The sequence below is a fragment of the Oncorhynchus kisutch genome, linkage group LG5 (genome assembly GCF_002021735.2).
Source record: "Oncorhynchus kisutch isolate 150728-3 linkage group LG5, Okis_V2, whole genome shotgun sequence".
NCBI classification, from domain to species: domain Eukaryota; kingdom Metazoa; phylum Chordata; class Actinopteri; order Salmoniformes; family Salmonidae; genus Oncorhynchus; species Oncorhynchus kisutch.
In genome coordinates this window covers 25,807,319-26,095,676 of record NC_034178.2, presented here as the reverse complement: position 1 = coordinate 26,095,676, position 288,358 = coordinate 25,807,319, and the positions used below count along the sequence as shown (strand labels likewise).

At 42.8% G+C, this 288,358-nt stretch overlaps 2 protein-coding genes across 9 annotated transcripts in view; both read left to right on the top strand.

Moving 5' to 3' along the window:
• LOC109890808 (kinesin-like protein KIF21B) overlaps window positions 1–32,014 on the top strand; it is a 113,628-nt gene extending 81,614 nt beyond the window's left edge. The window contains exons 18-35 of one of the 7 annotated variants that reach the window (XM_031824732.1): window positions 406–571; window positions 750–953; window positions 1,047–1,148; window positions 1,832–1,997; window positions 2,108–2,168; window positions 6,817–6,871; window positions 7,412–7,623; window positions 7,871–7,945; window positions 8,224–8,334; window positions 12,434–12,472; window positions 18,059–18,195; window positions 18,400–18,580; window positions 18,941–19,105; window positions 19,331–19,448; window positions 19,728–19,898; window positions 21,044–21,243; window positions 22,088–22,228; window positions 27,380–27,484. In XM_031824732.1, coding sequence (XP_031680592.1) covers window positions 406–571; window positions 750–953; window positions 1,047–1,148; window positions 1,832–1,997; window positions 2,108–2,168; window positions 6,817–6,871; window positions 7,412–7,623; window positions 7,871–7,945; window positions 8,224–8,334; window positions 12,434–12,472; window positions 18,059–18,195; window positions 18,400–18,580; window positions 18,941–19,105; window positions 19,331–19,448; window positions 19,728–19,898; window positions 21,044–21,243; window positions 22,088–22,187 — 2,263 coding nt within the window. In that variant the 3' untranslated portion in view covers window positions 22,188–22,228; window positions 27,380–27,484. Of the gene's footprint in view, window positions 1–405; window positions 572–749; window positions 954–1,046; window positions 1,149–1,831; window positions 1,998–2,107; window positions 2,169–6,816; window positions 6,872–7,411; window positions 7,624–7,870; window positions 7,946–8,223; window positions 8,335–8,475; window positions 9,753–12,433; window positions 12,473–18,058; window positions 18,196–18,399; window positions 18,581–18,940; window positions 19,106–19,330; window positions 19,449–19,727; window positions 19,899–21,043; window positions 21,244–22,087; window positions 22,229–27,379 lie in introns of those variants that run through there. The other 6 variants (XM_031824734.1, XM_031824733.1, XM_031824735.1 and 3 more) reach the window with 6 other exon arrangements.
• Window positions 32,015–59,102: 27,088 nt separating this feature from the next.
• LOC109891498 (copine-5) lies at window positions 59,103–262,229 on the top strand. 2 transcript variants are annotated; one of them, XM_031824729.1, is made up of 21 exons: window positions 59,122–59,760; window positions 105,941–105,981; window positions 106,445–106,491; window positions 115,034–115,137; window positions 118,656–118,695; window positions 120,152–120,166; window positions 120,451–120,527; window positions 187,827–187,890; window positions 200,121–200,224; window positions 202,231–202,335; window positions 213,807–213,848; window positions 215,260–215,335; window positions 220,406–220,459; window positions 221,706–221,767; window positions 230,163–230,209; window positions 236,428–236,609; window positions 236,879–237,006; window positions 239,413–239,515; window positions 256,367–256,424; window positions 258,289–258,362; window positions 259,013–262,229. In XM_031824729.1, the coding sequence occupies exons 1-21, from the start codon at window positions 59,651–59,653 to the stop codon at window positions 259,199–259,201; spliced, it is 1,722 nt and encodes a 573-aa protein (XP_031680589.1). In that variant the 5' UTR covers window positions 59,122–59,650; the 3' UTR covers window positions 259,202–262,229. The 2 variants fall into 2 exon arrangements, with proteins under 2 accessions (XP_031680590.1, XP_031680589.1); XM_031824730.1 differs by lacking the exon at window positions 120,152–120,166 and having other exon boundaries at window positions 59,103–59,760.
• Window positions 262,230–288,358: the final 26,129 nt, after the last annotated feature.

Here is a 288,358-nt window from a genome sequence, read left to right as displayed (position 1 = left end):
ATTAGGTATGACTCTGTTGACATTTACTTAGCCAAGGCTTTCATCAGCTTCAATAAAGTTTTATTCAATTTTACAAAGCCATTTATCGAATTCCCTTCAAAATGAATTGACAGGAGTGACTTACTTAGTCTGATCACCTCTCTCCTTCCTCCTCTTCCTCCCTCTCCTTCCCTCCTACTCTCTCCTTTCTTCCCCCACCTCTACCTATCCCCCTCTTTCCCTCGCTCCTCTACCTTCTCCCTCTCTTTCGCCCCCCCTCTCCTCCTTCCTTCCTCACTCCCTGCTCCCTTCCTCTCTCTCTTCCCCTACTCCAGCAGCAGCACTAAGGATTGATATAGCTGTGAAATGATTGACAGTTGACCTGTATTGTAACGTCCCGAACTGTATCTTTCTCTGTCTGTGCAGCAGTAGGACGCGTGTCCAGCAGCGCAAGGGTGTTCTCGTGGGCAGCAGTAGTTTCTCCAAGGCGGCCCGTCAGAAGTGGCAGACTCTAGAGAGGAGGATCCTGGACATCGTCATGCAGAGGATGACCATCACCAACGTCGAGGCCGACATGGACCGACTCATCAAGGTACTGTGATGTCACTTCCTTTGCACTCTAGGGAGACTCCCTCTTAACTTTTAGTGCATTGCGATGCACTTGCGAACTCATTATTGCTGACTTCCTTCACAACATGCGTCATTCCTCTCCGTCTGTTAATGATCTGGCTAACATGTTTTTTTCTTTCTCTCTCTTGTGTGTGAGACAGAAACGAGAGGAGCTGTCTGTGCAGCAGGAGGCACTCTTGCGTAAAAGGCAGGTGCTTATGGCTGAGGGGGAGGGGCCTGACGGGGAGGACCGCCTAGTCCAGGAAATGAACGAGGACATTGAGGTTCTGAATGCAAACATCGACTACATCAACGACAGCCTATCAGACTGCCAGGCAACCATCGTTCAGATAGAGGAGACCAAGGTGAGAACACATGCACACACATTAGTGTAAAATGTCCTAGTTCTGGTGTACGGAGCTCTGTGTGGCCTACTGAAGCCTGGGTGTTTCCTACAGGATGAGCTGGACTCGGTGGACACCTCAGTGGTCATCAGCTCCTGCTCTCTGGCTGAGGCTCGACACCTCCTGGACCACTTCCTCAAGGCCTCCATTGACAAGGTAACTAACATGGGCCACGACCCAGGACCATCTGGTGGCTACAGTAGTTCATAGTTTATAGTCCAGATATACCATAACACACACACTCCAAACTAATGTCTACTGAACATTCTCAACTTGGAAATAGTCCCTATCAGCTCCTCATCAGTTTACAATTATTTTGGCAAATGTTGTGCAAGTGGACACCCGTTTCAGGGAGGGTTGGCCAGTAGTTTATCTCTCGTGGAAATATTCTGCGTGTAAGCTGAGAGAATCAGTCGGGACTGAATGGGATGTGTAGTATAACGAGCAGCATTAGTTCCGGTGTTTGGTTTTTCAGTCACTGGTTATATGGACAAATCGCTATTTCGCAGGTGTTAGCATCTTTTGATTTTGAAGGGGAGGGGACATTCTTGCAAAACTTAACTTGCAAAAGAGAGATGGGTGGAGCTCCTCATTCTGGTTCCGCTCCTCTTTCTAGTATTTCCTGATTTCTTCTCTTAACATGTATGGACCCAGAATTAAAGTCTCACGTGATTGGTCAGCTGCTCGATTAAGTTCTGGGTTAAACAAGGTTAGCCAGAAGTAGTTAATAGCTGTATAGTTGATATATGCCCCCCTCTGCTGGTCTTTCCAGGGACTGCAGGAAGCTCAGATCACTTGTAGTAATGGTGTTAGTAACTATTGTGTGTGTGTGTGTGTAGGGTTTACAGGTGGCTCAAAAGGAGTCTCAGATCCGTCTGTTGGAGGGCCAGCTGAGACAGACAGATATGATTGGCTCTGCCCATAACCACATCATCCTGGACGCGCTGAGAGAAAAGGCTGAGTGTATCCCCGAGCTGCAGGCACTCATACACAACGTACAGCAGGGTGAGGACACGCACCTAGCATGCACACTCACTCACTCACTCACTCACTCACTCACTCACTCACTCACTCACTCACCTACTGTTTCTTCATGTTTCTATCTGTGTTCACAGAGAATGGTTATGTTAGCACCGACGAGGAGCCTTTAGAGTTTAGCCAGGCCTCTGACGGCAGGTAAGACTATGCGATCCGCTTCTGGGGCCTCATTTATAACAGTTGCGTAAATGTAACACTAAATGTCTACGTGCGCCATTTCTGAAAAGACTGTGCACGCACAAAAATCTGGAGATTTATTCACTTGGCGCACACCATACATATGCATATTTCCCGTTCTAAATCAGACCTGACGTTAGTGCGCGTGTGAACAAGCATCATAACTCCGCCTGAGTTAAAACACCCATAATTCACCTTTTTATGGTGACAATAACACCCTTATTTGCTCTACACTTTGGAAGTATTGGAATTAGGCCGAGACAGTATCTAAAGCAAATGGCAACGGTGAACTTGATCAAATGTCTTCTCTTGCAGTTACATTTGCTTCATCTGACCCTTTCAAATTGTTGGTGACCTGTAAACCGGTCGTTTGAATGCAGTAATGTTTGCATTCACTTTGGTTGAGGTGGTCCTGATCTCTTGGCTACATAGCTGATGCACGCTGGACTGTCCATTAATCACGGTACTCCATTCTGCTTGTTTGTTTTATCTGTTGGCCCCGTTGCCTAGTCTACGCCATTTTACCTGCTGTTGTTGTGCTAGCTGATTAGCTGTTGTCTCACCTACTGTTTTAGCTAGCTTTCCCAATTCAACACCTGTGATTACTGTATGCCTTGCTGTATGTCTCTCTCAAATGTCAATATGCCTTGTATACTGTTGTTCAGGTTAGTTATCATTGTTTTAGTTCACAATGGAGCCCCTAGTTCCACTCTTCATGCCCCTGATAACTCCTTTGTCCCACCTCCCACACATGCGGTGACCTCACCCATTACTACCAGCATGTCCAGAGATACAACCTCTCTCATCATCACCCAGTGCCTGGGCTTACCTCCGCTGTACCCGCACCCCACCATACCCCTGTCTGCGCATTATGCCCTGAATATATTCTACCATGCCCAGAAACCTGCTCCTCTTATTCTCTGTCCCCAACGCTCTAGGCGACCAGTTTTGATAGCCTTTAGCCGCACCCTCATACTACTCCTTCTCTGTTCCGCGGGTGATGTGGAGGTAAACCCAGGCCCTGCATGTCCCCAGGCACCCTCATTTGTTGACTTCTGTGATCGAAAAAGCCTTGGTTTCATGCATGTCAACATCAGAAGCCTCCTCCCTAAGTTTGTTTTACTCACTGCTTTAGCACACTCTGCTAACCCTGATGTCCTTGCTGTGTCTGAATCCTGGCTCAGGAAGGCCACCAAAAATTCAGAGATTTCCATACCCAACTATAACATCTTCCGTCAAGATAGAACTGCCAAAGGGGGAGGAGTTGCAGTTTACTGCAGAGATAGCCTGCAAAGTAATGTCATACTTTCCAGGTCCATACCCAAACAGTTCGAACTACTAATTTTGAAAATTACTCTCTCCAGAAATAAGTCTCTCACGGTTGCCGCCTGCTACCGACCCCCCTCAGCTCCCAGCTGTGCCCTGGACACCATTTGTGAATTGATCGCCCCCCATCTAGCTTCAGAGTTTGTTCTGTTAGGTGACCTAAACTGGGATATGCTTAACACCCCGCCAGTCCTACAATCTAAGCTAGATGCCCTCAATCTCACACGAATCATCAAGGAACCCACCAGGTACAACCCTAACTCTGTAAACAAGGGCACCCTCATAGACGTCATCCTGACCAACTGGCCCTCCAAATACACCTCCGCTGTCTTCAACCAGGATCTCAGCGATCACTGCCTCATTGCCTGTATCCGCTACGGAGCCGCAGTCAAACGACCACCCCTCATCACTGTCAAACGCTCCCTAAAACACTTCTGTGAGCAGGCCTTTCTAATCGACCTGGCCCGGGTATCCTGGAAGGACATTGACCTCATCCCGTCAGTTGAGGATGCCTGGTCATTCTTTAAAAGTAACTTCCTCACCATTTTAGATAAGCATGCTCCGTTCAAAAAATGCAGAACTAAGAACAGATACAGCCCTTGGTTCACCCCAGACCTGACTGCCCTCGACCAGCACAAAAACATCCTGTGGCGGACTGCAATAGCATCGAATAGTCCCCGTGATATGCAACTGTTCAGGGAAGTCCGGAACCAATACACGCAGTCAGTCAGGAAAGCTAAGGCCAGCTTCTTCAGGCAGTAGTTTGCATCCTGTAGCTCCAACTCCAAAAAGTTCTGGGACACCGTGAAGTCCATGGAGAACAAGAGCACCTCCTCCCAGCTGCCCACTGCACTGAGGCTAGGTAACACGGTCACCACTGATAAATCCATGATTATCGAAAACTTCAATAAGCATTTCTCAACGGCTGGCCATGCCTTCCGCCTGACTACTTCAACCTCGGCCAACAGCTTCGCCCCCCCCCCCCCGCAGCTCCTCGCCCAAGCCTCTCCAGGTTCTCCTTTAACCAAATCCAGATAGCAGATGTTCTGAAAGAGCTGCAAAACCTGGACCCGTACAAATCAGCTGGGCTTGACAATCTGGACCCTCTATTTCTGAAACTATCTGCCACCATTGTCGCAACCCCTATTACCAGCCTGTTCAACCTCTCTTTCATATCGTCTGAGATCCCCAAGGATTGGAAAGCTGCCGCAGTCATCCCCCTCTTCAAAGGGGGAGACACCCTGGACCCAAACTGTTACAGACCTATATCCATCCTGCCCTGCCTATCTAAGGTCTTCGAAAGCCAAGTCAACAAACAGGTCACTGACCATCTCGAATCCCACCGCACCTTCTCCGCTGTGCAATCTGGTTTCCGAGCTGGTCATGGGTGCACCTCAGCCACACTCAAGGTACTCAACGATATCATAACCGCCATCGATAAAAGACAGTACTGTGCAGCCGTCTTCATCGACCTTGCCAAGGCTTTCGACTCTGTCAATCACCATATTCTTATCGGCAGACTCAGGAGCCTCGGTTTTTCGGATGACTGCCTTGCCTGGTTCACCAATTACTTTGCAGACAGAGTTCAGTGCGTCAAATCGGAGGGCATGCTGTCTGGTCCTCTGGCAGTCTCTATGGGGGTGCCACAGGGTTCAATTCTCGGGCCGACTCTTTTCTCTGTGTATATCAATGATGTTGCTCTTGCTGCGGGCGAATCCCTGATCCACCTCTACGCAGACGACACCATTCTATATACTTTCGGCCCGTCTTTGGACACTGTGCTATCTAACCTCCAAACAAGCTTCAATGCCATACAACACTCCTTCCGTGGCCTCCAACTGCTCTTAAACGCTAGTAAAACCAAATGCATGCTTTTCAACCGGTCACTGCCTGCACCCGCATGCCCGACTAGCATCACCACCCTGGATGGTTCCGACCTAGAATATGTGGACGTCTATAAGTACCTAGGTGTCTGGCTAGACTGCAAACTCTCCTTCCAGACTCATATCAAACATCTCCAATCGAAAATCAAATCAAGAGTCGGCTTTCTATTCCGCAACAAAGCCTCCTTCACTCACGCCACCAAGCTTACCCTAGTAAAACTGACTATCCTACCGATCCTCGACTTCGGCGATGTCATCTACAAAATGGCTTCCAACACTCTACTCAGCAAACTGGATGCAGTCTATCACAGTGCCATCCGTTTTGTCACTAAAGCACCTTATACCACCCACCACTGCGACTTGTATGCTCTAGTCGGCTGGCCCTCGCTACATATTCGTCGCCAGACCCACTGTAATTATTTGCCTACCTCCTCATGCCTTTTGCACACATTGTATATAGACTCCCCCTTTGGTTTCTACTGTGTTATTGACTTGTTAATTGTTTACTCCATGTGTAACTCTTTGTTGTCTGCTCACACTGCTATGCTTTATCTTGGCCAGGTCGCAGTTGCAAATGAGAACTTGTTCTCAACTAGCCTACCTGGTTAAATAAAGGTGAAATAAAAAAATAAAAAATAAAAAAGAGAGAGAGAGAGAGTCAGAGAAAGATATTTTTTTTTACCTTTCTTTTCTTCAACAAGTAATTGTACATTATAAAACCAGGTTATAATTCAACTGAAACACAATATAAAACAACCAACACAAAACTATGAAACGGAAGAAAGTTTTTAAAAAGTTGTGTTTATATCAACTGCTTAACAAACACACACTGGAACCTATTTCCTACACTGTTAAAAACAATCTTGTAATTGTCATAGTAAATTGTTGTATAATCAACAGACTTCATTCATACTGTATGAACTGAATACAGTAGATTACCGTAAATTACATTGTGGGAAGAAATTCAATGGACGGGAAAATGTTGATGTATTTTGGACATTACCGTAAAAAAAATGCTTCATATGCGACGCAGTCCTTCCAACGACTAGAAACCGGGCGTACGCGCAGTCTACAGTTTGTGGGAGGATAAGCACGTTCTCAAGTCAAGTTCAGTTCTTTAGAAATGGCCAACTTTTGCGTGACAACTGCCGCACATGCATGTTCTGGAGCATATGTGGTTCATTCGCAACGTTTTATAAAGGAGGCCCCCTTGAACCCCCACACCACATACTCATCGTCACTCATTTTCCGTGTGCGGATACATTTCTTGTTTTCTCTCTCTCTCTCTCTCTCTCTCTTTCTCTCTCTCTCTCTCTCTCTCTCTCTCTCTCTCTCTCTCTCTCTCTCTCTCTCTCTCTCTCTCTCTCTCTCTCTCTCTCTCTCTCTCTCTCTCTCTTCAGTGTGTCTCGGATGAAGTCCTCAGCTAGTCAGGATGACTGCAAGCTGAAGGTTCAGGTAGGTGAACGTGTGTTTCAGGTGTAGGCTGCATGGCGTCTGTCTCCTCTGGTCAGCGGTTATTTGTTGTTGTTGTTTATTTCACGCCGACTCGTATGACATGTTTGTGGATACAGCTACAGCACTGGAGGAGATTCCGTCGACTGAACAAAGTCGAGGTTGTTGTCAGTGAAATCATATCTGTAGTTGTACTCAGCTGCCAGGAGATGGCAGCCTCTGCACCTGAGTCATTATGGCTATGATAGTTGCCTTCACAGAACCCCAAGATAACTAAACCCCTCTATCCCAAGTAGTGGAGGCTGCAGAGGGGAGGATGGCTCATAATAATGGCTGGAATGGAGCAAATGGAATGGTATCAAACAATGGAAACAGTGTGATTGATGTGTTTGATACCGTTCCACTTATTCCACTCCAGCCATTACCACCAGCCCGTCCTCCCGAATGAAGGTTCCACCAACCACTTGTGATCCCAAGGTATAGTTTGTTCTATTGAATGCGTAATTGGACATTTTTCTTCCTACTCTTTCCGCCTCTCCCCAGACTGAGCCCCGTCTGTCAGCCCAGATGAAAGCGGTATCGGCAGAGTACCTGGGTCCCGTGTTAGACCCGTCCACTAAGAACATCACCAAGTCCCTGGCCTCCCTAACAGACATCCAGGAGAACGGCGGCTCAGGTGGCCTGAGCCTCACTCTCCCCATCTTTAGAGACAGGGTGTCCAGGACCATCAGCCTGCCTGTCCGGGGACACACCTTGTGAGTCTTAGGCTATGGTGCACTGTTCCTTATGAGGAGTTCCAATATGGCAGATGGTGGCTTCAGAACAGCGCCACTTGTCAACCATCTAGGGAATCTGTTTCTATGGTCGCAATACTTGCCAATGCTAGCTTGCTATGGCTATACATGGCAGTGTCACATGCTAATTCTAACAATCTGCTACTGTATGCTAATGCTTATTTTCGCTCTATCTCGTGCTCTCTCTCGCTCTGTGTGTGTTTATCAGTCCTCGGCAGTCTCGGGGGGGTGACACCTCCCCTCTAACAAGGAGGAAGTCTTATGACCGAGGCCAGTCTTACAGGTAGCTAACTCTCCCCCTCAACTAATCAGTAACCAATACATTGTTTAGTTGAATCTCTTTCCACAGATCCTTTTACCAGTGTTCCTGCATTATTGTATTCCTTTTTAATTATGTGACGTGTGTTGTGACCCATGTGAAATGCACATTAAATAAATCTGACTTGATCAATCAATCAATCTGTTGAATATGAGACTGAAACCAAAAACTGGAAAACATGCTGTTCTCATCATCTCCCGCATCTCTCCCCCGCACCCTTCCCACCTATCGCTCTCTCGCAGAAATGCTGATGGGCATACTCCCCCATCCTCCCCCCCTCTCAGAACCAGAAACGACCGCAATGTCTTTTCAAGGCTCACCAGCAACCAGAGCCAAGGCTCCGCACTGGACAAGTAAGTACACACACACACACACACAAACACAAACACACACAAACACGCACACGCACATGCACACTGTCAGTTCGAGACGCCTCAACATAGGGAATAGGGTGCCATTTGGAACCCACCCTATGTCTTTTGATTTCATAACAGTCTTCAGGCAGTCTCGAGTCAGCTGTGGAAGTCGACTTACATCCTTGAATGCATTGACTGTAAGTTGTTTTGTATACACTGAGTGTCTGCTACATGACTAAAATATATGATGTTGAGAGTGCTGTTCTGAAAATAATTCAAATATATACTCTAAGTGTTAGACTTTTTCCTCCTTAGATCAAAATAAGACTCGAGCAAATTCCCTTTTCCTCTACACTGTAACAGAAAACTAAATTACACTGTAATTTGGGATATTATTATTATTAAGAGTAAAATACAGGGGACAGATTGAAGTGGCAGCAAGTCTTAAATGGTTGAGCATTTCACCATGTCCATGAAGGTCTGGAGTCACTGTCAGTTTGGAAGGCGTTGCCTAGAAGTGCAAGTGATTATAAAATACAGCATTTGAATGAACATTTGGTGATGTGTAAACACATAACCTAGCAGCTAACTGGCTTGCACCAGTCCCTTGTAATTACAGTAAAATATTGTGAATTCCAAAACCCCTCCCCTTAATAAATGTCATTCATCCATTCATTTATTAATTCATTCTGATTATGGTAGCATTTGCTTTTACTGTATAATACGTGAAATGTTATGGGTATTGTACACCGTACTTGCTTTGATACCATATTTACATTATAGTACAGGTGCTGTAATATGAAATGGAAAATGTTCACTTGCCACTGAGCTGCCTGTAAATTACTGTCAAATTCCCGGCAACCCCTTTACAGTGTAGTGTTCCGTTCTTTTCCCAATCAATTCTAATTCTCAGCCCTGGAAATGGCATCCGTTAATTCTCAGCCTCTGAATTGTTTGTGTAATTTCACATCTTTATTAATCCTGCTATAGGTTGTTGAGTTTATTGATCCGGTGTAGTAAGTGGTGGGTAGCAAGAGTGCGTGCACATTTGTGCGTGTGTGTGTACTAGGGAGGTTGGTCTATGGCTGGCTGATAACGCTTGTGGATTCTCTCGATCTTCACCCAGGAGTAGTTCATTGAGCGCAGAGGAACTTGTTTAGATTCCTCTCTGGGATGTTGTCAGCAGGCAGCCATTTTGTTCTGATTTGAGTTGAGTGCTGGTGGATAGGATACAGTTTTAGGCGTGTAGCTGCACCATCAGGGCCATGTTTCACAAATGTGTTACCTTACATGGTTTATTGTTGGTTTGATGTTTGCCGAAACTGGGAGGTTGATCTAATTTTGGCCCATAGTGTTTGACAGTAGAGGATGAGGTGTGCGCTGGAAAGTTGGGTTTATTATGAGTTTTAGTTACAGGGCATCCATCTGGTATGTTTTGACAAGAATCGATTCAATTTATTACGTTTCTTTTCACACTGAGTGGGTTCACTTTGCTTTGGGTTTTCTTATGTTTATTCATTTATCCAAGTCTTCCTCTTCACATAAGGTTGAAGTCGGGAAGTTTACATACACCTTAGCCAAATACATTTCAACTCAGTTTTTCACAATACCTGACATTTAATCCAAGTAAATATTGTCTGTCTTAGGTCAGTTAGGATCACCACTTTATTTTAAGAATGTGAAATGTCAGAATAATTGTAGAAATAATTATTTATTTAAGCTTTTATTTCTTTCATCACATTCCCAGTGGGTCAGAAGTTTACATACACTCAATGAGTATTTGGTAGCATTGCCTTTAAATAGTTTAACTTGGGTCAAACGTTTTGGGTAGCCTTCCACAAGATTCCCACAATAAGTTGGGTGAATTTTGGCCCATTCTTCCTGACAGAGCTGGTGTAACTGAGTCCGGTTTGTAGGCACACGCTTTTTCAGTTCTGCCCACAAATGCTCTATAGGATTGAGGTCAGGGCTTTGTGATGGCCACTCCAATACCTTGACTTTGTTGTCCTTAAGCCATTTTGCCACAACTTTGGAAGTATGCTTGGGGTCGTTGTCCATTTGGAAGACCCATTTGCTGTTGTTCTGGGATTGATTTGCACTTTTCGCACCAAAGTACGTTCATCTCTAGGAGACAGAACGCGTCTCCTTCCTGAGCGGTATGATGGCTGCGTGGTCCCATGGTGTTTATACTTGCATGCTATTGTTTGTACAGATGAACGTGGTACCTTCAGGCGTTTGGAAATTGCTCCCAAGGATGAGCCAGACTTGTGGAGGTCTACAATTTTTTTTCTGAGGTCTTGGCTGATTTCTTTTGATTTTCCCATGATGTCAAGCAACGAGGCACTAAGTTTGAAGGTAGGCCGTGAAATACATCCACAGGTACACCTCCAATTTACTCAAATGATGTCAATTATCCTATCAGAAGCTTCTAAAGCCATGACATCATTTAAAGGCACAGTCAACTTAGTGTGTGTAAACTTCTGACCCACTGGAATTGTGATATAGTGAATAAGTGAAATAATCTCTGTAAACAATTGTTGGAAAAATGACTTGTGTCATGCACAAAGTAGATGTCCTAACTGACTTGCCAAAACTATAGTTTGTTAAGAAGAAATTTGTGGAGTGGTTGAAAATCGAGTTTTAATGACTACAGCCTAAGTGAATGTAAACTTCCCGACTTCAATTGTATCTTATTGCACTACTGACATCTTCCTCATTAGGAATATTCTTCAATATTCCTGATCTGCTCCTGTCCTCACAAAACAATGACATCTGTATGATAACAGGTTCTGAATCTGAATCTGAATATAGGTGTAGTGTGATTTCAAACCCATGACACACAAACCTTCTTAAAATCGTTTCTCAGAGATGGAAGGATGCCCGACGTTGCTGACAGACGGATTTTCATATGGAGTACAGTTGCACATTTGCACTTACAAAAGCCATGCATTAATATGCTGGCCACTAATAACCACCTTTTACAGCATTACAAATCAAATACTATGGCTGAATTTATGAAGGTTTTGTTATGTTGCCTTCCAACAGCTTTGCTCCCTACAGACATTCTTTAATGCCCAACTGGCATTACAAAGCCTGCTCTCTCATAGTAACAATCCTGCGAAATGAGCAGTAAAATATTTTTAATGTGCGTCCAAATGGCACCCTATTCCCTTTATAGTGCACTACTTTTGACCAGGGCCCTTTTTAAATGTTTTATTTAACCTTTATTTAACTAGGCAAGTCAGTTAAGAACAAATTCTTGTTTACAATGACGGCCTACAAATGGAATAGGGTGCCATTTGGGACAGGATGATAGTGTAAAACTGCCTTTTATTGCAGCGCTTGCAGTGTTTTCCCTAGTTTACAACTCCGGGAATAGGCGGTACGCCAGAGCAGATCTTGCCCACAGAGACAGCCAAGAGTGGTGGGTTCTCCTGTGACGTCCAGTCTGAATGACAACCCTGTCCTCCAATCAACTGCCTTCTCCCTGCTGTTAACGCAATCCCCTCTCTCTGGCCTGCCCCTTCCTCCTCCTTTACTTCCTGGTTATCCCAGTAACCCCTCCCTCCCTTATTGCACTTCTGTTTTATCCCTTCCTTCTTTAATCCAGACCCAAACTGCTAAACCCTCCTATTGTAGCAACTTTTTTTATCTCCTCTACCCTAATCCTAACCCCGCCGTGGGCTAGTGTGAGTGCCATGCCATCTCTACTACTTTGTCTTGTCACATTCTAAAACAGGCTGTCACTCAGGCTAGCCATAGTCTAGGTGGCAAATCGCTGTATACCCTTACCCACCCCTATCCCCAAGCCTAACCCTAACCCGCATCTTAACCTTACCTGTATAACCCTTCCTCCTCTAGCCATAGAGCTAAACTCCTCTCCTCTCCTCTCCTCTCCTCTCCTCTCCTCTCCTCTCCTCTCCTCTCCTCTCCTCTCCTCTCCTCTCCTCTCCTCTCCTCTCCTCTCCTCTCCTCTCCTCTCCTCTCCTCTCCTCTCCTCTCCTCTCCTCTCCCTGCTCCTAACTCTGTTGACGTTGCTCCTAACCTCCTTTCATTTCCTGTCCTGCTCCTAACCGTGCTCCTGTTCTGTCTTCAGGTCGGATGACAGCGACTCCTCTCTCTCGGAGGTGCTCAGGTAGAGATATCTGTCTGTCTCTGTCATTCTGTCTCTTCTCTTGCCTGTTTGGCCAGTCACTCAGCTGGCCACTCCTCCTTTTCTGGGGTGGGCAGAGTCGATGTGGAGCATGCTTTAACCTCATCGGTCCCCTCTCACCTTCCTCCAATCCCCTTCCACGTGTGTGGTGTTCTATTCCTGTGGTGCCCCTCCCCACTACTCATGGGATCTGAATGAACCTTTTTCGTCTGGAGAGCTTGGGTTAAATAATAACCCTTTTGGGTGAGGGCAGTTACATTCATTCAAGCTACACAGGATAATGATTCTGAGAGGATAGCATCTATCAGCATCTAACAGCACATAAATAGACCTTGTTAACATCTCAAAAAATGATGTGTTAAAAACATCCCAATTTGTTTGTTTTTTGGTAACCCAGGGCTGAGTAAAAATTGGATAGCACACATACTGGGTTATTTTGACCCAGACAGTTGGGTTCTGTGAATAACCCAACATGTTGGGTTGTTAGGATTACCCATACATGGGTTAATTTTACCATCATTTTTTTTTTTTATCTTCCTGCTGGGTTGACCTAGCAGTTGGGTCTTTTTGAAGTAGGTTAGCGTTTTTTTGTCATTAATCTTGTTCTGGAGGCAGCTCTGCAGAGTGGTCACTAGCTGGCGCAATCACAAAGTCAATGAAATCAGATTTTAAGCCTTGTAACGGTCTGAGTGTAGTGGGTGAGGAGTCAGGCGCAGGAAGCAGAGAGTTCAGGGGAGTGCTATTTTAATGCACTGAGAAAACGCTGAACATAAGCCAACCCTCACAAACACACAGGGCGTACTGAACAAACAAATGCCCCAAACAGGGGGACTTAAACTGTCCAGGGAAAAACCACAAAATGGGAAAACACAAAACCCATAGACGTGCACATAAGTACACCAAACAGACGATCACAATAATTAATCCCGCACAAGGAACCCTGCGGGCCGGCTGACTAATAAAGCCTACTACCTAACACAAAACAGGTGCACACAATCAACACATAAGGAGGGGGAGGAAATAATCAGTAGCAGCTAGTAGGCCGGTGACGACGACCGCCGAGCGCCACCCGAACGGGAAGGGGAGTGTCCTTCGGTCGGAGTCGTGACAAGCCTAAACCTTAACCTTAACCACATTGTTAACCCTAATGCCTGAAAGCTTCCACATGCTTTGGTTAGGCTGGCGCTGACACCTAGCCGAATTGGAACAAGTGTGCTCACATACACCCTAACAATAGTACTATTTGTCCATATTGAGACGACATTGCCAGTATATACACTTCCTCAGAATAGTCTGAATTTGTACGTTTTTGACAAGGAGATCTTAGCCGCACAATTTACGTGTTTGGTGCGGTATTTCTCAAGTGAAGAATGTGCATTGAAATAAGTTGTCTATATTTGAATGACGACAAACACTTCATTGAAGAATCTCAGAGAGTCCACACAACTATCTAACCAGTGAACATCACCGACGAAGTGGCGTAGACTTTGGATTCCGAACTTCGGCATGCCCCCGAAAAATGTTTTGTTGCAGAAAACAGCTGAAAATAACCTTACGAAGGACAAATCGAACAAAATGTCACAAAATAACGTTGTAATATACGTACGAACTGTTTTGGATGGGAAGCATGCGGATGCCTTAAACCTAATCTTAAATCATAACCAATGTTAACTTTGCAGCTGGCCCATCTAGCGGATATCGCTCAGTTCTGCCTCCAGGGCAAGATTCATGAGAATAAAGGTTCACCTTTGCAACGGTTATCCTTAGGTTATTTTCCGGAGCCATGGCTTTTTAGGGGTGTGGCTTTCAGAGATCTTATTGTCCACCCGTGAGAGTAAATGCCATTCCTGTTCATTATGTTACATTCACATACTGTAAATAATTTTTTTTTTGTTGTTGTTCCATTTTACACCTTCTTGTAGAATCTTAACATTATTTATTACATATTATAATAAGGTGGTATCTATCCCAAAATATGTTTGTGTGTTTTATGGAACTCATACTTCTGTGGGCCTCATTGAAGCTACGTAAATGTCAATGTTCAACCTAAAAATGTGATAACTATACAACAGAACAGATAAACAGGAAGGACATTTACTCTCATGGATGGCTAAAAACAACGATCTGCTCTGACTGCTGTGTAGGTGCCACTGTTTAAACTCTCTTTCCCCAGACTGTAAAATCGGAATTGCATTTCCGCGCCGACATAATCAATCACTGTTTTTAATAACCCTTTCAGAAAGTTCAGAATGACATACGGACACTTGGAATTGCCCTAAAACCGTGGGCTGCGCCAACAATGAATAATTTAACCCTTGTGGGGGTGCTCTAGTTGATATGTTCAGTGGTTATTGCAGTGCCCTTGATTTGTTATGGGACCACACAACTTGCCCTGAGCCTCACAGCTATTTCAACCTGTAATAACCTGCCTATTGCAAACCAGGATGAAAATCCGGCAACTTTAGAATGACGACGATTTTTTGCCGGCTTTTCTATTGCCGGCAACAAAGCCTGTACTTTTAATCATAATAACGGGAATGTGTTTTAAAAGTCCCGCCAATCCCCTCAGTAATAAAGTTCATCTTTCGTTCCGAGCTTTGGCACGCATTAAATCATACACATTGTACACGTTACATTACACACAAAAACGACGTCAGCAGCCTGGAGTTTGACTGTAGCCAACGTCTTATTCGTCATTAACAAGGTCATTGTTTACAAGGAATGGCGAGCTAAAAAAATAGCTTATGGTTGTGAATGTGAGGGGGAAAAAACAAGACAGTCCATTCTGTCCACCTTTTTGACGCATAAAGATCCTATTCAATTACAAGAGGGGCCATCTCCTAAACGTTCAACGTTCCAGAATGGGGTGAAAGTGGCAGGCGTAATTGGTCTGGGAGAAATCCGAACCAGTCTAATTGGAATGAAAGTCAGTAGAGGCATAATCCTGATTTTAATTATGCAAGGAAATAAAAGTAATGCATGTGATGTATCAGAAATTGTGTAATAGAATTATTGTCAACCTAAAATATTGTCATATAATTATTATACAGTTTTATACACATGTTCTGTGTAAATAGTATCTTTAAATATATGTGAACAGAACACAACAACAGGATCAAAATTGCCGGCTGCGCACAACATGTGTATAATACCCTTTACAGACAGACTACGGTATATGCTGCCTATAACAAAAACATATGTGGTAAAGAAGAATGTGGTAAAGATGGGACTGTTTGAATTGGGTTCTTATACACATTGCCCAATTGTTTTTTATAATTTTTTATTTTAAAGGCGACAATTCGTAAAGTCTGTCTGTAAAGGGTGAAAGTCTCCAATAATACAAGTAGGTGACGGGAGAGAGGAAAGAAGGAAAAGAGGTATGTGGATATTTCGAGCCTGAAAACCCTCTAGGCTATTCTTAGCCGGTTGTCGCCGTCAACTCTCTCGGTGTCTCTCTCTTTCTCTCTCTCTCTCTCTCTGATAATCTAACATACGTAGAGATTGTAGAGATAAAGAAATAGACTTTATAGATCAATCTCACTTATCACCGCTCTAATCATCGTACTGACAGTTTTATTACACCTCTCTGGTTTTCTTCACATTTATACATAGATAATGGCATTATCATAGACGGATCTCCATCTTATCTCATTATATGGGAAGCCAGGTTTGGAACGTTCAGAACCACACAACACACAGGCAATACCTTCCATTACATTCTATTATTTCAGGATAGCAGAAATGGAATAACTAATGTAAGGACCCTGTTTTGAAAGGCTTTTGAGGCTTTTGAGGTCAGGTCCTCTGTTCTCTCCTTGGAATGAGCGATCAGAAAAAGACACTGGTTGATTGAGTGTCCACACAACTATCTAACCAATGGGAATAGTGAATAGAAGCACTCTTTCAGAGCCTATTGGCTCACTTGTGAAAGTTCCCCTGCTCTCCCTGGACATAAGGTTCATTCAGAAGACAGCCCTCTTATCCATAAACCCAGTATCCAGTTCCAAACCAACAGATTTTGATTTGGAATTGGGTCGATATATACTAGCCCTGTCACACCTAACCTCCATCCTACCTTTACCCCCTCCCTCCTCTGTGACAAGACAAAGGCCTGGTTCCAATCAACCACTCACAGTCCATTTGGAATGGATCTAGGCCACAGACAGAGAAGGAGAGGGGGTCTGATGTGACAGCCCCCCCCCCCCTCCCCCATTCTCTCACTCACCTGTCCCAGAAGCCTCTGCCTCTGCCTTCGCCTGAACACGGAACTGGGATTGGCTCAAAAGGGGCAAGGGCAAGAACCCCGAGCTAGCTCACTCTTGATTGGTGGAGATGCTGCATGTACTGTAGATGCCACAAGTTGATGTTGTTGTTTTTTGAGTTGGCTGTTGCCGGGCTGTCGTTGAGTTCTGCTTCTTCTTTGGCGCCGCGAACCGCCGCCATTCTCTATCATCATTTGAATGAGCTGCACTGTGTTTCTGTAGAATTTGTCATTTTTGGGGGTTGTTTTGTGTTTCAATACATTTGCGTTTTCGAGACTATAGCTGACATGCATGCAGCTTCTCTTTCTCGCATCACTGTGATTGGCCTAGGCTGGTCTAGCAGCCGTGACATGCTGTTCACCTGCTTTACCCGCACAAATCACGCCACTACTATACATAGGGTGAGAGGGGAAATATATCCCTATGGGACAAAGGGAAGTGTGTTTGTGTGTGTGTGTGTGTGTGTGTGTGTGTGTTTGAGGGGTCCAGGGAGACAGATCTGTCCCAGTTTTGCCTTTAATCACTGGTCCCTTTATCCCCACTCACTCCTGTCGCTCTCTCTCTCTAGTCCCCCCCCCCTCTCTCTTTCCATCCATCCCTGTGTCTCACTTGGCCGGCTCCCCCCGAGTGCTCTGGCAGTGAGAAATTAGAGGGAGAGAAAGGAATAAAGGAGAGAGAGAGAGGGAGAGGTGGAGGGATAGAGAGAAAGGGGGAGAGAGAGACAGAGGTAGAGAGAGGGATGATGAAGGAAAGAAAAAGAGGGATGGGGTAGAGGGAGAGAGGGAAGGATGGCAAGAAAGAGCCAGGCTAAAGAGAGAGGGAGAGAGAGAGAGGGAAGGATGGCAAGAAAGAGCCAGGCTAAAGAGAGAGGGAGAGAGAGAGGGGGATGGAGAGACAAAGGGAAACGGGAGGAAGAGGCTCCTTATCTCTGAGAGTTTTTTTTTCCTTCACTGCCAGCCAGGAGATGGATGGTTTTAGACCAGGCTCTCTAATTGAGCTTCCACAAAAGAGAGGGATAGAGAGGAACGGGTGGGTACAGAGAGGGAGGGAATGGGAGGGAGTGGTTATACCTGTTTATCTCCAGCAGGGGGCATGATAGAGCTGTGCTCCTTTTGACCTGGCTGGAGTTTCTATGTGTGTTGCACATTTGTGTGGGTTCTGTGTGTTCATTCATTGAGGTGTGGAGCCGATCTTTTCATATTTGATGAAGTGTGTATGAGCTGTTTTGTATCTGTGCGGGGTTAGTGGTCTGTGTGTTAGTGTTTGTGTGTGTGTGTGTGACGGTGTGTGTGTGCGTCTCCCTCAGGGGTGTGATCACTCCCACGGGGGGAGTGAAGGGGGGACGGACGGCGCCCCTCCAGTGTTCAGCCATAGCAGAGGGACACTCTAAACCTGTCCTCTGTGTGGACGCTACAGATGAACTGCTCTTCACTGGATCCAAAGGTACAACAACAATGTCCTAACTCGGACCATGGGATGCCTTTTGTCTTTGGAAACAAACATAAATTGGTGAAAGTGATCATGTTTAACCTTATGGACTATCAGTCCTTGCATCCATAGCTCCAGTCCCATAGAAAAACCAAGTGGCGGTGCTGCCAGTGTTTAGATGTTTTTGACCCGTCTCTTCTCTCTCTCGTTTCTCGTCAGACCGGACGTGTAAGATGTGGAACCTGGTGACGGGACAGGAAATCGTCACGCTGAAAGGGCACCCCAATAACGTGGTCTCAGTCAAATACTGTTCCTCCTCCTGCCTCGTCTTCTCTGTCTCCACCTCCTACATCAAGGTCTGGGACATACGAGACTCTGCCAAGTGTGTCCGCACCCTCACGTGAGTGGCTCGCTGTGTGTCTTTCCACCAATCACAGCTCACCTTAACCACCCTCACTGATCAGTCAGTGCTACTCTGTAACAGTCCAGACATGTTTATGGCCAAGCTGAACGAACCAATGTTTACCAAAGATCAAGATCTCTCTCTCTTTCTCTCCCGCTATCCCTCTCTCTCTTTCTCTCACTCTCTACCCCCCAACCCCCACATTGCTCTCTCTCTCTCTCTCTCTCTCTCTCTCTCTCTCTCTCTCTCTCTCTCGCGCTCTCTTTCTCTCTCTCTCTCTCTCTCTCTCTCTCTCTCTCTCTCTCTCTCTCTCTCTCTCTCTCTGTCTCTGTCTCTCTGTGTGTGTCCCCTCTCCAGGTCTTCAGGCCAGGTGGTATCAGGGGATGCGTGTGTGGGAACCACCACCCGTACCATCACGGTGGCACAGGGTGAATACCAGATCAACCAGATAGCTCTCAACCCCTCTGGCTCTGTTCTCTATGCTGCTGCTGGTAACACCGTACGCACCTGGGACCTCAACAGGTAACAGAAGGACACTGGTTTTTAGCATTGTAACCACTGCTATGCAGCAATATATTTTTACTTTTGGCGTTGATTTAGCTTTGTTTGTACGTACATTAGCTGTGCCTATAAAAGTTTTCTAGCAATACAAAAACTCTCTCTCTCTCTCTCGCTGTCTTTTTCTCTCTCTCCCTCCCCTCTTTCTCTCCCTCTCTGCCTCTCTCCCTCTGCCCTTCCTTTCTCTAGGATGATGGCATTAGGGAAGCTGACAGGTCATATAGGCTCAGTGATGTGTCTCACTGTAGGTCAGTCTCTACTGGGCAAAGACCAGGTTATCACTGGCTCCAAGGACCACTATGTCAAGGTACTGGACACACTGCTATGCGCAGTGGCACACACAGACACACACACACACACACACACACACACACACACACACACACACACACACACACACACACACACACACACACAAGCATTTCCATTGTACCCCGTTACACAGGCTATATCCTGATTATCTACCCTTCTCCTGAGGTGTGAACTGGCATACTTCCTGTTGTGGATTCCTGTTGGAGTGTGCAACCATGTTTGCCTGCTGTTTGGTCATGTTTTCTGACTACTGTCCTGTTTTTTTATGTGCCAGGTGTTTGACGTGGCAGAGGGCATGCTGGGTAATTTAGGCCCCGCCCACAACTTTGAGCCTCCGCACTATGACGGCATCGAGTGTCTGGCCATCCAGGGAGACGTTCTGTTCAGCGCATCACGAGACAACGGCATCAAGAAGTGGGACCTGGAGAACCAAGAACTCACCCAGGTACGCTCTTAGGGGGGGAAAAAAGGGTCCTCCCGCCGTCACCATAGGAGAACCATTTGAAGGAACCTTTTTGGTTCCATGTAGAACCCTTTCCACAGAATAGCCCTTTTTCTATGAGTGTAGAGGGAGGGAGGGAGGGAGGGGGACTGTGCGTGTGTCACGGCACCGTGTGGCAGCGGTAATTGAATGTCATTGATAGCAATACTGACGGTATTGGGGGAAAAGGAACGTACTGCTACAGTGCATGCGTGTTGATGAGTGCTTATCTGTCTACAATGTGGTCAGCCTATAGCGGCAGGAGTGAATCCTGTGAGGTAAAAAGCTGCCTTTTTAAAAATATAGGCCTTGTCTTTACCGGCTCAGCTCAAAGGTCTACAACCCAATCAATATCCTACTAGGGGCCAGGGGCCATAGTAGTGCACTATATAAGGATTATGAGGCAGCCAAAGTGTTAGCTCTGAGGGACAAGTTAGTACTGTGTCATCCCAATTTTTTTTTATTTGCCATAAGAGAATAGTCAACATTGTAGAGCAGGGTGGACAAGTATATCGAAAGCTACTGAGTAGGGCTAGGGGATACTTACTTTGATCATTTGTTTATTGAAATAACTTCAGTGTATTTCAGTATTTTCAAATCCTGTTTCCCGAATCAACTACTTCTATTGGAAAAACATTATTTCAATGACCCAACAGACCTGGGTTCAAATGCATTGGATTATTTAAATATTTGTATTGGAATATACACCTGCCTGTGTATTTGAGTATTTTTAAATACATGGCAATACTTTCTGAGTGTATTTTCAAATGTATTCCCATATTCAACTACTTGTGGTAATCAAAATACTTACTTCCAACATTGTCTTTGAAAGTAATTGAAGTACCCTAAATAGTATTTAAACCCAGGTCTGGTGTGTGCCCGTGTGGGCGTGCGTGCATTCATGTAAGTATCCGGTAATACTTTTTAAATCCTCTTGAATGGTGGGTAATCTTAATCAAACACCCACAGTAAGCCTCCGTGGAAAGGATATCTGTGCCTAGTTTAGCCATAGAGGATCATGTGCACTGAAGACACTACTTCTGTGACTGTGTGCAGGTGAAATTGTATATTTAAACTAAACTGAACCTTCCTCTTCCCCCCCTCCACAGCAAATCCCCAACGCCCATAAGGACTGGGTGTGTGCGCTGGCATACGTTCCAGGGCGACCCATGTTGCTGAGTGCCTGTCGGGGAGGCATGCTGAAGGTGTGGAACGTTGATAACTTCACCCCCATAGGAGAGGTCAAGGGTCATGAGAGCCCCATCAATGCCATCTGCACCAACTCACGGCACATCTTCACCGCTTCCAGGTAAAACAAGAGATGTATTTTTCACTTCAAATCCAGGTATGACGTTGCGCCACTGGAAGGGTAAAGTAAACATGGGGGGTTTTCAGTGGATGTAACTGCACTATCAGGGGCATATTTCACAAATATATTTCATTACATGGGTTATTGTTAGATGACTGTTAATATACTTGTTGTTTGGCATCACTCTGCTAGAGAGTTTGTCACATTAATGGTAGACCTTATTGCAGCAAATCTATTAGAAAAAGTTACACTGGAACAGTACATTCTTTCTGAGAAGATGCTATGACTAACAAGAAAATGTTGTGGACTGCAACACAGAACATTGACTGGTGTGCATGAGGCATTCATTTTCCTTGTCAAGGATAAATATTTCGGATATCACTCAGCCGTACACAACTAGTCACTTGCTTGGTAGAGCTCAGCTTGATGCACGCGGCCAGGCGTATCATTGGCATGTGCAGTATGTCTTTCTTCTTCCCGGCATGGCATGGAAAACTTTAGCAGACTGACAGGACCATATGGTACGGCGGTGAAGTGCACGTACTACATCACTAGGATTGTAGATTGAGAGGGGTTGGCATGGATCTGCTTCGCACGGCCAATATTCTCTGTCCTCCTTATACCTACCTCTTTTCACCAACTCCTTTCACTTTTCATGCTTAATGCACTTCCTGATCCATCTGAATACACCTTCACTAAACTAGTACCTTGTCTTCACCTTGTACTTAACCCACTTTAACCTCTCCTTTTCCCCTCTCTTCCTTCTCCTACCTCTCTCTCTCTTTCACCTTCTGTACAATGTCCGCTTCTCCTCCCCTCTCCTCCTCATCCTGCCCTGCCACAGTGACTGCAGGGTGAAGTTATGGAGTTATGTCCCAGGTCTGACCCCCTGTCTACCTCGACGGGTTCTGGCTATCAAGGGTCGTGCCACAAGCCTCCCATGAGCCTTCACTCCGACTCACAACCCCGCTTCCACTCTCCTCTGGTACTTTCACTCATTCGCGTTGCTTTCTCTTTTTGATTCTCTTCATCTCTACGTCCCCTCTCTTCTTCTCTCCGTCCCCTGTCTTCATCTCTCTAGAGCCCTCTTTCTCGTGCTCTTTTTAAAAATGTTCTCCCTCTCTCTTCCTCTCCCTCTCTTTATCTCGCTAATGCCCTTGCCCCATTGGCAGTCGGTGCCATGTGAGATGAAGGAGGATTTCTTTTTTTCATGAGCATGGCCTTATTTCTATTACAGGATATTGGATGACTATCATTTATATTCCATTCACCCAGTTCAATTTAACAGCAATAGATTTAGGCTACTACATGATACTTGTATTTTCCCTGTATCCATCATGAGGTTGCTACAACCGAGCCTATGAATGAAAGTTTACAACGTAGAGAATTTTGAGTAATCAAGGTGACAGACAGTGACACATTCAATACCGCCTGGCACACTCTTGCCTGCATCTAGCTGATCTAGGGAGTAATCATTAGTCCAACAGTTGCAAATGTGAATTTCTGTTGGTCATATTTAGGTGTTTTTTATCCCCGTTTCAATCTGGTTGCAGCGTGATCACTTTGCTCATTGTATATATAATTCCTTCTCGCATCTATCTACACGCTCTCCTCCTCTCACCTATTTCCTTCACTTGTGGACTTCAGTGCACAACAAATCAGCTGTCTCTGACCAGGCGAAAAAAGCTCTCCAAGCCAAACCTTCATATCATGACCGCTAACCACTACACACAGTCTACATCGTTGTCACGTCATAGTCAACATAGCTACTAGAACTAACATGTTAGTAAATCCGCTATCTACAATCATGCAGTACAGTGTACAGTCAGAAAGCAGTTTAGCAGTTACACAATAAGAATAATTAACACAATACCATACGTAGTTCATAAGGGCTTATTTTGTGGTTTTACCCTATTACAGCAGCCTGAGACTCATATACGTCACATTGAACCAAAACCACACCCATCATTATCATATTTACCAGCATGCTCTATTGCAGGTACATTTTTAAAAATGTATGTGTATACAATATACAATATACAATATTAAATATACAATATTTATGTGTATATGTAGAGTGCATTCGGAAAGGATTCAGACCCCTTGACTTTTTCCACATTTTGTTATGTTACAGCCTTATTCTAAAATTGATTAAATAGCTTTTTTCCCTCATCAATCTACTCACAATACCCCAGAAACACAAAGCAAACACCGATGTATTAAAAATGTAAAAACAGAAATACCTTATTTTCACAAGTATTCAGACCCTTTGCTATACGACTGGAAATTGACCTCCGATGCATCTTGTTTCCATTGATCATCCTTGAGATGTATCTACAACTTGATTGGAGTCCACCGGTGGTAAATTCAATTGATTGGATATGATAACGTCCCCCAGTTGACAGTGCATGTCAGAACAAAAACCAAGCCATGAGGTAGAAGGAATTGTCCATAGAGCTCCGAAACAGCATTGTGTCGAGGCACAGATCTGGGGAAGGGTACCAAAACGTTTCTGCAGCATTGAAGGTTCCCAAGAACACAGTGGCCTCCATCAATCTTAAATGGAAGATTGGAACCACTAATACTCCCCCTAGAGCTGGCCGCCTGGCCAAACTGAGCAATCAGGGGAGAAGGGCTATGGTCAGGGATGTGACCAAGAACCCGATGGTCACTCTGACAGAGCTCTAGAGTTCTTCTGTGGAGATGGGAGAACCTTCCAGAAGGACAACTATTTCTGCAGCACTCCACCAATCAGGCATTTATGGTAGAGTGGCCAGACCGAAGCCACTCCTCAGTAAAAGGCACATGACAGCCTGCTTGGAGTTGTCCAAAAGGTACCTAAAGGACTCTGACTATGAGAAACAAGATTCTCTGGTCTGATAAAACCATTATTGAACTCTTTGGCCTGAATGCCAAGCGTCACGTCTGGAGGAAACCTGCCACCATCCCTATGGTGGATCATGGTGGTGGCAGCATCATGCTGTGGGGATATTTTTCAGCGGCAGGGACTGGGAGACTAGCCAGGATTGAGGGAAATATGAACGGAGCAAAGTACAGAGAGATCTTTGATGAAAACCTGCTCCACAGCGCTCAGCACCTCATACTAGGGCGAAGGTTCACCTTCCAACAGGACAACGACCCTAAGCACACAGCCAAGAAAACAGAGTGGCGGCTTTGGGACAACTCTCTGAATGTCCTTGAACATCTCTGGTGAGACCTGAAAATAGCTGTGCAGCGACGCTCCCCATTCAACCTGACAGGATATGAGAGGTTATGCAGAGAAGAATGGGAGAAACTCCCCAAATACAGGTGTGCATTGTTAGCATCATACCGAAGAAGACTCAAGGATGTAATCGCTGCCAAAGGTGCTTCAACAAACTTCTGCATAAAGGGTCTGAAGACTTATGTATATGTGATATTTCAGTTTTTATATAAAAAACTGTTTTTGCTTGGCATTATGGGGTATTGTGTGTAGATTGACGAGAAAATACAATTGTATCCAATTGCACCCATTACTGAAATGTTTGTTCCAGTTGAAATGCCTTAGGTAGTCTCTTTACAATGTTCCTAACCCAGACACCGGGTTAGTGCCTGGGTTAGGAATGCAGGTAGCAGCTTGCATGTGAATAAATATCCTAACTGTTGTATATCCTAACTCTGGCTGACTTCCAATAGGAATTACACATCACTTTGCAAGCCAGTATAATGTGACTTGCACACCTGATGTGGCCTGTAAACCATGAGTTTCAGGCCATTATATTGCACTTTCAGAAAAATAGGTTTTGATTTGTCCTAAAGGGGTACAAACACTTGTCACTATAATGGTCCCTTGTAAGGTCATCCTTTGTAACTTTTTATTTCTAAGTGCATAATTGTAGCCCAGTTCATACCTCAGGCCATGTCAGGCCTGCTAGTAGGGTTGCAAAATGTTGGTGACTTTACCAAAATTCACAGATTTTCCAAAAATCCTGGTTCCGTTTCTAGGAAACTTTCAACCAGGATTTCTGGAGAACCTGGGAATTTTTAGGAAAGTTACCAACATTTTGCAATCTTACCTGCAAGTCACATTATGACTTGAACTGCCTAAGGCAGGGGTCAGCAACAACATTATGTGATCGCGTCTCAATGTAATCAAGGTATGAACTTATTATTATTTTCAAATATCCAACAGTTGGTCCTCTGTAGCTCAGTTGGTAGTGGATGGTCCTGATAGTGGGATAGATTCTCAGGACCATCCAATTCGTAAAATGTATGCATGCACAACTAAATGAAAGCATATGCTATATGGCATATTTTAAATTTAATCTCTTTTTGGGCTTAGTTGTGGTCATTTTTCTGTGTTAATAATGTGTTAATAATTACTCAAATGAATTTCCGGCCCCTAGACCATCCACAAATCGTCCCACGGCCGAATCTAGTTCCTTACTGGAACAAACAAAAAATCTAACCAACTGATTTGAATTAATTTTGAAAATTGTATGTTATTTATCTTTGTGTAGCAGTAGAGTAATCGCTCAATGTACATGGACAAACATAGATATTGAAACAAACAATTCAAAAAATCTGCCTGCAGTAGAGCATGCTGGGAAATTTGATAATGATGGGTGTGGTTTTGGGTCAAAGTGATGTATATGAGTTTCAGGCCCCTGTATTGGGGTAAAACTAGGCCCTCAAAATAAGGCCTTATGAACTACATATGGTATTGTGTTAAATATATATATATTTTATGATCACATATCTGCTTAGGATCTCACTTGGTGCAGTCCATTGGGCTGAAAATTAACAAATGCAACAACCATGTCTCTGTCAATAGCAAACACAGTCATGTGTGGTACTGGTAAATACTCGAAAGGTGCCCTGGGAAAAGGCTTATAGCCCTACACCAGGACTTAACAATTCCTGGCCTGGAAGGACGAAACATTCTGGTTTTGGATTTTTATATGGTTCTTCAAAGAACCATCCCAATTTATGGTTCTTCATAGACCCTAAAATGGTTCCCCTATGGCATCGCTCTCAAGAATCTTATTTGGTTCCAACTTGCACCTTTATTTGTAAGAGTGCACGTAACACTAACAATAATTATTATTTTAATTGGGTCCTACCTACAGTACACACACATACATGTGCACACACACACACACACACACACACACACACCCTTCCTCGCCAACATCATCCATGTCAATCATCCTACTATTTTCCACTAATGCTACAGTAACACGGTGCCTCTGCAACACACTTCAGTGAGCCCAGCTAGTAGCCTGATGTTAGGAGGGATTGAGGAGGGAGAGGGAGTGTTATCCTGGGTATTAAGACCGCAGTTAGCTCGGCAGACACACGCTTATGTGGCAGCAGTTAGGAGGTAGTGCTCGGCAGGTCATTAATGAAGAGGAGATTAAGAGTAAATTGTCAACTGAGCTGGGAGTTTCTTAACAGGGAAAAGAGAACAGAACAGCAGAGAAGATACGTTGATTCTCTTCTTAACTTCCTAATGCAATTATAGTATTTTACAAACTTCAATTGGAGCTCTGTTGGGTATAACAGGGGACATGTGGTGTTTGATAGAGGGGAGAGAAAAACAGAGAATTATAGAGCAAGACATAAAGAGGGACAGAGGGATGAGGGTTGTGGTGTTTGCTCTATCTTGAGGGGAGGTTGTGTGTCACAGAGGAGGACGATGTTTGATGTCTATTTTGGAGCTGATTCCTTTGTGCTCCGTAATTGGTGAAGGAGTAGGGGGTAGCATTTGTGTGTGTGTGTGTGTGTGTGTCATCTTTCTGTGAACTGTAGGTTTTGATGTCTTGTCTCTCTGGTGCTGTGTGGGAGTCACAATGGAACTGTTTGAAGATGCTGGCAATTGAGTCACTCTTTTCTTCTCCCTCTCTCCTCTCTCTCCGCCTCTTGCTCTTGTTCTTTTCCTCCCCCCTTGTATTCCTCGGTCTCTCCCTATCTCTCTTGGTCTTCTCCTTCTGCTCTCCTCCTCCTGTTTCTCTCGCTCTCATTCTCTGTGTCCCCCTGGTCCTCTCGCTCTCTTTCTCCCCCTTCATCTCCCCACCCCCACTCTATTTCTCTCTGTCTCTCTCCATCTCTCTACCCTGCCATCCCTCTGTCTCTCTCTCCCTCCCTCTCTTTCTAGTGATATGACAGTGAAGATCTGGTCAGCAAAGGTGGGGAAGAAGAGGTGACGTTCGGTCGGAGCGTTATTGTGACATCATTATCTGCGGCCATCTTTACTGAGGGCCTTGACCTCTGACCCTCTCACCTCAACCACCTCAACCAATCAGGTGTGACGCGGCAGGTCTTCACGGTTACCAACCATGACCGGGACGACCGGTGTGGATGACGCGTCATCGCAAAGTTCAGTCTCCTCCGGAAAGATCCTGATGAGGAGTGTGTCTTCAACTGAAAGGCAAAACGGGAAGCTTGAGAGTTTTTGCCTTTTCTTGTTTCTACTGCCAATCCAACTGGAAGTGCAATTGAGGTGTGATGGGATTTGGACAAGACAAAACCTTTATTGTGCCAGATAATGGCTGTGTGAGGACAAAAATCAGAATGCCCATGGGACGTTCATAGACACAGCTACTGACTGATTCATCTACTCTCCTATTTATTAGTCATTCAATGAAAACAAGGTCTCCCAGAGGTGAACTGACCCTTTGAGAACACCATTTCTGAGCCAACTAAAGACTATGTTTCTATCTTCAGGGCTGTCTGTGTTTGATTGTCTACTGGCTGAGATGAACCAACTGAAATTCATGTATAGCAAAGGGGGCTGAGAGAGCGAGTTGTTCAGTATACATGCAGTATGTATGTTGAAACCACTCGACAGTTTGTTGAGAGTTCACTTCAGCCCTTTGTGATTCCCTGTCTCTTCATCTCCATGGATGGGTTTTCTGTGGCCTCTACCTTGGCTGCAGGCTGCTGTGCCTGCACTGAGAGAGCCTAGCAATAATAACATCACTACTAACACCAGTCCTGGAGGAACACACATACACACGCACACACACACTGCTGTCTTATCAGGGTGGGAGTGCAGGAATAATAGTATTATTCACACTCGCACAGACACACCAACCTCACCGGACAGCGGTATCTCCACAGGTGCCAAAGTTCAAGATCGTTATCTCTCCTGTCTCTATGCGGCCGGAGACTGGCCCGAGTCCCACATGGCACCCTACTTCCTATGAAGTGCACTACTTTTGACCAGGGATTAGGGTGCCAGTTGGGACTCTCTCTCTCTCTCTCTCTCTCTCTCTCTCACTGAGGCTCTCAAGTGCTTCAATAAGCGCCCCCCTGGAGGCCACCATCTCAACCGCTCCTCTCCTCTCACCCTGTGCGTCTGGTATGCTGTGCGACTCCATTCGGAGCTTATTAGCTGTTGTAACTTCTGCAAAACTGGGTTTGAATCACAGGAGGTTGGTGGCACTGTGGGGGACGGGCTTGTGGTAATGGCTGGAGCGGAATAAGTGGAATTGGTATCAAGCACATGGTTTGTTTGATGCCATTCCATTCGTACCGATCCAGCCGTCATGAGCCGTTCTCCCCTCAGCAGCCTCCACTGGTTTGAGTACTATTTGAAATCTTTCAAATATTTGTCAGCATTTCTTCTAGCCTGCCTGGATTTACCAGACGTGGCCCATGATGCCAGGCAAGCTCAATCAAGCACAGATAAAGTATTTGGAATTTCAAATAGTATTTGAGCCCAGGTCTGAACTGATGATAACTGTAACTGCAGACACCGATATAGCTCTAGTTCTGCGCCACAGAGACAGTGGTGGGAGGGATGGTGATGCTAGCCAGGCTAATTGGCTGCTGTGTTAGCAGGTGGTGATGAGTTATGCTGCATGATGGGCAAAAGTCTGATTAAGTAGGTCAGGACAGGGGAAGAGCGCTTGCGTCCCTATTGGCACCCTATTCCCTGCATAGTGCACTACATTTGACCAGAGTCCTATGGGCCCTCGTCAAAAGTAGTGCACTATATAAGGAATGGGGTGCCATTTGGGACGCACACTTTACCAGATCTTTATTTATTCCGTTCAGTAGTTTTAAAGAAGGAACCCTTCCCTGCTGTGTGTGTGCCTTTGGGGTATTGTGGGGGCGACGCCTGGCTTCACACACACACACACACACACACACACACACACACACACACACACACACACACATGCTTTTAGGTTATCCATCTTGCCTGGCAGGGCTTGGCTTCCTTCAACTCTGAGATTTACTGTCTGCTAAGTTAAACATATTTGTCTTCTAGCCCTCCCGCGCACACACACGCACACACACACTCATGTGGCTAACCACTATCTCCAGGCACCGTTGATCAGAGAATCTTCCCTCCTAACCCTTTTAGAAGGGGACATTCTAATCAATTCCCACTGACAATGTCACAACGTAGAACATTCCGAAGAAATTGTGAAATTCTCACACTCCTCCCTGAGGATCGGAAATATCTTCAGATGCCTAGTGAGCGACTGAGCCACGTGTAACTCACAGCATTTCTTCTCCTGTGAATATATCTAGTTGTTATTGAGTGCACTTTATCTGGTAAAGACTTAGAAACGTGTGTACTGCACTGTGATCAAATGGATGACGTTAGAGGAAGGGATTGGTGGTCCAATAGAGCAAAAGAAAAGTATCCCAAATGAAATCTACTGCAATGAGAATCTCAAATCATGTCTTTTGTAGTGCTGTCTTTGAAGACTGAATCAATGGTGTCTCTCTTACGAGACATGTGGATGCTGCTAACATGATGTAAATAGTTTGATAAATAGAAACATAAGACATAAGATGACACAATCACGTTATTCTGAGCCTAGGTTTTAGGTCTGAGTTGAAGGTAGAGGGAGTTTATACTATACACAGATCCAGTTTTATAGTCTCTGTATGTAGCCCATAACGCCTTGTTTTTAAAGCCATTTGAATGTGTTTAAGGTACAATTGATGTTCCTTTGTCATAGAGGAATATCTATGGAATATCTATGGAATCTCCATCGACTTTAAGGACTTCTTTAATAACGTCAAACTATCATGCATTTTTTGTTGTTGTTGTCGACTCCCTTTTTAATATTGTATTTTCCAAATCCTCTATCATGTCCCTTGGAGGACCTTGGGCTTAACATGAAGGATGTTGAACACCCACAGCTGTGCCAATCACCTATAGCTAGCTAACTATGTGGTGCTCTACTCTGTTCACTGTTCCAGGATCAGCCTTTCTACTCCTTCGCTCAGTGTGTTTCGCAGTAGCTGTTCGAGGAAGCTCTGTGGTACCTTAAAAGTGCTTTAAAGGTGCCCCTGCTTGTACATTTGCTGTAGAACAGAGCTGCGTGAACATAGCGGTTGTGATGGTAGGAGAGGAGGAAGCCTCAGAACCATGAGCAGAATTAATATTCCAATGTTCAGTCACACTTTATTTGGATAGTGCGGCTAGTCCGTCTGTGGTCATACCATCAACAAATAATCTGTTGACCGGCAACTGCTTGCTAAGGTTAGGTTTAGAATAAGGGTAAGGGTTCGTTTTTGGGTTAGGTTAAGGGTTAGGGCTACTAGATAGTTACTGATCATCTACAGATGGCCTATCCGAAATAAAGTATTACCGAATGTTCTAATTGATGACGTCACACAGGTGCTGTTTTAATTCCGGAACAGGACGCCGATGAGAAGAATCAAAATGCTCACCTCGTAGTCTCAACGGGTTAACCACACAGCCAAATTAGAACCCCTCTCCTCTCCAGTTGGAAGAGCTGCTACTGACCGAGCATGTCTGACAGCCATGTCCACTCGCTATAGATTCCTAGGCTTCTTCTCTCGTCTCCATCGGTACCACTCTTGTTGGCTGGATCACCTGTATACAGGTGTATTATGCTGTCTATCGGAGGGGAGATTTGGGCACAGTTATTGACTTCCTGGTTATCCGGCAAAAAGTTGACTGACTTTCCTACCCCGTGTGCAGATATGACCGTCTGTATATCTACCCGAGCTTAAACGTTCACCTAATTAGAAAATGAACCACTCAGCCTATCAGCTCCACGTCTCTGCCGCTTGCCTCTGCTTTGGCTCTAAACACCAGTGATTCAATTTTTTTTTTAGCAGAAATGGTCTGTGAATAAAGTGACCTGACGCGGAATGGCAACAAACAACAAAAGCGTCTAACGGTGCACTTTGGCTTCTCTACTAGTGGTCTGGATCACTCGTACTGTAGATGTGCTAAGAGCCACGTTGCTCACGAAGGCTCTGGGAAACACCTTGTCTTCTAAAGATACATTGTAAGAAATGTATCTAATATGTTCTGATATCTAGGCCTAATTCAAACACTGACCAGAGCTGGTATTTTGATTTGCTGCTCAGAAGTGCACACAATTAGAGGTCACACGGAGGGATGGCGTCTCGTTGTCGGCTCTGTTACTCTCTATTTCTGTTTCACAGGCAAAGTGGACAGTAACGTGTATCTGGTGGTATTTGTGAACCAGGGTCAAATGTCATACCAGGTGCCTTTTTTTTTCTTCACAGGCTCCTCCCCCTACGGACTACTGTAAGTGTTTGTACAGATAACATTGTGTTTCTTTTTCTTACAATGTGCATGTGACCAAATACCATGTAAAATACCTTGACATTTAAAAACTGTAAGTAGATGTATTATTTAATGATGGATCAATAAAACGTTCCTTCAATTAAATAAAAATCCTCAAAGAATAAAATCGGTGGTCTCAAAAGTACTCAAATCGTCAGTCTTGAAAGTTGTCTTTTTGCATTAAACTTCAATTGGACTTCAGTTGAATGACTAATTGTTTTTTCATGCAGTCAGCTGTCAGTTTGTGGAAACATATATATATATATATATACACACAGTAATAGTGCTCTCATCCACCCACATCTGTTGTATTTCACCACAGAGCTGCTTTGTATATATATGAGAGAGAGACTCCTCTCCGATCCTTCCGCAGTCGCATCTTGGAGGCGGCGGCAGCAGCTTCATTTCCTGTGCAGATTGTGACCGTTAACTGGTTTGGGTAGAGCTTGTCGAGGGTGCTCCACTGGAGGGTCTGTCGCAGTGATGTACGGCAGCCATTACAGCTGGAGTAGGAGGAAACCACTTTATACTGTTTCAGATGCCCCCACAAACAGACACACGCGTGCTCGTAAATAGACGCGCCACACACACTCCCTCTTTGTCTCTCTTCCCTTCCATCAATAATACATTCGAAAGGTGAACCAATGTTCATTGGCGACATATGCAGAGCTTCCCATGAATGCGGTCTCCGCTAACGCGGAAACTTTTCCTTTACATTTCAATCACCCTGTAACGGTGAACGTCGGATTGAATGGAGCCCCAGGTCTATTGTTTGCACTCGCACGTTTCTCCTGTTAACCTCTTACGAAGCCAGGCATAGAAATAGAATGCATAGAGGAGATGAATTACAGATCAGCTACCTTGAACATCGCATTGGTCGTTGACTAGTAGGCTATACATCCCAATTCTCCCTGGAAGTGTTGCCCTTTTTGAGCAGGTAACAGCAGGAGATAGCTTGTTGGAGTAGTCAGAAAGCTCTGAGTGCCTTTCTCTCTCAGCTGACTTCCTGTCCTGTCCTCCTCCCCTGGGTCTGAGGGGTTTGGAGATGGATGATAAAGACTGATAGTTTTATGATGCAGAAAGGGGGATGGAAAAGGGATAATGGGATGGAATACGGAATACAAAAAAGGGGGATAAAGAGATACAAGGGTGGTATAACTAAATGATGAGTTGAAAGGGGGTAGAGGAGGATAGAGAGGGTTACGGGGAGAGTAATAGAACAGGGGGGTGGTGGGGAAGGGTTGATGGAATGGAAGATGGAGAGGAAGAGGAGAACTGAGAGTACTGGAGACACCTTAGCCTTGAGAGGAGGCAGGCGGTGCTCTGTGGTGGAGTGGAGGGAGTTAATTTGAAAACAGAAGGAAACTATAAAGCGAGAGAGAAGTAGAAATAAAGAGAGAACCACGGGAACTCTCTGTACAACCACCACTGCCACCACTGTACTGATTAGTCCTGTAAGCCACATGGACAACCACAGAGATGGAGGGCAGGGGTGGGAGAAAAACAGAATGACAGAGTGAAAGAGAGAGAGAGAGAGGGAGCGAAAGGCAGAAAGCGAGAAAGAGCGCGCGAGAGAGAGAGTCTAAAGAGACAGAGGGAGAGAAACCATGGCTGATAAAGATAGATTGAGAGCAGAAGGACAGTGAGAGTTCACAGAGGGACTTTAATACGTCATCAAACACAATCAGTCTTATAGGCACATACCGTACATCTGCATGGGTTTATGCAGGGAACAAAGGCCGAGCATATCCGCAGAATAACATGGGCGTGTCCTACAGTACTTCCACTCTTTGAATTTTAGCTTAACTACTCTGTATGCGTGTGGTTTACACATTGTGTGTTCACACAATGAGCCAAATAGAAGGATACCGGTGAATTAACTGTTGATCAGAAAAGGTCCAAAGTAAACTCTTTTACGGCACTGTGAAAACTTGATTTCATGTTTCAAGTACTGAGGATCAGACGTTATCTTCATGCAGTCATAATGATCAGACCTGGGTTCAAATACAAATACTTAAATAAGCATGTATTTAATATACTTTAGTATACTTCCAGTGCATTCGGAAAGTATTCAGACCCCTTTGACTTTTTCAACGTTTTGCTACGTTATGGCCTTGTTTTAAATGGATGAAATATTTTTGTTCACTCATCAAACTGCACACAATACCCCCTAATGACAAAGCGAAAACAGGTTTTTAGAAATACCTCACTATAAGTATTGAGACCGTTTGCTATGAGACTCTAAATTGAGACTCTAAATTGTGCATCCTGTTTCCATTGATCCTCCTTGAGATTGGAGTCCACCTGTGGTACATTCAATTGATTGGACATGATATGGAAAGGGGCCCACACCAAGTCATGAGGTCGAAATAATTGTCTATAGAGCTCCGAGACAGGATTGTGTCGAGGCACAGATCTAGTGAAGGGAACCACAAAATGTCTGCAGCATTGAAGGTCCCTAAGTACACAGTAAATGGAAAAAGTTTGGATCCACCAAGACTATTCCTAGAGCTGGCCGCTTGGGCCAAACTAAGCAATCGGGGAGAAGGGCCTTAGTCAGGGAGATGCAGCAGAGCCTGGAGCTGCTAGAGCAGTACTGCCAGACATGGGCCCTGGCAGTAAACCCCAAAAATACTAAAATAATGATTTTCCAGAGAAGATCCAGATCTCAGGGATTTTGAACAAAGTTCCCAATTGGTACAAAATATATAGAGTACTGCACACACTACAATTACTTAGGTTTAAAATAAGCTCAACTGGACACCTTAATGAGTCAGTGAATGAACTGAGAGAGAAAGCACGCAGGGCATTCTACGCCATTAAAAAGCTCATTCAAATTGAAATACCCATTAAAATTAGGCTAAAACTAATTGAAAATGTCATTGAACCAATTGCACTTTATGGCAGCGAGGTGTGGGGTGCTCTTACAAAACAAGATTTCATCAAATGGGACAAACACCCCATTGAAACTCTGCATGCAGAGTTCTGTAAGATTCTCCTACATGTCCAGAGGAAAACTACAAACAATGCATGCAGGGGAGAATTAGGCCAATATCCACGAATAATAAAAACTCAAAAAAGAGCAATTAAGTTTTGGAAACATCTAAAATACAGTGACCCCCTCTCATATCATTACCAAGCCCTGCAATGCCAAGAGCTGAGCAAAGAAAAGTCCCCTCATCCAGCTGGTCCTGGGGCTGAGTTCACAAACCTGTCAGAAACTTTCTGTCCAAAAATGATGCAGAAAAATGAATCCATGCTTTTGTCACTTCTAGGTTAGACTACTGCAATGCTCTATTTTCCGGCTACCCGGATAAAGCACTAAATAAACTTCAGTTAGTGCTAAATACGGCTGCTAGAATCCTGACTAGAACCAAAAAATGTGATCATATTACTCCAGTGCTAGCCTCTCTACACTGGCTTCCTGTCAAAGCAAGGGCTGATTTCAAGGTTTTACTGCTAACCTACAAAGCATTACATGGGCTTGCTCCTACCTATCTCTCTGATTTGGTCCTGCCGTACATACCTACACGTACGGTCACAAGACGCAGGCCTCCTAATTGTCCCTAGAATTTCTAAGCAAACAGCTGGAGGCAGGGCTTTCACCTATAGAGCTCCATTTTTATGGAACGGTCTGCCTACCCGGGTCAGAGACGCAAACTCGGTCTCAACCTTTAAGTCTTTACTGAAGACTCATCTCTTCAGTGGGTCATATGATTGAGTGTAGTCTGGCCCAGGAGTGGGAAGGTGAACGGAAAGGCTCTGGAGCAACGAACCGCCCTTGCTGTCTCTGCCTGGCCGGTTCCCCTCTTTCCACTGGGATTCTCTGCCTCTAACCCTATTACAGGGGCTGAGTCACTGGCTTGCTGGGGCTCTCTCATGCCGTCCCTGGAGGGGGTGCGTCACCTGAGTGGGTTGATTCACTGTTGTGGTCATCCTGTCTGGGTTGGCGCCCCCCCCTTGGGTTGTGCCGTGGCGGAGATCTTTGTGGGCTATACTCAGCCTTGTCTCAGGATGGTAAGTTGGTGGTTGAAGATATCCCTCTAGTTGTGTGGGGGCTGTGCTTTGGCAAAGTGGGTGGGGTTATATCCTTCCTGTTTGGCCCTGTCCGGGGGTGTCCTCGGATGGGGCCACAGTGTCTCCTGACCCCTCCTGTCTCAGCCTCCAGTATTTATGCTGCAGTAGTTTCTGTGTCGGGGGGCTGGGGTCAGTTTGTTATATCTGGAGTACTTCTCCTGTCCTATTCGGTGTCCTGTGTGAATCTAAGTGTGCGTTCTCTAATTCTCTCCTTCTCTCTTTCTTTCTCTCTCTCGGGAGGACCTGAGCCCTAGGACCATGCCCCAGGACTACCTGACATGATGACTCCTTGCTGTCCCCAGTCCACCTGGCCATGCTGCTGTTCCAGTTTCAACTGACCTGAGCCCTAGGACCATGCCCCAGGACTACCTGACATGATGACTCCTTGCTGTCCCCAGTCCACCTGGCCATGCTGCTGTTCCAGTTTCAACTTCCACCTGACTGTGCTGCTGCTCCAGTTTCAACTGTTCTGCCTTATTATTATTCTACCATGCTGGTCATTTATGAACATTTGAACATCTTGGCCATGTTCTGTTATAATCTCCACCCGGCACAGCCAGAAGAGGACTGGCCACCCCACATAGCCTGGTTCCTCTCTAGGTTTCTTCCTAGGTTTTGGCCTTTCTAGGGAGTTTTTCCTAGCCACCGTGCTTCTACACCTGCATTGCTTGCTGTTTGGGGTTTTAGGCTGGGTTTCTGTACAGCACTTTGAGATATCAGCTGATGTACGAAGGGCTATATAAATACATTTGATTTGATTTGATTTGATTCTACTGACACACTGAAGCCTCAACATCGAATCAATCAGAATAAACCAAATTACAACACAGTCAAAACAAAACTACATTGCTTATTGGGAAACACAAGCACAAACACAAAGCAAAATGCAGTGCTATCTGGCCCTAAATTGACAGTGGCAGGGACTGAGAGACTAGTCAGGATCGAGGGAAAGATGAAATGAGCAAAGTACAGAGATCCTTGATGAAAACCTGCTCCAGAGCGCTCAGGACCTCAGACTGGGGCGAAGGTTCACCTTCCAACAGGACAACAACCCTAAGCACACAACCAAGACAACACAGAAGTGGCTTCGGGACAAGTCTCTGATTGTCCTTGAGTGGTCCAGCCAGAGCCAGAGCCCGGACATGAACCCGATTGAACATCTCGTTGTGCAGCGACGCTCCCCATCCAACCTGACAGAGCTTGAGAGGATCTGCAGAGAAGAATGTGAGAAACTCCCCAAATACATGGGGGGCCAGGCTTGTAGCGTCATACCCAAGAAGACTCGAGACTATAATCGCTGCCAAAGGTGCTTCAACAAAGTACTGAGTAAAGGGTCAGAACACTTATGTAAATGTCATATTTCAATTTTTATTTATACATTTGCAAAGATTTTTTTTCAACTGTTTTTCCTTTGTCATTATGAGGTATTGTGTGTAGATTAATGAGGCAAACATTTTTTTAATACATTTTTTAAATAAGGCTGTAACGTAACAAAATGGGGGAAAATGAAAGGGGTCTGAATACTTTCCAAATGCACTGTATGTGTATTTTAGTTTTTTTAAATATATATATATATACAGTACCAGTGCACATTTTGGACACACCTACTCATTTAAGGGTTTTTCTTTATTTGGACTATTTTCTACATTGCAGAATATTTATTTATTTTATTTATTTTACCTTTATTTAACCAGGTAGGCAAGTTGAGAACAAGTTCTCATTTACAATTGCGACCTGGCCAAGATAAAGCAAAGCAGTTCGACAGATAAAACGACACAGAGTTACACATGGAGTAAAAACAAACATACAGTCAATAATGCAGTATAAACAAGTCTATATACAATGTGAGCAAATGAGGTGAGAAGGGAGGTAAAGGCAAAAAAAGGCCATGATGGCAAAGTAAATACAATATAGCAAGTAAAATACTGGAATAATAGTGAAGGCATCAATACTTTGAAATAACACATATGGAATCATATAGTAACCAAAAAAGTGTTAAACAAATCTAAATGTATTTTATATTTGAGATTCTTCCATGTAGCCACCCTTTGTCTTGATGACAGCTTTGCACACTCTTGGCATTCTCTCATCCAGCTTCACCTGGAATGCTTCTCCAACAGTCCTGAAGTAGTTCCCATGTATGCAGAGCACTTGTTGGCTGCTTTTCCTTCACTCTGCAGTCCAACTCATCCCAAACCATCTCAATTGGATTGAGGTCGGGTGATTGTGGAGGCCAGGTCATCTGATGCAGCACTCCATCACTCTCCTTCTTTGTCAGATAGCCCTTACACAACCTGAAGGTCATTGTCCTGTTGAAAAACTAATGATAAATCAAATCAAATGTATTTATACAGCCCTTCGTACATCAGCTGATATCTCAAAGTGCTGTAGAGAAACCCAGCCTAAAAACCCAAACAGCAAGCAATGCAGGTGTAGAAGCACGTTGGCTAGGAAAAACTCCCTAGAAAGGCCAAAACCTAGGAAGAAACCTAGAGAGGAACCAGGCTATGTGGGTTGACCAGTCCTCTTCTGGCTGTGCCGGGTGGAGATTATAACAGAACATGGCCAAGATGTTCAAATGTTCATAAATGACCAGCATGGTCAAATAATAATAATCACAGGCAGAACAGTTGAAACTGGAGCAGCAGCACGGCCAGGTGGACTGGGGACAGCAAGGAGTCATCATGCCCGGTAGTCCTGAGGCATGGTCCTAGGGCTCAGGTCCTCCGAGAGAGAGAAAGAAAGAGAGAATTAGAGAGAGCATACTTAAATTCACACAGGACACCGGATAGGACAGGAGAAGTACTCTAGATATAACAATCTGACCCTAGCCCCTCGACACATAAACTACTGCAGCATAAATACTGGAGGCTGAGACAGGAGGGGTCAGGAGAAACTGTGGCCCCATCCGATGACACCCCCGGACAGGGCCAAACAGGAAGGATATAACCCCACCCACTTTGCCAAAGCACAGCCCCCACACCACTAGAGGGATATCTTCAACCACCAACTTACCATCCTGAGACAAGGCCGAGTATAGCCCACAAAGATCTCCACCACGGCACAACCCAATGGGGACGCCAACCCAGACAGGAAGATCACATTAATGACTCAACCCACTCAAGTGACGCACACCTCCTATGAGGGTATGAAAGAGCCCTAGTAAGCCAGTGACTCAGCCCCTGTAATTGGGTTAGAGGCAGAGAATCCCAGTGGAAAGAGGGGAACCGGCCAGGCAGAGACCTCAAGGGCGGTTCGTTGCTCCAGAGCCATTCCGTTCACCTTCATACTCCAGGGCCAGACTACACTCAATCATATGACCCACTGAAGAGATGGGTGTTCTGTAAAGACTTAAAGGTTGAGACCGAGTTTGCGTCTCTCACATGGATAGGCAGACCATTCAGTAAAAATGGAGCTCTATAGGAGAAAGCCCTGCCTCCAGCTGTTTGCTTAGAAATTCTAGGGACAATTAGGAGACCTGCGTCTTGTGACTGTAGCGTACGTGTAGGTATGTACGGCAGGACCAAATCAGAGAGATAGGTAGGAGCAAGCCCATGTAATGCTTTGTAGGTTAGTAGTAAAACCTTGAAATCAGCCCTAGCCTTGACAGGAAGCCAGTGTAGGGAGGCTAGCACTGGAGTAATATGATCAAATTTTTGGGTTCTAGTCAGGATTCTAGCAGCCGTATTTAGCACTAACTGAAGTTTATTTAGTGCTTTATCCGGGTAGCCAGAAAGTAGAGCATTGCAGTAGTCTAACCTAGAAGTGACAAAAGCATGGATTAATTTTTCTGCATTTTTGGAGAAAAAGTTTCAGATTTTTGCAATGTTACGTAGATGGAAAAAAGCTGTCCTTGAAACAGTCTTGATATGTTCTTCAAAAGAGAGATCAGGGTCCAGAGTAATGCCGAGGTCCTTCACAGTTTTATTTGAGACGACTGTACAACCATTAAGATTAATTGTCAGATTCAATAGATCTCTTTGTTTCTTGGGACCTAGAACAAGCATCTCTGTTATGTCCGAGTTTAAAAGTAGAAAGTTTGCAGTTTGATAGTCCCACTAAGCGCAAACCAGATGGGATGGTGTATCGCTGCAGAATGCTGTGATAGCCATGCTGGTTAAGTATGTCTTGAATTCTAAATAAATTATTGTCACCAGCAAAGCACCATCACACCTCATCCTCCATGCTTCAAGGTGGGAACCACACATGCGGAGATCATCCGTTCACCTACTTTGCATCTCACAATGACACGCCGGTTGGAACCAAAAATCTCAAATTTGGACTCATCAGCCCAAAGGACAGATGATTTCCACCGGTCTAATGTCCATTGCTTGTGTTTCTTGGCCCAAGCAAGTCTCTTATTATTATTAGTCTCTTTTAGTAGTGTTTTTTTTGCAGCAATTAAACCATGAAGGCCTGATTCACGCAGTCTCCTCGGGAACAGCTGATGTTGAGATGTGTCTGTTACTTGAACTCTGTGAAGCATTTATTTGGGTTGCAATTTCTTGAGGCTGGTAACTCTAATGAACTTATCCTCTGCAGCAGAGGTAACTCTGGGTCTTCCTTTCCTTTGGCGGTCCTCATGTGAGCCAGTTTCATTACAGCGCTTGATGGTTTTTGCAACTGCACTTGAAGAAACTTTCAAAGTTCTTCTGTATACCACCCCTACTCTGTATACCACCCCTAGCATATACCACCCCTACCAAAGTTCTTGACATTTTCCGTGTTGACTGACCTTCATGTGTTAAAGTAATGATGGACTGCCGTTTCTCTTTGCTTATTTGAGCTGACTTGGTCTTTTACCAAATAGGGCTATCTTCTGTATACCACCCCTACCTTGTCACAACACAAGTGATTGGCTCCAACGTATTAAGAAGGAACAAAATTCCACAAATGAACTTTTTGCAAGGCACAACTGTTAATTGAAATGCATTCCAGGTGACTACCTCGTGAAGCTGGTTGAGAAAATGCCTAGAGTGTGCAAAGCTGTCATCAAGGCAAAGGGTGGCTACGAATATAAAATATCGAATGTATTTTGATTTGTTTAACACTTTTTTGGTTACTACATGATTCCATATTTGTTATTTCATAGTTTTGATGTCTTCACTATTATTCTACAATGTAGATTAATAGGAAAAATAAAGAAAAACCCTGACTGTATCAGTCAAATGTTTGGACACACCTACTCATTCAAGGGTTTTTAGTTCTTGTTCTATTTGATACAGTTGAGTCACTGACAGTATACTGAGCCAAAGCAAGTGATTGAAAATATACCACACTGAAAATCACTCTTTATCTCTCTCTCTATTTCTCACAGCCTCTGTTTGCCTGCCATCAAGGTCCCTTTGAGCCTCATCAAGGCTGTGGCAGCCAACCAATCATTGTACTGTGTGTGTGTGTGTGTGTGTGTGTGTGTGTGTGTGTGTGTGTGTGTGTACTGCTGAGGTACATTCCAATAAACCAACTCCTCCAAGGTTAGAAGAGTTCTAAATTTATGATTAGAAAACACAATATTGTCTCTGTCTTACAGCAGCCTTGCAATACTAGCTATAGTTTCTCTGTCTTAGCAGAATTGCAGCAATGTCCACTGCAATTACACTGAAGTTAAATGGCGCCGACAGAGTGGGTGCCTCGCTTCTAGTCCTTAGGAAACTTTGCAGTATTTAAAAAAATGTATTTCCTAATTTTAAAAAAAATCTTACGTTGTTAGCCCAGAAAATCTTAAGTGTTATTACATACAGCCGGGAAAAACTATTGGATATCAGAGCGACGTCAACTAGCACTACGACCAGGAATCCGACTTTCCCGAAGCAGGTCCTTTGTCCGCACCACCCAAGGGCATTTTAACTGATTTTACAGGCCGACCCAAAACAACGCTGCTGGAGAAAAGGGAGACGGAGCGGACTTTGGAGGAGCGCACATCACCCACCTCTTCAGAGTATATTACTTGCTAATGTCCAGTCCCTAGATTACAAAGGAAGACGAAATCAGGGCAATGGTTGCTTTCCAGAGAACCATCAGGGATTATAACATAATCTGTTTCACGGAAACATGGTTCTCTCGGGATATCCTGTCGGAGTCGGTACAGCCACCTGGATTCTCCGTGTATCGCGCCAACAAGAATAAACATCTCTCCGGGAAGAAGGGCGGGTGTGTATGTTTCATGATTATTGATGGTGTAATTGGTAACAACATACAGGAACTCAAATTATTTTGTTCACCTGAGCTAGAATTCCTCACAATCAAATGCTGACCGTATTATCTCTCAAGAGAATTCTCTTTGGTTATTGTCACTGCCGTGCATATCCCCCCTCAAGTCGATACCGGGATGGCCCTCAAGGAACTTCACTGCAAATTGGAAACCGTATATCCTGAGGCTGGATTTATTGTAGCTGTGGATTTTAACAAAGCAAATTTGAAAACAATACTACCTAAATTCTATCAGCATATCGACTGTAGCACTCACGTTGAAAAAACACTGGACCACTGTTACTCTAACTTCCGCGATACATACAAGGCCCCCCCCCCCCCCCCCGCCCTCATTTTGGCAAATCTGACTACGACTCCATTTTGCTCCTCCCTTCCTGTAGGCAGAAACTCAAACAGGAAATACCGAGCTAAGGTCTATTCAACACTGGTCTGACCAATCGTAAATCCACGTTTCAAGATTGTTTTGATCACATGGACTGATATGTTCCGGGTAGCCTCATCAAATGTCATCGACTTATACGCTGATTCGGTGAGTGAGTTCATAAGGAAGTGTATAGGAGATGTTGAACCCACTGTGACTATTAAAACCTACCCTAACCAGAAACCGTGGATAGATGGCGGCATTCACGCAAAACTGAAAGCGCAAACCACCGCATTTAACCATGGAAAGGTGACTGGGAATATGGCCTAATACAAACACTGTAGTTGTTCCCTCGGCGAGGCAATCAAACAAGCGAAATGTCCGTATAGAAACAAAGTGGAGTCGCAATTCATCAGCTCAGACACGAGACAGATGTGGCAGGGTCTACAGACAATCACGGACTACAAAAGGAAAACCAGCCTCGTCACGGACATCGACATCTTGCTTCCAGACAAACTAAACACTTTCTTTGCCCGATTTGAGGATAATACAGTGCCACCGACACGGCCCGCTAACAAGGACTGTGGGCTCTCCTTCTCCGTGACCGACGTGAGTAAGACATCTAAACGTGTTAACGCTCGCAAGGCTGCCGGCACAAACGGCATCCCTAGCCGCGTCCTCAGAGCATGCTCAGACCAACTGGCTGGTGTGTTTACATACATATTCAATCTCTCCCAATCCCAGTCTGCTGTCCCGCACATGCTTCAAGATGGCCACCATTGTTCCTGTACCCAAGAATGCAAAGGTAACTGAATTAAATTACTATCGCCCTGTAGAACTCACTTCTGTCATCATGAAGTGCTTTAAGAGACTAGTCAGGGATCATATCACCTCCACCTTACCTGTCACCCTAGACCCAATTCAATTTGATTACCGCCCCAATAGGTCCACAGACGATGCAATCGCCATCACACTGTACGCTGCCCTATCCCAGCTGGACAAGAGGAATACCTATGTAAGAATGCTATTCATTGACTATAGCTCAGCATTCAACACCATAGTACTGTACTCTCCAAGCTCATCATTAAGCTTGAGGCCCTGGGTCTCAACCTCGCCCTGTGCAACTGGGTCCTAGACTTCCTGATGGGCCGCCCCCACAGGTGGTGAAAGTAGGAAACAACATCTCCACTTCGCTGATCCTCAACACTGGAGCCCCACAAGGGTGCGTGCTCAGCACCCTCCTGTACTCCCTGTTCACCCATAACTGCGTGGCCATGCACGCCTCCAACTCAATCCTCAAGTTTGCAGATGGCACAACAGTAGTAGGCTTGATTACCAACAATGACGAGACAGCCTACAGGAAGGAGGTGAGGGCTCTCAGAGTGTGGTGTCAGGAAAATAACCTCTCACTTAACGTCAACAAAACAAAGGAGATGATCGTGGACCTCAGGAAACAGCAGAGGGAGCATCCCCTGTCCACATTGACGGGACAGCAGTGGAGAAGGTGGAAAGTTTTAAATTCCTCGGTGTGCAAATCTCTGACAAACTCAAATGGTCTACCCACACAGACACTGTGGTGAAGAAGGTGCAACAGCGCCTCTTCAACCTCAGGAGGCTGAAGAAATTTGGCTTGTCACCTTGTCACTTTTACAGATTTACAATTGAGAGCATCCTGTTGGGCTCTATCACCGCCTGGTACAACAACTGCACCGCCCACATCCGCAGGGCTCTCCAGAGGGTGGTGCGGTCTGCACAATGCATCATTGGTTGCAAACTACCTTCCCTCCAGGACACCTACAGCACCTGTTGTCACAGGAAGGCCAAAAAGATAATCAAGGACAACAACCACCCGAGCCACTGCCTGTTCACCCCGCTACCATCCAGAAGGTGAGGTCAGTACAGGTGCATCAAATCTGGGACCAAGAGACTGAAACACAGCTTCTATCTCAAGGCCATCAGACTGTTAAACAGCCATCACTAACGCAGAGAGGCTGCTGCCTACATACAGACTTGAAATCATTGGCCACTTTTTAATTTAACACTAGTCACTTTACTCCTCACTTTACTCTACTCTGACAACAAGTTTGTTTTCTCTACTGCTGCACACCTTCTCTTACCCAGTTTGACATTTTATTCTTCTTCTCCTTCTTTCCTTCCACCTTTCCTTCCATCTCTCCACTCCCCTCCTGGCCCGTGACCGCTGTATTTCCTGTTTCTTTCCATGGCAGGAAGCTGCAAGACACCAGGGCTGTGATGAGATATATGAGCATGCCGGTGTAGTGCCCCACGACCGGGCAGTACGGCTGAAACAGGACGATCAAAATGGCTCACTGGAACATACTCTTATTTCCAAAGGCAGGCATTAAGACGTTATCAATTTATGAAGGATTACAATGTTTATTTTGGTCAGAGTATACTTTACAGAAGACGTTTTTTCAACCTTCGCCCTGACATTGTTTTGCAGAGTAGGCTACATTGGGTTGTTGTACTGAGGTTCTCTTTCAGTCAACTCGGTTCAACATCTCACTATGGGACACAGTCTCGCGTGCATGTATTCGCTTAAGCCTTATTCAATCACTCCTAACAGGCCAATCAGAGCTTTGTGGGTGTGAGCACCGCTCAATGCTCTGGTTTCCTCATTTTACTCCTCTTCATGAGTCTATTTGCTTATGAACCCATTTAGCAGCTTTCTTCAGAAAACGTACCTCTCTACCCAACTGTTCCCTTCAGTGTGGGTTACCACTCCACAACAGGGCGTTGATTGGCTTCTTTTCTATTTTCAGGAATTCTGCTAACTTCAGCTTCTCTTTACAAAGTAAAGTTTGCGTGTTAGCAGCACTGTTTATTGTCAGCTTTTCTTTGATGTGTAAATTATCAGACTATTAATTTTACTTCTTGAAAACATTTAAATAAATGCAATTACCTTGTGGGCCTAATGTAGGCTATAGGCTATCTAAATACATTTGACAATTAATGATCCGATTGTGTAGCCTGCACGTACCCTATATAGGCTACTTGAACTGGTGTCCAGTGGACCTGCAGTCTAAGGTACAATGTACCTGCTCCCTGGCAGCGATTCTAAATATTTCTTCAGATATTAAAATCCTCCTGCTGCAGTCTTATTTTCCACCTGGGACAAAACGGGTCAAATTAAGATCTGACCTCTGTAGCTAGCTAGCTATCGTCACTCGGGTGGTGATAGCTACCGAATTAGCTAGCATCCCTTCTAGCGCTACTGTACTTCCACTACCCTGAATGTATAAAGACTGTCTTTATCTCCTACTCCCCTGGTAAATAAAGCATTCAGCCTAACCTGGCTTCCAGCTATTGTTACCCCGTGTCTCGCCAGGCTTCTCAATCTAGTTAGCAGCATGTGGAGTAGCTAGCTAACCTTCCCCTGGTAATTCCATCCATACCTTAGTCGAAATTATGTTGACTAAGGTACCAACCAGGGGGGGAGCAGCGCAAGCCTAGGCAGCTTGTCTTGGCAATTTCGGCCATTAACTTGTCACAGTCTGATTCCCATTAGTTCTGCGTTACCTGCCTCAGAGTGGACCACACTGGCTCTCGTTGACCCTGCTAGATGTGCGCATAGCGGCCGTGCATGACTGGATCTACCAATCAACAGCTCAGGTGGTGCGCTCCGGTAATGCAGCTGCCCTCTTTGTCTCCATGGCAATACAGGCCAAGGAGCTGTTCAAGCTCTCTGGCCGAAGGTGGTTGCACTGTTGACCAGGAGAAGTTATCAGAGTTAAGCCACCTTGCTGACCATTCCATCTGGACCCTCATGTGTACCGCTGAGGCTTCTGGGAGGGTCATGAAGTTTGAAAAGCCACCGTTCCCCACCACTGTTTGCCCAGTCCCTTCCACGGCTGCCTCAGGGCTCCCCGTTCCCTCAGGGAACAGGTGAGTTCCCTTGCTCCTCACAGGGAGAAGCGGCTCCCGTGTGCAGTCTCCCTTTGGGTCCTGTGCATCATAGGCCAGGGGTACAGACTACAATTCATGGGAGTACCCTACGTTTCATGGGAACAGTGCAGTCCATTTCTGAAGTGTACAGTGGGGGTCTGAAATGATTGACACTTATACATTAATGTGGATGCGACCATGATTACTGATAATCCCGAATGAATCGTGAATAATGATGAGTGAGAAAGTTACAGAGGGTCAAAGATCATACCCCCAAGACATGTTAACCTCTCACCTTTACCAATAACAGGGAAGGTTAGCATGACTTTGGGGGTATGATTAGGGCTGTGGGGGTCATTCAATTTTGTCAGCCGATGATTGTCAAGCAAATAACTGCCGGTCTCACGGTAATTGACAGTTAATTAGCATAAACACTTTTAGCATCTCCTGGCTTCCACACAGCCTACAAGCCACTGATGCAGACCTTTGGAACATCTATATTTGAAATAGTCTAATAAATCCATGTAATATAGCCTACAACATCACAATAAATCCATGTAATATAGCCTACAACATCACAATAAATCCATGTAATATCGCCTACACCTTCACAATAAATCCATGTAATATCGCCTACACCTTCACAATAAATCCATGTAATATCGCCTACACCTTCACAATAAATCCATGTAATATCGCCTACACCTTCACAATAAATCCATGTAATATAGCCTACAACATCACAATAAATCCATGTAATATCGCCTACAACATCACAATAAATCCATGTAATATAGCCTACAACATCACAATAAATCCATGTAATATAGCCTACAACATCACAATAAATCCATGTAATATAGCCTACAACATCACAATAAATCCATGTAATATCGCCTACAACATCACAATAAATCCATGTAATATAGCCTACAACATCACAATAAATCCATGTAATATCGCCTACACCTTCACAATAAATCCATGTAATATCGCCTACACCTTCACAATAAATCCATGTAATATCCCCTACACCTTCACAATAAATCCATGTAATATCCCCTACACCTTCACAATAAATCCATGTAATATCCCCTACACCTTCACAATAAATCCATGTAATATCCCCTACACCTTCACAATAAATCCATGTAATATCCCCTACACCTTCACAATAAATCCATGTAATATCCCCTACACCTTCACAATAAATCCATGTAATATCCCCTACACCTTCACAATAAATCCATTATTTATATTAGACAGGTCTAAAGAAATATGATATGAAGAAAATGTAGTCTATTTCAGAAGAACAGAATTGTATACTCTGAGTTGTCCTTATGCTCGGCCCTGATGTGACTATGGCTGTGGGTTACACTAGTTCATTTAGCAGACAAGATTTGCTTAGAATTTTGTGGCATTTAAACATATATATATTTTCAAGTATGAATAATACAATTGAACATAGCTTAATAAAATAGAAAGGATATTTTATCAAAATGATTTCAAAGGAAGTGTGGACATCCAGCTATTCTGTGTTGAGCGGTTAACAAAGAAACTAGTAATCCTATGTTTAATTTAGAATTATTTATACAACTTTAGTTGTGATACAAACGTTGGGCAATATGTTTTGATGTTTAATACATTCTAAGGCTGCATGATGGGACTCTAATGATGTTTTGAAAAAATGTGCAAGCTGCACACAACTTCATCACTCTCTCATTCACATTTTGACAAGCACTTGATAATATTCTCACTAGGCCTTGATATGCCCCCTAAAAAAATCCATGCCTTTTGCGGCCAAAGTCACCATTGTAACCTTGGGAGTTAATCATTATAATTCCCTTCTCCCTTCTCCCGGCTGCAGTGCTCCTCTCACTCACATGGCTCTCTCAGATGAAGCCAGTGCCCGTCACGTGATCGGGTCCTTCTGTGCGGAGTAGCACACTGCGTGTGTCCCTCTTGTCGAATTCTGAGGCTCATATGGATGATGTTAGATCTGTCCACATTTTGCCTACTTTTCACCAGTCAACAAGATGAGTAGGCCTAACAAACAGCAAAATCTATTTACTACCCCCCATAGTAAAAAAAAGTGTATCTATTTTATTGGTTAAAAGCAATGAGGCACTTTGTTTAGCTTATAATGTTGATAAACTATTAGGCCATTTTTTCACATTATAAGCTCAGCAATGTGCTCACGGCAGTAGGTTATAAGTGCAAATGGTCCAAAATGCAATCAATTAGCGGATAAACACTGTTCTCCAAAGTGACTGCAAATATGAATATGCGTGTAATGCTTTATTATAAAGGTGCATTTTTGTGGGTTAAATTATCTTCCCCAAACTTGAAACTCACACAAAGCCTATGTGTGCCAGTCAAGTTCTACACCGGTTATAGAGTGGATTAATGTGCTTAATTGTAAGAAGTTATTTGACCACTTTAGTTGTGATACAAAGCTTTGGCACATTGGCTAGGATACATGAGGTGTGAGGCTATGATTTTGAAAAAGTCGCAAAAGAAGGTATGTTTTGTTTCTTGCCTTGAGGCGCAAGCTGGGCATCATTCACAAGTGATAGGCTTATTTGTCACCCATCCGACTATTCTTAATTGAATGGTGCCTTTACATACAGTACCAGTCAAAAGTTTGGACACACCTACTCATTCAAGTTGTAATTTTTTAAATATTTTTTTTATTTATTTATTTATTTATTTACCTTTATTTAACCAGGTAGGCAAGTTGAGAACAAGTTCTCATTTACAATTGCGACCTGGCCAAGATAAAGCAAAGCAGTTCGACAGATAAAACGACACAGAGTTACACATGGAGTAAAAACAAACATACAGTCAATAATGCAGTATAAACAAGTCTATATACAATGTGAGGTGAGAAGGGAGGTAAAGGCAAAAAAGGCCATGATGGCAAAGTAAATACAATATAGCAAGTAAAATACTGGAATGGTAGTTTTGCAATGGAAGAATGTGCAAAGTAGAAATAAAAAATAATGGGGTGCAAAGGAGCAAAATAAATAAATTAATTAAAATTAAATACAGTTGGGAAAGAGGTAGTTGTTTGGGCTAAATTATAGGTGGGCTATGTACAGGTGCAGTAATCTGTGAGCTGCTCTGACAGTTGGTGCTTAAAGCTAGTGAGGGAGATAAGTGTTTCCAGTTTCAGAGATTTTTGTAGTTCGTTCCAGTCATTGGCAGCAGAGAACTGGAAGGAGAGGCGGCCAAAGAAAGAATTGGTTTTGGGGGTGACTAGAGAGATATACCTGCTGGAGCGTGTGCTACAGGTGGGAGATGCTATGGTGACCAGCGAGCTGAGATAAGGGGGGACTTTACCTAGCAGGGTCTTGTAGATGACATGGAGCCAGTGGGTTTGGCGACGAGTATGAAGCGAGGGCCAGCCAACGAGAGCGTACAGGTCGCAATGGTGGGTAGTATATGGGGCTTTGGTGATAAAACGGATTGCACTGTGATAGACTGCATCCAATTTGTTGAGTAGGGTATTGGAGGCTATTTTGTAAATGACATCGCCAAAGTCGAGGATTGGTAGGATGGTCAGTTTTACAAGGGTATGTTTGGCAGCATGAGTGAAGGATGCTTTGTTGCGAAATAGGAAGCCAATTCTAGATTTAACTTTGGATTGGAGATGTTTGATATGGGTCTGGAAGGAGAGTTTACAGTCTAACCAGACACCTAAGTATTTGTAGTTGTCCACGTATTCTAAGTCAGAGCCGTCCAGAGTAGTGATGTTGGACAGGCGGGTAGGTGCAGGTAGCGATCGGTTGAAGAGCATGCATTTAGTTTTACTTGTATTTAAGAGCAATTGGAGGCCACGGAAGGAGAGTTGTATGGCATTGAAGCTTGCCTGGAGGGTTGTTAACACAGTGTCCAAAGAAGGGCCGGAAGTATACAGAATGGTGTCGTCTGCGTAGAGGTGGATCAGGGACTCACCAGCAGCAAGAGCGACCTCATTGATGTATACAGAGAAGAGAGTCGGTCCAAGAATTGAACCCTGTGGCACCCCCATAGAGACTGCCAGAGGTCCGGACAGCAGACCCTCCGATTTGACACACTGAACTCTATCAGAGAAGTAGTTGGTGAACCAGGCGAGGCAATCATTTGAGAAACCAAGGCTGTCGAGTCTGCCGATGAGGATATGGTGATTGACAGAGTCGAAAGCCTTGGCCAGATCAATGAATACGGCTGCACAGTAATGTTTCTTATCGATGGCGGTTAAGATATCGTTTAGGACCTTGAGCGTGGCTGAGGTGCACCCATGACCAGCTCTGAAACCGGATTGCATAGCAGAGAAGGTATGGTGAGATTCGAAATGGTCGGTAATCTGTTTGTTGACTTGGCTTTCGAAGACCTTAGAAAGGCACGGTAGGATAGATATAGGTCTGTAGCAGTTTGGGTCAAGAGTGTCCCCCCCTTTGAAGAGGGGGATGACCGCAGCTGCTTTCCAATCTTTGGGAATCTCAGACGACACGAAAGAGAGGTTGAACAGGCTAGTAATAGGGGTGGCAACAATTTCGGCAGATAATTTTAGGAAGAAAGGGTCCAGATTGTCTAGCCCGGCTGATTTGTAGGGGTCCAGATTTTGCAGCTCTTTCAGAACATCAGCTGAATGGATTTGGGAGAAGGAGAAATGGGGAAGGCTTGGGCGAGTTGCTGTTGGGGGTGCAGTGCTGTTGTCCGGGGTAGGAGTAGCCAGGTGGAAAGCATGGCCAGCCGTAGAAAAATGCTTATTGAAATTCTCAATTATGGTGGATTTATCAGTGGTGACAGTGTTTCCTATCTTCAGTGCAGTGGGCAGCTGGGAGGAGGTGTTCTTATTCTCCATGGACTTTACAGTGTCCCAGAACTTTTTTGAGTTAGTGTTGCAGGAAGCAAATTTCTGCTTGAAAAAGCTAGCCTTGGCTTTTCTAACTGCCTGTGTATAATGATTTCTAGCTTCCCTGAACAGCTGCATATCACGGGGGCTGTTCGATGCTAATGCAGAACGCCATAGGATGTTTTTGTGTTGGTTAAGGGCAGTCAGGTCTGGGGAGAACCAAGGGCTATATCTGTTCCTGGTTCTAAATTTCTTAAATGGGGCATGTTTATTTAAGATGGTTAGGAAGGCATTTTTAAAAAATATCCAGGCATCCTCTACTGACGGGATGAGATCAATATCCTTCCAGGATACCCCGGCCAGGTCGATTAGAAAGGCCTGCTCGCAGAAGTGTTTCAGGGAGCGTTTTACAGTGATGAGTGGAGGTCGTTTGACCGCTGACCCATTACGGATGCAGGCAATGAGGCAGTGATCGCTGAGATCTTGGTTGAAGACGGCAGAGGTGTATTTAGAGGGGAAGTTGGTTAGGATGATATCTATGAGGGTGCCCGTGTTTAAGGTTTTGGGGAGGTACCTGGTAGGTTCATTGATTATTTGTGTGAGATTGAGGGCATCAAGTTTAGATTGTAGGATGGCTGGGGTGTTAAGCATGTTCCAGTTTAGGTCGCCTAGCAGCACGAACTCTGAAGATAGATGGGGGGCAATCAGTTCACATATGGTGTCCAGAGCACAGCTGGGGGCAGAGGGTGGTCTATAGCAGGCGGCAACGGTGAGAGACTTGTTTTTAGAGAGGTGGATTTTTAAAAGTAGAAGTTCGAATTGTTTGGGTACAGACCTGGATAGTAGGACAGAACTCTGCAGGCTATCTTTGCAGTAGATTGCAACACCGCCCCCTTTGGCAGTTCTATCTTGTCTGAAAATGTTGTAGTTTGGAATTAAAATGTCTGAGTTTTTGGTGGTCTTCCTAAGCCAGGATTCAGACACAGCTAGAACATCCGGGTTGGCAGAGTGTGCTAAAGCAGTGAATAGAACAAACTTAGGGAGGAGGCTTCTAATGTTAACATGCATGAAACCAAGGCTATTACGGTTACAGAAGTCGTCAAAAGAGAGCGCCTGGGGAATAGGAGTGGAGCTAGGCACTGCAGGGCCTGGATTCACCTCTACATCGCCAGAGGAACATAGGAGGAGTAGAATAAGGGTACGGCTAAAAGCTATGAGAATTGGTCGTCTAGAACGTCTGGAACATAGAGTAAAAGGAGGTTTCTGGGGGCGATAAAATAGCATCAAGGTATAATGTACAGACAAATGTATGGTAGGATGTGAATACAGTGGAGGTAAACCTAGGTATTGAGTGATGAAGAGAGAGATATTGTCTCTAGAAACATCGTTGAAACCAGGAGATGTCATTGCATGTGTGGGTGGTGGAACTAATAGGTTGGATAAGGTATAGTGAGCAGGACTAGAGGCTCTACAGTGAAATAAGCCAATAAACACTAACCAGAACAGAAATGGACAAGACATATTGACATTAAGGGGAGGCATGCTTAGTCGAGTGATCAAAAGGGTCCGGTGAGTGGAGAGGTTGGTTGGTGATTTAGACAGCTAGCCAGGGCATCGGTAGCAAGCTAGCATAGGATGGAGGTCTGTTGTTAGCCACCTCCTGCGCTCTGTCAGTAGATTAGTGGGGTTCCGTGTGGTAGAGGGGATCAATCCAAATCACACAACAACAACAAAAATAAAAACAATAGATATAGTTATAGAGGCCCAAGAAGAAAACATAATAATAATAATAAAAAATAAAAAAAAATAAAAAAAATTGTCCGATTGTCTATTCAGATAGCAGCCGTTTTAACAGTGAAGACATCAAAACTATGAAATAACACACATGGAATCATGTAGTAAACAAAAAAAGTGTTCAACAAATGTGTTAAAGTAGCCACCCTTTGCCTTGATGACAGCTTTGCACACTCTTGGCATTTTCTCAAATTTTGATTTGTTTGAAGAAAAAAATGTTGGTTACTACATGATTCCATGTGTCGTATTTGATAGTTTTTACGTCTTCACTGTTATTCTTTAATGTAGAACATATTCTAAATAAATAAAAACCCTTGAATGAGTAGGTGTGTCCAGACTTTTGACTGGTACTGTGTAATAAGTAATATATGCGTGATATTAGTTTTGATTTAGAATGGACCATTATCATGCACCTGTCTTGGAACAGGGGCATGGGAAACAATTATAATAAAATAATTGCGAATGGAGGATGCTTCCCATGGTTCATTTTCATGTTAGCCAGGTAGGCTATACTCCTGTCTTAAAGCGAAGCAATGTGCTTAATATTCGGAAAGGTGAGAAATAAATGTAGTAGGCCTTGTCTATAGAGGCTGGTGGGATCCTCCTGTTTTTAATAGAGGCCATCACTCTGTTTTCTCACGCAATTGAATAGCCTATAGAAATGTTGCACAACATTAGGTCATGGGCTCTCATGAAGTGTTTGATTATATTTTCGAAGACATTTGCATTGATGTCAGAGTGATTAGGGGGACAATAGAGTGCTGAGTACCAGTTAGCTAGTTTGTTAGGCTACTAATCACCATCAGCAGCATCAGAGCTTGGAGAAGCCTAATTACCGTGACTAAACGGTCACGTGGAATTTGACGGCCGTCATGACTCGTGACCGCCGGTGTGGCAGTATAGTCACCATAACAGCTCTAGGTGTGATATTTGACCATCTAACTTTCTCCCTCATCATTATTCACAATTCATTCTGATTTATCTGTAATCATGGTAGCATCCACATGAATGTAGAAGTTTTTAGGAACATAATCTAAACATATACAATTCCTGGATGTGCAAGATCCAAAATGATTGATTTACCCCTCTTACATGTGTGGTCTTTGTAAATGTCTGGGAGAGCCTTTTGCTTTCTCTCTACAATCTTACCACTGATTTGCACAACTCTCTAGGGTAATCTGACTTGTCCATGGGATGGAGCCAAAAAAGGCAACTACACTAAATGTTAAGACAGGCTTCATAAAATATCTGTACAAGGAATATAAAACAGATTGATCGACAATCAGCCTTCTATGTTTAGCAGGGAAAACAGTCTGGGTTGACATTTAGATAATAACACTCGCCCACTGTTGGCTCTAAAAGTTCAGCTTATTATCAACTCTTGTACCGAAGTACTTATACTTCTCCCCCTGTTTTATGCTCTGGTCGCCGATGGGGATTGCCTTTGGAGCTGATGGTTGCTTCCTAAAATCTATGATTAGGCTTTTGGTCTTGGTGACATTCAGATCCAATAAAAAGAAAGAAAGAAAAATAAATAAATAAATGCTTGCCCGGGCTATGTCTCAATCCACTGCATCCGCCTGTTGGCTTTCTGCATCAGCGGTGGAAGGTGACCGAGCTACAGCTGTGTTTGTCAGACCATGAGACATCCCAAAAATGGGTCTTCTAACAAAAACGTATGTAGCGTCCGAACGGTATGGTCTATAAATATACCACTCTATGGAAAGGGGAGACTCTCACGGACATGATGGTGTTCTCCATTTTGAGCTAGGATCCCCACAAGTGTTACAGGACTTGTCTGAAGTCTGTAACGCTGATGTGCCAACTTCAGTCTGTAGCATCCGAACCGTTTGAGCTACAAACTAATATGACTCCCACTATGGAAAAGGGAGACTCTCACAAACACGATGGTGTTCTCTGTATTGCTCTACGACAAGTGTCACAGGACTCATCTGAAGGTAACCTATACAAACAAATGGAAGTGTAGAGGTAGTTTTGTGCAAACAAACAAATATTTCCTGAGCCGCCTTGTATCTCCTAGATATACAGTGCCTTGCGAAAGTATTCGGCCCCCTTGAACTTTGCGACCTTTTGCCACATTTCAGGCTTCAAACATAAAGATATAAAACTGTATTTTTTTGTGAAGAATCAACAACAAGTGGGACACAATCATGAAGTGGAACGACATTTATTGGATATTTCAAACTTTTTTAACAAATCAAAAACGGAAAAATTGGGCGAGATGTAGTTGAGGTTTAGGCTTCAGTGAATGATTTGTCCCAAATACAACTTTTAGTTTTGGAAATATTTAGGACTAACTTATTCCTTGCTACCCATTCTGAAACTAACTGCAGCTCTTTGTTAAGTGTTGCAGTCATTTCAGTCGTTGTAGTAGCTGACATGTATAGTGTTGAGTCATCCGCATACATAGACACACTGGCCTTACTCAAAGCCAGTGGCATGTCGCTAGTAAAGATTGAAAAAAGCAAGGGGACTAAACGGCTACCCTGGGGAATTCCTGCTTCTACCTGGATTATGCATGAGAGGCTTCCATTAAAGAACACCCTCTGTGTTCTGTTAGACAAGTAATAGCTCTTTATCCACATTATAGCAGTGGGTGTAAAGCCATAACACATCAGTTTTTCCAGCTGCAGAATATGATCGATAATATCAAAAGCTGCACTGCAGTCTAACAAGACAGCCCCCACAATATTTCTCTCAGCCAATCATAAGTCATTTGTGTAAGTGCTGTGCTTGTTAAGTGTCGTTCTCTATATGCGTGCTGAAATTCTGTTGTCAATTTGTTTACTGTGAAATTGCATTGTATCTGGTCAAACACCATTTTTACCAGGAGTTTACTAAGGGTTGGTAACAGGCTGATTGGTCGGCTATTTGAGCCTGTAAAGGGGGCTTTACTATTCTCGGGTAGCGGAATAACTTTATAGCTTCCCTCCAGGCCCGAAGGCTCATACTTTCTAGTAGGCTTAGATTGAAAATGAGACAAATAGGAGTGTCAACATCGTCTGCTATTATCCTCGGTAATTTTCCATCCAGATTGTTAGACCCCGGTGGCATGTCATTGTTGATCGACAACAATACTTTTTTCACCTCTTCCACACTGACTTTACGGAATTCAAAAGTACAATTCTTGTCTTTCATAATTTGGTCAGATATACTTGTATGTGTAGTGTCAGCGTTTGTTGCTGGCATGTCATCTCTAAGTTTGTTTATCTTGCCAATGAAAAAGTCATTAATGTAGTTGGCAATATCAGTGGGTTTTGTGATAAATGAGCCATCTGATTCAATGAATGATGGAGCCGAGTTGGCATTTTTCCCCAAAATGTCATTGAAGGTGCCCCAAAGCTTTTTACTATCATTCTTTATATAATTTATCTTTGTTTCATAGTATAGTTTATTTTTATTTTTTATTTAGCGTAGTCACATAATTTCTTAATATCACATATATTATCAAGCATTTCACACGTTATCCAGATACTGACTGTTAACACGTGGTGGTCTATAGCAGCTTCCCACAAGAATGGGCTTTAGGTGAGGCAGGTGAACCTGTAGCCATATTACTTCAACAGTATTTAACATTAGATCATCTCTAAGCTTTACAGGAATGTGACTCTTTATATAGACCACAACACTGCCCCTGTTGGCATTTATGTATTTTCAGTAGATGTCATAACCATGTATTGCTACCACTGTATCATCAAAGGTATGATCTAAGTGAGTTTCAGAGTCAGAATATGAATGTCTGTTACAAGCAAGTTATTGACTTCATGAACCTTGTTTCTCAGGCTGCATGTGTTCATATGGGCTATTTTTAGCACTTTTCTGGGTTGCTTGATTGTTTTTAATGCTTTACTGGGAAGCTTATCAGAAGTAGACTTGATAGTGCAGGGTGAGTGGTCTTCCTATTAGGGCACACCGCCTCAGTGCTAACAGTATAACTCTGGTTCATAGGCTCATGATTACTGCATCCAATAGCTGTTGGATTAACAAAAGTATTCAGGGCAATTAGAGGGACATAAATGAAGTCACTTACATTGTGTCTGCCAACGCCCCTAGGATAATGTGCATTTGATGCAGCATTATGATGACTCATTGTCCCAATGGTAGGGATTAACTGAGCTGGTCTTAGGTTATTGATAAATCATTGTTTCAACGCATCCTTGAAATGCGTGGACAGAGTTCCAGGAGCCAAGATGATTTGGATGGACACCGCCACTCCTGTAGAGTATCTTCTGTTTCCAGAAGGTGTCAAAGTTATCTATAAAAGTGACTCCAGCAGAGCTACAGTAATCGTTTAGCCAGATGTGCAATGCCAGTAGCCTGCTGAATCTTTCACACCCACTGACCAATGATGGTGCTGGACCTGGAATGATTGGCCGTTTTTTGGAGTCTTTTAAGGCTAAAATCAGTTCTTTAAAATCCATTTACAGATGTTCCGAGCTAGCCTTCCTGATGTCATTTGACCCCACATGAATTACGACAGTGACAGCTCCCAGCATCTGTTGTAGAACAGTCGGAAGCAGCCTTGTGATGTCCTGTACTCGAACTCCTGGGTAGCACCGGGTTTTTGCCTTGGGAACCGAGATGTTTCTCACCATAGAGCTGCCTATGATGACAGCTGGCGATGTTAAGTGGGCCGGTCTCTCAGGACAGACACTTCAAAACCTTATTCCTTATGATTTATTTATTTTTACTCTTTTTTGCTATTTATGAATGAGTTATTCAATGCCTTTCTATGGGTTATAGTAGTAAAGACTAAATTCAATCATTGATCAAGTAAAACTAATTATTATGAAATGGAGACCTAAAGGGGTCCTAAAATTCTAAATCAAATAGCTAAATGATCCATGGTATGACTACCTTAAAACAATTCCATATGTTAGCTTAGTCTTATTTATTATTATTAAAGAAGGTTGGCTAGAGGATGGCACAGTGGGAGCTGGCCATTTTACTGTGTGCCATTGTTATCACAGGGCCAGTGACAATTGTGACTAAGGCTGTCACAATTACAAATGGCAAGGCCTCACTCCTCCTCCTCTTTCTCTATCTTTGCCAGGCCATGCCAACCCCCTTATTGGATACATCTGCACTAACACCACCCACCCACCCACCCTTAGCCTGCACCCACCAACCCCAGCCACTATAACTACCATTCCTTTACAGGCAGGACTCTTCTACCAGGGTGTGAGGGGTTAAGTGACGTTATCTTTGTGTTTGTGTGAGAAGGAGCAGGGTTGTGTGTGCATCTGAAAGAGAGGTTGGGTTGTCACTGTCAGCCTAGTTCCTGTTGCAGAGAGAGACAAGCGTGAGCCCATGTTGGGGTGTAAATTGATTTCTGGGAGCCAGACCCTTAGTAAGAACTGGGAGCATTGAGGTGGAGGGCAACTTTTACAGATGAAAAATCATCACTTTCCTGTGTGGCTTCTAGTCTCGAGGTTCACTGTCTTTCACAGAAAAATTGTGGGGAAAAAAATGGATCGCTCTATAAAAGCGGATCGCTCGATAAAAGCAGATCGCTCTATGAAAGCAGCACAAGCTGCGCCGACGACTTGGGAGCTGTCCACCAATGTGGTGCTGAAACGAGACACACTTTCAATGTAGCTCTATACATTCTCTCTCTCTCGCTTTTTCTTTATTTTTCTTTCTCTCTCACACATATAGTTTGTAACAGCAACAACTGACTAAATGAATCAATGGATCGATATCTAAAAGAGCCGACGTGTCGATAACTGCATAGGCCTAATGCATCCATGTCGGATTCAGGTTTCCTGTAGAGTTGGAAATAATGGAATTCTAATTTTGGTAGCCTACATTTTTTTTTTAAATCGAGCAGCGCTGCAAAATTAATTTCTCACAGAAAATAACATATTTTGTTTCTTCTTGCTGAGAGAAGCAATATTATCCCACCCACACCCATGTGTCAAAACGGCTGTCCATCTCATTATTACACTTGGAACTGTGACAGCAGCAAACCCAGAGCTGGCCAGCTGTAGGCTACGCATCTGGCTAAGAGGCGGGCATGGGCTGGTCTGTGAACGCCCGCGTGGAATAACTTGTGTAGAGAAGGAAGGAGGGAGGTGGAGTACAGAGCAGTAGTGTAGTGTAGAAACCGCGTTCTCTGTCTTCAGTCTCTGGTCCGCGCAGTCTGAGCTCATCAGCCAGCGGTTGGAGTAGAGCTCTGCTTGACGCGCAAAGAGCAGGTCATCAGGCTACTCCCCTACAATGCGCTGCCTGTCAGCGGTGCAGCAACAGCTGTAGCTAACGCGGTAGAGCGGCACGTCACTTTCATGGTCTCTCCAGCCAAAACTGCACTATCTTTGGACAGTTTGCTAAGTGCGCTTCTTCAGAGAAAGGCTGTTGGTGTCCGGTTTCCCTGAATACCTCTCTCTCTCTCTCTCTCTCTCTCTCTCTCTCTCTCTCTCTCTCTCTCTCTCTCTCTCTCTCTCTCTCTCTCTCCCGGTCTCATCGCGGGGGGCTGGCGTGTGATCTGATCTCCGACCTGTCCTCGCGACTCACCGGGAGGGGGGACACGACACAATCACCACCCAACACGCGCTCGACTGGGGCCAGGCTGTGCGAGTCACGGATCGCTCCCGAGTCGCCCCGCGCGCTCGCCCTTGGGCTTGCGCCCATGGAGGGGGACGTCATGGACAAACTGGGGGACATGGCCTCGGTGTATGAGTTCGACCCGATCACCGGGAACATCCCCGCTACTAAAGTAGAGATCACCGTCTCATGCAGGTAAGATCTTAACCCCGAGTGGACCGGTAGTCTCTGATCTTCAGTTCTAAGTTCTTCCAAAATTGTTCCAAAGCTGTGCTATTCTTAATCAGTTTTGGACGTAAACGTGTAGGAATATCCCAAGGGTTTTCGTGTACGCTGTGATGTTTTTAAAAGAACATACCGTTAGTTTTACATTTGATAACACACCACTTAGCAAGTCGTCTTCAACTGCTGTTGAGTCCTGACGACTGGCCGCGCGTTATGGTGAGGACAGATAGCCTATGGATCGTAGATATACAATGAGTGTACAAAACATTAAGAACACCTGCTCTTCCCATGACTGGCCAGGTGAATCCAGGTGAAAGATAAGATCCCTTATTGATGTCACTTGTTAAATCCACTTCAATCAGTGTAGATGAAGGGGAGGAGACACACTAAATAAGGATTTTTAAGCCTTGAGACAATTGAGACATGGATGTGTGGCATTCAGAGGGTGAATGAGCAAGACCAAATATTTAAGTACCTTTGAATGGGGTATGTGCAACTCAGTATTAGGAAGGTGTCCTTAATGTTTTGTACACTCAGTGTATAGTCTTGTGATTGTGCATAGCGTCAGTGCAAGATAGGGTCAGTGCAGATAGTTCGGGTAACCATTAATCAACTGAGATCATTAGCAAGCACACTGTAGCTGCGTCACATAGTCAATTCAATATTAGGAAGGTGTTCCTAATGTTTGGTATACTCCGTGTAGACTTGTAGGCTAATGGATACGCGAGACTCACTGAGAGTGGAGGGGTTTTGGGTGGGACTGCTATCTGCATTCGACTAAGGTAGGCTGTGGCTGAATAATACAGGATAGGAAGTTACAGCTGAGATGTGACTATCGCAAGTGCTGTTATCTTTTTCACATCAGCTTTTTTTTTAAAATTAGGGATCAATTCTTTCATTGAGGAAAGTTACACTTGGATTGAAAAAAAATGTGTCATTTAAAACAGACATGTGCTCTTTGTTTGTTATGTAATCATCACTGTGCTTACAGTGCCACTTTCCATCCAGCCGCTCTCCAGAACCTAGCTGGTTGAATCACTTTTAATAGATCGGCTGGCTGCACTGTGTCACCATGTATTGGCTAATTATTTAGTTGTTGTTGGTGGTGAATGATGCTCCAGTGTAGAGTGCAGGTGGCAGGAATACGTGCACTTTGATGCACCCGCAGTGCACGGTATGTTTGAATGTGAGTCTTTAAGTGATTCGAGAGTCCGCTTAAGTCCACTTTGCAGTGTGTGTGTGTGTCAAAATCAAATGATATTTTATTGGTTGTGCACAGTACACATATTTTGCAGATATTATTGCAGGTGCAACAAAATGCTTATGTTTCTAGCGCCAACAGTGCAGTGATATCTAACAATACAAAACAAAACACACAAATCCATAAAATAAAAATGAAGAAATGAAGAGATATGAGAACGAGAAATCAGTCCGGAATATAAATATGTATATAAAGTGTGTGTACAGCAGTAGTTATATATGATGACTAGAATACAGTATATACATATGAAGTGGGCAAACCAGTACGTAAACATTATTAAAGTGATTAGTGTTCAATAACTATGTACAGTACATAGGGCAGCAGTCTCTAAGTTGCAGGGTAGAGTACTGGGTGATAGCCGGCTAGTAACAGTGACTATGGTTCAGGGCAGTGTACAGGGCGGAGGCCGGCTAGTGGTGACAATTAACAGTCTGATGGCCTTGAGATAGAAGCTGTTTTTCAGTCTCTCGGTCCCAGCTTTAATGCATCTGCACCGTGGCTCGGGTGGCTGAGGTCCTTGATTATCTGCTTGGCCTTCCTGTGACACCAGGTGCTGTAGATGTCCTGGAGGGCAGGCAGTGTGCCCCCGGTGATGCATTAGGCTGACCCCACCACCACCATCTGGAGACCCCTGCGGTTGCGGTCGGTGCAATTGCCGTACTAGGTTGTGATACATTCCTGACAGGATGCTCTCAATGAAGCATCTGTAGAAGTTTGTGGGATTTTTTCTTCTGCCCCCTGAGATTGAAGAGGTACTGTCGTGCCTTCTTCACCACACTGTCTGTGTGAATGGACCATTTCAGGTTGTCTGGGATTTGCACGCCGAGGAACTTAACGCTTTTCACCTTCTCTACTGCTGCCCTGTTGATGGGAGCATGCTCTCTCCGCTGCCTCCTGAAGTTCAAGATCAGCTCCTTCATTTTGTTCATTTTTATACGTTTGGATTTATTATTTTTTTACCGTTTTTGCTTTGTCATTATGGGGTATTGCTTGTGTTGTGGTTAAATACGGTACTTCGAGCTTTCAGTTTTGTGCGAATGCTGCCACCTGTCCACAGTTTTAGGTTTGGATAAGATCCAATCGTCACTGTGGGAACAAAATCCTCTATGCACTTCCTGATGAACTCGGTCGCCGAGTCAGTGTATAAGCCAATACTATTCTCAGAGGCAACCCAAAACATTTCCTAGTCTATGTGAACAAAACAATCTTGAAGCATGGATTTCTGATTGGTTAGGCCAACGTTGAACTGAACAGTCCTTACCACAGGTACTTCCATTTTAAGTTTCTGCCTATAAGAGGGGGAGGGGGGGCAGCAATGTGGAGGCGTGATCTGATTTGCTGAAGGGTGGGTGGGGGAGGGCCTAGTCGCCACCCCGTAAGGGAAAGGAGCAATTGTGAAGAGTGCTTGATGCGCAAGTAGCACAGGAGATGTTGATAGAATTTCGGATGCAAGAGTTTTTACTCACTAAAGTAACAACACAGTTTGGTGAAAGACTTAGTAACTTAGTTGTAGTCACAATGTGGTTATCTATAACTACAAACATAGTTATATTTTACAGTTTTTACATATGAACTTATTCCCGGATGTCTTCGGGAACTACTTACAGTGCACTATTTCTCAACGTCATATGGAGAACTGGTGCTGCCTAGCTGGTTCCAGCTGGCTAACGTTAGCTACTAGTCATGCTAGAATGTATTTACATTCCAAACCAAGTGTTGGCGCTGGGGAGCTAATATGTACAGTTGAAGTCAGAAGTTCACATACACCTTAGCCAAATACATTTATACTCAGTTTTTCACAATTCCTGACATTAGTTCTAATAAGAATTCTTAGGTCAGTTAGGATCACCACTTTATTTTAAGAATGTGAAATGTCAGAATAATATTAGAGATAATTATTTATTTAATCTGTTATTTCTTTCATCACATTTTTTATTTCTTTCATCACAAGTTGACATAAACTCAATTAGTATTTGGTAGCATTGCATTTAAATTGTTTAGCTTGGGTCAAACGTTTCGGATAGCCTTCCACAAGCTTTTGGGTCATTCCTCCTGACAGAGCTTGTAACTGAGTCAGGTTTGTAGGTCTCCTTGCTCACACATACTTTTCAGTTCTGCCCACAAGTTTTCTATGGGATTGAGGTCAAGACTTTGTGATGGCCATTCCAATACCTTGACTTTGTTGTCCTTAAGCCATTTTGCCACAACTTTGGAAGTATGCTTGGGGTCATTATCCATTTGGAAGACCAAGCTTTAACTTCCTGACTGATGTCTTGAGATGTTACTTCAATATATCCCCATAATTGTCCTCCCTCATGATGCCATCTATTTTGTGAAGTGCACCAATCCCTCCTGAGCAAAGCACCCCCACAACATGATGCTGCCACCCCGTGCTTCACGGTTTGGATGGTGTTCTTCGGCTTGCAAGCCTCCCCCTTTTTCCTCCAAACATAACAATGGTCATTACGGCCAAACAGTTCGATTTTTGTTTCATCAGACCAGAGCACATTTCTCCAAAAAGTACAATCTTTGTCCCCATGTGCAGTTGCAAACCGTAGACTGGCTTTTTTGTGGCGGTTTTGGAGCAGTGGCTTCTTCCTTGCTGAGCAGCCTTTCAGGTTATGTCGATATAGGACTCGTTTTACTGTGGATATCGATAATTTTGTACCTGTTTCCTCCAGCATCTTCACAAGGTCCTTCGCTGTTGTTCTGGGATTGATTTGCACTTTTCGCACCAAGGTACCTTCATCTCCAGGAGACAGAACACGTCTCCTTCCTACGCGGTATGACGGCTGCATTGTCCCATGGTGTTTATATTTGCGTATTATTGTTTGTACAGATGAACGTGGTACCTTCAGGCGTTTGGAAATTGCTCCCAAGGATCAGCCAAACTTGTGGAGGTCTACAATTATTTTTCTGAGGTCTTGGCTGATTTCTTTTGATTTTCCCATGATGTCAAGCAAAGAGGCACTGAGTTTGAAGGTAGGCCTTGAAATACATCCACAGGTACACCTCCAATTGACTCAAATTATGTCAATAAGCCTATCAGAAGCTTCTAAAGCCATGACGTTGTTTTCTGGAATTTTCTAAGCTGTTTAAAGGCACATTCAACTTGACCCACTGGAATTGTGATGCAGTGAATTAAGTGAAATAATCTGTCTGTAAACAATTGTTGGAAAAATTACTTGTCATGCACAAGTAGATGTCCTAACCGACTTGCCAAAACTAGTTTGTTAACAAGAAATTTGTGTAGTGGTTGAAAACCGAGTTTCAATGAATCCAACCTGAGTGTATGTAAACTTCCGACTTCAACTGTACATCCACAAAGAAGAAACCATATACATTCATATGTAAAACTGCATCTCCTTCACATGTTTGTTTGGTTTTGGCAGTCGAGCGAGTGGGATTGTACTTTTCCGTTGATTGTAGCAAGTGCAGTAATACCCACAAGGACGGGGTTACGACTCATTTGTCTGCAAAAAACAAATACTACCACTGCACCATCGAAAGCATCCTGATCGACTGCATCACGGCCTGGTACGGGAATTGCTCAGTCCTCGACCGCAAGGCCCTCCAGCTTGTGGTAAAGATGGCCCAGTACATCATGTGCTCCCACCCATCCAGGACATCTACTCGAAACAGTGCCTGAGGAAGGCTGTATCAAGGACCCCACACACCCTAGCCACAAGCTGTTCTCTCCCTTACTGTTGTGTAGATGGTATCAGAGCATGAGTTCTGATAGAATCGGTCTCTGAGCCTTTTGGTATCTACAAGCCATCAAACTGCTGAACACTTGTACTGGACTGACCACCTGCTTTGATTGTCCACACCTTAACACATATGCACTCATTCATGCACACACACACACACACACACACACACACACACACACACACACACACACACACACACACACACACACACACACACACACACACACACACACACACATCACAACTGCTGCTGCCAGACTCCTATTATACTGCTCAATTAATACACTTGCCCCCCCCCCCCTTCCCCAATACACGTGTAAATATTGGACCATAAATTGTGCCTTCCTGTATTATACTTATGCTTAAATGTTTATTCTATTCTACTGCTATTTACTTTGTTTTGTATTCTTATTTTGTATTATTTCTTGGTGTACTTGCATTGTCGACAAAGGAATCTACAAGTAAGCGTTTTGTTGAATGACGTATACCATGCAAATCGTGTACACACGACTGATAAAACTTGAACATGAGCTGAAAACCAGCTGCTGTGCTGAGCGTGAATGTGAAGCCTGCAGTCTTTATTTCCTACCGACCTACCGGTACATCGTGAGTGTCAGCAGTGACGGAGATAAGCCGGGTAAATTCAATGTGGACTTACCTCACTATGGAGTGAGTCCACTGACTAAATCAAATTACAGCATTTAGCTGAATGATTCAGTCAAAATTGCGCAACATCAAGCAGAATAAGACCAAATTGCACCCCACTGGGCACACACTGGTTGAAACAATGTCGTTTCCACAGCATTTCATTGAATTTACGTTAAACCAACGTGGAATATATGTTGAATTGATGTCTGTGCCCAGTGGGGGTCACACTTAAAAACACACTCTTTCAAGTGTGGGTGGGTGGCACCTCTACCTCTCCATAACTCTCTTTTGTTAAATGTAGGTGTTAAGAAGCACTCAGCCAAATGGAGTGAGTCCACTGACTAAATCAAGACTTAATCCATTTGGCTGAGTGCTTCTTAACACCTATGTTTAACAAAGAGAGTTATGGAGAGGTAGAGGGGGTGCAATTGGGTCTCATTATGCTTGAGGGTGTGCAATTTTGGCTCGATCATTCAGCTAAACGCTGTAATTTGATTCAGATGCAGTGGCACCTTTCCTTGTCCCATTGTATTGTACTGCTGAGGTGACTCATCTCTTTGGAGCGGTTTGATTCCATTGGCTTTCAGAGAGTGTTCCAGAAAGATGAGGATATGGGAAAACGTGTGTGTGTGTGCGTGTGTGTGCGTGTGTGTGCGCGTGTGTGCGCGTGTGTGTGCGTGTGTGTGTGTGTGTGCGTGTGTGCGCGTGTGTGTGCGCGTGTGTGTGCGTGTGTGTGTGCGTGTGTGCGTGTGTGCGCGTGTGTGTGCGCGTGTGTGTGCGTGTGTGTGTGTGTGTTTGTGTGTTAGTGATACGCGGGTCAGCTGTTTGTTCACCTGCCCCGCAATTGCTAATAACCCATCCGCAACCACCACACTATATGTGATAAAATGAATGTCTGAGGCCCGCACCCGACCTTAACCCACAAATGAGTTGATTGAAAATGCTCTGTAGGCTGCAGTCAGAGATGTCAGAACGAGTTTCTGACAGGGGGGGTGCAGGATACATTTTTTAAAGCCTAATTCAGGTGTTTTGATTTCTATAATTAGGCTCATGCAGCTTCTCTTCTGTCGTTACTGCCATAGAAGATTAAATGAACTGTTGCTCACCAGAATGATATCATAAATCGATGAATGCTTCAAACTATGCAACCTCTTAAGGATTGGACCCTTTTTTTTCAAATTCCTCCTAAAATGACATACCCCTAGATAACTGTCTGTTGCTCAGTACCTGATGCAAGGACATGCACATTCTTGATACCATATGAAAGGAAACACGTTGACGTTTGTGGAAATGTGAAAATAATGTTGGTGAATATAACACATTAGATCTGGTAAAAGATAAATCAAAGAAAAAAACATGTGTTTTCTATTTATTTATTTGTTCCATCATCTTTGAAATGCAAGAGAAAGGCCATAATATAATGTTGCAGTTTGGGAGCAATTTATATTTTGTAGTGTGTGTGTGTGTGTGTGTGTGTGTGTGTGTGTGTGTGTGCAAAGTTTCAGATGGATTCAGGGAAGCATTGCAATACTGCACAGTATTTTGTATGAAGTCTGCCCATATCTGGCAAATTGGTCAATTTATACATTTTCAAGTACATAACTATAGGGAACATACATTTTGTATTACCATATACTTTTTGTAAGTTTACACACTCCAGGGAATGTCGTACATGATGGATCATTAGCTTATACAATAACTTTCACACGACTAGATGGCGGGGTGGGTGTGGTGACAGACACAGTAGGGGCTCAAACTGTAGAACCCAGCTCCTACATTTGAATATAAAAATCGATTTTTTCAAACAAAACTATGCTACATTTTATCTCTGGGACTCTCAGGATGACAAATCAGAGCAAGATTACTGACTGTAAAGTACATTATTTACCTGCAGAGGTGAATGTATCAGACCAGTTGCCGTGATAAAATGTTGTTGTTGTTGTGCACTCTTGTGAGGCTAGTTGGACGTACTGCCAAATTCTCAAAAAATACATTGGAGGAAGCTTATTGTAGAGAAATGAACATTCAATTCTCTGGCAACAGCTCTGGTGGACAGCTCTGGTGGACATGTCCATGGGAGGGAATAGCGGGGGGAGCAGGTAGCTGATTAGTGGTGGCTATTTAGCTGCCTGATGGTCTGAGGGTAGAAACTATTGGCCAGTCTTTCAGTTTTTGCCATGATGTTCCTGCACTGCCGCATCTGAGTGATTGAAGCGGGGAGAACAGGGCATGGCTAGGGTGGCTGGGGTCCCTGATGATCTTCTTGGCCTTAGTATGTGTCCTGTAGGGCACCCAAATGGTGCTTTCGGCTGCACGTATAAATCTCTGAAGAGCCTTGAGGTCCGCGGTACATCACAGCCTGCTGTACCAGGCTTTGATATAGCTCGTCAGTCTGCTCTCGATGGTGCTCCAGTAGAACACTGTGAGGGAAGTTCTTTAGCATACTGAGGTTAAAGAGTCGCTGTCATGCCTTCTTCACTATGATATCCATGTAATTAGACCATTTCAGCTTCTCTGAGATGTGTACACCAAGGAATTTGAAGATATATTCTCCACGGGGCCCTGTTGATGAGGATGGGGTCGTGTCCAGCCTGGTTCCTCCTGAAGTCCACAATCAGCTCCTTTATTTTGCTAACATTGAGGGAGAGGTTGTTTACGTGGCACCACGTCAGAGTGTCTACATCCTCCCTGTGGGCTGTCTCATTGTTGTTGGTGATTAGGTCTAATATTATTATGTCATCAATGAACTTGATGATGGAGTTGGAACTGTGTGAGGCCATGCAGTCGTGGGTATACAGAGAATACAGGAGGGGACTGAGGATGCACCCTTGTGGGGCCCCCATGTTGAGGATCAGTGTCGAGGAGATAATGTTCTGAAATGGTAATGAAAATAAAATAAATAGGGAATGGATAGCATCCACTTCTCATATTTTGTCAACCCATTTTTCACAACCATGTTTTTATGTTTGGATTTGTATTTTGTAATGGATGCTTCTTTTATGCTCCTTTTATGTTGCCTACCTTCACCACCTGGGGGCGGCCCGTCAGGAAGTCTAGGACCCAGTTACATAGGGAGGAGTTCAGACCCAGGGCTGTGAGCTTTGTTATGAGCTTATAGGGCACTATGGTACTGAAGGCTGAGCTGTAGTCGATGTCCAGCATTCTCACATACTGTATGCATTCCTTTTGTCCAGGTGGGTAAGGGCAGGGTACAGTGCAATGGCGATTGTGAGTCAACATATTCATATTCATTGACATTATCTCCAGAGGCAATTCCAATCTTGAATTCTGATTGGTCGGACCAACGCTGTACAGACCTGATCACCGGAGCTTCCCTCTTGAGTCTTTGTTTGTAGGCAGGGAGAATCAAGATGGAGTCATGGTCGGATTTTCCGAAAGGAGGACGGGAGAGGGCCTTATACCCGTGTTTAAAAGGCGTGTAGCAGTGGTCAAGAGTAGAATTTCCGAGCATTAGACAGTCAATGTGTTGGTAATCATTTGGGAGCACGGATCTCAAATTACTTTTGTTTAAACCCCCCGCAACAATGAATGCTGCCTCCGGGAATCCAGTCTCCAGTTTGTTCAGGGTCCTCTCTCTTTGAGAGCCTTTTTGTTGTCGGCTTGGTGCGGCATGTACACAGCCATGGCGATAATCCCGGTTAACTCTTTCGGAAGTTAAAAAGGAAGACGTTTTATGACGAAGTATTCCAAGTCGGCGGAGCAGAAACTCGCAAGATAGGAGCCCGCTTCCTATCCGCTCGAAAAACTGTTAAATCCTTCCGGTTGTATATAACCCATCTGGGTGATGGAAGAAAGCCAAGTCTCAGAAAAACAGAGTATGTTGCCGGATCTGATGTTCCTCTGGAAGGAGATCCTCGCTCTGAGTTCATCAAGTTTGAAACTGAATGATTGAACATTGGCAAGTAGTATTCTCCACTACTGTTCCCGAGCAGAAATGTACAAGGGGTTTATCGTTCTACTGCAAGAAATGCTTAATTAATAATAGTTCATATAATATTAGGCTATGTGAAAAGGTTATAGACCTACAGTCAGTGTCCAGATTTCAGTTAGGTCATTATTCGATTTAACCCATCTGTACAGACTGGAGTTTTCTTGATGTGCCATATTTGAAGTCCCAGTCTTGTGACTCTCTAATTTGTATAGCGTCACACATACCATAGTCGACAATGCTATCATCCTCTTTTACCATTTCACAAAATCTTTCCCAAACATTACTGTTCTGGCCCTCCCTTTATTTTCAACTGTCCATTTCATAGCCTTTTCTCTTATTGAATTCAACTCCGACATTGTCCTTTTTGCCTCACTGGATCATCAAGGACTTTTGCTGCCCAAGTTCCCAAAAGCCTGCAGATTGGCGTGTATTTGCCAAGCATACAGTTAGGAGGCCCTGAAGTTTAGGCTTACACACTATTTGCAGGTACACATTTTGAAACAAAAACCTCAATGTAGCATATAGATCAATTGCACAAGAATTATACGTTCATAGATTTTTTATGCATTGTTTTCTCTTTATTTAACCCGCCCGCCAACCACCCGCCCTTCATCCACACAATATTTAATGACCCTAAATCCACCTGCGCCACAGATATAACCACGGGGACTGCGGTTGTGGGTCAACCCACCTATCACTAGTGTGTGTGTGTGCGTGTGTCTGTGGTATAATATTGTCACACCTGGAAGTGGTGAAGATGTGTCTTGAGTTGATGTAGATGGGTGATTGAAGCGGGGAGAACAGGGCATGGCTAGGGTGGCTGGGGTCCTCATGACCCATGAGGGGCTCTCATGACCCATGACCTCTGCTATGGGGGTGAAGTTGTCAACTGCCATTTATGGTGCAAAACAATTAATCTTTGAATAGAATTTCTCCATGTCTGTGACACCAAATGACACATTGCATCAACCTGGCCTTCCAAAACTATACAGACAGCATACATCAATCTGTCACACTTCTCAAGTACGTCCACATCCAACCGTTTAATATTTCAAGGCATTACAAATCTATCTTAATGGCTTTTGCTAAGGCTGTGAATGAAATGGCAGTGAATAAAATGCATTCAGGATGTATTACTGGCAGGGTTCTAATCTATATTGTAACAGTACATTCTCTCCCCTGCCACCACACGGTAAACACACACACACACACACACACACACACACACACACACACACACACACACACACACACACACACACACACACACACACACACACACACACACACACACGCAGTAATCATAACCATTCAGTGCTGATACATACTGTCAGAGACTACCAAAGGGAGTAAACTACCGGGCCTGTTGAAAATGTCTGGTTATCATAATGGGTGTGGTACATGTGGGATGGAATATAGAATGTTGATTTTAGAACATCCTATAATATTTATATACAATAATGTATTTTTGCAGAAGACAGCTTTTGTGAGTAAAGGTTGGATAGCCTCCTGAGTATTATTTTTTACATCACATACAGTACCAAGTGAAACGTTTGGACACACCTACTCATTCAAGGGTTTTTCCTTATTGTATTATTTTCTACATTTGTAGAATAATATAGTGAAGACATCAACACTATGAAATAACACATATGGAATCATGTAGTAACCAACACAGTGTTAAACAGATGAAAATATATTTGAGATTCTTCAAAGTAGCCACTCTTTGCCTTAATGACAGCTTTGCACACTCTTGGCTGGGGAACACTGCTGCACAGCTATGTTCAGGTCTTTTCAGATATGTTCGATCGGGTTCAAGTCTGGGCTCTGGCGTGGCCACTCAAGGACATTCAGAGACTTGTCTCGAAGCCACTCCTGCGTTGTCTTGGCTGTGTGCTTAGGGTCACTGTCCTGTTGGAAGGTGAACCTTTGCATCAGTGTGAGGCCCTGAGTGCTCCAGAGTGCTCTTTATCAAGGATCTCTCTGTACTTTGTTCCGTTCAACTTTGCCTTGATCCTGACTAGTCTCCCAGTCCCTGTCGCTGAAAAACATCCCCACAGCATGATGCTGCCAGCCACCATGCTTCATTGTAGGGATGGTGCCTGGTTTCCTCCAGACGTGACGCTTGGCATTCAGGCCAAAGAGTTCAATATTGGTTTCATCAGACCAGAGAATCTTGTTTCTCATGGTCTGAGAGTCTTTTTGTGTCTTTTGGCAAACTCCAAGCAGGATGTCATGTGCCTTTTACTGAGGAGTGGCTTCAGTCTGACCACTCTACCGTAAAGGCCTGATTAGTGGAGTGCTGCAGAGATGGTTGTCCTTTTGAAAGGTTCTCCCATCTCCATAGAGGAAGCCTAGATCTCTGTCAGACTGAACTTCGGGTTCTTGGTCACCTCCCTGACCAAGGCTCTTCTCCCCCGGTTGCTCAGTTTGGCCTTGGCGGCCAGCTCTACGAAGAGTCTTGGTGGTTCCAAACTTCTTCCATTTAAGAATGATGCAGGCCACTGTGTTCTTGGGGAAATGTTTTGGTACCCTTCCCTAGATCTGTGCCTCGACACAATCCTGTCCTTCGTCCTCATGGCCTGGTTTTTGCTCCGACATGCTGTGTCAACTGTGGGACCTTATATAGACAGGTGTGTGCCTTTTACAAATCATGTCCAATCAATTTAATTTAGTCCAATCAAGTTGTACAAACATGATCAATGGAAACAGGATGCACCGGAGCTCAATTTTGAGCCTCATAGCAAAGGGTCTGAATACTTATGTAAATAAGGTATTTATTTTATTTTATATATATGTTAAAATGTATTAAAACCTGTTTTCGGGTTTACCATTGTGGGGTATTGTGTGTAGAATTAAAATGATATTTAATCCATTTTAGAATAAGGCTATTACGTAACAAAATGTGGAAAAAGTCAAGGGGTCTGACTACTTTCTGAAGGCACTGTAAGTACAATTAAATAGTCTTAATTGGTCAACCATTGTAACCGATGTCATCTACAAAATGGCTTCCAACACTCTACTCAGCAAACTGGATGCAGTCTATCACAGTGCCATCCGTTTCGTCACTAAAGCACCTTATACCACCCACCACTGCGACTTGTATGCTCTAGTCGGCTGGCCCTCGCTACATATTCGTCGCCAGACCCACTGGCTCCAGGTCATCTACAAGTCCATGCTAGGTAAAGCTCCGCCTTATCTCAGCTCACTGGTCACGATGGCAACACCCATCCGTAGCACGCGCTCCAGCAGGTGTATCTCACTGATCATCCCTAAAGCCAACACCTCATTTGGCCGCCTTTCGTTCCAGTACTCTGCTGCCTGTGACTGGAACGAATTGCAAAAATCGCTGAAGTTGGAGACTTTTATCTCCCTCACCAACTTCAAACATCAGCTATCTGAGCAGCTAACCGATCGCTGCAGCTGTACATAGTCTATTGGTAAATAGCCCACCCTTTTTCACCTACCTCATCCCCATACTGTTTTTATTTATTTACTTTTCTGCTCTTTTGCACACCAATATCTCTACCTGTACATGACCATCTGATCATTCATCACTCCAGTGTTAATCTGCAAAATTGTAATTATTTGCCTACCTCCTCATGCCTTTTGCACACATTGTATATAGACTCCCCCTTTGGTTTCTACTGTGTTATTGACTTGTTAATTGTTTACTCCATGTGTAACTCTTTGTTGTCTGCTCACACTGCTATGCTTTATCTTGGCCAGGTCGCAGTTGAAAATGAGAACTTGTTCTCAACTAGCCTACCTGGTTAAATAAAGGTGAAATAAAAAATAAAAAAAAAATAAAAAAAATGGTTGGGTCATTTAGGGTAAAGTCCCAGGTGACTAGGCTAAGCAAGTTGTGATGTACGGTTAGAGATCAGGGGTCAGACAGGGTGAGTTATGGCAAGGTCAAATACTGTAGATCAAAGTAGTGAGAGGAAAACCCCATTACATGATTACATCATGCTGCACTTCCTGTGTTTTTGTTGAATGACCGCTCCTCTTGAGAACGTAGTACAGTGTAGCACATGGGTACTTTTTATACGAACTGAATATATTTATTGAAATGGATATTGTACCTGTAAAAATGACAAAACAAATAGAAAATTGGGTAAAAAAAGGAAATAACAAAGCTAGTAGTACGGTGTGACAGAGACAAATGGGAAGTGCTGCTTCTGTAATCTGTTATTACTGTTACTACAGTACTTAGAGCCTTCAGGGTCCTGAAACTGAGAAACACATCTATTTTAGTTACTTTACATCTAAGAGATGAAAGGAGGGAGATAAAGAGAGAGTGGATGGAGGTACGGTGAGTCAGTGAGAGAGAGAGACTTCTGGGTTGGTACCATCACACAGGAACATCTCCACTATACTGTACTCAATATATTTAGACATAAATCTCTGAGTCTCCACTTTAAATTAGCATAAAGTTGTATGCATGGTGCCATATGAAACCAGACACTCTCTATCTGTATCTGATGGTTGAGTTCCTATTCCTTTTACAGTGCACTACTTTATACTGTAAAGTAGTGCACTATATAGGGAATAGGGTGCCATTTCGGGCACATCCTATATCTGATGGTTTGTCACTGATCTGGGGCAGATTGGACAGCAGCACATCATGAGGTATTACATCCTGGAGACTAGACATAATGTAGCTACTGTAGCTCCCACTCACCTTCAAAAAGGATGTGTGTCCTTGGCTGCTGTATACTTACTGTACTTCTTTACACTATGGAGGGATAGATGTATGCATTGACTGTAGACGTTTATGAAGTGCATGAATATTCAATATTAATATTTAGAGTGTAGAGAATATGTTAAGCGAGAAAGCCAGCAGACAGACGTGGTAATAATCTCAAACACAGCTGTTCAGATCCATCCGCATTTGGCAGGACTGTATGGAAGACGCTAACCTGGTCCAAGATGTGATTGGAATTGGAAAACAGATCTGAGAACAGGCTAGGAAGAAGCTTGTATCATCTCCACAACTGTCAGTCCCTAAACTCCTTGTCATACACAGGTTCTACATGCCCCAGGTCAGTCTCAGTCTCCGATAGAAACAGCTGCAGTCTAAAGCCCAGGTACCTCAGGTCACAAACACTTGCGAACATTAGAAAAAGTTTGTTTAACCTGGACCTCCATCTCAAAATGCACATCAGCCAATTACAATCTTTGGTGTAGTTGCACGTGATAGAACGCTACATTGTAGCTTTTCCCATCAGATAACCTAGCACACGTTAACCCTATGGTACCTTACCAGCTGACAGTGATTACTTCCTGTAACAAATGATGCAATCAGCCTATCACATATCTTTGACTTTCTATCCACCAACCAATGGCAATTTCTTAAAATATAGGTAGATTGGGCCTCCAGAGGGATATTTTAAAACTCAAAATTCTAGGTCTGTAAAGTGTAGTGTCCCAATAATATTGTATGACTCATCCTTGACTAGGCTACTAGATACTAAATTCAAAAGGCACCTATTCACGTACATGACAAATTCACCCATTTTTCCGTTTCACACACATTCATGTGCTTTCACAGCAATAAAGATGTAGGGTGATTATACAACATGTAATTTTATATTCATACAGCATTTTTTTTAAAGTTGAAGACACTCGTGGTCATGTCAAATGGCTGTCATTTACCCATTACTGCTATCGCTAATTGGTGGTGTGATCCACTAAGGCGTTAAGCCCAGAGACGTCGAGATATGATGTCGCCGATTTCGTCTCCCCTCAGGGCAAAGGTTTTTATTTGAGGAATAACTTACCACTATTGGTCCTCACGCATATGTGACAAAGTAAATGATAATAAAAATGCATGTAAAAAGTTGTAGGCCTACATTTAGGCGCACACATCCGTGTAGTATAGCCTATGCAATATGACTATTAGGCCACGGCAGTGTGTTTGTCTGTAAGGCTGAAGAAAGATGTAGTGCCTTATGAAATTAATTCCTAATCTTCACATTCAAACGGTTGGCTGCACTTCCTTCTCGGCACACTAAAACAATACATGTTATTCTACATTTCAAAGGGGGGAAAACTCAAACCGTTGCCACAATTATGAGGAGGTAGGTGCTCTACTCTGTGAGCTATAATACCAGTCAGTCATACGCATGTGATCTAGTTGCTTTGATTATCAGAACTTGCCTTTGGACTTCTGAAAGCATGCTTTCATGAACAAGTGTTGGATCAAAAACTATTACGGCATTTTAATTGGCTGTTATGGAATTTGAACCGGATATAATCACAGCCAGGTGTGCAGGTTAGCACAGGGCTAAGTTTGCCAGGTTATCTGATTGGAACACCTAACATATAGCTTTTGATCACCTGCAACTACATCAACGATTGTAATTGGCTGATGCGCATTATGAGACGGAGGTCCAGGTTAAACTGAAACTTTTTCTAATGTTCGCAAGTATGAGCCCCACTGTGTTCCAACCACAACAGCCTGGAACACAGAGACTAGTCAGGTCCAAAACACTGTGTTCCACTAACACAAAGCTCTGAGATACTGTAGGTCACCAACACAAAGCTCTGCCTTGCTCCATGTTCCAACCTACAACACATTTCCACTCCAGAGTCGAGGGAGAAAGGGGGAAGGAAAAAGGCGAAAAGAGATTGATTTTTGTGACAGAAAGGAGAAAAATAGCAGCCTGGTCAAAATGTCATAACACGCCCCAGGACAGAGAGAGAGGTTTCTCAGAATGACAACAGGCAGGCAGGAAGTTATATTTATGTAGCGGGGGGGGGGGGGGGGGGGGGGGGGGGTTAGAGGTGCAATAGACAAGACTGACAAGATCTGTTTTAGTCAGTCTATTTCCATGTCAGACTCAGCCAGTTTTGGAGCTAACTGGGTGGACAGCTGTCTAGTGAGAAAATGTGCTGATGTGTGAAGCCACAAATGAAAGTTGCCTTCTGTCGTAAAGACACTGTTACTCTGGGTGTCGATGTGCTCTACAAAGTGAACTCTACAAGGTGTAGAGGAATGCTGGCCCATGCTGACTCCAATGCTTCCCACAGTTGTATCAAGTTGGATGAATGTCCTTTGGGTGGTGGACCATTCTTGATACACACAGGAAACTGTTGAAAAACCCAGAACCGTTGCAGTTCTTGGCACAAACCGGTGCGCCAGACACCTACTACCATACCTCGTTCAAAGGCACTTTCTTTTTTGAGGTTGCCCATTCACTCTCTGAATGGCATATACACAATCCATGTCTCAATTGTCTCAAAGGTTTGTAAATCATTCTTTAATCTTAAGGATCTCTACAGATTGGTGTCCCACCCACGGCACGGTTGAGTTAATTAGCATGACGTTGTAAGTAAAATAACATTTCTCAGGTCATAGACATATCTGATATTGGCAGAAAGCTTAAATTCTTGTTAATCTAACTGCACTGTCCAATTTACAGTAGCTATTACAATAAAATAATACCATGCTATTGTTTGAGGAGAGTGCACAGTTATGAACTTTGAAAAGTTATTAACAAACCAATTAGGCACATTTGGGAAGTCTTGATACACAATATTTTACAGAAATACAATGGTTCATTGGATCAGTCTAAAACTGTGCACATACACTGCTGCCATGTAGTGGCCAAAATCTAAATTACACCTGGGCTGGAATAATATATTATGGCCTTTCTCTTGCATTTCAAAGATGATAGTACAAAAAAACGGTTGTTTTTTTCTTTGTATTATTTTTTTACCAGATATAATGTGTTATATTCTCCTACGTTCATTTTACATTTCCACAAACTGCAAAGTGTATCCTTTCAAACGGTAGTAAGAATATGCATATCCTTGCTTCTGGTCCTGAGCTACAGGCAGTTAGATTTGGTTATGTCATTTTAGGCAAATATTGATTCAAACGGGCAGATCCTTTAACCTGTCTCCTCCCCTTCATCTACACTGATTGAAGTCGATTTTTGAAGTGACATCAATAAGGGATCATAACTTTCACCGGTATTGACCTATGTCATGGAAAGAGCAGGTGTCCTTAATGTTTTGTACACTCAGTTGCGGTCGGTGCAGTTTAAGATGAGGGAGGATTCTTTTTTTTCATGAGCATGGCTTTATTTCTATTACAGTATATTGAATGACAATCATTCATATTCCATTCACCCAGTTCAATTTAACAGTGATAGGTTTAGGCTACTACATGATACTCACATTTTCCCTATACCCATCATGAGGTTGCTACAACCTAGCCTATGAATGAAAGTTTACAACGTAGGTGCACACAGGGCGAGTGAAAAATTTGAGGTGATATGGACAGACAGTGACACATTCAATACCACCTTGCACAATCTTGCTTGTATCTAGCTGATATAGGGTGTAATCATTAGTCCAACAGTTGCAAACAAGAGTTTCTATTGGACAAATTCAGGTATGTCCCCGTTTTGTCCTCTTTGCTTCCATTTAAGAAACATTTTTAAATAGATTCTGTGGAATTAATACACCCCTGATCACATGTTCACTTTCATAGCAGCCATCTTTTTTTCCTTCTCGCATGTATGCGCTCTCCTCATCTCACGTTTTCCCTTTGCTTGTGGACTTCAATTCACAACACATGAAAATATCTTTCAAAACCATATCATAACCGCTACACACAGCCTACATTTTTTTCACCATATCAGCTAAAGTAAAGTCATAGTCAACACAGCCAATAGAACTAACTTGTTAGTAAACCAACTACAATCATGCAGTAATGTTACAGTGTACAGTCAGTAAGCACTTTAGCACTTACACCGGCGGGCTCAGGTGGCAATAAATTAGTCAAACCAAAAGCTTACCTTGACTTGGAAGAGTTCCAGTGTTGTGTTTGATAGTCATAGCCAGCTAGGTAACATAGCATCCCTCTCTTTGAGCAGGGTGTTTGAGTAGGCTAAACTAGCTAGCTGCATTTACTAACTAAGTAAGTTAAACTGAAAGGGCTTTATTTTTTTACAATATCTTTCTCTTGCTTCCACTTCATTTTGGAAGAAATTAATTTGTTCAAACTGTTCAACTATTGTCTTTCTCTCTCTTTGAGTCAACTACTCGCCACATTTTATGCACTGCAGTGCTAGCTGTAGCTTATGCTTTCAGTACTGCTGTAGATTCATTCTCCGATCTTTTGTTTGGGTGGACAGCATGTCAGTTCATGCTGCCAGAGCTCTGATAGGTTGGAGGACTGTCCTCCGGAGTTGCCATAATTACCGTGTACATTAAGTCTATGGAAAGGGGTGAGAACCATGAGCCTCCTAGGTTTTTATATTGAAGTCAATGTAGGCAGAGGAGGACGGAGGCTAGCTGTCTTCCTGCTGCACCATGGTGCTGTTGAGGCTACTGTATATATTCATTTCAAAATAGTGTGTTTTAATAAATGATTTGGTGACGTGATTGTATTTAGTATAGTTTTATCTAAAAAGGATAACTTAAAAAAATATACATACATTTATTTGTTTAATGAAATTGACTGAGGATGACTCTCACCTTCCTCCTCTGAGGAGCCTCCCCTGATGTACATGCATCTGTGACAGGCAGTGGTGTGTGTCTCAGAGCACAGATATTGGTCATGTGATCAGTCTGGCATTCTAAAATGTTTTGGAAAACGTGGTGACCGTTGTAGAGAAAATCAATTCTGTTTTGGAGTGAAATGTTGGCCATTCAAGTCGCTAATGTTTACTCACTACAATATATGATCATGATACTGTGTTCAGTTTGTCATGTTTAACTGATGAAAATATCCATGGTGGGTCACATGCTAATCAGTTAGCATGCCAACCAGAGTGAAAGCAAAGTCAATGGGAAAAACTGGCTAAATTAGTTAGCTAATTACATTTCATTTTCCACATTCACATCTTTCTAGCTTATGCTTATGGAGTTAGAGGTTTGCTGAATCTAGTCCTCTTCATGTCTGCATTGCCATTGACTTGACTGGCAGCAGGTTGATTGGTTGGACAGAGCAGGGACAGTACCACCTTGTTTGTTAGCTTATGAATTTCAGTACAGATGTGGCTGTTAACTGGCAGTAAATAACAAGCTATAGGAGATTAGTAAATAAACTGGGAAATAATGTTTTAAATAAATGTATGAAATGTATTAATCACGTGCATGTTGATCATTGATCATCATTGCTCCAGTGTCTCATACCCCTCTCTCCGTTACCAGCAACCAGTAGCCGTGAGGGGGTAAAATCACTGGGGAAGCCCAAAAAGAAGCCATATTACAACCTGTGTTGTGATAATTGCGTAATTTGCTCTATAACCTGTTAATTCATATGCCTTGCGACTGTGATATATAGGCCTAAAGGCCGAGACAAGAAGTCAGTGGCAAAATAAATTCAACCACAAATTCAACCACACACAGCAACCTCTGTCTGTTTTTAAGTCCACAAAGCACATCGCATGTAACAGACAGTTACATGACCTACAGAATAGTCAAGCAAGTTAATGTTTCCGACATTTTTGGACCACTAAACAGCTATTGATTTAGAACCACAGAGAGTTACCACAAGTCGTAAAGCGAACAGGAGCTGCCTCCACTATTCCAGCACCATTTCAATTTCAACATCATCAAATCACCTCTACTTAGTCTAATACAGTGATAACTAAAAGATACCAAAAACAATTTAGTCCAATAAACATAAGCTACATATGATGTGGCCGTCCATGGTTCTGATTTCTCTGTGTGTGTGTGTGTGTGTGTGTGCGTGCACGCTCAAGCAAGTAGAAAAACATGTTGGCTCACCCTACTTGTAGAGAAACGCTAATGCCATCCTCCTCTCTTTCGTGTTGACAAAAACGATCTATCACTCTGTCATACAGTAGACGCTTTTATTTTTTGTGGCTAAAATGCTTGCTCGCTAGGCTATATTCCATTCATGGGCAATGCTAGCTAGTTAACATTAGCCTTCTACATCTAGGTACATATTGAACTTCCAAATCCCTATCTCCATCCATGGTTAATTTAGGAAAGGGCCCATTTTAGCTAGCCACTGGAGGAAAACAACACTACAAGATGTCACAATTCAATTTATTTCTGTCAAGGATGTATTCTCTCAATGCGATTTGATAGCCAAAATCCAAGCTAGATTGCCTCTCCCTTTTTTTTTTTTTGCTGTGCCAGGACCATTCACAGTTGTGTTCTCTGTTTACCTCAATGCTAATCGGCAATTTTTTTTAAACTTTATCAAGGGAGGCCAAAAGATTGCTGGCTCACCTTGCATTCAATATTACGGGTGGCAACAATGTCATACTTGTTTGGACCACACAGGATCAGATTGATGGCCTACACACACAGAGACAGGGGTGCTGTTTTGCTCACTCGGATGCATTATCCTATGAGATTCATTAAGCCTCTAGCGAATTGATAGAAAATTATGAAAATAACTGAGACGAAAGATAAAATATTTTTTTTGTATAAAATCAATTCTTGGTCAATTTTTGGGAGAAGCCTGGCTTCCTTCGGCATCCATGATTACACACCACTGCCAGCAACATTGCTCTGTGATATTGCCACAGAAATTGCCAATGTATCGTTGCCTTTTATGACAATGAGTTTTCATTTATCTTTTTTTCTCAGCATCATTTCATTCTTAGCCTCGTTATGTGTGACTATGCACACCAGATAGTAGTCTGTTGCAGAGAAACCCACGTACAGAAATATGGCCTTGTCAATAAATGGAATATACAGAGCCTTCAGTGAGTATTCACACCCCTTGACTTATTCCACATTTTGTTGTGTTACAGCCTGAATTCAAAATGGATTAAATATATATATTTTTTTATCACCCATCTACACACAATAGCCCATAATTAGTAATTTTTTTGATGTTGAAATTTTAGCAAATTTATTGAAAATGAAATATAGAAATATCTCATTTATAAAAGTTTTCACACCCCTGAGTCAGTACATGTTAGAATCACCTTTGGCAGTGATTACAGCTGTGAGTCTTTCTGGGTAAGTCAAAACTGTAACTAGGCCACTGAGGAACATTCAATGTTGCCTTGGTAAGCAACTCCAGTGTATATTTGTGTTTTAGGTTATTGTCCTGCTGAAAGGTGAATTTGTCTTCCAATGTCCGTTGAAAAGCAACGTTGCTTTTCAACGGACATGTGTGGTAATCATCAGTATGTCTGGTGTCTTTGAGAGAGTTAATCAGAGTTACTCATTGCCATGCAGGTAGGGGGGGAGTTGAACTGTGCGTTAGCTCTTTGATGTGAGGAGGAGTTAAGTGTACAGTCAGACAAAGTTCTGTCTCTGAGTGAAAGCCTTTCTCCCATTAGGATCTGGATGAATCAGAGAAGCCTAGAGTACATTCAAAGTTCTGGTTGTGAAAACCTTTCATTAGTTTGAGAATAAATGTGACAGACCACCTTGATTCGGTCTTATGTAGCAAAATTGAAATGATCTTTTTTTACATTGGATAAAAGCAGAGACACAGAGCTATAAAATGGTATGTCATACACTGCATCTGAGGAACAATGGGAAAGTAATTATGCTTTGAAAGTTGATAAACTTGTAACCTTACTGTTGAGGAAATGGCCTTTGAATGTTTTGGTGCCTACTGGAAAGCTCTTCTTTGTCTAAACCCATTCAGCATCGTTCACACTTGCATCGTGGAGTCTTTTGTTAAGACATGTAGCTAGCTAGCTAAACAATGAACCATACTCCCAACTCATGATATTACTACCTTGCATGAATCTGCAGGTAGCTAACCAACCAGGTTCAATGTTAGCTAGCTAACATTAGGCTATAACTAGTCAAGCAAATGGCTCTGCGATATGAATAATAAGATCATTCACGTAACAATAGTTAGCGAGCCAGACAGCTAGCGTTAGCTACCTAGCTAACAGTACACTTTAACTTGACATGAAAACGTCTTTGTCAAAATTAGAAACGTGTAATATCTGAATATCTTACCCGTCCGTATACATCATGGTTGGATGCTTCTCCCTGACACGCATGCCATGGTTGCACTTAGTTTGAAGATATAATCCAGAGACAGGTGTTTTCTCCATCTCCTTAGCTGTCATACTTTAATTCCACTGATATCAAAACTCGGTCCTACAGAAAGTGGAGAGCAACACTTCTGCAGTTCTACTAAGCAATATATATTTTTAAAGCAGCATTAGACAGGATTATCTACACATATTCACCAGCTCAAATAGACAGAAGTGTGCTATATGGCAGACCGATCTGAACTCATCTTTTGGCATGTCCAGCCCACTCATTATCTTAGCCAATCATGGCTAGCAGGAAGATTGCTGGCTTTTTCTGTGGCTAAACCTACTAGGCTCATAATTTAACAATGTTGTTTGTATTTACAGATGGCATACAAGTTTGTTATTAAGACATATTAAAGTTCACATGTTCCAGAAGGCATTTCTGCCAAAAAACGCATTATGATAAAAAAAAGGATTATATTCAAATGGCTCTCGTGTGAATTCATGACCCGCGACGGACATATGCTTAGTTTCCTGAAACGGGTCACAAAATGTAAAGTTGAGGATGGTCAGGGTTTGGGATTGTAATGCATAGATAATAAAGTTGAGCCAAATCGCTTAGATGATTAATATTCACATGTCATGCATCAAAGGCCAGTTGAACGGTGTTTCCTCTGACACATTGGTGTGGCTGGCTTCCCGGTTTAAACTGGAGGGTGTTAAGGAGCGTAGTTAGGCGGGGTCATGTTTCAGAGGACGCATGACTCCACCTTCGCCTCTCCCGAAATTGGGGAGAAAAAGGGGGTAAAATGGAAGAAGAATGTAATAAAAACATTTAGAAGACCACCTGGGAACACGCATGAACCCCTATAACCTTTTCCCATGTAACGTATTCCATAGAGTGAGTACGACCACTCCTGGTGAGGAGACATGAACAATACATCACTTTCTACATACATCCCTGTAAAAAAAGAAGAAAAAAAAGAAAGAAAATTACTTAATTTAGAAGTAAAAGAACCGTAAAGCATGAGAAGAACATGTTAGTTGTTAGGGGATAAAACATGACTGTAATCCACATTCTTACTACACTGTGACTACAATATGTAAACACAGAGCACTTTCAGGTAAACGGAATCGAAATGATAAAAATAAGAAGGGATAGGAGATTGTGCAAAAACAATTTGGGAAAGTAAATATGTTTATATGATTGATCTGAAAGTGTTCTGTGTTTGCATATTCTAGTCATTCCGTTACCCACTATCTCATGGTTTGAGACAGGACGGCCCACTGTCAACTACTCCTGTGATAGTCCAAGAGAGTCCAAGCACTATATATTTTTTACCAGACAGGGAGATGTTTTTTTTTTTGACACTCATTTTCTTTTCTTTTAATTTTTCTCTCCTTTTTTTCCAAAATCTATCTAGAAATCATAGTCCATCAGCTACTGTGGCTTCTGTATATGCCCTGGGGGGGACCCTGTCGGAGTGCTCTCACAGGAGTAGCTGACAGTGGGGCTGCCTGTCTCAAACCATTTTCATGAGATAGTGGGTGACTGAATCAAAATGCCCCTGAGAGGGCAGTGAGTGGGGGGGTATGGGACTTGGCTGAAGGTACAAAACCCTGCTGACACTTGTGGCTGCCTATTGGGTGGGGGATTCTTTGCGACGTCATCATAGAATGATGGATAACTTTTGGGGTAGTTTGAGATGATTTCAAGTCCAGTTTTCAAGTCCAGTACCTTGTATGTGACACCAGGCTGCCCATCTGTGTCGAACTGATGTAGGATTTTGCAGGGGCCCTAACAACGTGGTGCTAGTTTACAGTGCAGCTTGCCTGGATCTGTCATGAAAACCAGATCACCAACTTAAAATGGTTTGAAAACAGTTCCCTTGTGGATATTTAGCTACATTCAGTGCTGTTTGGTTTAGGGTAGCATAGAGATTGTCATATTTTGTGAAATAGTCCATTATAGTCCAGTATATTTTTCCACCAGTAGTGGGGTTCAACTGTGAAATCTGTAGTCACTTTCTGAAATGGGCGTAAAGCCATTTTTTCTGCTGGAGGGGAGCTTTCGAGTTAAGTGTTGGGGAGTGGCTAGATTGACATGAGAGGCAACCCTTGCAAAAGTGGCCAATATCTTTGTTCATGAATAGCCAGTAACAGAGCTTCCTAGCCTGCTCAGGTGTTGTCACTGGGCCCATATACCCTCACAGAGGGTGTCCATGTAGGTGGGCTAGGGTTTCAAGGATCTGTGTTTCTGGAATAAAAACCTGGTATGCCAGCGTATCACCTGGAGGAAGAAGGACTTCTCTACACAAGAGACTGTTGTAGATGAGAAGCTATGGGTATTCATACCATCATTTCCAAAGTGCTGCAGGGGAGTTTTGAGGTGGTCTCCCCACTGGCCTCATCTGATCCCGTTCGAGCCAGTGGAACACTTCCTGTAGTATTGGGTCAGCGTGTTGGGCAGCTTGGAGGCTATCTAAGTGCGGTAGGTCATCCTCAGGTAGGGATGGTTGCTCTCCAGTAACTGAATCAGGTAAGTGTGGTGACGTTTGGTCAAGCTTGACGGGAGAATATTGCACAGCTGCAGAACCTGACTGGGCTTCTCCTGTGTCTGATTTGGTCGATGCTTTTGTAGCAGAGGCGGAGTGTTAAGCCGCGTAGAGGGGTCATCTTACGTTGCTCGAGCTAGGCAACGGATCAACGAGTCAGCATTGATATATTTTCTTTCTTCCCTGTGTTCGACCATGTAGTTGTAAACATCGGGTTCCAGTGCCCATCGTGCTCTCCACCCTGTGGGGTCATTGTCCAGTGGGATCTTCCTGAGTGCCACGAGTGGTTTGTGATCAGTTATGACCTTGAACGGATTGCAGACCAAATAATGTCTGAAATATTGGATGAGTTCCTTGTCATATGTGGACCAGTTTGACTCAGACGGGTTGAACATGTGACTAGCATAGGTGATCACTGTTTCTCTGCTATTCTGCACTTGACTGAGAACAGCACCAATTGCCAGCTTGAATGCAAAACAGTGAATGAGGAAGAGCTCGTAAAATAATTACTGTACGGTGGCTCAGAGAGGGTCTGTCTCAAGAATTTGAAAGCTGCTTCCCTTGACCACTCAAAAGGAACGTCCTTGTGTTTTGGCTGCATTTTGGGCAAAGTTTCTTATTAATGAGAACCTTCCTGTAGTATGTTCACAGACCCACGAATGCTCTGACGTTTTTGGGAGAGGATGGGACAGGCCAATTTTTCACATGCTCCACATTTCTGGGATCTGGTCTCAAGTCCTGGGCAGACACAACATGGCCTAGAAATGTCACTTTGCTCTGAACAAAGGTGCTTTTGGATGGCTTCAGCTTCAAACCTGCTGACCTGAATCTCTGGAAAACTTTGTTCAGGTGCTGATGGTGTCCTTCGAAGTTCCTGCTGAACACGATGACTTCATCCAGGTAAACTAGGCAGTGGTTACAGTGACAACCGGCATGAATTTATACTAGAGGCCGCTTCTTGTGTTAAACAACATCTTTTCCCTGTCTGTAGAAGCCATGGGAACCTGCCTGTAACCACTGGATAGCTCAACCGTACCGAAAATACGTCTTTCTGAGCAACTCTAGAGTGTCATCCACTCAAGGCAGGGGATGGGAGTCACAAATTAAAGCATTAATATTTCTGTAATCGACACAGAATCTGTAGCTTCCATCTTTCTTTTTGACCATAACCGCTGGAGAACACCAGGGGCTGTGACATGTTTCGATCAGATAATATTCAATCAACTGATCAACATTCTCGTCAATCATTGCACGTACAGTAGATGAAGTCCTGTAAGCAGGCTGTCGAATCGATGCTATGTCTCCCGTCCGGATATGATGTTTGATTAGCTCAGTGTGTCCGTAATCCCTTTTGTGTTTGTTGAAGATACACTATATAGACAAAAGTGTGTGGACACCCCTCAAATGAGTGGATTCGACTATTTCAACCAAAATCGAGCACACAGCCATGCAAGCTCTATAAACAAACATTGGCAGTAGAATGGCCTTACAAACTAACAAGTTAGTTTGTCCCTGCTAGAGCTGCCCCAGTCAACTGTAAGTGCTGTTATTGAACCTTGCAGAATGGGACCGCCGAGTGGTGAAACGTGTAGCATGTAAAAATCTGTCCTCGGTTGCAACACTCAATACTGAGTCCCAAACTGCCTCTGGAAGCAATGTCAGCACAATAATTGTTAGTCGGGAGCTTCATGAAATGGGTTTCCATCCATGACCGAGCAGCCGCTCACAAGCCTAAGATCCTAATGCGCAATGCCAAGTGTTGGCTGGAGTGGTGTAAAGCCCGCCGCCATTGACCTCAGAACTGAAAAAGTGTGTGCGTGCAAGGAGGCCTACAAACCTGAATGGGCCAAAATTCACCCAAATTATTGTGGGAAGCTTGTGCAAGGCTACCCGAAATGTTTGACCAAAGCTAAACAATTTAAAGGCAATGCTAACAAATACTAATTGAGTGTATGTAAATGTCTGACCCACTGGGAATGTGATGAAAGAAATAAAAGCTGAAATAAATCATTCTCTCTACTATTATTCTGACATTTCACATTCTTAAAATAAAGTGGTAATCCTAACTGACCTAAGACAGGGAATTTTTACTGGGATTAAATGTCAGGAATTGTGAAAAACTGAGTTTAAATGTATTTGGCTAAGGTGTATGTAAACTTCCGATATCAACTTGTTCAATGCGGTGGTCGGTAGTGCCGTCATACAAAACAGCACATAAAGTCCGTAATTCCTAACAGAAACAGAAAAGTTATGTTCCCCAGACGCTGTCACCATGTAATGTAAGGCGGGATACAAAGATTTGCTGAATAACGTCGCTCTTAGATGATTCATATTTAATATCCAACTGCTAGCTTTACATAGAACATGTCATACATCAAAGGCTAGTTCAAAAAGACCACCCGGGAACATGCATGGACCCCAATAACCTTATCCCAGGTCAAATATTTCAGAGTAATTACACCCACTCCTGGCAAGGAGACATTGACATTTTTTTTAGTTCTGAAGCTGTCCCAAATCACTGAGATAGCTTTATCAGAACCTGAGTTTTGAGCTTTTAAAGTTGAGTTTGGCAAAAAAAAGAAGAAGGAGAAAACAGCATTGGAAAATTCCATTGAGAGGCATCAGAAAAACACCAACTCTCAGCTTGACTGTTTTAAAAGAGGTTGTCACTATATTATTTTAAAACAGCATCTGCTGGTATTGTTTGCATTAAATAATCATTACTAAGAACAAATTATCATACTGTACAATAATAGATACATATATTTGAATTGTAGCCAAAATAATGTACATTTCAATGCAATTATGAACCGTCAATAACACTTCCTTAAAAATAAAAACATATATTTTTTTAAATCTGTTTGATGTGACAACACTGGATGCCATGAAAATTCAGCTTGCAGGAATGGTTAGTGGAATGATTTGCCTCCGTCTCTATGGCCAGGAGGAACAATCTCATCTGCTGAGAGATTAGATTCGTTTTTCATACAGGCAAAGTAAAAACAATGTAAACACTCACAAAACTAGAAGACAATCACACGGAACCTAAATATAACTGTAGAGAAAAATAAAAGAGTACAGTGCCAGTGTGCAAAAGCAAATAAAGTGATTGGGTAAGGTCGTGTGTTGACTGTGAGCTGGTATTGTTGATGGCCCGAATTGCAGTTGGCAAGAAGGATTTAATTAATATTGATATTAATGAATTTGACTCTCTCTCTCTGACAAACAAACACAAAGAGATCTCTAACACACACAAACACAAACTACTCCAGTAGGTCTTTATTCTTGCCTTGGCCGAGTGCTCCATGGTGACGACCATATTGGATCCAGCGCTGACCACTAGATTCATGAGCTAGCCTATTCTCTTCACCATCTTACCCTGAGGGGAAAAAACATAAGTTTCAGTGCTTTATCAGTCTTATTTCTTTGGGCCCACAATAAGGTCAACTGTCATGGAGACCCAAATGTAGATTTTTTTTTTTAAATGACACTCTTGTTAGCTAGCTAACATGTTTTGTGGATGAAAAATAGGGAGGGAAAATACCATGGCTGGTGAAATAGTCAGTGGAACATTTGGGCTAACATTAGCTATAGCTGCTGGTCTTCAAATTTGTCTTTGAGAGTACTGTCACTCCAGCAACACTGGCTGAAGCCTACCTTGAACAAATACAAAGTAGATGCAGGTAGTGGAGGCCTGATGGTTTTTAAAGTCTAGCTAATGCATTGTGTACTCAATTAGCTAGCTAGCTTAACATACCTTGCTAGCTCCTCATTGAAGATGCTCTCTCATCTCTTCATCCATTATAAGGTGACAGACGATCTTTGGGACCACTCGTAAAATAATCATTGATTACTGGTAATTCAGAGCATAGTGGCAGCTTTGCTCAAAGTAATGACAACTAACTAGCTAAATCAAACAACAAGCAACGGCGTTATTTATCTGAGAAGTAGCTGTCAGCTTCAACGATGATTGATGACTAACTAGAAATGGGAAGACTGCGTGCATGTGCTACGGTACTACTATGATGACAGGAGCACAATCCCAATTCGCACACCCCTTGTCGCCTGTGCACTCGTTCAGACCCCCGCAAAGATTACAAGCAGTGGCTTGGTGTAACTGTATAGGTATACAATTCATCTACTGCTTTTACATCTTTGAGGGGAGTGAAGGCGAGTGGCCATTACTAGCAAGAAATGTTTACAGCAGGCCGGGCGCAGTGCGCGCTAACCAGGGTCGCCAGGTGCACGGTGTTTCCTCCAACACATTGGTGCGGCTGGCTTCCGGGTTGGATGCGTGCTGTGTTAAGAAGCAGTGCGGCTTGGTTGGGTTGTGATTCGGAGGACGCATGACTTTCGACCTTCGTCTCTCCCGAGCCCGTACAGGAGTTGTAGCGATGAGACAAGATAGTAACTACTACTAATTGGATACTACGAAATTGGGGAGAAAAAAGGGGGTAAAATAAAAAATAAAAAATATAAACAAATAAAAAATAATTAATTTTGTTTTTCTCCCTCCAACCTTTTATTTTATTCCACTGTTCATTTTATTATATTCCCTTTGGAAGAAAGAACAGGTACAAACTGCCCTGGTACAAAGAGCTTTTTATCAACGCTAAGCAAACATAATTAATCATAGCTCCTCTGTGTGCTCGAACATGGGTCTCTGTGACACGTTCCATGATAGTCAGTTCCAAGATTCCCTCTGTGGCTGTCGGCCGGTAACTGGTAGGTGTGTGTATATTTGCATGTGCGTGTATGTGTGCATATGTGGTGGCTGGCTCCTGTCAGGGGATCTCCCCAGAGAGAAACACTTATGAATAATTAAGGGTTCTGTGAGAAAAATGATCCAGCTCCAGCATCGATCCCACATCCACCCTGGGAAGACGGACGCTCATCCACCCTGGGAGGACCAACGCTCATCCACCCTGGGAAGACCGACCTCGAGTCTAATGCTAGAGGTCTGCAGGGGCAATGCCATCCCTCATTCCTTTACTGCCTTTATCCTCCTCTATTATGCTCCTTTCTCCTCATCCATCCCTCTCTCCTCACAACTTGTTTCCTTACTCCTCCAACCTATTTCTTCTCTATCTCTTCCCTTCCTCCATCCTCCTCTCTTCTCCCACACCACTACCCTCCTCCTTCCCTTCCTTCCCTCCGTATCACCCTCTCCATCTACTCAGCAGCATGCAAAGCCCTTCATCCCCTACTCTCTCCTCCCTCTTCCCCCTCCTCTGTCCTCTAAACATTCTCTCTCTCCTGACATTAATCTCAGGAGTGATTGAGGACTAGGGGCGGAATATTAAAGAATTCTTATTTCTGCATCTAGATGCTGCTGTGTGCCTTCTACATTCTGATTTCAGAACTGTGGTGTGTCTCCCCCGGGCGACAATCAATCAACTTTGTGTGGTTTCTTTTTCTGTGTATTTAGGGGTGAGAGCGAGCTGATCTCATATCTCACATACAGATCATATCCTGTACATTTCTGTCTGGGTGATACTAGTGTGGCCGTGGCTGAGGCCATCGATTGGGATCTAATTGAGAAGCACAGATGGTTTGTGATTCAGACAGAGCTAGAGAGGCGAGCAGAGGCAGGGGGGAGAGGGAGAAGCAGGGAGAGGGAGAAGGGGAGGTAGGGCAGCCAGGTCATACCAGATCCACTGCAGTATTAGATGTTTGCCCAGGTCCCCTTATGCATGCATGCAATTTCAATAGGTTTCCTACTGTCCACTAGGGGCAACATGAGCACCTTTTCATAATCTCGTAGGCTTGCGGCTTGCTAGGAGGGTGTTGTGGATGGGGATAGACGAAAAACTTAAACTGCGGCTCCGAGGATCGTGAATTCAATCCCAGTGCTAGACACGTTTTTATTAGAAATGATTTCTGTTTCAACCTTATCCCAAACCGTAACCCTTACCTTAATCCCTAAGAATGAATGCCTAAATTTAACCGCTGAGTTTCGAGTTTCACTTTCGCTTTCAACTGCCGCAGTTGCGACATAGCAGGCCTACCTTCACTTCACACATAGACGTTTATCCCTGCCTGGACAAACATTGAATACTGAAGTGAGAACATTAGATCTTTTTTGGGGGTAGGGAGAGGCAACTCACCAAACAATGAATATGTTTGGCGAGGTGTGCCCACCTTTTCCAGATCGATTTGATTTCATTGCGATTCAAATGCGAAAGCATGCCTTGATAATATCCCTCCGTTGTGAACACAATCTCAGTGGCATTCGGGCCTGAGCAGAACATCAGCCTGGTTGAATCCATGAGCCGTTTTTGACTAGCAGATGTATTTCTTACACAGTATGCTAGAGCTGAGAGGTCAGATAAACGGTGACCTTTGTATGCGTATTCATGTTATGCACCCACTAGTGGAGACCCTACTGTGCATACAGCTGGCCAGCTGGAATACAATCTGGATGTGGACTCTTGGCCTTAGAAAATACAGCATTCAAAATCAATAGGACTGTTTAATGGGAATGAATTGCAGTAGAAGCACAATCCGGATTTTACCGATGCAGGAAAATAAAAGTAGGGCAAATCAAATAAAAGTTTGTTGGTGGCACACACAGTTTAGATGTTGTGGCAGTTGTAGCAGGTGCAGGGAAATGCTAGCTCCTAACAAAGCAGTCAAATGTCAACAAGTACACAAATAAATCGACAACCACGAAAAAAAGTATATTGAAATATTAAAATGCCAGAAAAAAATCCAATTAACTCAAATAGCACTGTGACAGTAAAATGGCGTCTCTATATGTAAGCCGGATGAATTTACACAAGATATACTCAGAATGATATGTACAGCGGTAGATATGGCAGAGTGAGCTATGTCAAGAATCCAGTATTGAAATGAATATGTGGTATGTATAAGCAATGTAACTAAAACGCAATGCACAGTGGTAGAAATAATAGAATGAGCTATGTCGAGAATACAGTATTTAAATACACAGTGCAAAATAGATAGAATTGCAAGAATTTAGCTTCCGGACCAGGGCCCAGAATATAAAACTACAGTGCTGTGAAAAAGTATTTGCCCCCTTTCTAATTTTCTCTACTTTTGCATATTTCTAATACTGAATTATCAGATTTTCAACCGAAACCTAATATTAGATAAAGGGAACCTGAGTGAACAAATAACACAACAATGACATACTTACTTCATTTATTTCATAAATAAAGTTACGCAACACCCAATACCCCCTGTGTGAAAAAGTCATTGCCCCCTTCCACCTTTAGCTGCAATGACTCCAACCAAACACTTTCTGTAGTTGTTGGTCAGTCTCTCACATGGCTGTGGAGACATTTTGGCCCACTCTTCAATGCCGAAAGTCTATAACTCAGTGACATTTGTGTTTTCAAGCATGTAGACTTGATTGTGTGTTTTGGATTATTGTCTTGCTGCATGACCCAGCTGCGCTTCAGCTCACAGATGGATGGCCTGACATTCTCCGGTAGAATTCTCTGATACAGAGCAGAATTCATGGTTTCTTCTGTTAAGGCAAGTTGTCCAGGTCCTGCGGCAGCAAAGCATCTACAAACCATCACACTACCACCACCATGCTGACCCCAAATCATCACACTACTACCACCATGCTTGACCGTTGGTATCAGGTTCTTACTGTGGAATGTTGTGTTTGGTTTTTGCCAGGCATAATGGGACCCATGTCGTCCAAAACGTTATACTTTTAACTCATCTGTCCATAGAACATTCTTCAAAGATCATTGATGATCATCCAGGTGCTTCCAGGTGCTTTTTGGCAAACTTGAGTCAACTTTTTGGATTATATGGGTCTAACAAAAACCACTGATATCAATGCTTATATCGACACAGTTGTTCCTGTAAATTGATTTTTGTACCATTTTCTGTTGAAATTGATAATTCTAGTCTTTGTGGATAGACTTCTATGGTTTGTTTAACTTAGAAATCTATGTTTTTTGTTTGGTGTGTATTAACTGAAAAATCGGAGTCTCAGCGAAATTCCATTATCATGGAATTGCCCCCAACTCCTTGACCTTTGTCCCATCATAAGGTTCATGTCCGTTCTAGTGTTCTAATTATATGGGCAAAACTCTCTAACTGCAGATTTAGAATTGTTATGACCACCATGTTGGCACCAAATGTTCCATGACATTCCAGATAGAACATAGATCACATTCTAGAGTGGTGGTTGAATGTTTGGTGCCAACATGGCAGACCGTTAGCTGAGCCACCTGTGGCTCTGCGCCTGTTGAGGTTTCTGAGAGGAAGACGGCTCATAATAATGTCTGGAATACAGTGTAATGGTTGGAACAGAGGGAATGGAATGGTATCAAACACATGAAAACCACATGTTTTATACGATTCCATTTACTCGATTCCAGCTATTATTCTGAGCCATCCTACCCTCAGCAGCCTCCACTGCTCTGTTCACATAGTAGTGGAATAGAACTACAGATGCAAGTCTATGGCAGATCCCTAGTCATCAAACTGTCATCCTGTCCTCCGATTTAGGGCATAACACTCAGTCACCCCATCAGAGAATATGTGAATGCAGTTTTTTTAAATCACTGAAGTATTTTTGCATAGGGAATCTCAGGATCCAGATTTCACCACTCTGGTGTTGTCTCTTATTGCTGCCATACTTGGCTTTATATAGGACGAAATCTGGCCTGCCTGCTACTTAAACTGCACACTGTGTAAAATTTAGCACATACTGTTTAGTAAATAAAATATGCATTATGCCACAGCCAAAACGTCTTACTTTTGGTGTGTTCAAGACAACTGGAAATTCAGAAACAAAACTAGCTCAGACTGGGAAAAATCGTGACATTTGTTACCTGTGTGGCAAGCTTCCTAGCGTCTAGAGCTCAGTTTGTCTGATGGCAATTTGCATATACTCCAGAATGTTATGAAGAGTGATCAGATGAATTGCAATTTATTGCAAGGTCCCTCTTTGCCATGCAAATGAACTGAATCCCCCCCAAAACATTTCCACTGCATTTCAGCCCTGCCACAAAAGGACCAACTGACATCATGTCAGTGATTCTCTCGTTAACACAGGTATGAGTGTTGACGAGGAAAAGGCTGGAGATCACTCTGTTATGCTGACTGAGTTCAAATTACAGACTGGAAGCTTCAAAAGGAGGGTGGTGCTTGGAATCATTGTTCTTCCTCTGTCAATCATGGAAGGAAACACGTGCCGTCATCATTGCTTTGCATAAAAAGGATATTGCTGCCAGTATGATTGCACCTAAATCAACCATTTATTGGATCATCAAGAACTTCAAGGAGAGCGGTTCAATTGTTGTGAAGAAGGCTTCAGGGTGCCCAAGAAAGTCCAGCAAGTGCCAGGACTGTCTCCTAAAGTTGATTCAGCTGTGGGATCGGGGCACCACCAGTACAGAGCTTGCTCAGGAATGGCAGCAGGCAGGTGTGAGTGCATCTGCACACACAGTGAGGCAAAGAATTTGAGGATGGCCTGGTGTCAAGAAGGGCAGCAAAGAAGCTACTTCTCTCCAGGAAAAACATCAGGGACAGACTGATTTTCTGCAAAAGGTACAGGGATTGGACTGCCGAGGACTGGGGTAAAGTCATTTTTTCTGATGAATCCCCTTTCGAATTGTTTGGGGCATCCAGACAAAAGCTTGTCTGGAGAAGACAAGGTGAGCACTACCATCAGTCCTGTGTAAACAGTAAAGCATCCTGAGACCATTCATGTGTGGGGTCGCTTCTCAGCCAAGGGAGTGGGCTCACAATTTTGCCTAAGAACACTGCCATGAATAAAGAATGGTACCAACACATCCTCCGAGAGCAACTTCTCCCAACCATCCAGGAACAGTTTGGTGACGAACAATGCCTTTTCCAGCATGATGGAAACAAAACATCGATATTTTGGGTCCATGGCCAGGAAACTCCCCAGACCTTAATCCCATTGAGAACTTGTGGTCAATCCTCAAGAGGCAGGTGGACAAACAAAACCCCACAAATTCTGACAAACCAGGGCTGATTGTCTTGAAAAAAGAGGGGTCAACACCGCAAATATTGACTCTTTGCATCAACTTCATGTAATTGTCAATAAAAGCCTTTGACACTTATGAAATGCTTGTAATTATACTTCAGTATTCCATAGTAACATCTGACAAAAAATATCTAAAGACACCGAAGCAACAAACCTTGTGGAGATCATTCTCAAAACGTTTGGCCACAACTGTACATTGTGAAGGAGAAGTCCAGTGGTTACATGAATCAGGCTGGTTCCCAGAGTAGACCTCTACAAGATCGTTACCAAATTCCATCTTCATCAGCCATCTCCCTGACTACCTTACTCTGATCAAGCCATGAACTGTCCCTCTATCTTTGGAGGATCCATGCACTCAGACTTGGCCTCTAGTGGTTGACCTAGCCAACTATAGCTAGGCTACTTGTGATCATGTATTGCTTATACGTTTTTTATACTTTTGATGCGCTTGACATTATGAAAAGCGATATAAAAAACATCAATTATTATAGATGGTTTATTTAGTTTAGTAGAGCAAAAAAAGCTCTGATGAAGGCCAAGAGGCCGACAAGTAAGCTTCAATAAAAAAGTGATACTAGCAAGAGCAGTGTACAGGTTTCTTTTAACGTATCTAATTGTTACCATGCACCTGCAACAAGATAGCTCAGATGTGCGAGTGTATTTTTATGTTGAAAGTAAAACACACCAACAGTTTATTACAAACAAGAAACACTTTTCATTGAGAAAACAGAAATCTACTTTTGGTTAAAAACAGGAATTCACCAAAAACAGTAGAAAATGAATAAATGAATAGCTATACATAAAATACATTCTCCCGCCTCAACATCTGGACCTTTGTGGGAGGGAGAGGAGCCCACTTCTTTTTAACCCCCCTCCAGCTCACACTCTTTCACATAGATCCTGAAAATACACAAGATGAAGTACAACATTAACCAAACATCAACCAAGCTATTGTTGTGCGAACTTTCTGTAGCTAGACTGACTCATACTCTATCAAATTTGGGTGCCAAGGTGAAACAGTAATGAGTGCATCTTACCATTAATTTCAACATAATAGGGGTGTATACTCCTAACAGTTGCAGTGTGTTCCATTTTGTAACGAAAAACGAACATATATATATATATATATATATATATATATATATATATATATATATATATATATGTGTGTGTGTTACATTTTATGTAAATTCCATAAAATCCTCAAGTTTCCTGTCGTTTTCTGGTAAACTTTTAAATATACCCTCCCCTTAATCCCAATAAACATTCCTTGGTAAAAAAAAAGGTCAATGATAAATTATAATAATATATAACCGTATGCTTGTCATTAGACCAATTATGATAAACAATCCAACTGATGCCAGCATTACCTTATACATTGTATTAAAGCACATGGAGTCATCCTGGTGAATTATCCTAATGGATTCCTTGTTGATAGTTTTAACAGCTTCTTAAAGCTTCATGCCACTTAAATGTATGATTAACTGTAGGCTAATTTGTAAATGGCCTGTACTTAAGCCTCTATAGAGCCTGTTTTGACGGTTGTCTTTTGTCCGTGTCATGTAGGTCGTGTCAATGAAGCAGGCCTGGTTTCAAAATATGGTGCTTTCAGAAAATATTCAACTCCCTTGACTTTTTCCACATTACATAGTGGGAAAAATGTATTTAATAGTTGTTGAGCTACAAATACTCCCCCCCCAAAATTATAAAATGTGTAAAAAAAATATATAAATATATTTATAGTAGTACTAATTAGATTCAAGTATACATTCAGAATCACATTTGGCAGCAATTACAGCTGTGAGTCTTTCTGGGTAAGTCTCTAAGAGCTTTGCACACCTGGATTGTACAATATTTACACATTATTCTTAAAAAATATATATTCAAGCTCTGTCAAGTTGGTTGTTGATCATTGCAAGACATCCCTATGTAGCCCACAAGCCTCACAAGACTTGTCTGAAGGTCCCCGTACCAGTTTAAAAAGTGAATGGAGGTACATATATGGAGATAGTTTAGTGCATAAAACCAGGAGATCAATATAAATATAAAAATTCCTGACCTTTCTTATATCTCTCAGATATAGGACAGACACTTCAGAACAAACTTCCTTTTGATTATGTTGGGACTATCTGTTGTTCCATGTTGTGAATATGTTATTCAATGTGTTTCTATTGGCTAATAGCAGTAATGTCAAATTCTTTTTTTTGATATCGTAAGGGGTCTAACATTTTAAAATCATATAGCTAAATGATCCTTGGTATGACCAGCATAAAACAATTGCATATGTTAGCTTAGAACGCTCTCCTCCCCTGCCTTGTGTTTTAGGTTATTATACTGCTGAAAGGTGAATTTGTCTCCCAGTGTCTGTTGGAAAGCAGACTGAACCAGATTTTCCTCTAGGATTTTGCCTGTGCTTAGCTCTATTCGATGTATTTGTATCATAAAAAACACCCTAGTCCTTGCCGATGACAAGCATACCCACCATGCTTGACAATATGAAGATTGGAACTCCGTGATGATTGTGGACTACAGGAAAAGGAGGAGCGAGCACGCCCCCATTCTCATCGATGGGGCTGTGGTGGAGCAGGTTGAGAGATTCAAGTTCCTTGGCGTCCACATCACCAACAAACTAACATGATCCAAGCACACCAAGACAGTCGTGAAGAGGTCACAACAAAACCTATTCCCCCTCAGGAGACTGAAAAGATTTGACATGGGTCCTCAGATCCTCAAAAGAACTTACAGCTGCACCATCGTGAGCATCCTGATGGGTTGCTGACGGGCTGACGGGACATTTCTAAGTGACCTCAAACTTTTGAACGGTAGTGTGCATATTTAGACAGATGGTATTATGGATTAGTAAGGTTTTTGGGGTTGACAGTTTGTACAATAGGGTGTGTGGGGATAGTTTATGGATTATAGATTGAAGATAATGTGTGGAAGAGGATATGCTATGGAACTAACACTACAGGTTTGGGGAAGAAGGATGTTTGGAGAATTTGGAAAAGTATTGTTGCTGTTTAACGTGCACATGTAACATAAAGCTGTTTCAACAGCTGGAGCATCAAACACCAGCACCATTCATTATTCATATAGAGACGTGCTGTGTAGGTATACATGTGTGTGTCCTACCCAGAAACAGGTTTGAACAGGAACACACACACACACACTCTCTCTCTCTCTCTCTCTCTCTCTCTCTCTCTCTCTCTCTCTCTCTCTCTCACACTGACACACACACACACACACACACACACACACACACACACACACACACACACACACACACACACACACACACACACACACACACACACACACACACACACACACACACACACAGGAACCTGGAGAGCTTATAGACAGCTGACTCTTATATCCAGACTAGACGCTAAGGTGCTCAGTTTAGCTCAGTTTAGTCGAAAACACTTCATAGAAATGAGTAAACCTATACGGGATCGGTGTCCCTAAACCGGGACGGTTGTTGCTCAATGTGCGATAATGTGACTAGAAAACATTGTCTACCACAGCCAACTTTCTGAGACATAGAGATGTCTTATATGGGCAGAAAGCTTAAATTGTTGTTAATCTAACCGCACTGTCCAATTTACAGTAGATATTACAGGAAACAAATACCATGCTATTGTTTGAGGACAGTGCACAACAACAAAACACTTTTGTTAGAAAAAAATATATTTTTATATTCAAATTATATATTTATATTTTTATACTCTAAAATGAAGAATCAAATGATCCATGTTATGACCATCTTAAAACAATTCCATATGTTAGCTTAGTATGGTTACCTCCATTGTGGAGGTCACTAATGAAAGAGTTGTCAAGCGCCTCAGTCACACACACACACGCGCACACACACACATACAGAAAAGCACACAGACACACGCACAGACACAATGCTAACTGCGAAAAGCTTACGGGGAAGTGTCTGGAGTGCAGTGTGTTTGTGTTCAGAAAGGCGAGGAGCTGTATTTCTATTAAAGTATAGTCTCTGTGTGGTTTAAAGTTCACAGAGAAGAAACAATTGAATCTTTCTTCTTGTGGTGAAGATATTGAGATGGATTGAGATAGAAGCAGTGTAATAGATCAGCTCTATTAGCTCCCTCCTCTCCTCTCTGTCTCCCTTTCTTGCATGCACACGCAACCATGCATGCAGGCAGGTAGGCCGCATACAGGCAGGCACACAGGGACGCACGCCTGCGCGCACGCACTCACGCACAAGCACACATATTCACACACGCTGTTCATGTTGATGGGGCCTCTTTGACTGTCTCCATAGGCGAACCCTTTTTGGTTCCAGGTAGAACCCTTTTTGGTTCCAGGTAGAACCCTTTTGGGATCCACATAGAACCCTCTGTGGAAAGAGTTCTATATGGAACCCAAAAGTGTTTTTCAAAGGGTTCTCCTATGGGGACATTCGAATTACCCTTTTTTTCTAAGAGTGTATTGTAGATTACTGGGATAGAAATAGAAACGGCTACAGCCCCCTCATCTCGCCCACATCACTTTATATACTTATACCCAACGCCTCTCCTCCCACACACGTCCCTGTTGCTCTCTGGCCGCAATTTAAGATCCAGCAGGTTCATTAGAGTAAGTGTTTCTCTCTTAAGTTCATTAAGTCCAGAAGTGTGTAGGGGGAGTTAAGGAGAGTCGGGGGAGTGTGGTAACTTTCAAGCATTCAGATTCCCAGAGTGCCTATTTTTTCCCCTCCCTATCTTGCCGTCTCACTCAGTCACACGCTACCCCACCCCCTCTCTAAGCCACACCGGTCTACTTACATTTTAGTCATTTAGCAGACGCTCTTATCCAGAGTGATTTACATGGGCAATTAGGGTTCAGTCCTTTGCTCAAGGGGACACAAACATCTTTTTCACCTAGGGGATTCGAACTACAGCGATCTTTCAGTTACTGGCCCAGCGCTCTTAACCGCTAGACTACCTTCTGCCCCATCAATGCACATTTTCTGCATCACACTCAACTGGTTTTTCTCTGGGCTCCCATAGAGGACTGTTTCATTAAAGACATGCTCCGGAACTTTGGCGACTAGTAAGTATTTTTAAAACTATCGCGTTGGGCTGGATTTGTCAATGTGTAGTTTATAGATGCATAATCTATGAGCAGAATTAACTTCTTCGAATTCGTGTCCCTTCCATGGGACGGTTGAGCAAACGTAGGCTAATGTGATTAGCATGAGGTTGTAAGTAACAAGAAAACTTCCCAGGACATAGACTTATCTGATATTGGCAGAAAGCTTAAATTCTTGTTAGTCTAACTGCACTGTCCAATTTACAGTAGCTATTACAGTGAAAGAATAACATGCACAATTTTGAACATGAAGTGCACAATTTTCAACATGAAAAGTTATTAATTAACAAATTAGGCACATTTGGGCAGTCTTGATACAGAATTTTGAACAGAAATGCAATGGTTAATTGGATCAGTCTAAAGGTTTGCACATACACTGATGCCATCTAGTGGTCAAAATCTAAATTGCACCATGGCTGGAATACTACATTATGGCCATTCCCTTGCATTTCAAAGATGGCACAAAAAAATACAAAATAACGGTTGTTTTTTTCTTTGTATTATCTTTTACCAGATCTATTGTGTTATATTCTACTACATTCATTTCATATTTCCATAAACATCAAAGTGTTTCCTTTCAAATGGTACCAAGAGTATGCATATCCTTGCTTCAGGGCCTGAGCTACAGGCAGTTAGATTTGGGTATGTCATTTTAGGCGAAAATTGGAAAAAAGGGGCTAATCCTTAAGAGGATTGCATTGATGTCTTACCTCAATTAGCCATAAAATCCCTGGTTTGAAAGTGACTATCAGGAGAGATAAAATTGTGGCAGGAGAGATAAGACTGTGGCAGGAGAGATGAGACTGTGGCAGGAGAGATGAGACTGTGGCAGGAGAGATGAGACTGTGGCAGGAGAGATGAGACTGTGGCAGGAGAGATGAGACTGTGGCAGGAGAGATGAGACTGTGGCAGGAAAGATGCAAAGGTAATACATCTTGCTATAATACTATAGCTGTTGTTCGTCTGTTTATACTACATGTACGTATGCAAGGCAATAGAACTTCTCCATTCTTGTATGTAAAGCCATTTCAAATAACCTAGCTGCATCTTTACCCTCCATTTTAAAGATTCTCCGGTACTTATATACCTTTTAGCTAGTAGTTCTGAAAGTAGCGGTCATGAGCCAAAAATGGTCCCAGAAATGTGTCACATATGTGCAGATATGGACACCACGTCATTGCTCTCTCTCGCTCTGCTGTGTGGGCATCTTGCTAGATGTCACTGAAATGGCAAGGAGCTGAAGCTCATTAGCTAAAACTCAAATTGCTAGGGGGCTGGCCCATTGCAGTGCAGTGTGGTTGAGATTGCATCGTCTGTGGACCTATTTGGGCGGTAAGCAAATTGGAGTGGGTCAAGGGTGTCAGGTAGGGTGGAGGTGATATGGTCCTTGACTAGTCTCTCAAAGCACTTCATGATGACGGATGTGAGTGCTACGGGGCGGTAGTCGTTTGTGCTTGCGTCTGTGTGCATGCATGTTTGCGTGCCTGTATACGTGCGTGTGCGTGTGTGTGTGTGTGTGTGTGTGTGTGCACATCCATGTTCAAATATTCATCATGATGTGATTCATCAGCCCAAGAACATAATGTGAAGATAAAAATCGAAAAATCATGACTATCACATCAAATCTTCATATTAGTGTTATTTAAATGCATTTATCTCTTTGTGGTTGGTTGGTTGTTTGTGAGCTAATGTAAACAGCACGGAAACAGAACAACAGTTCTAGAAGGCTGCATTGCAAACATTGTGACGTGTTAACTATTAGATGCTATAATTCTATGATATTGAGAGAAGTGTGTGTGTGTGTGTGTGTGTGTGTGTGTGTGTGTGTGTGTGTGTGTGTGTGTGTGTGTGTGTGTGTGTGTGTGTGTGTGTGTGTGTGTGTGTGTGTGTGTGTGCGTGTGTGCGTGCGTGTGTGCGTGTGTGCGTGCGATAAGCATCAATCTCGTATGATTGTGCAACAAGATAGACATCAAGGAACATGACGCTTATGCGAATACATTGCATTCAACGTCAGGGAGGTTAGCCGTACACTATTGAAGGCTAGAGACGTGCATCAAACAACATTTCTAATAAGGGTTACATGGAGAAAATCGGACCTCTATTTTACCTAAACCCTCCTTGAACGCTTAGAGGGAAAAAAAAACAGGGACCCTCTGCTATACCCCAAATAATAATTAATAACAAAGAGGATAACAGAGAGCATGTCTACCGTTTATCCTCACTTCTTGGTCAGACAAGGGCCCTGGATATGCAGGTTTCAGAAACTGTTTTTCGTCCTGTGAACATGATATGGCAACGCAGGAATTTTGATGGCGCAACATGGCTGTGGGCCAGAAGGTTGTGGGGTTCGCAGACCAACGTGGACAAGAGTAGGGGTGGAAAGATCTGCTTCATAGTAAAAGCGTTGCATGAATCTATCATAGTATTTGAAGGTCCAAGACAAAGTAGCCTTTAAATAAACATTTCGTGCAATTCGAAGTCATTTGACATAATAGCTGATTATTCTTTTTTTAAATACCACACAAATTACCGAAATTGACAGGCTGATAGACAGAGAGAGAGGTCTATGTGTTCATCTTATCACGTTTCTCCAATGCCAAATCAGTGTCTTGTTTGCAATGAAACTGTCCCTGTTTGCAAAGAGTGTGCTAAGCTGTCATTTAAGGCAAAGGGTGGCTCTCAAATATGAAACGTATTTTGTTTTGTTTAACACTTTTTGGGTTATTACATGATTCCATATGTGTTATTTCATATTTGTGATGACTTCACTATTATTCTACAATGTAGAAAAAAGTGAACAATAAGAAAAAGCCTTGAATGAGCTGGTGTGTCCCAACTTTTGACTGGTACTGTATATATTTATAAAATGGTTGGTTCGAGCCCTGAATGCTGATTGGCTGACAGCCATGTTATATCAGTCCGTGTACCACAGGTATGACAAAACATGCATTCATACTGCTCTAATTACCTTGGTAACCAGTTTATAATAGCAATAAGGCACCTCAGGGGTTTGTGGTATATGACCAATATACCACAGCTAAGGCCCACTCCGCGTTGCGTTGTGCATAAGAACAGCCCTTAGCTGTGATTATATTGGCCATATACCACACCCCCTCAGGCCTAATTGCTTAAATATACAGTTATTTGTTTGTACGAAGCAGTATACAGCTGACAAGGAAAACTGATGATTGATGAGTCCATGTAGTGTGATCTTAGTCTAGATAATACTACATGATTGCCACTGAAGGCATGACTGTGTGGTGCTGGAATATTTTATATGCAGTATGTTTTATATATATACACATGTGACCAGTAATAAGACTATGGAAATAATATTAACAAGGCCTATCAAGGTGTATATTGTCTGACTCTGATAGATACATAGCAATGTGTAAGCAAGACACGTATAGAGTTATAGGAATATAGTATTAAGAGAGGTCTGAGAATGGAATACTAGAAGCAAATACGATTCATTACATAGTAAAAATCAAGTCAAAATGTATTGGTCGTATGTACAGAGATTTGTACATAGGCTAGGCCTAGGCCTAGGCTTCATCCGATATGTTTTTTCTTTCTTTCTTCGCGTGGGAGGAATGTGGCCTTTTATGAACACATTCCATCTAGTTCTACCGTACTTTATACATGACTGGAGGCATTAGCAGAATATTGAAGGGTAGCCTACTCTGATGACAGTGACAAAATATCAATAAAAATGACATTGTCCATATAATCGACCTATGAGAAGTGGAGACACAAATATAATATGACTTCCATCTAAACTGGAGGAGGAAATGATTGTCCAAAAACAAACTTTTAAGTGGCGCTGACCCAACAATGATAAATAGTGAATATGCGCAGTGCACAGTCACCGGAGATATTGCAGATGCTCTCCCCTGGTGCTAGTAAGATAGGCTATACTGTTGTTCGCTCAATGAAGTTGGGAATCTTAAGAGACTAAAAGACAGAGTAGTCTTTTCATGGTCTTCTTTTTACAGCAATAACCCTTTGCTTTCCAAACTATGTTTTCCCGCAATTGTATTTTGAAATATTGCATATGCCTGGTTTGGCCTCTTTTCACAGACAGTTGCAACTCAACAATAATCTACCAAAATTGTGTGCGTTGTATTTCCTTCAGACTATAGGCAATGCGATTTTTTTAAAGAAACTAAATATCTTCTGTGGCCAAATCATGCTTTAGTCGCCTATTTGTAATGATTCTATGTATTTTTTTAAATTTGATGTAAAACTTATGCTTCCCCTAGCCTTATGGACGCTGCCTATTCTTGCATAAACACGTAACTGCACAACCTGCATTTATTATTTGATGACATTTTGTTTTTGTGGGCCATTCTAACAAACAAAAAATTCCACACATATATTAGTAGGCTATATGTCAAGACCAGATTAAATTCAGAATAGTCTGATGGGTGAGAATATCATCAAATTCTTGTGAAATTGTGAATGAGAGACTGATGAAGTGTGTGCTGCCTGCGCAAGACGCAGAGCAGAGCACATGCCTTTCCTGCAACATTATGTGGCCTTAGAATGTATTAACAATCAAAACATATAGCCATAATGTTTTGTATTACAATTAAAATTGTATTAATATCTCTAAATTACGCATATAGGAGGAACTGTTTCTTCGTTAACCGGTCAATACAATACAATATTGCTGGGTTGCAGGCATTGGTTTAATACAGGATAGCCGAATGTGCCCACTCCCTTGGAAATCTTTGGAGAAAATATCCTTTCTATTTATTCAGCTATATTCAATTGTATTCTTCATACTATAAAATAATATAAAATAATGCCTCGGAATTCAACGCTAATCTTGTCTGCTAAACTAACTAGTGTAGCCCACAGCCATATGGAGCTATGTGTTTCCCGCAAATGAGATTTTTAAATGTTATACAATCAGAAGCCTTTTGTCTCTCTCTCTCTCAGAGCACACATCAAGTGGCTCACTCATCACAGCAGGGGCCACTTGCCAGCGGAACAGGCCCCGGCGAATCAGGCCCACGGGCTGGGCAGACACTATCATTAGAGGAATAATGAGGATAATGCTCATTAGGACGTTTTGAAACTTTTGAGTGAAGTGACCATGTAATGAATGTTCAACTTGCATGACAGAAATTACAAATGTAACTTGCGCAGTCGGGTCAAATGGTCGCAAAATGCCAAATGGTTGCAGTTTGGACGACTCGCCCCTTGTAGCTATATTGTAATCAAAGTTGTGTCAAAATTAGTGGCCTGATAGGTTTCAGCAAACTATTAGCTAGCATTATCAATCTGTTATTAGCCTACCTTAGCGTAGGCTATATATTGGGATGATGCACTTATGGATTTCTCTTGAGGTCGGCAGTATTTTTCCTGGTCAACTTGTGGGAGCAAACGCTGTCTTCTCCCATGGAAACATTGCATTCGGTCTTGTTTGAATCTGCACGATACATAAAGTGGCTCCAAACATCTTCCCTTTTTCTACCGGGAGCTTTTACCACCAGGAGAGTAGCCATGGCATGTGCCTTATGTGCATCAGTGATTTGTTGCCTCTAGAATGCAAGTAACACTGAAAAGATCTCAATCTTTCCAAAAACTCTTGCCCAGTCCATTTACTAGTCAGATTTTAGTCACAGAGATAACTTAGTCTCGTCTCGTTTTCGTCAACACAAATGCAAAAGGATTTTGGGTATAATCACTCTTGGTATACGTCGTCATTATTTTAGCTGATGACACTGCAAGCCACTACAGCTGTTGGATGATATGAATAGGTACTCAGTTAACCTATATGGTTAACTTAATAGATCTCAGGAGAAATTCTGAAAGCCATTAATGCCTGTGTAATGACTCATGCAATAACTGAAGCACAGAACAATTGGATGAAATGGTCTCTGAATTGGTCTCTGATATGTTTCGATAAGATTATGAAGTCGATATTGCTTGACAGTTTTCCTCTTTCCTTTTTGTCTTTCAGGAATCTACTAGATAAAGACACATTCTCCAAATCTGACCCATGTGAGTATGACTCAACCTTTTATGTGCTCCTTCCCTGTCTACCTTCCTTCCTCTCTCCGTCTGTCCATCTCTCTCCGTCTATCTGTCCTTCCATGCCTCCTTCCCTCCTTCCCTCCCTCCATCCGTCCACCCCCCCTTCCCCATCCCTACCTCTCTGTCCCTGCATGATAGTTGACTTGAGGAGTAGATGTTAGCTTTGCCTTTAGCCTCCGTCTGTTGTTTGCTCAGTGTTTTGGAGCTAAAACTTTTGTATTCATCTGTGCTGTTCAATCTGCCGGCATCTATTTCTGATAGTCTTTCTGCCCTGTATGTCTCGCTTTCTCTTTCACAATCTCTATGTCTCTCTCTCTCTCTCTCTCTCTCTCTCTCTCTCTCTCTCTCTCTCTCTCTCTCTCTCAATCTCACTATTTATCTCTCTCACTCTCTCTACTCTCTCTACTCTCTCTCTCTCCCTCTCCCTCAGTGTGTGTGCTCTACACCCAGGGAGTGGAGACCAAGCAGTGGAGAGAGGTGAGCTTACACACGCAAACACACACCCACACACACACACACACACACACAAACACACTTCTAAAGTTCAATGATTCCCTTGCAGTAGGGTATTGACTGTTTGTGAGGGAAATAGCTTCTCTTTATTTTTGTCCTTTTTTTTCAAATAACAATCAATTTAGCCCCGTGCTGACATTTAAAAGTTTAAACTTTAGGATTAGTTTTGGAATAAATGTAGCTTTAACTCTTCACACACCTACCTCTATACTCAACATATACAAGCCACAGCGTGAGATTCAAAATAGGACAAACTCATTACTGTAAGAACCTTTCTGCGTACATGTGTGTGTGTGTGTGCATAGGGGGATGATATGTTTATTCAGAGCTGTTTAGTGGAGATCTGACAAGCTTGACCTTTTCAAGCCCTGTACCGTCTGATTTGCCTGTCTGTGACATCCTAGCTGTACACTCCAGGCGAGAGAACACAACCAGTTCCCACCGCCAGTGTCTGTGTGCTACCATACCGATCGCTGCCTGTGTAATCGCAGTATAAGTTCCCGCAAAGGGAGAAACTCAAAGTTCCAAACTTTTTAAAGTAAGTGACCAGGTGACAGTCAAGGATAAGGTTGAGGGGGGCTGTCCTGTGAATCAGAACCCCCTCTAGTGCTGCCAGTGTATTTGCCAGTGTGTTTGCCAGTGTGTTTGCCAGTGTGTGTGCATGTGTGCTGGAAGTCTGTTCAGATAGTTTTGAGACATATTGAGCATCATAGCATAAAGAACTTACTCTCAGTACACTGATCACTCTATCTATTACTACAATGTGTCTCTGGGAACACAGGACTGGCAGGACAGAATAGAGCTAGACCGAGGAAGAAAGAGAAATTGATAGATCCGTTGCATGGAGAGAGAAAGAGAAAGTGAGGGAGAGAGAGGGGGGGGGGTGATAAAGAGAGAGAGCGAAATAGAGAGGAAACAGAAAAGCCATGATGACACATATCCAAACGCTACAATCCTCAACACCCTAATTCAGCTGCTGAACAGAAAAACACCCTCAGAGAAGAACATCAATGAAAGCCAATAGAGGGGATGCAGTATTCTATTACTACAAACTGCCTATCGGAAGACAGAACTCTACCCTGCTATCACAGTGTCACTCTGTCCCTGGTTCTGCTAGGGACAAGGAGGTTGGGGGCACCTTAATAGGGGAGGATGGGCTCGTGGTAATGGCAGGAGCGGAATCAGTGGAATGGCATCAAACACATCCAACCCACCATTTCCAGGTGTTTGATACCATTTATTTGCTTTGTTCTGGACATTATTATGAGCCGTTCTCCCCTCAGTAGCCTCCTATGTGTCACATGCAGGGGTTTCAACTGGTTTAGACTTTACTGTGAAATGCTTACGAGACCTCCCCAACAATGCAGAGTTGAAAAATAAAATAGTAACACAAGAAGAATAACATAAAATGCATGAGAATGGAGCCAAATGCAGGGAGTACCAGTACCAGGTCAATGTGAAGAGGTACGAGGTATTTGAGGTAGATTTGTACATTAAGGCAGGGTAAAGTGACTAAAGTGATCAGGATAGATAATAATAAGGTATTTGAGGTAGATACTGTACACACACCATATTCACACTCACTAGACTATATATACACTATACAGTTGAAGACTCCACTTAGGTTGGAGTCATTAAAACTCGTTTTTCAACCACTCCACAAATTTCTTGTTAGCAAACTATAATTTTGGCAATATAATTTTAACTTTGTGCATGACACAAGTAATTTTGCAACAATTGTTTACAGACAGATTATTTAACTTGTAATTCACTGTATAACAATTCCAGTGGGTCAGTGCCTTTAAACAGCTTGGAGAAATTCCAGAAAATGATGTCATGGCTTTAGAAGCTTCTGATAGGCTAATTGACATCATTTGAGTCAATTGGAGGTGTACCTGTGGATGTATTTCAAGGCCTACCTTCAAACTCAGTGCCTCTTTGCTTGACATCATGGGAAAAGCAAAAGAAATCAGCCAAGACCTCAGAAATTTTTTTGTAGACCTCCACAATTCTGGTTCATCCTTGGGAGCAATTTCCAAATGCCTGAAGATGCCACATTCATCTGTACAAACAATAGCATGCAAGTATAAACACCATGGGACCACGCAGCCGTCATACCGCTCAGGAAGGAGACGTGTTCTGTCTCCTAGAGATGAACGTACTTTGGTGCGAGAAGTGCAAATCTATCCCAGAACAACAGCATAGGACCTTGTGAAGATGCTGGAGGAAACAGGTACAAAAGCATCTATATCCACAGAAAAAATAGTAATGTATCGACAGATCCTGAAAAGCCGCTCAGCAAGAAGCCACTTTTCCAGAACCGCCATAAAAAAAGCCAGACTACGGTTTGCAACTTGCACATGGGGACAAAGATTGTACTTTTTGGAGAAAAGTCCCCTGGTCTGATGAAACAAAAATAGAACTGTTTGGCCATAATGACCATCGTTATGTTTGGAGGAAAAAGGGGGAGGCTTGCAAGCCGAAGAACACCATCCCAACCGTGAAGCACGGGGGTGGCAGCATCATGTTGTGGGGGTGCTTTGCTGCAGGAGGGACTGGTGCACTTCACAAAATAGATGGCATCATGAGGGAGGACAATTATGTGGATATATTGAAGCAACAGCTCAAGACATCAGTTAAAGCTTGGTTGCAAAATGGGTCTTCCAAATGGACAATGACCCCAAAGTTGTGGCATAATGGCTTAAGGACTACAAAGTCAAGGTACTGGAGTGGCCATCACAAAGCCCTGACCTCAATCCCATAGAAGATTTGTGGGCAGAACTGAAAAAGCATGTACGAACAAGGAGGCCTACAAACCTAACTCCGTTACACCAGCTCTGTCAGGAGGAATGGGCCAAAATTCACTCAACTTATAGTGGGAAGCTTGTGGAAGGCTATCCGAAATGTTTGACCCAAGTTAATAAATTTAAAGTCAAAGCTACCAAATACTAATTGAGTGTATGTAAACTTCTGACCCACTGGGAATGTGATGAAATAAATAAAAGCTGAAATAAATATACTATTATTCTGACATTTCACATTCTTAAAATAAAGTGGCGATCCTAACTGACCTAATACAGGGAATTTTTACTAGGATTACATTTCAGGAATTGAAATGAGTTTAAATGTATTTGGCTAAGGTGTATGTAAACTTCCTACTTCAACTGTGTATATATACTGTATATAGTTCTGGTAGCCTTAATTGACTGTTTAGCAGTCTGGCTAATTAGCAGTCTGGCAAATTAGCAATCTAGCTATTTAGCAGTATGGCAGTTTAGCAGTATGGCTATTTAGCAGTATGGCAGTTTAGCAGTATGGCTATTTAGCAGTCATGGCTTTGGGCGGGGAGAAGCTTTCTCGGAGCCTATTGGTCCTGTTACTGTTTGCCGGATGGTAGTAAGGTGAAAAGTCTATGGCTTGGTTGGCTCAATTCTGTGGCCATTTTTGGCTGCCTGATATAGAGGTCCTGGATGAAAAGGAGCTTGGCATCAGTGATGTACTGGGCTGTCTGTACTACCCTTTTCACGACTCCTCGGATGTGTGTGGACCATGTTAGCGTCTTGATGTGGATTGGGGCTTGCTCTCCCTTTTTTCCCCTATAGTCCACAATCAGCTCCTTGGTCTTACTGATGTTGAGGGAGAGGTTGTTGTCCTGGAACCACGCTGCTAAGTCTTTGACCTCCTCCCTGTAGGCTGACTCATCGACATTGGTGATCAGGCCTACCACCCTGAGGGGCCCCCATGTTCAGCGTCTGCGTTGCGGAGGTGTTGTTGCCTACCCTCACAACTTGAGGCCGGGCCTTTAGGAAGTACAGGTTCTTGTTGTAGAGGGAGGGTTTCAGTCCCAGGGTCCCCTAGCTTGTTGATGAGCTTGGAGGGGACTATGGTGTTGAATGCTGAGCTGTAGTCTATAAACAGCATTTTCACATAGTTCACATATTTACAGAAGTATGTAGACACCCCTTCAAGTTAGTGGATTCGGCTATTTCAGCCTCACCCATTGCTGACAGGTGTGTAAAATCGAGCACACAGCCATGCAATCTCCATAGGAAAACATTGGCAGTTGAACGGCCCTTACTGAAGAGCTCAGTGACTTTCAACGTGGCACCGTCATATGATGCCACCTTTCCAACAAGTCAGTTCCTCAAATTTCTGACCTGCTAGAGCTTCCCCGGTCAACTGTAAGTGCTGTTATTCTGAAGTGGAAACATCTAGGAGCAACAACGGCATAGCCGTGAAGTGGTGAGCCACACAAACTCACAGAACAGGACCGCTGAGTGCTGAAGCGCGTAGCACGTAAAAAACGTCTGTACTCGGTTGAAACATTCACTACCGAGTTCCAAACTGCTTCTGGAAGCAACGTCAGCAGAAGAACTGTTCATCAGGCTTCATGAAATGGGTTTCCATGGCCGAGCAGCCTCACACAAGCCTAAGATCACCATGCGCAAGGCCAAGCGTCGGCTGCAGTGTTGTAAAGCTTGCTGCCATTGGACTCTGGAGCAATGGAAATGTGTTTCTTTGGAGTGATGAGTCACACCTCACCATCTGGAGAACGCTTCCTACCAGAATGCAGGATGAGTAACAGGGGCTGTTTTTCATGATTCAGACTAGGTGCCTTAGTTCCAGTAAAGGGAAATACAATGACTTCCTGGATGATTCTGTGCTTCCAACTTTGTGGCAACTGTTTGGAGAAGGCCCTTTCCTGTTTCAGCATGACAATGCCCCTGTCCCCCGAGCGAGGCCCATACAGAAATGGTTTGTTGAGATTGATGTGGAAAAACTTGACTGGCTTGCATAGAGCCCTGACCTCAACCCCAACGCCGACTATGAGCCAGGCCTAATCGCCTAACATCCGTGCCCGACCTCACTAATGCTCTTGTGGGTGAATGAAAGCATGTCCCCGCAGCAATGTTCCAACATCTAGTGGAAAGCCTTCTCAGAAGAGTGGAGGCTGTTATAGCAGCAAAGTGGGGGGACCAACTCCATATTAATTGCCATGAATTTGGAATGAGATGTTCAACGAGTAGGTGTCCACATACTTTTGGTCATGTCGTTTTTCTCCCTTCAGGTGTGAGGTGCAATTGAGACTGCATCATCTGTGGCTCTGTTGGGGCGGTATGCAAATTGGAGTGGGTCTAGGGTGACTGGGATGATGGTGTTGATGTGTGTCATGACCAGCCTTTCAAAGCACTTCATAGTTACAGATGTGAGTGCTACAGGGTGATAGTTGTTTAGGCAGGCTCTTGGTAACAGGGACAATAGTGGTCCGCTTGAAATATGTTGGGATTACAGACTGGGACCAGGAGAGATTGAAAATGTGTGTGAAGACACTTGCCAGCTGGTCAGCGCGTGCTTTGAGAACAAGGCATGTTATTACGTCTCTGATTGTTAACCTGTTTAAACATTTTGCTCACACTGGCTTGAAAACATTACGGATGGAAAACTCTCCTGGCAGATTAAAGGGTCTGCAGTTTACTATGAGGTATTCTTTATCAGGTGAACAAAAGCTTGATATTTCCTTCACACTTGAAGCAGCACACCATTTGTTATTCATGAAAAAAAACACACTCCTTTCGACTTCCCTGAAGTCTCTGAACGATCCTGCCGCTGCTCGGAGAATCCACCGTCATCATCCAGCCACGTTTCAATAAGACAATATTGCAGCTCTTCAAATCTCTCTGTCAGGAGACTCTAGATCGAAGCTCATACACCCCCCCCCCCTCCAATTATTATAATAAATAATAATATACAGTATACATTTATACTTTTTTTAAATGAAATAAGTCCGGCTTTTAACCTACTCTTGAAAGTTGTAATAGTAGAATGCACAATGCACAATGCAATTTCGAAAATTGGGTAGGGCATCATCAATTCCTCTTGTTGTGTTAGTCATTGCATACCTTCGAGAGCTATTTATAAATTGTCAGAAAATGTCCAGATCAACTAGCCCATGTCAGACAACGATTTTTCTATTTCATTTTTTTTTTGCCCATAGATACTGTATGCATTTTTTTCTCATTAGGCACTCAAATACATGAATATACATTAGGCATGGCAAAATGTATAGAATTGTAAGAAAATGTGCTTTAAAACTGCAAACATTTCTTTGCCCCCCCCCCCACAACAAAATGTGTAGAAATTGCAGGAAATAAACTTTAAACCTAGAAAATTATCTCGACCAACAAGAACAGTTTGTGTCATAGACATGGCTCAGACATGTTCCCCAATACTGGAAGGGGGGCCCCGAGTGACACATTTTGGGAACCCCTGTCTTAACCTCAAGGGATTTTTATCCTGCATGATTAAATAAAGGCTAAATGAGGTTAATCTCTGCATTTAGAGAGGATGCATTGATTGCAAATGTCACCAAGAGTAATTACAAAGTAAACACACAGAATCCCAAATGGCAGATCAGTTGTTTACTCCGATAGGAATAGCAATGGAAAAAAAAATGCCAATGAGGAGGCGTTGTTCACATTACACATTGTTATTATTTAATGAGTCTGTACGTCAGGAGATTAGAGCTGTAAACCCACAGCTATGTATCTTGTAAAAAGGTCATTTATTTCCATAATGAAAAACAATTTGCATCATCTGAACAGTTCAAGTAACTTTGCTAATGTGTCCAATTTAAGTTGTTGACTTCTCAAAGTTCGAACCACTTCTGGTCTCCAAATACGTAGGCAACATTGACTCTTGGGACTCCCTTAAATAGTACAACTGAAGCCCCTCTCTATTACATCTTGTCCTCCAACTTCAGAGAATGGAGACGTTTTAACCTCAATCCTCTCTAAGCTTTTATAACTGGCCCTGTTCGGAAAATGACTAGCTTTCTCTGGAGTGTGAGCCAGGCAAGCACGGTTGGGAAATGGCTGTTTTATTCATGCATTATCAGAGAGGCTAGGTTTCTCTTCCTCTCTATTTCTGTCTTTCTCTGTCGCTCTCTCTCGCTTTCCTCTCTCACACCTTCCCTTCTCCCTCCATCTCTCTCTCTCTCCATTTCTCTCCCTCCCCCTCACTTTTCTCTCTCGCTTTCTGTTTCCCAGTCTGAATAATTCATGGATCAACACAAATAGCTGTGAACAAACTGCAGCCCACCTCTGGGCACAAGCCTCTAGAGTCTACCGCATTCAACTACTGGGTTTCTACACCACACAACCATAATGCTGCTGTTTCACCACGCTGTACACTTGTTAAGGGCTTCAGATGTCGGCCCCGTTTTACTTAGAAACCAGACTGAAACGGTGATTTTTTTTCCTCCAGTAGTTTACAAAACATTTATAGTATGTGTCCCAAATGGCACCCCATTCCCAATGTAGTGCACTACTTTTGACCAATACACCATATAACCACTGTGCTGCCTCTCTGTACTTGTTTCCCCATACATTAGACATTGGCCCATTTTACACGACCACTGCAGACGGCACTGCCTCCCTGTTAAGGGATGTAGACAGACGTTGCCCCAGTTTGACTCCGAAGCAACCATATTTCAGCAGTTTATTTACAGTCTCAATTCATGTGAGATCAATGGGTGTACTTCACCCCACTGTATCTCCTCATAGAGAGTTGCAATCAGAATCAGACCCCTTACTGGGCGACATAGTCTTTGTGTAGTCCGAGAATACCATTACCATATTGGCTTACCAGGTCTCCATGATTGAAACCTGTATCGTACAGCAGCTATATTTAGAGAAGGGGTTGTAAAACCCCTACCTTATATTTAGGATTCCTCCATGGGCTTTACCAACAGTGTCATGTCACTCACACTGTCCTCTTTCGGAACTAGGTGGGGTGTGTGATTGGGTGACTTCCAAGCTTGCTGGCTTTTTTCCTGGATCTGCAGCCGTTCGTGTAGGAGTGAGAATCCCAGTAATTAACTGGGTTTAACCCCCCGCCCATCTCCCCATCTCCCTTTCTCTTTTCTCATCTCCCCATCTCTTTCTCTTTATTCTCTACTCCCCCTCTCTCTTTTCTCATCTCCCTGTCTCTCCCCTTTCCTGGTCTCCGGTGCTAATTCTGCCTCTTTCTCTACCCCATCTCTCGTACTCTGTCTTTTCATGTCTCTTGCCAACTCTGCCCCTCTGTATCGCTCTCTCTCTCCTCCCTCTCACCCTTCATCTCTCTACACTCTCTCGCCAAGCCCTCTCTCCTTCCCCCTCTTCGTCCCTCTTCTTCCCTCTTCCTATTCTTCTCTCCCTCTCTTCCCCTCCTTCCTCTCCCCCCCCCCCTCCTTCTCTCTCTCTCTCTCTCTCTCTGGAGGGTGAGTTGAGGTGATGAGTGGGCGTTCTCTGCCTCAGTAATTAGAATGGGAGAAAAGAGATGAGACAGGATCAAGGAAACACACTCACACAACAGGAGTGTGTGATGTGTTGGTATTCACGGGGTGATACTCCTAATCATCCCTCTTCTGTCTCTCTCTCTCTCTGACAGGTGTGTATGTGTCGGAGAGAGAGATAGATATGTATAATGCTGAATAATGCTTCCCCCCCTCTCTCTCTCTCTCTAGTTTGGGAGAACAGAGGTGATTGACAACACTCTAAACCCAGACTTTGTCAGGAAGTACATCCTGGACTATTTCTTTGAGGAGAAGCAGAATCTACGCTTTGACTTGTGAGTGATTATTTCTTTTAAACACCGGCCCTGATGAGTCCCCACATGACAACCCTCCCTCTGTTCACTTTCTTTCTCTTTCTCTGTATGTATCATAGTCTCTGTATCTTTCTCTTTCCCCCTCTCTGTGTTTCCCATTCAATTCAATTCAAGAGGCTATATTAGCTTCGAAAGTGTAGGGACTTACATTGTGAAAGCAAACATGAAGAACCGTATTGGGGCGGCAGGATAGCCAAGTGGTTAGAGCTTTGGACTAGTACCCGACTAGTACCCGAAAGGTTGCAAGTTCAAATCTGTCATTCTGCCCCTGAACAGGCAGTTTAAAATATCATTTAAAATATGACTTGCCTAGTTAAATAAAGGTAAAATACATTTTAAAAAGACACGTTCCGTTACACTGTAGTGACTATTCTGTTCCTTGTTGGCCTCATGTTCACACCGAGAGGAATCCTAGAGACGGTTTCCTCTCCGTTCGAATGGTGTTTAGTCATCAATAGTAAACATCAGACAGACACTATAGTGGTTGGCACACAGCTGTCTCATTCTCTCACACATAATGTATCCAGGAGGAGGTAGTGCAATAACAGGGCTAGGATTGGACTTTGGAACGAAAACTATAACAGCAAATGGCTGGGCGATGATGGAATATGGCGAGCTAATATAATATTCACAGAACATTATGAATCTTCTCTTTTGGAGTTTAACTGTGAACAGTTAGTTAAAGTGATCTATGACTTCTATGATAAAAACGTAGGGAGATAAAAACACATGTGGCTTTGGTTTCAATCCTCAGCCAGTCCCATCCAGCGAGAACAGAGGGGAATGGAGGAGCAAGGACCTCCCATTAGAGGTTCAATTCAACCCTGTCAGACGAATACGATCACCCCAATTTGTATAGTGTAGAAGTACGCAGAGTCAGACATAATGAGAAGCTACCCCCTTTTGCTCTGAGGTGATGACCCTTAGTAATCATCCTGATTCATGATCGATATTGCGTCACATGCTATAGCATGTGCGGCTCTCGTCTGACTCTGGGCTGTAGTGGTCTATTGTATCACGGCCTGTTTCATCTTCACAGGGCTCACAAAGTGGATGTCCTTCTCCTCGATGTCTCTATGTTCAAGGAGTTAGAGAAATGTATTCAAGTGTCCCTCCACAGTGACACAGTGACGCAGAACACAGCTGGAGAGAATAAGAAACGCATTGCGGACCACTCAAATTGAGCTTTGAGACACTAAGAAACAACCAGTCAAAACATGTTACGGGCCTCATCTGTAATGCATTACGTCATCTATACCCGTGTATGCATCAACAAAATACAGTGGGTCAAAGGTCAATTAGGCAGTTCTAAAGAAACGGAGGATAAGGTGGCAGGCTTTGGTGCAGACCTTTACACTCACGTGCAGGGGATCAGGCCCATGAACAACTAGCCTCCAATGGTGAGATACAGTGCCTTGCGAAAGTATTCGGTCCCCTTGAACTTTGCGACCTTTTGCCACATTTCAGGCTTCAAACAGAAAGATATAAAACTGTATTTTTTTGTGAAGAATCAACAACAAGTGGGACACAATCATGAAGTGGAACGACATTTATTGGATATTTCAAACTTTTTTAACAAATCAAAAACTGAAAAATTGGGCGTGCAAAATTATTCAGCCCCTTTACTTTCAGTGCAGCAAACTCTCTCCAGAAGTTCAGTGAGGATCTCTGAATGATCCAATGTTGACCTAAATGACTAATGATGATAAATACAATCCACCTGTGTGTAATCAAGTCTCCGTATAAATGCACCTGCACTGTGATAGTCTCAGAGGTCCGTTAAAAGCGCAGAAAGCATCATGAAGAACAAGGAACACACCAGGCAGGTCCGAGATACTGTTGTGAAGAAGTTTGAAGCCGGATTTGGATACAAAAAGATTTCCCAAGCTTTAAACATCCCAAGGAGCACTGTGCAAGCAATAATATTGAAATGGAAGGAGTATCAGACCACAGCAAATCTACCAAGACCTGGCCGTCCCTCTAAACTTTCAGCTCATACAAGGAGAAGACTGATCAGAGATGCAGCCAAGAGGCCCATGATCACTCTGGATGAACTGCAGAGATCTACAGCTGAGGTGGGAGACACTGTCCATAGGACAACAATCAGTCGTATATTGCACAAATCTGGCCTTTATGGAAGAGTGGCAAGAAGAAAGCCATTTCTTAAAGATATCCATAAAAAGTGTTGTTTAAAGTTTGCCACAAGCCACCTGGGAGACACACCAAACATGTGGAAGAAGGTGCTCTGGTCAGATGAAACCAAAATTGAACTTTTTGGCAACAATGCAAAACGTTATGTTTGGCGTAAAAGCAACACAGCTCATCACCCTGAACACACCATCCCCACTGTCAAACATGGTGGTGGCAGCATCATGGTTTGGGCCTGCTTTTCTTCAGCAGGGACAGGGAAGATGGTTAAAATTGATGGGAAGATGGATGGAGCCAAATACAGGACCATTCTGGAAGAAAACCTGATGGAGTCTGCAAAAGACCTGAGACTGGGACGGAGATTTGTCTTCCAACAAGACAATGATCCAAAACATAAAGCAAAATCTACAATGGAATGGTTCAAAAATAAACATATCCAGGTGTTAGAATGGCCACGTCAAAGTCCAGACCTGAATCCAATCGAGAATCTGTGGAAAGAACTGAAAACTGCTGTTCACAAATGCTCTCCATCCAACCTCACTGAGCTCGAGCTGTTTTGCAAGGAGGAATGGGAAAACATTTCAGTCTCTCGATGTGCAAAACTGATAGAGACATACCCCAAGCGACTTACAGCTGTAATCGCAGCAAAAGGTGGCGCTACAAAGTGTTAACTTAAGGGGGCTGACTAATTTTGCACGCCCAATTTTTCAGTTTTTGAATTGTTAAAGAAGTTTGAAATATCCAATAAATGTCGTTCCACTTCATGATTGTGTCCCACTTGTTGTTGATTCTTCATAAAAAAATACAGTTTTATATCTTTATGTTTGAAGCCTGAAATGTGGCAAAAGGTCGCAAAGTTCAAGGGGGCCGAATACTTTCGCAAGGCACTGTATCTTCCCACTAATAGGAAGGTGAAATAGATAACCAAGATGAAATACGACCCCCTTAGCATTTACTCATGTACACTGATAGATGTGAAAATATTAGATTAGGGTTTCCTAAACTCAGGTCCTCGGGACCCCAAGGCACGCACGTTTCGGGTTTTTTGCCTAGCACTACACAAATAATCAACTAATCATGAAGCTTTGATCATTTTGAATCAGCTTTGTAGTGTTAGGTTAAAAAAGTGAAACGTGCATGACTTGGGGTCCCGAACACAGAGTTTTGGGAAACGCTGGATTATATGGATGTCAGTAATGAGCCACGGAGAAACTTCATCTACCAGAGGCCTCGTTAGAGATCCCTTTCTCTCTCTCCTTCTCTCTCTCGCTCTCTCTTTCGCTCACACACACACACGCACATGTAACCCGTGTTACCTATCTCTCCTCCAGATATGATGTGGACTCTAAAAGCCCAGACCTGTCCAAACACGTGAGTGACACACCCTCTCAGACCTACAGACACAGATGAACAGGTATTGGCCAATACTCCCAACAATAATCAACACAACTGACTTGAAACCATTGATTTTCAAAGTTATCATTGATCAATACAAGTTAACAGAATATCCTGAACAAAATGATCAGAGCTAAAAGCGTAGGACTCATCATGGACAACTGATGGAATGTCCAGAGAGATGAAACATGAGAGTCCTGCACTCTGATTGGCCAAACTCTCCTTATCTATGACTCTGGTCTGATCGTGAAGTTGCATGGTTTGATTAGTTGTGCCTGCTACATGTTGCATGTTCTGTCAACAAACTACCTTCATGGATTTATGCAAACCTAGTGGTTAGAGCGTTGGGCCAGTAACCGGAAGGTTGCTGGCTCGAATCCCCGAGCTGACAAGGTAAAAATCTATCGTTCTGCCCTGAGCAAGGCAGGTAACCCGCTGTTCCCCGGGGCGCCGAAGACGTGGATGTCGATTAAGGCAGCCCCCCGCACCTCTCTGATTCAGAGGGGTACTTATTTTCCACCATAATTTGCAAATAAATTCATTAAAAATCCTACAATGTGATTTTCAGGATTTTTTCCCCTCATTTTGTCTGTCATAGTTAACGTGTACCTATGATGAAAATTACAGGCCTCTGTCATCTTTTTAAGTAGGAGAACATGCACAATTGGTGGCTGACTAAATACTTTTTTGCCCCACTGTATATATATATTATTATCCCATCTGGTTTGTTTAATAAAAGGAATGTGAAGTGATTTGTACTTTTGAGTATATTTTAGTAATTACATTTACTTTCGATACTTAAGTATATTTAAGACCAAATACTTTTTGACTTTTACTCAAGTAGTATTTTACTGGATGACTTTCACTTTTACTTGAGTCGTTTTCTGTTAAGGTATCTTTACTTTTACTCAAGTATGACAATTGGGTACTTTTTCCACCACTGCTTTGGTGCAGGATTTACATTAATATGCAGATGATTAGTAGTTGTACTACTGTTGTAGAATAATGTACCTTCTGTGTCCTCAACTAGACTAGAATTGATCATGAAATGCTTTAGTGCATTTGCATTGAATGAACAGGATGTATGAATCATCGTGTCACTATTTGACTGCTAATAAGAGGATAACAATCTTCACATTCTGTCGCTGGGGAGACTGTTGGATCAAAACAGTCGAACAGATTATTTGAGGCGTTTGCACACAAAGAGAAGATTTGCATATCTCCAATTGCATGATTTTCATGAATTCTATTCCTCCCGGATGTTTTTTTTACAGCTCTTATATGACACCTAATCTGTATTCTCTCCTGCTACACTTTCTGGTTTGAGTGGTGCTAAGTGTTCTGGGTATTGTAGTGTTTGTGTGTACATGATGTGTTCTGTTGTTGTTGTTGTTGTTGACCCTGCTGCCTGCTCTCCCCTGCCCTCTGGAAGCCTTCTGATCTCAACGTACGTCTCTGCCTCTTTTCTTTTAGTACTGTAGCTATAGTATATTTTAGCTAGATACAGAAAACACACGCAGCTGTAATGCATGTAACACACTTTAATAACTTCAGTATATTACCTCCCTCCCTTCTTTCGCTCTCGCTATCACCTTGTCCAATCTTTTCCCCAACTCCCTTCATCCCTGTTTACTTCCCCTCTCCCCTTGTTTCCCTTTTGTAACCCTATACCTCCTCCATCATGTCTGTCTCTTCTTCCCTCTCTCTCCCTCCTTCTCCTCCCCCTCTCAGGACTTCTTGGGTCAAGTGTTCTGTACCCTGGGGGAGATCGTGGGGTCACCTGCCAGTCGACTGGAGAAACCACTGGGGTGAGTCCCTCTGATAATATCATAACTTTTTTTCAAACCGCTGTTGTCCTAAATGAGACCATTACGGATGAAAAGTTGGCCGCTGTCCACTGTTCTGTGGTGGTGAACGCCAGACCTCTGGATATGGTTTCACCGCTGTCCATGGCACTGAAATCTCTGATCCCTGCTATTTGCTTGTTGTTACCTTTTGCTCTTGTTGTCGCAAAGTCACACAGCCGTGTTTTCCACCTGTGTCAGTTGGGATTGTTTTTCTGGACCCCTGATGTTGCTGAAGTACCTGCCTGAAAAGTACCTACCTGTCTGGACCCCCTGCTGGTACCCAAAACTACTGGGTCCATTTCAAGGCTGTTGGTTGTCATTGTGTGATAATGAGAATAGACAGAATGTTTTACTCCTGTAGAGTCTTTTAAAAAATTTTTTTTAAACATATTCTAATGAGACTATGTTGACAGAAAAGGGACAGAAAGACATACAAATGAAAAATAATGAGAAAAGAAGATTACTTAAAATAAACAGAGAGGGAAGTAGAAGGAGAGAGAAAGAAACAAAAATAAATCAAATTGTACTCGTTCCGACAAATTATTGTCATTAGAGAAAGGGGGCGAGGCGCTGAACCAGAATTACAACAATTAGTAGTAATAGCACCTTGGGATTAATTTAAGATACTCTTTGAAGAGGTAGGGTTTCAGACGTTTTCGGACGATGGGCAGGGACTCTGCTGTCCTGCTTCCACCTTAGGGGTGCCAAGACAGAGAAGAGCATTGACTGGGCTGAGCGGTAGCTGACCCCACGAAGAGGTGGAATGGCCAAGAGATCAGATGTGGCAGAACAGAGTGCTCGGGTTGGGGTGTGGTTTGAGCATAGCCTGAAGGTAGGGAAGGGCAGTTCCTTTTGCTGCTCCGTAGGCAAACACCATGGTCTTGTAGTGGATGCGAGCTTCAACTGGAAGCCAGTGGAGTTTGCTGAGGAGTGGGATGACTTGGGAAGGTTGAACACCAGGTGGGCTGTAGCATTCTGGATAAGTTGCTGGGGTTTGATGGCACAAGCAGGGAGCCCAGCCAACAGGGTTGAAGTACTGTAGTCCAGATGGGAGAAGATAAATGTCTGGATTAGGACCTGCACTGGTTCCTGTTTGAGGAACGTGCAGGGTCACGCCAAGGTTCTTTACACCTACAAGGGGGACACAGTGGAGTTGTCAACCATGATGGAGAGGTCTTGGAGCGGGCAGGTCTCCTCCGGCAGGGCGAGCAGCTCTGTCTTGTCAATGTTAAACTTAAGGAGGTGGGCCGATATCCAAGCTGAGATGTCTCCACGTCACCTGGTAGGTGACCTCCCAGGTAGGATGCAATCCAAGAGTGTGCAGAGCCTGAGACGCCCAGCCCCTGGTTAGGGTCAAGAAGATCATTCTGAGAGAGATAACGGGAGAGTTAGAAATAGATAGTACGCTTAAGTGTATTGGGAAGAAAAGAAAGAAGATACTGGTCTGTAGTAGTTGACGTCAAAGGGGTCGCGTCTTCATTTCTTGAGGAGGGGAGCGACTTTGGCCATCTTAAAGTCAGAGTGGATGAAGCCAGTGGTCAGGGATGAGTTGATGAGGAATGGGAGAAGGTCTCCAGAGATGGTCTGGAGAAGGGGATGGGGATCGAGCGGGCAGGTTCTTGGGCGATTGGATATCACAAGTTGCCAGATTGCATATGGAGAGAGAGGGGGCAAAAGAAGTCTCTTCTTTTCAAAGTGATTAACAAAGTTGCCCATGGAGAGGGAGAAGGGAGGGGGAGGAGGTTGAGGATTAAGGAGGGAGGATTAGAGGCAGAAGCTTGAAATGTAAAGTGATAGAAGGTTCTCCATAAGTTTAGTTTTCCGCCATGACCTCTCAGCTGCCCCCAGCCCTATTCTGTAAGCTCGGAGTGAGTCACTAAACCACAGAGCAGGAGGGGATGGCTGAACCAGCCAGGAGGAACGGGGACAGTGAGAGTCATAGGATGTGGAAAGGGAGGAGAGTAGGGTCATAGAGGCAGAATCAGGAGACAGAAGGAAGAGATGATAGGAGAGAGAGAGAGCAAAGATTGAGATGGTGCATGACCATCTGGATAGCGGCTGAGTGGGTAGGGTTGGAGGAGAGAGGGAGGGAGGGAGAGAAAAATAAACAAAGTATTAATCAAAGACACGAAGGGGGGGGTTGTAGTGAGATGTAGTTTTATGTCACCCAGTACGATGAGTGGTAAGCCATCTTCGGGAAATTAGCTTATCAAGGTGTCAAGCTCATTGAGGAACGCTCCAGCCGCTGAGCGATAGATGGCATCAATGTAAAGCTTGAGTGGACAAGTGACAGTGACAACATTCAAATGAGGATGTGAGAGAGGGGGAAAATATAAAATCTCCACAGGAGAAATGAGTAGCCCTGTGCCACCACCGCGATGACCAGATGCTCTTGGACTAATCAAGTGACGATAGAACAGCAGGAGTAGCAGTGTTCTCTGGGGTAATCCGTGTCTCTGTCACCAACAAAAACTGTAGAGACTTAAGGGCGACATAGGCTGAGATGAACCCGTTATGTTAATGTAGATCTGTCCACAAGAGATTAGGTTGGGGCCTATATGACAGAACTGAAAGAGGGGATAAGAATGTGACATGGGTGAAAGTGGGGACGAGTGGAAGTGCATGAAGAGTGTGATTTGAAGGGGTTAGTTGAGGAGATGGGGAGAAGAATGTGTGACGAGAGTCAAAGTGGCAATCGTGGGAGTTTGTTTGCTCACTTCATGATTCAAGTACAACACTACATCTCTCCCCCCCCCTACTCCAAGTATACAGCTGCTTTATTAAATCAGACATTGCATGTCTAATAAGAATCTGAAGGAGGCTTTGAAATGAAACCTCTAAAAGTCCAAGCCATTGGCTTAAGCTAATGTACAGTATGGAATTGTTTTAAGATGGTCATACCATGGATCATTTAGCTATTTGATTTTGAATTTTAGGACCCCTTTAGGAATAAAAATATATATATTGAATTTGGCCTCTACTACTATACCCATAGAAACCCACTGAATACTATATTCATAAATGGCATAAAAAGGGAGTAAAAAAATTAATCATAAGGAATCAGGTTTTGAAGGCTCAGGAAATACAGTGTATATTTGAGTTTTTTGGACACATATTTAACCCCTTATTTTTGTTGGCACAAAACTACCTCCAGACTTCCATTCATCTCTATGGGTTACCTTCAGACTAGTCACGGGACACTTGTGGGGGTCATAGAGCAAAACAAAGAACACCATTGTTGTTAGGTATGCGTAACTGGCTGTAAGGGAGTCAGGCGCAGGAGAGCAGAAGTTCGGTAGCCAAAGGAGCCTTTTATTTCAGCGAACAAAAACATGGCACTAAACAGAAGGTGGTTTGACATAACCCAGCGCAAACCAGTCTAGCAAGCACATACAACAAACAATTCCACACACAGACATGGGGGGAACAGAGGGTTATATACACGTCTAATACTGCATTTTTATTTATCCATTATTTTACCAGGTAAGTTGACTGAGAACACGTTCTCATTTGCAGCAACAACCCGGGGAATAGTTACAGGGGAGAGGAGGGGGATGAATGAGCCAATTGTAAACTGGGGATTATTAGTTGACCGTGATGGTTTGAGGGCCAGATTGGGAATTTAGCCAGGACACCGGGGTTAACACCCCTACTCTTACGATAAGTGCAATGGGATCTTTAATGACCTCAGAGAGTCAGGACACCCGAAAGACGGCACCCTACACAGGGCAGTGTCTCCCCTATCACAATTTTTTTTTGTTTTAGACCAGAGGAAAGAGTGCCTCCTACTGGCCCTCCAACACCACTTCCAGCAGCATCTGGTCTCCCATCCAGGAACTGACCAGGACCAACCCTGCTTAGCTTCAAAAGCAAGCCAGCAGGGGAAATGCTGCTGGCAAATTGAAACCAGGTGTGTAGGAAAACAAGACAAGACAAATGGAAAAATTAAGGGTGGATCGGCGATGGCTAGAAAGCGGGTGACGTCGACCGCCGAACACAGCCCAAACAAGGAGAGGAACCGACTTTGGTGGAAGTCATGACAATCGTGTTCGTGAGAGTCTTGTGCACTGTGCCTGGCCCGCCATAGTAGTCGCTAGTGCACAATGAGACAAGGATATCCCTGCCGGCCAAGCCCTCCCTAACCCGGACGATGCTGAGCCAATTGTGCGTCGCCCCATGGGCCTCCCGGTCGCGGCCGGCTCAGCAGAGCCTGGGCTCGAACCCAGAATCTCTGGTGGCACAGCTGGTGGCACAGCTAGCACTGTGCCACCAGAGATTCTGGGTTCGAGCCCAGGATAGGAGAGAGATCACTGCGCCACCCGGGAGGCTGACTCTTAAGGATTTTAATGAGATTTCATGAACCCCTTTCCCCCGTTACTGTCCATTTCTTGTTTTTAAAGGATGGTAGAAGTGCTACACCTGGTGGAGAGAGATTGTAAGACAGAAATAGTTGCGTTATGCGTACATTACGACATGACACGTCAAGATGTAAGAGGGTCAGTTTTTGAAAACTTTTCTCCAATACAATACAGTCATTACCATGTCGATCATAGCTTGAATAGAAACCTAGTTCACACCCCCGATTTTGAAAAGTCAACACAGTCACTACAGTCCCATTAGTTTTCTTTGTAGACTCGTTTGAATTTTGCGGTTGCGCACATTTGTACAGAATGGGGTGAGTTTACGTTAGCTAGCTACGTTAGCTTGCTAGGTACATTAATTGATTTAGTTTGGTTGTTTTTAAGCTCAACTTCAAGATTTCCACCAAGGCCGTTGCCTCTCCGATCATAAACTCTCATTTAAGAATCACTCTGATGTGACGTTGTAAAATGTCATTCAATGGGTGTCTACTTTGAGTTTGGACTGCAGCCCTATTTGCCTCGTGGATTCGAACCAGCGACCTTTCAGTTACTGGCCCAACGTTTTTAACCGCTAGGCTACATAAATGTGTATCCAAGCTTGATGGGTGACTCCTCTTTCCTATGCAAAAAAACACAACTATAGATGTTATGCACTAGCATGTAATGCAATGAGATATATTTGACACAGGTATTTACATTGTAACACGTGTTGTCATTGACTAGACCCAAATATAATTGTATGAGATATGCATCTGTGTACCGCCTCTTTTGTACCCCTCTGCTAGCTAGCTAAAATGGGTACTCCAGTCAGTTGTCACTAGTTACCACAGCCACAAAGTCATAATTATGGATAAACTGCTTATTTCTAAAATGTATCTTCTTAAAATCTGATTTTAAACCTAACCCTAACTCTAACCACAGTGCTAACCTTATGCCTAACCTTAATCTTAGATTAAGACCAAAAAGCTCATTTTAGATTTAATTATTTTTTACGATATAGAGGGCTTGAAGTTGAAGTAGAATGCCTCCTGGAGGCCATTTTGGAAGGCCACCGCATCAATTATTCTGACAACAGCTGAGTGGCTACCCCAAACTGCATGATAACAGTGCCTGAAGCTAGTTGATTCATCACCACGGTCATTTTCTGTCGAGTATTCGGCTGCTCTAACCAGGCAGGAAAGACAACGGGGGAAAAAAGGTTTACAGATTCCCCTCAATTATGAAACACGATTGGTGACACCAATGAGATAAAAACTCAAGAACTGTCAGAAAAGTGAAGAAACCTTTTTGCCCATCAAAACCTGAACCCAGACAGTTGTCAATACATGGTTTGCTATGATCATTTCATCACTGGTAAATCAAGTCTGATTGATTTTGAGTTTAGGTTCGCTGTTATACTAACCAAGTTGTTGACATCAACACTAAGTTAGCCAAAATTAGCTAGCTCAATAGCTTGTTGTCTAGCTATCAGCATGTTGTCATTAAAAAATGATCTTTTATAACAAAAGATTGCATGCCTCTAACATCGCATTTGCAGACTAATGTAAGCCTACTATTCCTAATGTGATGAGTAGATTGGATAGTGATAATTTTAGCCAGTAATAAGCGTGTAGTGGCATACGTTTACAGGCTGTATCAGAGATGTTTTTTTCCCTTGCACGGGAAAAATGTTGCCTTTTGATAAACATTTCATGCAATTCTACTAACTTGCACGTTATGTGACTGGAGAAGAGACATCGGCATAATATTTTTTAATATGATGGTAGTCTAGGCCTACTCTACTGACATTGACAACAGATCATTAACAATGACTTTGTCTTGAACGCAACCATGAAATCTTGACCGAAAAGGGGTCCTGGCTAAAAGGGATCCAGCTTTTGTCAAATACACATAAAAGGTTATATTTAACCTCATTCTCATAACCTGCTGCGTAAATCCTCCTAATCTGCTATGAAATGTCAAATATTACGTTCATTTGACAAAAGCTGGATCCCTTCTAGCCATGATCATGAAAAGGGGAGATGCAAATTGTACAATATGACATCCATATAGCCTGGAGGACATTATTGTCCAAACATACTCCAGTGGTTATCATATATTTGTGTGATAACACAATGATAATTTGATAACTTTGTTCATAAGAGGAGGGGGAAATGTATGGATATTACAGCATGGGACAAAGGCCTCAATGGGATAGGACAACCTGATATGTTGACGATCGGTTGCCCAACAATGGATTTAATCTTTATATGACACTAAAACATATGAATGAATTAAGCACAACCAAACACGTAAGTGTCCTGATGGTGTAGGTGATGCTGAAGTTCTAACATCAAGTGTGCTTCTCATTTGCTTATGTCCTGTAGGTTCACCAGCTGACCTCTATCAAGACACCTATGTCTTGACTTGCCTAGTTAAAAAAAAAAAAAAAGTTCAATGTGAAGATGAGCAATGCTGTAGCATCCATTTCTACTTCTACTGTGTCATTTTACAGATATGAAAGGAGCCCAGTTATACGAGAGGGTTGTCATATGCTGTGCTTTGGACAATCTGAATGATACTGTTGTGCCATTCAAGTAGAGAGCACCTTCACCTTGTCGTCATGACAAAGTGCCCCCCTTAAAGTGTATGAATATATATATAATGTAATTTTGAAAGTGTAAAAGACTATTGTTGATATTGTAAACATGGGTAAAATGAAAAGGTAATCTCTGCTTTGCTTAGCCCCATTGAATAAAAAGTATTTCTTATAGCCCAACTATTGCCTTTCTTTTACAATTTAAACACATTCAGCAAAGACAATGTAATTGTTGTGGTAGTCTTAGGCAAATCATCTTCATTATCACACTGGCACCTCCAAGTACCACACAGACCTTCTGGTAGAAAAGTATCTGGCATTGAACATGGTGGTAGTTGTATGTTTTAAGCTAAGGATCCCATTATCTCCTGCTTCCAGACATTTCACCGCCTAGATTACAAGGGTTGGATTTGCAATAAACAATTTCATGTCAGCACAGGGCATGTGCAACATCTAGTATAATGATTAGCCTCATACATTGTCCACTGGTATCGTTTTGAAATAAGAGGACACATAGCTGAAAAGTGTAAACAACGTGTGCATTAAGCTATTCTCTACTTCAGATGCACAATGTCAAGGGGTGCATTGCAAATGCCCATAAGGCAATTGCCATCATACTGTAGGTCAGTGGTTCCCAACTCCGGTCCCCGAGTACTCCCAACAGTACAGTTCTATTGTAGACCCGGACAAACACACCTGATTCAACTTGTCAACTAATCATCAGGCCGTCAATGAGTTGAATCGGGTGTGTTTGTGCTTTTGGAGGTACGCAAGGACTGGTGTTGGGAACAACTGCTATAGACCTATGGCGGCACTGGCGTTGCATGCCATTATCAGTTAGAAAATGGGTTCACATGGATGATATACTGAAAGAATTGCTTATGCCTGAACAAAAAGGTAATGTTCATTTGAGAATATAACACAGAAACACAGACATATTAGAGACAGATTCCCTTCACCTCTGCTGCAGGATTGTGATCTGTGATTAATCACCATCGACACTAGTTCGTCTTGAAATATAATTAAGTTAACAATTAAAACAAGTTTAAACACTCAACTTCAAAGAACCAACACTATTTCATATAATTCCAAAGCGTACATGTAAGCTGACTCGTATGTCAAGGATAGACATTTTAGTCACAAGTAGGCTATTACCACTAAAGCATCATTTCAGGTGAACAACGAAAAAAAGTCTAAACCAGAGGTGGCCAACCTCACTCGACTGATCACTGATCTACTGGGTGAGCAGACTTCCGTTCCAGCCCAGCAATAGCACACTTGATTGCTAACTAATTAGGTTTGATACATTGAATCAGATGTGTTAGTGCTGGGCTGGAACAGAAGCCTGCACACCCAGCAGGGTTGGTCTGCTCCAGTTGTTAATAGGTTTATACATTCTGTGTGACTTTTAAAATGTGTTTTTTTTGCTCACATAATTTGCCAATAAAGGTACACATATAATCCATGGTATACAAGGATGTACCCGTATTCTCTTGGAACATTCATTTGGACCTCTTCATCTGCAGACAGGATTTCACGGCTCTATCTGAGGACAGAAAACATTAACAAAGAAACAGGCTGCATTATACAAAAAATAGACAGCACTGAATATTATGTTGCTATATATCGCGGTCCGCAGTTTTTCTCGCTAGGGACTGGAACAGGAGAATATTTCCACAATGTCCTCCCTAAAAGGTACCTGCTCTATCCAGGGCAGCCTACTCACCCTTCTCTGACAGCTGGAACTGCTAGCTAATCCTTTCACCCTATTCCTTGGTTGTTAGCTAGCTAACTACCTAGCTCCAAATGCATTTAGTTACAACATTAAATACATCAAGATAGCTAGCTGACTAGGTAATATGAAGTTAGCAAGCCGGTGATATTCAATTCGCTTAGCTAGGTAGCGAACATTACTTTAGCAGCTCATTTGAGTTAGCCTACACACTAAGTGTCTTTAGCAAGCTAGCTAATAATAGCTTGCTTTTGATCATTTTCTAAATATATTTATTTACTTGGATATACGTTCTTCAACTGCCTCGGTTTTATGCGTCCTTACAAAAAATGAATAATGGCCAATCTTTCCAAAGTTTCCGCTGGTTGCGGAACACAGCCGGCCATGGGGACTTTTGGAGACATCCAACAGACTGATTCTGGTCTTCCAACATTGCGCCTGGTGTGGTTGCTAGGTGATTTGTGATGCACCTGCAAGCCCTCTATAGCCGTAGCCAATTTTGACTTTGTGGTAACTTTTTATTTTTTTATTTTTTTATTTCACCTTTATTTAACCAGGTAGGCAAGTTGAGAACAAGTTCTCATTTACAATTGCGACCTGGCCAAGATGAAGCAAAGCAGTTCGACACATACAACGACACATGGAGTAAAACAAACATACAGTCAATAATACAGTAGAAAAATAAGTCTACATACAATGTGAGCCAATGAGATGACATAAGGGAGGTAAAGGCAAAAACAAAGGCCATGGTGGCGAAGTAAATACAATATAGCAAGTAAAACACTGGAATGGTAGATTTGCAGTGGAAGAATGTGCAAGGTAGAGATAGAAATAATGGGGTGCAAAGGAGCAAAATAAATGAATAAATACAGTAGGGGGAGAGGTAGATGTTTGGGCTAAATTATAGATGGGCTATGTACAGGTGCAGTAATCTGTGAGCTTCTCTGACAGCTGGTGCTTAAAGCTAGTGAGGGAGATAAGTGTACCCAGTTTTAGAGATTTTGTAGTTCGTTCCAGTCATTGGCAGCAGAGAACTGGAAGGATGCGATGGCCAGCCAACGAGAGCGTACAGGTCGCAGTGGTGGGTAGTATATGGGGCTTTGGTGACAAAACGGATGCCACTGTGATAGACTGCATCCAATTGATTGAGTAGGGTATTGGGGGCTATTTTGTAAATGACATCGCCGAAGTCGAGGATCAGTAGGATGGTCAGTTTTACAAGGGTAAGTTTGGCAGCATGAGTGAAGGATGCTTTGTTGCGAAATAGGAAGCCAATTCTAGATTTAACTTTGGATTGGAGATGTTTGATGTGAGTCTGGAAGGAGAGTACAGTCTAACCAGACACCTAGGTATTTGTAGTTGTCCATATATTCTAAGTCAGAACCGTCCAGAGTAGTGATGTTGGACGGGCGGGCAGGTGCAGGCAGCGATCGGTTGAAGAGCATGCATTTAGTTTTACTTGTATTTAAGAGCAATTGGAGGCCACGGAAGGAGAATTGTATGGCATTGAAGCACGTCTGGAGGGTTGTTAACACAGTGTCCAAAGAAGGGCCAAAAGTACACAGAATGGTGTCGTCTGCGTAGAGGTGGATCAGAGACTCACCAGCAGCAAGAGCGACATCATTGATGTATACAGAGAAGAGAGTCAGGCCAAAGAATTGAACCCTGTGGCACCCCCATAGAGACTGCCAGAGGCCCGGACAAGAGGCCCTCCGATTTGACACACTGAACTCTATCAGAGAAGTAGTTGGTGAACCAGGCGAGGCAATCATTTGAGAAACCTAGGCTATCGAGTCTGCCGATGTGGATGTGGTGATTGACAGAGTCTAAAGCCTTTCCAGATCAATGAATACGGCTGCACAGTATTGCTTCTTATTGATGGCGGTTAAGATATCATTTAGGACCTTGAGCGTGGCTAAGGTGCACCCATGACCAGCTCTGAAACCAGATTGCATAGCGGAGAAGGTATGGTGGGATTCGAAATGGTTGGTAATCTGTTTGTTGACTTGGCTTTCGAAGACCTTAGAAAGGCAGGGTAGGATAGATATAGGTCTGTAGCAGTTTGGGTCAAGAGTGTCCCCCTCTTTGAAGACTGGGATGACCGCAGCTGCTTTCCAATCTTTGGGAATCTCAGATGACATGAAAGAGAGGTTGAACAGGCTAGTAATAGGGGTTGCAACAGTTTTGGCAGATAATTTTAGAAAGAAAGGGTCCAGATTGTCCAGCCCGGCTGATTTGTAAGGGTTTTGCAGCTCTTTCAGAACATCAGCTGACTGGATTTGGGAGAAGGAGAAATGGGGAAGTCTTGGGCAAGTTGCTGTGGGGGGTGCAGTGCTGTTGACCGGGGTAGGGGTAGCCAGGTGGAAAGCATGGCCAGCTGAAGAAAAATGCTTATTGAAATTCTCAATTATAGTGGATTTATTGGTGGTGACAATGTTTCCTATCCTCAGTGTAGTGGGCAGCTGGGGGAGGTGTTCTTTATCTTATATAGTTTGTGTTGCAGGAAGCAAATTTCTGCTTGAAAAAGCTAGCCTTGGCTTTTCTAACTGCCTATGTATATTGGTTTCTAGCTTCCCTGAAAAGTTGCATATCACGGGGGCTGTTCGATGCTAATGCAGAACACCATAGGTGTTGGTTAAGGGCAGTCAGATCTGGAGAGAACCAAGGGCTATATCTGTTCCTGGTTCTAAATTTCTTGAATGGGGCATGCTTATTTAAGATGGTGAGGAAGACATTTAAAAAAATAACCAGGCATTCTCTACTGACGGGATAAGATCAATATCCTTCCAGGATACCCCGGCCAGGCCATTAGAAAGGCCTGCTCACTGAAGTGTTTCAGGGAGCGTTTGACAGTGATGCATGGAGGTCGTTTGACCGCTGACCCATTACGGATGCAGGCAATGAGGCAGTGATCGCTGAGATCTTGGTTGAAAACAGCAGAGATTTATTTAGAGGGCAAGTTGGTTAGGATGATATCTATGAGGGTGCCCGTGTTTACGGCTTTGGGGTGGTACCTGGTAGGTTCATTGATCATTTGTGTGAGATTGAGGGTGTTAAGCATGTTCCAGTTTAGGTCGCCTAGCAGCACGAGCTCTGAAGATAGATGGGGGGCAATCAGTTCAAATATGGTGTCCAGAGCACAGCTGGGGGCAGAGGGTGGTCTATAGCAGGCGGCAACGGTGAGAGTCTTGTTTTTAGAGAGGTGGATTTTTAAAAGTAGAAGTTCAAATTGTTTGGGTACAGACCTGGATAGTAGGACAGAACCCTGCAGGCTATCTCTGCAGTAGATTGCAACACCGCCCCCTTTGGCCATCCTAGCTTGTCTGAAAATGTTGTAGTTAGGGATGAAGATTTCACAATTTTTGGTGGTCTTTCTGAGCCAGGATTCAGACACGGCTAGAACATCCAGGTTGGCAGAGTGTGCTAAAGCAGTGAATAAAACAAACTTAGGGAGGAGGCTTCTAATGTTAACATGCATGAAACAGAAGTCATCAAAAGGGAGTGCCTGGGGAATAGGAGTGGAGCTAGGTACTGCAGGGCCTGGATTCACCTCTACATCACCAGAGGAACAGAGGAGGAGTAGGATAAAGGTACGGCTAAAAGCTATGAGAATTGGTCATCTAGAACGTCCGGAACAGAGAGTTAAAGGAGGTTTCTGGGGGCGATAAAATAGCTTCAAGGTATAATGTACAGACAAAGGTATGGTAGGATGTGAATACAGTGGAGGTAAACCTAGGTATTGAGTGATGATGAGAGAGATATTGTCACTAGAAACATCATTGAAACCAGGTGATGTCATCGCATGTGTGGGTCATGGAACTGAAAGGTTGCATAAGGTATAATGAGCAGGGCTAGAGGCTCTACAGTGAAATAAGCCAATAAACACTAACCAGAACACCAATGGACAAGACATATTTACATTAAGGAGAGGCATGCTTACTCGAGTGATCCAATTAGGGTCCAATTAGTAGTGAGGTTGGTTGGGGTGAACGGCGATTCAGACAGCTAGCCGGGCCATCGGTAGCAAGCTAGCATAGGATGGAAGTCTGTTTTTAGCCACCTTGTGCATTTCCGTCGGTAGATTAGTGGGGTTCCGTGTGGTAGAGGGGATCAATCCAATTGGCAAAACAGATATAGTTATAGTGACCCAAGAAAAATTGTCCGATAGACCTATTCAGATAGCAGCTGATAAGACAGCTAACGATTAGCGGGCCGCAGATGGGCGTTCAGGTAACGTCGCGACGGAGGGGCCAGTTGGATAACTGCCTCGGGCAGATAACGCCGGTAGTCCATTCGTGAAGGCCCGGTGGGGCTCCGCATCGGCAGTAAAACTAATCCGGATAGGTGATTGTAGCCCAGGAGTGGCTGATGGAACTCTTCAGCTTACTTGCTCCGGAATAATTGATGTTTGCTCCAGGATCGACATAAGCCAATAGTCACTCAGATAGCAGCTAGCTAGCTGCGACATACAGGTGTAAATGTCCAGAGCTTTCGGTTGAAATCCGGGGATATGGAGAGAAAAATAGGTCCGGTATGTTCTGGTCTGGGTCACGTTGTACAAAACTGGCGAAAGCTTTTCGAGCTAAAAGATAGCTGATGACCATCAACCGTGGTTAGCTGCATACTAACGCTAGCTTCTGGCTAGCTTCTGGCTAGCTTCTGGCTAGCTTCTATTGTGGATTTCAGATTTGAGGTGAATAATATATTTTTTTTTAAATTGGTGAGGCGGGTTGCAAGGAGAGTGTTCTGAAGTTGAGTTTTTGAAGTTGAGTTTTCTTAGCTGTTTCTGCACGATGGCACTTATTGATGCCTTGAATCACATAAGGACCTCATTGTCACCATTGGTAATCTAGCTAGCCATTAGCCAGCAGGGTTGCATCGGTTTCCATTGGATTACATTTGCTAGGCTGGCTAGGTAGGTAGCTAATACTAGTGAGCTAATGCAAGCTGATTACCTTGGAGGGGCCTATGTTGACTAGCGTTGCTAGTATGGTAATGCTAGATAGATAGATAGCTAGCTAATGTCGATACACCATAGTCGCGGTTCCGCAAAATCAAAGAAATGGTACTGAACTCAAAATCATTTTTGACATTGTAGTGGGTATTGATGTTTTCGTTGTTTGTTTTCTGCTTTGTGACATTGCGGATATCATATTTTCGGCATTTAACTTTGATATAACTACCGGTATGTATTTCATTCGGTTAGGAAGCGGCCATTGTGTTAATCTTTATCAAATACCGAGGTGATAGAGTGCGAAAGAGCGAGAGGGATGGAACCGAGGAAAGGCTTTTTGAGAACAGAAGAATAAGAAGGGTGGAAGGCAGTATAGTAGGGAAGCCATTGGACAGACAAGTGTGTGAGGTATTTTTTTCCTGCTCAAGCAAAGTTGTGAGAAGGAGTAAACAAAACAGTTCTGCTGGGAAGGAAGTTTTATGCCTTGATTTATTCCTGGTCCACATCTCTCCTTGTGTCATTGTCTGGAGAGAGGACAGAGACTTACTGGTAATTAATACGGAGTAGTAATGAATGCATGATGAGATTCAGCTGCCCCAAGTACTCAGGAGACTTGATTAATTTCAATGTGTTATATCTTAAATACATTGCATTCTTTAGTTATTAGTGACATGCCCACTGCACACCTGGGCACCATTGACCCAGCTACAGCTTCAATTGAGCGGTATACAATCAAAGCCTCTATTTGGAAGTTTACAGGAATAAAATATTTTCCTTGCGTTGTGAGGAAGAACAGAAAGTATTCAAACCCCTTGACTATTTCCACATTCAGTTGTGTTACAGCCTGCATTTAAAAATGATTAAATTGAGACGTTGTGCTTAACAAGTCACATGATAAGTTGCATGGACTCACTCTGTATGCAATAATAGTGTTTAACATGGTTTTTTAATGACTAAGTCATCTCTGTACCCCACACATACAATTATCTGTAAGGTCCCTCAGTCAAGCAGTGAATTTCAAACACCGATTCAACCACAAAGACCAGGGAGGTTTTCCAATGCCTCGCAAAGGAAGGGCACATATTGAGCATGGGGAAGTTATTCATTTCATTTTGGATGGTGTATCAATACACCCAGTCACTAGAAAGATACAGGCGTCCTTCCTAACTTAGTTGCCGGAGAGGAAATAATCCGCTCAGGGATATTACCATGAGGCCAATGTTGACTTTAAAACAGTTAGTTTATTGGCCGTGATAGGGGAAAACTGAGTATGGATCAACAACATTGTGGTTATAGCACAATACTGACCAAGTTGACAGAGTGAAAAGAACGAAGCTTGTCAGAATACATTTTTTCCAAAACTTGCAACAAGGCATAAAGTTATACAGCAAAACAAAATGTGGCAAAGCAATTATTTTTGTCCTGAAAACAAAGTGTTATGTTTGGGGCAAACCCAATACAACACACTACTGAGTACCACTCTCCATATCTTCAAGCAAAGTGGTGTCTGCATCATGTTATGGGTATGTTTGTCAAATTTAAGGACTGGGGAGTTTTTCAGGATAAACGAGAAACAGAATGGAGCTAAGGCACAGGCAAAATCCTAGAGGAAAACCTGGTTTATTCTGCTTTCCACCAGATACTGGGTCATTTTAGCAGGACAATACACTAAAACACAAGGCCAACTCTTCTGGAGTTGCTTACCAAGAAGACGGTGAATGTTCCTTGAGTGGCCGCGTTACAGTTTTGACTTAAATCTACTTGAAAATATATGGCTTGAATAATGTTGAATAGAATAATGGGCAAATGTTGCACAATCCAGGTATGGAAAGACTCACAGCTCTAGGTGCTTCTACAAAGTATTGACTCAGTGGTGTCAATACTTATGTAAATGAAATATTACTGTATTTCATATTTATTTTATTTATTTTTTCATTCTAAAAACATGGTTTCACTTTGTCATTATGGGGTATTGTGTATAGATGGGTGAGAAAAAAATAGCAATTTAAACTATTTGAAATTTAGGCTGTAAGACAACACAATGTGTAATAAGTCAAGGGGTATGAATACTTTCTGAAGGCACTGTAGTATGTTATTGGCTGATATCCAGGGATTCAGAACTATATGGAGAACCATAGCCTGGTCAAACGTAGTGCTCTGTGTAGGGAATAGGTTGCCATTTGGGACACAGCCATATAGTTCAAACAGATAGACCAAGGCCGGGTGGCCAGTCCTGGAGGAGGGGGTGGTGGAGTGGACACAGTTTGGAACCTAGCCAGTCAAACACCTGTTGTTGGGATTGTTGGAAGTCAAAAATTAAAGAATTATATAATTCATACACGGTTGATTTTTGGGGAGTTTATTTCGTATCTAAACCTTTTGTTGTTGGCAATCATTCCAAACCTCATGGGTATCTCCTCTCTACATATAGGATCATCTAGTTTCCCATTGTAACGGTAGAAGCCAGGTTAGAGATTCCAAACGTGCACTGAAACAAGACAAATGTTTTCACCGTATCTCCAGTTCCGCCTGGTTTTGGTGTTTGATTGAATAGTGTCTTTGTTATTTTCCTCCAGAATGACTCCGGTGTTCTTTTCTATAGCCCTGCACTTCCTGGTAAAGAATATTAACTGTGATGTTGGGTTGTTGGTTGTTAGTGGGCCTCAAGCACAGGTTTAATTTGGTTGTTTAGTTGCTAGGTAATTTGAATTGGGCTGCCTATGCCTTGCAGGGGAGTCAAGGAACTGGTGTAGAGCCACACAAGTGGTTTCTGGATGTCTCGAGCACACACAGACACACACACACACACACACAGACACACACACACACACACACACACACACACAGACACACACACACACTCCATCAAGAGGAAAGGAAAGGAGCTGCAAATGATCAAATTACCTCATTAAGAAGTGGTGCTTGAGATTAGCCCATTTAGCAAGCAGGTACTTGTGTATGTTCTCAAATTGCATGAAAGTGCATGCTTTTGTAAGTGAGGAATGAGCTGTGTGTACACCTAGACGATATGTTTTTATTTTAATTTTTTATCTTGCAACCTTTTGGTTACTAGTCCAACGCTCTAACCACTAGGCTACCTGCCACCCCAGCTTAAAGCCATCTATCAGTCGTTACTACATTGTAGCATGAATTGTATATTAGCATGACCTGAAGGGTTCAGAAACAACCCAGGTGCGGCTTGTTTTAGTAGGGTAATGTGGTCCTAAAATGGGTTGATTTAAGAGCAGTGTTTGTGGATTCAGATTGCATTGCAGTTCTCTGAGCACGGTAGGCGTTGTGGAATGTTTTGGCATTGTTGTTGCTATCATAACAAAATGGCGTACAAAGCATTATGGCCTAAGCCTCATAGGAATTAGTTTGTATTATCTATGGAGAGGAGGAGAAGGCAGAGAGGAAAGGGAGAGGAGGGATACCAGGGCGAGGGTGGAGAGGAGAACGAGATATAGGATAGAGAATGAGAATGAGAAGAGAGAAGAGCGGTACCAAGGCAAGAGATGGTGGAGAGGAGACCAAGAGATAAGGGGGAGGAGAGGGTGAGGAGGAGAATAGTTGGGGTGCGTAACAATGGGTTAGAGTGAGCGTGGCCTTTACAGGTTATGTGTTCTATCAGTAGGGATTAGTGATACAGTGTAGCAGAATGAAAGGAATGTTCTCGGGAACATTAATAGAACTGTATGACTAGAACAGAGCATGGAAATTTCCTGCTGGGTTTCACAGTGACAGGTCGCACAGAGTCAGTGGTGAAAGAGAAACAGAGATGGTTCGGTCGGTGAACTATAGTCACGTGATGATGAAATGTGTGTTAGCTCCTCGGACTAATACCTTCGGCTTTAGCTCAGCAGTCTAAGACAGTCTTTCCACCTACTGTACAGTATCATTGTATATCGCGTGCCTACACAGTACATAATGTTTCGTTTTTATCAAATCAAAATCAAATCAAATCAAATCAAATCAAATGTATTTGTCACATACACATGGTTAGCAGATGTTAATGCGAGTGTAGCGAAATGCTTGTGCTTCTAGTTCCGACAATGCAGTAATAACGAACAAGTAATCTAACTAACAATTCCAAAAAAAACTACTGTCTTATACAGAGTGTAAGGGGATAAAGAATATGTACATAAGGATATATGAATGAGTGATGGTACAGAGCAGCATAGGCAAGATACAGTAGATGATATCGAGTACAGTATATACATATGAGATGAGTATGTAAACCAAGTGGCATAGTTAATGTGGCTAGTGATACATGTATTACATAAGGATGCAGTCGATGATATAGAGTACAGTATCTACGTATGCATATGAGATGAATAATGTAGGGTAAGTAACATTATATAAGGTAGCATTGTTTAAAGTGGCTAGTGATATATTTACATCATTTCCCGTCAATTCCCATGATTAAAGTGGCTGGAGTAGAGTCAGTGGCATTGACAGTGTGTTGGCAGTAGCCACTCAATGTTAGTGGTGGCTGTTTAACAGTCTGATGGCCTTGAGATAGAAGCTGTTTTTCAGTCTCTCGGTCCCAGCTTTGATGCACCTGTACTGACCTCGCCTTCTGGATGACAGCGGGGTGAACAGGCAGTGGCTCGGGTGGTTGATGTCCTTGATGATCTTTATGGCCTTCCTGTAGCATCGGGTGGTGTAGGTGTCCTGGAGGGCAGGTAGTTTGCCCCCGGTGATGCGTTGTGCAGACCTCACTACCCTCTGGAGAGCCTTACGGTTGAGGGCGGTGCAGTTGCCATACCAGGCGGTGATACAGCCCGCCAGGATGCTCTCGATTGTGCATCTGTAGAAGTTTGTGAGTGCTTTTGGTGACAAGCCGAATTTCTTCAGCCTCCTGAGGTTGAAGAGGCGCTGCTGCGCCTTCCTCACGATGCTGTCTGTGTGAGTGGACCAATTCAGTTTGTCTGTGATGTGTATGCCGAGGAACTTAAAACTTGCTACCCTCTCCACTACTGTTCCATCGATGTGGATGGGGGGGTGTTCCCTCTGCTGTTTCCTGAAGTCCACAATCATCTCCTTAGTTTTGTTGACGTTGAGTGTGAGGTTATTTTCCTGACACCACACTCCGAGGGCCCTCACCTCCTCCCTGTAGGCCGTCTCGTCGTTGTTGGTAAGCCACAGCTAATCCCACTCAATCAATCAATCAACCAATCAAATGTATTTATAAAGCCCTTTTTATATCGGCCGATGTCACAAAGTGCTATACAGAAACCCAGCCTAAAACCCCAAACAGCAAGCAATGCAGATGTAGCAGCATGGTGGCGAGGAAAAACTCCCTACACAGGCAGGAACCGAGGAAGAAACCTAGAGAGGAACCAGGCTCTGAGGGGTGGCCAGTCCTCTTCTGGCTGTGCCGGGTGGAGATTATAACAGTACATGGACAAGATGTTCAAACGTTCATCGGTGACCAGCAGGGTCAGATAATAATAATCCCAGTGGTTGTAGAGGGTGCAACAGGTCAGCAACTCAGGAGTAAATGTCAGTTGGCTTTTCATAGCCGATCATTCAGAGTTCGAGACAGCAGGTGCGGTAGAGAGACTTAGTTGAAAACAGCAGGTCCGGGACAAGGTAGCACGTCCGGTGAACAGGTCAGGGTTCCATAGCCGCAGGCAGAACAGTGGAAACTGAAGCAGCAGCACGACCAAGTGGACTGGGAACAGCAAGGAGTCATCAGGCCAGGTAGTCCCGAGGCATGGTCCTAGGGCCCAGGTCCTCCGAGAGAAGATGGAAAAGTGAGAGAGAATTAGAGGGAGCGTACTTAAATTCATACAGAACAGTGGATAAGACAGGAGAAATACTCCAGATATAAAAGACTGATCCTAGCCCCCCGACACATAAACTACTGCAGCCAAAATACTGGAGGCTGAGACAGGAGGGGTCGGGAAACACTGTGGCCCCGTCTGACGATACCCCCAGACAGGGCCAACCAGGCAGGATTTAACCCCACCCACTTTGCTAAAGCACAGCCCCCACACCACTAGAGGGATATCTTCAAACCACCAACTTACCCTGAGACAAGGCCGATTATAGCCCATGAAGATCTCCTCCATGGCACAAACCCAAGGTGGAAACCCGGACAGGAAGATCATGTCAGTGTCTCAACCCACTCAAGTGATGCATCCCTGCTAGGGATGGCATGGAAGAGCACCAGTAAGCCAGTGACTCAGCCCCCGTAATAGGGTTAGACGCAGAAAATCCCAGTGGAGAGAGGGGAACCGGCCAGGCAGAGACGGCAAGGGCGGTTCGTCGCTCCAGTGCCTTTCCGTTCACCTTCACATCCCTGGGCCAGACTACACTCAATCATAGGACCTACTGAAGAGATGAGTCTTCAATAAAGACTTAAAGGTTGAGACAGAGTCTGCGTCTCTCACATGGATAGGCAGACCATTCCATAAAAATTCCTCCAACTGTTTGCTTAGAAATTCTAGGGACAATAAGAAGGCCTGCGTCTTGTGACCGTAGCGTACGTGTAGGTATGTACGTCAGGACGAAATCGTAAAGATGGGTAGGAGCAAACCCATGTAATGCCTTGTAGGTTAGCAGTAAAACCTTGAAATCAGCCCTAGCCTTAACAGGAAGCCAGTGTAGAGGCTAGCACTGGGGTAATATGATCACATTTTGGGGTTCTAGACAAGATTCTAGAAGCTGTGTTTAGCACTAACTGAAGTTTATTTTGTGCTTTATCCAGGTAGCCGGAAAGTAGAGCATTGAAGTAGTCTAATCTAGAAGTGACAAAAGCATGGATTAATCTTTCTGCCAATTTTTTTGACAAAGTTTCAGATTTTTGCAATGTTACGTAGATGGGAAAAAAGCTATCTTTGAAACAGTCTTGATATGTTCGTCAAAAGAGATATCAGGGTCCAGAGTATCGCCGAGGTCCTTCCAATTACCGCCATCCACTTCCTTTTGTCTGAAACACGTTTCCAGGGAGGGCAATTATGGGGTTTCACCATGTTTCATCGAAATGTACAGCTGTGTATCGTCCGCATAGCAGTGAAAGTTAACATTATGTTTCCCAATTACATCACCAAGAGGTAAAATATACAGTGAAAACAATAGTGGTCCTAAATGAAACCTTGAGGAACACCGAAATGTACAGTTGATTTGTCAGAGGACAAACCATCCACAGACAAACTGATATCTTTCAGACAGATAAGAGCTAAACCAGGCCAGAACTTGTCCGTGTAGACCAATTTGAGTTTCCAATCTCTCCAAAAGAATGTGGTAATCGATGTTGTCAAAAGCAGCACTAAGGTCTAGGAGCACGAGGACAGATGCAGAGCCTTGGTCTCACGCCATTAAAAGGTCATTTACCACCTTCACGAGTGCAGTCTCAGTGCTATGATGGGGTCTAAAACCAGACTGAAGCGTTTTGTATACATCGCTTGTCTTCAGGAAGGCAGTGAGTTGCTGCACAAAAGCTTTTTTATAAATATTTTCTGGGTCAAGGTTTGGCTTTTTCAAGAGAGGCTTTATTACTGTCACTTTTAGTGAGTTTGGTACACATCCTCTGGATAGGGAGCCATTTATTATGTTCAATATAGGAGGGCCAAGCACAGGAAGCAGCTCTTTCAGTCTTTTAATTGGAATAGGGTCCAGTATGCAGCTTGAAGGTTTAGAGGCCATGACTATTTTGTGTCAAGAGATATAGTATTAAACAACTTGAGCGTCTCCCTTAATTCTAGGTCCTGGCAGTGTTGTGCAGACTCAGGACAACTGAGCTTTGGAGAAATACACAGATTTAAAGAGGAGTTCGTAATTTGCTTTCTAATAATCATTATCTTTTCGTTAAAGAAGTTCATAAATGTATCACCATCCTCTCTTGGGGAATGCTGCTGTTTAGTTAGGTTTGTGACAGCATCAAAAGTAAATTTTGAATTGTTCTTATTCTCCTCAATTAAGTTGGAAACATAGGATGATCGAACAGCAGTGAGGGCTCTTCGATACTGCACGCTCTGTACATTGTGGACATGTTGATTCTCCTGTAGGAAAAGTATGGGGAGATACTATTGGACAGCCAATCCCCTCCAGTAGCAGAGCTTGTTGCACTTCAGTGACCCAAGTGTAGGACAACAATATGCCAGCCATGCTTTCACAGATAGGGTTTGCTCCATAAAATTAAGAATTAGTATACAAGAATGGACTTATTATGATGGGATACATGCCAGCCATTTTGGTCAGGGAGTTGGTCAAATATGGTTTATTTGAAATGATAAACTGGGTGGTTTGAGCCCTGAATGCTGATTGGCTGAAAGCTGTGGTATATCAGACCGTATACCTCCGGTATGACAAAACATTTATTTTTACTTCTAATTATGTTGGTAACCAGTTTAAAATAGCAATAAGGGCATAGTGGGGTTGTGGTATATGGACAATATACCACGACTAAATGCTGTATCCAGGCACTCTGCATTGTGTCGGGCATACAGTAAGAACAGCCCTTAGCCGTGGTATATTGGCCATATACCACACCCCCCTGTGCTTTTTTTGCTTAGTCATTTTCAGAATGAAATATCTTGAGATGCACTATATAGTTTTCAATAATAAAGAAAATATATACTTAGTGACAAGAATAATATGGCAACCACTGTCTAATAATAATAACAATGAAATAATAATACAAATAAAAAACCTACATTAACAGCAACTACTAATATGCCTACAACAGCAACTACTAATATGCCTACAACAGCAACTACTAATATGCCTACAACAGCAACTACTAATATGCCTACAACAGCAACTACTAATATGCCTACAACAGCAACTACTAATATGCCTACAACAAATAAAAACTACTACTACAACTACTAATACAACTAATAAATACTGCTGCTACAACTACTAATACAACTAATAAAAACTACTGCTACAACTACTAATGCAGCTAATGAAACGAAGTACATGTATTATACAATGGTGCAAAAAAGTCAGCCACCAATTGTGCAAGTTCTCCCACTTAAAAAGATGACAGAGGCCTGTAATTTTCATCATAGGTACATTTAAACTATGACAGAAAAAATTAGAAAAAAATCCAGAAAATCACATTGTAGGATTTTTAATTAATTTATTTGCAAATTATGGTGGAAAATAAGTATTTGGTCACCTACAAACAAGCAAGATTTCTGGCTCTCACAGACCTGCAACTTCTTCTTTAAGAGGCTCCCCTGTCGTCCACTCGTTACCAGTATTAATGGCACCTGTTTGAACTTGTTATCAGTATAAAAGACACCTGTCCACAACCTCAAACAGTCACACTCCAAACTCCACTATGGCCAAGACCAAAGAGCTGTCAAAGGACACCAGAAACACATTTTTTTATTTCCAGAACTGCTGGAAATACAGAACAGCTGTGGATTTGTTTAATTCTCTGTAAGACTATCCATATAGAAGGAGGTTTTTGCATTTCTAGTTTGAGTTTTACTGGCGTTTCTTAATTTTCAATAGGACTCCCAATCAGTCTGATCTTTGGTTCTCCGGTACTTAGCCCACGCTTTATCCCTTTCTCTGAACAGATGTATTAAGTCAGAGCTAAGCCAGGGCTGATGATGACCCTTAACCTTCACTGTTCTCCAAGGTGCATGTTTATCACATACCTTTGTGAATTCAGTGAGAAAGTAATACCATGCATTTTGGGCTGCTGGGATTAGTTGGAATCTTTTAACAGTTTATGGATATCAAGTCATCAATGAAGTAATCAATATTTGCCTTAAAATAATCAATTTGGGTTAGTTAATTAACTTTCTAAACACAGTAGATGATGGAATGATCACTGAAACAGTCTGGAAGAACACCTGAATTTATAATCACCAAGAGCCAATCCAGTAAATTCCATTGTGAGTTTTTGGATTGACTCTCGTTGGTTCTTTAATTAATTGAGTAAAATATACGGAACAAAAATATAACCAAAACATGCAACAATTTCAACAATTTTACTGAGTTACAGTTCATATAAGGAAATCAGTCAATTGAAATAAATAAATTAGGCTCCAATTTATGGATTTCACATGACTGGGAAGGGGCACAGCCGTGGGTGGGCCAGGGAGGGAAACTCCACAACGGGCTCGGGAGAGGCGAAGGTCAAGTCATGCGTCCTCCGAAACATGACCTGCCAACCCGCGCTTCTTAACACCCGCCCGCTTAACCCAAAAGCCAGCTAAACCAATGTGTCAGAGGAAACACTGTTCAACTGACGACCGAAGTCAGCCTGCAGGTGCCACAAGGAGTCGCTCGAGCGTGATGAACCAAGTAAAGCCCTCCCCAGCCAAACACTCCCCTAACCCGGACGACGCTGGACCAATTGTGCGCCGCCCTGTGGGACTCCCGGTCGGTTGTGACACAGCCTGAGGCTGTAGTGATGCCACAACACTGCGATGTAGTGCCTTAGACCGCTGACCCACTCGGGAGGCCTCATGTAGAGTTATTTTAACAAATAAACCTTCAAAATCTAAAGGGACAATTTTAGGTGAAATCTTCATTGGCATATTGAGGACATAGGTTGCTACTCCCCCACCTCGAGTGCACATATAAATTATATTTAATATGTAACACTGGATTTTTAACTCAGTCTCTAAAATTGTTCATATGTGAGGCTTATAATGTTCTACCCATGCTCTGAGCATGTTGTGTTGCCTTGGCTTAGAGTCCCTTTGAGGTTATTAGTGGTTGGTTGGTCTTCTAATGTGAGTGTGGTTGTTTGACCTGATGTCCAAGCTGTGTCCTTCAGAACCTTTACAAAGGCTTCTCTGGTGACGTGGACGTGGTCATAGAGTTGGTTATGACAAATGTCAGAGCACAGTTACGAGACACCTCCGCATTTATCCCGTGGATGACTCCCTGATGTACATCTGTTCTGGGCTGAAGAGTGGAGACGATGATCTTGGCTGTAAGGCCTGTGTGGTTGTTATAGCCACCTGGGTCTGCGCCTTGACTACATCCACCCTGCCTGTGCAGAGCTCATCCGTCACTGTGTGGAAATTTATGTGGGTCGGCACTCTCAGTCTCTGCTCTGCCAGGAATCCAAGGGCAGGATGACAATGTTGTCCTCTGTCTGCTGCTCTGGCTGGGTGTTGTCTGGAGTGATGCTCACCACGGGAATGTGTGTTTGTTAGTGGTGGGGATGTTGGTTTTGTGGCTGTCAATGCAGGGTGTTGAATGCATGTCAGTGGTATGTGTGATGTTAGTATGATTGCCAGTGTCAGGAGTGGTGTGTGTGTGGAGGTTTTGGAGAGGTTGTGGGTCTGTGTTCCAGTAGTGGTGGTGTGTGTGTGTGTGTGTGTGTGTGTGTGTGTGTGTGTGTGTGTGTGTGTGTGTGTGTGTGTGTGTGTGTGTGTGTGTGTGTGTGTGTGTGTGTGTGTGTGGATGTCTGTCTTCAGGGTGGAGAGCAGGATGGTCCTCATCTCTTCCAGCTGTCTCTCCAAACTATGACCATTTAAAACCCGATAAAAAAGCAACGACAAAAAATATTTAAAAAAATAAGTATTTTCACTTCTATAGTATGATGCAAATGTACTATTTGCAAATGTACTAAATAAAAAAATGTATTTGGCAACTCCCAGACAGTCACACGAGAGATGCACAAGAACACTTTACATAGCCTGATGTCTTTCTCCTTCGTGAGGTTTAGCTCCATTACACAGATCCTGGTTTGCCTCTTCAACCTGCCTTAAAGCACAGCACATCTATATCGTATCTGTGCGATTAGCTGGTTGCATGTCTGTGGGTCAGGTCTGGTCTGGTCTGGTTGCTGGAGATGGTGTAGTCTCCCTGTTCAGCCAGGCTGCTCTTTCAGAGCGTCAACTTTGGGGGAAGCGGCGGGAATGAGAAGTGGGGAGGGATACCATGTTGTTGTTTCTGATGTTGACACATCTTCACGGCTAGGGATCACCTCTGGCTCCTCCTGTTGAAAGCGCTCTCTGGCCGCTTTTAGTGTTGGGAACTCCTCCAGGCTGCTCTCATGACCCTGGACCATTGTTGCTCCATTGTTATGAATGTTAGCTTCAGTTCTTCCTCTTCCTGTTCTCCCTCCACAGTGATCTGCCTGCCTTTGCAGATGCCACCCTTCCTGGTATAGGGTAGGGGAGCAGTGATTACAGAGTGCCAACCTGTAGGTTGTGGGGTGAAGAACAGCAGGTTGCATCTCACTCTCCTCTCTTCAGGTCCGCTGAAGTACCTCAAAGGGGTCGCTGGGTTGTCCCGCAGGGTAGTTCACTTTGAATTGCTTCTTTGCTTTGGTTGTTATAACATCTTTAGGGTATTACATTTCAACCCCCCTTGTTTTTATTTCCAAAATATGCACCTGGGCCTGCATGGCTTGCTATAGTCCCAGTCAGTATTGACTTAATAATAAGGAATTCCCCTTGACCACACCCACAAATTGGGGTAAACCAACATTCTTTCCTATTGACTCTTGTCAATTGTGTTGTCCAATGTACCTTCAGGAAGTATTCACACCCCTTGACTTTTTCCACATTTTGTTGTGTTACAGCCTGAATTTTAAATAGATTAAACTGCGATTTTTTTGACACTGCCCCACACAGTACCCCATAATGTCAAAGTGGAATTATGTATTTTGTTTCTTCTATTTAATTTTAAATTAAAATCTTTAATGTCAATAAGTATTCAACGCCTTTGTTAAGCCAAGCCTAAATATGTTCAGGAGTAAAAATGTGCTTAACAAGTCTCATAATAGGTGGCATGGACTCACAAATGGTGTTTAACATGATTTTTGAATGACTTCCTCATCTCTCACATACAATTATCTGTAAGGTCCCTCAGTCAAGCAGTGAATTTCAAACACTGATTTAACCACAAAGACAAGGGAGGTTTTCCAATGCCTCACAAAGAAGGGCATCTATTGGTAGATAAAAAAAAAAAGCAGACATTGAATATCCCTTTGCGCATGGTGTATCCAAAGTATTAACTACACTTTGGATGGTGTATCAATACACCAAGTCACTACAAAGATACAGGCTTCCTTCCTAACTTAGTTGCCGGAGAGGAAGGAAACCACTCTGGGATTTCACCATGAGGCCAATGTTGACTAAGGAGTCTAATGGCTGTGATAGGAGAAAACTAAGGATGGATCAACAACATTGTAGTTACTCCACAATACTAACCTAATTTACAGAATGAAAGTAGGAAGCCTGTACAGAATTAAAATATTCAAAAACATGCATCCTATTTGTAACAAGGCACTAAAGTAATAGTGCAAAAAAATATATAATTATTTTTTCTGAATACAAAGTGTTATGTTTGGGGAAAATCCAATAGAACACATTACTGAGTACCACTCTCAATATTTTCAAGCATAGTGGTGTCTGCATCATGTTATGGGTATCCTTGTAACCTTTCAACAGGATAATAACCTAAAACACAAAGCCAAATGTACATTGGAGTTGCTTACCAAGAAGATAGAGAACGTTCCTGAGTGGCCAAGTTACAGTTTAACTTAAATCTGCTTGAAAATGGTTGTCTGGCAATAATCAACAACCAATTGGAGCTTGAAAGGGAATGGGGGATACCTAATCAGGTGTACAACTGAATGCATTGAACTGAAATGTGTCTCCAGAATTTTGAAAAGAGTAATGGACAAATGTTGTACAATCCAGGTTTGCAAAGCTCGAGACTTACCCAGAAAGACTCACAGCTGTAATCGCTGCCAAAGGTTATTCTAACATGTATATTCTAACATGTATTGACTCAGGGGTATGAATACTTATGTAAATGACATATTTCTGTATTTAATTTTCAATAAATTAGCAAAAATGTCAAAAAAACATGTTTTCACATCATCATTATGGGGTATTGGGTGTAGATGGGTGAGAAAAAATAAGCTGTAACACAACATGTGGAATAAGTCAAGGGGTATGAATACTTTCTGAAGAGAGCGACTGTAGATTCTTCTAACAACAACTTTATTATAAGATCAACATCAACATCACTCAAATAGTTCAGTTGAAAAGCCCGACGAACAGAGTTGGCTCTCTCTTTTTATAGAAAGTACATACTCTTATCTATGTTACAGTTAGCAGATGTAGAGAAACAGGGCCGGGGAACAGAGTTGTAAAAAGTAATTTAGCTCATCTGTGCAAAGCAAGATAGCTGGTATTGCCCCCATGCTCTGTTGCTCCCTGCAATTCCCATATAGATACATTCCTGCCGATTGTGAACACAGGAGGTCACATACTGCGGTCGTACCCAAATGGCTCATAAATCTGTATGTTCAGATTTATGACTAAGTCTCACGAGAGTTTTGTATCAGTAAAAAGTACTAGCATATAACAATGGACAATTCTTTAAGTAAAAAAACAGCATAGTATACCTAATTAAACAGCATAGTATGTCATTAATTACTTTCCTCCACAACATGTAGCCAGGCCAAACAGCCTGGCCTACCGTTCTCAATGCTCCCAAATTGGGAAATAGAGCCTGCGAGAAGAGCCCTATCGCTTCAGGCTATTCGGTGTGGGAAATGTGGGGGCCGGTGTCCAAGTAGGCTACACGTAGCTATGTGTGTGGAAAACATTTAATCACAGGTAAGACATTTAACTTGTTTAGAACAGTTCATTTGTAGCTGTGTAGTCTGTTTGTTTGTGTTGTTGGTCTTGGCTAGTTTAAGTTTAATGTAGCTACCTTGCACTCACTCAAATGGCTGCTAGCATCATCATGAAAAAGGGCAATATTAAATTTTTCTAAGAAGTGAGAATGCTAGGGAGCAGGCAATGTTGAAAAGTAATCTTTAGCTGTTGTACTTTTCCTAAATGTAGTTTTGTAATTGACTTAAACAAGTAGACAACAAGAAAATTGCATTTGACAAAGGTCATATTTTTTCAGTGAACCAATATGGTAACCTAGGTAACCACAGGTTGGTTTCCCCACAGGCGATCAGGGTCCCGATGTTCTATACCGACTGGAGGCGAGTTCAACAAGGCTTCTGTTTGAGGCGAACACGCTGCCAGAGTAACAATTTCAGTTGAACTATTTCTATGAACATTCCAAAATGTTCTGGTGAACCATCAAACATTTACTTTTAGGATTACTGTGGCTTTTTACCGTCAATATTCAAACTGAAAAGCTTTTTTTTTTTTTTAGCTTTTCCTACTAAATATAGTATAAAGTTTACATGGCCACTTTAATATTTTTTGCGGCAGTTTGGACCCAAAACAGACACTTACATTCGCTGCACACCACCTTCTCAGACTGTTAGCTAACGTTAGCGAATGGTTGTGGCTAACACAAAACAAATGGAATATGTTAACGTTAGCCAGTGTTTGCAAACTATTTTCCTTGTTGAACGCACCCTGGGCATATGGCTTGGTTCTTCATTATGACATCAGCATTTGTTCAGCATGTGTTCCCGAGCTTGCTTTTTGATTTAGCTAATGCTAAGTTAGCTTTTAGTTATTTTTTTCTTTAAAGTACTTGGTATTTCAGAGGTCTTACCTTCTGTGCTTCTGCCTCCGAGGTTTATGGTTTTATGGTTTATTGTTTTTCTTATTCTGTTACAAAATGTATACATTTCTCCATTTTTAAGATCTTTTCCAGATGCAGATTTTGCTTGCTGCCAGTTGCCAAGTTGCTGAGCAACTGAGGTTTATCAGGAGTGTGTTAAGATATTGTGTAAAATAATGAATTTGGAGAATTTATCTGCACTTTATATTCGTTAGCTAGCTAGTCAGACATTTTTATCGGAATGTCAATATGCCAACATTCCATAAAAAATACATTTTCACTGTATCTTCGGTTCCACCTGGTTTTGGTGTTTGATTCATCTTTATTATTTCCCCCACAACAACTCCGGTGTTCTGTCTCTACCTCTTACTATTGTGAGAAATAATTACTATGATGGTTGTTAAGGGGCCGCAAGCTAGAATTTGTTTGTTTAGTTGCTGGGTAATTTGAATTAGGCTGTGTGTGCCTTGCAGGGGAGTCAAGGAACAGGCGAAGTGCCACACAAGTGCTCTGTGGATGTCTCAAACACACACACACACACACACACACACACACACACACACACACACACACACACACACACACACACACACACACACACACACACACTAACACACACACACAATCAAGACGAAAAGGAAAGGAGCTACAGCTAACCTTGTTAAGAAGTATTACTTGAGATTAGCCTATTTAACAAGCAGGACTTGTGTTCTCAAATTGCAACAACAAAATAATGTTTTTGTAAGCGAGGAATGACCTTCTTAAAGGTAAACTCGACCTAAAAGCTATCTTTTGGTATTTGTTTCATTAGCCCATTGTCTATATAGTCCTTTCATTAAATAGTACCCGCAAAACAACAGTCTCAGCGTCAGGAGTGAAGAGGCGACTCCAGGATGCTGGCCTTTCGTGGCAATTTCTCGCATGGAATAGCCTTCATTTCTTAGAACAAGAATAGACTGACGAGTTCTTTGTTTCTAGCCATTTTGAGCCTGCAATCAAACCCACAAATGCTGATGCTCAAGATACTCAACTAGTCTAAAGAAGGCTTCTTTAATCAGAACAAGTTTACAGCTGTGCAAACATAATTGCAAAACAGTTTTCTAATAATCAATTAGCCGTTTAAAATGCTAAACCTGGATTAGCTAACACAACGTGCCATTGGGACACGGGAGTGATGGTTGCTGATAATGGGCCTCTATACGTCTATGTAGATATTCCATAAAAAATCTGCTGTTTCCAGCTACAAAAAGTAATTTACAACATTAACAACGGCTGCACTGTATTTCTGATCAATTTGATGTTATTTTAATGGACAAAAAAAATAGCTTTTCTTTCAAAAACAAGGACATTTCTAAGTGACCCCAAACTTTTGAACGGTAGTGTGTATATATATATATATATATATATATATATATATATATATATATATATATATATATAAAACCCAACCATCGCACCATAATAACACCCTGATCGTGATCAGGAACACTAAGATAACACTACCAATACAGCCACCATGGCAGCGTGGAGAAATGCATGTCAATGTTGCGGGGAGTGGAGCTGCCTCCCATGTTAGAACCCGTTCATTATGTGTCTATTTTAAAAAGCACAGATGTCTGTGATTTCTATGTTTACCATAATTGTCGTGTTGAAGTGTAAAATTGTTGGTTCTTCGGATCACCAAGGAGAAATAAGCAAAGGAAAAAGGACCCAAGCTTTGTTTTACCACATAGAGGAAGGACTGTGAAATTGTCTGAAGCCATGAAGGATACGTTCCTTCTAAAACAGGTGTGCGCGTGTTTGTGTGTGTATGCTTGCGGGCATGCGTGGATGCATGCATGCGTGGATGCATGCCTGATTTTGAGCGGAGTCGAAGCCGGCAGCAATATGTGGAGATGCATTTTAATGTTCATCGGGGTGGCGGATTTGAGAAAACAATCACAGAAATGCCACTGGCAATTCTTTGGAGCGGCAAGTAAAACTGAAGACCTTTATCTGGTATCAGCCCCCTAAATTGCTTTTATGAATAAAGTGGTAGAAAGGGAGAGAGATAGATACAGGCAGAGAGAGGTACAGGAAATTTGAATTTGAGAGAGGTAGAGAGAGGGAGAGAAACAGTGAGAGAGAGAGAGAGAGAGAGAGAGAGAGAGAGAGAGTTGAAGATAGGTAATGCCCGATGCTTGGGCTGTACAGGGATCCTGCCTCCTACAGTTTACACGGAGCGAGGAAAGAGCAATGCTCATTATTGATTTTCCCTCAAGTGGCTTTCCTGCCTGGTCTTGACGTTTGGCAGATATTGCTATCGCTTTGTCTAATGTGAGAAATAACTGTGGTGCGTGGGGATGTGAGAGAGAGAGCGAGAGTGTCAGCGCGAGAAACATGATGAAGAGCCCATTTGACGACCTTCTGTTAAACTTTGTGTGCGTGCGTGCGAGCGTGTGTGTGTCTGTATGTATTTTTGTGCGTCCAAATCAAATGAAGTCAATCCAAATTTTATTCGTCACATGCTTCGTAAACAACATGTGTAAACTAACAGTCAAATGCTTCCTTATGGGTCCTTTTCCAACAATGCAGAGTTAAAGATAAATGTTTTTTTTTTTAAATAAAATAAATAGGAATAGTTCACTATTCCTACGGTAAAATGTTAGAGCTCATCCTTGTCCCATGGGTCTGGCTGAAGATTGGTCGAACTCTCCCGAGGGCCGGGCTAGTCAAAGAAACGATCAGGGGAGAATTGACCAATCAGGTTAAAGGTTAGGGTCAAAGGGTAAGGTTGACGGCATTCAATTTAATGCTCCCCCACCCCATACACACACCACGCCCACCACCACCACTATCACCGGCATTATAAGACATTGTCTAGCCTTTGATTCCAACCTCTCTTCCACTAGACCTTTCCCCCGATCCATTTGCTCTCAGACCTTTCCCCTGATCCATTCGCTCTCAGACCTTTCCCCCGATCCATTCGCTCTCAGACCTTTCCCCCGATCCATTCGCTCTCAGACCTTTTTCCCGATCCGTTCATTTTCAGACCATTTTCCTGATCCATTATCTCAGGGATCACATTCACAACCCCAAACTGTTCTTGCCTGCCAGAGTTCGATCCGGTATCATTTGTATAAAACCTCATTTTAACCTGGCGGGAACTCTGGTTCAATTTCCTCTTACATTGTATTTATTACTAGATACTGTATCTCCTGGCCTTCTTCCCATTTGCCCGAAGCCTTTCTTAGGTGTCACAGGAGCAGCTAGTTAGCTAAACCTCACTTCTGAGGCAGTAAGCTGGGGGGCATGGGTTGAGCCAGGAACTGTAGATGTACAAGAGACAAATTAGTTTCATAGCTAAGCTAAGCTAAGCTATATAGTTATATAGCAATGCAACATTTTTGCATGGTCCTTGAGAAATACATGAAAAGTTTGATCATTTACATCTGTTGAATAAGAAGCTAGGTGGCGTATGCCGCCCACTGTTATGACCTATAAGACGACAGCCATTCGTAAGGCAGCATGCGTAGGCTGCACTGTGGCATGCTCTTCAGGTAAATAAACATTACTGAACACTCCCTTTACATTTGTATTGCTCTCTCACTCCATCTCTCCCTCGCTTCAGTGATCTGTCTCTTCTTCCATCCTCTCTCTGTTTCTCTCTCTCTCTGTTTCTCTCTCTCTCTGTTTCTCTCTCACTCTCTCTCTCTCTCTCTCTCTCTCTCTCTCTCTCTCTCTATCTGTTCAGACTTCTCTCTCTCCCTTTCTCTTCTCTCCTTCTCTCTGTTCATTGACATCTCTTGCTTCATCTAACTTCCTCCCCCGCTTTCTCTCTCTTCTGCTCTCTCCTTCTTCTCTCTCCCCTCTCGTCCTCTCATTTTCTGTTATCCCCCCCTCCTCCTACCTGTCACAATGCAGCATGTCTCTACTCTGTTGCATGGCTACCAGCTATTTCTAACCCTCTGCGGCTCCGGTGGGCCTTGTCATTACCTATCTGGAATATGCAGATGCCCACAAACCCATACCCGTATAATAGGGTCCTGTTGCAACCCCTATAGTTGGCTCTGTGCTGGCTGGCATTTTGGTGCGATAAGGGACGTATTTTTAGCTCGTGTGATGGAGTTGGAGAGAGTGACATTTTGTGTCTGTGGAGGGGGAGGCTCGTTGGGCTCAGGGACTTCAGGGGCTTTGGATCTACTTCTTTGTGTGGTTGTCATGGTTCCAGGGTTTCAGGATGTGTCCCCCAAATGGCACCCTATTCCCTGTATAGTGCACCACCCAGAGCCCTATGGGCCCTGGTCGTAAGTAGTACACTTTAAAGGAAATAGGGTGCCATTTGGAATGCAGACAGGCTCTCTGGGTGGAGGTACAGTATATGTCTTCAGACGGCAGGTAGTTTTCCTTACAGCTTCAGAACCACAGTAGATCACATGCCTGGACCAGGCAGAGGGCCAGAGGGAGAGATTTCACTTTCTTTTTCAGAAGGCTTAAAAATATACCTCCTGGTGGAAGGAGTGGGTTTGGGAGCCTTTGATCAGGATTAAGAGGCTGCCAGGAGACAGCAGATGCTGTCGCTCTATGCTGCCACTATAAGACTCTGGCTCCTTTGGTTTGGAGTTATGGGTTTATTTTTCCTCCTTTGAGGAACTCTGCTCCCCTCCGAATACCCCCTACCTCACCTTAGATTTTCCCCACATAGTGACTAAGCTGAGTTGGAGCTGTAGGGGTGCCAGTGCAGTCATAGGGGTGCCAGTAACCCCCCCCCCCCCCCCCCCCCCCCCCCCCACCATGAGCACACACCAACCCCCTAGGCGAAAAGGGACAACCCATGGCGTCTTAACACCCCCCCCTCCCTCTATGTTCGTCCTCCTCCTCGGGCATGGTACTACGGCAGATAGAGCCCCAGTGGAGATCTGGGATCTGGAGCGACCACAGGTCTTTTGATAAAGCTGTCACATCGTCTCTGTTCTCTTCCCCCCTCCATCTGTGCTCTCTTTATCTCTCCCCTCTCTCCTCCTATCTGCCCTCTCCTCCCCTCTCTTTGCTCTCTTCCTCCCTCTCCATCCCACCCCAACTTCCTCTGGGGCTAATTAACACAAGGCAAGGCAACCCAGCAAAAGAGAAGCGATTCATAACTACCGCAAATAATGCCTAGCCTCACAAGCCACCTGATCCTGCGAGCTCGCGAGTTTATGACCCCAGTCTGCCTCTCTTCCTCCATAAGGTGCCATTACAGAGCCCTCGTCATTACATCTTTATAGCTCCCTAATTTCCACCCATCAGGATCAGTTGGAGGAGTGATTATCTCTAACTTGTACAGTCCACATATGATTTCCATCACTCACACTGTAAACCCAGCACAGGACTGGTCTTTTAATGTGTAATGAGGTTGACCGGGGAGTGTGTGTGTGGTGTGCGTGCGTGCGTGCGTGCATGCGTGTGTGTGCTTGTGTTTATAGGAAGGATGTTGTTGCTGATTTGTTAGCATCAAGATTCACTTTTTTTTCAAATGATCATCATCTGGTGAGTGGAACTGTGTTTCCTATTGCAGATCACTTGCTGTTGTTAGCCGTCTCTTTGAAAATAGCATTGTTGCATTTCAACTTTAGATCCCTGGTTACTTTGTGTTCTGAGTGTGGAAAACACGTTTGCAATGGGAAGTAATAGTTGTACATTTTGAATGGGAAATGCTTAGCCTAATGGTCGCGTTTTTGTAAACTTAAGTTTGGAACCTACTGGATTATTATGTCTGAGGGAGTGGGCTGCTTATCCTACAGCATCATACTGTGTGAATTTCTATCGTCCCTAAGTGTTTTACAAAAAAGTGCGCTCTCTCCTACATAGAGTACGCTGAGAGTACACTGTCACACTCGCATTCTTTGATATGTCACCATTGTCATGTTTGGTAAATCGTGCGATAAGGATGGCATAAGGCTACCGTCGGTTGTGTAAGCACTGTGGTTGTTGTTGCTGGTAGCATTATCAGTGCGGGTGCTGTCTCTACTATGTGAGTGGCAGCCCGAAGCACAGCTCAGGCTCAGCCTTGTTTGATTCAGAGAGAATGGTGAAAGAGCCTGGGTCTCTTCTCTGGTGGTCTGGGCCTGAGCCTCTTGAAGAGAGATGAGATATGGTTGGGTTAGTAATTACAGGAGGTGTGTATGTCTGGTAATGGTCCAGCACTGGTTATGTGTGGAGAGGAGGAACAGGAATTGCCTCATCAATTCCTTCCTTTCTTCTCTCCTTCCTTGGGGGTCTAGGTGGTCGGATGAGAAGGGTAATGGCTCATCCCTCCTTCTCTCATTCTCTCTATCCTCACTGTATCCTGAGCAGCAGTGTGATGGATTTACTACGGTAGTTCCTGATACTCTCTACATGTGTCCCCAAATGGCACCCTATATATATATATATATATATATATATGTATATACTTTTGATAAGGGCCCATAGGGCTCTGGTCAAAAGAAGTGCATTTCGTAGGGAAGAGGGTGCCATTTGGGGCACAGCATCTATATGTCCAGGGAGCTGTAAAACCACAACAGGTTCTTTGCCAACCAGGAGATTTACTGGAGATTTGTGCAGGCCAGGGCTTTAATTTGTTCTGGTGTTTCTATGTCTGTCTGTGCCTCTGTGTGTGTGTGCGTGCGCGCGTGTTGATGTGTCCCTTGAGCTTGATGAGACTCATCATACACTGACCTAGCAGAGAGATTGTAGGATCTGGTCTAAAGCTGCCATTGATGAAGAGAGAGAATAGCCATTAAAAAAAACAGAGGGATAAAAGAAAGGCAGCTCCTCCCTTACTCTTATGCTCCCTCTGTCTGTTCTGGCATGGATGAGAGGACTTTGATGGAGTGATGAGAGGTGACACGCGAGGCTCAAGGCAGGTAGTGATTGAGAGCTGTGTGCGCTCTTCTGTGTGAAGTAAAATGAATAGTTCAAGGTTCAGAGCAGAGCATGGCACTACTAATGCTGGGAGGAGAGCTTGGAGCCCTGTGCGTGTTAGCCCTGGCTTCGAAAACACCTGCATGCCTGTCCTGGCTGTCATATTCCATGTTCCAAATTCTGTATTACATATTCCAAAATGTTTGGAAAAGATTGCTGCTGTCTTATTAACGGTGAGCTATCTCTTTAAGCCCAAAAACTACAGCTGGTGCTGTGCTGCTCGTAACAACCTTCCAGAGACCAGCCCGATCCAGCAGCAGCAGGGGTTTCGGTTGGGGTTTGGTTAGACAGACAGACAGATGGCTGATTGATATTTGTTAGACAGACAGATGGCTGATTGATATTTCCCTACAGGCTTCACAGGCCAATCACCAGCTTGATAGACTGATACTAGCAGCAGAGAGTGGACTCTAAACAACTGTTACATATCCAAGCTCTAGGGTAGCCCTTAACCTGCAGTCAATGACCAAAAGCGGCCTCTTTGGCCTCATGGGGTGGAATGTTATTAACGTTTCATAACTTAATTAATAAACTCTTCTTCTTTTTTTAAATGACTAAAATCGGGTGTTTATTGAGTGTAATATTGGGATGCAATCTCAAAATGGAATACATTTCAACTCTATATCCGACATGGTACAGATTTTTTTATTCCATAACCAAGTGGGTGAGGTGAACACTTTTGTTTCAAATCAGATTTGTTGAAGATTACCCAGAATCACTGGTTATTAATGTTGCAGCTTTGATGGGCAGTGCAACTGAAAGGCAACCTTGGAATGTAGGCTAATGTAGCATTACTTAAAAGGCAACCTTGGAATGTAGGCTAATGTAGCATTACTTAAAAGGGAACCTTGGAATGTAGGCTAATGTAGCATTACTTAAAAGGCAACCTTGGAATGTAGGCTAATGTAGCATTACTTAAAAGGCAACCTTGGAATGTAGGCTAATGTAGCATTACTTAAAAGGCAACCTTGGAATGTAGGCTAATGTAGCATTACATAAAAGGCAACCTTGGAATGTAGGCTAATGTAGCATTACTTAAAAGGCAACCTTGGAATGTAGGCTAATGTAGCATTACTTAAAAGGCAACCTTTTGGTCTTGAATTAAGCGAGGGTGTTTGAATTAAACTGTTTTTAAGGGATTTAATAACAGTTGACTCAAAGTCTTAGAAGAAATAGACAGTAGAGAATTGAATTAATATACAGTGACGCAGGTTGGAGAAAATGGATTGTGTTCTCTTTTGGGAGAGCAGAAACAAACTTTTAATATATTAGAGGGAGAAAGGGGGGGAAGGTGAATGATTTGTCGTCTTGCTGTCTCAGCTTCTGCTCAGCTTGCCTGCTCATTCTTCTGCTGGAAGAATAATTGCAGAATATTTTGTATATGCACAACATCATGTACACTTCGTTGTCTGTGTGTCTTTGAGATATTTTGTCAAACTTGTGTGTGTGTAGGTGTTGTACATACCTGTTTGCATGTCTCCTTGTGTTCATGCGTGTGTGTAATGCCAGTGTCATGTGCGTTCATTTCATTTGTGTGTGTGTGGTTCATGATGATGAACGGCATGCCGCTGTAAGCCTATCGCTGCGATACCCTGATAGATCAGCGACTGACAACCATCCGTCTCTCACTGCATTATGGGTTTGATCTCTGGAGGCTGTATATTTGTCAGGAGGAAAAAAACATCCTTTATCAATAGGGTGTGTGTGTGTGTGAGATCCCGGAGGTCATGTATTTGTACAGACAATATATTTTTAGGAGGAAGAATCATACTTTGGCCAATATGAAAGTCCTGTGTCTTAGTCTCTTCACGGCAGGAGTCCTTTTAAACCATTTCCTCTCAGAAGGCAGAATTCATCAAGTTTCTCGCACCAGTGTCATCTGTTAGTCTGGCTGTTTGTGTGTGAGCCCGCAAGTGGTATTCTTCGGGTGTAGCTAGCTGAGGTAAAACAATCAATCACAGTTCCTATGGCAGTGGCCCAATGGTTGCTCTATAGCACTAAACATATTTAGGAGTGAAGTTGTGGAGGGAAAATAGTTTTTAAAGGCCCAGTGCAGTGCAAATTATATTTTCCTGTGTTTTATATAATATTTTTTGCTGGTTGAAAGTACAATCTGCACAGGACTGTTTAATCAGCAGATTTGCGGAAAAACAATTTTTGCTTATTTCATTGGAAATCTTCTACAGTCTTCTACAGAAATCTTCTACAGTCTTCTACAGTAAGTAATTTTTACCCAGAAATGATTTGATATTGATATAAAAATGGCTGCATTGGGCCTTTAATGTTTCATGGGTAAGTTTGACCTTTGAACAAATGAACCTCTTCACCTCTGGTAGGTCTCTGCTGTATTAGGTCCGTTTTGACCTCAATTAGCCTTGTTACAGGAGAGAGAGATAAAGAGAGAGTTTACTATTCATTGTTACCATTCTATTGTTGTTATTTATATTATTTCCGTATTTTTACAATTACTTTTTTATCACATTTTTAATATAATTATTTTAATATTGTTTTTCATGCCCCAAACAAATCTGCTTAAATTTGAGAGAGAGAATCAACAAAAAGCATCACACAAAGCAACAGTTCTAGGATCAGGTCCTGGGTCTCTGTTCTGACTCTGTCGACAAACATTGATTTCCCTCCAAACTCCAAATGAATTAACAGGCCCAGCAGCCCTGATGGCAAACAAAGCATAGATAGTTTGGTTGCCTTGTTATTGTCACACACACACACACACACACACACACACACACACACACACACACACACACACACACACACACACACACACACACACACACACACACACACACACACACACACACACACACACACACACACACACACACACACACACACACACACACACACACACGGAACTAATTGCCTGGGGTTTAATTTGCTCTCCCCAACAGGTGCTACAAAAAACAATAATTGCCTTGGCTTCACCTTCCCCTGTTGCTTAGCAAACTAGAAAGAAAATAAATCCACTAAACCAGATGGAATGGAATTAATTCTCCCAGCTTGTCTGATGTGAGGTAGTGTGCGATGCTTTAAATGTGATGCTTTAGATGTACTACTTTGAATATTCTTTTTCAAAATGGTTATTATTTTTGCCTCATTTTCCGCATAAATAAATAATATTTTAAAAATGGATGATGCGACAGCTTGTAATGACTGGGATTAGAAAAAGAAAAAAACTGTTACAAAGTAAATAAAGCATATGTTTTATGAGCAGTGTGAATAAGAATGGTGACATCAATCAAAGGATGTACCGGAGCTAATTATCTTAGTATTTTACTGCCTCTGTGCCTCACAGCCAGGGAACTACAGCCAGGGAACTGCCAGGGAACTACAGCCCTACAGAAAGAGCGCTATACGGTAAGACACGACAGAGAGCTGACCTTTTGAAACAGGCTCTGTTTGAGATGAGGAGAGGAGGAAGCTCATTGGGATCTGCTGGTTTTATATTGACATAGAGCGAGAAAAAGAAAGATGAAGAGCGAGAGAGAGAGAGAGACAGAAGAGACACAGCGCCAGCCTTTTTGGTTCCTCCTGTGTTCCTCAGTTTCCCTCTGTGGCTGTCTGGGTCTCTGTATTATTCTTTATTAATGGAATTTTCTCTCCCATCCTACTATTAAAGTCGGATGAGGTCTCGGCTGGCTGGGGCTTTGTGGAATCAGCAGCCTGTAAATTAGGAAGTGGGATCTCCCCTCCCCTTCTTTCTTCTGACTCTCTCTTTATATATCTCTTTTTCTCTATCTCTAGCTATATTGTGTGGTTTTCTCTCTTTCTCTACCTCTCTCTCAATTCAATTTCAATTTAGAGGGCTTTATTGGCACGGGAAATATATGTTTACATTGCCAACGCAAGTGAAGTAGATAATAAACTAAAGTGACATAAACAATATAAAATGAACAGTAAACATTACACTCACAAAGTTCCTAAAGAATAAAGACATTTCAAATGTCATATGTCTATATACAGTGTTGTAATGATGTGCAAATAGTTAAAGTACAAAAGGGAAAATAAATAAACAAATATAGTTTGTATTTACATTGTTTTTTTGTTCTTCACTGGTTACCCTTTTCTTGTGGCAACAGGTCACAAATCTTGCTGCTGTGATTGCACACTGTGGAATTTCACCCAATACATATGGGAGTTTATCAACATTTTATTAATTTTCAATTACTTTGTGGGTTTGTGTAATCTTATGTGTCTCTAATATGGTCATACATTTGGCAGGAGGTTAAGAGCAGTGGGCAGTGTGCGCGGCCTTTCTCAATAGCAAGGCTATGCTCACTGAGTCTGTACACAGTCAAATATGTCCTTAATTGTGTTGATGTCCTGGGGCTCTGTGGGGGTTGTTTGTGTTTGTGAACAGAGCCCCAGGACCAGCTTGCTTAGGGGGCACTTCTCCAGGTTCATTTCTCTGTAGGTAATAGCTTTGTTATGGAAGGTTTGGGAAATGCTTCCTTTAAGGTGGTTGTGGAATTTAACGGCTCTTTTGGATAATTAGCAGGTATCGGCCTAATTCTGCACTGCATACATTATTTGGTATTCTTGTTGTACACTGAGGATATGTTTTGCAGAATTCTGCATGCAGAGCCCAAATTTGGTGTTTGTCCCATTTTGTGAATTATTGGTTGGTGAGTGGACCCCAGACCTCACAACCATGAGGGCAATGGGTTCTATAGCTTAATGAAGTATTTTTTGCCAGATCCTAATTGGTATGTTGAATTTGATGTTCCTTTTGATGGACCGCTCACTCAGATCAATCACATCTTTGTGGAAGTTAGCTGTGGCACTGATGTTTAGGCCAAGGTATGTATAGTTTTTTGTGTGTTCTAGGGAAACGGTGTCTAGATGGATTTTGTATTCGTGGTCCTGGCAACTGGACTTTTTTTGGAACACCATTATTTTTGTCTTACTAAGATTTACTGTCAGGTGCTGCTAGGTGCTGCTGTAGGCCCTCCTTGGTTGGGGACAGAAGCACCAGATCATCAGCAAACAGTAGACATTTTACTTCAGATTCTAGTAGGGTGAGGCCGGGTGCTGCAGGCTGTTTTAGTGCCCTCGCCAATTTGTTGATATATATATGTTGAAGAGGGTGGGGCTTAAGCTGCATTCCTGTCTCACCCCCCTGGCCCTGTGGAAAGAAATGTGTGTTTTTTGTCAATTTTAACCACAGACTTGTTGTTTGTGTACATGGATTTTATAATGTAATGTGTTTTTCCCCCAACACCACTTTCCATCCGTTTCTATAGCATGCCCTCATGCCATACTGAGTATAATTTTTTTAATGTGTTTAATCAATAAAGCATGAGAAGACTTTGCCTTTGTTTTGGTTTGTTTGTAAGTTAGGGTGTGCAGAGTGAATATATGATCTGTCGTACGGTAATTCGGTAAAAATACCATTTGACAATTACTCAGTACTTTGTTTTCACTAAGGAAATATACGAGTCTGCCGTTAAAGATAATGCAGAGGATTTTCCCAAGGTTGGTGTTGACGCATATCTCATGGTAGTTAATGGGGTCAAATTTGTCTCCACTTTTGTGGATTTGGGTGATCGGTCCATGGTTCCACATATTGGGAAATATGCCAGAGCTGAGGATGATGTTAAAGAGACGTGAAAAACAGCCTCAGACCATTATTCCTCCTCCACCAAACTTGATACTGTAGTTGGCACCATGCATTGGGGCAGGTAGCGTTCTCCTGGCGTCCGCCAAACCTGATTCATCCGTCGGACTGCCAGATGGTGAAGCGTGATTCATCACTCCAGAGAAAGCATTTCCACTGCTCCAGAGTCCAGAGACAGATGATTTTTACTCGCCATGTGCTCCAGCACTCGGCGGTCGTGTTCTGTGAGCTTGTGTGGCCTACCAATTCACGGCTGAGCCATTGTTGCTCCTTTCCATTCACAATAACAGCACTTACATGCTGACCAGACCCGCGTGCGCCATTGCACGTATGTTGATTTTGTCCACCTACACCAGACGCGATCAGGACATGCAGGTTGAAATATCAAAACAAACTCTGAACCAACTAAATTCATTTGGGGACAGGTCGAAAAGCATTAAACATTTATGGCAATTTAGCTAGATAGCTTGCTGTTGCTATCTAATCTGTCCTGGGATTTAAACATTTGCTTGTTATTTTACCTGAAATGCACAAGGTCCTCTGCTCCGATAATTAATACTAGATAAAAATGTAAACTGAGTTTGTTTCTAGTAGTCTCTCCTTCTTCAGGGTTCTTCTTCTTTGGACTTTATATGGGCGGATGGCAACCAACTTTAAGGTGCATTAGCATTACCAAATGGACTGAAGTGTGGACCTCAGTTCATCTTTCAATCACCCACATAGGTATATTCTCCTAAAAACCAATGAGGAGATGGCACGTGGGTTGAGATGGGAGAGGCGGGACTTGCAGCGTCACAAATAGAACCAAGTTCTATTTTAGCGCCTGGTTACGCAGACTCTCATTGAAGCATGTGAGCAGTGTGTGTGTGCAATGATTGAATAACATGTATGTGTAAACACATTTTGCAATGCTTGTGCACGCGACGCAAGTGGTGTCGTCAGAATGTTAGAGTTGACCTGGGCAGCTCTAGCAGGACAGAAATTTGACCAACTTACTTGTTGGAAAGGTGGCATACTATGACGGTGCCACATCACCGAGCTCTTCAGGAAGACCATTCTACTGCCAATGTTTGTCTATGGAAATAGCATGGCTGTGTCCTTGATTTCATACACCTGTCAGCAACAGGTGTGGCTGAAATAGACAAATCCACTCATTTTAAGGGGTCTCCACATACTTTTGTATATATAGTGTAAATGCTATCACATAAATAATAACTTGGTTGTGTTTATGAAGGCCTTATGATTAGAATACAATTGTTTTCATACAGATAACACAATAGTATTTTCATTAGTTTATTTTACTATAGGCTATATGTAAAAACTAAATAACCCAACCAGTGGTGATTTTAGAATGTAAATCTTGGTGGGGCTAAAAAAAACAAATGTTGGGGATGCATGCCAGCAAAGCCACTCCAGTACACAACACTAAACAAGGCATCAATTGCACGAGAACCTTGACAAACGGTGCCCACAAACTGTTAGTGCCTACATAAAGCTGTCCCAACAGCAGAGTTCCAACGGCAGTCCCAACACCTTACCACTACTGCACCTGGCTATCAGCGGAGCCGTGTATGGCAGCCTCCTTTACTGCCTTTAAAGAAAACATTGCTGATATGGCTGACTTGCTTAAACAAATGTGACCGACCACCTTGATTCAGTCTTATGTAGCAAAATTTGAAATTGTGTTTTTTACATTGGATTAAAGTAGAGACTCAGAGCTACAAAATGGTTTATCAAACACTGCATTTGGGGAATAATGGGAAAGTAATTCTGCTTTGAAAGTTGATAAACTTGCAACCTCACTTTTTGAGAAAATGGCCCTTAAATTTTTTGGTCTACATGAGTCTACACTCATTCAGCATTGTTCACACCCTCTTAAGCCTTAGCCCCACCTATCTCTTTAAGGATTATAATGTGCTAAAGGTCATATAGTGTGGTAAAGATTAAGAATAAAAGCAGTAGCCTACAAAAGGAAACATTCCAGGTAAACATAGTGTCCAGATAAAAATATGATATAAATATTAGATGACGCTTAATCAGACAATCATGTTGGAGGTCAATTAAATAATCAAAATGTGTTGTTTATGCTTTACATACTAAGTGTATCATGACACAAGGCGAGACCCAGATGCAGACACAGGAGGCAGATGGTTGGACTTTAAGATGTTTAATAATCCCAAAGGAGTAGGCAAGAGAATGGTCGTGGACAGGCAAAAGATCAAAACCAGTTCAGAGTCCAGGAGGTACAGAGTGGCAGACAGGCTCGAGGTCAAGGCAGGCAGAATGGTCAGGCAGGCAGGTACAGAGTCCAGAAACAGGCAAGGGTCTAAACCGGGAGGAGAAGGAGAATTGCCAAGGCAGGAGAACAGGAAAAGAGAGACAGGAAACACAGGGATAAATACACTGGGGAAAACAAGCAACACCTGGAGGGGGTGGAGACAATAACAAGGACAGGTGAAACAGATTAGGGTGTGACAAAGTGTTGTCATCGATTCCTTGTAGAGATGCCACACTACTGCTTTTTGGCACATGAGATGGCAGCAGCTTTCCTGGGTGGCGTCCTGGTAATACTATTGCACTATCCTCTGCATAGTCATTGATGATGTTCACAGCTCGCTGCAAGTCCTCATGCTTCAGGTGTAACCTGTGCTTGCTTGGGCCAGCTCTCTTTTTGATGGGAGGCATAAGACCATTCTCCTTGTATGACTGGTGGAGGAGAGACAGGCGTGTTCTACTGGTGCTGAAAGACAAATTCCAGATACAAATATTTAAGCATTATTATACAATAGATAGCCGTAATGGCTTTCTGAGATAATATTACTACACAGATCATACAAGTAATGCTAGCTAGAGAGCCAGCCATCTAATGTCAGCTAGCTAGCTAACAGTACACTTTATCTTGGGGTATTTTGTTTAGACATGTAGCTAGCTAGCTAAACAATGAACCATAATCCCAATCCGTAGAGTACTAGCAATACAAACCGAATGTCATAGCTAGCTAAAGTTAGCCAAATAGGTTCAATGTTAGCTAGTTAGCTAGCTAAAGTTAGGCTATAACTAGCAATGCAAATGGCTTTCTGAGATAATCTTACGACACAAATCATGCACGTAACGCTAAAGTTAGCTAGCGAGCTAGCCACCTAATGTCAGCTAGCTAACAGTAAGCTTTAACTTGCAATGAAAACAACTTTCTGACAAAATTAGAAACATATAATATCTGAAACTGTAACAAGACTGTATGCATGGATGAACGCTTCACGGCAGACTGCAATCCCTTTCATTAAATAAGACGTCCTGTGTTGTTTCCGTTTTGTTTGTACAGCTTGCTTGGCCCATTGTGTCAAATCACTCTAGTTCACACTGACCATGTGCAATGCCATTAGAATCATCAAATCTTTCTCCTTCTCTGTCACGGATGCCATTGTTGCCCTTAGTTTGAAGATGTAATCTGGAGACAGGTGTTTTAGACAACAGCCTTCTGTGTTCTCTTTTCGACTACCTCTGGATTTGCAATCAAACTCCAGAATTGTATTAATATCCTTATCATACTCTGCTTCCACCAGACATTCTACTGATTTCAAAACTCAGTCAACTTCTTCCGTGACAACAACACTGTTGATCTCTGTTTCTTCCCCATCACTGTCATCAGAAGACTCTACCATGTGTTCTTCAATGAAAATGTTTTTACCGAAAATCAAGGATTTCCTCATCGTCGAGATTCATTTTCAGGGAGAATCAGCATGGTACGATCGTCCTCCTGAAAGTAGTCCATCACAGCTCTTTCCCCACTGACCTTTGTCGATAGTGCCTGATAAATGCAGGGCAGCAATGTTATTGACAGCTTTAGCAACAAATTTGCAGTTCTCCATTGCTAATGTTATATCTTTCGAAAGAACTGCAGTAGAAAGAATTTTCTACACATAACGAGCAGCTCGTATTATAGACAGAAGATGCTACACAGCAGACCAATCAGAACCTCATCTCTCAGCATGTCCAGCCCATCCATTATCTCAGCCAACCATGGCTAGCGGGAAGGTTCCTCCCTTTTTCTGTGGCTAAACCAACTAGGCTCATAATTTACCAACTGTATTAATATTTACAGATGGCATACAAGTTCAAATGTTCCAGAAGAAATTTCTGCCCCCCAAAAAGCATTTTGATAAAAAATGTAAATAAACATTCAAATACCTGTCCTGTGAAATCGTGACTTGCGACATACGCCTATTTCTTCTTATAAGAGGCAATCCGTAATTTAGATTAAGACATTAATGAGCGAGCTAGGACGAACATTGTCAATATAACTATTTATTCAGCACCTTTGAAATGTACAGCGTCAGAATTCAGAACATGGGCCGTTCTTATAGTGTTCTCCCTGTACACAAAGTCAGAACCGCAGAATTTTTTATTTATTTTATTTATTTTACCTTTATTTAACCAGGTAGGCAAGTTGAGAACAAGTTCTCATTTACAATTGCGACCTGGCCAAGATAAAGCAAAGCAGTTCGACAGATAAAACGACACAGAGTTACACATGGAGTAAAAACAAACATACAGTCAATAATGCAGTATAAACAAGTCTATATACAATGTGAGGTGAGAAGGGAGGTAAAGGCAAAAAAGGCCATGATGGCAAAGTAAATACAATATAGCAAGTAAAATACTGGAATGGTAGTTTTGCAATGGAAGAATGTGCAAAGTAGAAATAAAAAATAATGGGGTGCAAAGGAGCAAAATAAATAAATTAATTAAAATTAAATACAGTTGGGAAAGAGGTAGTTGTTTGGGCTAAATTATAGGTGGGCTATGTACAGGTGCAGTAATCTGTGAGCTGCTCTGACAGTTGGTGCTTAAAGCTAGTGAGGGAGATAAGTGTTTCCAGTTTCAGAGATTTTTGTAGTTCGTTCCAGTCATTGGCAGCAGAGAACTGGAAGGAGAGGCGGCCAAAGAAAGAATTGGTTTTGGGGGTGACTAGAGAGATATACCTGCTGGAGCGTGTGCTACAGGTGGGAGATGCTATGGTGACCAGCGAGCTGAGATAAGGGGGGACTTTACCTAGCAGGGTCTTGTAGATGACATGGAGCCAGTGGGTTTGGCGACGAGTATGAAGCGAGGGCCAGCCAACGAGAGTGTACAGGTCGCAATGGTGGGTAGTATATGGGGCTTTGGTGATAAAACGGATTGCACTGTGATAGACTGCATCCAATTTGTTGAGTAGGGTATTGGAGGCTATTTTGTAAATGACATCGCCAAAGTCGAGGATTGGTAGGATGGTCAGTTTTACAAGGGTATGTTTGGCAGCATGAGTGAAGGATGCTTTGTTGCGAAATAGGAAGCCAATTCTAGATTTAACTTTGGATTGGAGATGTTTGATATGGGTCTGGAAGGAGAGTTTACAGTCTAACCAGACACCTAAGTATTTGTAGTTGTCCACGTATTCTAAGTCAGAGCCGTCCAGAGTAGTGATGTTGGACAGGCGGGTAGGTGCAGGTAGCGATCGGTTGAAGAGCATGCATTTAGTTTTACTTGTATTTAAGAGCAATTGGAGGCCACGGAAGGAGAGTTGTATGGCATTGAAGCTTGCCTGGAGGGTTGTTAACACAGTGTCCAAAGAAGGGCCGGAAGTATACAGAATGGTGTCGTCTGCGTAGAGGTGGATCAGGGACTCACCAGCAGCAAGAGCGACCTCATTGATGTATACAGAGAAGAGAGTCGGTCCAAGAATTGAACCCTGTGGCACCCCCATAGAGACTGCCAGAGGTCCGGACAGCAGACCCTCCGATTTGACACACTGAACTCTATCAGAGAAGTAGTTGGTGAACCAGGCGAGGCAATCATTTGAGAAACCAAGGCTGTCGAGTCTGCCGATGAGGATATGGTGATTGACAGAGTCGAAAGCCTTGGCCAGATCAATGAATACGGCTGCACAGTAATGTTTCTTATCGATGGCGGTTAAGATATCGTTTAAGACCTTGAGCGTGGCTGAGGTGCACCCATGACCAGCTCTGAAACCGGATTGCATAGCAGAGAAGGTATGGTGAGATTCGAAATGGTCGGTAATCTGTTTGTTGACTTGGCTTTCGAAGACCTTAGAAAGGCACGGTAGGATAGATATAGGTCTGTAGCAGTTTGGGTCAAGAGTGTCCCCCCCTTTGAAGAGGGGGATGACCGCAGCTGCTTTCCAATCTTTGGGAATCTCAGACGACACGAAAGAGAGGTTGAACAGGCTAGTAATAGGGGTGGCAACAATTTCGGCAGATAATTTTAGGAAGAAAGGGTCCAGATTGTCTAGCCCGGCTGATTTGTAGGGGTCCAGATTTTGCAGCTCTTTCAGAACATCAGCTGAATAGATTTGGGAGAAGGAGAAATGGGGAAGGCTTGGGCGAGTTGCTGTTGGGGGTGCAGTGCTGTTGTCCGGGGTAGGAGTAGCCAGGTGGAAAGCATGGCCAGCCGTAGAAAAATGCTTATTGAAATTCTCAATTATGGTGGATTTATCAGTGGTGACAGTGTTTCCTATCTTCAGTGCAGTGGGCAGCTGGGAGGAGGTGTTCTTATTCTCCATGGACTTTACAGTGTCCCAGAACTTTTTTGAGTTAGTGTTGCAGGAAGCAAATTTCTGCTTGAAAAAGCTAGCCTTGGCTTTTCTAACTGCCTGTGTATAATGATTTCTAGCTTCCCTGAACAGCTGCATATCACGGGGGCTGTTCGATGCTAATGCAGAACGCCATAGGATGTTTTTGTGTTGGTTAAGGGCAGTCAGGTCTGGGGAGAACCAAGGGCTATATCTGTTCCTGGTTCTAAATTTCTTAAATGGGGCATGTTTATTTAAGATGGTTAGGAAGGCATTTTTAAAAAATATCCAGGCATCCTCTACTGACGGGATGAGATCAATATCCTTCCAGGATACCCCGGCCAGGTCGATTAGAAAGGCCTGCTCGCAGAAGTGTTTCAGGGAGCGTTTTACAGTGATGAGTGGAGGTCGTTTGACCGCTGACCCATTACGGATGCAGGCAATGAGGCAGTGATCGCTGAGATCTTGGTTGAAGACAGCAGAGGTGTATTTAGAGGGGAAGTTGGTTAGGATGATATCTATGAGGGTGCCCGTGTTTAAGGTTTTGGGGAGGTACCTGGTAGGTTCATTGATTATTTGTGTGAGATTGAGGGCATCAAGTTTAGATTGTAGGATGGCTGGGGTGTTAAGCATGTTCCAGTTTAGGTCGCCTAGCAGCACGAACTCTGAAGATAGATGGGGGGCAATCAGTTCACATATGGTGTCCAGAGCACAGCTGGGGGCAGAGGGTGGTCTATAGCAGGCGGCAACGGTGAGAGACTTGTTTTTAGAGAGGTGGATTTTTAAAAGTAGAAGTTCGAATTGTTTGGGTACAGACCTGGATAGTAGGACAGAACTCTGCAGGCTATCTTTGCAGTAGATTGCAACACCGCCCCCTTTGGCAGTTCTATCTTGTCTGAAAATGTTGTAGTTTGGAATTAAAATGTCTGAGTTTTTGGTGGTCTTCCTAAGCCAGGATTCAGACACAGCTAGAACATCCGGGTTGGCAGAGTGTGCTAAAGCAGTGAATAGAACAAACTTAGGGAGGAGGCTTCTAATGTTAACATGCATGAAACCAAGGCTATTACGGTTACAGAAGTCGTCAAAAGAGAGCGCCTGGGGAATAGGAGTGGAGCTAGGCACTGCAGGGCCTGGATTCACCTCTACATCGCCAGAGGAACATAGGAGGAGTAGAATAAGGGTACGGCTAAAAGCTATGAGAATTGGTCGTCTAGAACGTCTGGAACATAGAGTAAAAGGAGGTTTCTGGGGGCGATAAAATAGCATCAAGGTATAATGTACAGACAAATGTATGGTAGGATGTGAATACAGTGGAGGTAAACCTAGGTATTGAGTGATGAAGAGAGAGATATTGTCTCTAGAAACATCGTTGAAACCAGGAGATGTCATTGCATGTGTGGGTGGTGGAACTAATAGGTTGGATAAGGTATAGTGAGCAGGACTATAGGCTCTACAGTGAAATAAGCCAATAAATACTAACCAGAACAGAAATGGACAAGACATATTGACATTAAGGAGAGGCATGCTTAGTCGAGTGATCAAAAGGGTCCGGTGAGTGGAGAGGTTGGTTGGTGATTTAGACAGCTAGCCAGGGCATCGGTAGCAAGCTAGCATAGGATGGAGGTCTGTTGTTAGCCACCTCCTGCGCTCCGTCAGTAGATTAGTGGGGTTCCGTGTGGTAGAGGGGATCAATCCAAATCACACAACAACAACAAAAATAAAAACAATAGATATAGTTATAGAGGCCCAAGAAAAAAACATAATAATAATAATAAAAAATAAAAAAAATTGTCCGATTGTCTATTCAGATAGCAGCCGGTAAGACAGCTAACGGTTAGCAGGCCGCAGATGGGCGTTCAGGTAACGTCGCGACGGAGGAGCCAGCCGAATAACCCCTTCGGGTAGATAACGTCGGCAGTCCAGTTGTGAAGGCCCGGTGGGGCTCCGCGAAGGCAGCAAAACGGGTCCGGATAGGCGACTGCAGCCCAGGTGCGATTGATGGAACTCAGGAGTGATTGACGGAGCTTGCTAGCTCCGGAACAATTGATGTTTGCTCCGGAATCGACGAAGGCCGATAGTCACACGGATAGCAGCTAGCTAGCTGTGAGATCCGGGCATGAATGTCCAGAGAGCAGTCGAAATCCAGGGACATGGAGAGAAAAATTGGTCCGGTATGCTCCGCTCCGAGCCGCGCTGCGCCGTACAGAACTGGCGATAGACTTTCGAGCCAAAGGATAGCCGATGACCACAAACCGTGGTTAGCTGAACACCAACGACTTACCAGTAAAGGAGCCAACTAGCTTCTGAACTAGCTTCTGGATTAGCTTCTGGCTAGTTGCAGGCTAGCTTCTTGGAGTTTCTGGCTAGCTTCTTGGAGGATTACAGATCTGAGGTAAATAATACTTTTTTATAAATATACATTGGTGAGGCGGGTTGCAGGAGAGTGTTTTGAAGATGAGTTGATGGAAAATAAAAATAAAATGTATGTGAAAAAGTTGTAAATATATATATATATACAGGACACGACAAGACGAGGACAAAAGACGTCTGAACTGCTATGCCACCTTGGGAGAAGAATAAATAAAGGGGGTATATAAGCAGACAATGAAAGCTCTTACAATATTTGATGATTACATTTCTCTAAAACTTACAGGCTACATGTACACCACCAAGTCAGAACAGTAGGCGAAATTAAGAGGGGAAAATAGTCAAGATCCCGACCGTTCAAAACGTATTTTCCCAGTCAGAGCTCGTTTTTTCCTGAGATCACAGATGTCTGGATCTCACTGAATTCAGACTGATTGAGAGCGGAAGAAATCATGCTGGATTGACAGCATGGCCAATGTTGAATGTTTATCATTTTAAGCTTGAAAATAGATCCTTAAACCGAGAAATGGGAACACACACCCACTCCACCGAATAGCAGGCTAGTGATTGCTTTGCAATGCTTGCAGTTAGCCATTGATACCGTCCAAACTACTCATTGTTGAATTTGCAATTTCCAACTTGTGTAATGTTTATGTCCAATGGCCGATGAGCACCTATACATTTTAGCTATAATTTCTCCACACATTTCTCTTCACATGACAACTATTAAAAATAATTTGCTAGTAGATTGTCGATACATGATGATTCATGATGATGGCTGCTAGCTATAATATTTTGAAAGTCTGATCAGTCCAATCAAAGCTACTGTAGATATAACGTGATTTGACGTCATTTTATCCGTGGCCAATGACCTTGAGCCTTCTTGGATGGGCTTGAAATTTCTAGCTCTTACCCTTAGATTTGGCAGTGACGTAGTGTCCCCATGAATGACAGAACACTGAGCCAATCACGGCACATCTAGAGATCATTACCAACCCCTACGCTCTGTATTTTCCACTGGCTGCCCCACCACCACAGAAAGCACTGAGGTAGGCTGAAACACCTACATTTTGGAGCTGCCTTACTCAAGAAAGCAAAAAAGAAACCATGTTTGTATGGAGTTTTTTAACTCAATGCATTTTTATTAATTTTTTACATTGTTTACAAACAGATATGTGACACATATTAATCCCAAAACAATATGCAAAACAGGCAAAACAAATGTTGGGCTCAAAACAGGTGGGGTCCCGTTGTCTTGTCATTCTTCAGCACCGTTGTGGAGTAGAACAGCTGTGCAGCTGCCTTACTTTGCGCAGAGGGAGAGAACTCCCGTTTCACTTTGTTCATGATGCCAGCCAGGCTTGTTTTCTTTGCAAGCAACTTATTCACCAATGACAGTGAAGTGAAGAAATTGTCCATGGTGACATTTCTCCCCTTGCCAACGTAAGGTTCCACAAGCCTCATCACCACATTCTACAACACTTGCTCACCTGCTGCCTGATGCGGATCTTTTCCCTGATATTGAAAGCCGTTCAGCATGTACAATTATGCACACTCTCACCGCGTAGCCTACACCAAGTAGACCAGAGTAGACTGATAAGACTGCTTGGATTCAGTGGACTGATATAGGGTACATTATATTTAGAATAGATCATTACAATAGAATGGCCTGCCCTTTCCTTCATTCACAATTTTGATGACATAATTATGTATAGTTCGCTTCCCCTCGCTCATCAACTCACCCATTCTCCCCCTTTGGCAGCATCATACTTTACTTAATGTACTAAATCTTTTGTTATACGTGTGAAATTAGTTATGGTGTAGTTTAGGTTCAGTTTCGAGACAATTATCCGGTGATTATCAGCTGGACATGGCACTTTCAACTGTCAGGAGAAGGAGCGGAGCAGGCCCTACTGTCGGGAGAGGCAACGGGGATAACCGTTCAAAAAAATGACATGCCCTCCTGAAACTGGTTATAACGCCAGGTCTGTTTGTGAGATTGAGATTCTAAAAACAACAGTCTGTTATATGGGCTTAGTTAGGAAAAGTCAAGGACGGAGGGGGACGTGAATGGTAAGAGTAATATTTTTTTTAAATGAATGAGCAGTCAAAATGACTGCTTTAGCCGTTCTAGTGTTAAGCCCTTCCTCTAGCTCTGTCCACAACACCCTAGCAAGCCGTGAGGCTACTAGATGGTAATAGGTGCTCATGTTGACCCTAGTGGATGGTATTGAAGGCATCTCCCGATGTCCTGGGGACCAGGACAAACATCTAACACTGCAAGGGATCTGCTGTGACTTGGCTCCTCTTTATGCGCATTCTTTGAATTAGTGCGGCGAAATACTTTTGTGCAGTTTCTCAGTAATTGTGCCAGAGAGAGAGAGACTGTTGCCTGGTGTAGCAGTGCAGTACCGTATCTCTGGTACTGTATGTAGGTTGTTGAGGCTGTATTATACTGACATGTGTTGCTGGCGTGGAACCAAATCCTGCACACATGTCAGTGTCCAGGTACAGTATATCACTAGCTAGATCAGGCGTGCACCTCTAGCCCTCAAGATACTTTTCTGCAATGAAAGAGAATTCATGATGGACAGGTCTAATGTCAAGTCAGAATGGACTGATCATCAATCATCATTCATCAATACTTTACCCCGTCAATCAAGCATCTGAACCTAGACTGGATATGACCCCTGTTCATTATGTAAACACCAACAGCAATCAGTGTGGTGTCAGTGTGAGTCATGATCAACAAAGGATATCAGGGTGAATTGTATTGTTGATTCCATGCTTCCTGTTATGTTTGTCTGTAACCAGATCACTGGAATGTATCATGGAATATATTGGGTGGATTTAATAGACCCTTTGATGTTATATCACAGCACAGTGTACTTGTCTTAAGAGGGGGTGTCATGGCGGGTAAAGATCAAATACTACAAATGAAGCAGCGGGTGCTCAGAGATACGTATGCTGCAATCATAGCAGAGATGTAGAGTGTGTGTGTGTGTGTGTCTGTGTCATTGTACTGTATCTGTGTGTCTGTATGTAGGGGTGCGTCTGTTCGATGAGTGTTGTATGTGCTGGTGTTCTCACGGCATGTGGGTTCTCAGTGTATTCACTCTGACGCACGTGTTTGCCTATCGCCTCTCCCCACCTGACCCTTGGAAAACCATTTGACTCCTTTAGCGCATCACCAATCATCATTTTGTCCAGAGAAATACCAGCGAAATACCAGTCAAAATAAAGTCTCTATAGGAAATATCTTGACGTTACTTGCGTAACCCCTTAAGTTCTCTTTCAATTATTTGTTCCGATATCTCACATGTGGGTATATGGCCAACTCCCGTATAGCAAAGACAGGCTCTCTGCAGCTAGGGTAGTCCTAACATCAGCAACCCTCAGAGGTCACGAAACTGAGGGAGGGTACAGAAACAACAACCTCATAACAAAGCCAAATACAAGGCGCACACAGTCTCAGTTTAATGAGGAATTACCCAAAAACAGTACCCCTCTCCAAGAAGGAGAGTGATGACTCCATCACTGCATCAGATGACCTGGCCTCCACAATCACCCAACCTCAACCCAATTGAGATGGGTTGGGATGATTTGGACTACAGAGTGAAGGAAAAGCAGCCAACAAGTGCTCAGCTTATGTGGGAACTCCTTCAAGACTGCTAGAAAAGCATTCCAGGTGAAGCTAGTTGACAGAACTTTTAACAAGGCACAACTGTTCATTGAAATGCATTCATGGAGCTGGTTGAGAGAATGCCAAGAGTGTGCAAAGCTGTCATCAAGGCAAAAGGTGGCTACTTTCAAGAATCTCAAATATAAAATATATTTTGATTTGTTTAACACTTATTTGGTTACTACATGATTCCATATGTGTTCTTTCATTGTTTTTGATGTCTTCATTATTATTCTATAATGCTGAAAATAGTACAAATAAAGAAAAACCCTGCCTCATCACATTCTTGGAGGGCTACAGACCGTTCTTTGGACTTCATGGTATAGTTTCTGCCGTGACATGCACTTCTTCTTCAGTGGAATTGAATGGCAGTTGGCATTCAATATGTTGCATTATGACCCCAACTAAAATATAGTATGAATCCATTACACTTTGTGATACGAAAAGGGGAAACGGGAAAAATAAAATAAAAATATAATTATTTAATTACCCTGCCAACTAAACTCATCAAACCCACCACCTTATTCCACTACTTTAACCCTATTTGATCCTATCCCAGGCCAACGGCCTGAGAGGACAGGACACTACCTCTCAACACACCCTGTAACTCTTCTGAAGTTACAAATCTCATACCCCCAAGTAGTTCTCTGCAGCTGCTACCACATCATCTATTTTCTGGGACTTACGCTCCATCTCTTCGGTACAGTTGATAATAATAGCCATGAAAGCTAAGAAGCCAACCTTACTGAAACATATCACTCATTGGCCTAACCCTCTGTTCTGGCACATATCTACTATTTAGAAGGATCCTCTCAGAATCCCTCACATTTTGATCCACCCTCCTCTACTTTCATCACTGCCTCAGCATACGACATCTTCTGCACTACTCTGACCCTGGCCACCTCAACCTGCCCCTGTCACACGGACACCTCCAATCCCCAGCAACATGGGCAGCAACTACACATTCCTCTGTCCCATGTCCTCCTGCACTCCACCCACATCTTGGAATCTCCCTCCTACACACTGCTGCCCATAAACGTGACACCTATAACACTACAGTGTATTTGGCACAAAAGCTCTAACAGCATAACTCATGTATCCTAACATTACTTTGTCAGGTAAAGACTCCGAATCAAAGCTCAAAAGAACAGACGGTGTCACCTCTGTTTCACCACGCTCCTCAACAGATCTATGTCAAACCAAATGGCAGGCATCACAAACACCAGACATCACAAACACCAGGAATTTTCAACTTAAATTGCTCCACCTCACACTTAAAACTACCCCAGAAATCACTCCCTTCAATGGTGCCCTGTACCTAAGCATAAAGCAAGATATAAGTTTTTCCCCAAGAGGTGTCCCACGGGAGTGGCTGCTCCCTCTGATCTGAAGGAACATAAACATACATCACAAACCCACTTCGGGTTACCTTTACCGACTCAACAGCACCCACCACCATTTCCACCCAACCTGAAACCTCCAACGAAGGCCCTAACCTGAAACCTGAAACCTCAGCCAAAAGGCCTGGTTCCATCATCATCAAAAATCATCATCAATGCGAAGCCCGGGCACCAAGCTCCGCACAACACCTTCTACGCCTTCCATTTCACCTCCCGAACTGGAACTGGCATCCGGCTCGCTCTGTTTGAACTTGACACCAATCTTCTTCGACATACCCTCTCCCTTGTTATTGCTAGCTTCAACAGATTCAAACCCGTCCTCTGCCTCCCTCAGTCTTTTCTACCCCCTTTTTCTTTCCCTCCAATCCTCCTCCCTTAACCAATTACCCGACTCCTGAAAATATTCAACTCTTCCAAGCCAAAATCTCTTTTTAGCCTCCTCAAGAGACATGCTAGGCCCTGTACTCCATCCACTTCAAACTCCTACTCTGACATGCACTACTTCTTCTTCTTTGATATCATGGCAGTCCCCAAACAATTGTTTAAGTGCATTTCGCTACCTACTGAGCTGGAATGTACGATCTTCCCAATTCTGTACTACCATGAAAATAACATTTAAAAAACAAATAAATCCCTACCAACTTTTACCACACTGTCTCCCTCCCCCCAAAACACCTCCCCAAACACCCAGCCCCATCAAACTTGATTTATATCATGCTGAACCACTCCACCCTTAGGATTGTTCAGCATGTCAACAACCATTTCAAAGGTAACATCTGTTACCCCCAATATCTCTTTTGCCGTCTCCACAGTAACCTTCACCTCGACATTTCTGCTTTCCACAACACGAGTCATATTGATAACCTTACCAATAAAAGCTATGAAGTCCACTTTATTCATTATCAAAGTGTCCTTTGATAGCGCACATTCATGAGGGGCAAGATTTCCGAACAGGCCTCCCAACCATGCCAGGACCAGCAGAAACACCAGCCCTGACATTAGGTCCACTTAGTATAGGAGCAGTCATGGAAACTCCATGAGTCCTCACTGTAGTTCCACCAATCTGTCTCACAGCCTCTGCATACGATACATCATGAGTAATTCTATATCTCTGAGCCTCTCTAGCCTTTCTCTGCACCTGGCATCCACCAAATGCTGGGCTATTCCCCCCACAATTACAACACTTAACCTCCACATTGCTTCCACATTCAGTGCAATCATGTTCCCCTCCACACTTGGCACATCCTTTCCTTCCTTTACGTTGAACAGCTACATGTCCCATTCTTTGGCATTTAAAACACACAATGTGAATGGGACAAATTCTCTGACATTGAAACTAAGGAATCCTATCATTACTTTCCCAGGCACTGATAGGCTTTCACTTCTTTGACCTTCTTTCCTACTGATCAACCTTTTGGCCTCAATCATTCTTCCTCCCTTCACATTTTCTTTAATATCATCTATGGATACAGATATTGGAAGCCCAGTGATGACTCCCCTCAATCTAGCATATGCTCCAGGGACATTACTTTTAATCTTCTTCCCATTAAGCTTTTCCATTTTCAGAATCTTCTTGCTGAGCCTGGCTCCCACAAAATATTAACAATCAACCATTTTCAATGAACCAAGCTAATTTCACTTCACCTACCACTGTCTCTACGTCCTTAGTTGGTCGGATAGAGTGTAAGTGAGACCCTGTAGTCTCATCAAACACCATCACCACTGGGGCCTAATGAGTGGCGCAGCGGTCTAAGGCACTGCATTACTGGCTTCTGGGTTAAGCGAACAGTGTGTCAAGAAGCAGTGCGGCTTGGCAGGGTCATGTTTTGGAGGACGCATGGCTCTCGACCTTCGCCTCTCCCGAGTCCATAGGGGAGTTGCAGTGATGTGACAAGACTGTAACTACCAATTGGGGAGAAAAATAAGTAAAAGTACAAAAAAAGACAATATCACCACTTTCCACTCTAACACATATTTGCTTCCTATCTTGGTCCTCTTTATGCTTTCTTTGCGCTCCACTGCTTTCTGTATCATGATCTCGCTTCTTCCTATATCTTTCCACTACCGACCCTTCCGGTCCTTGACCCTCATCCTCCTGCTCCATACCATCAGAACTGACACCCAGCACAGATGTTGCTTCACCAACTTTTCTCAATTTCCTCCCTTTTGTCCACACTTCTCGACCGCCATTTCCGACTCCTCGGCTCCAGCAGTCCCTGCTGCCTGTCAAAACAACGCTACGGACAAAACCACTTCAACAGCAGCATGTGCACTCTGACATGCACTACTTCTATGGTATATTGGCACAATTCAATGTGAAACAGGATTCCCCAAAATTTTACAAAATACAAAAATAAATTTATGAATCAATTAAACTAAAATAAAACAGATCTGATCCCTACACAGGCTCAAGGGGAACGTGGGAGGGTAGGTCTTCCAGCGCCAGTACCCCTTGCAAGTCTTCAGATGTAAATTCTTTCAATCCCAGAAATGTTTCTGCCGCAGCCACAATAATGTCGAATTTCTTAAGACTTCTTTGAGACGTGTGCCGTACAGTTTATAACTGTGGCAATGAACGCCAGAAAATCGATCTTTTGAATGGCAGCTAACATTTATTACAGCCTGTGGTGTGTCCACTGTCATATTTTCACTAGCATCACTTGTTTTCTCAATTATTGTAATCGCATCCGCGTAGGAGATTTGATTCATCGCTTTAACTTTTGCCATGTCAATCTCCTTCACCCTTACAGGGCATTCCAGGAACTCATGATCCCCACCACAATTGCAACACTGTCATCCTTCTTCACACCGTTCATCAATATGCTCTGTCTGTCTGCACACACTTGAAACGTGGCAAAATCCTTTACAATTCTTACACTGCAATGGTTTGGGGACAAAAGGTCTTGCAGTGTATCTGACATAACCAAGCTTCACATGTGTAGGTATCAATGGAGGCTCCTTAGAGAAGGAAGGAGAGGACCATCCTCCTCAGTTAATTTTTTTAAAAGTTATAATTTTTAGATAAAACTATACTAGATGTAATTACATCACAGAATAATTTAAAAGCACTATTTTATAGTGTGTCATTTTTTTCACATTGTTTCACTTACTTAGCTAGCAAATGCAGCTAGCTAGTTTAGCCTACTGAAACACCATGCTCAAAGAGAGGGATGCTATGTTAGCCAACTGCATATCACTATCCAACAGAAAACTGTATGCTTTTGGTCGAACTAATTTATTGCCACCGGGGGTCGCCGGTGTAAGTGCTTACTGACTGTACACTATAACGTTACTGCATAAATGTAGTGGGTTTACTAACTAACTACGACTTTACTTTAACTAATATGGTGACAATGATGCAGGCTGTGTGTAGCGGTTTGGCTTGGAAAGTTGTTTTTCGCCTGGTCACATACAGCTGATGTGTTGTGCATTGAAGTCCACAAGCGATGGGAAGAGGTGAGAGAAAGAGAGTGCATAGATGCAAGAAGGAATACAACGTGGCTGCTATGAAAGTTAACTGTGTTTACGCTTGATTAGGCCTGTATTCATTCCGCGATTCTTAAACAGAAGCAAATGGAACAAAACGGTGATAAACATACCTGAATTTGTCCAATAGAAACTCTCGTTTTCAACTGTTGGACTAATGATTGCACCCTATATCAACTAGATCCAGGCAAGAGTGTACAGGTTGGTATTGAATGTCACTATCTGTCACCTCAAATTTGTCTCTCAACCTGTGTGCACCTGCGTTGTAAACTTGCATTCATAGGCTAGGTTGTAGCAGCCTCATATGGGTATAGGGAAAATTTGAGTATAATTTTGCCTAAACCTATAGCTGTTACATTGAACTGGGTGAATGGAATATGAATGACAGTCCTCCAGTATCCTGTAATAGACATAAGGCCACGCTCATGAAAAAAAATTGGCACTGACCGCCACTGGTAGATATTTGCTCTTTAGCAAAAAACAACAGGACTGGCGGGTCAGATGCAGGGCACGATCCACACCAGGAATTTTCTTCAGGTATTCAACCTGAACATCGATCCACACCAAGAATTTTCTTCAGGTATTCAACCTGAACATAAGGCATCACCCCTGAGATTGTTCGATTGACGGGTGCTCTTCTCCGAAGTTCAAAACTTCTGTTGTTCTGACTCTTTTGAGGCTCACTGCTATCTTCCTCTGTTCTTCAGAAACACAATTAATAATCCAAGTAAGACCACTCCTGGTCACTCTGACAGACTCCACTTTTCCTAGCACATACTTCGCCATTTGACACCTCAAACGGGTTTCCCACATAAGCATCCTTTCTCGACAAACGCATTCCAACAAGAAGCGATTCATTATCTTTAATACATCCATCCTCCACTCCAATTTTAGACAACTTCATTTTTGTTCGAGTTTCTGCTACTACTGTTATCCATTCAGAACATTTGTCTTAACCAACTTTACTCGGCGCACTGGTTGATTTGAACCCAGGATCCACCTTTGCCATCTTTTTCCTGAACCAGAACTGTATTCCTCTGACCTGCACTGTGAACTGTTGGACTTTATATAAACAGGTGTTCCAAACAATTGAATTGGCCACAGGTGGGCACCAATCAAGTTGAAGTTACATCTCAAGGATGATCAAAGGAAATTGAATAAACCTGAGCTCAATTTGGAGTGTCATAGCAAAGGGGTGTGAATACATACAGTACCAGTCAAAAGTTTGGACACACCGACTCTTTCAAGGGTTTTTCTTTATTTTTACTATGTCCTACATTAATAATGGTGAAGACATCAAAACTATGAAATAACACATATGGAATCATATAGTAACCACAAAGGTGTTAAACAAATCAAAATGATATTTTACATTTAAGATTCTTTAAAGTAGCCACCCTTTGCCTTGATGACAGCTTTGCACATACCTGGCATTCTCTCAACAAGACTTATGTGTGCCTTGTTAAAAGTTAATTTGTGGAATAACTTTCCTTCTTAATGCATTTGAGCCAAATCAGTTGTGTTGTGACAAGGTAGGGGTGGTATACAGAAAATAGCCCTATTTGGTAAAAGACCATGTCCATATTATGGCAAGAACAGCTCAAATAAGGAAAGAAAAATAAAGGTCAGAAAATCCGAACTTTGAAAGTTTCTTTAAGTGCCGTCGCAAAAACCACAAAGCGCCAAATAAATACTTCATAGAGTTCAAGTAACAGACACATCTCATCTCAATAACCCAACACACCTGTCTGGGGACACTTCCCTTCCGACGATACCACCGGACAGGGCCAACCAGGCAGGATATAACCCCAGACCACTAGAGGGAAGTCAACAGACCACCAACATACTACCTTCAGACAAGGCTGAGTATAGCCCACGAAGATCTCTGAGTCTGCGTCTCTCACATGGATAGGCTGTCCATTCCATAAAAATGGAGCTCTATAGGAGAAAGCCCTGCCTCCAGCTGTTTGCTTAGAAATTCTAGGGACAACAAGGAGGTCTGCGTCTTGTGACCGTAGCGTACTTGTAGGTCTGTACGGCAGGACCAAATTGGAGAGATAGGTAGGAGAAAGCCCATGTAATGCTTTGTAGGTTAGCAGTAAAACCTTGAAATCAGCCCTAACCTTAACAGGAGCCAATGTAGGGAGGCTAGCACTGGAATGTACAGTATGTGGGGTGTTAACCTGAGTATGGAGATATAACATAGCCTTTTCCTTACCGTCGTTGAAATATTATGTAATAATCAAATACTTTAATCGTACATTCTAAAAATCTATCCAAAATATAATTATTTTGAAAATGATAAATGATGTCAAATCTACACAGGCGTGTTTTTCCCCATGATATTTCACTGCTTTCTAACGATGTCTCTACCTTTCTCTCTCTAGTCAGAGGAATATGTTAAGGTTTTCATATTCATAGCGTTTTATACTTGTTTTTCTTTGTCTACCTCAAGAGTATTGTACGGTGATTAAAGCTTGTCAACGCTGATAGTAAGTGCGTGTTTGTGTGTGTGTGTGTGTGCACACCCAGCACCCACACCTCATTTTGCCCTCTCCCCATTTCGCAGTTGCATTTTAACAGTGCTCTACTTTAATCTTCAAACCCCTGTCTTCTCCCTCGGCTTTGAAGCTGTGTATTAATTAATGGCTGCATTACACATGCAAGGGAGATGGAGAGAACATGGCCGCACCGTCGCTTTCTCTGTTGTACGTTTTTGTTGTGTGCTGTGTGGTGGGAACACTGTTCACTTCTTCAGTGGTCCTCGCTTTGCTTCAGTGGGGAGAGCCGCTTCCTTCCGCATCTCATCTTGCAAGGTTCAAATAGCGCTGCTTATTGTGTTGAGTCTTTTGGGTCGTCTGTGCGTTTGGTTTAATGTTGTGGTGCCGCGGCAGGTTCTCAATAATGACAGGGGTGTTGTGGAACTCTGTGTCTCTCATTCAGAAGTGTATGTATGTGGTGAGGAGTGAATAGGATCTGATTGGATCTTCTTCCCCATTCTCTAGTTCCCTGGTTTCCTTCAAAGGCGAACTGTCTCCTGTTATCTACATTCACACACGCACACACGCGCACACACACACGCGCACACGCACACAGAGAGATAGAAGGGAGAGATAGAAAGGAGTGTTCAGATCCTGCAAGGAGACAGATTGCACTGGAGCAACTGCTCATTATCTGAGGCTGTTTTGAAAGGACCATAAAGTTGTGAGAGAGACCGAGACAGAGAGAGAGAGAGAGAGAGAGAGAGAGAGAGTGTGTGTGTCTTGGGGTTTCAGTGGCCTTTGAAGGTTTTCACAGAACTCGTGGAATGGTGATGAAATAGCCGATAGCGGGAAGGGGAGGGTGTATTTGTGTGATCTCTCTCTACGAAAGATCCATAATGACGTAGTGTGCTGTCGTCTCTCAATCTTGCTGCTCAGAGCGTTAACACTTTACCACCCAGTAGGCAAAGTAAGATAGGTTCATTCTATATTCTGAATGAAAGGTGAAAAGGCATCTGTTCCGGACATTGAAAATGCGTATTGTCCAGAGGTTGAAAATGCTTATTGTCCAGAGGTTGAAAATGCGTATTGTCCAGACGTTGAAAATGCGTATTGTCCAGACGTTGAAAATGCGTATTATCCAGACATTGAAATCAGGTACATTTTCGGTTCAGAATTAAAGTTGAAAAGACATTTAAAGATGTTGAAAATATATATTTTGTAGAATCAATGGCCAGATTTCAACTGCACATACATTCTCAATGATGTAAGCATTATATCACAATAATGATGTTTAAATCAATATAGAAGAGGAACCAACTGAAGATCGCAGCATAGTATATTTATTATTGCTCCCATCTGTCACATGCACTTACTTTTCAAAAGCTTTAAAACTGTCAGCGATGATGTTCAAAGTAGCTCAACCTACAGAACAGACAACTTCAACTACAATAACATTATCAGTAACAGTTACAGAAGTATATTTACAGAATATATTTTTCTTGCTATGACAGTGATATGTTGTTGTTTATCTATCTTAGTTGAATGGAATGATTGTAAATCGCTCTGGATAAGAGTATCTGCTGAATAACCAAAATGTAAATCGAAAACAAACACTTGCAAAGAATTCTGGTTATTATTCTAATGAGCTCCACCCCCCCCAAACAAATACAAATGTGGTTGGTCCGGACCAGACCAAATCTGAACGAATCATAGACGCCTAGGCTATGTTTCTCAGGTTTGAACAGCATAGTACAGTACGGCACAGTTCAGTACAGTACGGTACAAGACAGTAGAGATTGATTCAGTAGAGTACAGTACAGTTTAATTCAGTAAAGTAGGGTACAATACAGTTTATTATACTGTACTATACTCTACTGTGCTGGACTGTAATTGTACTGAAGTATACTTTACTTACCATTACTTTGGTTCAGACTGGGCCAAAAAATCGGAACTAAACATAAATAAATGTCTGTTTGGGCCAATTGAAGGTCGGTTCATACTCTCCATTTTTATTCTAGATAACTTTATCTTTATCTTTATCAAAATAAAGCAAAAATAATTAGGCCGACTTCATCCAGTGTTCCAAATATTGTATTTATGCGAAATGCAAATGTGTGCTTTTTTTGTTGTTGAATTTTACCCCCTTTTCTCCCCAATTTTGTGGTATCCAATTGTTACTATCTTGTCTCATCACTACAACTCCCGTACGGGCTCGGGAGAGATGAAGGTTGAAAGCCATGCATCCTCCGAAACACAACCCAACCAATCCGCACTGCTTCTTAACACAGTGCGCATCCAACCCGGAAGCCAGCCGCACCAATGTGTCGGAGGAAACACTGTGCACCTGGCGACCTGGTTAGCGTGCACTGCGCCCGGCCCGCCACAGGAGTCGCTAGTGTGCGATGAGACAAGGATATCCCTTGCCAAGCCCTCCCTAACCTGGATGACGCTAGGCCAATTGTGCGTCGCCCCATGGACTTCCCGGTCACGGCCGGCTGCGACAGAGCCTGGGCTCGAACCCAGTCTCTGGTGGCACTGCCCTAGACCACTGCGCCACCCGGGAGGCCCCAATATGCGCATATTTAATTAAATATTGCCGCATTTGCCTACTGTAATAGAATATACAATGTATTCAAGGTTTAAAAAGGCTTCTAAAGTTTGGAATTTCCACTTTAAAATATCAGACTTTATTTGCCCTAACAAAAACTGTATCAACTTCTAAAATAACAACAATATTTCACATTTCCTGTTGCTGCGGGATTCTCTTCCTGCTGTAGCAAACTGGCTGAAATTAAAATCTGTAGTTAAATAAGTAGGGGATTTAAATAAAAAGGACAGTTGTTTTAGATCTATTTTACCTTGTGATTGCTGGAGACAAATGTGAAAATAGTCATTTCAGCAAACTGAAAAGCATGACAGGTATTTCGGGCCTCTTTACCACAATAAAGTATAAATAGCTGTGTCGATATTCCACATTTTTATTCTAGGCCTGTGGGTTCATAAATTGCAGGGGTGAAATTTGGAGACCCAAGTCGAGGCTGTAATCTATGGAAACCTTTGCGCACTGATGGTAGTGCCAAACCTACCGAGTTGTTTTATGCACTGTATAATGTTTTATTTGTATGCCCTTTTGATATATATATATATATATATATATATATATATATATATAGTAGCCACCATCAGTAATACCCACATGCATAATAAAAACTGCCACTTGTGCAGTGATCTTTTAGTTTCCTTCAATTTGTAGCCTACATTTTGCATCATTCCTTTACATCGTTAGTTTACCTTTCTTTCCTCTGTCAGGTCTATGCGGTTGTTCCTGAGGATGGCTAGTAATAGTGGATCGCGTTAAGCTAACGTAATAGAAGTTGTGCAATCATTTGGGACATGTTTCCTACAGTATTTGAATCCTTGTGGAAGGCAGACCGTACATAGAAGTTTAAACCTGGAGCCTGGCTCACAGTTCACGATGACTGGACCATTGTCATCACAGTTCCTTGATTAGTGAGGATCAGGGTAGATTTCTAGGAGTATTGTTCAACCTATTGTCCACTTTTCTCACATTCCAAAATGTAATGGTTTGATCAATTGAATATGGCAACTTTCAGGATGAAACAAACTACTGTATTATTTATGAATCAATATATTTACTGTTTAAAGGCTCTCCAACTCTGTTTATGTATGATTCATACATACTTTTCTAACCCTGCATAATCTACATGATCAGAGTATTTAAAAATCTACCCATTGGTGCTGAAAAGGAGACCAATATGTGTGTACGTACATCACAGGAGGTTGGTGTCACCTTAATTGGTGATGACGGGCTCGTGGTAATGGCTGGAGCGGAATCAGTGGAATGGTATCAAATACAGCAAACAAATAGTTTCCATGTGTTTGATACCATTACATTCACTCTTTTCCAGCCATTATTATGAGCCATCCTCCACTCAGCAGCCTCCACTGATTTACATGGCTTAATAAAATTAAAGGTACACCAAATTTAAAGGGATGGATTTAGATAAATGTACTGAAAACCCTATTGAATTAAAACACCAATATAAATGATTTTGGCCAGCAAGTGGGAGGGTTTTCAGAGTTGAATTCAATTTATTCAGCCCATGCAAGGGAATCCCGCCTGCCAAAGCCCATTACGTACCTACATAAGGTAAGTCTGAATACCAATCACTGAGAAGTGAGCATTTCCTTAGTCTGAATTGGGCCCAAAATGAATAAATAAATCCATTCCCTGACCCTCTCCTCTCGTTGAGCGACCTGGCAGTGTAGATCTGAAGGGATCCTTAGGGACCACTGCCTTTTTGACCTCCAACCAGCACCAATGAGCTTCATACTGGAACATCAGCGTCACCATCTAGGAGAGAGGGGATATTGGAGAGAGAAGTTGAGGCAAAGCGAGAGATGGATAAGGATAATGGGGAATGACACCCATACACGCACACACACAACCCTGCCATGCCACCTCACCCATTCGCAGTCCTGTCACATTGTTAAGATACCGCCCCCTCCTCTCGTGACACACGTCCATTGATGAATGAGCAAATTAGCAGACATCCACGCCGGTGTCATTTAAACCCCCTGGTCAAACAGAGAGACATCACACACAAACGCACACCAAAGCACACACACACGCACACACACACACACCACTTCCCTCTAGTGCATAATGAACAGCACAAACTAACAACTCACTTTAAATGGTGGCTCTACCTCTCATGGCTGGGTTATTACAAAGGTCAGAGGAATTATGGGATATTTGAGAAGCAGCCTGTAGTGTCTGGTAGAGGCACGATGGATCCATGATGGGTTTTAATGAGGGCTGGTACTGAGGCTCTTATACACACAGTCGCTAGAAAGAGTGGGGGGGGGGGGGGGACAGAGAGAAAGAGAGAAAAACAAAGAGAGAGAGTGAGTGAAGTCAAAAAGGTGCTTTTCACTCAGCCTCAGGTGTTTCCCCACCTCTCCTCTCCTACTCTCTCATCTCTGTCTGTCATCTTCCTAAGTGATCCTTACGCTCTCTCTCTATCTCTCTCTCTCCTTATATATTACCATATTTTGCTGGTGGCTGCTTTGTTCATTGATCTGTAAAACTGTAAAAACTCAAATTATGACATTCATAACACGCTCGTTCGAGGGCATTAGAATAAAACTAAACATATGGATCATAACATTAATCTGTCCAGTTATTATGTCTCCTAAATGGAGGGAAAGTACAGAAGCAGGCCCTGCTGAAGGGTGGCAGATGGTGTTTAAAAAGAGAAGTAGAGAGGAGAACTCTATTCAGCACCACGGACAACAACTCTCAACCTTGCGCTCTGGGTCCGTTCAGCACCATGGACAGTGACAGAGAGTAGCGTGCCGATTCTGGTACATGCAAATGAGTGTCTCATTCTGACCTGGACAAACCAGGTGTGTTCCATTTCTAGCTAATTGACATTTCCTGATCAATATGTGCCAAAAGATCCAGACACTCTGGCCCTGGAGGACTGGAACTTGGCACCTCTACTGTACAGACACCTCTACACCTGCACCTGGCTAAACGCAACCATGTGTTGTCCTCTCTCTTTCTTTCCCTGTTTTCTACAGGGGGATAGCTGGGAAGAAATGTGGCACCATAATTCTATCTGCAGAGGAGCTGGGAAACTGTAGAGTAAGTAGAGCTACTACTACCTTCTGGCAATACTATCACTGTGAAGTAGACTGTAAACACCACTACCTTCTGATATTAATTTTAACTGCCTTGTCACTACGTACAACTTAAGCATAATTCTCCTGTTACCTGTCACTGCATATCTTCATACTGTACTGTATATAACTGCAGAGAAAGCACAAATCTACCTTCTCACACTACCATCACTGTTACGGCACACAATATCATATAAATATCATAGCACTACTGCTTACTCTTACAATTGCCTATACCCTTCAAATTCAAAATCTGCACCTTGAAACCAGTCCCACTGCTTTTTTTCATTGTTTACATCTAAATTAGGGACTGATTTAGACCTGGGACACCAGGTGGGTGCAATTATATTTCTGAGGTAGAACAGCAAACCAGCAGTACTCCAGATCTTATAGGGTAAGTTTGGAATACCCTAGACTAATCGTATCATTGCTTATAGGAGATTTATAACGGAGATACTACCGCTTATCATTGCTTCTAAGACATCCTTAATAATTCATCATGTTGACTCTGTATTCAGTGTTAGTCTGTTACTGCCCGACTGTCTGATTGTAGATACAGTGTGAATAAGGTTTCTAGCTACAGTACTCACTTTAGATGTATGCAGAAAGTTACAGTTGACTTGAGGCCAAAATGTTCAGACAGATTTCACAGATCAGAATGATGGAATACATACGTATCCTTGGGTCCTTGGGTCTACTGGTCACAAAGAGATGAAGCACCTACTTATTGAAGCACACAGGATCCATAAAGGAGACAAACGGGACATACAGTACAGAACATCCTTGGAGTTGTCTGAGAGACTTTCAACCTAGCTGAAAGACAGTTGATGTTTCTAACCTTTCTAAGCGTTTAGTGAAGGAACAAAGGATGTAGCGTCCCTGTTCAGCTATTAGAATGGGATGGGGCTGATTTACACACACACACACACACACACACACACACACACACACACACACACACACACACACACACACACACACACACACACACACACACACACACACACTCATTTCACACATACTTTTAAGCTTACCGTATGCTTCCCAGTCTAAACAGTTTGTGCACACAAAACAAAATCTTGAGGCAAGTCAAAGTTCGGTAGCGGAAGTCTACGCCGCCTTCGTAGGTGATTGGTCAACAGTATTACAGCTAGTAGGAGTGGGAAAATGAAGTGTTTGTTGTCATGGAATGAGAGTCAACTAGTTTTCAAGCACATTCTTTCACTTGAGAAATACTGCGAAATACTGCAACAAACATCATTAAGACTAAGACCTCTTCGGCCACAATGTCAAAATAAATAACAGATTTCCTGATACATCTTTGATTAATTTAGTCTTTTGAGGAATTGTTTCTGGCTATGTTGTTGCTACGGTGGCCCAAGAGGGACAAACAACAGTAATATTGTAGTTCTCATTTTTCAAGTGAATGTCTTTAGGGAGTATACGAGCACAGATGTTCGCTTAGCCAAGTTCTACTAGGTGCCAACCGAACCGGTGTATGCGGCCACCTTTACCCTAATAGTGGACACAACTGAATGCATTTAAACAAAATGTGTATTCTGCATTTAACCCAACCTCTTTGACTCAGATAGGTGTGGGGGCTGCCTTAATTGACATCCATGTCATTGGCACCTTGGGAGCAGGTGTTGTTGGGGGGTTAACTGCCTTGCTCAAGGGCAGAAAGACAGATTGTTCCACCTTGCCGCCTCGGGGATTCGAACCAGTGACCCTTCGGTTACTGGGCCAATGCTCTTAACCGCTAGGCTACTTGTCACTGTAGCCTGTGATGGGTGTGATATATCAGTGGAACGGTGTGTATCTAATGAAATGACACAGTGAGATGATGAGAGGAGGTTGAATGGTCCCCTTGGCTCTCCTAGCTCTTCACTGGGCTCCACTGAGCTATGGCATGACAGATTATATCTATGTGATATCTAAGCTCTGTCATCTCTAGGCTCTGTAATCTTTGTCATTTATATGGCTCTCAGTACTAGGCTAGATCTGACACTGATGTGAGAGACATATAGAGACAGACAGAGAAAGAGGAGAGGTAGGAAGGGAGAGAGGACAAGAAGAGAAATAGATGGGGGATAGGATAGGGAAATAAATATGGAGAGGGACATAGAGAGAAACAGACAGGCAGAGATGGAGAGAGAGAGAGAGACAAAGAGAGAAAAAATGACAGACCGAGAGGAAGGAATCAATAGTGGATTATATTGATGCTCTGTGCAGCTCTGACTGTAAAAGCTACTACAGCTGATCGTAATGTTTGACTAAATGGGCTTTAATTAAAACCCAGCCGTCTGACTGACCTTGTATCAAACTGGCTGGGGGACAATAACATTACAGTACAGCTGTTAAAAGGACCAGTAGACTTGTCACTGGCTAGCAATATGTACAGTAACAAGACCACAACAGTGAGAGAGACCACACACACACACGTACACAAACACAGCCATGCATGCACACACACTCTCCAAACACACACACTTACAAACATACGCACAATATACGTACCCCCTATAGCAACCCCATGTGGCACCAAACAAACTAGCACAGAGATTTCTTGTCATGTTTCTCTCATCCTTCTCTCCCCCTGTCCCAGCCTCTTCCTTCAACAGGGGCTCTAAATGAATCACAATGTCCCCTATCTTCTCTCTCTTTATTTCTCTCTCCCTCTGATCCATGTGTCTTTCATGCCTCCCTCCATTAAAGCAGCAGGTATGGAACTAACAGGACTTGCATCCCTTCTGTCCTTCCTGCCTATCTCTCCTTGTATTCCAACGTACCTACATTACAAAAGCATTCTTCATCCCATTCCCTCTCCTCTTCACCACCACAGACATGATATATGATACCCAGCATTCACAATACCAAGCTTTTCAGATCTCACTCTCTCCGTCATTCTCCTCTACCTCCTGTGTGTTCCTGTCCCCAGGCACCCCACCGTCCCATCAATCCTCCCCACACCGTTCAAATATTGATAAACTTATTCTGCCCACCTTACCCATCCAATGTTGATCACAGACTTTACGAGGGGCATGTACAGTGGCTTGCGAAAGTATTCACCCCTCTTGGCATTTTTCCTATTTTGTTGCCTTACAACCTAGAATTAAAATAGATTTTTGGGGGGTTTGTATCATTTGATTTACACAACATGCCTTCCACTTTGAAGATGTAAAACATGTTTTATTGTGAAACAAACAACACATAAGACAAAAGCAATTACAGCTGCAAGTCTCTTGGGGTATGTCTCTAAAAGCTTGGTACATCTAGCCACTGGGATTTCTGCCCATTCTTCAAGGCAAAACTGCTCCAGCTCCTTCAAGTTGGATGGGTTCCGCTGGTATACAGGAATCTAAAAGTCATACCACAGATTGTCAATTGGATTGAGGTCTGGGCTTTGACTAGGCCATTCCAAGACATTTAAATGTTTCCCCTTAAACCAATCGAGTGTTGCTTTAGCAGTATGCTTAGGGTCATTGTCCTGCTGGAAGGTGAACCTCCGTCCCAGTCTCAAATCTCTGGAAGACTGAAACAGGTTTCCCTCAAGAATTTCCCTCTATTTCGCATCGTCCATCAATCCTTCAATCCTGACCAGTTTCCCAGTCCCTGAGGATGAAAAACATGGTTGCCATTCTTGGAGTGATGAGAGGTGTTGGGTTTATGCCAGACATAGTTTTCCTTGATGGCCAAAAAGCTCAATTTTAGTCTCACTTGACCAGAGTACCTTATTCCATATATTTGGGGAGTCTTTTGCTTCTTTTTTTCTTTAAGCAATGGCTTTTTTTCTGGCCACTCTGTAAAGCCCAGCTCTGTGGAGTGTACGGCTTAAAGTGGTCCTATGGCCACTTGCTTAGTGGTGTTGCTGACTCTGGGGTCTTTCAGAACAGGTGTATATATATACACTGAGATCATGTGACAGATCATGTGACACTTAGATTGCACACAGGTGGACTTTATTTAACTAATAATGTGACTTCTCAAGGTAATTGGTGGCTCCAGATCTTATTTAGGGGCTTCATAGCAAAGGGGGTGAATACGCACCACTTTTCAAATTATTTTTTGAATTTCACTTCACCAGTCTGGATTATTGTGTGCATGTCCATTACATGAAATCCAAATAAAAATCCATTTACATTACAGGTTGTAATGCAAAAAAAAAAGGAAAAAAGCAAAGGGGATGAATACTTTTGCAAGGAACTGTATGTGTCACAGCTCCCTAATGAGGCTGGAACAGTCATAGAGATCCTACTAAATTACTAGAGGGCTATTGTCTTCAAGACATTTTTATTATCTATTTATGTCACGACTCCCGCCGAAGTCGGCTCCTCTCCTTGTTCGGGCCCGCGTTCCGGCTTTCTAGCCATTGCCGCTCCATGTTCTCATTGTTCCATTTGTTTTGTCTTGTTCCCTGCACACCTGGTTTAAATTCCCTAATCACACTGCATGTATTTAGTCCTCTGTTCCCCCCCCCATGTCTTTGTGTGAAATTGTTTTGTTACGTGTTGAGTAAGATGCACCAGACTGGTTTTTCTCTCGGGTATCGTATTTTGACCCGTTGTATGTATTTGTCACACATTTGTATATTTGTGAGTGATTTGACTTTTACCTCTGGCTGGAGGATTTTTGACACAGTTGCGTCTGTCTTTTGTGCTTTTTCCAAATAAAAGTGCGCCTGATCACCTGCACCTGACGTCGTACCAGTAGCGCACAACATTGACAATTTACTTGATTTAGCCTGATCAGTGGAACAACTTTCATTCTTAACAATGGGCTAAAATATAGGGTAATTACTGTGCTTGGCAGAAAGAAAACTACTGTTATTCCCCACACTTATTTTATTATTCCACTTCTTTCTAATTTTGCCAGTGTAATCACAAATTTGAAATATGACATGCCTCCTTGTGTCTTTTGAAAGTGAGTTATATGAGGCAACGTATTTTTGCAGTGATTCATGGACAGTTTTTAACAAGTCATACAGATAAGCAATGGATATTGAATGCTCCAGGAATCAAAAAGAGATTTATTTTATTTTACTATTGTGCACATGCTAGGCAGAGATGGTAAGGGGACTCAACTCATAAACGCATCATATTTTTTTATATGTAGAGTAAGATCATGGTAAGGATCTTCAACTAGTAGGAATAAACCACCGGAATACTGATATTCATTCGATTTTTCTTCAAGGTTGGGAGATTATACGAAATTAGCCCTATTTTAAATTTGCGACTTCGACCCCAAATTACAAAATGTTTGTGTTCTTACCTTGAAAGCAGTCTATGGACAAGGAGACTACAATCTATGATTTGGTTACCGACTGCCATCAACCATTAATATTAAAAGATCCTGTGCAGAGCCTTGCTGTAGTGATAACACAACAAGGCTCAATCACTGCTTCCAACCTTCCCACTGTTTCTAGCATTTGCCTGTCTCCCGATCTCATTTCATTACTATCTGAATAAAGTGTCAAACTACCTAAAAAAATATTTTACATTTTAGCATACATTAAATGTACTGCCCCAAAAAATCTCAAAGTAACAAAGTCGTCAAATTCTGAGTGTTCATTTAATGTAAAGCATCCTGAATACACCTGACCTATGTTTTATTTATTTATTATCATTTAAAAAAGTTTTTTTACCCTGGCCTTGACAAAACACGTAGAATTGCAATAAATTTGCTTTAAAACAGTAAAATAGTCCTGGGGGAGGACGCCAAGTCCAGCAGTTGTGCCAAGGAATGAAATTCACAAAGAAAATCTCACTCCAAGCTTTCTTCAAAAGTTGTTAGCCCTGAAAACCAGTCTAATAGGCCTCTCTCTCATTTACACGTTGGAACATCTGTTTTTGGGAAAGTCGGGGAAATTGTCTTTTTTCAATAGAAATGGCGCATGTCCTGTTGTAGCGTACCTCTTTGTTCAAATTCGCATCGCACTTTGAAGTCAACCCGGGATGGGTTGGCCTTGGTTGGCAAGCTCACATTCAACAAATCTGATCTGTGGATATTCCTCGAATACGTCATGCCTTACAGTACCAGACAAATGTTTGGACACACCTACTCATTCAAGGATTTTTCTTATTTTTGAAAACTATTTTCTACATTGTAGGATAATAAAAACATAAAACATAAAACATAAAAACTATGAAATAACACATATGGAATAATGTAGTAACCAAAAAAAGTGTTAAATAATTAAATAATATTTTATAAAAAGTAGCCACCCTTTGCCTTGATGACAACTTTGCACACTCTGGGCATTCTCTCAACCAGCTTCATGAGGAATGCTTTTCCAATAGTCTTGAAGGAGTTCCCACATATGCTGAGCACTTGTGGGCTTCTTTTCCTTCACTCTATGGTCCGACTCAACCCAAACCATCTCAATTGGGTTGAGGTCAGGTGATTGTGGAGGCCAGGTCATCTGATGCAGCAATCCATCTCCTTGGTCAAATAGCCCTTACACAGCCTGGAGGTGTGTTTTGGGTCATTATCCTGTTGAAAATCAAATTATAGTCCCACTAAGGGCAAACCAGATGTTTTTGGGGGTTACTACATGATTCCATATGTGTTGTTTCATAGTTTTGATATCTTCACTATTATTATAATATGCAGAAAATAGTCAAAATAAAGAAAAACTCTTGAATGAGTAGGTGTGTCCAAACTTTTGACCAACCCTAGTGATAGCATTCCCATTAGGAACAATGTTAAACTAAGGCGTTAATGCTATTCTGACATTGATCCAAATGAGAGTGCTGTGGCGCTAACACTGACCAACACTAGCACTAGTTTAAACATTGTTCCCAATGAGAACATAAAGGCGCTAATGCTAGTCTGAGTTAGTAGCCGGACATTGCTAGTTCTCAGTGCTCCCTCCACAAAAAATGGTCCCTGTATTCAACAATCCAAGATGGTGTCTCTGTTGCCCTGAATTACATTCCAAATTCCCTTTTCAACTGTATTACTGCTGATCTGAAAAAACTAAGCACTATGAACAAAAATAAGCAGTATAGTGGGTATGGAGATGACAGAGGAGCTAGAGGGAGTGGTGACGATGTTAAGTCAAACCATAGAAGTAGAATGTATAGACAATGTGAAATTCCATTCTCTTATATTTATTTTAGAATGGACTGAGTCGATTTTAATCGCTCCATAGGGAAGATACAGGCTCCATCCCAAATGGCACCCTATTCTGTAGATAATGCATAAACCATTTTATGTACATTTTCCCCTTTTCCATTAACATTCCCTTCGTTTAAAGCAGTTGCACAAAGCATATTGAGGTTAAATGTATCCTTAAATTATATTAAAAGGTTAATGGTGCTCATGAGGTCCCTTAAGTGCTTAATTCAGTATAAATATCAATATAAAAAGCATTTCTGTGGTGGTGAATGTTGCTTTCCTCTGCCCTGTTTACAAAAGAAAAACATCTACCACCTACATAGTTAAATAATGGAAGATGCACACTAATGGCGTCCAAAGCTATTTGGTTTGCTAGCTAGCTACTCTGTGTAATATAGTTTGTCAAGCTAGAAAGGATTAGAAACAAGCTGAGAAAAAAAGTAACTAAAAGAAAAGTGTTTTTATTATCATCTGAAACAATTTACTTCTCCTGTCTTGAATTTAGAAGTTATGTTTTGCGGTCTCCCCGAATAAATGCGATCTCTTTGACGAGGCGTTCAATGTTGCCAACTATTCATCAGTGAGCATCGCTATTGGCACCTTGATTTGTTGCTAGAAGTCGCTAGATGACGTTTTGCCATTGCCATGACAATGTCACACCACCAATTTGTCTTGCTGCGGCACAGCTGCAGTACCCGTCATAGTGTTTTCGTCCCATCTCCCACCCCCTCCCCTTGTGCTGTGACATTGCTGTGACTTCTGTTGCACAGACAGCTTTTCCCACGCTCGTTTGCGGCAGAATTCAGTAGGAAAAGTCACTAAATGCTATCAGAAACGTACAAACCCTCAGTGTCAAAACTCCCCAAAGGCAGCCTGAGATGTAGCCAAATTTGTCACTAGACTCTTTTACAGTAAGTACAGTAAACATAGAACACTAAGTACAGTTTCCCTTGTCTAAATGTTGCAGAGAATGTCCTCTTTCAGATGCTCTTTTCTCAGGGTTGATAAGAGATAGAGCCAAATGTTTAATGCATGTAAAAAAAAGCCACAAATCCATCAGATCGTCGGTGATCCGACGCCATAAATCATAGTTTGTCAAAAATCGTGTTGAGTGTGTTGCTCAGCCTCTGATCAGCATGGTTGCACCATTCCTGTGCAGCAAGCATCTTGTTTCTTGACCCAGAACATCATGAATGTCACTCATTTATTTGTATACATGTTTTATTGACGCGTTTAACAAGTTTGAGACCCATACCTAGGAGAATAGGATGAATGGTGGGGAAAATTACGTTAAATAGTATTTTAGTGATTTCAAACGTCGGGCCACCGTGGAGAGGAGTGTGATTGTACTCACTGAACACAGCCTGCAGTCTAAGTCTGACTGAGAGTGATAATGAGACAGGACCTAGGACAGACACACACATGGACACACACAAACCATGCACAGCGACACACACACTTTCTCCCACTCACCCAAACACAAACCATCACACTCACACAAAGTAGATCTGCTTCAACATTAAAAAGCCATTAGCAGTATCATTACGAGGTGCAGCTAGCGCCGGTAGTGTCCAGTGTAGAGCCTCGGGCCCTCCAACAACAACAGGAGAGGTGTTTATCTTCCTGATGCCCACTGCCTTGGCTGTCTGCTGGCACTTCAGCTCTTTAGATAACAAAGCTATTCAATCTCTACTCCCATGGTAAGATTAGCCAGCTACAAATTCTGTTGGGCTGATTTACAAGGAGCTCCTACAGAATAATGGCTCTTTGTTTTTGTTTTTGCAACTGTGTCCCAAATGGCACACTATTCCCTAATTAGTGCACCGCTTTTGACCGGGGTCCATTGGGCTCCAGTCAAAAGCAGTGCACTATGTAGGGAATAGGGTGCCATTTGGGACACAAGCCCATAGCTTCTTCAGAATGTCTTTAGCAAACAAACATAGTGGTCCCCAGAGAGAGACAGAGTTAGACAGACAACAACAGTAATTTAGAATAACCCTTGAATTATTCAAGTCGTACTGCTAATTTACATTCTTAAAGGAGAATTTAGCTTTTTTACAACCAATTCTGTATTTTGAATGTAAATGCCATGTTATAGAAGTTTCCAGACATAATTTTGTGTAGCCTGCTGCTAGAATGGACAGAGATGTTTAGCTCGAGTTGCAACAAAATGGAATGCACAGTGCCTTCAGAAAGCATTCAGACCTGTCGACTTTTCCCACATTTTGTTATGTTAACAACCTTATTCTAAAATGGATTACATTTGTTTTCTTCCTCATCAATCTACACACAATACCCCATAATGACGAACCGAAAACAGTTTTTTAAACACAGTCCCTTTGCTATGAGATTCGAAATTGAGCTCAGGTGCATCCCGTTTCCATTGATCATCCTTGAGACGTTTCTACAACTTGATTGGCGTCCACCGGTGGTAAATTTAATCGTTTGGACATGATTTGGGAAAGCACACACTTGTCCATATAAGGTCCCAAAGTTCTCAGTGCATGTCAGAGCAAATACCAAGCCATGAGGTCGAAGGAATTGTCCGTAGATCGCCAAGATAGGATTGTGTCCCCGAGAACACAGTGTCCTCCATCATTCTTAAATAGAAGAAGTTTGGAACCACCAAGACTTTTCCTAGCTCTGACCGAGCTGTAGAGTTCCTCTGTGGAGATGGGAGCACCATCCAGAAGGACAACCATCTCTGCAGCACTCCACTAATCAGGCCTTTATGGTAGAGTGGCCACAGACGGAAGCCACTCCTCTGTAAAAGGGACAGGACAGCCTGCTTGGAGTTTGCTAAAGGGCACCAAAATACACTCAGACCTTGAGAAACAAGATTCTCTGGTCTGATGAAACCAAGAGTGAACTCTTTGGCCTGAAAACCAAGCGTCACGTCTGGAGGAAACCTAGCACCATCCCTATGGTGGTGGCCGCATCATGCTGTGGGGATGTTTTTCAGCTGCAGGGACTGGGAGACTAGCCAGGATCAAGGCGAAGATGAATGGAGCAAAGTACAGAGAGATCCTTGATGACAACCTGCTCCAGAGCGCTCAGGACCTCGGACTGGGGCGACGGTTCACCTTCCAACAGGACAACGACCAACACAGCCAAGACAACGCAGGAGTGGCTTCGGGACTAGTCTCAATGTCCTTGAGTGGCCCCGCCAGAGCCCGAACTTGAACCCGATGGAACATCTCTGGAGAGACCTGAAAATAGCTGTGCAGCGGCGCTCCACATCAAACCTGACAGACCTTGAGAGGACCTGCAGAGAAGAATGGGAGAAACGCCCCAAACACAGGCGTGCCAAGCTTGTAGCATCATACCCAAGAAGACTCTAAGCTGTAATCACTGCCAAAGGTGCTTCAACAAAGTACTGAGTAAAGGGTCTGAATGCTTATGTAAATGTGATATTTTCGGGAGTTTTTTTTTGTTATTCAATTTCTAAAAAGCTGTTTTTGATTCGTCATTTATGGGGTATTGTTTGTCGATTGAATGGAACTAACAATTTTAGAATAAAACAATGTGGAACAAGTCATGGGGTCTAAAATGCACTGTAACGTTGCAGATAAAGTTCGGAATGACACAATTTAATGTGCACAACATCTAAAGACCCTGCATCACTATACTGTGAGAGCTTTGCAATTTCTATTTGGTGTTTTTATTCGCACTTCCCATACTGCAGAATGAGCCATGGGGAAGTGTATCGCGAGTGGGGAAAGTTTCTCAAAAATAGAGATTTGGTTGTATAAAAGTAAACTTTTAAAAAAAAGTAAATGGATTGTCATTGTCTTGGAATGTTTCAGCTATAATAACTTTTCGGTGATGTAGCAATTGAATTTGTAATTTGGCAGATAGGCCTACTTCAGCGACGATGGAAGTGTAGGAGAGAGAGCGTTATGGGAGGGAGGGCTATTTGTCGGTCAACGATCAGGCACAGGTCTGAGAGGACATTAGTGGGACTGTCTGACCTGAGGAGTTTTACTCATGCTGCTGTGCTACTCTTTAGGATCAGTCATACTGGCCAGTGGAATCAGTGTTTGTTCGACTGGGGATTACTGACTGGTTGGAGAGCATGCCCCCCCCCCCCAACCATCAGAGATTGACCTAGGCACCAGGGAGTTAGAGGTTGTTACATAATCTCGTCTGTATCCCAAATGGTCCCTAGCTGTGTGTTGCCACTCCATGTTGTCTGTTGTCTGTAGCTTGTGAGGTGTGGAAACACTTTGTTGCTTTTATGAATTTTGTCTTGCTGCTTTTTGTTTTATGCTGCTCTGTCTGTATGCTACGTCTTGCTTGTCCTATGCTGCTCTGTCTGTATGCTACGTCTTGCTTGTCCTATGTTGCTCTGTCTGTATGCTATGTCTTGCTTGTCCTATGTTGCTATGTCTTGCTTGTTCTATGTTGCTATTGTCTATATTGTAATTGTTTTTAATAACCTGCCCAGGGACTGCGGTTGAAAATTAGCCGGTTGGCTAAAACCGGCACTTTTACTGAAATGTTGATTAATGTGCACTAAAAATAAAAATAAAAATAAACTCAAACTCAACTCAAATGGCACCCTATTCCTTTCATGTGCACTATGTAGGGAATAGGGTGCCATCTGGGACACAGTCCTTCTCTGGAACATGGGGATGAGTAGGGTTGGTTTGTAGGCATCATTACTGTGGAATTTATGTGGCTCTGTTTCTCCCAAGAGCTCCCGGTGTACCCCTAATGAGCTCTCATATTCATCCTACTGCAAGAGATGAAACAAAAGCACACGTGTGCTCTCGCACACGGACACACGCGCACACATAGACGCACACAAACACACACACTGAGATGGAGGTGGCTTGGTCGTAATTGTGGCAGTAGTGGTGAATTGATTAGAATGCAAAATGCATTTTGCCTTTCATTTGACACAAACAGATGAGTGACTACAACAAACAGGGGAAAAAAGCACAAACAACAATATTAATCAACTGAATCATTAAGTTGAAATATTTTCTTTCTTGCTCTCTTTTCATTCTCTCTTTCTGCCCTTTCTTTCTCTCCCTCTCTTTCTCTCTCTTTCTCTCTCTCTCCTCACCCCCAAAGGACAGCGCAACGATGCAGTTCTGTGCCAACAAACTGGACAAGAAGGACTTCTTTGGCAAGTCAGATCCTTTCATGGTGTTCTACAGGAGCAACGAAGACGGAACGTAAGGCTCTGTGTTCTGTGATCCTGATCCTGTTAAAGGGATAGTTCACCCGAATTACAAAATTACATATTAGTTTCCTTACCATGTAAGCAGTCTATGAACAAGGTATGACAGCAACCCATGCTTTGGTTATGGTACCTATGTTAGCATTTTCATGCTTCATGTCCAAATCATCCAAAATATCAAAAAACGAATGTGTAACTCAATGATGTTACTAATAGAAAATGTGAATATGAAATGCAAAAATGCTAATAGGTACCATTGACTTGCATTGGATGTGTGCCACAAATACAAAAAAGTTAGCATTTGAATCAGTGGCCAGGTAAACAAAAACAAAACATGAATTGCTGTAGTACCTTGTCCATAGACTGCTTATAGGGTAAGGAAACCAATGTCATTGTGTAATTTCAGTGAACTATCCCTATAACATGAGGGGGGTATTAATAAAAATCACCTAATAGCAAGAACCACACCACCTAGTGGTCATAACAAGGTAATATGGACATAAAGGATGGGACATAAACATACCTTTAATGACAAAATTCTCTGAACACTGTTTTACATTTTTTGATTTTTTTTAACCAAAATTCACTGAGAATACATAACATAGGATGAAGAAACAATACTCCGAGCCGCAGCTCTGTACTGTATACTCTTTGTTGGGTTGGGATTGGGGTGGGGACTGGGAGGTCTGTGGGAGGCTTTTGACAATTTCTTTGGATTCCTCATGTCTTACTCATTATTAGAAAAAGCATTTCTTAGGTACTATATTTCTTGAATATTCCATGAATCCTATAAATTAAAATGTCCAATTTGGGTGCAATCAATTAGCTTAATTTCCCAGAAATCTAATTATATTCCAACAAAATAATGTTGCAGGAATGCTAATCTTATCAGTTTCTAAACCATTTCAGAACAATGTTGGGTGTCATGTCTTGCATTACCAATCACACTGGTTTACTGTATCTCTACAGTGTGACAAATTATGCAGTGGAGAATTGGTGCGGTGGAGAATGCAATTAGAGAGAACACACAGAAGGCAAACAGGTCTTTGTATAAATAAATTAAACACACACCAGCAGGACTGAGCCAAACCCACCAGGGACCATACAGCACCTCCCCATTCCTTAACAGGCTTCCAGCGTGTGTGTGTACGTGTGTATGTGTGTGTGTGTGCATGAGCCATACCCAGAGAGATTGCGCTATACAACACCCCCCAATCCCTTAACAGGCTACCAGAGTGCACTCTGTTGTCCCAGAGGCCTTTGCAGCGAGCGGTGTCAGACCATTTAAGGGCCACTGGTTTAGAGAGAGCCTGCACTTCTTAGCCCTTATCTTCATTCAGGCATTTCTTAAAGTGACAAGAGGGGATAGTGGCTAGCACAGATGTGCTAAAAGTGTCTGTGTAGGAGAGAGGAGAGGGACAAATTAGCGGGCGGCACGGCACACACACAAACACACATAGAAATGAGTACTTGGCGGATGCTGCTAAATGGACCGTGCTGTTCTAATGGCCAAAGGACCGAAGGCAACGAGGCAAGATGAAGTAAATCCCACAGCTCAGGATAACAGAGGGAACACACAATGTTGTGCAAATCTAGATCTGCTCAAGCAGAATTGTGGTGGGTGGACACACTGGGTTGGTGTGCAGTCCCCGTTAGGTAAGGCACTCAAGTATCAAAACAATATGCAAATTGTATCACACCTGTGTGAGGGAGGAGAGAGAGTCATTATAATAGTGAAGGCCAAAAACACACACCTTTGTTTGCACAGCGATGTCGGTAAACAAAGATTATACACGGACGCTATCATGAAGTTGCTGTTTTCAACACTATGAATTGTCTGTCTTTTAACCGGATACATTCTGTCCTTGTCTGTCTCTCCTCGCTTATCTTTCTCTTCCCCTCTGGTCTTCTCTTCTTGCCTATCTCCTTTCTTTACTCCTGCCCAACTCTCTCTGTTTTCTCCCCTCTCTCCTCTCTCTACCCCCTCACTCTCTCCTGCAGGTTTACTATCTGCCATAAGACAGAGGTGGTGAAAAATACATTGAATCCAGTTTGGCAGTCATTCACCATTCCAGTCAGAGCACTCTGCAATGGGGACTTTGACAGGTATAGAACTCGCCTCTCTCACTCCCTCTCGCCTCGCTCATCCCCTCTTACACCCTCACACCCTCTCATCCCACTGATCCTTCTCGCCCTCACTCTTCTTCACTGCCAGGCAATCTAGGCCTTCCATGCAGTGTGTACTGAACATGTTGGGAATGTTGATCTTTGTTTTAATTCCGAATGATTTGTAACCGTGGAAGTGGCCTCACTCATGCTTACAGAAAGCTAGGCACTTTATTGCTAGCGATTTGGCTGGAAAAGGCTAAAAGGTTCACTGAATATAATCAAATCAAAAAGGATTGCATTATATTTCAGGGGTCAGATTCTTATTAAATAGGTTATAGGCCTAAATGTTTTTTTTACCAAAGCAACAAAAATGTGACATGCTGAAAAAATGATGACAATTTGATTTCCTCCAAATCATTGATCAGTGATAATTTAGTAACATTGTGACTTTTATTAATCTAGATATACTGAACTACAAATGTATTAGGGATCATTGGACGGACTATGATGGAGTCACAGCACAAGTGTACGGCAAGGTATAATGTGTTGTCCTAATTTTCCACCTGTACCTTTAGATCTAGCCGGTGGGGACTTCTATAACATTTCCATAGACAAGCCACTGTAGACTATAATATTACCGTGGCCTATTATTTTCTAATCTGCAACTGAATTAGTCTATTCTTCACGTTACAAAAAAAAGTTTATAAAGCACTCAGCGGCTCAATAACTCTAGCCTCCACAGCACTGTCCAGAATGAACGCTGGGTGGTGGGATGGTCATCCAATACTGCTTCCAGCTCAGAATAAAATGGGCATTGGGTTTTCCCGTTGCCACTCCTGCTATTACAGTCCTTGGCCTTTCTGCGTGATGTTTACGTATATTTGATTTTGCACTGGCATTGAACATGGGAACGGCAGAACGTTTTTTTTTTCTCTCATTCGGGATGATATTCTATCTCTTCATAACTATATTTATTTCCATATGCGTCATCTAATGTCGATTGGACTGAGGCATCTAACCACAGTGCCAGTAGGTACAAGGTTTCTAATGAAGACCATTATCTTATTTCTGGCGGAATTTAAATAAATTTAAAAAAATTCAGTTAAGAACAAATTCTTATTTTCATTGATGGCCTAGGAACAGTGGTTTAACTGCTTTGTTCAGTGGTAGAACAACATATTCGTACCTTGTCAGCTCAGGGATTTGAACTTGCAACCTTTTTGATTACTAGTCCAATGCTCTAACCACTAGGCTACCCTGCCGCTCCATTAAAAACTGAATTAATAGAGGTATCTTTGCCCATAATTACCTCAACTGTCCGGTGTGATTTCTTTTCTTTTTAAATTAATTTCTTATTAACACTTTGTTCTAGCTAGCTATTTGTGTAGGTAGCTATCAAGTAAACGCAATGATACACCAAATGCATTTTGGGCAGAAAAAGTTCACGTCGATCCATGGAGGCAAAAAGGATAATGTCGGAGTATAATTCAATAAGGGAAAAGCTGCGAAATGGAGAGTTGAAAATAAAGAGTAAAAGTCATTTTTTGGGAAGGATTTGGTGAAGCGTTAACAGGGGATGATAGCAGTATTATGCACTATACACATTCGACAGTCACAAGAGCAGAACTTCAAATAGGCTCATGGCACGTCAAGGGAACGGTAGCCTATTGTTCAGATGGGTTAAATGAAACCTGAAATCTGGACACTGACTGTAGGTCTATAACCTTTCACAGCCTTAATATTAACTCCTGCAGAATGAAGCATTTCCTTGCAGTGAAATTATACACCAAATGTCGATGACGTGAAATAGGCAGAGTTTTTTTTTTTTGTCAATGTTTTGTAAGAGCCTCCTCGATGTTAGAGAACACTTGCCCCTCTCCTATTTGGATGCAAGCCATCCAAAACTTGGGCCTCACCCAGAATTTGTCAAAATTGTCAATGATCTCCAAATCCATCGAGGAACAGCAGGATTTAAGCCAGTAGTGTAGACCGAGGAGACGACTAAAGTCTGACATGCTTATACTCAGATATCAGAAACAGTGATCTACAAGAACCAACCACGATGTGAGACAAGCTTTGACAGTGACAGCCAGGTAATCGAGCTAGCCTGCTAATGTCAGCTCCAGGAGTTGGTAAAAACCCAGCCGAACACAGTGTAAAATGTATAAGTGTTTTTTTTTTAAGTATAAAACACAGTGGTGTGTCGCTACTCCAAATGTTCTGCTTCTTACTTCCTGGTCACTTTAACTTTGACAGGTAATTAACGTCTACAGTACATTTCTCTTAGCCATGTACACTATTATGTCCATAAAGGGTTGTGTTTGCGGATTGACAGTGATTAAAAGTTGAAATAAATTTCAAGAAGCAAAATGGCAGTCAACGAATTTTAAACCAAACGGAATCTTTACTCAAGTATTTATTTAACAACGACAGACTCTTAGGCTGAAATCAGTGTTTAAAGAGGAGGTCTGGTTATGATTTTTGCCCTGAATGGCCTGGTCTCGGGGATAAGCCGTTAGCCATAGTGTTAACAGTCAACATAATCTCATGGTAATCTTCACATGTCGTTCTGTCAGGGTCCACTTACCACTATAAAGCCCCCTGAAACAGTAAGCTGGAGACGATAGGCCCTAAGACCATTAGGACGTAAGATAGGCCCTATGACCACTTAAAGCTAGAATCCTTCATTAAAACAATGACAAAGCGGATACACCACTTCTGTTTAGGTAAAAAGCTGAGGAATAGGCCTGGAGAAATGTAACCACTCTAAAATTCATAGACAGAGCAATGGTTACATGGACTGTTCATCCATGATATCACACTTCTAATTGAGGCTATACAGTGTTTGTTAACATTTACATTGTTTGCAAACATTTGAGTAAAGCAAGCTTATATTTTGGGTTCTGATGGGGTATGACAGTTGAACTTAGCTCATGAGGCATATATAAGTTATATTCTTCAAGAATCAATGGGTATATATCATTAATTTAGAAGTTAAATGAACGTAGCAACTAAGGGAAAGGGGGATACCTACTCAGCTCTACAACTGAAATGTGTCTTCCGCATTTAACTCAACCCCTCTGAATCAGAGAGGTGTGGGTAGCTGCCTTAATGGGTTAACTGTCTTTTAATGGGTTAACTGTCTTGCTCAGGGGTAGAATGATAGATTTTTACCTTGTCAGCTCGGGGATTCGATCTAGAAACCTTTCGGTTACTGGCCCAACGCTCCAACCAAAAAGCAGCCAACAAGTGTTGGAAAAAGCATTCCAGGTGAAGCTGGTTGAGAGAATGCCAAGTGTGCAAAGCTGTCATCAAGGCAAAGGGTGGCTACTTTGAAGAATCTCAAAATATAAAATATGTTTTGATTTAACACTTTTTGGTTACTACATGAGTTCATGTGTTATTTCATAGTTTTGATGTCTTCACTATTATTCTACAATGTAGAAAATAGTAAAATCAAGAAAAACCTTTGAATGAGTAGGTGTGTCCAAACTTTTGACATACACTGTAAGTTTGATGTAACTTACTCTGTGGATGATGTCTGCTGAATGGATATACTGCAAAACAGACAAATATTTAAACTGCATACAGTACCTATGACAACCTATACCTGCACCTATGAAAACACACACACACAGGCCTACCTTGAGACCCCGGAGGATCTGGCATATGAGGAACTGAACGTGGTCGTCCGTCAGGTTCTGACACTTGACGATACTGTTGAGGTCCGCCCCCATCAGGTGGGTCACCAGGTACCTGCCAATCACAACCCAAAAAAAAGGAAAGACAGGCCCAATGCTCTAACCACTAGGCTGGATTCTAGCTTTAAGAGATGAGACGGGGATATAGCAAAATGCACTTCAGATATATGGCTTATGTAAGACATAAGAACAACAGAGAGAGAAGAGTTTAGATAGATAGAGAGGGAGGAAGACAGAAAGAAAGGGAGGGAGGAGGAGGACTTAAACATGGGTCGACTATAGAGAAAGAGAGGAAGAATAAGAAAGCGAGAGAGAAATGAGAAACTGGATTTTTTAAAGACCATACATGTTGGATGCTACTTTCTCTGTACAGGTCAAAGCAGGATTTCCCTATAGCCTCCTTCCCTGGCTTCTCTCGCACCCCCTTGCTCTCTCGTTCTCTCTCTCTCTCCTTCCCCCCTTTCTCTCTCTCTCTCTCTCTGCTCAGAAAAAGCTGAGTTGCTTAGCCTTCTGTGACAAATTACTACACCCAAATTCTGCAGGAATAAATCAAAATATCATTCCCAGGTTTTTCTCTGTGTCTAGATACAAATGTATTGTGGGTGCCCCAAAGGAGTGTGGGTAAACAGGTCGGGGTCACTGAGTGTCAGCCGACAAATCAAACATCAGACATAGTGAGGTCATCACCCTGTCAGAATCAATCAGACATGGGGGATTGAGATGTGTTACAGGAGAGCCTTTCCTAGAATGCCTCTCTGCCTCTCTCTAACACACAAACACACACAAAAACAAAAATACACACATGCACAAACACAGACACTTTAGCATGGACACACGTGCATGCACACACACATGCATACACACACACACACGAACACACATGCGCATACACACACACTCCGCCTCAGTGTGAGTGAAATAGGATCTGACAGGGGCAGACCTGGAAACACTACATGTGTCATGAGATATCACAAAGCCCAGAGCAGAGAACAGTCAACCGGTTACACACTGGGTTTGTGTGGGTGTGTGTGTGCACGCATGCATGTGTAGGTGGTATGTTCAGTATAATGTGTATGTTGTGTGGTTTATATCTCGTGGCTATGTTCATCTTATTTAGCATCAATCCATATCGTAAATGACAAGTACGAACAGGCTGTGATTTGTAGACAGAGAATCAGACACCACACAAACGACAGACTCATTTATGAATATAGCATGTAGATGTACCCTGTCCTCTCCTTGAGTGTCCTGGGAAGAGGGGGATGAGAGGAAAGGAGCGGAAATGGGGATGTGGTGAATTTTGTCAGTCCGGCCTACGCTGTCTATATGCTTCAGAGGACATTCCATCCCAGGACTGTCTTCCTCATTAGCATGGTAGTCTATATGAGTCTGTCCGAGTCAAAGCAACTATTTCTTCCCAGGCTGGGGAAGATCGCAAACAGAGCCACGAAATTAGGGCTGAAGTGGTGGTGTTGTTTTTCACAAGCGTAGCGGCTCATGTACTCATTCTTGTGATCTCTCGTGGGGTGTGTTTGGGTTATTAGTGAAGGAGACATATGCCTGTTTGAATCATCGTCTTAAATGATGTTAGGAACCCCACTTGTAAGATTGGTTTATTAGAGAGACAACGTGAGGGTTTTTAAAAGCATGATTTTGCTGGGAAGACATGACTCACTAGACAGCAACAGATGAAGACATCCTGTCTTGCGTTACTGTATGTTTGGTCTGGAGTACACTCATAGAAAAATAATCTAGAATCTAAAAGGATTCTTTGGCTGTCTCCATAGGAGAATACTTTGAATAACCCTTTTTGGTTCCACCTGGATCCCAAAAGGGTTCTACCTGAAACCAACCAGGGTTCTCCTAATGGGGATAGCCACAGAACCCTTTTGGAAGAAAAAAAATTATCCTGACCTGTTACTGCTTGGCGGACAGTCAAAGAGAGGATGATTGATAGGGCCTGCAGGGCATGGTGTCTTTCATGTTCCTCCCCAACATAACACGCGCATGCGCGCACACACACACACACGCGCGCGCGTAAGTGATGATGCACGAGAAGCCGGTGTTTGAAGGATATATTGGCACGGGTGTTGTTAGGCCCGAGACTAAGTCAATAATACATAATACATAAATTATTTATTCCAATGCTAATTGCTTACATGTTCAATTAAAAACGTGTCACAGGATTGTCGAGACTTGTCAAAACAACCATTACAAACCACATTCGTAAAGGACATTCGTAAAGGACATTCGTAGAGGACTTCGTCCATTTATATTATAGTACAGTGTTTTGTTTCGGGGCTGGTGACATAAAACACTTTCACTTCTGTGCTTTCTGAAAAGAAAAACATATCAAATCTGTTTTGGTTTTGTTTTAAATAGTTGTTCTTTTTCAATCCTAATTTTATTTTTTTACTTTTAAATAAAAACACTGGGTCAGCTGATTTAGGGAAAAGGAACTATTAACAAATTTATGTAGGATCTGAATCATCATCAACCAGTCGTTCGTTCTGAATGTTCCATTGTCATACTGGCTGGCAACGTTCTTATCCCTTGCTTGCTAGCTAGCCAACTACAGCTAACTTACAGACACGTCAAAAAGTGCAGCCAGAATAACAGAAAAGTAGCTGCATTGGCATTTGTTTAAGCTGTTTTCAAGTTACATTTTTTGGGATACATCCATAACAATGAGCTAATGAGGCGCAATTTCGCCTAGCATAGAAAATCTGCTCACTCGTCAGGACACTGTTCAGAGGAGCTAGCCAACAACACAGCTAACACAATCACTTCAAACTGAAGCTGGAAAGACAAGCTGCACTTTGTTTCGTTTGACCTTTTTTCAATTGACATTTCTTTGTATATACATCCATAAAAATTATGCAAGCTGATTCATGATTTCAACTGGCTGAGAAACGCTTCCTGCCTGTCTGTCTCGTTCCAACTCCCGACAAGTTCATTACTATGGGACAGCTGGAGAATGAATTTGAATATTCAAACAATGTTGCAAATGTCAGAGAGACAGACAGCAAGATTTATACAAATCTCCTCTGTTGAAAACGAAATGTTAGTCTAAAAGAAATGTGAGATAATGTCTAGCTGCTTTTTATAGTGGAGATCAATTTTATAAAGTGCCTGGCTGGGATGATGAGACAGTGGATTACGCATTCAGATTATACTGCCATCCAGGACCTCTATACCAGGCGGTGTCAGAGGAAGACCCTAAAAATTGTAAAAATCCACCCTAGTCATAGACTGTTCTCTTTGCTACCGCACGGAAAGCGATACCGGAGCACCAAGTCTAGGTCGAAAAGGCTTAACAGCTTCTACCCCCACGCCATAAGACTCCTGGAGAGCTAATCAAATGACTATTTACATTGTCTCCCCCCCACCCTCTTTTATGCTGCTGCTACTCTGTTTAGTATCTATGCATAGTCACTTTAACTCTACCTACATGTACATATTACCTCAATTACCTCGGCTAACCTGTGCCCCCGCACATTGACTCTGTACCGGTGCTCTTTAATTATTTGTTATTTTTTACTTTAACAGTCATTTTTCTTAAAACTGCATTGTTGGTTAAGGGCTTGTAAGTAAGAATTTCACTGTTGTATTCAGCGCATATGACAAATAAAATGTGTATATATATTTAGTCGGTGGTAACTTGTGGAATAGACACCTGTTGGAATGCCGTTTTAACCAATCAGCATTCAGGATTAGACTAACCCGTTGTATAAACACACACACACACACACACACTTCTTAGTTGATAGATCCTCTGGGGAAAAGGCTCACAACCCTGAAGATACTGCCACTACAGGTAGAAGAGAGGAGGGAGGGAGAGAGATGCAAGGGAGCGAGGGAGGAACGTAATATGTTAGATGTAGCCCTTTTTCTTAGCGGCAGAAAACATCTCTGATGTCTAACTTCATTTTATAGTGGGTTGATGTGGAAATGGGGAGAGAAGGCAGAGGAAGGGTGGGAAGGAGGAGGGAGAGAGAGAAAGACGGAGAGGGAAGTATTTTAGCTGTGCCACTTTTTGGCTCTGATGTCTCTTAGTTAGAACCTCAACTGTGATTAGTGGGGGCTGGGGGAGAAGGGGGAGAGGGGAGGAGGGGGAGAGGGGCGAGACGAGGAAAGGAGAGAGAAAGATTAAAAACGAGAGAAGGATGAAGCGATGCTTCTAAAGTGTTATAAGTCTGCAAAAAAACTCTCAACGGCATCGCGTTTGTCACCCCCATCATCGATTTGTCATCTGCTTTTGGGAAAATGTGACGGCAGGTATTTTTAACCTGAGCAAATTTGCATTCGCTGCGGTTTAGCTCAGAATTTTTCCTTCTCATAGATGTAAGTTGATCCTTCCTCGTTTGAAAATATCAGCAACAAGCCATAGGCTCTGATTCTACCGATACAATGTTTCTTGCAACGATGCCAGTGTGAAACTTTATCTCAGAGTTCCTAACAGTCAGAGATGAAAATGTATTCAAATACAGTGAAAATATATTTACATTTTTCAAATCCATTACACATGCTTGTGGAGAGTGTTGGATTAGATGTACAGTACCAGTCATGGGTCCAGACACACCTGCTCATTCCAGGGGTTTTGTTTATTTTGACTATTTCCTACATTGTAGAATAATAGTGAAGACTATGAAATAGTCAAAACTATGAAATAACACATATGGAATCATGGAGTAACCAAAAAAGTGTTCAACAAATCAAAATCGATTTTATATGTGAGATTCTTCAAGGTAGCCACCCTTTGCCTTGATGACAGCTTTGCACACTCTTGGCATCCTCTCAACCAGCTCCATGAATGCATTTTAGTTAACAGGTGTGCCTTGTTAAATGTTAATTTGTGGAATTTCTTTCCTTCTTAATGCATTTGAGCCAATCAGTTGTATTGTGGCAAGGTAGGGGTGGTATACAGAGGACAGCCCTATTTGGTAAAAGACCAAGTCCATATTATGGCAAGAACAGGTCAAATAAGCAAAGAGATACGACAGTCCGTCATTACTTTAAGACATGAAGGTCAGTCAATTCGGTAAATTTCAAGAACTTTGAAAGTTTCTTCAAATGCAGTCGCAAAAACCATCAAGCGTTATGATGAAACTAGCTCTCATAAAGACCGCCACAGGAAAGGAAGACCCAGAGTTACCTCTGCTGCAGAGGATAAGTTCATTAGTGTTAACTGCACCTCAGATACATCTCAACATCAACTGTTCAGAGGAGACTGCGTGAATCAGGCCTTCGTGGTCAAATAGCTGCAAAGAAACCACTACTAAAGGACACTTATAAGAAGAAGAGACTTACTTGGGCCAAGAAACACGAGCGATGGACATTAGACCAGTGGAAATCTGTCCTTTGGTCTGATGAGTCCAAATGAGATATTTTTGGTTCCTACCACCATGTCTGTGAGACACAGAGTAGGTGAACGGATGATCTCTGCATGTGTGGTTCCCAACGTGAAGCATGGAGGAGGTGTGGGGGTGCTTTGCTGGTGACACTGTCTGTGATTTATTTCGAATTCAAGGCACACTTAACCAGCATGGCTACCACAGCATTCTGCAGCGATACGCCATCCCATCTGGTTTGCGCTTAGTGGACAATGACCCAACAGAAGGGGTTTATAAATCAATTTTATTTGATCAGATACTGTATGTTGACAGGTAGATATTTCAGTGGACTGGATAAATCATCTGCAATGGGACTCATCTGGTTAAATAAAGCATGAATAAAATAAAATCCTCACGATTTGCCCCTTTCATAATCTGCTAGTTTATTATGAAAAATATAATCTCTTGTTTCCCCCTCTTTAATCTGATTATTACGTTGTTGTTTTTTCATAGGAACTGTGAATAATGAATGCTGCTGTTTTCTGTTTAGGAGTGAAATGGTAAAATCACCCAGCCTTGAAATTACACAGCATGGAGCTGTAGAGACGTGGCTTCCTGAGTGTTATTGTCAAGGAGGCTTGTTTGTTTATTAGGGGCTTGAAAAGCCTAACTAATGACCTTGTTGGTGAGGTGAGGCAGGGCCTTACAAAGACATTTGGAGGCCTTTATTTTCTGCAAAGTCACACTCACCCCACTGTAAGCAAGATTTTAGCCTACTGCTCAAAGAGCCGGCGAAGAGGGGTGGGCTATCAATTTATATTACGTAAATCAGCTAGCTAGCTAGTTAGCTATGCTGTTGAAACAATCTAACTGGTATTTGCCGATGATTGGCGTTTGTTCTGCTGCTGGCATCTTGCTTTTAGGCCCACTAAGAAACAGTCCCGTTGAAGCCTTTCATATGTTCCTGACTGTGAGATGACATATGCAACTTTAAAGGGAGCCACTGCTACACTACTGTTCGGCAGCGGTAGCTTCTGCCAGAAGGTCGAGTGCAGTGCCGCGCTCGTGTGAGGGCAGAATCTACAAGATTCAAAAATGAGAAATAATCTAGTTTGCAATTCATTTAAATAATAAGAGAGAAAATAGACTATGAGTGAAATAAAAATTGAATCGTAAAAAAAAAACACCAATCTGAAAGGGCACTTTTCTCATAGGAGGGTTAAAGGGCAGGTGCTTCGGCAACCTGATGTGCGTGTGTGTGGCTTAGTTGGTAGAGCATGGTGCTTGCAATGCCAGGGTTGTGGGTTTGATTCCCATGGGGACTAGATTGAAAAAAAAAAGTACAAATGTGTATGCTCTCACTACTGTAAGTTGCTCTGAATAATGTAAATGTTACTGCTCCCTTGCAGTCAAAAATTTGATTTCCTGTGTTTTATACAGTATATATTCACACACTATGAGTTTGGAATAATACATGAATGATTATGATAATGCCCTTTTAGCTGTTTGAAAATACCCGCTGAAATATCAGCCTGTTTTGGTGGGATGGTGTTTTGGCCTGCCCGGTGACATCACCAAACGACAAATTAGTTAATAGACCAATAAGAAAGAGAGTTCCAAACATCTCTGCCAAAAACAGCTAGTTTTCAGTTTTCCCCTCCCCACTCAGACCACTCCCAGACAGTCCTATCAAAATTCTTGCTTGAGAAATGTCTCTTTGCTAAGAAGCTATTTTTGTGTCTTTTTGACCATTTTAATTTAAAACAATCACAGTAAGGTTCATTCTTACCCGGACGTGATTTGATATTGAGATCAAAAACAGTTGCATTGGACCTTTAAGAAAAGGCTGTAGCGATCATTCCTCTCTGTCTTGTTTGCTGTTTGTTTAAAGCCGTGCAGAACAAACACACACACACACAATCACAACGCCTGCCTCAGGACATGTTCCTCTTTTCAGCTTTGACTGATGAGTCAATCCACAGCGGCAATCTTAAGCAGCTTGAACCCAATTACTCAGAATGTGTGTCTGTGTGCGTGCATTTGTGTTTTCTAAGAGGTTCTTAGGACACCCATCTTCTAAAGCATATCTGACCACTCAAGCAAGACACTCCACTACACTAATTACTTCATAAATAATGACCAACAGCTAAAGTTCAATAGCCTACAATAGCTCTATGTATTACTTGTAACAATGGACAGATGGGGATTCATTTTTATATTTCCACCATGTCTCTCGTGTGTTACACCCATGAGCCATAGATAGGTGCTGTAAGATTGCCGAACATCTGTAATGGGTGTGTTTTCACAATGCAGATATTGATTTTACCAGTCTGTAAAGTGAAGCCCCATGTTTGACTCTCTGGTCTATGACAACCTTGAGCAAAGGGTGCTTCAGTAACATCCGTCTGTTGGTGTGTGTTTCCTGTCGTTTCAGAACGATCAAGATAGAGGTGTACGACTGGGACCGAGATGGCAGGTGAGTGCAGGTGATGGTCGGATAGATTAGGAGGAGAGGGAGTTTGAGCCAACAGTTTGTAATCAATGTGTGTTCTCATGGATTCACAATGTTGATTTTGTCTTTAGTAGTCATTGTATTACACTGAACACCTTCCTAATATTGAGTTGCACCCCCTCTTTCGCCCTCAGAAAAGCCTCAATTCATTGGGGCATGGACTCTACAAGGTGTCGTAAGTGTTCCACAGGGATGCTGGCCCATGTTGACTCCAATGCTTCCCACGGTTGTGTCAAGTTGGCTGGATGTCCTTTGGGTGGTGGACCATTCTTGATACACACGGAACCTGTTGAGCGTGAAAAACCCAGCAGCGTTGCAGTTCTTGACCCAAACCGGTGCGCCTGGCACGCACTACCGTACCCCATTCAAAAGGCACATAATTTGTTTTGTCACCCTCTGAATGGCACAAATACATAATCCGTGTCTCACGGCTTAGAAATCCTTCTTTAAACTGTCTCATCCCCCTTTATCTACACTGACTGAAGTATATTTAACAAGTGACATCAATGAGGGATCATAGCTTTCACCTGAATTCACCTGTTCCTAATGTTATTTACACTCAGTGTATGTTTCACGAAGAGTTTATTATCGGTCCAGTGGAACCTGAATGTAATATAGCCATGTTTATCCTATAACTTTCATTAGCTCAAAGGGTGAAAAAAAGATGTGTCGATTATGTTATTGAAATTACGGATGTCTTCCGGCTTCTCCCCGTCCTCCCTCCACCTTCTCTCTCCTGTGTTCTCTCTTCTCCCCGTCCTCCCTCCACCTTCTCTCTCCTGTGTTCTCTCTTCTCCCCGTCCTCCCTCCACCTTCTCTCTCCTGTGTCCTCTCTTCTCCCCGTCCTCCCTCCACCTTCTCTCTCCTGTGTTCTCTCTTCTCTCCGTCCTCCCTCCACCTTCTCTCTCCTGTGTCCTCTCTTCTCCCCGTCCTCCCTCCAACTTCTCTCTCCTGTGTTCTCTCTTCTCTCCGTCCTCCCTCCACCTTCTCTCTCCTGTGTTCTCTCTTCTCCCCGTCCTCCCTCCACCTTCTCTCTCCTGTGTTCTCTCTTCTCACCGTCCTCCCTACACCTTCTCTCTCCTGTGTCCTCTCTTCTCCCCGTCCTCCCTCCACCTTCTCTCTCCTGTGTTCTCTCTTCTCCCCGTCCTCCCTCCACCTTCTCTCTCCTGTGTTCTCTCTTCTCCCCGTCCTCCCTCCACCTTCTCTCTCCTGTGTTCTCTCTTCTCTCCGTCCTCCCTCCACCTTCTCTCTCCTGTGTTCTCTCTTCTCCCCGTCCTCCCTCCACCTTCTCTCTCCTGTGTTCTCTCTTCTCCCCTCTCTTCTGCTCTCTCATCTCTCCTCTCCTGTCTTTTCTCCTCTCTCATCTCTCTGTCAGCCATGACTTCATAGGCGAGTTCACCACTAGTTACCGGGAGCTGGCTCGAGGCCAGAGCCAGTTCAATGTCTATGAGGTGAGCTTTTCTTTCATTTATTTCATCATATAGCTTCTGTTAGGGGATCAAAAAGTTTAGGGCTGCGTCCCAAATGTATTTTATTTAACAAGAATAATACCCCTGATGTCCTCTTTTGCAAGGGGGACCTGGGCAAGGTCGGGTGATAACTAATGACACCTTATTCCCTATAGTGCACTCCTTTTAAGCAGGGCCCATAGGATTAAAGTAGTGCACTAAATAGGGAATAGGGTGCCATTTGGGATGCAAAATAAAACTCAACTTCAGTCCTCCAGGATCACAGACAAAGTGTCTGTTGTTTTCCCCCATGCTGCCTTTTCTTGACGCCTCTGGTCTAAATCAATGACGAATTGACTGGGAAACCAATGTTGCTGTTGTCCTCAAGCATTAGAGTTCTTGAGCAATTAGGAATGTGTATAGAAAGTCTTACCTTATCCGATGACCATTGTGTTAGGAATGCATCTGGAAAGTCCTCTAATACCTAACACGTGTTTTTGAAGGGACTCTATGCATGCAGGTGGTTCAAAGACAGCGTGACAAATATTCCAATACCCTTACTGCATCACAACTCTCCTCCTCTATCACCCCTCCGCCCCCCACTCCTCCTCCCCCGTCCTCAACCTCATTCACCCTGCTCTATTCTTGTTTATGTGTTTATTTTGGAGTAGAACTAATGAATGCTCCTCTCTGATCCCTCTGGTCCCTCCCGACACACACACGAACGAACGCACACGTGCAAACACACACACACACACACACATAGTTCTGTTCTGTCAGGAATATAGAGAAACCATCTCCGCATCGTATAACGTCAGCAGGGATTTATTCCATGCATTCATAATTCCCTTTGTTTAAGACTGTGTGTGTGTGTGTGTGTGTGTGTGTGTGTGTGTGTGTGTGTGTGTGTGTGTGTGTGTGTGTGTGTGTGTGTGTGTGTGTGTGTGTGTGTGTGTGTGTGCGTGCGTGCGTGCGTGCGTGCGAGCAGTAGGCTAAAATCTTGCCTACAGTAGCACCTAGATCTTCTGCACAGATTCAACAGTGAATCTCCGTAAGACAACAATAATGGGGTTCCATAAAGGTCCAGTTACCAGGAACACAAATACAAATTCCATCTAGACGTTGCCCTTGACAACACAAAGAACTATACCTGCCTCGGCCTCAACATCAGTACCACAGGTAACTGTGAACGATCTGTGAGACAAGGCAAGAAGGGCCTTCTACGCCATCAAAAGGAACATACAGTACAATGTGCACAATGTAAAACACCAAATAATGCATGCAGAGCAGAATAAGGACGATACCCGCTAACTATCAAAATCCAGAAAAGAGCCATCAAATTCTACAACCACCTAAAAGGAAGCAATTCTCAAACCTTCCATAACAAAGCCATCACCTACAGAGAGATGAACCTAGAGAAGAGTCCTGCAGCACATTTAGACCCAACCAAATCATAAGAATTACTAAAAGATAATTACTTGACACATTGGAAAGACAGAGCAAAACTGGAATGTTATTTGTCCCTAGACAGAGAGTATACAGTGGCAGAATACCTGACCACTGTGACTGACCCAAAATTAACGAAAGATTTGACTTTGTACAGACTCAGTGAGCATAGCCTTGCTATTGAGAAAGGCCGCCTTGGGCAGACACGGCTCTCAAGAGAAGACAGGCTATGTGCACGCTGCCCCAAAAAATAGGCAGAAACCAAGCTGCGCTTCCTAACCTCCTGCCAAATGTATGACCAGATTAGAGAAACAAACTCAACAAAACAAGAAACGTCCCCTCACTGTCAACTGTGTTTAACATGTGTAAATATTTGTATGAACATAACAAGATTCAACAACTGAGACATAAACTGAACAAGTTCCACAGATATATGACGAACAGAAATGGAATAATGTGTCACTGAACAAAGGGGGGTCAAAAAAGTAACAGTCAGTATCTGGTGTGGCCACCAGCTGCATTAAGTACTGCAATGCATCTCCTCCTCATGGACTGCACCAGATTTGCCAGTTCTTGCTGTGAGATGTTACCCCACTCTTCCACCAAGGCACCTGCAAGTTCCCGGACATTTCTGGGGGGAATGGCCCTAGCCCTCACCCTCCGATCCAATAGGTCCCAGATGTGCTCAATGGGATTGAGATCCGGGCTCTTTGCTGGCCATGGCAGAACACTGACATCCGTGTCTTGCGGGATATCATGCACAGAACGGGCAGTATGGCTGGTGGCAATGTCATGCTGGAGGGTCAAGTCAGGATGAGCCTGCAGGAAGGGTACCACATGAGGGAGGAGGATGTCTTCCCTGTAACGCACAGCGTTGAGATTGCCTGCAATGACAACAAGCTCAGTCTGATGATGCTGTGGCACACCGCCCCAAACTATGACGGACCCTCCACCTCCAAATCGATCCCGCTCCAGAGTACAGGTCTCGGTGTAACGCTCATTCCTTCGACGATAAATGCGAATCCGACCATCACCACTGCTGAGACAAAACCGCGACTCATCAGTTGAAGAGCACTTTTTGCCTTTTTGTCTGGTCCAGCGACGGTGGGTTTGTGCCCATAGGCGACATTGTTGCCTATGATGTCTGGTGAGGACCTGCCTTACAACAGGCCTACAAGCCCTCAGTCCAGCCTCTCTCAGCCTATCGCGGACAGTCTGAGCACTGATGGAGGGATTGTGCGTTCTTGGTGTAACTCGGTCAGTTGTTGTTGCCATCCTGTACCTGTCCCGCGGGTGTGATGTTCGGATGTACCGATCCTGTCCAGGTGTTGTTACATGTGGTCTGCCACTGCGAGGACAATCGGCAGTCCATCCTGTCTCCCTGTAGCGCTGTCTTAGGCTTCTCACAGTATGGACATTGCAATTTATTGCCCTGGCCACATCTGCAGTCCTCATGCCTCCTTGCAGCGTGCCTAAGGCACATTCACGCAGACGAGCAGGGACCCTTGGCATCTTTCTTTTGGTGTTTTTCAGAGTCAGTAGAAAGGCCTCTTTTGTGTCCTAAGTTTTCATAACTGTGACCTTAATTGCCTACCGTCTGTAAGCTGTTAGTGTCTTAACGACCGTGCCACAGGTGCATGTTCATTAATTGTTCATGGTTCATTGAAAAAGCATGGAAAACAGTGTTTAAACCCTTTACAATGAAGATTTGTGAAGTTATTTGGATTTTTACGAATTATCTTTGAAAGACAGGGTCCTGAAAAAGGGATGTTTATTTTTGATTTTTTTCCCCTCAGTTTACGCAGACCCACAAAGAAATCTAAAACATATCCAGTGAAGCACAAACACCATTGTAAATACAACCCATAATTATGTTAATTTGTCTCCCCTCTGTACTTCAACTATTTGCGCATTGTTAGAATACTGTACATAACCATAATATAACTTTGGAACATCTCTATTCTTCTGAAACTTTTGTGAGTTTAAGGTTTCCTGTTCATTGCTGATTGTTTATTTCACCTTTGTTTATGATCTATTATGATCTATTTCACAGAGATTTGCTGACACAGGGCGCGTGCGCACACACACACACACACACACACACACACACACAGACACACACACACACGCCGGCCCATCTTTTAGACGTCACCTTGCTTCTGTACATGGTGTTCACCATTAGTATTACCTGGCAGAGGGACAGGAACAGTGACAGAAAGCTCATTTAGGTTCAGCATCAGCAGGTCTCTTTGCTGTCTGCGTGTCAACCAGATTGTCTTCCCTAGATTAGATTAGGGCCTGTCACTGTCTGTCACTTCCAGGCCCCTTGGCGCTACAGGGGACCTTAATGAGACCAGGCAGCTTTTGTCTTTGGAAGCACAAACGAGATCGTTTTTTTCCCCTTTAGACTTTGATTCATACTTTGCCACCGAAACCTCCAGTGAATCTTCTGCTCATCATTCTCTCTCAATTGTAAAAGGACTAATGTTGTCTTGGATCAGTGCTGTAATATAATTTAGGGCTAGTTTCCCAGACTCAGTTTACAGTAAACCTACTTCTGGATAAAACATCTTGCTTCTTGCAATGGGGAGCTAATGCGAGTCCTCAGCTCTCAGTCACGGTTACACATCACTCAGGGTATGGTTCACCGAACCAACTCCATTACACCTCCGTTAGACATGCAGTATGTGTGCCTCTCTGTTTATTCATGCACCGACAGTCAGTTGGTACCATCCGTCTTCCTCCCACATCCAGCCTGTCAATAGTGGCCCCCTCTCTCCAGCCCCATCTTCCAGTCCTGCCTTCCATCAGTCAGACCTGGGTTCAAATACTTTTGAAATCATTTTAAATACTTCAAACGTTTCTCCTAGTCTGCCTGGAGATCCAGATGGGCGGGGTTTTGACTTTTTCAATTATTCTATTGGTTCCATTGTACCAGGCAAGCCCAATCAAACCCAGCTAAAGTATTTTAAATTATTTCAAATACTATTTGAACCTAGGTAATGCTTCTATCCATTAGAATGCCTCTTTATGGTGTCCCTCCCTCCTACACACCCTCTCATTATGCTGGTTACAGAACTTAATTAGGGAGGAACAGAGATGGACAGGGAACAGAAGGAGAGAGGGTGGGGCGGGGGGATGCAGGGGGGGGGGGGGTGGAGAGAGAGAGAGGGGGAGAGAGAAAGAAAGGGAAGCAGAGCTGGAGAGGGAACGGGTGTGTATATGTGGGGAGAGAGAGGGGGAGAGATGATGGGAAAAGAGATAGGAGAGAGAGAAAGGGGGGAGCAGAGAGAGAGAGAAAATAGATTTAGAGAATTAGACAAAGAGGTTTCTTGGAAAACTACAGTACGTATACATTTTACAGTTGACTAATGGAACATGAAACCTGTATCACACCCTCTCTCTCTCTCGTTCAGAGAAACAGCCTTTCCCCTACAGGAGATGTATGGTACTACACTTCTCATCGCTGCCTCCTTTCTTACATAATTACTTGGTTTTTTTCCTTCCTAAAAGCCCCCTGCTGTGAGGAGAATTCCCTCCATGTCCACCATCCTCCAAATCTCTCCTAAACGTAACATAATTGCTTATTCTTTCTCTCTAATTTGGTCATTTTGTTTCTTCTCTTAGGTGGTGAATATCAAAAAGAAAATGAAGAAAAAGAAATATGGGAATTCTGGAACGGTGATTATAGCCTACACATTATGAGCGTTAGAACGTTGCGGTCGTCCTTCGCTACTATCCATCCCTCCCTCCCCTTTTCTCTCTCCCTCACTCCTCACTCGCCTCCTCTGCACTTTTTCTTCTGGTAATTATGATGCTTTTCTCTGATGGTTATCTGGGCTCTGTTGAAAGGAGCAGTGCTACCAACCATAGACTGTGATTGTCAATGCAGGTTTTGCTCATTAACTGGTATCTCCTCTTCTCTCGCCTTCCTGCTAATTAAAACTTGTGAAAGTGAAAGATGAAGAACACACATGTCTGTCCGCTTCAGCTGTCTAAAGACATTAGACAATAGTGCCCATCTCTGTCAGAGAAACACGCAGAGCTGTGAGTTCTTAGAGCCAGCTAACTAGCTAGTGTACTGTACATTGTTTCGTAACATTGACAGATGGAGGGAGGCTGTCGAGGGAGGAGGGGTGAGTAGGTAAAGTAAAGTTAGCAAAGCGATCGAACAAGAGAGGGTGAGAGAGGTTCTTGAACAATGACAACAGCAGAGAACCGTGGGAGGAAGGAGACGGAAGAGAGGAAGAAAGGAATGAAGGAATAAAAAAAGAAAGGAAGGAAGAATATGAAAGTCTCCCCTCACACCCCAGGAGAGATCTGAGAGTGGGAGTAGTGGAGTTAGCATCTCGTAGCATGCGGCGGCTAATGTGATATTGGCTCGCTACGAAGACTGATTACAGGGCCCAGATCCCACGTTCCCATCTGCTCTCTCTTTCTCTCTCTCTCTCTCTCTCTCTCTCTCTCTCTCTCTCTCTCGCTCCCAGATGGAGCTGTACATACGCATCCCACCCTCTCTCTCGCTTAATGTTGTTCTATCTGTCTCTCGCTTCCTCTCTTTCTCCCCTCTCCCCCGTGGTTTCAGAGAGTGTAGTAATGAACTCATCAATCATCTACAGTATGCGTCTGTGATGAGAGTAGGTTGCACCCTGCCACATCCCACGTCTTGTTTCAGGATGAGGAGAGTGATGTGCTACTGGATACAGTGGCTCTGTCTAAGTCAACATATGCTACTGGTCTATATGGGCACAAGGGAGTGTGTGTGTGTGTGTGTGTGTGTGTGTGTGTGTGTGTGTGTGTGTGTGTGTGTGTGTGTGTGTGTGTGTGTGTGTGTGTGTGTGTGTGTGTGTGTGTGTGTGTGTATTGAGTGGTCTGGATGTGAATGGGTACTGAGGTCTCATGTTTCTCTTTGTGCTTTCTCTCCCAGGTGACCCTCCTCTCCTTTTCAGTGGAATCCGAGTGCACCTTCCTGGATTACATCAAGGGAGGGTGAGTGGGAGGAGAAGGGAACACACATACCACATACAACACACACAAACACACCCACATTCTGTGATATACACAATATTTAAAAGTATGTGGACACCCCTTCAAATTTGTGGATTCGGCTGCTTCAGCCACACCCATTGCTGACAGGTGTATACAAGCGTTTCGCTACACTCGTCTTAACGTCTGCTAACCATATGTATGTGACCAATAACATTTGAATTGGTTATGCAATCGAGCACACCGCCATGCAATCTCCATAGACAAACAATGGCAGTAGAATGGCCTTACTGAAGAGTTCATTGACTTTCAATGTGGCACCGTCATAGGATGCCACCTTTCCAGTTAGTTCGTCAAATGACTGCCCTGCTAAAGCTGCCCTGGTCAAATGTAAGTGCTCTTATTGTGAAGTGGAAACGTCTAGGAACAACAATGGCTCAGCCACGAAGTGGTAGACCACACAAACTCACAGAACAGGAAAACCGAATGCTGAAGTGCATAGTGCATATAAATCGTCTGTCCTCGGCTGCAACACTCACTACCGAGTTCCAAACTGCCCCTGGACTCAACGTCTTCACAATAACTATTAGTTGGAAGCTTCATGAAATGGGTTTCCATGGATGAGCAGCCGCATACAAGCCTAAAATCACCATGCGCAATGCCAAGCATCGGCTGGTGGTGTAAAACTCTCCGCCATAGGACTCTGGAGCAGTGAAAACACGTTCTCTGGAGTGTTGAATTACACCATCCGACAGACGAATCTGGGTTTGGCGGATGCCAGGAGAACGCTACCTGCCACAATGATAGTGCCAACTGTAAAGTTTGGTGGAGGACGTATAATGGTCTGCGGCTGTTTTTCATGGTTCGGTCTAGGCCTCTTAGTTCCAGTGAAGGGAAATCTTAACACTACAGATTATAATGACTCTAGACGATTTTGTGCTATTTTGGGAAGGCCCTTTCATGTTTCAGCATGACAATGCTCCCGTGCACAAAGCATGGCCCATACAGAAATGTTTTGTCGAGAACGCCGACTGCGAGCTCGGCCTAATCGCCCAACATCAGTGCCCAACCTCACTAATGCTCTTGTGGCTGAATGGAAGCAAGTCCCTCAGCAATCTTCCAACATCTAGTGGAAAGCCTTCGCAGAAGAGTGGAGGCTGTTATAGCAGCAAAGGGAGGGGACCAACTCCATATGAATGCCCATGATTTTGAAATCCGATGTTCGACGAGCTTTGTAGTGTAGTGTAGTGTATGTAGTGTACGTTTATGCACATCCACAGCATCGTACATCTCCCAGCGCTTATCCCTGACAGGAATCATTCCATGCATTAATGATTTCCTGTCTTTAAGACATACATTCTAGGCCATATATACTGTACATACATAGATATTAATAACAAATAATATCCTTATAGCAATAAACAGCCTGGCATAAATTCCATATCTAAACAGCCTAGTTTCTAAATAACAGATGGCTTACACACGTTGGCGGTATCGACTGTATTATGGTGGGTGAAGTGTCCCTTTAAGTTATCGAGGACAATGCTTTGATCACAACATCCGTCACAAGTAGAGAGGTGACATTTCAGAGGTTCCAGGGCTTTTCAGATGTAGCAGATTTGACAACGGTGACAGAGCTCACTGACACCCTTCAGCTGGAGGGCTCTAACAAGAGTAATGACACTTCTACTCTACAAGATAAAACATGATCTGACCTCTATTCTCTGGGGAATGAAAGTTGAGACAAAAACAAACTATCTATGAAAAGATATTCATCTGATGAAAATGAGACTTATTGAAAGCTACTGTCTATTGAGGCCTTCATCAGAGAGATCAGAATGTTCCCTCCTGGCTATGACCAATCCTCTCAGGACCATCAGTGACCGTTTAGGACCATTAAGCCAACGCAGACACTTGGAATAAAAAGCCCTTCATAATAAGGTTCTCTCTCTCTCCCTTTTTCTCAATACAATTCAATTCAACAGGCTTTATTGGCATGGGAAACACATGTTCTCTCATTCATTCATTCATTCATTCACATTGACTGCAATGGCCCGTTCCATTCAGGATCACAATAAAGGACAGGGAGGTAATGAGGTGAGAGGATAAATGGCCCTATATCTCTACCTTTCTGGTTCTGGTTTATGGCCCCTCTTAGGAGGGAAATGGTTTAAACTACATCAGCCACATCTTGGCAGAGAGGAGAAAAGTTTTGAGATATGAGATGACTGGGAAGGAATGGGCGAAGGTGAAAAAAAAGGTTGGGCTAAATTCAGGGCGACTGAAAGAAAGGACTATAGATAGAGCAAAGTGCATTGCATATTGACCTGGATCTATACTGACTGGGCAGGGCAATGTGTCAGAAATGGGTTTTACAATTCATTTTGAAATATCATCCAGAGTCTAGTGGTAGCGCGGCTGACTCGGGGCCACACATGGACCCTTGCGACACGGGTTCAAACCCCACCTGCGCCCTCATGTGTGTATTTATCCTCCCCCTTGCCGCATCCCTTTCATTCGTGACATTCTGTTTCAACGAAGAGAAAATACAACAACAACAAAAAGTTTGCGTGTAAGCAAGTGAGCCTGTGAACTGCCGGAGTGATCTAGGATATTGGTAGTGGGTGTTGTGCGCGAAGGAGATGCTGACAGTGAATTGATTATGTGCCAGCTCAAATCAAAAGAAGACATTGCAGCAGAAAAGCAGCCAGTCTAGTGCAAGTACTGGGAATAGTTTGAAAACACCTCGAACAGTACTTAGGAACACATCCACACATACACAGCACCCTGGCTTACCTCTCTACGTTGTGAAGAGAACACTCCAATGAATGGTAGCACTGAATGCAAATGTATTGTACATTACAGAGAGTACAGACGGAAGAATGGAAGGCAAGGTTGTACGTACAGTTAGTCAGTCAGGTGGGAAGAAAGGGTGTAGATCTCCATGTTAACCCCAATGCCAGAGCTTCTTACTGGACAAGGGGTCACTTTTGTGAAAGGAGACTGAGGGGAGCTGCTTCCTACTTCCTCTCAATCTGATTACACACACTGACCTTGACCTATTCTTACACACAGGGCCACACACACACACACACAGCTGGGGAGGGAGGGAGATCTGAGAAATCTAGCCTGGTTAACCAGACTGATAAGAGAAATTAAGCAATGCCGAGCTCAGTATTCAGTCTGGTTGACCCAGGGAAGGTGCAAATCAGGGGAGCACGGCTCCCCATAACTATTAATAAATACCTGGATCCTAGAGGTTTGACCATCATATCTCTCCTCCCTCCATTTCTAACTCTGTAGGGACCATGTAGTGACCATAATATAGTGGCTATATCCAGAAAAGCCAAAGTTCCAAAGGCTGGGCCTAAAATAGTATATAAGAGATTGTGCAAAACATTTTGTGAGGATTCCTATGTTGAAGATGTAAAAAGTATTTGTTGGTCTGATGTGTGTAACGAGGAGCATCCAGATGCTGAACTTGTTGCATTTATGAAATTGTTTCTTCCAGTTATTGAGAAGCATGCACCTATTAAGAAACGGACTGTTAGAACTGTTAAGGCTCTGTGGATTGATGAGGAATTGAAAAATGTTATGGTTGAGAGAGAGGAAGCAAAGGAGTGGCTAATAAGTCTGGCTGCACAGCTGCTTGGCAGACTTACTGCCAATTTAAATAATATATGACTAAACTGAACAAAAAGAACAATAAATTGTATTATGAAACTAGTAAGTTCAATTATATAAAGTATGATGGAAAAGCCTTTTGAGCACTTTAAATTAAATTATGGGCAGAATGACCAATTCAACTTCATTGAATCAGAAGGCTCATTCATCACAAGACCTTTTGATATTGTCAATTATTTGGTATTTGGTAAAGTGGGCAAACTCAGACATGAAATGTCAACAACAACCCGCGAGCCGTCATATTTATGCATAAAATCCCAAATAAAAAAGAAAGAAAACACATTGTAATTTAGAATTCTGTAAAGTTAGTGTGGGAAAGGTGGGAAATTATTGTTGTCCATCAATAATAAGAAACCACCTGATATTGACAACAGATGGAAAGCGACTGAGGATGGTATTGGACTATATTGCCACTCCTGTTTGTCATATCTTTAATTTGAGCCTGAAGAAAAGTGTTTGTCATCAGACCTGGAGGTAAGCTAAAGTCATTCCGATACCCAAGAATGGTAAAGTACCCTTTTACTAGATCTAACAGCCTACCTATCAGCTTCCTGCCGGCTCTTAGCAAACCTTTGGGGGAAAAAAATGGTTTTGACCAGATGCAATGCTATTTTTCTGTGAACAAATTAATAACATACTTTCAGCAAGGTTATAGAGACGGGCACTCAACATGTACTGCACTGACACAAACGACTGATGATTGGTTGAAAGAAATGTTTAATAAGAATGTGGTGGGAGTTGTACTGTTAGATTTTTATTGCAGCCTTTGATATTATTGACCATAATCTGTTTTTGGAAAAACATATGTGTTATGGCTTTACATTCTCTACAATATCATGGGTTAAGAGCTATCTAGCTATTCTTTAACCTTTTACTGCAGTGGACTAAATCAGGGTCACGCAGAGTGATTCTTGGTAGTCTTAAACAAATCTAATTTGAAACAAAAGTATACACCTCACACACATAGTTCTGGGCTTAAAAAAGAAGGCACCAGTAGCATGTCAAATATAGAGTTGAAATGTATTCCATTTTGAGTTTGCATCCCAAATATTGTACGTTATATACATCACAGAAGACTGAAATACAGTGGGGCAAAAAGTATTTAGTCAGCCACCAATTGTGCAAGTTCTCCCACTTAAAAAGATGAGAGAGGCCTGTAATTTTCATCATAGGTACACTTCAACTATGACAGACAGAATGAGAAGAAAAATCCTGAAAATCACATTGTAGGATTTTTAATGAATTTATTTGCAAATTATGGTGGAAAATAAGTATTTGGTATAACAAAAGTTTATCTCAAGACTTTGTTATATACCCTTTGTTGGCAATGACAGAGGTCAAACGTTTTCTGTAAGTCTTCACAAGGTTTTCACACACTGTTGCTGGTATTTTGGCCCATTCCTCCATGCAGATCTCCTCTAGAGCAGTGATGTTTTGGGGCTGTTGCTGGGCAACACGGACATTCAACTCCCTCCAAAGATTTTCTATGGGGTTGAGATCTGGAGACTGGCTAGGCCACTCCAGGACCTTCAAATGCTTCTTACGAAGTCACTCCTTCGTTTCCCGGGCGGTGTGTTTGGGATCATTGTCATGCTGAAAGACGCAGCCACGTTTCATCTTCAATGCCCTTGCTGATGGAAGGAGGTTTTCACTCAAAATCTCACGATACATGGCCCCATTCATTCTTTCCTTTACACGGATCAGTCGTCCTGGTCCCTTTGCAGAAAAACAGCCCCAAAGCATTATGTTTCCACCCCCATGCTTCATAGTAGGTATGGTGTTCTTTGGATGCAACTCAGAATTCTTTGTCCTCCAAACACGACGAGTTGAGTTTTTACCAAAAGGTTATATTTTGGTTTCATCTGACCATATGACATTCTCCCAATCTTCTTCTGGATCATCCAAATGCTCTCTAGCGAACGTCATACGGGCCTGGACATGTACTGGCTTAAGCAGGGGGACACGTCTGGCACTGCAGGATTTGAGTCCATTGTGGCGTAGTGTGTTACTGATGGTAGGCTTTGTTACTTTGGTCCCAGCTCTCTGCAGGTCATTCACTAGGTCCCCCCTGTGTGGTTCTGGGATTTTTGCTCACCGTTCTTGTGATCATTTGGACCCATGGGGTGAGATCTTGCGTGGAGCCCAAGATCGAGGGAGATTATCAGTGGTCTTGTATACCTTCCATTTCCTAATAATTGCTCCCACAGTTGATTTCTTCAAACCAAGCTGCTTACCTATTGCAGATTCAGTCTTCCCAGCCTGGTGCAGGTCTACAATTTTGTTTCTGGTGTCCTTTGACAGCTCTTTGGTCTTGGCCATAGTGGAGTTTGGAGTGTGACTGTTTGAGGTTGTGGTCAGAAATCAAATCAAATCAAATTTATTTATATAGCCCTTCGTACATCAGCTGATATCTCAAAGTGCTGTACAGAAACCCAGTCTAAAACACCAAACAGCAAGCAATGCAGGTGTAGAAGCACGGTGGCTAGGAAAAACTCCCTAGAAAGGCCAAAACCTAGGAAGAAACCTAGAGAGGAACCAGGCTATGTGGGGTGGCCAGTCCTCTTCTGGCTGTGCCGGGTGGAGATTATAACAGAACATGGCCAAGATGTTCAAATGTTCATAAATGACCAGCATGGTCGTATAATAATAAGGCAGAACAGTTGAAACTGGAGCAGCAGCACGGTCAGATGGACTGGGGACAGCAAGGAGTCATCATGTCAGGTAGTCCTGGGGCATGGTCCTAGGGCTCAGGTCCTCCGAGAGAGAGAAAGAGAGTCTTTTATACTGATAACAAGTTCAAACAGGTGCCATTAATACAGGTAATGAGTGGAGGACAGAGGAGCCTCTTAAAGAAGAAGTTACAGGTCTGTGAGAGCCAGAAATCTTGCTTGTTTGTAGGTGACCAAATACTTATTTTCCACCATAATTTGCAAATAAATTCATAAAAAATCCTACAATGTGATTTTCTGGATTTTTTTCCCCTCATTTTGTCTGTAAGTGTACCTATGATGAAAATTACAGGCCTCTCTCAACATGTTAAGTGGGAGAACTTGCACAATTGGTGGCTGACTAAATACTTTTTTGCCCCACTGTATAACAAAAATGTTCGACATAGAAACACTGGATTTTTATCTTTATTAATAACATTCCACTCATGAGGCCAAATTGGGAGCTTTTGGTCATTAACTGCAGGAAAACTCTACTGGAAAGTGTGGTATTCCGCAAGGCAGCTGTCTTGGTCTCTATTTTAATAATGATCTACCACTAGCCTTAAACAAAGCATGCGTGTCTATGTATGCTGATGTTTAAAGATTATACACATCAGCAACAACATCCAGTAAAATCACTGCAACCCTAAACAAAGAGTTGCAGTCAGTTTTGGAATTGGTTGCTAGTAATTAACTAGACCTGAATATACAGCATCTAAAACTAAAAGCATTGTATTTAGTACAAATCATTCCCTAAGTTCTAGACCTCAGCTGAATCTGGTAATGAATGACGTGGCTGTTGATCAAGTTGAGGAAACTAAACTTCTTGGTGTTACATTAGATTGTAAATGGTCATAGTCAAGACATATTGGTTCAATTGTTGTAAAGATGGGGAGAGGTCTGTCTGTGATAGAGAGATGCTCTGCTTTTTTACACCACATTCGACCCAAAAAGTCCTGCAGGCTCTGGTTTTATCACATCTTGAATAATATAACATACAGTTCTGACAGACATACATACCCCACCAGACATGCTACCAGGGGTCTCGTCACAGTCCCCAATTTGAAAACAAATTTAAGGCAACACACAATATTGTATAGACCCATAGTTACATGGAATGCCCTTCTATCTCAAATTGCTCAATCAAACAACAAAATCAGCTTAATTAAGAAACAAATAAAACAACACCTCACAGCACTACGACTCTCTCCTATCTGACCTAAATAACTTGGATGTAAAGTAAAGTAATACGTTTTTCCTAAGTGTTTTGTCAGCATAGGACCTTTTTAATTTCTATATTTATTTTAAATGTATGTAGCTCTGTCCTTGAGCTGTTCTTGTCTGTTATTGTTTTATGTTTTGTGTGGACCCCAGGAAGAGTACCTGGTGGTTTTGCAACGGCTAATAGGGATCCAAATAAAATCCCAAATCTCTCCATCCCTCCCTCTGTCCCGAAATATCAATGTGAATATTTGACTCTTTCTTATTGTTGTATTCTTTCTGGGTTGATCTGTAACGAGGTTATCTGGAGTTTATTCTCTCACTCATATATTAGCGTTGCAGCTAAAGAGCATTTCATCAGTAGGAAAATTGGATTATGGTTATGTTTCTCTTAAGTGCTCCAGCAGTCTAATTGCTTGTTATTCAGCTCAATGTGAGGATGTCATGCACCTCTCGCCCCTTCTCCTCTTCCTAAAGGGAATAAGAATAAGACATTTCAGTCCACACACACATACACACACACACACACACACACACACACACACACACTGATATAGAGTGAATTAATTGCCAGGGTCACTTAAATATATGATCGTGACTACAATTCCCATATATTACATTTACATTGTGTGTGTCTGTGTGTGTGCATGTGTGTGCTTGTTCACGTGTGTGTGTGTGTGTCCAGAGAAAATATATTTTGTTTGTGCTTTGCGTATAATTATCTGGTAGTCTACCTGTACTTCTCTTGTTGATTTTTCACTCTCTCTTCTATATCCTCATTTCAGGACCCAGATCAATTTCACTGTGGCCATCGATTTCACTGCGTCTAATGGTAAGGGATTCTAAAGACTGTGTGTGTGTGTGTGTGTGTGTGTGAGAGAGAATGTGGCACACCACTAGGGGGCGATAAAGACCACCGTTACTCAACCCACAAGCAAGCATGCAAGACCTTCCCTCGTCCCCTCTTCGGCAAATCAGATCATGACTCCTGGTTCTTGTTTACAAACAAAGCTCAAACAGGGAGTACCTGTGACGTGCGCTGTAGAAAAAGGGCCTACCGAACCAGAAGCTATGCTGCAGGACTGCTTTGCTAGTGCTGACTGGGACTCCGCCGATAGCATCGACGAGCTAACCACCTCCATCATCAAGAAATGCATCACCGACATCATCCCCACAGTGAAGATTTACTGCTTCAGCGTTCAAAAGCTCTGGATGAAAACTGAGTTACGCATTAAGTTAAAGGAACGAGCTACCGCTCACAGGGCTATCACAGCCAACCCTGGGGCTACGGCTGATGACACAAACGCATACAAGAAGTCCCGTTATGACCTCCACAAAGCCATCAAACAGGCAAAAGGGCAATATCAGAACATGGTGGAATCCTGTTATTTCCCGGCTCTGACTACCTAGCCATGATCTGCCCAACGATGCCTCTCTACCAGCATTTTTTGAATGCTTCGATAACAACACAGATCCCTGCATGAGGGCCCCCGCTGAGGAATGGGTGATCTCTCTCTTCGAGGCTGATGTAAGGTTTTTAAACGGGTCTGCATCGCAGTTGCTAGCAGTGCCACTAGAGATCCTGGTTCGAGTCCAGGCTCTGTCACTGCCGGCTGCAACCGGGAGACCCATGGGGCGGCGCACAATTGGCCCAGCGTCGTCCGGGGTAGTGGAGGGTTTGGCCGGCAGGGATGTCATTGTCCCATCGCGCTCCTGTAGCGGAACGGGTGCATGCATGCTGACACGGTCACCAGGTGTACGGTGTTTCCTCCGACATATTGGTGTGGCTGACTTCCGGGTTAAGCGGGCATTGTGCCAAGAAGCAATGCAGCTTGGTTGGGTCATGTTTCGGGAGGGCGCATTGCTCTCGACCTTCGCCTCTCACAAGTCCGTATGGGAGTTGCAGGATGAGAAAGACTGTAACTACCAATTGGATACCACGAAATTGGAGAGAAAAAGGGGTAAAAATAAATATATATATATTAATAATAATAAAAAACACTCTTAAGGCCGCAGGGCCAGACGATATTTCGGGGCGTGTCCTCAGGGCATATGGGCTCCCGTGTGGCACAGCGGTCTAAGGCACTGTACCTCAGTGCTAGAGGCGTCACTACAGAACCTGGTTCGATTCCAGGCTGTAACACAACCGGCCATGATTGGGAGTCCAATAGGGTGGATGCTGTTCATTGACTACAGCTCAGCGTTCAACACCATAGTTCCCTCCAAGCTCGTTACCAAGCTCGGGACCCTGGGACTGACCACCTCCCTCTGCAACTGGATCCTGGACTTCCTGATGAGCCAACACCAGGTGGTAAGAGTAGGCTACAACACCTCCACCACGCTGACCCTCAACACGAAGGCACCCCAGGGTTGTGAGCTTATCCCCCTCCTGTACTCCCTCTTCAGCCACGACTGTGTGACCGCACACGACTCCAACTCCATCATCAAGTTTCCAGATGACATGCTGGTGGTAGACCTGATCACCAGCGGCGATGAGAGCCTACAGGGAGAAGGTCAGGTGGTGCTGAGAAGGCCCGTAAAATTGCAAGAGACTAGCCACCCAAAACATGACTGTTCTCCATGCTCCCGTCCAGCAGGCAGTACCAGTGCATCAAGGCTCAGACCAACAGACTGCTAAACATCCTCTATCCCCTGGCCATATGGCTATTAAATGGCAAACAACTACTGCTCTCCCTCTCCCACAGACAAGCCACACTGACTCTATGTGCATCCACAGGTCTCTACCTACTCAGACACACACACCTTCACTGTCACTCTTACTCACAAACTCATTACTAAGGCCACACTGCTGCTAAAATGATTATTGATTAGATGTATTACGACCACTACATTACTGTTCACACACACACACACTCTGCTGCCACACTGTTTACTATTATTATTATTTATCCTGCTACCAGTCACTTTCTCCTAATTCCTTCCTATGTATATAAGGTATCTACCTCAAATACCCCAGTATCCTGCACATTGTATATGTGGTACTGCCACTGACCCTGTATATAGCTTACATTCATATTTTTTCTTTCTCTTATTTTCTACTTCTCATTTATTTTGTATTATTCTTTTCTTATTTGTTATACTATTTTGATATTGAATTACTGTACTGTTGTGTAGGGCTCGCAAGTTAAGCATTTCACTGTACTCGAAACACACACACAAACCTCCCTATTCCTCCATACTATACGTGTTGGTCTGGGTTTGGGTCGCCTCCTAACTTTCTTCCTGAGTGTCTATGGTCAATACCACCACGCTGTGCCTAAAATGGATGACCACTGTGCCCCATAATAGCACTGCTTCCGGGACCAAATGCCACCCAAAATGGTCGAATACACCCTCCTTACCACAGTCTAAAAGGCCACACTTAAGTTTAAATCACTCCACTTATTTGGAGCCTCTAGCTCACCAGTTCATTTTCTATTTCCCACCCTTCCATTAAGCTCCTAGCCTATCAGAGTATTCCTTCCTATTCCCATTCATTGTGTGACGGGGTTGGTGAGAGCAGGCGGTAGTTTATCTCTGAAAGGTTGAAGAGAAGGAGAGTTCTAAATCGTTGTTATTTCTTTGCTGTATTCAAATCAAGCCCTTAACCAACAACGCAGTTCAAGATAAAGTGAAGAAAAGATTTACTGAATACACTAAAGCAAATAAATCATAAAAAGTATACAATAAAATAACAATAGCAAGGCTATATACAGGGGGTACCGGTACCGAGTCAATGTGCAGGGGTACAGGTTAGCCAAGGTAATTTGTACAAGTAGGTATGGGTAAAGTGACTAAGCATAGATCATAGACAGTGCGTAGCAGCAGTATAAAAACAAATGGAGGGGGGGCGTCAATGTAAATAGTCTGGATGGCCATTTGATTAATTGTTCAGCAGTCTTATGGCTTGGGGGTAAAAGCTGTTAAGAAGCCTTTTGGTTCTTGACTTGGAGCTCCGGTACAACTTGCCGTGCCGTGACACCTTTATAGGGTTAGGGTTATGTTTCCCACATGGCCATATTTTCATGTTACACCACTTGTTTATTGAAAACAGACCAAAACAGAGTGAACTACCTGTGCTAATTAGCTATCTGCATCTCCTAACACCTGTGTGTAAACAGAAGACAGACGGCACAAGCGTGTTGTCAATATAAAATACTGTCGGCTGCAACTGTGTTATTGGTTTAAAAAAACTGCGTACAGTAAGTATGTAGCCTTTTGGTTCTAGACTTGGCACTCCGGTACCACTTGCCGTGCGGTAGCAGAGAGAACAGTCTATGACTTGACCATTTTTTGGGGCCTTCCTCTGACACCACCTAGTTAGGGCCTGGATTGCAGGAAGCTTGGCCCCAATGATGTACTGTACCGTACACACTACCCTACCCAAAATAAAATACTCGGCTGCAACTGTGTTATCTGTTTTTTTTTAAACTGTGTACAGTAAGTATGTATTTTGCATTTGTGAATTTATTTTGATGGGATATGAAAGCAGAGGGATTTACGTTTCTAGAACTGTACCGCAATTGAGAAACAGGACATGTAAGCTCCTTGGACTAAGGAGTAACGCTAGGCTCCTTTAGTCCAATATTGGGCTAGGTTTCCCACAGCGGTATAGCTGGCTAGTTAAAGCTGCAATATGTAACTTTTTGGGTGACCCAACCACATTCATATAGAAATGTGAGTTATAGAACTGTCATTCTCATTCAAATCAAGTCTAAAACTGGTTCTATGTGGGGCTATTTCTATACTTTTTGTTATTTTACTTTTGGTATTGTACACAATCTTCGAACAGCTAAAAATACAATATTTGGGTTATATATTTCACAGTGGTTTTGACGGTACAATGATTCTCTAGTCTATACTATACATTTCGTGTTTTGTGACATAAACTGAAATTAGGTGAACTATTCGAATTTTAGCAACAAGGAAATTGCGTCAATAGCTAGCAAAAATATTTGTACACCTATGTGTCCCTTGTAGCAGCTAGCTGACCAAAGTTTTCGATGCATGCCTCCACACAGAAGAGCAGGTAATCTGGAGATGTGTCGTATTCAGCAGAGGCAAGCACTGCCAGAGCCACCTATGTGAAGCTAGCCACAATAACGATTAGCCAAAATAGTGAAATTTGCTATTTGCCTTAAAAATTAAAGTCCCTTATTGAAACGGATGCAAACGGATACAAATAGTGGAATCATGCCATATTTGGACTACAGTTGTGGCCAAACATTTTGAGAATTTTGCAGGATGGCCTGGTGTCAAGAAGGCCAGCAAAGAAGCCACTTCTCTCCAGGAAAAACATCAGGGACAGACTGATATTCTGCAAAAGGTACAGGAATTGGACTGCTGAGGACTGGGGTAAAGTAATTTTCTCTGATGAATCCCCTTTCCGATTGTTTGGGGCATCCGGAAAAAAGCTTGTCCGGAGAGGACAAGGTGAGCGCTACCCTCAGTTCTGTGTCATGCCAACAGTAAAGCATCCTGAGACCATTCATGTGTGGGGTTGCTTCTCAGCCAAGGGAGTGGGCTCACTCACAATTTTGCCTAAGAACACAGCCATGAATAAAGAATGGTACCAACACATCCTCCGAGAGCAACTTCTCCCAACCATCCAGGAACGTGTTTGGTGACGAACAATGCCTTTTCCAGCATGATGGAGCACCTTGCTATAAGGCAAAAGTGATAACTAAGTGGCTCGGGGAACAAAACATCGATATTTTGGGTCCATGGCCAGGAAACTCCCCAGACCTTAATCCCATTGAGAACTTGTGGTCAATTCTCAAGAGGCGGGTGGACAAACAAAAACCCACAAATTCTGACCAACTCCAAGCATTTATGCAAGAATGCAACAAGATTGATGGCATCATGTAACAAAATTGATGGCATCATGAGGATATATTGAAGCAACATCAAGACATGAGGAAGTTAAAGCTTAGTCGCAAATGTGTCTTCCAAATGGACAATGACCCCAAGCATACTTCCAAAGTTGTGGCAAAATCTGCAATCTGCAATCCACTCTGCCAGCATGCCAGGGTGGATTGCAGAGGTCTTGAAAAAGAAGGGTCAACACTGCAAATATTGACTCTTTGCATCAACTTCATGTAATTGTCAATAAAAGCCTTTGACACTTATGAAATGCTTGTAATTATACTTCAGTATTCCATAGTAACATCTGACAAAAATATCTAAATACGCTGAAGCAGCAAACCTTGGGGAAACAAATTTTTGTGTCATTCTCAAAACCTTTGGCCACGACTGCAGATAATGCTTAAATTTGGAATGTTATTATATAAATTCAACAAAAGACAATAAAATGTGTTAATTTAGCAAAAAAGTACAAATCAGTTGAAATCTTACTTTGGATGTATTAGACTTTATAATTGCAATAGGGGCATACTGCATGCACTGTCCTGCCTTACCTATGGATCTTGGATCCATGAAATGGGGTATCAGTCTATTCAGTGACACCCACAGAACACAACTGTGAAGAGTTTACACAAACATTAGCGTCGTAGCTCTTATTGATCAACCAATGGTGTGTTAGATACCACCCACCGACGTTTGATTGACACCCCATTATTATCATATTGGAGGAAGAAATATATATATATAAATTAATTAAACGATTTAAAGTTTGCGTAATAAGATAATACACAGATAAATAATTAGATATATACAGATGTGTCGAGAAAATGAATGAATTTTGGTCAGTATTTTAGTATTTCCTTGCTCATTTATTTAATTATCTTTGGATGTATTTATTTATTCATTTATTCATATATTTATGTGTACGTTTATTTATTTATTTCCAATTATGGCAAGTTTGTCCTCCGTAATAGCATGTCATCAGATAATGTGTGTACAGAACCTGATTGACTAAATAGACTGCCAGGTTAATGTAGAGCAACATATTCAGGCTGATGACAATGCTCGGGTTTTCTGCATGAACCTGCTGCGCTTGATTTAGTTGCAACAGCATTCCAGCCCCGTTTCTCAACAACGAACAAACTGGTCATACGCTATATTGACCTATGCCTTCTGCCCCTTCCCTAGGTAACCCATCCCAGTCCACTTCTCTACACTATATGAACCCATACCAGATGAATGCATACGCCATGGCCTTGAAGGCTGTAGGGGAGATCATCCAGGACTACGACAGTGATAAGATGTTCCCTGCCTTGGGCTTCGGAGCCAAGCTGCCCCCGGATGGACGGGTCTCACACGAGTTCCCACTGGTGAGTCAAACACAGAGCCCTTTCTGGTCATTTGTTACTGAACTGAACTGGACAAGATTGGACTAAAACTGGACTGGACTTGACTGGGCTTGAATTTACTTGACTCACCAAATTCAGCTGACGATTGTCCACTCCAGAAAGAAGAGATTTTACCCTGTTGATTGTTTCTACCTCTCCAGAACGTGAGAGAAGCACGACTTTAACGATATAGATAAACTAGAGCAAACTGTTTCAAACCTGTTGATTGTTCTGTTGTTCCTCCTCTCCAGAACGGTAACATAGAGAACCCCTACTGTAATGGTATAGATGGCATCCTGGAGGCCTATCACGAGAGTCTGAAGACTGTTCAGCTCTACGGACCAACCAACTTCGCCCCCGTAGTCAACCACGTGGCCAGGTAATGGACGCATACACACGCACAAACGCACAAATGCAGGCGCGCATTTGTAAACACATACATATACACACGTATACTCATACACACATGCACGCACATACACACATGCACACTCACATACACACATGCTGCACACACAGGCAGACATACAGGCACACACCCTCACAAATCTGCTATCACAGATTATCAGCCGTGCAAGCCAGCGTGAAATGTCTCGTTCTCTGCTGCTGTCAGATATCAGACTTGTCGTGTAGTTGTTCCACTACAGTAATCCCAGTAATTCATACTCAGTCTTCCATCCCTGGGCTTCTCTCCTGTTCTGACCTCAAAGGCTGTGACGATTGGCCTTTCAATGGACAGAAAAAGAAAAAAAACACAGGATGTGACACACATTAACACCGTTGCACTGTGAGAGAATGAATCAATTACTGACTCGCCAGACTGGCGGCGGAGCACTCAACGTAAACATATAAACACATAAACATAACTCAGAGTCAGAGAGGGCAAGCACTCTGATCACATTAGAGGAGAAGTGGGAAGTGGAAAAAGGATAGATAAATGCAGATACTGCTGTACACACACACACACAGGATAGGGATGGTGGTTTAATAAGGAAGGAGGGATGATGGGGTACACACACTAGTGATGCACGGGTTGACTCGTAACCCGCATTACCCGGGGTTTAGGTCCATGAAGTGCAGTATTGTGTGGATGAGGAACGTGTGGGTGCCGGTCGGGTTGAATAAAGATAAAACAAGGCACGAACAGAAAAAAAATCCATAAATGTATCATTCCTGTGCAATTCATATCAATAGGCTATGTTGAGGTTTTTCTTTCAGAATTTCTATCTGCCGTTAGTGTGTAGCCGAAGCTTAAGGGACTAACTGTAGCGTGCCAAATACACGGCAATTGCCTTTTGGGAACTTGAGCAGTAAAAGTTAGTCGTCTAATGTTTGGAAAAGATTTGGTGAAACGGTAAAAGAGTATGATAACAGTTCCAGCTTTGTCATGTGCGATGATTGTGAGGTGCTATACGAATTCGACAGTCAGAAGACAGGGGCTTCAGTATGGTACATCAAGGGAACTGTGCTGTTCAGATGGGTTAAATGGAATAGTAGTCTAACTGAAATCTGAAATTTGACTACGTCTGTAACATCTCATATAGCCTAATATAATATCAACTGCTGCAGAATTATGTATTTCTTGCAGTAAAATGATATACCAAATGAAATTTTGTCTTCGGGAACAGGAGTGGAGAAATATATATATATTTTTTTCAGCATCTTGAGAGAATGAATGCACTGTTAGGGACCGTCTGTAAAGGTGCGTTCTTTATCAGCATCATAAAAGCTGATAGCATTTCAAAAACATAAAATATGCATCCAAGCCAAACTGAAATCTTATCAGAAACATGTTGGGTCATTTTAACAGCTTTTAATTCCCTTAAAACCGGTCAAACCGATGTTATTTGGAAATGTTCCCGTAATTTCTCATTGCATTTTCTCCACAGTCCCTAAACGTCTTTACTGCTCGAGAGAAGCAGAGTTAAAAGAGGAAAAGAAAACAAGCTTTACTTATGTCAACTAGATTGAAGCATTCATTCTATCGATCTATGACATTACTCTGGTGAACAAGGGTTTATTTAGTCTTCTAGGGCCACAAGTAGACCTAATAACAGAACAGAAGCTGCATGTATCTATAGACCAGTTGACTAACAAATAGCCTACCAAAACGTTGGAAATTATGAGCAGTAACATAGGCCTGGGTGCTCAAACAGCTGACCCGCACATCACTAACACACACCCAAACACACAGGCACACACACACCTAGTCCGCAGTCTGATAACTTTTCAAACAAAGAGAGATAAGACCATAGAGATAAAAAGAGTTCTGAATATGTCCCTCCAGGCACAGTAACAGTCAGTCCTCTAGCCATTACCATGTGAATGGAGTTGGGCTGAAAGGGAGAAAATGACTCCAGACAGAGAGAACAAATGAACACAGACACTCAGTTGATCACTGAAACACACGGCGTAGTTCGGCTTCATATCCTGCAGTGTTTGAGGTCAAAGTGTTTTTCGAGGTATGATAATGAATAGAATGAATGTTATCAATCCGCAGAATGATATCAGAGTATAGTATTTAAATTTCATAGACATTGAAATGTAGAAGGGACTGGAATGGAGAAGATGGAGAGGGAGTACAATGACTTTAGTTAAAGAATGACATTCAAGCATGTCATTGGTCACAGGGAGTTTGAGTTTGGTTCAGGGTGTTTGCTTTTTTACTCACAATCTGCTTGTGTGTGTGCGTGCGCGCCTGTTTGTGTGTGTGCATACTTGCCTGCCTGACTTGCCTGCATGCGTGCGTGTGTGTGTGTGTGTGTGCGTGTGTGTTCCTCTTCAGTTATGCTGCAGCGGTTCAGGACGGGTCCCAGTACTTCGTCCTCCTCATCATCACAGACGGAGTCATATCAGACATGGCTCAGACCAAGGAGGCCATCGTCAATGTAAGTCTGGAGAGAAGGAGAGATGGAGAGAGAGAGAGTGGTTGAAGAGGAAGGAGGAAAGAGGGAGAGAGAGAGAGAGAGGGAGAAAATGGTGGTACATGAAAGAGAAATGAGGGGAGATGTAGAGAGAGAGAGACAGAGAGAGAGAGAGAGAGAGAGAAAGAGAGAGAGAAGCGAGAAGCGAGAATGTTTGGAGAGAGAAGCAAACGAAGAGAAAGAATGAAGAGAAAGTCGTCTGCGTGGAATCGGCCAGACCTCCAGCACACTGGATTTAAAGGGAATTTGCGACTGTTAGTCAAACCGTTAGAACAGCCACACCTTCCTTTTAAGATCTTGCCTGCTGCTCTATCTTGCTTGGCCTCTCTGACTGACTACTGCACCTCTACCTGCATACAACCCTGCTGCCTCTACTGCTTTCAGTTCTGCTCTTTTGATGGTGATGGAATCTAATTTTGGGAAACATTGATTATTTGAGTGTTTTCTCTGAAATAGGAGAGTGAAGTTGAAATGCTTTGAGCGTCCTCTTCAGTTCAAAGAGCTGGACAGGATGGTGTGTGTGTGTGTGTGTGTCCTCCGGAGAGTGTTTTCAGGAACACTGACCTACTTCTCTACAGCTGGCGGAGGGAGGAAGGGAGGGAGGTAACAGAGGGAGGAAGGCGACGGAGGTAACGGAGGGAGGAAGGCGAGGCCCATGCTGTGTGTCATTCATAACACAGCTGGGGCAGGGGGGACAGTACACTATGGAACCTGTCACTCAGTTAGAGAACACAACAGTGCTCCAAAGCAAAGCAATGCTCTCTCAATGCATTATTTCGCTCTACCTCTTTTCATTGCTCTCTATTTCTGTCTTGCTTCACCTCTCTTTCTCTCTGGCCTCTCCCTACCTCCTTCCTCTTTCTCTATGTACCTCCCTCTCTCTTTCTCTCTTCTCCTCTCAGGCTCTCTCTCCCTCTCTCTTTCTCTCTTCTCCTCTCAGGCTCTCTCTCCCTCTCTCTTTCTCTCCTCCTCTCAGGCTCTCTCTCCCTCTCTCCCTCTCTCCCTCTCAGGCTCTCTCTCAGGCTCTCTCTCCCTCTCTCTTCTCCTCTCGGGCTCTCTCTCCCTCTCTCTTCTCCTCCCAGGCTCTCTCTCCCTCTCTCTTCTCCTCTCAGGCTCTCTCTCCCTCTCTCTCCCTCTCTCTTCTCCTCTCAGGCTCTCTCTCCCTCTCTCTTCTCCTCTCAGGCTCTCTCTCCCTCTCTCTTCTCCTCTCGGGCTCTCTCTCCCTCTCTCTTCTCCTCTCAGGCTCTCTCTCTCTCCCTCTCTCTTCTCCTCTCAGGCTCTCTCTCCCTCTCTCTTCTCCTCTCAGGCTCTCTCTCCCTCTCTCTCCCTCTCTCTTCTCCTCTCTGGCTCTCTCTCCCTCTCTCTTCTCCTCTCAGGCTCTCTCTCCCTCTCTCTTCTCCTCTCTGGCTCTCTCTCCCTCTCTCTTCTCCTCTCAGGCTCTCTCTCCCTCTCTCTTCTCCTCTCAGGCTCTCTCTCCCTCTCTCTTCTCCTCTCAGGCTCTCTCTCCCTCTCTCTCCCTCTCTCTTCTCCTCTCTGGCTCTCTCTCCCTCTCTCTTCTCCTCTCAGGCTCTCTCTCCCTCTCTCTTCTCCTCTCGGGCTCTCTCTCCCTCTCTCTTCTCCTCTCAGGCTCTCTCTCCCTCTCTCTTCTCCTCTCGGGCTCCTGTCATGTTAAAACAGTTCATGTCATATCAGGGCCCCTGGTGAATCAGACACTTTGACACATTTCCTTCTCCGCCCAACGATTAAATTGCGCCGTGCACGATTCTACTATGGCCCCGTCAACACCCTCAGACCCCTACCGGAGCCTAACGCCACATCCTGATGTCCGCATCAATGTGACTCTGCAAATGTCACAGATCATGTTGTTCATGTCTCTCACACTTTCTCGGGAGGTTTCAAAACATGGCTTTACTAGAGGTACAGTATATCCCTTAGAGAGGAGTTAGGAGGCTAGCCCATTGCTTCTCTATTAGTCTGCCACAGCCTGATAATGTATTGAGGTGTGGTTCTCTCATTGTTGGTTCCCCGGTGTTTCCTATGTGGTTTAAGACATCATTCATCCGGCCCTCCCTTTGTAGACCTGTTCTGTAGGCTACTGTAGTCCAGGACCCATATACAAAGAGAGTTTGGAAATTGCCGTTTCAGTTGATTTACAACCGAGACATTTAAAGGAAGACTCAGCGAGATGATGTTGCAACGAACAGCACCGCAGATATTGAGACCACACGGTCACACAAGAGTATCTGCTCATGTGCACGGGTGCGCTTCACGCTGCTACAACGTGGTAGCCTCGAGACCAAAACAGGGGAGAAGTTTAGCGTTGCGCTGCAAAGCTCTTAGTTGGATTCACACATTAATTTGCCACTGTGGTATCAGGCTGTGGTATCACACTGTGGTTCTCAAAGGTCACTTCTAGAGGGGAGTCCTCCAAATGACGTACTAGGCTTAATGTCTTCTTCAGTCGAAGCCTGGGGTGGTTTCTTGTCTCTCTCAGTGGGACATCACAGGACATAATTGACGACTTGTGAATTACGTTATTTATGAGTCACCGACTCAGACGTAGGTGTGATTGGCTTCTCAGGCTCTGGTCAGAAATCCTTTGTTGTGTCACACAGAAGACGTTCTCCCCCACAGACGCTCACTGTTCTCATACTGTTTCATCAGCAGCAAACACACATACATACGTGCATTCTCGTCGCCTCTGAATGAGTGTTATAGAAACAGACAGGACTAATCAGTTAGACAGCCCCAGGCTTCCTACACATTTTTTTATGGACGGTGGTCTCAGAGTGGATGATGGACATGTTAAACTACTGTGACATCACTTCCTGTTGTGTTCTGCTGGTCCAGTACTTGAGTAAAAGTAAAGATACCTTCATAGAAAATGACTCAAGTAACAGTGAAAGTCACCCAGTAAAATATTGGTTGAGTAAAAGAGTAAAAGTTTTGGTTTTAAATTTCAAAACTAAGTTTCAAAACTAAAAGTAATTGCTAAAATATACTAAAAGTACAAATATAAATAATTTCATATTCCTTACATTAAGCAAACCAGACAGCACCATTTGCTTTTGTTTCTTTTTTTAAGGATAGCCAGGGGCACACTCCAACACTCAGACATCATTTACAAATTAAGCATTTGTGTTTAATGAGTATGTCAGATCAGTGGCAGTAGGGATGACCTGGGACGTTCTCTTGAGAAGTGTGTGAATTGGACCATTTTCCTGTCCTGCAATGTATGAGTACTTTTGCGTGTCAGAGAAAATGTATGGAGTAAATAGTACATTATTTCCTTTAGGAATGTATTGAAATAAAAGTAAAAGTTGTCCAAAATATAAATAGTGAATTTAAGTACAAATACCCCCCAAAAATGACTTAAGTAGTACTTTACATCACTGTGTAGGATGCGTCCCAATAATGTCTCCTTCACCACTTCCCACAAAAGTAAAAGCCTTGGATTCGTGTAGCCATGGGCTAGTGGGAGTTTACATAATTTCCTTTTAAACCAGTGTAGGGAAGTGAACAAGTGTACACTTTTGGAGGAAGGAGAGAAAATTGGGCTGGAACCTGAGTCTTCACCCACTCCCCTTTAGCTCCCTAAAGTCCAGCTGTCCACACAAGAAGGCCTGATACCTCTATACCTCTGCCGAAATGGCCATCCCTTGCAAAATAGCTGTAAGTAGTAGTAGAAGTACTGTTGTTAGTTAGTTCACTCCAATTAGGGTAGGGATGGTAGGGTAGGGGGGGGATATATAATAAAATGTAAAGAAGAGAAAAAAACACTAGAACCACCAAACGCCAATGCCTCCTACCATTTGATTTTGTAACTAAAATAAATCTGCCATTTTGGAAGCAACATCCTCCTGCTTCCCTGACTTCCTAAATCATTTTATTTTACATTTACTCAGCTGTCAAAATGTTTTTTTTTATTTTTAAATCACAAACAGAAAAGTATTTAGAGCCCGTATACCTGTTTCTTTTTTCCCACACCTATTCCTAACTTAACCCTTTGACGCGTACGATCACATCTTTGTGATCATTGTTGAGTGGTCCCTGGAGTGTACCATCGCAAATATGTGACCGAAAGCCTTGATTCGGTCTTATGTAGCAACATTTGAAATTGTGTTTTTTTTACATGGGATAAAAGTAGACAGCTAGAACATGGTATATCCTACACTGCAGTTGAAGAACAATGGGAAAGTCATTCTTCTTTGAAAGTTGATGAAATTGCAAATCCACTTTTGAGAAAATGTTTTGGTACACCTACTGGAGTGCTCTTCCTTGTCTACACCCATTCAGCATCGTTCACTCCCTCTTAAGTCTTAGCCCCATCCATCTCTTTAAGGATTCACATGTGAGGCCATTTGCTGAACAGGGTGATTCGTTTAGTAAACAACCAAAGATTTCAAGACTAAACACGGTGAAAGTAGTAGCCTACAATAAGGAAAAACTCCAGGTAAAAATACACTTGATCTAGTCCTTGGCCTACATCCTAATCTGACTTTGGTGCAGGTCATGTTGTTCTTCGTATTACCGTCTCTGGTAAACACAAACGGTATCAAATAAAATAAAAAGTTGATTTGTCACATGCACTGGAAACAGAAGGTGTAAACAGTACAATGAAATGGTTACTTGCAGAGAAGCAATATCAAAAACAGAAAGTGTCCAGATAAAAATATTTTATCATTATTAGATGACACTTACCTGACACACTTGTCTAAATTGATGGGTCATGTGAAGGAAATTCTGTAACCAACACCCAGCCACATCTAGCTAACTGGATGGGTCACTATTGTCTAGACATGTAGCTAGCTATCTACACAATGAACCGGCATAATCCCAACTCATGCTACTACTATACCAACCAGGTTCAACGTTAGCTAGCTAACATTAGGCTATAACTAAGAATGCAACTGGATTTCTGGTTCAAATAATATTACTACACAGATCATACATGTAACATTAGTTAGCGAGCCAGCAAGCTAATGTTTACTAGCTAGCTAACAGTACACTGTAACTTGCAATGAAAAATGACTTTCTGACAAAATTAGAAACTTATACTAACAAAAAATGTATCTAGATTCTTACCCGTATACTTTGATGAATGCTTCAAGGCAGACTGGAACCATTTAACTCAGTTTTGTTCGTAGCTACATCTTGTTTGGGCAGCGTTGTGTCAAGTCACTCCAGTTCACACTGACTGTGGCGTGTGCAGAAAGTAACAAATCACTTTTACCAAATGATTGGTCAATAGAGCCTGCTAAATTCAGGGCATCAATGTTGTTGAGAAAAGTAGAAAAACTTTTGTTCTAGTTGGCTAACGTTATATATTTAAAAATGGATGTGGTAGAAAGGGCTCTCAACACATACTGAGCAGCTCACGTTATAAACAGAAACATGTTGCATGGCAGACCAATCCAAACTCATCTCCCGGTATGTTCAGTCCATCCATTATTTCAGCCAATCATGCCCAGCGGGAAAGTTCCTGTCTTTTTCCGTGGCTAAACCAACTAGGCTCGTAATTTAACCATTTTATTTCCGACGCCGACAGAGATGGCCGCCTCGCTTCGCGTTCCTAGGAAACTATGCAGTTTTTGGTTGTTTTACGTGTTATTTCTTACATTAGTACCCCATGTCATCTTAGGTTTCATTACATACAGTCGAGAAGAACTACTGAACATAAGAGCAGCGTCAACTCACCATCAGTACGACCAAGAATATGACTTTCGCGAAGCGGATCCTGTGTTCTGCCTTTCACCCAGGACAACGGAATGGATCCCAGCAGGCGACCCAAAAAAACGACTTCATAAAAGGGGGAAACGGAGCGGTCTTCTGGTCAGACTCCGGAGATGGGCACATCGTGCACCACTCCCTAGCATTCTTCTCGCCAATGTCCAGTCTCTTGACAACAAGGTTGATGAAATCCGAGCAAGGGTAGCATTCCAGAGGGACATCAGAGACTGTAACGTTCTTTGCTTCACGGAAACATGGCTCACTGTAGAGACGCTATCGGAATCGGTGCAGCCAGCTGGTTTCTCCACGCATCGCGCAGACAGAAACAAACATCTTTCTGGTAAGAAGAGGGGCGGGGGCGTATGCTTCATGGTTAATGTGACGTGGTGTGATCATAACAACATACAGGTACTCAAGTCCTTCTGTTCGCCTGATTTAGAATTGCTCACAATCAAATGTTGACGACATTATCTACCAAGGGAATTCTCTTCGATTATAATCACAGCCGTATATATTCCCCCCCAAGCAGACACATTGATGGCTCTGAACGAACTTTATTTGACTCTTTGCAAACTGGAATCCATTTATCCGGAGGCTGCATTCATTGTAGCTGGGGATTTTAACAAGGCTATCTGAAAACAAGACTCCCTAAATTTTATCAGCATATCGATTGCGCAACCAGGGCTGGAAAAACCTTGGATCACTGCTATTCTAACTTCCGCGACGCATATAAGGCCCTGCCCCGCCCTCCTTTCGGAAAAGCTGACCACGACTCCATTTTGTTGATCCCTGCCTACAGACAGAAACTAAAACAAGAAGCTCCCGCGCTGAGGTCTGTTCAACGCTGGTCCGACCAATCTGATTCCACACTCCAAGACTGCTTCCATCACGTGGACTGGGATATGTTTCGTATTGCGTCAGACAACAACATTGACGAATACGCTGATTCGGTGAGCGAGTTCAGTAGAACGTGCGTTGAAGATGTCGTTCCCATAGCAACGATTAAAACATTCCCAAACCAGAAACCATGGATTGATGGCAGCATTCGTGTGAAACTGAAAGCCCGAACCACTGCTTTTAATCAGGGCAAGGTGACCGGAAATGTGACCGAATACAAACAGTGTAACTATTCCCTCCGCAAGGCAATCAAACAAGCTAAGCGTCAGTATAGAGACAAAGTAGAATCTCAATTCAACGGCTCAGATACAAGAGGTATGTGGCAGGGTCTACAGTCAATCACGGATTACAAAAAGAAAACCAGCCCAGTCACGGACCAAGATGTCTTGCTCCCAGGCAGACTAAATAACTTTTTTGCCCGCTTTGAGGACAATACAGTGCCACTGACACGGCCCGCAACTAAAACATGCGGACTCTCCTTCACTGCAGCCGACGTGAGGAAAACATTTAAACGTGTCAACCCTCGCAAGGCTGCAGGCCCAGACGGCATCCCCAGCCGCGCCCTCAGAGCATGCGCAGACCAGCTGGCTGGTGTGTTTACGGACATATTCAATCAATCCCTATCCCAGTCTGTTGTTCCCACATGCCACCATTGTTCCTGTTCCCAAGAAAGCTAAGGTAACTGAGCTAAACGACTACCGCCCTGTAGGACTCACTTCCGTCATCATGACGTGCTTTGAGAGACTAGTCAAGGACCATATCACCTCCACCCTACCTGACACCCTAGACCCACTCCAATTTGCTTACCGCCCAAATAGGTCCACAGATGATGCAATCTCAACCACACTGCACACTGCCCTAACCCATCTGGACAAGAGGAATACCTATGTGAGAATGCTGTTCATCGACTACAGCTCGGCATTTAACACCATAGCGCCCTCCAAGCTCGTCACCAAGCTCGAGACCCTGGGTCTCGACCCCGCCCTGTGCAACTGGGTACTGGACTTCCTGACGGGCCGCCCCCAGGTGGTGAGGGTAGGCAACAACATTTCCACCCCGCTGATCCTCAACACTGGGGCCCCACAAGGGTGCGTTCTGAGCCCTCTCCTGTACTCCCTGTTCACCCACGACTGCGTGGCCACGCACGCCTCCAACTCAATTATCAAGTTTGCGGACGACACAACAGTGGTAAGCTTGATTACCAACAACGACGAGACGGCCTACAGGGAGGAGGTGAGGGCCCTCGGAGTGAGGTGTCAGGAAAATAACCTCACACTCAACGTCAACAAAACTAAGGAGATGATTGTGGACTTCAGGAAACAGAGGGAACACCCCCCTATCCACATTGATGGAACAGTAGTGGAGAGGGTAGTAAGTTTTATGTTCCTCGGCGTACACATCACAGACAAACTGAATTGGTCCACCCACACAGACAGCATCGTGAAGAATGCGCAGCAGCGCCTCTTCAACCTCAGGAGGCTGAAGAAATTCGGCTTGTCACCAAAAGCACTCACAAACTTCTACAGATGCACAATCGAGAGCATCCTGTCGGGCTGTATCACCGCCTGGTACAGCAAAGGCTCTCCAGAGGGTAGTGAGGTCTGCACAACGCATCACCGGGGGCAAACTACCTGCCCTCCAGGACACCTACACCACCCGATGTCACAGGAAGGACATAAAGATCATCAAGGACAACAACCACCCGAGCCACTGCCTGTTCACCCCGCTATCATCCAGAAGGCGAGGTCAGTACAGGTGCATCAAAGCTGGGACCGAGAGACTGAAAAACAGCTTCTATCTCAAGGCCATCAGACTGTTAAACAGCCACCACTAACATTGAGTGGCTGCTGCCAACACACTGACTCAACTCCAGCCACTTTAATAATGGGAATTGATGGGAAATGATGTAAAATATATCACTAGCCACTTTAAACAATGCTACCTAATTTAATGTTTACATACCCTACATTATTCATCTCATATGTATACGTATATACTGTACTCTATATCATCTACTGCATCTTTATGTAATACATGTATCACTAGCCACTTTAACTATGCCACTTTGTTTACATACTCATCTCATATGTATATACTGCACTCAATACCATCTACTGTATCTTGCCTATGCCGCTCTGTACCATCACTCACTCATATATCTTTATGTACATATTCTTTATCCCCTTACACTTGTGTCTATAAGGTAGTAGTTTTGGAATTGTTAGCTAGATTACTTGTTGGTTATTACTGCATTGTCGGAACTAGAAGCACAAGCATTTCGCTACACTCGGATTAACATCTGCTATGTGTATGTGACAAATAAAATTGGATTTGATTTGATATTTGTATTTACAGATGAAATACACGTTTGTTATTAAGGCACATGAAAGTTCACATATTCCAGAAGGCATTTCTGCCCCAAAAAAACACATTTTGATTAAAAGAATATACACTACTGTTCAAAAGTTTGGGGACACTTAGAAATGTCCTTGTTTTTAAAAGAAAACCACTATTTTTGTCCATTAAAATAACATCAAATTGATCAGAAATACAGTGAAGACATTGTTAATGTTGTAAATGACTCTTGTAGCTGGAAACGGCAGATTTTTTATGGAATACGACATAGGTGTACAGAGGCCCATTATCAGCAACCATCACTCCTGTGTTCAATGGCACGTTGTGTTAGATAATCCAAGTTTATCATTTTAAAAGCCTAATTGATCATTAGAAAGCATTTTTGTACTGGCTCTAACCAGAATAGAAAGAGGAGTAGGAGGCCCCGGTGCACAACTGAGCAAGAGGACAAATACATTAGAGTGTCTAGTTTGAGAAACAGATGCCTCACAAGTCCTCAACTGGCAGATTCATTAAATAGTACTTGCAGAACACCAGTCTCAACATCAACAGTGAAGATGCAACTCTGGGATGTTGGTCTTCTAGGCAGATTTCCTCTGTCCTGTGTCTGTGTCCTTTTGCCCATCTTAATATTTTATTTTATTGGCCAGTTTGAGATATGGCTTTTTCTTTGCAACTCTGCTTAGAAGGCCAGCATCCCGGAGTTGCATCTTCACTGTTGACGTTGTGGGTACTATTTAATAAAGCTGCCAGTTGAGAACTTGTGAGGCGTCTGTTTCTCAAACTATACACTCTAATGTACTTGTCCTCTTGCTCAGTTGTGCACCGGGGCCCCCCCACTCGTCTAATGAGGTGAAGGAATGGTTCACTCATCTTTTGGGTAAACTTCCAGAAGTGAATGAAGGGAAGTGGATGATCATAGATGACACTCCCCCTTCAAAATGCATACTATAAACAGATCAAACTCATCTTGTCTCCTCTTATTATCCTTGGTTGAAGCGAAAAAACAAACATTCCGGCATGCACAAACCACCCATCGTCGGATTACTTTTGATTTCTAGAAAGTGTTTTACTCAATTATTTCAATCAATGATGAGCGCACCCGTGATGTGATTCATTATAAATAGTAATTGCTATTAGCTAATTCATATTGTAGTTTCTGGTGTGAAAGATGTTGAATGGGTGTAGACAAAGAAGAGCTCTTCACTAGATACCAAAACATTCAAAGGCCATTTTCTCAAAAGTGAGTTTACAAGTTTATCAACTTTGAAAGAATAATTACTTTCCATTGTTCCTCAAAAATGCAGTGTATGATATACCATTTTGTAGCTCTGAGTCTCTACTTTTATCCAATGTAAAAAAACAAACTAATTTTCAAATTTTGCTACGAAAGACTGAATCCAGCTGGTGAGTCACATATTCAGAAAGTATAATGATAGTGTAATCAGGCACTTACTTTGATAGGAACGCAGACATGTCCAAAGTTATTTTTAGTGTGGAAAACAACAATGAAGGCAATGCGGGCGCCAGCCGGAAAATGTGCCAGGGGGAAAATGTTTGTGCAAGTTATTTTCTGACTGGAGAGGCGCAAATGTCTGGGAAAGTGCTTAGCCTCTCCTCAGCGAGTATTTTGTCCGGCTCAGTAAAGCCTCAAACATTAAATTGTCTGCAACAGTGAAATGGGCTACTTCTATGTGAATTAATGAGGAAGCGGAACACACCTCATTGTGTCAAGAGACAATGGCCAAAATTAAAGAAAGAAAGTCGAGAATAGAAAATTCCGGATTTAAAAATCAGCAATGTATCAACACAAGTGGATCCCAAAAGTGGAAGGCCAAAAAATGAGAACGCAAAGGAGGTATCAAAATGAGTTAAATTAGATTCCTTTTTCAAATGCAAAAGAGGATGTAGGTTTATCATCGCCAGTAGCAGCTTTGAGCGGGTCAAGTGAGCCCAGGCCATGCTGTTCCATTGTGCCAGAAGAAGCAACTTTGACAGAGGAGGGTACAGGTTGTCAGGTATCGGCGGATACACCCTGAGCACCAGCTATCCCCGGGTCGGGCGGCGGGATAGGGAGCAGGGTGAGGCTAGAATCGTGTCGGCTGAGGAAACAGGTGGAAATGGGACAGACAGCCTTTTAATCTATCCAACTGACAGAGGGCATTATGCAACAAATGTGGATGCAAAAGTTAAACCACACGTGTAACCGATGTGAAATGGCTAGCTAGTTAGCGGGGTTTGCGGCTTTTGTTGAGCGATGGGTAATGTTAGGGTTGCGTCAATCGAATCTGGTATCAGGATAAATATGACAATGAGTCACCGCATTGTATGCTATGTATTTTTGATTAGCTAAGCAATAAGTGGTAAATGCAATTTTCGTATATACGGGCTCTCTGTCACACCTTGCAGGGCAAACAGAGAACTGACTTGTTCCTGACAAAGATATTATAATATACTCTTGACAGAAGTAGTTCCTGCTTCCGAGCCGGCCTGTCAGAGTAGAGACTGGGCGTGGTTTAAACTCACTCAGCCTATCGTTTATTGTTGGCGCCCGAGCTGGTCCCAGCCCCCTAAGCGCTTCAGCAGTCAGTCGTTGTAGTTGTGTAGAATATACAGTTATCAGGCACCTGGCTCCTGTTATCTAACAAAATACCGTTTGTTCTCGCAACACTAAGTTCTGAATGTGCCCCCCCAACTCATTGCACAGTTCCTGTCTTCATGTTAATCTGTATTTTTCCATCATGAGAAAGGCCCATGGCCCTGAAACTGTTAACAATGTCTCAAGTCAGCTATGTTGCATAACACATACATCCACACAAGCCAACAGCAGATAATATTCAATCACATATATGGTAACGGGCTATAATGCATAACACAGAATCCTCATAGTAACGATGCTTCGTGGTTGTTGTGTGCAGGGGGTCCCTGGTTCAGCCCAGGTATGGGCGAGGAGAGGAACGGAAGCTATACTGTTTCACTCGTGTAAGCCTACTAGCCCATTCCCAAGAGATGACGAAAGGCGGTGTTTTTCCGAGTCGTATTACACCACTACAACCAAGGCAGGAAACAAATTACCACGTGGCTATGTTATTCGGCCAAACTAGATTGCGTATTGTGTGAGTCTTGCTGGCTGTTCTGAGATCGGAGTGCCCCTTTCTTCTCTGATGCGTGGGTGACATCCCAGATTCACATGAACAATGGAAGCTCAATGGCACTATTGACGCAGAAATGGAGAGAGGTGTGAGTAACGCAGCAAAATTATGGCGACAGGTGTTGGAGCGCATAGTTAATGTAACTCTCACACTTGCATTGTGTAATTTGGCGTTCAGACGGCACCGGAGTTTTCTCAGTATAAATTGAACTGCTGTCAATTTACAACCCAGTTCTGAAACAACTTTTAGAACACCCCGCAGGATCCGTGAACTATCTCAGCCCTCAAATCCAAAATGAGCTGATGTATATTTTAGCCGAGCGAGTGTTTGTTTTTATTATGGACACCACACCGGATGTATCCAAAGTAGCCAGTTAAGCCAAGTTTATCGCTATGTGAGAGTGATAAGGGATGCAAATAATGTCGCCACATATCTGACCATCACAGAGTCGTTTTTAGGATTTCTGGAGACTGCTGACACATCCTAAAATCCTGGGCAGCATAGAGGATAATGGGCTGGATATTTCAAAATGTCGTGGGCAGGGTTATGATGTAGCTGCTGACATGAGCGGGGTCTATTCAGGCCAGAATATCTGAAAAAGAGACGCTTGCTGTTTATGTGCATTGCGCAGCACACAATCTTAACCTGGCTATTCAAGTTTTATAAAACTGTTGAACTGTTATACACCTTCTTCAGACATAGCATAAAGAGATGGTCAATGCTGAGTGGTATATTTGATTTTGCATCAGAGAAGAAAAATGTAACTCTAAAACGACTGTGTCCCACCCGCAGGTCATTTAGATATGAGTCCCTTGCGGCCCAGAGATGCAAATATGTGGACGTAATGAAGGCCCTCACCAAGATTGTGCTTTTAAGTGACAAGAAGGGCGAGAGGGATGATGCAGGGGCACTGAAAAAGAAAATGGAAAAATTGTGTTACATTTTTTTGTTGTCATTGTGCAGGCTGTTTTGAACGTCGTCTCAAGTGCTACAGGCCAAAGACGCATACCTGCACAGAGCAGTCAGCCTACGCAAGGACATGATAGAGACATGATAGAGGTCCTGTCCGGATTCCGACGGGGTTTTGAGATGGCCAAAGTCACTGCAAAGACCCTTGCCGACAAAAATGGGAAGCTCAGAACGCATTTGAAGACATTCGGAGAAGGAAGGTTAGGCGTCATTTTGATGAGCTATGCGAGGACGAGCGACTGTCTGATGGGGAGAGTCGTTTTAGAGTCAACGTCTTTAATGCAAACCCTGACATCGTTATCCACCAGCTGTCAAACCGATTTAAAAGTATGCGGGCAACATCGAGACTGTTTGACATCCATCCCACTACCCTGGCCAACGCAGATGATGATGCGCTCTTCGAGACCGCCAGCCGGCTGGCTGAACATTACAGCAAAGATATATCAGCAAGCTTCCCTGGCCAATTACTCTCTTTCAGGGCCTGTTTTTAAGAATGTAAATAGCAAAGCACACTATAGTGAGAGACCTGGACAATATGCTCATTGTGGATAACAATTCAGTCACTGCTACATTTGGGGAAGTAGTTACAGCGATGCTCTTTTTTTATGACCCTAACCCTAACCCTTTGATTAACAGTAGCCAGTGCCGAGCGCTCCTTTTCCAAAGGTAAAATAATGAAATCATACCTGCGGAGCAGCATGGTACAGGAGAGACTGAGTGGGTTGGCCATTCTGTCCACTGAAAACACCAGGGCCAGGACCATGAATTTCAATGCCATTGTCAACGACTTCGCAGAGTGCTAGGCCCACCAAATGCCAATCAAATGAGTGAGTGAGTTTAGATTATTACAGGGCAGGCTCCCCAAATAAGTCGATATTAATTTACATTGGTTGTCTTTCTACGACTATGCTCGATCTGTCTTTGGAAACCATGTTCTGGTGCACGGCCGCTGAGCCATTTCATTGTCATCATAGCCTATACGTTTAATTAGGCAATGGTAATAGTAGTAAGCACATACGCATCATATACTGTTAAAAGGCATGCTGCCGTTTAAGCAATCTGTTTCAATGCTCCACTTGATTGATTTGCTGGTGTTTTTGCTATAGGCCTCTGTGGGAGGCAGATCATTTGAAATACCGGTTTTGCGCCATGCATAACTTCAGCGAGCATGCACTCGGTCATTAGCTGTGTTTCGGTGTTTCAGTCAAGAGATTGAGCTATATATTTATGTTTTGTAATATAGGCTATTGCCTATTATTTGCAGACAAAATAGGGTGTTTTTTTTGACCGCTTTGTTCTTTCCGTGGTGCTGATCGACTTTTATGCGGGTTAATTTCTGACCGCCATCCATAGCGTTGAATGTATTGGCTATATTGCTGCTTCTCTGGTAACAGCTTCAAATGTGCCCTTAGACTAGGTTCTGCTCAGCTGTTACAATGCTTAGTAATATTACCACACAACCAACAAAATTATTTGAATTTTAAGGGAAATATGACTGGTGATAGGGGCCCATAATTTTGGGGGGGCATCTGGGCCCGTCATGATTAAACTACCTACTGCACAGACACACAGACACAGTTACCTCCACACACTGCTCCTAATCTGCATCTTTTTTGGGGTCTATAAATAAACCTTTGAGGAGATTGGTCGTTTGCCAATTTTTAGGCATTATAAAAATTACCCTTTTTTCTGATCAGGAGTATCAACTGTCAATTTACGGATAATATTAAGAATACGAGTATAGCCCAGTTGTCACAACAACACAGTGGATAATTCTGATAAGTAGGCTAAAGGGGACGCCTGATAGCGATACATGGAGGCTGAGAAGCCCAGCGGTTCTATTGTTAACTGACTACAGTCCTAACACCATGGTGTATCTTTAATTAAAGATACTGTCCGTTTCAGTGTGTTTGAATTGATAGGAACGACTGAGGGGGAGAAATGAGAGAGGTGGGGAGAGAAACACATGAAAAATAGGCTTCTCAATCCATTCTCAATCTAATTAAAGTTTGTCTAAGAAAAACGTAGTGTTTTTTTCTACCTTGCATAGTTATTTTATTGGAATATTGTTGTAGTTTAATTAAAGTCTACCCACTCACACTCCAAGCCCCCCTCCCCACACACACGTCAGCATATTTTAGCAGCATAAATGCTTGATGAGCTGTGTGTGTGTGTATGTGTGTGTTTGTGTGCGTGTGTGTGTGTGTGTAGCGTGGGAGGACAGTGACTGACAGTGTTGAACACTGATACTTTGGGATCATCAATCTGTTTCAGGGTAATAACAGAGATGACAAGACAGAGAAGTAGATCTCGCCCCCGTAACAAACTAGGTCAGCTGACACGCTGCGTTAGTCTTGGACTGGAGACAAATGCAGTTTCTGTGAGAATATGCATCCATCTGAAAAAATAATAATAATAATGATTTAAGCACAAATAACTACAAGGTATTTCAGATCAGTTCCCCCAATACTAAACATTAGGGTTAAAAAAACGCTAAATTGGACCTTGGATCATAGTCTAGAAGTAACTTCCTCCAGCTCCTGTTCCTGCTTCCGCAGGACTTGTCTTGGGAGTGGTTGGGAGGGTAATTGGCGGGAAGGGTTGCCTCCCCATTCCCACCTCACAGTCATCTTCAATCTCCCAACTCCTACCTAATCAACACTTTACCAATGTTTATTGGCTTCCTTGATAAAGATGAGCAAAAAAAGACTGCGCTGTATGGAATAAATCATAAAAACACTGAGCCACAGTACAAACAAAATATTAAAGATAAGGGTCAAAATGATTGGATCCCCAGTTTTCAATACTCCAGCACCCTCCCCTTGCTAGGATAACGACACTGAGTCTTTGGCATTGTTTTTTCGAAGGCTAAACCCAGCATTGGTGTGCTTGACCAAAGACCTCTATTTTAATGTCATCTAACCATAGCACCGCCTGGAGTTTGCTAAATGGCAATGGCACTTAGATTGGAACTGGTGCTATGGTCATATAACTTGAAAATAGTCATCTTTGGGCCACGCACACCGGCGGTGGGTTTGCACACAGAGAGAGATGCAAACTGTGCAGAAATGGTTTAGATCACCCAGTAACAATGCGCTGCTCTCTCTCTGTACTCCATGTGTCTGCAGCAATAAAGACCCATTCATAGTTAATGGCCCTTCATCAAGCTAAAGTGCTCTCCTCTCCAGAATATTAGTGGTGTGGTGTACTAACCTATAACTGGGTGTTTAACCATGTAGCTGTCACAGAATATATAGCATGGAGATCACATCTGGGTCAACAACAATGGAGACTCACTGCGAGCTTGAATGAATACGACTGCCCTCTTGGAGTTGTGTGGGCGTGCATTCGTGTGTAGTATAGCATGTAAGAGACTCATCGGTCTTCCAGAAAAGTAAATGACCCATGTCTCCTACATGTCTTTCACATATACATGACTACGTATATTAGTACATAATATTAGTACATAATAGACTATGTATATTAGTACGTAATGGATCAGGTTGTATGGAACAGCCTCAAATATATTTCAATTTTTCTCTGTCTATATGGAAAAAAGAGAATGGATGTACTTTACATGTGTGTCATATCAAGAGTGTTTTGGAGTTGTGAAGTGGTCATGTCAAGAGTTAAGCGTTAGGATTTGTAGGCTGTGTTGAATGACCATCAGAGTCTCTATAACATTATGGTGTGTTCCTGTTCTTCTCCTCAGGGGGCTAAACTGCCCATGTCCATCATTATCGTGGGAGTGGGACAGGCTGAGTTTGACGGTAAGTAGCTGCATCTCACTTAGTTTACGATACTTGTTGTTGTAGTTTTTTTATAACAATAAATATCAAAGGAAAAAGTTACTACCTCACATTGCCTGAAACTCTACTAAAACTCGTAAAATGAAGGTTTATTAAACTTTAACCTAGTATTTAATGTTTCAAATATAACCTAGTATTTCATGTTTCAAATATAACCTAGTGTTTCATGTTTAAACTCTACCAAGATCCGATGATATATCATTTAACGTATGAGGCTGATTGTTAGTGCCCGATTGATAGAGTCAGACAACTAATCAAAAAGCAATCTACGCTCCGTCCATATTCTCATTATCACCATTAACCTGGCCTGAAAGCTATACTGAACAAAAATATAAACGCAACATGGTCCCATGTATCATGAGCTGAAATAAAAGATCCCAGAAATGTTCCATACACACAAAAATCTTATTTCTCTAAAATGAGGGAGCTCATTTAAAATGAGCTTATTTGAGCTTATTTCTCAAGTTTTGATGGAGTGTGCAATTGGCATGCTGACTGCAGTAATTTTCACCAGAGCTATTGCAAGATAATTGAATGTTCATTTCTCTACCATAAGCCGCCTTCAACGTCATTTTAGAGAATTTGGCAGTACGTCCAACTGGCCTCACAAACGCAGACCACGTGTAACCACGCCAACCCAGGACCTCCACATCCGGCTTCTTCACCTGCAGGATAGTCTTGAGACCAGCCAACCGGACAGCTGATGAAACTGCGGAGTATTTATGTCTGTAATAAAGCCCTTTTGTAGGGAAAAACTAATTCTGATTGGCTGGGCCTGGCTCCCCAGTGGGTGGGCCTGGCTCCTCCCAGGCCCACCCATGGCTGTGCCCCTTTCCCAGTCAGTTGAAATCCATAGATTAGGGCCTAATTTATTTATCTAAATTGACTGATTTCCTTATATGGACTGTAACTCAGTAAAACCGTTGAAATTATTGCATTTTATATTTTTGTTCAATATAAGTTATTGAGAGCGATTCAATTTCTACAATTCACACACAGCAGCCAGGTAGAGTAGCTGTAGCCCCTATTCGCTCTCACTTCTAGCAATTAGTTAGACGGATGGCCTGCAAGACCATTAGCAACTCATTTGATTCAGCAGAGGAGAGGGAGGGAGGGAGAGAGAGAGACAACACGTGTGCCTACTGTACGTGCAGTGCATGCGTGTTTGTGTGTGGAGGAGAGTAGAGTGGTATGGCGTTGAGGGTTTTTTAATGTAATGTAGTTTAAAGTAATCAGGGCTAATGGATGGGTTCATCCTGGTTCTGACAAGTTCCATAATGTGGAAAAAGTCAAGGGGTCTGAATACTTTCCCGAATTCACTGTATATAAGTTGTTTGGCGTAAAATATGGTGTCTCCAGTTCCAATCGATCTCTCGGTAATTAGGGACAACAACAACAAAAACGACAAGTCTTACTTTCTTCTCAGTTCTTCCCTGTATTTGAGGTTTAAAAAGGCTTCTGGAGTTTCGAATTTCCACTTTCAAACGTCAGACTTGATTTTCCCAGGGGGGAAAAATGTGTCAACCCCTACAAAAATGTACATGAATTCTAAATCTACGTAGTAATAATAATAGTAGATGTTGCTGCTGGATTGTTACCCTGCCGTAGCAATACATCTCTAATGAAGATCCTACATCTGTACTGGGCACACACACCCTTTAAAAATGCAAAAAAATTTAATAATAATAATTGTATTTCATCATGTTCCTCGTTGCTCTTGTGAACGAGATGCTCCTCTCAACGAGACTAACCTTGATACATATTGGTTCAAAACAAATGTGTGCGTTGTACATGTTCGGGTTTGTGTGATCTCTTTACCTTGCAGCCATGGTGGAGTTGGACGGTGATGACATCAGAATTTCATCCAGAGGGAAGCTTGCAGAGAGAGATATTGTCCAGGTGACTCACACAGACACACACACAAGCACACGCACGCACACACACAGTTCAGTGACGCAATCTGACCATGAACACGGCTATGAACAAACACATCGTAACCTTGAGCAGTAGAAATGTCCGGGTTTTCCAGGTGGTCTTTATCCAGAGTAAGGCTTTGTACAGACATTGTACAAGAGAGGTTAAGTAAATGGATGAATGGAAGGTTACATTGCTTTGTTAAATTGCTTTCAAGAGGAATGTCAAGGAATTTCAAAACGGGAAGGTATACAGAGTAAAAATCCTAGGAATGCTGGTTAACTGTAAATGAACAATGAGGCGAAGGCAGTACAAAGGATGAGCCTTATCAGTATTATTGATTGTTTCATTTTATTTAACCTGTATTTGACTAGGCTAGTCAGTTAAGAACAACTTGTTATTTACAATGTTGGCCTACCAGGGAACAGTGGGTTAGCTGCCTGACAGATTTTTACCTTCTCAGCTCGGGGATTCAATCCAGCAACCTTTCGGTTACTGTCCCAACGCTTTAACCACTAGGCTCAAAAGGATGTATAAATATGTGTAATGTATTATTAATGAAAATGTTCATATGCTGTAGTGTTATCCCAGGCTGTTTCTCAGTTGCTATCGTGTCTTTGCTCTCTCCCTGTCAGTTTGTCCCATTTAGAGACTACATGGACCGAACAGGAAATCACGTGTTAAGTATGGCCCGGCTAGCCAAGGATGTCCTGGCTGAGATCCCTGATCAGTTAATCTCCTATATGAAGAGTAGGGGCGTCAAACCCAACCCCACACCGCCTCCCTACACACCCCCTGGACACACACACCACACACAGATCTGAGCCCACCACACAAACCTTTACACTGAGTACTGACGAGAGACGGAGTCAAAGATTTGCAGACCCTGGGAACTCTCTACTTCCTGATTGGAATGTTGGGACGGGAAGTGATGTAATAGGAAGTTGCTGAAGCAATAGGTGTTTGTGTCAGGACTCTCCCAGACAGGTGACTCTCTGGAGAAGACAACAGCGTTTCTGTTCATTGTGATTCTATCTATTCTGTCTGTTTCTCTGCGAAAGAGAGACGGCAATGGACAGACCATACAAGGACTTGTCTTTTTATCAACATACATGGGCCAGTGACTGTTTCTTCTTGTCTTGTTTGAGAGCGGGTGGGTGAAAGGGTCATGTGGGGTCATATTGTGGTTGAAACTTGTGCCTGTCTGTGATCTGGTTGTCTAACTGTAATGGGACAAGTGGAACTCTCATCTGAACTCTGATCTTTGACTTTTGACCTAGCTCGCCATTGGTGTATTAGAGTGTGTGATAAGGTGATGTTTTTGGATACTTTTCCATTCATTTTTGTTTTGTTTTGTTTTGGGCCTAAGACACATTCCCATATTAATTTGTAGCTTTATGATTTAAGGTTGAAAAAAAGAAAAGTATATTCACCTTGTGAGTTTTCTTTTTTAGTCATTGAGTGTCTTTGCTCTTTGTACTCCCATAAGTTGTTGACTCTTCTCTTGCTTTCTATTTTAAAGCATGTTCGTATATAGGATGGACTTCCCCATATGTCTGTATTTATAATGTATCAAAAGTGGCATGGATATATAAGGATATATAATTAATATGTGACCATCCAGTTTGGATTTCTCAATTACAAACAAGGATAGTTTAACAATATGGAGAAGCACAAGGGAGAGCTCATCATAGCTCTCTAAACCACTTAACCACCACCACAGGAATGTAACTATGCACATCAGCGTTTGGACACACTAGAACCTGTCTGTGACATACATACATACATACATACATCAGAAGTATTGCTTAATTTTTTTCAAGGGTTCTGATAGTTTACCGTGCCCTATATTTCATCAGTCAAAGAGTGAAAATATATACAACTCTTTCAACTACTATTTTCTTCTCTCTCTCTCTTTCCATCTCCCCAATTCCCATAGTGAATGGATTTTTGTTTATTGACATTAAACTGCTGGATAAAGACAGCAAATGTATTCACTTGAATCACATTGAATTCCATTGAAACCTTTTCTTAACCAACAATAACTCGCCCACCAGTCCTTTACCGTCCATCCCTCTCTCTCTGGTCACCCAACAGCTTCTCTGCTCCCTGAGCATAAGCCATTATTGTGTTATAATCAGATGAAGCCAGGCTGAAATTAAATCAAGCTGAGGAGTATAGACAGTCTGGACACCTGCTGCACGGTACACACATAGACAGACAGACAGAGGGACGGATCTCCTCAGCTAGCTAAATACTCTGTAGGCCTTAACGTACTGTAGACAGCATTCCAACCAAGTCTGATAAACAACTAAGGTTGAACAATTCTGTTAACTTTTCCAAAATGTTCAGGTTTTCCAGAAATCCTGCTTTGAAAATTCCTGGAATCACAAGGAACATTCCTTGAAAACCTAGGACTTTTTGCAAAGTTACCGGAGTTTTGCAACCCTATTCACAGCTCTCTTCTCTTGGAGTCATAATCGCTAAGAGTACTGTATGTTTTGGAAATGGCTAAACCTGGTTCTGTACAGTGTTGTGTATAATATATGGGGATAAAGACAAATGGTATATCTGATATCTATACAGTTAATTATATGGCTTGTTTTTTCTTACTAAGTGGTGTGGACCTAGAGTATCAGGAGTGAGTGTGTGTGTTCAATAATAAGAGTGGTTTACAACAGTACATATTCCTACTGATAAACTTTAAGGAAAGCACTTTATTCTATTCCTTAAGAGGTGTACTGGTACTTCGACAGTATGTTTATTTATACATTTTTAGAGATAGTGATGATCTTATTGATATATTATATCATTCACTTAATTTTTTCTGCAATTTGTATGATAAAAAGCCATTTATTCTGCCGACAACGCCACAATAATAGAAGTAGACTTGCACACTGACTTCAATGGGGATGTTATTCGTTCTAGTAATTCTATTTCTATGGCTACGCTATAAAAAAAAAACAGTATTTATTTTTAAATGTTTAACTTGGCAAGTCAGTTAAGAACAAATTCTTATTTTCAATGATGGCCTAGGAACAGTGGGTTAACTGCTTTGTTCAGGGGCAGAACAACAGATGTATGTTAGGGGATTTGAACTTGCAACCTTTTGGTTACTAGTCCAATGCTCTAAACACTAGGCTACGCTGCCAAGTCCTCAATCTCGCCTCAATCGACCCCTGATCTGTAGGATTGCCAGATTGTGAACAAGAACCATCCACTCACCTGGGATGGAAAGACAGTGTTTTATATTCTGTGCCAACTATCTGTAACACTAGCCCCATTTATTACTGGTTCTAGCTTGCGTCTTTGTCCTGATCTTATCCACATTCTGAATGTCTACACCGGTCAAAAAATGCGCAATCAAAAGACACATTGTGATCTGTTTGGGATCTGATCATTCTGCCCACCTCTGGAGGTAGTCAGACACACATCGTGTCTGGATATCTTACAGGTGTAGACAGATCTGGAAAGAGAAACCATTTAAATCATCATTATTCAGCCATCTAAAATCATTGAAAAGTGGCACGAATATCCGATTACATCAATATGTGTCTTACAATAAATAAATATTATTTTGAATGAATAGCTGTGAAGCTATTTGCATAGAGGAAGTGCCAGGAAATCTGATCGCAATGCAGATGGATATCAGACACGTTTTAAGCACATTTCTGTGTAGATATATTTCTGGAAATGTGTGCACAATCAGAATGTAGACAAGATCAGGACAAAGGATCCATATTAGCACCAGGTATAAATGGGATTATAGACACCATTTCATCTGGATTAATGGCCACAAATTCAGTGGGCTGTCTGCTTTCTCTTCTCTCTCTCTCTCATGCCTGGCCATTTCTGTTGTTGCCGTGAGATCTCTTGACAGGAGGAGAGATCACACATGGGAAAACTGTAACCGACCAGCATGTTGCAACAATTAATTGTTCATTATTTTTTATTAACACCATTTTTTTGTGATCCTCCTCTTTTCACCTTTGTTGTTTATCCCTCTGGGTTTCTCATGTGCATGGTTCCCCCTTTTTATTTGAAACGTTTTTTTTTGTTGTTGTATATGATCGTTGTCATACGGTGGGTTGTGAAATGCTTTGTATTGGATTGCCTTAAATGAAAATGAATTAAAAAAACAAATGACTACTTTTATAAAAATTGTTGCAGAGTTGTACTTTGATGTCCCAATTAGTTAGTTCAATAAAGTTCAACCTGGACTGTACTGTGTATAGACTGTAGAACAAACATTTTGCCACACACTAACAATATACTGTAGTCCTTCCTGCAAAAAATTGTAAAATAAATAGTTTGTGATTTCTTTTTTTTATCAAGCTAATGTTAGTCTATGGTCAGCTGAGAAGTTAATTTGTCTTGATGCCTAATCTCCCATCGACAAACAGGACAATAAAGGCCTAAAGGGGTCATTCCTCAGTGTCCTCTAAAAAAAGGCCTCATTGACACTAACGCCAGAGTCCAGTGATTGACTTCCCCGGCCTGAACCAGCTGACCCCCCCCAATGTACATTTACCCTGGCCCCCCTTCCCCATGGACATTTATAATTGCTACAGTTGAAGTCGGAAGTTAACATACACTTAGGTTGGAGTCATTAAAACTCTTTCAACCACTCCACAGATTTCTTGTTTTTTAAATTATTTTATTTTACTCCCTTTTCTCCCCAATTTCATGGTATCCAATTGTTAGTAGTTACTATCTTGTCTCATTGCTACAACTCCGGTACGGGCTCGAGAGAGACGAAGGTCGAAAGCCATGCGTCCTCCGAAACACAACCCAACCAAGCCGCACTTCTTAACACAGTGCTCATCCAACCTGGAAGCCAGCCGCACCAATGTGTCGGAGGAAACACCGTGCACCTGGCGACCTGGTAGCGTGCACTGCGCCCGGCCCGCCACAGGAGTCGCTAGTGCGTGATGAGACAAGGCTATCCCTACCGGCAAACCCTCCCTAACCCGGACGATGCTAGGGCAATTGTGCGTCGCCCGACAATTTCTTGTTAACTTTTTATGGCTGCAGGGGCAGTATTGAGTAGCTTGGATGAAAAGGTGCCCATTGTAAATGGCCAGCTCCTCAGTCTCAGTTGCTAATATATGCATAATATTATTAGTATTGGATAGAAAACACTATAAAGTTTCCAAAACTGTCAAAATATTGTCTGTGAGTATAACAGAACTGATATTGCAGGCGAAACCCTGAGGAAAATCAAAACAGGAAGTTGCTTCTATTTTGAAAACTCCATGTTCCATAGCCTCCCTTTGCTGGATTTAAAGGGATATGAACCAGATTCCTTTTCCTATCGCTTACTCAAGGTGTCAACAGTCTTCAGACATAGTTTCAGGCTTTTATTTTAAAAAATGAGCCAGAATGATAACATTGCGTCAAGTGGTCACATGAGTTTTGCTCACGCAGCAGAGTTTGGATAGGTATTGCTTTTCCCTCTCCTACTGTGAAAGACATTTGCGGTTGATATATTATCGATTATATATTTTAAAAACAACCTTAGGATTGATTATAAAAAACGTTTTACATGTTTCTGTGGACATTATGGAAACTATTTGGAATTTTTGTCTGCGTTGTCATGACCGCTCTTTCCTGTGGATTTCTGAACATAACGCGACAAACAAACGGAGCTATTTTGGATATAAAGATAATCTTTATGGAACAAAAGGAACATTTGTTGTGTAACTGGGAGTCTCGTGAGCGAAAACATCCGAAGATCATCAAAGGTAAACGATTAATTGTATTGCTTTTCTGATTTTCGTGACCAAGCTTCCTGATGCTAAGTGTACTCAATGTTTTGTTGTGCGATCGATAAACGTACACAAATGCTTGGATTGCTTTCGCTGTAAAGCATAATTTCAAAATCTGACACGACAGGTGGATTAACAAAAGGCTAAACTGTGTTTTCCTTTATTGCACTTGTGATTTCATGAATATAAATATTTTTTGTAATATTTATTGAATGTAGCGCTATGCTATTCAGTGGTTGTTGATGACACTTATCCCGATAGGGGGATTGCATAACAAGTTTTAACAAACTATAGTTTTGGCAAGTCGGTTAGGACATCTACTTTGTGCATGACACAAGTCATTTTTCCAACAATTGTTTACAGACAGATTATTTCACTTATATTTCACTATATCACAATTCCAGTGGGTCAGAAGTTTACATTCACCATGTTGACTGTGCCCTTAAACAGCTTGGAAAATCCACAAAATTATGTCATGGCTTTCGAAGCTTCTGATAGGCTAATTGACATCATTTGTGTCAATTGGAGGTGTACCTCTGGATGTATTTCAAGGCCTACCTTCAAACTCAGTGCCTCTGCTTGACGTCATGGGAAAATCAAAACAAATCAGCCAAGACCTCAGAAAAGACATTGTAGACCTCCACAAGTCTGGTTCATCCTTGGGAGCAATTTCCAAATGCCTGAAGGTACCACATTCTGCTGCACTAACAATAATATGCAAGTATAAACACATTGGGACCACACAGCTGTCATACCACTCAGGAAGGAGACACGTTCTGTCTCCTATAGATGAACGTACTTTGGTGCGAAATGTGCAAATCAACCCTAGAACAACCGCAAAAGACCTTGTGAAGATGCTGGAGGAAACAGGTACAAAAGTTTATATCCACAGTAAAATGAGTCCTATGTCAACATAACCTGAAAGGCCGCTCAGCAAGGAAGAAGCCACTGCTCCAAAACCGGTTTGCAACTGCACATGGGGACATGATCGTATTTTTTGGAGAAATGTACACTGGTCTGATTAAACAAAAATAGAACTGTTTGGCCATAATGACCATCGTTATGTCTGGAGAAAAAGGGGGGAGGTTTGCAAGCCGAAGAACACCATCCCAACCGTGCAGCACAGGGGTGGCAGCATCATGTTGTGGGGGTGTTTTGCTGCAGGAGGGACTGGTGCACTTCACAAAATAGATGGCATCATGAGGGAAGGGAAAATTATTTGGATATATTGAAGCAACAACTCAAGACATGAGTCAGGAAGTTAAAGCTTGGTCACAAATGGGTCTTCCAAATGGACAATGACCCCAAGCATTCTTCCAAAGTTGTGGCAAAATGGCTTAAAGACAACAAAGTCAAGGTATTGGAGTGGCCATCACATGCCCTGACCTCAATCCTATAGAAAATCTGTGGACAGAACTGAAAAAGCATGTGCGAGCAATAAGGCCTACAAACCTGACTCCGTTACACCAGCTATGTCAGGAGGAATGGGACAAAATTCATCCAACGTATTGTGGGAAGCTTGTGGAAGTCTACCTGAAATGTTTGACCCAAGTTCAACAATTTAAAGGCAATGCTACCAAATATTAATTGAGTGTATGTACACTTCTGACCCACTGGGAATGTGATGAAAGTAATTAAAGCTGAAATAAATAATTCTCTCTACTATTATTCTGACATTTCACATTCTTAAAATGAAGTTGTGATCCTAACTGACCGAAGACAGGGAATTTTTACAAGAATTAAGTGTCAGGAATTGTGAAAAACTGAATTCAAATGTATTCGACTAAGGTGTATGTAAACTTCCGACTTCAACTATAAATATGTACAGTCGTGGCCAAAAGTTTTGAGAATGACACAAATATTGATTTTAACAAAGTCTGCTGCCTCAGTTTGTATAATGGCAATTTGTATATACTCCAGAATGTTATGAAGAGTGATCAGATGAATTGCAATTAACTGCAAAGTCCCTCTTTTGCCATGCAAATAAACTGAATCCCAAAAAACATTTCCACTGCATTTCAGCCCTGCCACAAAAGGACCAGCTGACAGTGATTCTCTCGTTAACACAGGTGTGAGTGTTGACGAGGACAAGGCTGGAGATCACTCTGTCATGCTGATTGAGTTCGAATAACAGACTGAAAGCTTCTAAAGGAGGGTGGTGCTTGGAATCATTGTTCTTCCACATGCCGTCATCTTTGCTTCGCACAAAAAGGGCTTCACAGGCAAGGATATTGCTGGCAGTAAGATTGCACCTAAATCAATAATTTATCGGATCATCAAGAACTTCAAGGAGAGCGGTTCAATTGTTGTGAAGAAGGCTACAGGGCACCCAAGAAAGTCCAGCAAGCGCCAGGACCGTCTCCTACAGTTGATTCAGCTGCGGGATCGGGGCACCACCAGTACAGAGCTTGCTCAGGAATGGCAGCAGGCAGGTGTGAGTGCATCTGCACGCACAGTGAGGTGAAGACTTTTGGAGGATGGCCTGGTGTCAAGAAGGGCAGCAAAGAAGCCACTTCTCTCCAGGAATAACATAAGGAACAGACTGATATTCTACGAAAGGTACAGGGATTGGATTGCTGAGGACTGGGGTAGTCATTTTCTCTGATGAATCCCCTTTCCGATTGTTTGGGGCATCTGGACAAAAGCTTATCCGGAGAAGACAAAGTGAGCACTAACCTCAGTCCCATGTCATGCCAATAGTAAAGCATCCTGAGACCATTCATGTGTGGGGTTGCTTCTCACTCACAATTTTACCAAAGAACACAGCCATGAATAAAGAATGGTACCAACACATCCTCTGAGAGCAACTTCTCCCAACCATCCAGTGACAAACAAAGCCTTTTCCAGCATGATGGAGCACCTTGCCATAAGGCAAAAGTGATAACTAAGTAGCTTGGGGAACAAAACATCGATATTTTGGGTCCATGGCCAGGAAACTCCCCAGACCTTAATCCCATTGAGAACTCGTGGTCAATTCTCAAGAGGCGGGTGGATAAACAAAACAGCCACAAATTCTGACAAACTCCAAGCATTTATTATGCAAGAATGGGCTGCCATCAGTGTGGCCCAGATGTTAATTGACAGCATGCCAGGGCAGATTACAGAGGTCCTGAAAAAGAATGGTCAACACTGCAAATATTGACTCTTTGCATCAACTTCATGTAATTGTCAATAAAAGCCTTTGACACTTATGAAATGCTTGTAATTATACGTCAGTATTCCCATAGTAACATCTGACATACATACAGTATCTAAAAACACTGAGGCAGCAAACTTTGTGAAAATTTATTTTTGCGTCATTCTCAAAACTTTTGGCCACGACTGTATATATTATTATTTTTTCTTTCTGTTCTATTCACGTCTCACTTCCCTCCCTTCTGCTCCCCCTAAGGACATACCCCAACGGACTCTTCCTATACCCCCAACACCCAACGCTCATTTATCATTGTGTATATACTGTATATAATTATTATTTGACATATTTTGTCTCGTTCACTTCTCTTTTTATTTCATATACTGCATACTTTTAGATTTTTTGATTTTTTGAACCTTTGTTCACAGTACCCTACAATTGCATCTGCATCCCTGTACATGTGTCTAATAAACTCAATCTAATCTAATGTTTCCCAGAATTCTAACTCTTTCATTTAAAAAATAGTCATTGTATTTCCTAGTAATCTAACACCTTCACATTTCTATCACACAACACATGATCTCCTTTTTATCTGTACTGCCAGACTAGATCTCTGACTGCTCAAAGTGTGAGCTGATGTATGCCAGTCCAGCCGTCCAGTTGTGTTGGCATTACACATCAAAGAGTAATCTGGATAGTACCAACACACTCTACTCTACATCTACTGATGGCACATCAAATTCAAGGGTCAGGCAAGACAACAGTACTTGCCAATGCCTGGGCAACTGGGTAACTGAGTAACTTTCAACCTTGATGTGGTATTGGCACTCATTGTGTTGTCTGATCCTTGACCTCTATGTGACAACGTCCTGGGTGCTGCGGTACCATTAAGGTCCCTGTGTCGTGTTTAGAAGCTCCCCGACACCACCGAGCAGATAGCGCTAACACAGAAACACCATGGAAATAAACAGAGCATGCCTTGTATTGGCCTGAGGTGCTGCTATCAGACTTCTAAACTGGGATAGAACCAAGAGCACTCTATTATGTTGATACGGTGTACAAGATTGTGTTAAGTGGAGAAAATATTGCATAATCATAAATTCAGTGATAGTTTCCAGGTTGTTTTTTATTAAAACTAGTAGTTACTAAACTGTAACTAAGGGGCTTTATTCAATCTGTATTGTTGAAGAGTTACAGATCGTGCGTTAGAAATGTTAAGGTAATTTCCAATTGAGCCGTGCATTTACCGTGAATGCAGTCTCCGCAAACGCGGAAACATTGCCTTTCAATTTCAATCACGCTGTTACGCTGAACTTCCAAGGTACGGATCGAGTAGAGCGCTAAACCTACACGTAATATGTAATAAATCACATATAACTAATATGCCGCTTACATGACAGAACTACAATAGTTAAATGTCACTATCTTGACATATTCTTTTGAGATCATGTCCATGGGAAACGCATTGTCATTGCACCTGTGGTTCATGTCAGGTAACAGAGTCTCTTCCAGAAGGATGTCTGAATGAAGGTGACAGTGGAGGATGCAAATGTTGAGGATGCAAATGAGAGATTCATTCACGCACGCACGCACGCACGCGCGCGCGCGCACACACACACACACACACACACACACACACGCACACTGGCTTTGATGTCCACCATGTATAATTTATGAACAACACCTGGCCTAATGTGCGAAGCTGTGAATTGACAGTGAAATTTGCTCTCCTTTATTCTCTCCTCCACCTCTCCCCCTCTGGTCTCCGCACAAAACACAATCCAAACTCCAGATCATTTGGCTGCCTTTGTACCAGATCATTTGGGAGAGATTTCAGCTGATGCTTCGGGTTTGCATCACGTTTTGTCCACTGAAAAACTCTTGAAGCCCCACTCATGACCACACCACCACTCATGGGAGAGAGGTACGCACACTTGTAAAACCATTTCCCCACTCAGAGGGCCAGAGCTAATGGACACAGGAGTGTTGGCAGAGAGAGAAATAGAGGAGATGTGAGAAAGGGGGGGGGGGGGAGTGAGAGAGCGAGAGAGAGACAGTGGACCTTTTAAAGCACTAAAGTGAAGTGGGAACTAAGGAAAATGTTTTCTACACTCATCCGTTGCCATGTATGTTTTGGCAAGTTCAGGTGTGGCTGTTCTGAGTGCTGAGTGGGTAGAGGAACATCATTTGAAATGAAACATCGCCATCTACAGCTGATGAAACACATTACTGCCAATGGCACAACCAAAAAGAAGGAAAGGACTCACACCCAGACTCATAACACTACATCTAGGTCTTGTCACATACACTCTTAGAAAACAAGGTTCTAAGTTTTAGAAGCCTTTTATCCACCTAATTTTCGAACACTTTTAAAACACGGAAGCTAAACGCTGAAACTATGGATCAGACTGCACACACCACTAGAAATCCCTGCGTTAGTGTGTTTCTGTTAGCTGATACATCATGAAGGAAGACACCATATTACTGTCCTGCTAATGTGCCTGGCTAAACTGCAAACTCCAAGTGCCCAATCATGCAGGCTATATGAAGTTATTTCGAAATTAATGTGCATTTAAAACACTGTGGTTTTGAGGGGTTATTTAAATGACATAGGCTATTCACTGCAGTTTCACTGCCTTAACTAGAGTTTTTTACTCACTGGAAAACAATAACATTCTTCATTACATTGTGTTGTTGTAGCTTAGGTAGGATATATTTCGTGTACCTACGGGATGGACTACAATATGATAGCTTTTCGAGCACTGTGCCCGGTGCTAGGCTACCTATGCTACCTACATCTCGAGACTGTCTGTCTTCCTTGTTCTGTTACACACATGGCCTCTCTCCAATGTTTTATACTAGGCATAATAGCCTATTCGGTGAAAGAAGCAGGCATACGCATAGAAAATGCATGTCGGGGAAAGTCGAGGAGAGAAAGTGCATTGTTGTGATCACTTTTTGCCATTCTTGATAACATTGTCGCACTGATGCATTGCAAATAGTTGCACAGGACATACAGAGATGAGCACAGTGGAAAAGTAGACCAGAAGGCATGGACAACCATTAGAAAAACGGAAATCACTTGCAAACTACTTGAGCAACTAGGCTGTAAAAGATGCGCAGGCGAAAGGGTGTTCGTTGTTGAATTGCTACATTTAAATGCAAGTCACTCGACTTGTTGGTCATTAGGCTTACATGTACGCTGAAGTAGTATTTACAGTTGTCACTGTGACAATGAACACACCCCGAAAGCCCTGAATGGTCTGAACCAGTTAAGAGACCTCACGAATGGTCTTGTGTTGCCACCTTATTTAATATGTCGCATGCAGTACTATGCGTTGAACAGTTGACTGACAGGTGTAGGACTGTAAAACAACAAATTATAAACTTTCCTCTGGTGTGGATGCTCCTCAATGTTTTATAGTGCTACAGCCTTAGCCTATAGTTTATCATCATAATTACCATCATAGTTATTGGCATGGTGGATGGCCCGGGCCTTAACTCTGACACAACTAACATTATCGCAACAGAACTAGCCTAAATTAGCTAGCTAGGTTTCAAAAATGCAAAAATTCTAATAACATTTCAACTTTATTTATCTAGCCTAAATGTTTATCTTATGACTTTGGCTTCATCACCTGGTATGGCAACTGCTCGGCATCTGACCATAAGGCACTACAGAGGGTAGTGCGTAAGGCCCAGTACATCACTGGGGCCAAGGTTCCTGCCATCTAGGACCAATATACCAGGCGGTGTCAGAGGAAGGCCCCAAAAATGGTCAAAGAATGGTCAAAAATTATTGAACTGCATTGTTGGTTAAAGGCTTGCATTTCACGGTAAGGTCCTACACCTGTTGTATTCAGTGCATGTGACAAATACAATTTGATTTATATTTGAATAAAATAATAAACTTTGTGTAATCATGCTGGAATGGCAATTAAAAAATATATATATATCGAAGAGTGTATGCTTTTAGTAAACACTATTTCCTCTTGCTTCTAGCTCCCATTTAGTTTGCAACAGCACAGGTTTGTACGAACCTTGCTGTTTGCCACTCAGACCTTTGGCAACAATGTTGAACAATATGAATTTGAATGTTGAATAAAATCTTCCCCTGCTGTCATTTCAGAGTTTGATGTGACTACTGTTTTCTAAAATCCCCATTAGGGAATACATACCCATCCATCAGCTGTTTCTCAAGACATCACAAGACGTCTTCAGACATTGCTGTTTTGGAGACGTGCCTCAAGACACCCCATGCCATTTTGTGCTATGTCTTAAAAACATGCAATGTCTCAAAACACTATTGAACACTATTGTAATACCATGTATAGAGACACCATTTAGACGGTACCTGACAACAATATTTACACATATACATGTACATGGAACTTAACATGCACCTTAGCCAAATACATTTAATCCTAGTAAAAATTCCCTGTATTTGGTCAGTTAGAATCACCACTTTATTTTAAGAACATGAAATGTCAGAATAATAGTAGAGAGAATGATTTATTTCAGCTTTTATTTTTTATTTTTTTTATTTCTTTCATCACAAGTGTACATACACTGAATTAGTATATGGTAGCATTGCCTTTAAATTGTTTAATATGTGTCAATTGTTTCGGGTAGCCTTCCACAAGCTTCCACAATAAGTGGAATTTTGGCCCATTCCTCCTGACAGAGCTGGTGTAACTGAATCAGGTCCGTAGGCCTCCTTGCTCACACACGCTTTTTCAGTTCTGCCAACAAATGTTCTATAGGATTGAGGTCAGGGCTTGTGATGGCCACTCCGATACCTTGACTTTGTTGTCCTTAAGCCATTTTGAAACAACTTTGGAAGAATGCTTGGGGTCATTGTCCATTCGGAAGACCCATTTGCGACCAAGCTTTAACTTCCGCACTCATGTCTTGAGATGTTGCTTCAATATATCCACATAATTTTCCTCCCTCCTGATGCCATCTATTTTGTGAAGTGAACCAGTCCCTCCTGCAGCAAAACACCCCCACAACATGATGCTGCCACCCCCGTGCTGCACGGTTGGGATGGTGTTCTTCAGCTTGCAAGCTTCCCCCTTTTTCCTCCAAACATAACGATGGTCATTATGGCCAAACAGTTTCATCAGACCAGAGGACATTTCTCCAAAAAGTACAGTCTTTGTCCCCATGTGCAGTTGCAAACCGTAGTCTGGCATTTTTATGGCGGTTTTGTAGCAGTGGCTTCTTCCTTGCTGAGCGGCCTTTATGTCGATATAGGACTCGTTTTACTGTGGATATAGATACTTTTGTACCTGTTTCCTCCAGCATCTTCACAAGGTCTTGAAATACATCTACAGGTACACCTCCAATTGACTCAAATGATGTCAATTTGCCTATCAGAAGCTTCGAACGCCATGACATTATTTTCTGGAATTTTCCAAGCTTTTTAACGGCACAGTCAACCCGCTAGAATTGTGATACAGTGAATCCCATCTGGTTTGCGCTTAGTGGGACTATCGTTTGTTTTCTTTACAGGACAATGATCCAAAACACACCAAGCTGTGTAAGGCCTATTTGACCAAGAAGGAAAGTGCTGCATCAGATGACCTTGCCTCCACAATCACCCGACCTCAACCCGAGATGGTTTGGGATGAGTTGGAACGCAGAGTGAAGGAAAAGCAGCCAACAACTGCTCAGCATATATGGGAACTGTTATTGAATAATTCAAATAATAGAAGAATAATAAATATCATAATGTTCATCCAACAAAAAATTAAATAATGAAAACCACTGATTAAGAATTTGTATATGCGAGAGAGACCTGAACCCCATGAAGGCTGCCTAGAGAGACTCTCTCTGGTTGGACAGCCTCAGTCTGGCCACACTTTTAGATTTTAATTCAAAGGATGATCACAAAAGGCGAACAAAACAGAAGTTTGGAACTTTGGAATGTTCAACTTCATGGAACATTCTTTAGTCAACTGACAGTTGATGCAAGACAGCAGTCTGGCAAACGTTCATTTTGTATATTGGCAACGTAGGCCCACAGCTAAACAAAATCAAATCTCTAAATGCAGGCTGTTAAATACATTTTAGACATCTTGAGACATAAAGTTGTCCTACTCGTGCAGGTTTATTAAATGGAGAATACATCCATTATGTCAAATATATCTCCAACATAAAATATAGAGAAATGTTCGGTGCATTTATAGATTACTTTGTGTTTTGTGCCAACCTCACATGCTGCTGAGTAGATTGGAATAATTTGGATTAATTGATGAAGTTATGCATGTATCTGACATTTTTTAAACGTGGTATGATAGTTATTGTGTAATGACGCTTGGCATTGCACATGGTGATTTTACCCAGCTAGCGATAAGGAATCGGCCTTGAAGCGGCTCTCTTCCGGGGGACTAGAACTGATTGAATTGGCCCAGAATTGGGTGTCGGACTCGGCCCGGAATCAAAATGAATGACTGCCCAGGATTGGCCCAAGTACATTGAGCCATTTCCGTCTACCAGAATTCAGCCAACTTTGCCGGCGTCTTACCAGAATCCCCCCCAGAATTTAAATACATTTATACAAAATTACCCGATTTAGTCATTTTAAATATTACTATTATAAAATTCAAAAGACACTCGCACATCTAAGCAATCTTATTTGCAGGTGCAAATATTACTATTATACATACAAATTATACCCATCCACAAAAACACATTTTGTGTCAGAGGAAAAACCATACACCTGATGAATGTGTCAGCATGCATGTACCTTGCCCGCCACAGGAGTCGTTACAGTGCAATGGGACAAACCCTCCCCAAATTTAGACAACGCTGGGACAATTGTGCATCGCCTCATGGGTCTCCCGGTCACAGCCGGCACGGGTCTTGAACCAGCATCTGAAGCAACGCAGTTTGCACTGCGATGCAGTGTCTTAGAACACTGTGCCACTCGGGAGGCTCCATCCACAAAGTTTTTAATGCTTATAAATTGCCTTGCACAAAGTATCAAACTACTAAAATACTACACAAGATTCTTAAAGAATTTCATTTAAATGTTAATTTTATTTTTTGACCACAGAAACAAGGAGAAAATATGGAAAAATAAATAATGAAATTATATAAAGCAGCCCGTTTAATCATCTGCCTGAGAGTAGCCCCAATCGTCCCGAGCCCAAAGTAATACAATTGGGCCAGATAACTCTCACCGGAATCGGCCCAAGCAATTTTTATTTTATTTATTTTATTTCACCTTTATTTAACCAGGTAGGCAAGTTGAGAAGTCTCATTTACAATTGCGACCTGGCCGAGATAAAGCAAAGCAGTTCGACACATACACCAACACAGAGTTAAACATGGAGTAAAACAAACATACAGTCAATAATACAGTACAAATGAGGTGAGATAAGGGAGGTAAAGGCAAAAAAAGAAGGCCATGGTGGCGAAGTAAATACAATACAGCAAGTAAAACACTGGAAAGGTAGATTTGCAGTGGAAGAATGTGCAAAGTAGAGATAGAAATAATGGGTTGCAAAGGAGCAAAATAAATAAATACAGTAGGGGGAGAGGTAGTTGTTTGGGCTAAATTATAGATGGGCTATGTACAGGTGAGGGAGATAAGTGGTTCCAGTGTCAGAGATTTTTGTAGTTTGTTCCAGTCATTGGCAGCAGAGAACTGGAAGGAGAGGCGGCCAAAGGAATAATTGGTTGACCAGAGAGATATACCTGCTGGAGAGCGTGCTACAGGTGGGGGCTACTATGGTGACCAGCGAGCTGAGATAAGGGGACTTTACCTAGCAGGGAGCCCGTGGGTTTGGCGACGAGTATGAAGCGAGGGCCAGCCAACGAGAGCGTACAGGTCGGAGTGGTGGGTAGTATATGGGGGTTGGTGACAAAACAGATGGCACTGTGATAGACTGCATCCAATTGATTGAGTAGGGTATTGGAGGCTATTTTGTAAATGACATCGCCGAAGTCGAGGCTCATGGCAGCATGAGTGAAGGAGGCTTTGTTGCGAAATAGGAAGCCAATTCTAGATTTAACTTTGGATTGGAGATGTTTGATGTGAGTCTGGAATGAGAGTTTATAGTCTAACCAGACACCTAGGTATTTGTAGTTGTCCACATATTCTACGTCAGAACCATCCAAAGTAGTGATGTTGGACAGGCGGGCAGTTGCAGGCAGCGATCGGTTGAAGAGCATGCATTTAGTTTGACTTATATTTAAGAGCAATTGGAGGCCACGGAAGGAGAGTTGTATGTCATTGAAGTTCTCCTGGAGGGTTGATAACACAGTGTCCAAAGAAGGGCCAGAAGTATACAGAATGGTGTTGTCTGCGTAGAGGTGGATCAGAGACTCCCCAGCAGCAAGAGCGACATCATTGATGTATACAGAGAAGAGAGTCGGCTCAGGAATTGAACCCTGTGGCACCCCCATAGAGACTGCCAGAGGCCCGGACAACAGGCCCTCCGATTTGACACACTGAACTCTATCAGAGAAGTAGTTGGTGAACCAGGCGAGGCAATCATTTGAGAAACCAAGGCTATCGAGTCTGCCGATGAGGATGTGGTGATTGACAGAGTCGAAAGCCTTGGCCAGGTCAATGAATACGGCTGCACAGTATTGTTTCTTATTGATGGCGGTTAAGATATCATTTAGGACCTTGAACGTGGCTGAGGTGCACTAATGACTAGTTCTGAAACCAGATTGCATAGCGGAAAAGGTATGGTGGGATTCGAAATGGTCGGTAATCTGTTTGTTTACTTGGTTTTCGAAGACCTTAGAAAGGCAGGGTAGGATAGATAGTCAACCCCCTTTGAAGAGGGGATGACTGCAGCTGCTTTCCAAACTTTGGGAATCTCAGACGATATGAAAGAGATTTTAGAAAGAAAGGGTCCAGATTGTCTAGCCCGGCTGATTTGTAGGGTTCCAGATTTTGCAGCTCTTTCAGAACATCAGCTGACTGTATTGTGGAGAAGGAGAAATGAGGAAGGCTTGGGCGAGTTGCTGTGGGAGGTGCAGTGCTGTTGACCGGGGTAGGGGTAGCCAGGTGGAAAGCATGGCCAGCCGTAGAAAAATGCTTATTGAAATTCTCAATTATAATGGATTTATTGGTGGTGACAGTGTTTCCTATCTTCAGTGGGCAGCTGGGAGGAGGTGTTCTTATTCTCCATGGACTTTACAGTGTCCCATAACTTTGTTGAGTTTGTGTTGCAGGAAGTACATTTCTACTTGAAAAAGCTAGTCTTGGCTTTTCTAACTGCCTGTGTATATTGGTTTCTAGCTTCCCTGAAAAGTTGCATATCACGGGGGCTGTTCGATGCTAATGCAGAACGCCATATGATGTTTTTGCGTTGGTTAAGGGCAGTCAGGTCTGGAGAGAACCAATATCTGTTCCTGGTTCTAAATTTCTTGAATGGGGCATGCTTATTTAAGACGGTGAGGAAGGCATTAAAAAAATATAACCTCTACTGACGGGATGAGATCAATATCCTTCCAGGATACCCCGGTCAGGTCGATTAGAAAGGCCTGCTCACTGAAGTGTTTCAGGGAGCATTTGACAGTGATGAGTGGAGGTCGTTTGACCACTGACCCATTATGGATGCAGGCAATGAGGCAGTGATCGCTGAGATCTTGGTTGAAAACAGCAGAGGTGTATTTAGAGAGCAAGTTGGTTAGGATGATATCTATGAAGGTGCCCGTGTTTATGGCTTTGGGGTGGTACCTGGTAGGTTCATTGATCATTTGTGTGAGATTGAGGGCATCAAGATTAGATTGTAGGATGGCTGGGGTGTTAAGCATGTTCCAGTTTAGGTCGTCTAGCAGCACGAGCTCTGAAGATAGATGGGGGGCAATCAGTTCACATATGGTGTCCAGAGCACAGCTAGGGGCAGAGGGTGGTCTATAGCAGGCGGCAACGGTGAGAGACTTGTTTTTAGAGAGGTGGATTATTAAAAGTAGAAATTCAAATTATTTGGTGGTCTTCCTAAGCCAGGATTCAGACATGGCTAGAACATCAGGGTTGGCAGAGTGTGCTAAAGCAGTGAATAAAACAAACTTAGGGAGGAGGCTTCTAATGTTAACATGCATGAAACCAAGGCTATTACGGTTTTTATTTAAATTTTATTTATCCGTTATTTTACCAGGTAAGTTGACTGAGAACACGTTCTCATTTGTAGCAACAACCTGGGGAATAGTTACAGGGGAGAGGAGGGGGATTAATGAGCCAATTGTAAACTGGGGATTATTAGGTGACTGTGATGGTTTGAGGGCCAGATTGGGAATTTAGCCAGGACACCGGGGTTAACACCCCTACTCTTACGATAAGTGCCATGGGATCTTTAATGACCTCAGAGAGCCAGGACACCTGTTTAACGTCCCATCCGAAAGACGGCACCCTACACTGGGGCATTGGGATATTTTTTTTAGACCAGAGGAAAGAGTGCCTCCTACTGGCCCTCCAACACCACTTCCAGCAGCATCTGGTCTCCCATCCAGGAACTGACCAGGACCAACCCTGCTTAGCTTCAGAAGCAAGCCAAATCAAATCAAATCAGATATATTTATATAGCCCTTCGTACATCAGCTGATATCTCAAAGTGCTGTACAGAAACCCAGCCTAAAACCCCAAATAGCAAGCAATGCAGGTGTAGAAGCACGGTGGCTAGGAAAAACTCCCTAGAAAGGCCAAAACCTAGGAAGAAACCTAGAGAGGAACCAGGCTATGTGGGGTGGCCAGTCCTCTTCTGGCTGTGCCGGGTGGAGATTATAACAGAACATGGCCAAAATGTTCAAAGGATCATAAATGACCAGCATGGTCAAATAATAATAAGGCAGAACAGTTGAAACTGGAGCAGCAGCACGGCCAGGTGGACTGGGGACAGCAAGGAGTCATCATGTCAGGTAGTCCTGAGGCATGGTCCTAGGGCTCAGGTCCTCCGAGAGAGAGAGAGAGAGAAAGAGAGAAAGGGAGAATTAGAGAGAGTACACTTAAATTCACACAGGACACCGAATAGGACAGGAGAAGTACTCCAGATATAACAAACTGACCCTAGCCCCCCGACACATAAACTACTGCAGCATAAATACTGGAGGCTGAGACAGGAGGGGTCAGGAGACACTGTGGCCCCATCCGAGGACACCCCTGGACAGGTCCAAACAGGAAGGATATAACCCCACCCACTTTGCCAAAGCACAGCCCCCACACCACTAGAGGGATATCTTCAACCACCAACATCCTGAGACAAGGCCGAGTATAGCCCACAAAGATCTCCGCCACGGCACAACCCAAGATGGGGGCGCCAACCCAGACACCCAGACAGGAAGATCACATCAGTGACTCAACACACTCAAGTGACTCACCCCTCATAGGGCCAGTATGAAAGAGCCCCAGTAAGCCAGTGACTCAGCCCCTGTAATAGGGTTAGAGGCAGAGAATTTTTTTATTATTATTATATTTTTTTTTTACCTTTATTTAACTAGGCAAGTCAGTTAAGAACAAATTCTTATTTTCAATGACGGCCTAGGAACAGTGGGTTAACTGCCTGTTCAGGGGCAGAACGACAGATTTGTACCTTGTCAGCTCAGGGGTTTGAACTTGCAACCTTCCAATTACTAGTCCAACGCTCTAACCACTAGGCTACCCTGCCGCCCCGAATCCCATTGGAAAGAGGGGAACCGGCCAGGCAGAGACAGCAAGGGCGGTTCGTTGCTCCAGAGCCTTTCCGTTCACCTTCCCACTCCTGGGACAGACTACACTCAATCATATGACCCACTGAAGAGATGAGTCTTCAGTAAAGAATTAAAGGTTGAGACCGAGTTTGCGTCTCTTACATGGGTAGGCAGACCATTCCATAAAAATGGAGCTCTATAGGAGAAAGCCCTGCCTCCAGCTGTTTGCTTAGAAATTCTAGGGACAATTAGGAGGCCTGCGTCTTGTGACCGTAGCGTACGTGTAGGTATGTACGGCAGGACCATTGCAGAGCATTGCAGTAGTCTAACCTAGAAGTTACAAAAGCATGGATTAATTTTTCTGCATAATTTTTGGACAGAAAGTTTCAGATTTTTGCAATGTTACGTAGATGGAAAAAAGCTGTCCTTGAAATGGTCTTGATATGTTCTTCAAAAGAGAGATCAGGGTCCAGAGTAACGCCGAGGTCCTTCACAGCCAGCAGTGGTATGCAGGGTGGTACGCAGTTACAGAAGTCATCAAAAGAGAGCGCCTGGGGAATAGGAGTGGAGCTAGGCACTGCAGGGCCTGGATTCACCTCTACATCACCAGAGGAACAGAGGAGGAGTAGGATAAGAGTACGGCTAAAAGCTATGAGAATTGGTCATCTAGAATGTCCGGAACAGAGAGTAAAAGGAGGTTTCTGGGAGCGATAAAATAGCTTCAAGGTATAATGTACAGACAAAGGTATGGTAGGATGTGAATACAGTGGAGGTAAACCTAGGTATTGAGTAATGATGAGAGAGACATTGTGTCTAGAAATATCCTTGAAACCAGGTGATGTTATCGCATGTGTGGGTGGTGGAACTGAAAGGTTGGATAATGTATAATGAGCAGCACTAGAGGCTCTACAGTGAAATAAGCCAATAAACACTAACCAGAACAGCAATGGACAAGGCATACTGACATTAAGGAGAGGCATGCTTCATCGAGTGACCACAAGGGTCCAGTGAGTAGTGAGGTTGATTTGGGTCACCCCGATTCAGACAGCTAGCCGGGCCATCGGTAGCAAGCTAGCATAGGATGGAGGTCTGTTTCTAGCTACCTCGTGCGTTTCCGTCGGTAGATTTGTGGGGTTCCGTGTGGTAGAGGGGATCAATCCAATTGGCAAAATAGATATAGTTATAGTGACTCAAGAAAAATTGTCCGATAGACCTATTCAGATAGCAGCTGATAAGACAGCTAACGATTAGCGGGCCGCAGATGGACGTTCCGGTAACTTCGCGACGGAGCGACCAGTTGGATAATTCCCTCTGGCAGATAACGTCGGTAGTCCAGTCGTGAAGGCCCGGTGGGGCTCCGCATTGGCAGTAAAACGGGTCCGGATCGGTGATTGTAGCCCAGGAGTGGCTGATGGAACTCTTCAGCTGGCTAGCTCCGGAATAATTGATGTTTGCTCCGGGATCTACGTAAGCCAATTGTCACACGGATAGCAGCTAGCTAGCTGCGAGATCCCAGTGTAAATGTCCAGAGCTTGCGGTTGAAATCTGGGGATATGGAGAGAAAAATAGGTCCGGTATGTTCTGGTCTGAGTCGCGTTGTAGTAAACTGGCTAGCTTCTGGTTATTTTCTGGCTAGCTTCTGGTTAGCTTCTGGCTAGCTTCTGGTTAGCTTCTTGCTAGCTAGTGGCTAGCTTCTATTATGGATTTCAGATTTGAGGTAAATAATACTTTTTTTTTAAATGGTGATGCGGGTTGCAGGAGAGTGTTTTGAAGTTGAGTTTTTGAAAATATATAAACGATATGCGAAGAAATATGTAAATATATATACACGGGACACGACAAGACAAAGAAAAAGAACGTCTGACTGCTATGCTATTATGGTAAGAAGCAATACATTTGGGCAAGATAACTCACACCGGAATCTGCCCGAGACCCAAGTAATATATACACTTGGGCTAGATAACTCTCACCAGAATCGGCCCGAACTCACACCAGAATCGGCCCGAGCATCCTAGCCATAATTAATACTGCCAACATGACTTCGGCCAAGTCTGACTCTCAGCCAAATGCCCTGACTCTCAGCCGGAATCCAGCCCAGATCCACTGTGTTAGCTGGGTCTGCTTTTGTGCGGCTGCTCAGCAATGGAAACTCGTTTCATGAAGCTCCCGACGACAAGTTATTGTGCTGACGTAGCTTCCAGAGTCAGTTTGGAACTCGGTAGTGAGTGTTAAAGCCAAGGACAGATGATTTTTACACGCTACATGCTTCAGCACTCGGCGGTCCCGTTCTGTGAGCTTGTGTGGCCTAACACTTCGCTGCTGAGCCGTTGTTGCTCCAAGACTTCTCCATTTCACAATAACAGCACTTACAGTTGACCGGTGCAGCTCTAGCAGGCCAGACATTTCATGAACTAACTTGTTGGAAAGGTGGCATCCCATGACGGTGCCATGTTGAAAGTCATTGATCTTTTCAGTAAGGCCATTCTACTGCCAATGTTTGTTTGTGGTTGCATGGCTGTTAGCTCGATTTTACACACCTGTCAGCAACGGGTGTGGCTGAAATGGACGAATCCACACAAGGGAGGCCCACATACTTATGTATATATACTGTATATATCATTACCTGCTCACTGGCTCTGACCACTTTACCTAGAAAGAGGGGGTAGATTTCATCTTTCTCTTTAGTGATAGCCTTTAGTTCCTGTCTCATGATGAGTAGGTCCGCTGCATTCTGATGGGCTAGATCTCTTTCCTGCGCTGATTTCTTCTTGGTGGTTGGTGGAATGGGGAACAAACAAAAAGCTAAACATGCATATAAACTTCGGACAGACTCCGGGATTGAAGATTATGAAAGGTTGAATCAGGTGTGGTAGACAGGGCTGGATTGAAAGCAGGCACCCATTAGCTTGAGGAAGCTGTCGAAGTTCTTTGAGGTATTCCTTCATCTGGACCTCCCTCTCCTTCAGTTCTTTATCTCTGACACGCTGGGCCATCAGGGTCACGTTAAAGTCCTGGCAGAGACGGACAGACAGAGACAGACAGGAGAAGAGGGCAGAAGTCAGAGGTTACAGGCCAGAGATTCAGACGTTATGGGGTAAGAACTATTATGTGTGGGCCTGCATGCGGGTGTGTGTGTCACCTCTTGAAGGGCCTCCATGACCTTGTGTATGTTCAGCTCCTGTCTTCCTAATAAGGCGAGGGAGTGGACGGGGCACGGGGCCGCCTTCCTGGTGGACAACAATAACAAGTCAGTGTGATTTATTTTTGACATTTACAACCTTGTTCAGTTTGTATGGGTAAGGAGCCCATCCCAAAGTAAAATGATCATCATGGAAGTCATGAGGTTATTTGTGACCTTACAGCAGTTTTATTTGAAGTTTGTTCCCAAAGTATGTTTTGAAGTCATCTGTCAGATCTTCTGCTGCCTTCTTATCGTCCATGTCTGACAGTCAGTCTGGCTGTGTCAGCTACTGGTAGCAACAAGACACCTACTGTGGACTACTCCTGTCACATCACTACATGCAATATCTAATGGGTGGTTTTGGCCATACCTGGTCAGGAAATACTTAGCAGTGGTGTCCTAGCAACCAACTAAAAGGGGCTATTCCTTTTCCATAGAGATAGAGCGGGAGTAGAAATTCTCTGTGGTTTCTTACCCACAAAACTAGTAAAGAACCAGAACAGAGTCAGGGGAGTTCTATAGAAATAGAATGAATAAAAAGGTTGTCTACATTCAAGTCAATGGTGGCATATTGGATGGACTGGCAGCCATTGTTGCTGATGTTGGAGAATTTTATCTCCCTCACCAACTTTAAACATCTACTATCTGAGCAGCTAACCGATCGCTGCAGCTGTACATAGCCAATCGGTAAATATCCCACCCAATTTACCTACCTCATCCCCATACTGTTTTTATTTATTTACTTTTCTGCTCTTTTGCACACTAGTATCTCTACCTGCACATGACCATTTGATCATTTCACTCCAGTGTTAATCTGCTAAATTGTAATTATTCGCCTACCTCCTCATGCCGTTTGCACACAATGTATATAGACTATTTTTTTCCTTACTGTGTTATTGACTTGTTTATTGTTTACTCCATGTGTAACTCTGTGTTGTTGTCTGTTCACACTGCTATGCTTTATCTTGGCCAGGTCGCAGTTGTAAATGAGAACTTGTTCTCAACTAGCCAACCTGGTTAAATAAAGGTGAAAGAAAAAAAAATTGGGGGTGCCCATCCCAGGAAGTAAAAGCAGGAAGTGTACACTTCAATCTGTGCTGTGATTTGTTGAATCAACTCAACTGACATTACAAAGAAAATACATTCCATTGCATGAGCCACATCAGATAGCAACATTTGAACGAACATTCTACGTTACCGTGGCGGTCCACGGTAACGTCCACGGTAATGTTGATAGAACATTCCAAAATACCGATGGAAAGGATTGCGTCACAATACCAGGCAGCCATTGCGAGTGTACCAGTCATATTTCCAGGGTTAGAGCTTCCAAGACCGTTCTATTCATTCTATTTCTATGGTTCCACATTCTATTCCCACACAGTACATTTTCCATATAGAATTTAGAATCATTGCTGAAGCTTCAGTTTAGTTGTAATTATACGCTCACTCTAATTCTATCCACTGGGTGGCACCAAATGTGTCTCCCCAGTGCCTGCAAAGACATACTGTCTTTGTCTTCTCTTTATTGCCTTTCAGAAGTACTATCTCTCAGCATTTTAAACAACATTGAGTTCTATATTTGGAAAATAAGTTTAACAAAAATATATAAGTTATAATATATAAGTAGATGATACAACTAAATCACAAGGATCACTATTGCTCTTAAGACAAAATCATCCTCTTCAGCTTCGGGTGTTGAACCATATAGTCGTTGGAACATCTCAATGTCTCTCCAAGATGAAAGAAAACAACATCCATCTTGAATAACTTGCTACAGCGTGACCTCTATTATTGAAAGTGTTTCATCTTCCAAATCAGAAGGTCTGTCGCGTTGTCTACCCTGCTCTATCCCTATTTGTAGCAGATACAACCAGCAAGGATGTCAAAACTTTTCTAGATTTTATAAATCTGTAATATCAAACATAAAGAGCTGATTGTGGGCTTGACGTGTTAGATTTAATATATATCAACACCTTTAAAATAAACAGGATAAAAAGATGCATGCTTTGCTCTTAATCTACATGGTACTTCATTTCTTGACATATTTTTAAGAAATTGTGTAGTCTTCAATTTTTGTGGAAGTGCAACTATTCTCCAGTAAAATATATCTAACAAGCCCTTTCAGCCTGTCCACAACTTCTCCCCCAGCAAAACACTTCTGCAGAACAAAGATATTCTCTAAATGGTTTGAAAAAATACATTTGTGCTTGATTTACTAGTTTATAAAGGGAATACACGCTTATAGAAAGTTCTTAGAAACATAACTTCCTAATACATTAGAGAATGTAATTATATATGCAAAGCAACATTTACTCAATTAATGAAATCTCATATGTGTATCGGAGAACATTTCAAGAGATGTACAACTTGTTAGAAGGTTGTCCACTGCTACATAAAAAATATAATACTAAATTAATAAGGGAACTTTTTCATTTCAAGAACAAGATCTCTCCCAGAAGGAAATTAATCTGGAATTAATATATTAATTCTTACAAAATATAATCTTACAAAATATACCTATTCTACTTGTCTAAATTCATGGACTTAGAGGATAAATGCGTATTTTGTGATAAAGAGGAAACTATTATTCACATTTATGAGTGCGACTGAAGTTATTTTGGAGGGAGATACGCTATACAAAAAAATAAATGCAACATGTCAAGTTGCATAAGCTGAAATAAAAGATCCCAGAAACGGTCCACACGCACACAAAAAACGTATTTTAAACGTTGTGCACACACATCCCTGTCAGTGAGCATGCTTGGCTCATGTCTGTTATATTTCCATGTAGGCTATGTAACTATTTGTTATTATTTCACTGAGCTTTAATTTGTATTACTCTTTTTATTCACTTAGTTACTTACTTTTTCTATTGTTGTTGCATTGTCGAGAGGTTAACCTGCAAGTAAGCATTTCATTGCAGTGTACTCCATGCATATCATGTGTACACTGAGTATACAAAGAATACAGAACACCTGCTTTTTCCATTACATAGATAGACCAGGTGAATACAGGTGAAAGCTATGATCCCTTATTGATGTCACTTGTTAAATCTACGTCAATAAGTGTAGATGAAGGGGAGGAGACAGGTGAAAGAAGGATTTTTAAACCTTGAGACAATTGACACATGGATTGTATATCTGTACCATTCAGGGGTTGAATGGGCAAGACAAAACATGTAAGTGCCTTTGAATGGGGTAGGATAGTAGGTGCCAGGCACACCGGATTGTGTCAAGAACTGCAACGCAGCTGGGTTTTTCACACTCAACAGTTTCTCGTGTGCATCAAGAATGGTCAGACACCCAATGGACATCCAGCCAACTTGACACAACTGTGGGAAGCATTGTAGTGAACATGGGTCAGCATCCCTGTGGAATGCTTTCAACACCTTGTAGAGTCCAATGTTAGGAAGGTGTTCCTAATGTTTGGTATACTCTGTGTATATGACAAATAAACAAACTTGCACTTAAAAGGGAAGGAGGAGAGAAGCCAGAAAGAGAGGGGAAAAGATGGTGAGCTTTGTGGTTAGATTGTAGGTGAACAAAACATTGAAAATACATAGGCCCTTACGTTATGTGTCCTCAAAATGTAAAAATCACGAATTAGCTGATAGAACTGACTAAATGAATAATAGAGGTCTTATAACTGATTTCATTCTATAGTTTTTTTTGGCTCATGTCTCTTTATAGTCATATGGCCTAGGGACTATGTGGCTTCTTATCTGTCATGTTTGGAGTTGTGTTGCTCTGTTATGCGGACACTTGATTTCTCTTTATAGTTGATATGATTGTGGACTACAGGAAAAGGAGGACCGAGCGAACGGCCCAGTACATCACTGGGGCTAAGCTGCCTGTCATCCAGGACCTCTACACCAGGCAGTGTCAGATGAAGGCCCTAAAAATTGTCAAAGACCCCAGCCACCCAAGTCATAGACTGTTCTCTCTGCTACTGCAAGGCAAGCGGTACCGGAGTGCCAAGTCTAGGTCCAAGAGTCATCTCAACAGCTTTTACCCCCAAACCATAAGACTCCTGAACCTCTAATCAAATGACTACCCAGACTATTTGCATAATAAGTCAGAGACTTCTACAGATGCACAATCGAGAGCATCCTGTCGGGCTGTATCACCGCCTGGTACGGCAACTGCTCCGCCCACAACCGTAAGGCTCTCTAGAGGGTAGTGAGGTCTGCACAACGCATTACTGGGGGAAAACTAACTGCCCTCCAGGCAGTGGTGTAAAGTACTTAAGTAAAAATACTTCAAAGTACTACTTAAGTAGTTTTTAAGGGGTATCTGTACTTTATTATTTATATTTTTGACTACTTTTACTTTTACTTCACTACATTCCTAAAGAAAAGTATGTACTTTTTACTCCATCCATTTTCCCTGTCACCCAAATGTACTATGCTTTTCACTACAGGAAAAAGTTACAATTCATACACTTATCAAGAGAATTTCCCCGGTCATCCCTACTGCCTCTGATCTGGTGGACTCACTAAACATAAATGCTTCCTTTGTAAACTATGTCTGAGTGTTGGAGTTAGCCCTAGCTGTCAAAAAAAGTAATAAAAAATGAATTTGTGCCGTCTGGTTTGCTAAATATAAGCAATTTGATGTATAGCATTTACTTTTACTTTGTACTTTTACTTATGTCATGTAATAAAATGCTAATTAATTACTTAACAATCGTACAATGTGATTTTCTGGATTTTTGTTTTAGATTCCGTCTCTCACAGTTGAAGTGTACCTATGATACAAATTACAGACCTCTACATGCTTTGTAAGTAAGAAAACCTGCAAAATCGGCAGTGTATCAAATACTTGTTCTCCCCACTGTATGTTAACCGGGTGCTTTCTTGCCTAGTCTTAGCTACAGTAGACTACTGATGTTTTACAAACAAAAATACTAGCTAGCTCAATTAGCTACCAAATATGACATAGCTAGTTACCTCTACCCTAAGAGTTAGCTGACGGTAACGGAGAAACTGACGGTAACGGAGAAACAACTATGACCAGTCCAAAAATGAAGGTAGCTACAATGTCACAAACTAATTAACGACTGCTACAAAATACACTACAAATACAATAGCTACAATTACCTAGTTTGAACTTTTTGGTGTCTTCTACGGCTGGCCTCGACTGTTAACCAACGACCGTTGGAAAGTCAAGCGGCGAGGCCAGCTTGAGCTACAAGGCAGACGGCTCGAGCAGCACAGGCCACCGCTGCTGGATCGTGTGTTTTTGGTTCCTTTATAGATAATGCTAGCTCCCTATTAAGGATACTTCAAGCATTGATGTTGGCAATAGACAATTTTGAAAATTACAATCACAGATTTGTAAAACAATGAGGTCTCAATCTTGAATTAAACTTAGTCTATGTTCCGGTTCAGCAAAAATGTGGCATGCAACCTTGGGTTATGACAAACACTATGACAAAGTTACATTTGTGTTAGCTCCAAAGTGATACAATTCATAACTTACCTAGTTAAGATGTTCTGTTTTATTTTCCTTCCATCTTATCAGAATGTGCAGACAGCCCTGCTACTGTCAAAAGTTCCATTCAGAAATGTTTTCGATGTCTCATAAATATGAGGTGTGCAAAAATAATAAATGTGACATTAATATTCTGTTCGTGGCCCCAGGGATTGAACCCACAATCATGGTCCTTATTTAGTTTATATATTTTTGTATTTAACTAGGAAAGTCAGTTAAGAACAAATTCTTATTTACAATGACAGCCTACCCCGGCCAAACCTGGATGACAGTGGGCAAATTGTGCACCGCCCTATGGGACTCCCAATCACGGCCGGATGTGATGCAGCCTGAATTTGAACCAGGGAGATGCAGTGCCTTAGACCACAGCTCCACTCAGGAGCCCAATAGGCTATAGACTAAATATGTAACAGTTTAATAGGCTATTGCAATAATTCAACATGCATGGTTGTAGGCTGCATCACTCTTTCAGCCTAGGTAGCAGATCATCTAATGGAAAATATAGGCCTATGCGTTCCTCCAGGCTTTGCTCTGTGGTCCCAGGCATGCTCCACTATTGATATCATTAGGCCTACGGTTTTAGAAAATACAATTATTCTACCTTCTAGGCTACAACAACACAGTGCAATGAGGAATGTATTATTGTTAGTACACAATTATTATCTTGGGTAAACTGCAGTGATGTAGACTAATTTGGATAAGAGCTCAAATGTCCTTTTGAATTTAATGCCGAAATAAAGCCCTGATTATACAACCAT

Coding starts and splice junctions, on each gene's coding strand:
- LOC109891498 (XM_031824729.1), top strand. CDS start 59,651: ATGGAGGGGGACGTCATGGACAAACTGGGGGACATGGCCTCGGTGTAT. Junction 202,336..213,806: donor TGCAATGGGGACTTTGACAG/GTATAGAACTCG, acceptor CTGTCGTTTCAG/AACGATCAAGATAGAGGTGT. Junction 215,336..220,405: donor GCCAGTTCAATGTCTATGAG/GTGAGCTTTTCT, acceptor TTCTTCTCTTAG/GTGGTGAATATCAAAAAGAA.